At 38.1% G+C, this 220,849-nt stretch overlaps 2 protein-coding genes across 18 annotated transcripts; one reads left to right on the top strand and one right to left on the bottom strand.

The window, feature by feature from the left end:
* Positions 1-14,683: 14,683 nt before the first annotated feature.
* Positions 14,684-63,841, bottom strand: PDCD10 (programmed cell death 10). 16 transcript variants are annotated; one of them, XM_069580258.1, is made up of 11 exons: positions 63,375-63,836; positions 63,024-63,222; positions 44,944-45,154; positions 35,117-35,170; positions 26,071-26,235; positions 25,843-25,960; positions 24,161-24,287; positions 18,758-18,836; positions 18,370-18,452; positions 16,183-16,303; positions 14,684-15,170 (listed from the first exon to the last, which is right to left on the bottom strand). In XM_069580258.1, the coding sequence occupies exons 6-11, from the start codon at positions 25,919-25,921 to the stop codon at positions 15,021-15,023; spliced, it is 639 nt and encodes a 212-aa protein (XP_069436359.1). In that variant the 5' UTR covers positions 25,922-25,960; positions 26,071-26,235; positions 35,117-35,170; positions 44,944-45,154; positions 63,024-63,222; positions 63,375-63,836; the 3' UTR covers positions 14,684-15,020. The 16 variants fall into 16 exon arrangements, with proteins under 16 accessions (XP_069436359.1, XP_069436316.1, XP_069436343.1 ...); XM_069580215.1 differs by lacking the exon at positions 26,071-26,235 and having other exon boundaries at positions 63,375-63,820; XM_069580242.1 differs by lacking the exons at positions 26,071-26,235; positions 63,375-63,836 and adding an exon at positions 57,008-57,244 and having other exon boundaries at positions 63,024-63,111.
* SERPINI1 (serpin family I member 1) lies at positions 63,700-148,700 on the top strand. 2 transcript variants are annotated; one of them, XM_069580193.1, is made up of 9 exons: positions 63,700-64,031; positions 115,547-115,814; positions 116,822-117,052; positions 118,893-119,087; positions 120,917-121,121; positions 130,735-130,832; positions 145,210-145,296; positions 146,733-146,822; positions 147,052-148,700. In XM_069580193.1, exons 2-9 carry the CDS (start codon positions 115,565-115,567, stop codon positions 147,126-147,128), a joined length of 1,233 nt encoding a protein of 410 aa, XP_069436294.1. In that variant the 5' UTR covers positions 63,700-64,031; positions 115,547-115,564; the 3' UTR covers positions 147,129-148,700. The 2 variants fall into 2 exon arrangements, with proteins under 2 accessions (XP_069436294.1, XP_069436302.1); XM_069580201.1 differs by having other exon boundaries at positions 63,885-64,020.
* Positions 148,701-220,849: the final 72,149 nt, after the last annotated feature.

Raw genomic sequence — 220,849 nt, 5'->3', positions numbered from 1 at the left:
CCCTGGAAAGGTTCTTGTTTTACATGATAAAATAGGAAAGGCAACTCCTCTTCTTTTCATCCTGCCCTGAGTCTGGACTCCACCACTGAAGCAACTGAAGGAACCACTTCAAAAATCTTGTGTTGTCACTTAACCAACATCAGCAACTGCCTTCTAAAAAAAAAAAAAGTCTTGTTATATCAAACAAAAAAAACCCTCCTGTTGCTACTTGCAAACTAGTATGTTCTTAATGTGTGCGTGCACACTAAGTTGCTTCAGTTGTGTCCGATTCTGTGTAACTCCACGGATTGTAACCTGCCAGGTTCCTCTGTCCATGGGATTCTCCAGGCAAGAATATTGGAGTGGGTTGCCATGTCCTCCTCCAGGGAATCTTCCCAACCCAGGGACTGAACTCGTGTCTCTTATGTCTCCTGCATTGGCAGGCATGTTCCTTGCCACTAGCACCATCTTGGAAGCCTAATGTTCTTAATAGATACAATTGGGAAGATGATAACACCATTCGCCTTGTTAGAAAATACTAGCGAATACACAAGGTTAAAAGCAACAAGTGCAGCTTTAGACTTTGAACCTAGGTTTCTGAGGACCAGATAACTGGGGTGTCCAATCAAGAAGCAGCTATGAGTGTTGGAGTGTTTCCTTAGGCATTTTGAATTTGGGAATGATGGATTCAAGGGAGGAAGGAGGGAGATCAAGGTGAGAGGATGATGTACATCAGCCTTCCGACCACTCATCACAGATAAGTAACACCTGAAATCATTTTCCCATATTTTTCCACTTTCTGTGTTTTTGAACACACAAGAGGCAAAGGAACAGGTGGGGATTGTTTTTCCTTTGTGCTATTTCTGTTACCTGGGAAGTACCTGTTGTATTTTTTTTTTCTCTTAGGTAGAAAAGAAAAAATGAGAAACAGTTTTTAGAAATCTAGTTGTCTTTTATTTGAGAGTGGTAAGTACAATTGAGGGACCATTCTTTTCTAAATTAAAAAGAAATTCTGACTAGTCAGGAGACTTCTACAGCTGATAACTCTCCAGATCAGCCCACCTTCTGCCAGGGTCCAGCCCCAGTGGATTCAGGGAATTTGAAGCAGGGACGGCGTTGGTGAGGAAAAACTTATTAATTTAGAGATATAAGATTAGATTAGGAAGAAATAGTATAGTAGGAAAATTAAGTGGAGAAAAAAGGCTGAATAACTTGGTATACGTGGAGAGCCAATAACATTCCAGACAAGGAGCTTGCACCATCTACGTTAGGCCACCGGTGTCCGTTTGAATATCAGAGAGTGCCCCGCCTTGGGCTCCCTCTCTCACGGATCTTAGAAGTTGGAGCAAGTAAGTAGACATGGCGAGCCTCCATGCCCCAGATGGGAATTCAGCCGAAAAGGGGAGAAAAGGACGACATGGGGAAGCCCAGCATTGGTGCAAGACTTCAAAAACTATTTTTCAAAATCAGCTTATATACCCCAAGTTGTACATAAAGAAATAATAGAATATGCAGAGTTATGCAGGGGCAGCAGTCCTGACCCTCGTTGAGACCAGGCTTTCTTTTTGCATACCCTCCGGTATACAAAAGGTCTCAGGTGGTTTACATTATCTTCTGGCCAAGAGGCCTGTTAACATTTTTATGGCTCTCTTCCTGGATAATTGTCTATCAACCAGAAAACTCCTTTTCCCTAGAAGTGTTTTTTCTTTACTCTGCATCACCCTCAAAGTACTAAATAAAGTCACATTCCTGTAGAACAAAGGTGCAGTGGGTTATAACAAAGAAAGTACTTAACTCAAAGATCTAATGTTGCTAATACCAGGTCTACTACCTGTTTTTCTATATACCAACTATATCTATAAATAAAAGATATGAAAATTTGGCAGCAAGCATTGGCTCAACAAATGAAACCTTTAATCAGTCTAATGATTTTGACTCCTCGGAAGCCCCTATATTCCTAGGATGTTTTAAGCTTCCTGTGCCTCCCACAGTCGCCGTCGGGAGGCCTCAAACAATCACATGCACAGCTGTACGAGTCCTGCAGGCAGGCTAGAAAGCCATCAGAGGGGTTTTTGGATTGAAACACTCGTATTATGCTCAGGAGATTTATTATCTAAAAGCTCTAATTTCTTCCAGAAAAAGGTGGTGTGGGGACAGCCCCTGTTAATGACAGAAGAGGAGGTGGAAAGCATAACACAGTTGAGCAGGCAGAGTCTGGTCTTGGGGGGGTGGATGCTCAGGAAATTCCAGGGGGAACCCCTGAAGCCGATCACGTCCTTGCGTTTTGTCAGGCTTCCTTCCGCATGATCTTGTCACGGTCGGGATTCCTCATGCTGGTCCCCGGCAACCTTCTTTTCCTCCCTTTACCTCAGTGGTGATTTATCAGCGAAAAAAAAAAAGAAAAAGGAGGGAATGGAGAAATTAAAAGAGAATAATGTGTTAAGAAAATAAAGTGAAGTGAAGTCGCTCAGTCGTGTCCGACTCCTTGCGACCCCATGGACTGTAGCCTACCAGGCTCCTCCGTCCATGAGATTTTCCAGGCAAGAACACTGGAGTGGGTTGCCATCTCCTTCTGCAAGAAAAATAAATGAGTACCTAAATACCAGTACTCCACAAATAGAGCTTTTACTTCAGTGGTAACTTACAGGGGGGAAAAAAAAAAAAAAAGAGGTGGGGCGAGGGGAGTAGAGAAATTAAAAGAGAATAATAGGTTAAGAAAATTGAGTACCCAAATTCCAATGCTTCACAAATAGAGCTATTTAAACACTACTATTAGGCAATGTAGGTCAGGCTATATGGGTTGTAAGAATCAGGCTCACTCCGACAACCAAGCAATGGGGATTTGTTACATAACATGACTAAAAGGAAGGAGAGAGACACATTGGGCACCCCTGAAGAAATAAGGAATTACTGGTATATCTTGTTTTACTATGCTTCACAGATATTGTACATTTTATAAAATGAAGGTTTGTGGCAACCCTGTGTCAAGCAAATTTTCCAGTAGCATCTCTCATTTTGCATCTTCATGACACATTTCAGTAATTTTTATATTTTAAATTTTTTCATTGTTATCGTATTTGTTATGGTCATCTATAATCAGTTATCTGTGATATTACTATTGCAAAAAGATTACAACTCAAAGGCTCACATGGGCTTCCCTGGTGGTTCAAAGGGTAAAGAATCTGCTTGCAATGCAGGAGATCACAGTTCGATCCCTGGGTCAGGAAGATCCTCTGAAGAAAGTGACCACCCACTCCAGTATTATTGCCTGGAGAATTCCATGGCCAGAGGAGCCTGGCAGGCTATAGTGCATGTAGTCACGGAAGAGTCAGACATGACTGAATGACTAACAGTTTCATCTTTCAAAGGCTCAGATGATGGCTAGCACTTTTAGCAATAAAGTATTTTTTAATTAAAGCATGTACGTTGTCTTTTAGACATAAAGCTATGGTGCACTTACTAGACTACAGTATAGTATAGACGTAACTTTTATACACATTGGGAAGTGAAAAAAACTTGCTTTATTGTGGTGATCTGGAATTGAACCTGCAATATCTCTGAGATATATCTGCACAGCAGAGCGAAGTTTGATGCAGTACTGAAAGGTCATTCTAGAACCAAACTAGGGCTGAGAATTGGATTATTTTCTCTCAATAGCAGTCAATTGAATTTTCAGCTAAATGTAACTTGAGAGATTCTGCTGTTTATTTTTGTTTCTACACCTACTTTTTCACTACAAACTGACAATTTATCCTCTGATCGGTTTTGTCCACCTCATCCTTTCTGCTTCCTCCTACCGGGGGCTGGTATGTGCTTCTTCTGCTTTATAGCTTCATTGTATCATTTTAATTTCCTTTCCCATGGTCAGCTGACTTTCAGAATTACCTAGCTTAGAATTTAGAGCAAGATTGAAGTGGCCTGGCTGTAGTGGTCATGGTTGAGCAGAGACGCACTACAGAACAGCTATCTCCAAAGCCAGTCCCAGTAATTTTTGTCCTTGGATAAGGTTTCCACCCCTATTCCAATCAGTGTAGATGGGAAATGTCACATTGAAATAGCCAAGATCCTTTTTCTTTAGCAATGACCATGAATGGAGCAGTTTCCTTCAAGGATAGAGTCTGGAGGAAGTAACTCATGGGGGGCTTGTGTGCACCATTAAAAAAAGAGGAAAATAAGGAATATGCTGATAAGTATAATGGTATTTGGAGAATAATTTTCCAACTATATTCGCAAAGCCAGACCCTGTAGGGTAGTTGTAGATGAAATGAGATATTAAATATGCTGTTATGAATAGCTGATGTGATTTAGAAAGATGACTGCTATTTCCCTGCAGTGGTATCAAATGACTGGGTTTATTTTCTCAAAGACCTTAGTAACACATGCTTGAAAAAGCTTAGCACTTCTGCTTGGAATATAAATGTCAAACTGTCAAAATCATAAAAATGCTCTAAAACAATTTCTGGAAAATGTGTAATAGAAAAGAGAAATGCATAAACATTATAAAAGAGGTCAAATATAAATGTCGATCAAGAAGATAGGTGAAATAGATTGCTATAATTGCCCCCACCTTAAATCTTAATTTCATTTGGAATTCAATCTATATAATTTCTTTTTTCAAATTCCATTTAGTATAATATCCTGTTGATAATTTGTAGCTTTTCATGCACTGTGCCAGGTGATAAGACATCATTTCTGAAGCATTCTGTTCTCTTATTTAGCATCTTTACAAAACAAAACAAATATCTTGATTATTTCATGCTGAGTGAAACACTTTAGCACATTTACAAGGTAATGTTATTTAGAATCATCTTCAGAACATTTTCCTTCTGCTTATTTCTTGTAGTTGAAAGGCATGGTATGCAAATTCATTTTTAAATTCTTGTGTGTTTCCTTCATGGGTTCCCTCCCTCCTTTAGTATTAATTTTGGCAAATGAGACCATCTATCTTAGGTCTTCCTTAACACAGCTGAAGTGCAACAGTTTTCCCAGCATTCTCTTTGCTGATCCTCTTTTCTGTTGCTGATCTTAGCCTTCCAGCCTCCAAATCTGTAAGAAAATGAAATTTTGTTGTATAAGCCATGCAGTCTATGATATTTCATGACAGCCAGGGTAGACTGATTCTGCTGGGCCTACTCCTCATTAATAACACTAAGTTTTACTCAAAATGCATGCTTTTACATTTATCACAGTTGGTCTGCATAGCTCATTGGAGGGCTGGAAATGACCTTTGGACTTTTCAGACACATAATTGCTTAATTTGAAGCCCAGGAATATCCCAGTTTAGCCAAGAGTATGCCACTTAGAACTTTCTCAGAATAAAAAACTGTCTCCCACTGCTAACCTGCAAGATAACAGCAAGTGTGCCAAGACCAGAGCAAGACGAGAAGCTGACTTCCTACCAGTGCTGCCTGTAGAGGAAGGAGACTGGAAGGACTGAGCTAGTCCACAGCCTCTCAGTGAAGCCTGCCTCCTTAAACACGGAGTCTTCATTCACCTCCAAACCCGAGTCTTTTAATCCATAGGTTTCAGGAACTGGGGACTTCACAAACCAGCAAAATTACTGGAAAAACTGAGAAAGGAAATGCCAGGTTTGGAGAACAACAGTGGCCATCTGATTCTTAATATCCTAAAAGACATTTGATATCCTAATTGAAATGACAGATTCAATAAGAGTAAATGAAATGTTAGCTGATTTATGCCTTCAGTGTAGCTAGGAGACAGCGAACGCCACAACTTTCAAATCACCAGTGAGTAGAGAGGAAAAATCTGACAGTTCTCACTTCTCTCCTGCTGTTGGCAAGCCTGTGAGCCAGGAGAGCAGGTAAGGGGAAGTTTAAGAGTCTCTGAAAAGGAGCAGAAAGGAAAAGAGGACTTGGAAAAAGCAACAATAAAATCATCTCTAGAAAGAGAAAGTGCAACATTAAAGGCCAAGACTCTGAGCACAGGTGGGTACTTGATAGAAAGCTCACAGCATGAGTTGCAGGGGCTGGATGCGGCAGCTCTGATGAAGCACTGCATCCGGAGAACAAGGCAGTGGAAGAAAAGGAGGAATGCAGAAGCAGAAACCAAGTATCCAGCGAAAAGAAACAGGGTACACTGGGCTCTTTCCCCTACAGCAACACAATCCATTTTTTGCTGCTAAAAATCCTCCCAAAATAAGTCACTAAAGAAAACTGAGTAAGTCCACCCCAACTAAATAAAATATCCTCAAATAAGCATGTGGTATATGAAAAATTACTTCCACTTTCCCCCCTGTATTTCCTCTTCTTGGACTCTAAAATCCCTGTGGATGGTGACTGCAGCCAATAAATCAGATCTTTGCTTACTGGCAGGAAAACTACGACAAACCTAGACAGTATGTCGAAAAGCAGAGACATGCCTTTGCCAACAAAGGTGCCTACAGTTAGTCAAGGCTATGGTCTGTCTAGTGGTCACATACAGTTGTGACAGCTGGACCATAAAGAAGGCTGAGCGCTGAAGAATTGATGCCTTTGAACTGTGGTGCTGGAGAAGACTCCTGAGAGTCCCTTGGACTGCAAGGAGATCCAGTCCATCTTAAGGGAAATCAACCCTGAATACTCACTGGAAGGACTGATGCTAAAGCTGAAACTCCAATATTTTGGTCATCTAATGCGAACAGCTGACTCACTGGAAAAGTCCCTGGTACTAAGAAAGATTGAGGGCAGAAGAACAGGAAGAGGGCATCAGAGGATGAGATGGCTGGATGGCATCACCGATGCAATGGACATGAACTTGGGCAAACTTCAGGAGATGGTGAGGGACAGAGAGGCCTGGCATGCTGCAGTCCATAGCGTCACAAAGAGTCAGACATGACTGGGTGACTTAACAACAATATGAAAAGAGCAGACTAAATCAGAAATACAAGTACTAAGGACAGAAATGCACAGAAATAGGGAGAGATGAGAGTTGACTAAATGTAGGAGGGAAAAAATTACACCAGAAATAAAGATTAAATTACTGTGTCTGAGAGAGTAGACTTGGATAAAAAATTAACAAAAATTCTTGATGAAAAGCAGGCAAATAAAGAAATAAAGCAAAAAGTAAAAGAAGGTCACAAGAAAGTAGAAGACAGGCAAAGAGAGTGCAACATGTTAATTAATGTCCCAGAAAGACAAAAGAATGGAATAGAATTCGCATTTAAAACTGTAACCCAAGATCACTTTACAGAAATAAAGTAAGACCTCAATCTACACATAAAAAGGACACATTAAGTACCAGGAAAACTTACCTGGAATGACCAACTCTGATACATAACCTAATAAAACCATTAGACTCTGAAAATAAGGAAAAAATCCTTGCATTTCCAGGCAAAAAGACAAATAATATAAAGGCAAGAAAATCAGATTTACATCAGACTTTTCAGAAATAACATACAAAGCAAAACAAAAGTGAAGCTATAATTTTCAGGAAACTGAAGGAAAGAAAATGTGAACTAAGGATATTATAGACAACTGAAATAGTCTTTAAGAAACAAGACTACAGGAAAATAATGTTGAACCTGCAAGAGCTCAAAGAGTACTATATATATGTGTAGTTATAAAAGCTTCTAGGGGATGATCTTCATCCAGCCAATAGATGACAGAGAAAACAGGCAAAGGGACTATGACATATATGAGCAATCACACATATGTGAGCTCACAATATGTGAGTATTCCTATGTTTAATTGTAGCATTTACACTGAAACAATGGTGGATTATTTCTTCTACATTTGTAGAAGAAAAAAAGGTAGAAGAAAAACACATTCTGTGTTTTGATAAAGTAGAAAAATATAATTAAAAATGAGAAAAGGAAGAGAAAAGGGGGACAAGATGTAAAAAAAGAACACTGACTCTCATTTAGATAACAGGTGAGATTTAAAGGATATGATTTAAAACTGACACACCAGATAATAAAAATTTAAGAAAAAAAGGAGATTAAAAATCCTATAGTAATACAAAGCCACCAATATAAACCTTCATAAATACCAAAAGGAATTTTTAAAGTAGAAAAAATAAACATAATACATAATTAGCCCAAACATAGTTAATGGGGCTTCCCTGGTAGAGGATAAAAATATAAACCTTCTTGAACACCAAAAGGAAATTTTTTTAAAAAAGACAGTAGAAAAAACAATATAACATAATACATGCAGAAATTACAACATAGCAGGTTTAGCCCAAACATAGTAGTCATGACAATAAATGTGAATGGGCTTAACTCAAGGTCAAAAGACAAATTTTAAAAAACACTACTAAACGAGAAAAAAAGAAAAGGACACTTTATAACGTTAAAATCACATTCACATTTAGGATGTAACAGGTATGAACATCCATACAACAAATAACACAGTAACCACATATGTAAACAAACACTGCAAGAGATGCAGGGAGAAACAGAGAAACACACTACTAATAGAGACTTTAACACAGAGTACAAGACAGGTCAAGTAAATCAAACAAAAAAGTGTATGTATGAACTGAACAACAAGAGTGTGAAAATACACAGAATAAGAAATAGCAACAAAGAAACAGCTATGATACAGATAAAATTTTTTAAAACATTAGTTTGCTCACTTCAATAGAAATACACATGTGAAAACTCGAAGAAATGGACACTTTCCTAGAAAAGTATATTTGACAAACTGACTCCTGTAGAGATAGAAAGCTTAAAATTTTTTCGCATAAAAGGAATAAAATTATCAAACAGTTACTCCACAAAAAAAACCACCAAGCCCAGATGTTTTCATGGAAGAATTAATAAATTTGTCTACATAAATTTTGCATGGTAAGAAAACATAAGCAGATTTAAAATCACAAAGATACAAAATTGGTCTTTAAACATGAAAGATGCCTAACTTTACTCATAGCAGTGAAATGCAAATGAAGGTATAATGAGTTACCATTTCTCACTCATCATGTCAAAAATTCAAAAGCTTGACAATTTTAAGTGAAGTTTTGGGTAAGTAAATGGCCTCATACATTCTGGCGGAATATGAATTGCCTCAACCTTTATGGGATTTGTCAATATCTAATAAAATGTCATATACACATGCTGTGGACTAGTAGCAAGCCCACTTCTAAGAGTCTCCTCTGAATGTATACTTCAAACCAGAAATGGGTTAAGAACATTCACAGTAGCATTACTTGTAGTTTTGCAAAATACTGAATACTATCTGAACGCACAAGCATAGGAGATTGATCAGATAAATAAATTAGGATAGCTACACACCCTGCAACACTAGGCTGCTACAAAAAAAAAAAAAAAGAGCGAGAGAGGATCTCTAATAGACTTAGCCGTGGAGTGATTCCTGAAGATATTAAGTGAAAAGAACCATGTGAAATACTAATAAACACATGAAAAACATTGCACTTCATTCATTAGGGAAATTTTCCTGTGAGATATCATTTTATATGTACAAGAATGCCTACAATAAAAAAGTCATTAACAAATGATGTTGAAGATGTAGAGATACGGGAACCCCCTTAAATCGCTGCTGGGAATGTAAAATGGCATACTACTGGAAAACAGTATGACATTTTCTTAAAAACTTCAATATAAATTTATCAAACAACCAAACATTTCCACTCTTAGGTATCCATCCAAAAGAAATGAAAACCCATGTCCACAAAAAAGACTGGCAGGTGATGTTCATAGCAGCAATGTTCATAGCAGCATTGTGCATCTTAGTGAAGAAGGAAGCAACTCAAATGTCTATCAACTATTTAAAGGAGAGATAAAATATAGGAGATTCATATAATGGAATATTCATTAGCAATAAGAGTACTGATAGAAATGCTAACATGGCTGAACCTCAAAAACATTATGCTAAGTAAAAGAGGTCAGACTAGAAATATAACATTGTGTGATTCTATGTATATGAAACATCCAGAAAGAGGTTAAGGGTTTCCTGAAACTGGGGAGAACAAGGATTACCCAATATCTGGGCATGAGGATTTTTGCCAGGATGATAAAAGTATTCCAGAATTGCAGTCAGGTTGCACAACTCTCAAAATGGGTGAATTTTATGCCACTGAACTATACCTCATTTTTGTGAGGGCATATATGTAAACCAAGCACCAATAAAGTTGCATTTTATAAAAGCATGTATATTAAATGACTAATTCTCCCAATTTGTCTGATTCTTCCAGATTTTGCACTCAATACTCCATGTGCCAAGAAACAATGGTCCTAAGCAATAACCTCACATATGCAGATGACAACACCCTTATGGCAGAAAGTAAAGAGGAATTAAAAAGCCTCTTGATGAAAGTGAAAGAGGAGAGTGAGAAAGTTGGCTTAAAGATCAACATTCACAAAATGAAGATCATGGCATCTGGTCCCATCACTTCATGGGAAATAGATGGGGAAACAGTGGTAACAGTGGCAGACTTTATTTTTGGGGGCTCCAAAATCACTGCAGATGGTGATTGCAGCCATGAAATTAAGACGCTTACTCCTTGGAAGAAAAGTTATGACCAACATAGATAGCATATTCAAAAGCAGAGACATTATTTTGCCAACAAATGTCCATCTAGTCAAGGCTATGATTTTTCCAGTGGTCATGTATGGATGTTGAGAGATGGACTGTGAAAAAAGCTGAGTGCCAAAGAATTGATGCTTTTGAACTGTGGTGCTGGAGAAGACTCTTGAGAGTCCCTTGGACTGCAAGGAGATCCAACCAGTCCATTCTAAAGGAGATCGGTCCTGCGTGTTCATTGGAAGGACTGATGCTGAAGCTGAAACTCCAATACTTTAGCCACCCCACGTGAAGAGCTGACTCACTGGAATAGATCCTGATGCTGGGAGGGATTGGGGGCAGGAGGAGAAGGGGATGAGAGAGGATGAGATGGCTGGATGGCATCAACGACTTGATGGACGTGAGTCTGAGTGAACTCCGGGAGTTGGTGATGGACAGGGAAGCCTGGCGTGCTATGATTTATGGGGTCGCAGTCAGACACAATTGAGCGACTGAACTGAACTGAAGCAAACTGGGAGGGTTGGTTTCCCTGCATGAATTCTACCTTTTGGATAAGAAAGGAGGGATACGAAAACACATTATTTTTCTTCATAAGAAGCAACACAGGATAAACACCAAAAAACAGTGGAATTGGATAGCTACTTGGCAGGGTGGGAAATGGCACAGAAGGGTAAGAGTGACACTTCTCTAGTATACTTTTTGGGACAATTCTTATGTTTAGAAGCATGCTAATGTTCTATATACTCTTAATAAATGATGTATAAGGATGTGAAGTGGGTGGTGTGGGTGAGTCGGGGGAAGGAACCTTTAATCTGAAAGAAAACTGAAACAAATGAACCCAATTTATTTAGAATAAAGTACATTATCACAGTGGAGAAAAAAAGGATTGATCCAAGTAACTCATAAACACAGAATGTAATTACATATCCTGTCTTGGGCAGAGTAAAAAGAGTGAAAGAACTGTAAACGATCTTATAGTCCTTTAAGTGTGCTTTCTACAGTGACGGAGCGAAAGAAATTCTAAACCTATTTCAAATGTACTGTAGGACTGAACAAGTGAATATTGATGTTTCGGGGAGTCGGGATTCTGGGGAAGGGACACAGAAATATGGAATGGGAAAGTAAGAATGAACCCTAGGAGGATGGATTGCAATTGGAGGTATTACTGTGAACTCACGATTTCTGAAATCACACATAAGGTGCATATGAAATGTAAAATGTATGTATACATGAGTTGTGTGTACACGTTTGTACATGCACATTTCCTAGTTGTCTGAATCAGCCTAGAAGCAGACAACGCCCAGTAGTAATGAGCCCACTCAGTAGCCAGACCTGTGTATCTCTTATCATCCCCCAGGGTTCCCTGGAAAAACTGCTGATTCTAAATTGTGGGACATACTTAAGATAATACTTACAGAAAAAAATTACGTGGAAGCCACAAGGACACAGAAGTCAGATTGAAACAGAAGGTCCACATACTGATCAAATCTAAGACCATTTAAGTATCAAAATAAGTAATGAATTATAAGCCGTTGAAAGAAATAAAAAACCAAAATAAGTTACTGTAAAAATTCATGTGGGTAGATATGGATGAATGAGAGGTTGGAGAGAAAGAAGGTTCATATTCAGACAGTAGAACAGTGTCAGCAGGTACATAGATATGCCGGCGTTGGGAAAATCACCATTTTGAAACTATCAAAGTAAAGACTGAATAAGCAAGAATCATCAATGGATACTAAATGCTGGGGGTAAAACATTGATGTTGCTATTTAGCCGCTAATCGTGTCCAGCTCTTTGTGACCCCGTGGAGTGCAGCCCGCCAGCCTCCCTGTCCATGTGATTTCCGAGGCAAGAATACTGGAGTGGATTGCCATTTCCTTTTCCAGGGGATCTTCCCCCCTCAGGGATCCAACCTGAGTCTCCTACACTGACACACAGATTCTTTACCACTTCCTCAGATTGCTTATCAGGTGCAAGATAAAAATAGTAACTATACATTTGAGAAACTGACCACCACCTTGACCGAGAGACCAAAATTAACACCAGTGAGGAGCGGATGGGTCACCGTGTAGTATTCTGACCAAGAATGCTAAGTTGAATCTAATCATGAGGAAACCCAAAACAAGGAACATTCTATTATACAGTGAGGAGGGGGCAAGAGACAGAAGACTGTATTTTTCAAAAACACAAGTAAACACCATGAAAGAAAGCAAGCCATGGAAATGACCCAGGGTAAATGGACCCAGGAGCTTAAGGGAAGGAAAACAAACAAATGACAAAATAAAAATGGTAAAATCTTAACATTAGGTCAATCTGGATAAAAGACGTGTTGATGTTCTTTGCACTGTTGTTCCTCTTGCTAAGTTTTGGTAAATTTGCCATCAACTTGAAATTATTTCAAGTTAGTAACCAATCAGGAAGGCCTTACATTGGGTTACCAACCTCATTTTGCCAAACAAGGTTATCACAATAATGTAATCATGAAAAAACTCCAAACTACAATTATATCATTTTGTTTAAAAATATTGTGAGAAGGCATTTTAAACATCTAAAACATAGTTATGGTCTCAAATGAAAGGAGCCCTCTTTAAGATAAATTTAGATTTATGAGAAAGACTTATCACAATGTCTTTTCTCATTTCTTGCTATGTCAGCTTGGTCAAGGCAACTATTCTAAACACTGCATTTTCAGCAATGGATAAAATACAGTTCAGTGCAAAGAGTGTAGAATCTGGAGACAAATGTTGAATTCAAATCCTGGCTCTAGCAATTACCAGTTTTGTAGTTTTGTAACTGAAGCTCTCTTAGCCAGTTTCCTCAACTGCAAGGCAGATGACAAAGTCACAGGACTGTAAAGAGAATTATAAGAAATTGATGAATCTAGAAAAATGCTTGATACAGAGGTGTTCAACAAATGTCTCCTTTCTTCCTTCCCTCGGGAACCACTTTTCTGTTCTCTGGAGTTGTATCTGACTCCCTGATCCCAAAACACAAACCACTAGGATCATGTAAGAAACTGAATTATCCTGAGACTAAATCTCCTTTCTGGAGGTAAATTTCATGAAAACGGAAAAACGGAGATATTGCATAGTAGAATAAAAAGATTAAAAGACATTAAAAAAAAAAAAAGAGCTGAAGCATGACTGGTTAACAGGTGAGTTTTCTTAAGGAGGGAAAGACAACAGGAAGAAAGATAGTACTCGTTCATGTTAGAAAAGTCTGCTGCTCAAAGAAAAGAAAAGCAGTATTTTTTCCCTTCATGTATTCACAAGTCTGTTTTGCAAATCACCATTCATCCACTTCCAAGAGCGAAAAACAGCTTATGCCTAAAATACACAGTATTAAAATCACCAATTATACGTGTTTTACTAGCTAAGTATCACTGAAGGAAAAAAATCAGTATAATGTCTCTAACTTATGATATTTCATTCAATTGTCTATCAGTTCTTTTGCTTTCCTCCACATTTCCTGTTTACAGCTAAGTGGATGATTTCCTTTTGTATTGCTAATGACAGTAATTCTTTAAAAATCTATTTTCTAAAATGGGAAAATTTTAAAGCATAACTAAATTGCATTATAGCAAAAAATTTATATCATCAACAGAAATTAGTTTAACATTTAAATCTTTATAAAAGATAAACAAATTCTGATTTTTTCCTTTATTTTATCATAATTGAAAAATGAAATCACTTTAACATGAATACTTGATACATAATTTCCTTAGAATTTCTCTATGGTGAAACAAAACTGTACATATTTAAAGAGTGTATATAATATTATTAACACTCATGACAATTTCAAACCAACTAGCATTGGTATAGCTTCAAATTACTATTAGTTGTGGCTATTTATGGAAAAAAGGCGCAAAGCTTATTAGGGCCCAGCATACCAGAAAGACTTAATCTTACATTGTCACAGAGCTCAAAAATGGCAGTAGAATGTGAAGACACTACAAACTGCCATCTGCTTCTCATAAGTCTCTTAAAACAAAGGTTGGAAAAATACTCAGTACCTCAAATATAGTAACTAACAAAAATATCTCCATCAACTACTTTTTGCCCAGAGTGATTAAGGACAAAAAAATAGGAATTCTTGTTGCTTTATTATCTGATAAACTGCTAATAAGCTCCCCTTAGAAGTTCTTTAGACATTACACCAAGTCGTCTTGGTCTTCTGATCATATATATATTCACATATATATATGCATTTTTTCAAGTAAAGAAATGTTTAACTGATGTAAACTATTTATTGAATATTTGCCACCAAATATTGTTAAATACATTATCTTGCAGCATATCGCTTTCAAGTTAAAATGTCAGAAACAAACACCAATATTTACAATTCTTTTAAGGAATGTTATATAATGACACATTAAGGCGTAAATTCTTTTGGCTTATAATTCTTAAAAGAATGATAATAGCAAAAGTGATGCAAAATCTTCAGTGTGAGATTATGATTAAGCTACATTTTACAAAAATATGGTGTAAGATGGCAATAATCCCATTCAACATCCTGGATTATTAGATCCCTTCAGGAGGGACTGATAATTTATACAGTCAAACTTTAAAATTTACAGATAAAGGCAGTCCAATACTGCCACTGAGAAGTACATCTCTTAACATATACAACTCTCAGGCCACAGTTTTGAAGGTCTGAAGTATCAAGTTGGTTTGATGAATTAGTCGGTTGGCACTTATGAACACATTTATTGCCCTGTTTCAAAAAAAAAGAGAAAAGAGTATTAATTTTATCCAAAAAATTAATCCTTTAAAAATATTTATACTTAAAATGCCCAACTAGCAGCAGCAATAAAATCTATTTAGGAACATAACAACAAAGGCAAATTAGTACTGAGTAGCAACTTTTATGCCAGCTTGGAAGTTAAGTGTCCTGCATCATTGGAAACTATCTAGGAGTTACTGCCCCCTAGTGGTCCTGGCTGGCAATAAGGTGTTGGTGGGCTGCTAATGATGGGTGGTGCCTCAACAACCAGAATTCATTTTATAGGTCAAACATGTAACTGGCCAAAGAGGAGGATTAGAATGCAGTCTCCAGCTGTGGTTTCACAGAAGTTATCAAAATAAGACCTGCTAAAATACCATATTCAGTCTCAAAATTTGTATATCAATGGGATGATGCTTGGGAAAAGGTTCATTACTTTGAATCTGATTCATCCCTATCCTTACCTTCCTTCAAGAAAAAATTAACTGAATTACTTTTAGAATTAATGTACTTTTAAAACAAAATAATCATGTGGTTTCAATATTTAAGAGTTGACAATGTGTAAAGATATGTTCTTAAAAATTACTTCATTCTGAACCACATTTTCTATCAGCCCATCCTCATGTGATCTGGAGCACAGAGCTGATGCTAGTCCCCCTGTGTGGCCTTATCAGTTTCTCAGGAGCATAGCTAAAGCTTGTACAATCACCCCTCAGTATCACAGGACTGGTTCCAGGAGTTCCCTCAGAAACCAGAATCTGTGGATGCTCAAGTCCCTTATATAAAATGGTGTAATGTTTGCACATAACCTAGGCACATCCTCCAGTATACTTTAAATTATCTCTAGATTACTTATTCCTAATATAGTGCAAATGCAATGTAAATAGCTGAAGTACAATATAAATCCCATGAAACTTTCTGGAATTTTTTTCTCCAAAAATTTTCAACTGGTTGAATCCAGGCATTTGGAGTTTCCCAGGTGGCTCAGTGGTAAAGAACCCACCTGCAATGCAGGAGACGCTGGCTTGATGTCTGGGTTGGGAAGATCCCCTTCTTCTGGGGAGAAGGCTACCCACTCCAGCATTCTGGCTTGGGAAATCCCATGGACAGAGGAGTCTGGAGGGCTACAGTCCATGGGGGGCAAAATAGTTGGACACTGAGCGACTAAACAATAACAAAGGGATTTGGAATCTGTGGATATGAACGGCTGACAATATCTTTATCTTAGGCATTCCTCAACAAAGGGGGCCTAGGAAAAATTAAATGAATCAATGCAAATTCATCCTCCTATTGAAAAATGGCTTAAAGATCAGGCTCTATTAATAATTTTCAACTTTGAGGACACAGGGAGAAAACGTGGTATGTTATTCATATGCAAATAATGGTAAATTAAAGAAGCTGCTGAATGGAGAAAAAGTAGTAGCAGGGAGCCTGAATAATCCATATGCCTGTTTAAGCTGTTAAAAATAACTTTGGGACCAAGGACAAAGATTTTTAAAAACTGAACCCAAGGGATTCTACTGTACAAACAGGGATGAGAGTAAATAATTTTACATTAATCAAAGTTATGCTCTAAATGAATTACTACCTTTTAATGTCCTTATCCCATGTTGTTCTTAATTAATCAGTATCATAAATAATCTCCTTAATGCAAATTATTCTTTTAATGTGCTTTTTGGTTATTTGGACTTAGCAGAGGAGATCAAGGAAAAACAGGTATAAGTTTATTTTCAGAACACACCTGCCAGCTTATTAAACTAAATCAACAAGGTTCATTTTCCTTTACACAATCTGAGTAGCAGTATTAAACAACACAAAATCATTAATAATATTTAGCTCAATATCTTTAATTTATAATAAAATGGAAATATTTCAATCTGTTTGAACTATTAAAAATGACTTTTAAAATCATTATACCATTCTAATATATTTTATTACTTTTTAATATTACTACAATAATACTGTAATAGTCTGACATGGATATTGGGATCTTAAAATGTCAGTGGTGGGACAGGATGTTAAAGCTCCCTGCCAACGATAGCTGAAATAATCATATTTATTCTTCTGCTTCAAGCACTGATAGAAAATGGTCCTGTCCACAAAATTCTATTTGAGGTACAAAGAATTCTCTATAAAGTATGAGGCTGCAGAAGACAAAGCCTTCGGATCAGCTTATACATTGTATGTACATGTGTATTATACATAAATCACACAGTATTTCTTGGTTTTCTAGAACGTTCTGTAGCTAAGTGTATGTAAATTTTAAAATATCTAATTTACCTTTTTAGTATACTTTCTGTCTTACAGAAAGCCTCTCTTCTAGGACACTTTTTGTGGCCCTTTAAAAACACATGAAGTACTTTTAAAAAACACCTGAACCCTGGCCCCACTCAAGCCAATGGAATCAGAAGCTCTGAAGGTGGGGTCAAGGCACTGGGATTTTAAAACATTGAATATAAATGATTTTAATGTGCAAAATGGATTGAGAACCACCGTTTTAACTATAGTATAACAGTTCTTAACAGACCTGTAGCATCCATATCATCTAGAAATTTCTTAGAAATGTTACTTCCTGGGCCCACCCCAGACTGACAGAATCAGAAACTCTGGGTAGGACCCAAAAATATTTTGTCTATAACAAGCCTCCAGATGACTCTGAGGCTAGTAAAGTTTGAGAATCACTGCTTCAGGGGTTGGTAAAGTAGCCCAGTAAGCCAAATCTCACTACTGTACGGCCTGAAAGCTAGGGATACTTCTACATTTTTAAACAGTAAAAATTTTTTAAAAATCACAATAATATTATGAGACAGCTGAAAATTATTCAATTCAGTGTCTATAAAGTAAGTTTTTATTAGAACACAGCCACAGCCACAAAAATGCTCACTTGTTTCCATACTGTCGACAGCTGCTTCTGCACTACAGCAGCAGAGGTGAAGTGCTCGAGCTGCCACAAGCTCACCAAGTTAAAATATCCGCCATCTGGCCCTTTTCAGAGAAAGTCTGCAACTGCAGCTCCAAACTGCAGTCATGGCTGGATTATCAAACACCCCCTTTGAAAGGCATTTGTAACAGTCTATCTTAGTAGTTGGCTTTAACAATATAGTAAAAGAGTTAAATATATATGATTTCAGTATTATAGAAAGCCACATAATTTTATAATTTTAAAAGGGGGATAAATGATAATACTTACTTGCCATCCTTAAAATAGGTTTTCAGAGTATCACTGAAACTTTTAGAGTACTTTACGAATTCTTTCTTTTGGTGTTCGAGTGCCTACAGACATCAAAAATAATAATAAAAAAATAAAAAACAAGTAAGAAAAGCAAAGTAACACAAAGGCCAAAGTCAGAGACAGAAGATTACACAGAATTAAGAGTATACCTTATATTATAGATAATCAGTTTTAGGAGTATTCACTTAAATACACATTTAACAGCACATTCAAATTCAAGGACACATCCAGTCATTAACAATACAAAGCCATTTTTCAATAATTCAACAGTCTTATTATTTAATGAAACAACTAGATATAAACCAACATCTAAGGTGGCAGCTTGTAAGGTTTCTACTAAACTTACCCTGCGGTTCTGGTATTGATATTTCTTGAAGACATTGTTTACTGTATCAAGAAGTTCTTTTATTGCACTAGCTATATCCCTGTTGGGTGAGGAAAAAAAAAGAATCTTCTTAAAGTCAGTTTCATTGAAAGAAGTCTCTATACACAGCTATGTTTAAGAATCACTATACTTAATTACCATATGAACACTGTATCAAGCCAAATATTTGACTGGCTGGTTAAGTGGGGGATTTAGCCTGTATCCTCCTGTGATCCCAGCTACTCTTGCACTGCTGAGGAAACACTACACAATTAACATCAACTTTCCCCAAACATTTTCATTTCATTCAGCATTACCTACTCAAATTTATAAGAGACCTCTGACTCTCATCTTTTCCTGTTTTGACTTTTCCTTTTTCATGTAGGTAAATTTGAGCGACTGTATTATTCACTTTTGCTATCTCATGAACAATTATATGAAATTTTGCTATTACATGTAATTCACTTCTGTATTTAAAACACTTCAAATTATAGACCTGATAGTTTCGATGTTCAAAATATTTCCTCCTCAGATGTAGCTATTCTCCCTTAAGACACATTTATCTAGCCTCCTCTCTAACAACCACATAGTCTCCTCTTTCAAATCTTTGCTGTCACTATTTTCCTTAGGAAATATATTTATATTTCTGGGAGAGACAATATCAGAATATTCTTTTACCTTAACCTTTCCAACAATCATCCTTTCACTACATATGCATCAGCATTTTTCTCCCCTTTCTAAAGAGAGAAGAAATCAATCATTCTCATTTGAGTTGACTTTTCTTCCTGTCCCTGTATCATTTTTAAAAATTCTCATCTTTTCTATCTATGCCCTTTTCAATTTCTGTGTTCTAACTTCATAGCAATATTCTAGCAAACTGAACTTATTGTAATTCTGCATTCTCAAACAGCCTCTCAGTCTCTAAGGCAAATCTTCTCTTTTTCATATCCATTCTCTTAGCTGTTACCTGCTACAAATTTTGCTGTTCAAATGCAATGCAAGTGTAAAGACATGAATTAGTAAAACATCAATCTATTCTACCCAAAACACAAACCTTTTATTACCTACCTTTTAATCACAAATGTCAGATTTTAGTTATTTCATACTTAAAACATTTCAGCTAAACTATTTAAAGAAAACCAAAAAGCTCCATGTCCAGATTTTTCTGTTTCACAGTTTATTTTTAGTAAATAAGCATATGGAAATTCTAAAAATTACAAATATAAAAGCTTTTGGTGTAAAAAAGCATTTTAGCTTATTCTGCAGAAGTAATGACCTTCTAATTCAATATTTCAATAAATATTTCCTTATTTCCTCTTGTAAGTCACACATCGGTAACAGGCTGAAACATTAAAACATTAGATATTCAAAAAGGACAGTAAGTTTACATAGAAATTATACCTGTCCACTCTTTTTTTTTGACCTCTAGTAATAACAATTTTTAGTTACATTAACTGTTCCTTTATGTTTTCAAGAAAGCTGTATCCCTGTATTGCTGTGACAGATATTAAGCCCCCTACTGCTTAATGACAGTGTCGTTCAACCATCCTATTATGTGAGAAAAATGACAATTTCAACAAATTTAAAAATGTCCAATCTCTGGATATGGAAGATTCTTCAAACCCCTGTGGGTCTGAAGTAAGCTTATTCAAAAGGAATACAATAAAGCAAATTACAGTAATCAAACAGCTCTTTATAGACAACCATATTTTGTAGTGTACTTTATGGACTATTGGGAATCTGTACTTCAAAAGAGAAAAAAAGCTTCCCACATGATTCTGCTGATGAACCAGGTTTGGAAACTACTGTTTGGGAACTCAGAACCTAAAGTTGAGCTTTGATCCACTGTTTGCCACAGAGCTTTATAAAGACCAAGATAGTCTGTCCCTAGGCCTGGCCTTCTCTAAGATAATCTGCAGCAATTTATGTCAAATATTGGATGACCTGTATGTACACAGAACAGCATCTTCATTTACAGCACTAAGGTTTGCGCCAGAGAAGGTAGTTAACAATCTGAGGGTTTCTGTCCTGAAGAGAAAATACCAGCGCACATGCGCGTGCACACACACACACACACAATACTTCAGACAATTAAACAAATTAAAAAACTGAGGAAAACCTGAGGGGGTAAAACAATTGTAGTGCATCCCTGGGTTGGGAAGATCCCCTGGAGAAGTGCATGGCAACAGACTCCAGTATTCTTGTCTGGAGAATCCCCATGGACAGAGGAGCCTGTCACACTACAATCTATGGGGTCACAAAGAGATGGACACAACGGAGCAACTAAGCACATGCAGAGTTTGGAGTTTATGAATTCTGCGATAAGAGACATATAGGATGGAGAGAGTAGGAAGGAATTTTAGCAACTTGCATGTATTTAGTGGGGCAACTTTGGGGAACACATGCTGAAAAGGGCAAGAGGCATCAGAAGAAATGTAATACATCTTACAAAAAACTTGCATAGGACAGTAGAACTTCTGTCACCCAAATCTGTGTAATTATGTTTATACAAACATACTGCAGGAAGGAAATTCCTATTCTGTATGTTCAGTCTGCTCCAGACTGGAAACCCTGGAAAAGCTATTTTGAGGCCATCATCAAAACCAACCTTTACAAACCCTCACCTATGAATATTCAAATATAGATAAGGATAAAGAGATAAATGCAGAGATTTCTGGACTATTAAATCCAGTTTTCACTAGTTATTCATTAATTGAAAAGTATCCTAAGAACTAATTTTATAAAGTATTTGCATAAGCTCAAATGTAGTCAAACAAAAACATTAATCATATCATTTTTCCTATTCAACTTCATAGAGGGAAAACACTAATCTTATTTCACAATGCTTTATGTGCTGTGATGCTAGATTCTGTGCTAGGCACTATGTATACCATTTTCAATTCACAACTGTTACCCTCATCTTCACAGGCAGAAACTAGAGTCACAGAAGCTAAGCAACTTACCAAGGTCACAAAGCAAACTGTTGGCAAGTCAAACCTAGGTCTGCTGGTACATACAAAAATATCTAGACATTTGTCATCTGGCAAGAGCTCTTTCTCACACAGCATTTGTACAGTGCTAAGACAGTTAAGTATTTGATACAGGTTTACTGAAAAGTATTGTTAAAATAATGAGAGAAGAGGATATTCACCTTAAGTATGAGAAAGTAAAATAATAACTGCACAATATGCTGTACTTTTATTTTGGCTCAATTTTATCTACCAATTTGTCAAACAATTAATAGCAGTAACAATATATATCAAAATTTATCTATATGTGTCAGTGATACAAATAGCCATAGCTATCCATGCTAATGACACACATGGTTAAATTTCAGTCTTAAAAAAAATACATGTTATCAACAAAATTTCCATGGCAAGTTATCCCTCCTAAAATGGATACAAAATAAATTTTAATTGCCAGTAATCTTAATTCAGTTGTGCGAAGCACACTCCAGAAAATAGAACTGAAATACTATTATTGCCCCATAAATGAGCGACAAGACCCTAATTCAGACTCTGTCAATGACTAAGGACAAGACTCAGAGACTCTTGACCTCAACTTCCTCATGGTTAAAATGTGGCTGGTAATATAGCAGTTTTCAAACTCACTCTCTTTAGAGTAACAATGGGTTTAGCAGAGATGAGTCTGGGAGTCCTTGAAGCGGAAAGAGGGTATCAAAACAGCAGGCTGAGGGTTCTGGGTGTACCATCTCACTCCCAGCTTCAACCACAATGCTATTTTGCCTCTTACCTACTGACATCCAATATATAGGATGTCCTTTACCAGGCCTCTTCCAAACAGCAGAAACAAATATTCTTTTTTTCAATCACCTGATTAGATCGACATTATGAATCTCTATGATTGGAAAGCACCAGAGAAGTCCTTGGAGTCAGTCTGCTTAGGTTCCAACCAGGTTATAGAAGTGTAGCATATGATTATCAAAATAAATTGTATTATTTTAAAATTATAGAAATACGTGTTTAAACAGCTGTGTTTGAGATTACTGACAATTACCCTTTTACGGGGCAAACGTTCACATTATACAAAAATGAAAATAAAAATCTGTAATAAAAACTACTAAAGAAAGCTGAGGCTTTCCAATAAAAGTAAAAATATTAACCTTAAGGTTTTAGTCTCTGTGACAAGGACTTTGACTAGTCAATGGAGTCTTTTGTACTTTCTGATACTCAATCAGAGGACCAAAAAGAACACAGTCATTCCTTGATAGCTTAGTTGGTACTTATTACCATTATTTTCTAAAATGGGTCACACTCCTCCCTCTATCCCAATAAAATGTAGCCAATCAGCTAACATATAATTTTGCTATATGAATTACAAAGAACACTCTTCCTGTGAGATGTATGGTAATATTTATTCTGGGGGAGCCTCCTTCAGTTCTTGAAAGATATAATGTTATGATGCAGCTTCTTCCAGAAAAAGATTTGTGCTAAATCCTTCCTTTCTAGCATTTTTTTTTTTTAAAGTCTGGTTCCAATAGTGCTTACCTGCTTTTTTTAAACTTATTTTAATTGGAAGATAATTGCTTTACAGTGCTGTGTTGGTTTCCGCCATACAACAACATGAATCAGCCACATGTAGACATTTTTCCCCTCCTTCTTGAACCTTCCTCCCACTCCTTTCTAGCAATTTCTATCTGTTTCACCAAAAGGTTGCACTGATAGTCCCACCAGTTATTCCCAGTTTTCTGTTCTACCCACTGAGGTAGAAGAAAATTATCAGACTCTTTAGTTTAAAAATACTCATCTAGAAATTACGTTTGGAGTTCCCTTCTGACTCCTCCACCCTCTCACCCCTGAGAACGCCCCTGGGTAGAGGTGCTGTGTCCCTGTTTGAGAAGAACCCTTCTTGCTGCTGTCCATCAGCCTGGTTCCTGGCTGAACTGAACTGTGTCAGCTCAAACTCTTTCATTCTACATCCCAAATGCAAGGATTCTGGGAGGTTCACAACTTGGTCAGTATTAAGAAGTGCTGTTTACAACTAAGAGTACATCATTATGCTAGTAACATGAACTATTCCTGAAATAAAACACAGTATTGGTATCCTTTGTTATCAGTCTCTTCAACTACCCTCTTCACTTTAATGTGACATTTACATTCTTCCACTTCTTATGAGGTTCAAACTGCATTCCAGTTCATGTACATTCCATTCTCTGCTTTTAAATGAAACAGTCTAAAATATTTTACTGGACTCAGAAGCCAGAGGCTGTTTAGAAATTAATAAAAAATATAGTAATTTTCAAATTTTTATTTCAAATTAATATTTCAACTTAATATTACTGTCATACCACAGTAAAACATCTAAAATGAGTGGTCTTTTTGAAGTTCTTAAAAAAGAAGAAGAACCAAACAAAAAGCTGCTTACTTGATTGTCTGCAGAAACCTCACTCTGTCGTTGATCTCATCTGGGATCTTACTGAGAATTTGTTTAAGTGCTCGTGCCTTTTCATTTAGGTCCTGGAATTCTGGCTCCGGTCGTTCAATCATATACTCTGATGAAATAAATACATAGTAAAAAAACATCATGCAACTTGCTGCCAAATTCAAGTCTAAGAATTTCCAATGTGTTGGTCAAGGAAGTGAGTGGGAGATAAAAGGCTAGAAAACTAGGAAGAACGAGATTGCAAAGCAGAATTCATTACAGTTTAACTTAGTTCAGTAATTGTATTAGGGCTCCCTCCAAGTAAAATATCAGAAGATAAAAAAATGAACATCTTCAATATGGGATAAATGGAAATTCCATGAAATCTTAGAAATAAATAAAATTTAAAAGGAAGGCCCAATCAAATTTTTCAGGCCTCTCAAGTTACATTTCACAAGGAAACAATAAGTAATGACATTTGTAACAAATACAATGGCAATATGTATCTGACAATTGTGAATATGAGTTTAATTAAAGAAATCTCTACATTCAACATACAATGGCTCCTTACATCAAAACTCCAAACCTACTAGTCTTCAGCACATTCTTGAAATCTCACTTAAAACAAAAATACCACCATACAAAGTCCAACATACAGCTTGGCATCACAAAACAGCAACTTTGGTAAGGAAGTTTAGTCAGATGCAGCAAAGGCAAAATTTCACAACCAGATCCACTGTAGACTCGGAAACATTACAGCTCTACCAACTCATCAATACAACCTGGCCTGACAGGCTGCAGGTGCTCAATCCAGAATAATAATGAGGCCTTTCTCATAATTTACAGAATCAGTTAAAACATCTATTTTTGTTCTCGCTTAATAAACATGAGAAATTATACCTCTATGTTTTTCTAAATTAGAGGGAAAATGACTACTAAATTTCAGTGAAACCCAGGGCTTCCTAGGTGGCTCAGTGGTAGAGAATCCATCTGATAATGCAGGAAATGCGGCAGACAATGGGTTCGAACCCTGGGTTGGGAAGATCCCCTAGAGAAGGAGATGGCAACCCACTCCAGGATTCTTGCCTGGAGAATCCCATGGACAGAGGAGCCTGGTGGGCTACAGTCCCTGGGGTTGCAGAGTTGGACATGACTTAGCGACCAAGCACACATACATTTCTAATTATTTAAAAAAGCAAAAATGTGAAAAGAAGCCAAAAGGATGATTAGTAATATTGTTCTCACAAATCTATATTTGAAAAAAAAAAAAAAACCACAAACATGCTATACCAAAGTTTAAAAAGAAGAAAATTCATTACTTTCAAACTGGTATCTGCATAAAGTCAACACAGAATAAAACCACCATTCCAAGGAGCTTGTCTCTTCATTAAACTAGAACTCATCAAATGTATTAATTAATAGGGGGGAAATAAACAAATGCTTTACTTCTAGTAACTCAATCTGACAAAAAATAAAAAGAACTACATGTCTATTTTATATGGGTTCCTCCCTGCACCCCCCCATTTTCATTTCAAAATAATAACAATAACACTAACAGTAAGAGGGAAGGGAGGAGAAGGGGAAGGGGAGAGGAAGGGAGGGGAGGAGTCACTTTTATCAAATAAGGAAGATTTGGAGGAGCTTTTCAGCATCTGTAAGAAAACTAAACAAGACTTTTTGATTACCTTCTACATCATCAGCTGCCATTCGAAGAAGGGATTCTGTGAAGTTGACTTCTACACTTTTTTTCTCTAAAATTTTCATAATTATGTCTTGCGTGAGTCCTGGATTTTCTTTTTCAGCCTATAAGAAAGAGAAAGATGGTTTTGAAATACAGAAACTGAATCAACATTTTAAAGCCAAAACCTAACCATTCAGAATCTCTTAGGACCTCCTTAAACTGATCAACTTACAAATAAGGGCAGAAATCTTTGCAAAGCAAGCGTCGTGATGCCATTCACTTATGTGTGGGGAAAGTTTGTGCATCCACAGATTACTACAGTCACGATCCAAACTTCCATCTGAACATAATGTATTTAACATTTCCTACTTCTCATTTATACTCTCTTGCAATCAAACTAATAACAAACATAGAAATAAAGAGTAAATATATGTACATGTATATATATACATATAGATACAGTTTTTCAATTACTTTTTTCAGTAGTTTAAAAACACTGAAGATTTTTAGCTCTTTTTCATTAAGCAATATTTCAACTTGAAAATCAAACAGTAACTCATCTCACCAATTTCTTTCCTTCAGATTCTCTGCATTTAAATTAACAAGCTGTCAGGAAAAACAACAACAACAAAAAAACCAGGATTCATTTTGGAGGTTTTATTGAAGCTTTATGATCCCTTAACTATATTCTCACACAGTGATATTCATTTCCTACTTTATTTTTGCAGCAAGAATATTATCTCCTTCACTAGCTTTCAGAAAACCATTAATCCTTTTACTATCTCCTGAGCTTGTTTCACTAATGAGCTTGCATTGATTCTGTTACTTACATTCCCTAGGGCACTAAAATCTTCTAGCTATTTCAAGATTGAACATAAAAAGTCTTGAGTTAACCAAAGTTAGTTTTCAAGATTTGGATTTTCCCTTGTAATTCTGCCCCATTTTATTATTTTCAAAAATTGTTGTACTCACACGGTGTTTCTTTTAGGACGCCTGCCAATTTTAATCATTATGCTGATAATTTCCTCTCTTTTTACCCTGGTACTACATAGTAAATATGATCTATCAAATGGCAATCTATTTGCTTCCTGATGGGCCAAGTTATGTTAGCCTATGCCTCCTCAAGTCTGGTATCACTGCCGTTTTAGCTTTCTTCAGCTCTTACATTATAACACCTTGCTTCTTATTAGATTTCAAGTACCCGAAACTGAAAGGTTATGGAACGAAAGCAGAAAAGGAAACATACATGTTTAGTTTCATCCTGGGATCATTTTAACTGTTGTCAAATGTTTAAAGGAAAGTTATTTTGACAGTTAATAAAGTATGTCCTATTGAATTCTTCTTTAAAACCTGTTTGATTTTCCCTCTCATGAATGTATTTAGAGAATCTATTTTAATAAATTGAAAGATAAGCTGTACAAAAAAGGCCTAAGAAGGTGTCAACATTATTAATTTGGTAAACTGCCATAAAATAACATAGTTATTTGGTAAGAGTGAAATAAGCCAGTATTTGTTAAGAGTGGTTTATTTTCTCTGAGTAACATTAAACCTACCTACACAATGAATTATCTTAGAAAGCAGGGGATGTTCTATCTGCTTACAGAGAATGTCAACAGAAAAATACAATTTCTTTGGTTAAGTTACAATAAAGTATGGAAAAAACACTTCTGCAAGTCTGAGAACAATGCTTTCAGTACCCAGTTCATCTGGAGCCCTCAAATGCCATAGCTGCAGCATTACAGTCCTCACAGATGTCCCTTTTTCTTAGTTCAGTGTTCTTAGTGCCAAAAGAAATACCGAAATACCTAACACTGCTGTGCAGTAAGTAAAATTCAAACAACTTTAGTACATACTTACCTCCTAACAACTTAGTAGCCTTTAAAAATCACATGAATTGAAAAATATTTTATTTATTCTTAAATAACCATGATTTATTATTAATGAGATGTGAGAACCTGTTGGGCACCGCACAATTTCTCAAATGTTGGAATTAGATTAGAATTTTCTACCCTCATTTTCTATTGTACATTGATTTTCTTGTGAACTTGCTTTCTATCAACAGCAGTGCCCAAAGTCCAGTTTCACAAAGATATGACATCACTGAAAGGAATGCAGCCCAGTTGAAGATGTTGAAACTGCAAACTGTCTCAAGCTAGCAGTTCACACAGTGTCAAGCTAATGTTGAAACCACTCTATTCCTTCAAATGTTTAAAATATCTCATGACACCACTCAATTTCCTGCGGGGTCCGAGGTACCTTGGCACATACTCTGGAAACAGCAGTTTAGCATCTTCTGGCTGACGTCCTAGTTCTGCTTTTTATCTTAGAGGCCTCAAACATAACCAGTGACTCTAACTGAAAAACCCTTAAATCAGACACTGTATCTATAACTTCAAGTTTTCCTTCAGAATACAATCTTAAACTTTGTGCTATCCAACTTTTATAAAAAGCCAAGGGCAAAAATACCCTCTCTTGGGATCAATGATCCTTAACATTATCAGAAACCTCCCAGAGGGGAAAGCAGGATCGATATCATAAGAGATAATAATCACTAGTATCTTGGGAAAAACTACTTTTCTCCAAATAACAAAAATACGTATTAAAGCCTGATAAATATCACTGGTGCTATGAACCAAGAACTGGAAACATGAAAATCTAATGATATAAATACAGATATATGGCTGGGCATGGTTTTTTTCAAGTAAGTTAAAGTTTAAAAATCTTAATTTTTTAATGCATGCCCTCCTTTAAAATTATGTGAAATTTTACCAAACAGAATACAGTAATTAAGAATCAGTTCAGTTCAGTCGCTCAGTTGTGTCCGACTCTTTGCGACCCCATGAATTGCAGCACGCAAGGCCTCCTGTCGATCACCATCTCCCAGAGTTCACTCAGACTCATGTCCATCGAGTTAGTGATGCCATCCAGCTATCTCATCCTCGGTCATCCCCTTCTCCTCCTGCCCCCCAATCCCTCCCAGCATCAGAGCCTTTTCCAATGAGTCAACTCTTCTCATGAGGTGTCCTAAGTACTGGAGCTTCAGCTTTAGCATCATTCCTTCCAAAGAAATCCCAGGGCTGATCTCCTTCAGAATGGACTGGTTGGATCTCCTTGCAGTCCAAGGGACTCTCAAGAGTCTTCTCCAACACCACAGTTCAAAAGCATCAACTCTTCGGCGCTCAGTCTTCTTCACAGTCCAACTCTCACATCCATACATGACCACAGGAAAAACCACAGCCTTGACTAGGCAGACCTTAGTCGGCAAAGTAATGTCTGTGCTTTTGAATATGCTATCTAGGTTGGTCATAACTTTTCTTCCCAGGAGTAAGCGTCTTTTCATTTCACGGCTGCAGTCACCATCTGCAGTAATTTTGGAGCCCCCCAAAATAAAGTCTGACACTGTTTCCACTGTTTCCCCATTTATTTCCCATGAAGTGATGGGACTAGATGCCATGATCTTCGTTTTCTGAATGTTGAGCTTTAAGCCAACTTTTTCACTCTCCACTTTCACTTTCATCAAGAGGCTTTTTAGTTCCTCTTCACTTTCTGCCATAAGGGTGGTGTCATCTGCATATCTGAGGGTACTGATATTTCTCCCAGCAATCTTGATTCCAGCTTGTGTTTCTTCCAGTCCAGCGTTTCTCATGATGTACTCTGCATAGAAGTTAAATAAGCAGGGTGACAATATACAGCCTTGACGTACTCCTTTTCCTATTTGGAACCAGTCTGTTGTTCCATGTCCAGTTCTAACTCTTGCTTCCTGACCTGCATAAAGATTTCTTAAGAGGCAGGTTAGGTGGTCTGGTATTCCCATCTCTTTCAGAATTTTCCACAGTTTATTGGGATCCACACAGTCAAAGGCTTTGGCATAGTCAAGAAAGCAGAAATAGATGTTTTTCTGGAACTCTCTTGCTTTTTCCATGATCCAGCGGATGTTGGCAATTTGATCTCTGGTTCCTCTGCCTTTTCTAAAACCAGCTTGAACACAATGCAAAACTAACATACTTTCCTCCAAATAACTCTCACTATCCCTAATGAAAAATCAGTGCCATGCTTTTTACAACAGCTAGGACATGGAAGCAATCTAGATGTCCATTGGCAGACAAATAGATAAGAAAGTTGTGGTACATATACCCAATGGAATGTTGAGCTTTAAGCCAACTTTTTTACTCTCCTCTTTCACTTTCATCAAGAGGCTCTTTAGTTCTTCACTTTCTGCCATAAGGATGGTGCCATCTGTATATCTGAAAGTGAAAGTGAAGTCGCTCAGTCGTGTCCGACTCTTTGCGACCCCATGGACTGTAGCCTACCAGGCTCCTCCGTCCATGGGATTTTCCAGGCAAGAGTACTGGAGTGGGTTGCCATTCCCTTCTCCAGGGGATCTTCCTGACCCAGGGATCGAACCGGGGTCTTCCGCATTCCAGGCAGACACTTTAACCTCTGAGCCACCAGGGAAGCCCCTGTATATCTGAGGTTACTGCTATTTCTCCAAGCAATCTTCATTCCACTTTGTGTTTCATCCAGTCCAGAATTTCTCATGATGTACTCTGCATATAAGTTAAATAAGCAGGGTGATAATACACAGCCTTGACGTACTCCTTTTCCTATCTGGAACCAGTCCGTTGTTCCATATCCAGTTCTAACTGTTGCTTCCTGACCTGCATACAAATTTCTCATGAGGCAGGTCGGGTGGTCTGATATTTCTATATCTTGAAGACTTTTCAACAGTTTGTTGTGATCCACACAGTCAAAGGCTTTGGCATAGTCAATAAAGCAGAAATAGATGTTTTTCTGGAATTCTCTCTCTTTTCTGATGATCCAACATATGTTGGCAATTTGATCTCTGGTTCCTCTGCCTTTTCTAAAACCAGCTTGAACATCTGGAAATTCGCAGTTCATGTACTTTTGAAGCCTGGCTTGGAGAATTGTGAGCATTACTTGCTAGCATTAGATGAGTGCACTTGTGTGGTAGTTTGAGCATTCTCTGGCATTGCCTTTCTTTGGGACTGGAATGAAAACTGACCTTTTCCAGTCCTGTGGCCACTGCTGGGTTTTCCAAATTTGCTGGCATACTGAGTGCAGCACTTTCACAGCATCACCTTTTAGGATTTGAAACAGCTCAAGTGGAGTTCCATTACCTCCACTAGCTTTGTTCATAGTGATGCTTCCTAAGGCCCACTTGACTTCACATTCTAGGATGTCCGCCTCTAGGTGAGTGATCACACTGTCGTGAATGGAATATTACTCAGCATTAAAAAGAACGCATTTGCGTCAGTTCTAATGAGGTGAATGAAACTGGAGCCTATTATACAAGTGAAGTAAGTCAGAAAGAGAAACACAAATATAAAACACATACATAAGGAATTTAGAAATATGGTAACAACAACCCTATCTGCAAGACAGCAAAAGAGACACAGATGTAAAAAACAGACTTTTGGACTCTGTGGGAGAAGGCAGGGTGGGATGATTTGAGAGAATAGCACTGAAACATGTATATTACCATATGTGAAACAGATGACCAGTCTAAGTTCGATGCATGAAATAGGGCACTTAAAGCTGGTGTACTGGGAGAACCCAGAGAGACAGCATGGGTAGGGAGGTGTGAGGCGGGTACAGGATGGGGGGCACAAGCACAGCCATGGCTGATTCATGTCAATGTATGGCAAAAACCACCACGACATTGGAAAGTAAATAGCTGCCAATTAAAATAAATTAAAAAAAAAAAAAGAATCTGTGCCATGAATAAAATTTATCCAGATTTATCATATATAACCAGATTTATCATAACCACATACTTTAAACAGTTTGCTTTTTAATTATACTTTAGAGTTAAAATGTCAGCTCATATATAAGGACATTATAAGGAAAAGCTTAATAAAGTTCATTATTTTATGTCTTTTATGACTGTCAGTGGGTATATAATAAATACTTCAGAGTGAGTATTCCTTATGAGGACACACAGGAGAAGTTTCTCTCTCTTCTTGTTAGAAAAAGGCAAAAAACTGACTTTTGCCTTATCAATACCATGGTGTGCAACGGATCACTTTTCCTTCTTTAGCCACAAAGATGGTTAAGATAGTCCCCATAATGCCACCATCAGTTCAGTTCAGTCGCTCAGTCATGTCTGACTCTGCAACCCTATGAATCGCAGCATGCCAGGCCTCCCTGTCCATCACCAACTCCTGCAGTTCACTCAGACTCACGTCTATAGAGTCAGTGATGCCATCCAGCCATCTCATCCTCTGTCATCCCCTTCTCCTCCTGTCTCCAATCCCTCCCAGCATCAGAGTCTTTTCCAATGAGTCAACTCTTTGCATGAGGTGGCCAAAGTACTGGAGTTTCAGCTTTAGCATCAATCCCTCCGAAGAAATCCCAGGGCTGATCTCCTTCAGAATGGACTGGTTGGATCTCTTTGCTGTCCAAGGGACTCTCAAGAGTCTTCTCCAACACCACAGTTCAAAAGAATCAATTCTTCAGTGCTCAGCTTTCTTCACAGTCCAACTCTCACATTCATACATGACCACTGGAAAAACCATAGCCTTGACTAGATGGACCTTTGCTGGCAAAGTAATGTCTCTGCTTTTCAATATGCTATCTAGGTTGGTCATAACTTTTCTTCCAAGGAGTAAGTGTCTTTTAATTTCATGGCTGCAATCACCATCTGCAGTGATTTTGGGGTCCGCCAAAATAAAGTCTGACACTGTTTCCACTGTTTCCCCATCTATTTCCATGAAGTGATGAGATTGGATGCCATGATCTTCGTTTTCTGAATGTTGAGCTTTAAGCCACCTTTTTCACTCTCCACTTTCACTTTCATCAAGAGGCCTTTTAGTTCCTCTTCACTTTCTGCCATAAGGGTGATGTTATCTGCATATCTGAGGTTATTGAGATTTCTCCCGGCAATCTTGATTCCAGCTTGTGCTTCTTCCAACCCAGTGTTTCTCATGATGTACTCTGCATAGAAGTTAAATGAGCAGGGTGACAATATACAGCCTTGACGTACGCCTTTTCCTATCTGGAACCAGTCTGTTGTTCCATGTCCAGTTCTAACTGTTGCTTCCTGACCTGCATATAGGTTTCTCAAGAGGCAGGTCAGACAACCACTGAGGCAGGTGAATATACCACTCCAAACCACACTGATATTTAATGCAAAGAAGAAAACGAAAAACAAATAAACAACAAAAAACTCCACTAAGGATGGTGCTGCTTCATTCATTTTCTTCATTAATCCAATGATTTGGCAGAATATATTTAAATAAAATTAGTATGTATGTGTATACAGGCACTGCATTTTAGAGTATTACATCAAAATAGTACTGATCAATACACAAAATGTAATTTCTAGTAGTGAAACAGAGAGATGTCTAACGACATTATTTATGCTACCAGGGGGTCTCAGACAGTAAAAGCGTCTGCCTGCAATGCGCAAGACCTGGGTTCGATCCCTGGGTTGGGAAGATCCCCTGGAGAAGGAAATGGCAACCCACTCCAGTACTCTTGCCTGGAAAATATCGTGGACTGGAATGATGCTAAAGCTGAAGCTCCAGTACTTTGGCCACCTCATGAGAAGAGTTGACTCATTGGAAAAGACTGATGCTGGGAGGGACTGGGGGCAGGAGGAGAAGGGGATGACCGAGGATGAGATGGCTGGATGGCATCATGGACTTGATGGATGTGAGTCTGAATGAACTCCGGGAGATGGTGATGGACAGGGAGTCTGGCACACTGCGATTCATGGGGTCGCAAAGAGTCGGACACGACTGAACTGAACTGAAGGAGCCTTGTAGGCTACAGTCCATGGGGTTGCAGAGTCAAGACACGACTGAGCGACTTCACTTCAAGTGAGGTATCAATAAGCTAACCTCTGCCATAAAAAGAAATCAAGCTGAATAGTTACAGTTTCAATTCCAATGAGGCTCAACTATAAATTAATTCTAGATTTAAACATTAAAATACTTGAAATGTAAGTTGTTTTAGCTACTGATGGGAGAAAACACACAAAAAGTAAATAAAAATTAAAATTTTGGGTATCCTGATATGTATTTAGGTCTTCCCAAGTGGTGCCAGTAGTAAAGAACCTGCCTGACAGTGAAGGAGATATAAGAGGATCAAATGTGGGTTGAATCCCTGGGTCAGGAATATACCCTGGAGAGGGAAATTGCAACCCACTCCAGTATCTTTGCCTGGAGAATCCCATGGATGGAGGAGCCTGGCATCACAAGAGTCAGACACAACTGAAGTGACTTGGGATGGATATGTATTTAGGATGAAATGGATTAAGTCTCATATGAACGGCTGCACTCAGTAAGTGGAGTAGGGCTATCCAATAGAAATATTCAGTAGGAGCCTATCTGATTTTAAATTTTTAGTAGCCACATTATGGGGTCACATAGAGTCGGACACGACTGAAGTGACTTAGCAGCAGCAGCAGCAGCAGCAGCAGCAGCAGCAGCAGCAGCAGCCGCCGCCACATTTAAAAAGTAAAAAGAAAAAACACATTAAGTTATTTTAAGAGTATACCCAAAATATTATCATTTCAACATGCAATCAACATAATACATATTACTGAGTTGCTTATATTCTTTTATTGGTACTCATTTTCAAAACCTGGAGTACAACTCAGTTTGAACTTGCTGTGTTTTAAATGTTCAGCACCAACACGTGAGCTAGGGATTATCAACTTAACATCTTCAGGGCAATGAAACAATAAGACAATGAAACAGTTCATCCTGAGTGACTCAGCTGATCCTCAAAACTTCCTTGATGTGAGCAACACAGAGGTCTTATTTTCCCACTCAAAACACAGTTTTACACTTACATTCTATAGTTAAAAAGAGCATGAAGAAAATCTTTGGGTTTAACTTTATAAAAGTTTTGAATATGTCAAATAAAACAGAATTTTAAAATATACTTTAAAGCCAAAGAGAAAACATTTTGAAGAAGTCAGTTCAAAAGCACAAAGTGATGAAAAGCTGAATTCTACTGAAACGGCACTTGTTCCAACTCACTTTTTAGAAGTGTTTTAAGCTTTAAAAGTGTACACTAAAATAGGCACAAGATGACTGAAAAGGTTTTCACTAAACAGCAAAACAAAAACAAAAGAGAAAGGTATCCAAAAAGAAAGGTTAAAAAAATAAACTGACATTTATGACATGGTATTTAGATTTCTTTATAAGATACATTTTAACCACCATAATAATGACACTTATGACATGGTATTTAGATTTCTTTATAAGATACATTTTAACCACCATAATAATAAATTATCTGTGCCTCACCTTAATGAAAGCTGCTCTCAGTGTCTGAGCTGCAGACAGATTTACTCGTTCTAGCTGCAATAAAAATTTTAAATCATTAGTATCAGTTTTCTAGAAAAAATACATTTCTGATACTGCATTTTACAGTAATCACACTGATACACCCATCAATTAACAAACATAACTTGCTAATGATTCTGAATCAACATAATTCTTCAAATAGATGATCTAAAATTTTCATTAGAAAGGATGAAAAATTAAGGTATGTGTATTAGTTCCTTATTTATTTCTTTGGGGCTTCCTAGGTGGCGCTAGTAGTAAAGAACATGTCTACCAATGCAGGAGACTTCAGAGATGTGGGTTTGATTCCTGAGTCAGTCGGGAGGATCTCCTGGAGGCAAGCATGGCAACCCACTCCAGTATTCTTGTCTAGAGCATTCCATGGACAGAGGAGCCTGATGGGCTAAAGTCCACAGAGAGAGTTGGACACAACTGAAGTGACTTAGCACACATCACCTTAAAGACTGATTTAAGATAAGCAGAGAATTCAAAATAGTATACATCCCTAGTAGAAATAAACATATTCACTTAAATTTTTGAAAATGGGAGGATTCAAGATTAACTTTCAATGTTCTGTTAAAAAAAGATGGCAAATTATGTGTGTATGGCCTATAAAATGACCAAAACAAAGAAAATATGTATTAATTAAGATTTTTTGTATTTACTACCTTACTCTTTTATTTTTTTAATTGAAGTACAGTTGATTAACCGTGTTGTGCCAATCTCTGCTGTACAGGAAAGTAACTCAGTTATACACATACATTCTATTTTTAATATTCTTTTCCTTTATAGTTTATCTACTGCATATATAGATTACAATATATCCATTGTATATATATACATATATGTACCACATCTTTACCCATTCATCTGCTGATGGACATGCAGGCTGTCTCCATGACCTGGCTGCTGTGAATGGTGCTGCTATAAACACAGGGTGCATGTATCTTTTTGCATTATAGTTTTGTGCAAGTACATGCCCAGGAGTGGGACTGCTGGATCATATGGCAATTTTTAGTTTTTTGAAGAACTTCCACATTGTTTTCCATGGTGGTTATACCAACTTACATTCCCACCAGCAGTATAGGAGGGTTCCCTTTTCTCCACACCCTCTCCAGCATTTTTATTTGTAGATACTTTAATGATGGCCATTCTGACTGGTGTTACGTGGCACCTCACTGTAGTTTTGACTTGTATTTCTCTAATAATCAGTGATGTTGAACATCTTTTCATGTTGCCTATTGGCTGTCCGTATGTCTTCTTTGGAGAACTGCCTATTAAGATCTGCCAGTTTTTCAATTGGGTTGTCTTTTTGTTGTTGAATTTGTATAAGTCGTTTGTATATTTTGAAGATTAAGCCCCTGTCTGTAGCATCATTTGCAAATATTTTCTCCCATTCTGTAGGTTGTCTTTTCATTTTTTTATGGTTTTCCTTTGCTGTGCAAAAGCTTTTAAGTTTGATTAGGTCTCATTTATTTTTGTTTTTATTTGTAGTGCCTACTACCTAACTCTTAAAACTGCTTTTTCATCTCCTCAGTTAGGCATTAAACTAAGATAAGTCTTTTTTTTATTCATTAGCAAACAGTATTGATAAAAGGTTTGTTACTTAAATTGAAGACTGTGGGTCATCTGGATTCTACAGATGTTTATATCTGTCTTCTTTTTTTTAACCAGAATTTTAAAAATGGCTACCTAAAGTCCTGAATTGAAAGTTTAACCCAAATGCTTTTAACTTTTATTATCAAACATATAAGGATTGTAATTCTGAAAGATAAATGTCCTTATTAAACACTGTATAAGTTGCTTTTCATTGGGCTAAAGAAGGTATACAATTTCATAAAAGTTACTACTTTTTTTTTTAATTCTAAAATCTTTAATTCTTACATGCGTTCCCAAACATGACCCCCCCTCCCACCTCCCTCCCCACAACATCTCTCTGGATCATCCCCATGCACCAGCCCCAAGCATGCTGCCCCCTACGTCAGACGTAGACTGGCGATTCAATTCTTACATGATAGTATACATGTTAGAATTCCCATTCTCCCAAATCATCCCACCCTCTCCCTCTCCCTCTGAGTCCAAAAGTCCGTTATACACATCTGTGTCTTTTTTCCTGTCTTGCATACAGGGTCGTTATTGCCATCTTCCTAAATTCCATATATATGTGTTAGTATACTGTATTGGTGTTTTTCTTTCTGGCTTACTTCACTCTGTATAATTGGCTCCAGTTTCATCCATCTCATCAGAACTGAATCAAATGAATTCTTTTTAACGGCTGAGTAATACTCCATTGTGTATATGTACCACAGCTTTCTTATCCATTCATCTGCTGATGGACATCTAGGTTGTTTCCATGTCCTGGCTATTATAAACAGTGCTGCGATGAACATTGGGGTACATGTGTCTCTTTCAATTCTGGTTTCCTCGGTGTGTATGTTTGAAGAATTGCCAGGCTTAAAATAACTAGCTTCAGTTAATATCAGATTTTGTTAGTCCCTAAGAATTAGGCCAATTAACTCAATAAAGCTCAATGTATATATTTTTTATTTGGGACAATATTAAACCTTCAAAATCAATGTAATCTTTGTAGATTTTTATGCAAGTATAATATTTCTAAAAAAATCTTATGGTTATAGATCACATTATGCAATAACTATTATTTTCAATTCTTTAAGGCAATGAAAACAGTTTTACACACACACATACAATCTAGTGACTCTCCAAACAGTTTAAATCAATTTATTTTCTAAATAAGACAGAAATGCCAAGAACCTTATCTCCCTACGAGTTACTTGCCTTAACAAAAAGAAAAGCATCAAAACTGGCCAAGATTAACAATTTATCTCCAAAATAAACAATGAGCCATTCAATTTAGCATTTATTTAACTTGGCTTCTACACATCTTGTAAAATCTAACACTGCCCTGGCAAGTAAAAGGAAAGACACAAGGGGATCCAGGTAGGCAAAAATAGCAAGTAAGCAACTAAATAAGATAAGTATAATAATTAACTAATGAAGGTATACCTCCTTCCACCAAATTCATTTAATTATAATGAATCACAAAGAACATTTAGCAATATAGCTCTTCTGATCTCAAGTTCTTATTGTACAAGGGAGGCAGAGGGAGACAGAATGAATGTTTCCTCCCTGACAGGAACCCATTTCCTTGTTCGGGTTTACACCACACTGACCACTTTCACCAAGTCAAAGGTCTGAGTCAGATGAGTGCCTTTCAAGTATCAGCACTAACTCACTCTGTACTGCCCTGACCAGTATATGAAAGGGTCAATGCAAGTAAAAGGGGCCGCCAGTCAGTGAGGAACTATATAATTAGCCAAGATAGACATCTACAGCTCTAGATTTCTAGATTAAGTTTACATATGTATACCTTAGAAAGAAAAGAAAGGTCAGACTTAACATACTGAATCAAGTCAGTGATCTGTGAAGCACCTGAAAAGAACTCTGCTGGGAGTCATTTGGGATACATTATTTACCCACACATCTTGCAATAATCCCACCAGGATTTATTATAAAATATTCACAATGCCCAGGCAATACCAGGCATATAGGCACCTGATGATAAGTTACTTCAGTCGTGTCCGATTCTGTGCGACCCCACAGACGGCAACCCACCAGGCTCTCCCATCCCTGGGATTCTCCAGGCAAGAGTACTGGAGTGGGTTGCCATTTCCTTCTCCAATGCAGGCAAGTGAAAAGTGAAAGTGAAGCCGCACAGTTATGTCCGACCCTCAGTGACCCCATGGACTGCAGCCTTCCAGGCTCCTCCGTCCATGGGATTTTCCAGGCAAGAGTACTGGAGTGGGCTGCCATTGCCTTCTTTGATATAGGCACATATATACATTCAAAAAATACTTTCATCCATAAATTTACCTAAATTGTTTTTTAATCTATTTATAATTTCAGCCTCTAATACTCAGGTAGCAAGGTATGTTCACACCTCCCCTATTATAATGTGCTTCTATTTTAGGCCTCTCACATGTGATAGATGATTTCATAATAAAATCATGTTCACCTTACCTGTACCTTTCATTAAAGTACCAGGTTCCAGTAATATACCAGTAATAGCTACCACTTTACTAAGCACATATTATGCACTTTATTATGTATTTTTATAGAGTATCTCTAACCCTCATAATAAATCTGTAACTATCTATCATCACTTCCATTTTATAGAGGAATAAACTCACTTTGCATAAATTTTCCCAACATAAAAGAGCTAAAAAGTACAGAAATAGTCGGACGACTCTTTGTGACTCCACGGACTGTAGCCTACCAGGCTCCTCTGTCCATGGGATTTCCAGGCAATAGTACTGGAGTGGGCTGCCACTTCCTTCTCCAGGGGATCTTCCCAACCCAGGGATCGAACCCAGGTCTCTGGCATTGTAGACAGATGCTTTACCGTCTTAGCCACCAGGGAAGTCATATACCAGATCTGTCTGGCTCTAAAACCAATACACAAGCCACTTAGCTTCCTGTATGCACCCATCCTGTACTCACCCTTTCCAGGCTGGCTTCTGTCCCATCACTGAATCTCTTCAACTGCTTAAGAACCAACAATGTACTGAGTTTCTACCATGTGAGAGAAGTCAGTTTGAGAGATACAAAGAAACAGACTATATTCCTGGAACCTCAGAAGATTAAGTAAGTAGCTACACAGAAGCTGATGGGATTACTGTCAGCTGAAGTAAAAAGTATGAAGATGAGATCTAAACTGGTCCTTGAAAAACGTGACCTCCTAAAATCCTCTTCCTTAGAGTTTCTTCAGGGTTGCTAACACTTTGCAGATATTATGACGTTATGTCAGTTTGGAACAGATAATAATATCCACTTTGTTTCCAAAACTTTTACTAGTGGGTCAAGTATGTTTTTAGCTTTGGGGATAATGGTCTTTGATTGGAGTATGTTTAAAGAGCCAGTGCAATCATTTTTCAGCACTGCCTGACAGTGCATATACCCTGTTTTAAATCCAAAGAAGAAGGAAAGGGATATATGATATTTTGTATTAATGGATACTGGGACATGGAGAGGCACTCCTGGATCTCTGCCATGCTGGATTTCCATGTCGCCAGGAAAAAAGTTAAGAGAGCGGGAATCAGAGTAAGAGAAAAGGGCACATAACACCTTTCCTCACTTAGAGACAGAAGTGCAGCTGGAGGGAAACTACAGGCTGGGTGAGCTTAACATTAAGGTCTCACCTCAACCTCACATTTTGTCTCCTCTCAGTTGTGTGAGCTCCTCCTGCAACTTACTATTCACAGCTTTTGTGTCCACTTACTGCTAACTAACTGCAAACTTTTCAAATTTAACTTTTTGGATCATTTATAAACATATTTTAAAAGCTTATATAATTTTGAATCCATAGAGCGCTTTTATCACTCCCTCTAGAAATAACAGTTCGTTTCTATACTTTATTTTCTAGTATCAAGCCAATTTCTTTTTTTAAAAAATACATTAAAAATTCTTTCGATCATGCTATGCAGCATGCAGGATCTTAGTTCCCTGACTAGAGACTGAACCCCAGTCCCCACAGTAGTGGCTTGGAGTCTTCATCACTGGACTGCCAGGGAGTCCCTCAAGCCAGTTTCTTACACCTAAAATTAAAAAAAATGTATATCCACTTAACACTTTAGTTGCTCAAGTTTTAAACAGTCTTACAAAATCTTTTAAGTTTGTTTTTTTTTTTTTAGGTCAAAATAATTAATTAGGTTGGTTCCAAATTGTCTATAAAATCTGCTTCCTCAAAATCAGGCCTATTTCACTGATATCTTCTCCCTTTTTCCCACCCTCCCCCCAATGCCATCAAGATTACTGACCGTATTCTTTAAAAGAAAGTTAAACTGAGCCAAGAATAAAAACTCCACATACATCTCTTGTGATTCAAATGATAATGAGATGAGTTAGGTTAAAAAAAAAAAAAAAAAGCCAGAACAAAAACAGAAGTAGACAGAATCGAGAGGTCACCCATTAAATTTTATGAGTTTACAAAGGCAAAGTGTAATCATCTGTTCTGTACATAGTAAGTCCAATAACTGGCTCTAAAAGAATTAGTTTCTGGGGTTGCTAAGTTGCCTAGCAAAAAAATAAGCAGAGCCATTCTAACTACTATAAGAATATTCCACTAAAACATTGCCTAAAAATGTGCACACTCTCAGGTATGATCACAATTTTACATAAAATTATGTGGAAGACTCCTTAATAATAAGATCTAATACTTAAACATGTCTGGTACTGTTCTAAGCACTGCATCAATTTACTTACTTCCCAGAGTTGTGAGAATTAAACAAAATATTTTTTATCCTCATTTTGCAGAAAAGAAAACTAAGACACGATTATATAGCATAGTAAATGACACAGAAGTAAATCAAATCCAAAATATTAACTATGATCACTTCTAAATACTGGGATTATAAGTGAAGCCTACACCTTCACTGTGGAGAAGTGTAAATATTTACTTAAAATTTGAGGTTTGATTTTTTTAATAGGAAAAATATTTATATTTGCCTTAGAAAGTTTTCTTTCAAGTCACTGGAAAAGAACATACATGACATGTCTTTTCCTGGAATGAAGAATCAAACCATACATCCTTCCTCCTCCATATACAAAGAGTCAGCAAAAAAGGATACAGTACGTGAGAAACTATCTATATAAGACTTGGCAGGAGGTTTCTATAAACTCATTATTCCATAATGCAACCAGGAGACCTATTTCACAGTACATTTACAACACATGTAATATACCTGGACTCTGAACTGGGCAGCAGCTGACTAAACAAGCAGCTTACTTTTGGCATAGCTTCATTAAGTTTAGCAAGCATCTTGCTCCCAGGATGTCATAAATAACTTTCCCCTGTGAGCTGCAGCAACAGTACTAAAATTTCCCCAGTTGTAAGGATATCCTACTATCCAAAAATCTGTTCTGCAAAATGGCTTCTAGTTAGTTTTATGAATGTAACATTAAGGTGAGCATGCATAAGTTTTTTAACTCTCCCCTACACAGTGGACAAAATTTAGTGAACCATTTACCTTCAGAGTAAAACTTTATCCCTATTGTGGTGCTGTTGTTTGTAAAATTAATTTGACATCCATTTTATCTTTGAATATGCAAAGAAGAGAAAAGCAGAGGCAAACTAGATTCTAATTTCCCCATTACTAGATTTATAGAAAAATCCATGTTTGAACTACAGTTAAAATAAAGGTATCTTATTTAAGATGTTACGATAATATATTGGAACGCCAGAGAACAATGCTTGAATTTTATTAAAAAAAAAAAAAACACAACAACTTGATACCATTATCAGTAAATTCAATTTGAGAAATTAGACCCTGACAACTTGATGTAGTATCTCTCAGTCTGACACAACCAGCCACTTCATTTTCAAATTTCTAACAACAACTTCTAACAACAACTATGAATCATCTAGCAACGTATTCTAATCTGGGGCCCATCATACCCCACATGTTATTCAAGTTTCAGATTTCTGAAGAGATTTACTGGTCCATTCATAGCCATTTCTTTTCAAGTTAATTCTTCTTATATATGAATAAAGTAGAAAAGGTATACGAGTATTAACCGTAAGAGTTCACCCAAATCCTACACCCTATACAACTGTTTTCCAAAGTCAAGCATCACATAAAATCATTTCACCATACGGAGGAAAAGGTCACTCAAACTCTTAGAAAAAAAGCTTTTCTCATTCCTCTTTTATTAACTAGAGGATTAAACTAAAGTTCTGCAATGCAAATTGACCTTCCTCAAAGACTCAAAATACCAGATAAATACAGCAAATGCCCCCAGACAACTTGATCCAAGAGCCTACAGAGTTAGCAACATAAACACGAAAAGAGGGAGCAATTCTGGATGGAACTGTCATGATGGCTCTTGAAGAACCTGAGAAGTTTAAACACTAAATGTCAAGACAGGGTTACTCATCTATCCTTCAGTGACTCTCTTTACTTCATACTTGGTACAAGGATAACTGAACAGTTAATAATTGATTTGCTTAAACATCTGTGTTCCCTGCAACTCTTGAGAAGAAGTATGCTGACTTTTTCTTCCCCGTATCTCCAGACCCTTGCAGCAGACTCGACAAACAAATGGCTGGTATTTAGTAAATATTTACTGAACAGCACTGAAGCACTGGTTCCAACACTAACTATAGTCTTGCAATGCCTGGGTAAAGTGTTAGAACAAAATGGCAAAATTAATGACTGAAGTGTTGGCTACAGCTGCCAGAGATGGGTATAGCCAGCTCTAGAAGAGTGCCTCCAATGCTGTCACGGTAGCAGGATAATCGGGACAGGTTTTCCAAAAGATGCCTCCTCCTTGCGTCCTCTCCAGTAAACTTCTAAATTTCCTAACTGCCCAGCTAGGTGTGGTCATAAATCTATATTTTTGCCAATGAGATGTAAATGGAAGTCTCAAGTACGACTTTCAGAAAGGTTACTTTAAGGAAGCTTTATCAGCTGGAAATAAATCCCCACCCCCTGCTTTGTTTTTTAACCCCTTTCAAACAACCTAGGACAAAACAGCAGCAGCCATCCTACATGCTGAAGTGACTTTGGCAATGGAAGGCAAGCACTAGGATGATGAAACAGAAGACAGGAACCTCAGTTTTTGATGATACTGACTCATAATACTATTAGTCCTGGACCACTTACCTCCAGAATTTTTTATGTAAAGAAAGAAACTTTAAAGCAAAATAATCTCACAAATCAGGACCTCAGTTCACCATTAAAAGGAGGGGAGAAATTATCTCTTAGAGAACTTCTAGTTCTAAAAACTCTACATATCTTAGCCTATTAAATATCAACTTAAGAAAAACAACCTAAAATATATCAATTATTAAGGCCGAGAAAAATGCTCAAATAAAAAAGCAATTATATCTTCTCTAGATACAAACCAGTGGTATCTTCCATTTATCAGTAAAATTGTTTCGTCACTACTCACTCTAACTTTAACTCGGGGCTTCCCTCATAGCTCAGTTGGTAAAGAATCCATCTGTGATGCAGGAGACCCTGGTTCCATTCCTGGCTAGGAAAGATCCGCTGGAGAAGGGATAGGCTACCCATTCCAGTATTCTTGGGCTTCCCTTGTGGCTCAGCTGGAAAAGAATCCGCTTGCAATGCTGGAGACCTGGGTTCAATCCCTGGGTTGGGAAGATTCCCCTGGAGAAGGGAAAGGCTACCCCTCTGGTATTCTGGCCTGGAGAATTCCATGGACTGTGCATGTGCAGTCCATGGGGTCGCAAACAGTCAGACATGACTGAGCGACTTTCACTTTCACCTTTTCACTTTCACTGTAACTCATTAGGATATTTTCGGGCCTGCTCTTCTGGCTACCTAAGAGGTGCTAATCCCCAACTCTTCAACACACTAACCCTTATTTACCTCTTTCAGATGTTAGCATCTATGTCTCTTATTCCAGCGAGGCCTGCCTGGCCCCTAAAATAGGTCTCACCTGCTACTTTACTTAACACATTTTGTTTTTACACTTCATAGCACTCATCACAATTCTTCATTTATAAAATTACTTGTATTCTTTTGTCCAGTGTCTCTCTCTTCTACTATAGTGAAACCTCCAGAGAAAGAGCAAAAGCTCAGGGCTTTTCCCTCACTGTTTTATGTCCAGCCCTGGAAAAATGCTTAATACATAGATGGAGTCCATTTACATAAGTACTTGTTATATGAGGAAACAAACAAACAAATGAATAAATGAAGCAGACATAAAGAAATTCCACAGGTCATATGAAGAAATGTTTATCCACTTACCTCATTAAACACAGGATACATGACTGCATAGAGGGGCATAGAAACCATAGAAGTGGTCTCAGCTTCATTCTTCATCTCTTCCATTGTCATCCTCATTCAAAAGCCAACTACAGTAGAAAAAGCAGTGCTAAAATGCAGAGGAATCTTCATTCACTGCAGTCTTTCTTCTCTTTTTTGTGATAAAAGAATAAAGCACAAAACATATACTGACCTGGTTAAAGGGCAAGAAAGAACAGATATTTACTATATTAGAATTAAGAATAAAAACTTCAAGTGTTTAACATTTTCATTACAATTTTTTGCTAATCCTTCATGATTCTGTCACCTAAAAAATCACACAAACATAGCAACCATCAAAGATTTAAGGCAAATTTTTAAATTGGGAAAATTCCACCAAATGTGATCTATTTGGGGGGAAAAATTGACCTAATTTCTTAATTAAATAGTTTATTTAATATTATTTAATTTTGCCAATGGCATTTTTTGAATCTTTGTCCAAAGTTAACACAGACACTACGAAGAAAAATCCATGGGTACTGGAAGTTTGGAAATAAAATATTGAGAATTCAACAGTATAAGGGGGAAATTTTGCCTTGAGGAGTTGAGGAAATGTGTTGCTTCTGAAAAGAAAGCAACAGTATTTAATTCCTTTGCTAGGTTGAAAACTGAGCCTAATTATAAAGTGAAAGAGTAATGGTGGTTAACATATTTATATATTAAATGATATATAAGTTCAACAAAAAAAGCTATCAATTTTGAATAATTTGTACCTTATATAAAGCATTTTCAGATTATAAAATATTTTTCACATGTATTTAGTCCTCCCAATAACTTACCTTATAGTAATTGCCATTCTAATTTTGCAGATGAAAAAGCAGACTCAGATGGTAAATAACTCGCCTAAGATCGCACATGCAGAGGTCTATGAATTCAGATTTGACACTCCCAAATCAAGAAACAGAGTATCAAGTGAAAACGAAGAACCTCATCTACCCAAGAAAGTACCCAGACATTATTCATTTACTGAATAAATGTATGTTAACTACCTACACATGCATTCGCAGTGGGGGATAAAAAAGATGTGGTTCTAATCGTTAAAAATTACCTGATACAGACTGTGGAAGACCTAAGCAGTTTGAAAGCTACAAGGCTAGTGCTCATAGCTTCAAACAAACTCCAATGACCTGTCCCATCTGAAAACTGCTTACTATTCCTCCATATTCCTACCAGTGAAGGGGAACTCAACATAAACTGACACCAACTGTAAGTTTAGTCTTATTTCTGGTAGTTATAAACATGGAAATTTTTTCCTCTTTCTGAGCTTACATCTGCTTCCTGAACTCACAGAATCAAATAATGAAATAAATAATAAATAAAAGGAAGAAAAGGCCAATTCCTAAATTTTATTCTGTAAGACAAGAGAAAACCATTATCTGATGAGTCAACTGGTACTTAAACAGACTTCTGTGGTCATAGCATTAAGGACAGAATGGAGGAATGAAGCTGAAGGCAGGAAAAAACTTAAGAAACCTAATGCATCCAGATCAACAGAACCTGAATAATAAACAAGAGCAAGTAAATATTTGCTGTTACTATCTGACTACTTAATAAACCATTTGATAATCTGCCTTTCCACTTAAATTTAACTGTGAATACCTTTTCATAATAAACTTGGAACAGAAAAGAAGGGCTGAAATGCTGTAATACTAATCAAAGTGAAAATGATAGATACCGGATATACAGTATTGATAGTAAATGAAAGTATCTATGAAAAAAGAAAGTGAAAGATAGCAGCACAGGCTCAACAACAGAACTGAAGAACTATTTCACAGAATGACAGTAAAAAAAATCTTTTATATAATAAATGTTTCTTTTTAAAAAAGAAAATTTATTGACTATCAATACAATATTGGGCCTAGGACTAATACAGAACAGTGAACAAGACAAGACCTCAGAGAGCTTATACTATGGAAGGAAAGACAAAATGAACAATTGTGAAAACCACACAGGATGCTATGCTTTTATGGGAGAACTAGATAAGAGGACCAGCATCAGGTGCTTCCAAGAGAAGGAGGTCAAAAGTTTTAGATGCTTCTGAATATGGACAATAACCTAAAAAAATTTTTTTAATTTCATTTCTTGATAAGGTCAAGTATAACATTCAAAGAGTAGTGTCACTAGTATATAGAGGGCACTACCAGCAGAGGTTGAACTGGTGAGTTGGCAAGAGAGGAGTCTAAGTTTTACAGGATCTCAGTCAAAAGAAGGCAGAAATGAAAGGAGGTAAGATACTGAAGTACACTCAATGGGATGATTTTTGTCTTTTACTCTTTTGAACACATGCCTATCCCTGCATATACAAAGGTAGGCACAGTTGAACAGATCAGTAAGGTGGCTAAAGTCACTTTCTGAATTCCTGCTGATATCTACGTATCTACCGGTCCAAACATTTAATTTTTACCTTTTCAAATACTGGCATTCATTTTTTAAAAAACATTTTGTCTAATAAGTGGTACTGTACCATGTTGGAAATTTTCTCCTAATTATTTAAATTAACTGTCTCTCTATACCTGTCTCTTTCTCTAATTTACTTATATATATATATATATAAATTATATAGTTTTTCTTGCCTCTAAAACTAACTTTACTATCAGCTACTATTTGTCATTAAAAAGACAGTATTATAGCAACATTATGGGCTACACAAATGGCTGGTTACTCCACACTTAAATTACTCTTTTAAAACATTGTTCCCATGGGAAAATGTTCCAAAGAACCAATTTATATCTGAACTTTTCAGAACAGACAATCACAAGCTGGGCCAGTTTCATTAGCATTTATATGTGAATAAAAATCAACAATTCCAATAAAGCTTTTTAAATATTAACTGTCCTGCCAATTTTAACTTCAAGTTAAAATTCTGTTGTCAATCCTTCTACATGCTTCTTCATTTGAAACAGTTCAATAAACAACATGCAACTCTATGCCACTTTGATGCCAAATTTAGTCTTAAAAATTTCAGCCACACACTATGCAACCAAGCAAAGGAGTCTGTTCATTTAAAGAACCACACTTGGGTGTATCTTAAGGTTCAGAATCAGCATTTCCTGAAACAGCCTCACTTTCTCCCTCTGGGGCACAACAGGGCCAAGGTTATTTACTCTCAAATAAAATGTGTGAACAAATGGAAGTTCTTGGAATTGATGCATATAGTTTTTGGGAAAAATAGAAGCTTCCTAAGTAAAGGAAATTCTAGACTTGAAAAATATTTGTAAGCCGGTTGTCTTGCTTTTCTCTATAGTTAAATCTAATACTAGCCCCCTTACATGATCCCAAATTCTTATAATTCCTTTCACTTCCCTCCCTAAAGGAGGAAAGTTTTATTTATTTTTGTTGGCTCTCCAAACTGTCCATAGTATTTAGCTAAAAGAAGTTTATTAATTCCAACAGTAAGAAGAATCCATGAGTTCATGTTATAATTTATAAGTGTGTTTCTTTTTCCCAATAGTGACATTACCAGTCAGCATTAGCAGGTACACAGTAGACCTTAATAAACGTTTGCTGAATGCATAAATTAATGAGACAAGAGATGGGCAATCTATAAGTTGAATCAGTCTTGCTAACACTTTTCAAATATTAAGCCTAGCAAAACAAAAACAAACACAGAAATCTAAATAATTCTATTAACGAAGTCTGGACCCAGTTACATTTACCAGTTTTTATCTCTTTTGGCTATCCCAAGCTCTTCCTACTGTAGTAAACTGAGAATATAAGCATCAGACCACTGAAAATAAAAACAGAATTCCAAAAAAAATTTATATGAAAACCAAAGGGAACAAAACCAGAGATTATTAATTCTAATGTCTTAATTTTATCAAGGATACAACTGGTGTATAATTTAACAGTTCACAAAATTCTAAAAGTGGAAGCATTCCAACATTGGTTAACCTTGCTTTACACATAAGCAAGATCCAAAAAGTTACCCAGCTTTCAGGAGAAAGCACAACTTTATGAGAAAGAGTAAAGAGTGCTGAAGTTTCCAAATGCTGGACAACCTAAGCCATCACAATCACTTCAGGGCTTATTAAAAACACAAGTTCTCAGGATTACTCATAATCTCCAAGAAAGGGTTAGGGAAGCTGTATTCTCAGCAGCCAGCCCAGATGATTCTTGTGAACAGGACAGGTTGGATATCACTGGTATGGAAAGAACAGTGGCTAGAGTCAGAAGAAACGGAAAAAAAAAAAAAAAGACTGCTAAGGACAGTCTCCAAGACACAGGTAAAATTAAGTTCGACTCAGCACCTGAGAAAAGGGTTTTGGGTCCTCCTGACTTGACAGAAGTTTCACTTAATTACTGGACTTATTTCCTCATCAGAAAGTACAAAGGGGGTAAAAACTGTTATCATCTTAAAGGAAATGGAACTTGAAAATTCAAGGACAGTAAAATTTTATTCCTGGTGTATACCCTTATGGCAGAAAGAGAAGAGGAACTAAAAACCCTCTTGATGAAAGTAAAAGAGGAGAGTGAAAAGGGGGGCTTAAAGCTCAACATTCAGAAAACGAAGATCATGGCATCCGGTCTCATCACTCCATGGGAAATAGATGGGGAAACAGTGGAAACAGTGTCAGACTTTATTTTGGAGGGCTCAAAAATCACTGCAGATGGTGACTGCAGCCATGAAATTAAAAGACGCTTACTCCTTGGAAGAAAAGTTATGATGAACCTAGATAGTATATTCAAAAGCAGAGACATTACTTTGCCGACTAAGGTCCGTCTAGTCAAGGCTATGGTTTTTCCAACAGTCATGTATGGATGTGAGAGTTGGACTGTGAAGAAGGCTGAGCGCCGAAGAATTGATGCTTTTGAACTGCGGTGTTGGAGAAGACTCTTGAGAGTCCCTTGGACTGCAAGGAGATCCAACCATTCTAAAGGAGATCAACCCGGGGATTTCTTTGGAAGGAATGATGCTAAAGCTGAAACACCAGTACTTTGGCCACCTCATGCGAAGAGTTGACTCATTGGAAAAGACTCTGATGCTGGGAGGGACTGGGGGCAGGAGAAGGGGACGACAGAGGATGAGATGGCTGGATGGCATCACTGACTCGATGGACGTGAGTCTGAGTGAACTCTGGGAGTTGGTGATGGACAGGGAGGCCTGGCGTACTGCGATTTATGGGGTCGCAAAGAGTTGGACACGACTGAGCGACTTAACTGAACTGAACTGAACTAAGGGTTCCAAAGGAATCTCATGGAGGAAAAAAAAAAAACAAGAAACAAACTCATGAGATCATAGAAAAACATCTATTTCTGCTTTACTGACTATACCAAAGCCTTTGACTGTGTGGATCACAATAAACTGTGGAAAATTCTGAAAGAGATGGGAATACCAGACCACCAGACTTTCTTATTGAGAAACCTATATGCAGGTCAGGAAGCAACAGTTAGAACTGGACATGGAACAACAGACTGGTTCCAAATAAGAAAAGGAGTATGTCAGGGCTGTATATTGTCACCCTGCTTGTTTAACTTCTATGCAGAGTACATCCTGAGAAATGTTGGGCTGGAAGAAGCACAAGCTAGAATCAAGATAGCCGGGAGAAATCTCAATAACCTCAGATATGCAGATGACACCACCCTTATGGCAGAAAGTGAAGAGGAACTAAAAAGCCTTTTGATGAAAGTGAAAGAGGACAGTGAAAAAGTTGGCTTCAAGCTCAACATTCAGAAAATGAAGATCATGGCATCCAGTCCCATCACTTCATGGCAAATAGACGGGAAAGCAGTGGAAACAGTGTCAGACTTTACTTTTTGGGCTCCAAAATCACTGAAGATGGTGACTGCAGCCATGAAATTAAAAGACGCTTACTCCTTGGAAGGAAAGTTATGACCAACCTAGATAGCATATTCAAAAGCAGAGACATTAAATTTGCCGACTGGTAAATTACTTTGCCAACAAAGGTCTGTCTAATCAAGGCTATGGTTTTTCCAGTAGTCATGTATGGGTGCGAGAGTTGGACTATGAAGAAAGCTAAGCACCGAAGAATTGATGCTTTTGAACTATGGAGATGGAGAAGACTCTTGAGAGTCCCTTGGACTGCAAGGAGATCCAACCAGTCCATTCTGAAGGAGATCAGCCCTGTGATTTCTTTGGAAGGAATGATGCTAAAGCTGAAACTCCAGTACTTTGGCCACCTCATGCGAAGTGTTGACTCATTGGAAAAGACCCTGATACTGGGAGGGATTGGGGGCAGGAGAAGGGGACGACAGAGGATGAGATGGCTGGATGGCATCACGGACTCGATGGACGTGCATCTGAGTGAACTCTGGGAGCTGGTGATGGACAGGGAGGCCTGGAGTGCTGTGATTCATGGGGTCGCAAAGAGTTGGACACGACTGAGCGACTGAACTGAACTGAACACCACTTTGCTTTCTCTCAAGCACCCAGCATCACAAATCATACCCAGAAACTGAATTTATTTCAAGGTAGGAATAGATCAGTCTGGCCAAGTCATAGTTGGAAAGGTCAGCATTTGATATCATGACCTACCTTTCAGGACCTTCTCAGGTTAAAATGTTGTAGCCACTGCCAAACAAGAGAGAAAGGTTTACAGGAAGATGCTAGGAAAAAGGCAGGCAGAGGAAAAGAGTATGCAAGAGATCCTACTTAGACCAAAATGAATTTGGTTAAGAATCCACCTGTTACACAGGAGACATGGGTTTGATCCCTGGGTCAGGAAGATTCTCTAGAGGAGGAAACTGCAACCTACTCTAGTATTCTTGCCTGGAGAATCCCATGACAGAGGAGCCTGACAGGCTACATTCCATGGGGTGGCAAAGAGTCAGACACGACTGAGGCGACTTTGTAAGGTTCTAAGAAAGGCTTGACACTTCACCTAAAGGTGAATAGGAATAGGGCTGTTTGAATTACACAGTGGTTTACCCCTTACTTTAACCAGTTTCACCTAAGGTCGACCAAGGTCCAAAATATTAAATGGAACATTTCAGAAATAAACAATTCATCAATTTTTAACTGTTTGCCATTCTGAGCAGCATAATGTAATCTCATGCCCTCTAGTCTGAGACCCCCAATCACAGATATCACCTGCTCCTAACATGCCATTACTCACATCATCACGGCTTGATGACCCTCCTTCAGATGTATCATCAGGTCAATAGTAAGAGAACAAAAGAAGGTCAACAGTATCCTAACACTAAATCACGCCTATGTCACTCACCTCACTTAGTCTTATCACTCAGACATTTTATCACCTAGTATCATCACAGGAAGGTAAGTACAGTACACTAAGATATTTTGAGAGACCACATTTGCATAACTTTATTACACTGAATTATTATAATTGCTCTATCTTATTATGGCTGCCAATCTCTTGCTATTTATAAATTAAACTATCATAGTTGTATAGGAAAAAATAATAGTATATAAAGAGCTTGGTACTATCTGAGGTTTCCAACATCCACTAGGAGTCTTGGACCTATAGACAGAGTAGGGGGGAAGGTGTGAGGGGGCTACTGTCCTTAATTAACATTATCAGCACTGTCTTTAGAGTGGTGAGTAACAAGCACAGTGACACTAGAACCAGACTTGCTTGGATTCAATAAACTGTTCATTCATCCAATAAATGTATTGGGTAATAACTACAGTTTACCAGCCCTTTCTCTCACAGGAGCCCTCTCTCTCCATAATTTGAGAACCACTGCTCTAGGCACAATCACTACACAAGCATTTTGAACAAAGGTAAGTGGTCCAAATAGTAAAGGTAAGCGCTGGCAAATATTATCCAGACCCAGATTTTTTTCCATAATTCAGAGAGTTTCAGATCTCAATCGCTCACCAGTCAATTTATCTGTACTGCTGTCACATACTCATGCATTTAAGACACCTAAACATTAAGACTATAAAATTTTAAAGCGAAAACAGCCATTAACACATATTCCTCTATACTATCAAGTCCAATCTCCAAATCTCACAATTTAGAAATAAAAGTCCCCAGAAATTCACATTAATAAACTGAACAGTGACATATTGTAAGTATATATTCTATAGAGCTACTATAACCCATTGTATGGGACATGCCTGCCATGTCTTCTGTCTGCCAGAGTGATCTACTTCTAGGATCACCTGCCCTGCTCTCTGTGTCCTCCACGGATCACTCAGCTGAGAGCCAAGACCCCCAGACTCCAGGCAGAATGTTTAGAGACTAACGCCAATGGGAACATGGCTCTGATTCAAGGTCGCCCTAGGGTATACAGCAGCACAAGTCTGTGGATCTTGCATTTTTTGATACCAAGACCTCTGACTCAGGTACTTTAAAAGTTAACTGCATCATATCAGTGTAAGAATATTTGGGGGGAGTAGTGTCCAAATACAGAAATCATAAATGGACAAGTAACTAACATTTTCTACATATGGATGGATAGCACAGAGTAGTAGGTAAGTGCTCAGATTTAAAACAGCTTTAAGTTTGAATGGGTGATATCATTTAATCTCTTTTTAAACTCAATGAGAAATTTACTGGCAATACTGACTGAGGTATTCACATCACAGCGTTATTAAGAGTACAAAATGCATGTACTTATTGCAGTATCTTACATATAATAAACATTCATATTATTAGTTACTGATATTTCATCCAAGATTCTATGAATCTGACATGGCATCAGGCCTGGAATGAGTGTGAGGCAAACCAGATGGCTAGAGCACAAAATTAAGCTCTTGTAGGACAGAGAGTGAGTGCCTCTTGAAATTTTGTACACTAAACTCTTTGTTTGCCTCACCCTAGTCCTGCCCCTGCACAGTACACACAAGGATGGGCTAATACTGATTATCACAGTGTCAAAAAGGACACTTACAATAGCCTTTTAAAACCTTTTCCTCCCCACTTGCAAATGAAGGCATATATAAATTACCTGGGCCACCCAAAAAGTTACAAGTGTCATTCAAAGTAAATTACAGTTTAGGAATTCTTAAAAAATGTGATCATCAAATGCATTGTAAAATTATTTGCTAAGTCTGTGTTAAAATTTTTATTCTTTTAGTGTACGTAGATCAATTTAATAAAGAAAGTTGTGGCCCAGAAGCAGGCTTGGTAGAAGAGTGAAATCAAGATGTGGTCAAAGAACTTCCCAAAAAAATCCGTAAGAGGGGATAATCTATTCAGGAAAACCAAAAGAGAACAGAATCAAAAGGCCTGCTACCTCTGATGGGAAAGGGGAACAACAAAAATAGCAACAACTGCTATTTGAGCTTCTAAGATATTTCTGCACAAGTTCAGGGGAAAAACACATCTCTTTGGCAGTGACAATATTCTATTTTATCCCCCTATTCGAATGCAATTGTTCAATTCTGGTCTGAACAAAATTTAAATGAAAACATTTGTTGGAGGGCAGGAAACAAATTTGTTCCCTTGAATGTGTTCATCTTTTGCCCATGAAGTTCTTAATCTAGTGGTTCATGAATTAAATAATGCCTAACTGCCTAATTTAGTGTTTGAGGTACTTCTCTATATTCTCTTTTGCATTAGTATTTGTGAATTTCAATTTCTCTAACACAACTCTAAAGCCTTCCTTTAAAAGCCCTTAGAAATTCAACTTAAGCTCTGGTGGTTCAGATGGTAAAGTACCTGCCTGCAATGTGGTAGTCCTGGGTTCTGTCCCTGGATCGGGAAGACACCCTGGAGAAGGGAACGGCTACCCACTCCAGTATTCTTGCCTGGAGAATTCCATGGACAGAGGAGCCTGGAGGGCTAAGTCGCAAAGAATCACACACGACTGAGCGACTAACACACGCACATATCACACGGCTCAGGCTTACCTGCTCTGTATCACTTATAGTCTTACATTTTCCTTAATAACTCCTTATTGCCTAAGGTTCGCTACAGTATGCAATGTGTATTTTATCAAATTTCTTTGCACCACAACACTGCCACAAGGTGCTTAAATGTTGATAAAATTATTAGCCCCAGATATTAGGTTGGTATAAATGTAATTGCAGTTTTGCACTGTTGAAATTTGCTGTTTGATATTGGAATATATTCTTAATAAATGTGGTTATGCTATACATTATTTTAATGTGCATTTCTCACTTTATGTTTTTTTGCTAATGATTTACTACTTGCTGTTTATTTTATATTTATTTTGGACTGTGGAAATGATGTTAGACAAAACGCAAATTCGAGCAATTTTCTCATCTGAGTTCAAAATGGGTCATGAGGCAGCGCTGACAACTCACAACATCAACAACGCATTTGGCCCAGGAACTGCTAATAAACACACAGTGCAGTGGTGGTTCAAGAAGTTCTGCAAAGGAGGTAAGAGCCTTGAAGATGAGGAGCACAGTGGCCAGCCATCGGAAGTTGACAACAATCAACTGAGAGCAATCACTGAAGCTGATTCTCTTGCAACTACAGGAGAAGTTGCTCAAGAACTCAACATCTCAACCATTCTACAATCACTTGGTATTCGAAGCAAACTGGAAGGTGAAAAAGCTAGTTAAGTGGGTGCCTCATGAGCTGACTGCAAACCAAATAAAATCATTGCTTTGAAGTATATTCTTCTCTTATTCTACACAACAACAAACTATTTCTCGATTGGATTGTTACATGAAACAAAAAGTGGATTTTATATGACAACTAGTGGTGATGACAAGTTCAGTGCTGGACTGAGAAGAATCTCCAAAACACATCCCAAAGCCAAACTTGCACCAAAGTCATGGTTACTGTTTGGTAGTGTCTGATCTACTACAACGTTCTGAATCACAGTGAAACCATTACATCTGGTAAGTATGCTCAACAAATTGATGAGATGCACTGAAAACTGCAATGCTTGCAGCCAGTACTGGTCTACAGGGCCTAATTCTTATCCAGGATAACATCTGACCACACATCACACAACTAACACTTCAAAAGTTGAATGAATTGGGCCTTACCTCATTTGCCAGGTTCACCTGACCTCTCGTCAACTGACTACCACTTCTTCAAGCATCTCACCAACTTTTTGCAGGGAAAATGCTTCCATAACCAATAGGATGCAGAAAATGCTTTCCAAGAGTTTGTCGAATCCCAAAGCATGGATTTTTACACTACAGGAATAAACAAACTTATTTCTTATTGGCAAAAATATGTTGATTGTAATGGTTCCTATTTTGATTAATAAAGATGTATTTTAGCCAAGTTATAATGATTTAAAATTCACAGACTGAAACTGCAATTACTTTTGCACCAACCTAATAAATGGACTCTGACTGATTTGTTTAACAGTAAGTGAGAATAAGGACAAGATTCTATCACGATAATGACATTTAACTTCACCTTTAGCTCCAAGTGATCTCAAATAAAAATGCTATTAGTCACAAGAAGAAATGAAGAAGACAGAATGGTATTTGTTTGTATCATATATACAATTCCTCCCATGACCTTCACTTATAAAACTGTATTCATTTTTCAAGGAAGGAAACCCAAATCAAGGGAGGACCTCAGAAACCTCTCAAGTTTTGACAGTACTGTCAAAATGCCAATTTTATTACAGATAAAGGTATCTGCAAGTGTCTACTCTGAATAAAAGGACACAGCATTATTCAAAATCCTTTGGAATTAAATTAGACAGCCATGTAACAATGTGAACTGGTATAGGGAGCAGTTGCACTCTGGAGGCTAGGTATGACTCATTTACCATTCCCAAATGCCTTTGGTTCCAGCAACATAATGAAGTCTAAGAAGGAAGCAAGGGTTTAACACCTGAGGGTTTTGTCCTTCCTGAACTCCAAACTCCATTAGATTTCCAGTTCATCCTGAAGACAGGATGGCTGAATAAGGCAGAAAGGCATATTTCAGTGCCAGGGACCAGAAGATAACTCAGAGAAACTATCATTTTTCCCCCTTCTTATTGGTTCCAATGCAAAATTATCAAATGAACTGATGCATGTGCAAGTACTTAATATATCAGAAAGACCAAATGTCCATATAATGGTTTTTCCACCCCCCTACTATCCACTAAATTATAAACACTGTAGAGAAGTTTTATTCCTTTCTCTATTTGCTAGTACCTAGCTCAGTACTCTGCATAAGTAAGTGTAGTTGCTCAGTCGTGTCCAACTCTTTGCGACCCCATGGACTACAGCCCACCAGGCTCCTCTGTCCATGGGATTCTCCAGGCAAGAATACTGGAGTCGGTTGTCATTTCCTTCTCCAGGGGATCTTCATAGTCAGTCTAAATCAGCAGCAGTGTTGGAGATGCGATGATGAAAAGCTACATATACGCCATGCCCTTGAGGGTGTGCAGTCTTGTAGGGAAGAGAGACAATAAAGAAATACATGTCAAGCTGCCACTTTACATAACTCCAGGGAGCATACCTGTGTCACACTATACATATACTTGCCCTATGCAAATTCAATGGGCACGTTTAACATTTTTCATTTTTGAAGAGAACAAAAAGAAAAATAACTATTGAAATACTGGATGATTGTAATTCCAGTCCGCAAATATAAGCCCCTGAATGAAAGCAATAAAGACATGGATCTGCTACCCACCACTGGACTGAGAGCCACAACTGTCCCCTAAATGAGAGGCTCCCCACACATATTTCCTTTCCAGAAAGATCTCTGAATAGCAAGTTAAACACTTGACCCAGCACTCAAAGGAAAAGTAATTCTATTCCAGTGCTAGAGGAAAAATGATGTTTGTTAATGCTGTGTCAGTTTCCAACGTGGTAACTTTCAAAGTGTTCCTTTTAGAGTAAATTTTCAGATAAGTAATTTCTGCCTGCCACATTGACTTCAGTATCTAAGACATGACTTTTTGTAACTGGAACTCTAATCTAAGTTGAGCCCTCCATCGGTGCTCAAAAACACCCATCATTTTTACTGCCATGATTAAAAATATAGCGTCATAACTTCACTAGCATGGATTTAAATCCTAATTCCAAGCAGTAAGTGGTTGTGTGACCTTGCGAAAGTTACTTAACCTCCCTATATTTAGTTTTCTTAAGTTGGGGATAATAGTGCCTCTACATTACAGGGTTCATACAAAGATTTAAGGCAATTTTACACGTAACATATATTTAACAAATGTAAGATAAATGAACAAATCAAAGTATCATTATTATACAATCTATCTTTTTCTGGTAAACTTATTTCCAGAGGACTGGCATAAGTAAACAGTAATGACTACTACTTAATATGTTCCACTGCTGTTACCCAATAATTCATAAGCCAGCTGATGAAAAAGAAAAATCTTTCTTTTTTCAAATAGCAACACCTGATTCTAGACAACTGTAGAGTGACACTGAGTTTGAAGACTCATGTCACTTTTTAAGTGGTTAAAAAGAAAGATTATGCACAGCAAAAAACGTAAGCGTGATCTTGAAAAACATGATTATAATATTACATTGTATCCAAGATGCAACTGTGTAGCTAAAATGAGAAAACTAAATTCTACATATAAACAAAACTGGACCACCAAACTACACAGTCTACCTTTCTGCAAATAAATTATTTCTAACTGCTACAATAAAGGTGCTTTCACTTTTTACATCGTGTGTGCACGCGTGCTTGTACTGCTAAAATATAAATCACTAATAAGACCACAGCTTTCTATAACATTTCAAATGCAGTAATATACACCATCAATCACACTATTTAACTTCTAAATCACTTCTGCAGTTTATATTGTGGACAAAAAACTGTTTATCATGGCATCAGCTTAAAATTCTTGGCACACGTTACCAATCATTAACAACCTTAATAACTGAACAAGATATAAGAAGCAGTACCTCAGTTTTATCCTTCACATATTGGTATGCTAGGTCAAAACGAATTTTATTATCCCTAATTCAAGTAACATAGGGACTTACTTAAAAATGTAAGTTTAGGATTTATCAAAGACTTGTATTAACGATAAAAACTGGGCCAAATATGAGCGAGCACTTTTTGACAATATTTTGTGGGAGAGTGAATTGGTAAATTCATGAAGGCATGCAAAGCTACAGCAACTCTGAGTTGCTGAATTTATTCTACACCATTATAGTAGTACTCTGAAGGATCAGAGAGTTTGTTTTCAGAACCAAAACCTAACACATTTCTGAATTTAGTCTTCATGTTTTGAAAATAATATTTTTAATCTCGTAAGTACTGAGGTTTAAAGCAAATAAGATATTACCTTAAGGGCCACTGAAATATGACAATTTTCATGAAGCTCAAACTATAAGCTCCTTTGAAATAAACACCACTCAGTTCTACAGTCACCTTGTCGAAGGCAAGTTATATTAAAGGTAAAATTCAAAGGAAGATTACTGTGGTTAAAAAACAAAACAACAAAGAAAAGGGAAACTCATGAATTTTGTTGAGGACAGAGGAGCTAACAGGGAAGAACAGAATTCACAGAAAGTTAGTTTCTTGCATATCTGTATTTTACTATAATGAATGTTGCTTGCAAGAGCAGGATAGTGATAAGGTCTCCAAAACACTGTTATACAGAAATTTTGCTATAATAGAAAATGATTCCTTTGCCATTTCCACACAGAAAACTACCCTGATTTTATAGACCTCCAAGAAAGAACAAACATCTTTGTACAATTTGTATCCAACTTCTGTCAATAACCTCTTTTTATCCAAGGATAGGAAACAAATCTCTTTTACTCATTTTTGTATTTCTGCCCCTTGCAGAGTGCTGGATGCACTGTGCACGAAAGCACTTACATTTATTCATACATTCAGCAAATAATTACTGACTACTTAACTTTGTGCCGGGCACTGTATAAGTAATGAGGTAAGGCACATGACAAATAAGGGCCCTGCTCAGGAAGCTTACTGTCTAGTGAGGGAGACAGACACTTATCAAGTAAACACAAAAATAATTAAGTTCCTATCGTGATGATGCTACAAAAAAGTACAGAGTATGGTGAATATACAGTAGGAACTTAGTTTGAGGAAGGAGGAGTCAAAGGTCAGGGAACATTCCCCTGAGAAATGACATCTAAACTGAGACTTGAAAATTAACTAGAAGTTGGCCAGACTTGGGGCCTCCCTGGTAGCTCAGACAGTAGAGTTTGCCTGCAAGGCAAGCAGGAGACCTGGGTTCAATCCCTAGGATGGGAAGATCTCCTGGAGAAGGGAATGGCTACCCATTCCAGTATTCTTGCCTGGAGAACTCCATAGAGGAGCGTGGTGGGCTACAGTGCATGGGATGGAAAAGAGCCAGACTTGGGAAGGGGAGGTGAAGCAGTCCAAGCAGGAGGATGAGTGAGTGAGTGAAGTCGTTCAGTCGTGTCCGACTCTTTGCGACCCCATGGACTGTAGCCTACCAGACTCCTCTGTCCATGGGATTTTCCAGGCAATAGTACTGGAGTGGATTGCCATTTCCTTCTCTAGGGGATCTTCCTAACGCAGGGATTGAAACCGGGTCTCCCGCCCTGTAGACAGATGCTTTACCATCTGAGCCACCAGGAAAATCCAAGCAGGAGGATGAAACAAGTATTAATGCCCCCAAGTCAGGAAAAAGCTTATGCAGGTAGTAACTGAAAGGCACCGTAAACAAGAAAGGCTGGGGATAAGGCTGGAAAGGTACACCAGAAACAAAAGAGAAACTGTCAGCACTGAATAGAGCAACAGGGTAATAGTACCTGAATATTTAAGTCATTGTAAGTCTTTTTTTCATGTAAAAATAAATAAGGAAACTGAGTCTTTATCTCAAAGTATTAAAAAGGTCTATAGTTAAAAGACCTGGATTATGCCTTGGTCCCGCCAGTTACTAGTTACAGAATCTTGCACTTAAAACCAGTCTGAACTTCTTTCTTTATTCTCTTTGTAAACAGGTACTCAGTTATACCACCACAGTACTCCAACATGTAGATGACAGATGAAAATGAAAGATGATAAATACAATAAAAACATTATCTTACCATTCTGTTACTGACCAGACAAAATACCAAAACTACGATGACGCTCAGAGATGAAGAAAAGTTAGTGGTACAATCTAACCAAGGACAAAAATTAGCATGCACTAGACAAGTGCGTTATATTAATTTTACTAATTCCTAAATTTTGCTGACTTTAGGTTCAAAAGTTCATTCCACAACCTCCCAAATGCATGCCAAAAATTAGAACTCATTTCTCACTTCCTCCAACAAACCAAATGCCTGTATGTGGCCGTATAGAAAATATACTAACATTCTTTCTTTACTATCACTGACTCATGATGGGTTTATGGTTTACTTAAACTACCGCACCCGTCTAACACAGCACTGAGTCAGTTATCTCCACATAAGTTTCCACTTGCTTAGTTAGGTCTTCCTTCCTTGTGTACTGCATTTCTTACTCATGGTGCTAACTATTCTTGATTTTACTTCATTCTGTAGTATTACAACTCTCTTTTATTTTAAAAGGAATGTAATAGTACTCCTGATTCTAGAAAGTGTTTTCGCACTCAGAAGTTAGACATATTGTGGGTAATTTTAATAACTGCAGAGTACATTCAAACTCTGCATATTTCAATGGTCAATGTATACAACAGTAAGCCATGACAGATTACCTGTGATCAGTAGATAACTGATTCTTATATATAAACTTATCAGGAACAAATGTCAATGAATGTACTACTAAAACTCTATTAAAGAACTGTCTAATATTTATGCACTGTAATTATATTTGGTCACAACAATGGATAAGACTGGAACAAGCACACTACTTTCTGCTCAATACAAAACATAAATGTACTATTTTTCCATTCTTTAACATAAAACAAGGATGAGTTAAAACTCACAGATGGTGAGAAAAATAAAATATACAAAAGCCTGATGTTATTATTTACACACACACACAAAGAAAATGAGGGGAAGTGAAAAAAAAAAATGTCATGTTACCTCCAAGAAATGCAGCATATATTCTTTTCTAGTAATGAGCACATTAAACTGTCTCTTGATGCTGTATTATTTGAAAAAGTGTAAAATAAGTTTCGTGGAAGAATCCCAATCCCATTGTTCTCAGTTGAGAATAATAATAATAATAATACAGTCCTAAAGTAGAAAGGGAAAGGAGTATCTTTCACGAGTAAAGATGAGCCATACTGTTACTTTTCTCCTGTCCCATTAACTACCCTTTAAAACGGTAGCACCATTCATCACTTAATATACCTCTAATATAAGGAAAAAATAGCTAAGTTGAAATTGATTCTTATTTTTCCAACAACAGATTAGAGTGAGCGCTTCTTTTATTGAGGAATTCACAGATGGCTTCTTAGAAACACCTAAAATACATTACTTTGCAACTTCCTCTTCAAAAAACACAACCAATCTCCCCACTCTTTCTTTCTGGTGCGGCAGCTCAGATTTAGAAGCTGGATTACAAATGGATTAGAGTCAGAAGATCTGTCCCTATGTGTGTGACCTTGTGCACATCATTTACTCCCTCAGTTTCCTCATTAGCATCCCACTAGGAATACTCCTTGAAACAGCAAAGCTGTAAATACATATTAGGAATTACATCTTTATAAAGTTAAACTTGCCTATTCGGGACAAAATTACCTCCTTAGAGGGACCACATCATGAAACTGGAACTGAATCCGTAGATCTCTGTCAACATTTTGACTCTTCCTTCTACAGTTCTCTTCTTTCAAAGGGCATAACCCGAGTCACCTCAAGAGTCGATTCCAAGTGCCCCTTCCTTCCTCCACTCCTTCCCTATCCTACTTCTAAAGCTGGGGGAAAACAGCAGTCTCATCTCCCCGCCCCAAGCCACACCTTCAGAGGACCCCACCCCAGGCACATCCGCCCTCTCCCTACTCCGGGGGCAGCAGAGGCCAACCTCGCCCTTCCCCTCCCGCCCCCACCTACAGGAGACTTCCTGGAGGCGTTCAGGCCCGAGCAGGGCAGGCGGCATTTACAAACCCGCTTTACGCCACTCGCGTAGGGTAACCTCGCTTACGCCCGTAGGGCCCCGTTCCCAGCTCCGTCCGCTCCGCCTGCCAGAACCAAGCCCTAGTGCCCTAGCCACGGCCCCCATGTGACCCCAGACCTCTTCTGCTCCACGCGGGACCACGGGGACTGGGACAGAACAGCCACACCTTACCGGTTACTGAGGTACTGACTTCACTTCCCACCTTTGAAGCCCTCTTCAACTCCCGGATCAATTCACTCCGGCGACGCCGGAAGGACCCGAGAGGAACCAGGCGTTGTCCGGAATCCTGCCCAGCCGGAGTCGCGCAGGGGCCTATGGGGATTCGTAGTCCCGCTCGCTGGCATCGTCGGCAATTCCTGCATACCTAGGACTACAATTCCCGTCAGGCTATGCGGTGCAACCGAAGACGATGGGTGGGGACACTTCTAGCCAATAAGGGGAGAGTCCCTGCCTTTGCGGGAGGGGGTGAGAAGAAGAGAGAGAGTGCACGGAAAGAAGAGGAAGGGAGGGGTCAGCTCTCACCTGCGCCAATCAGGATGCAGGGTCGGCCCGGCAGGCGTCTCACCCATTGTGGGGGCGGGCTAGCGGAGGCGAGGAGGGAAACGGGGTGGGGGAAGAGCTTCAAGTGGCTAACGTGGGGCGGCTGAGCCTCGCGGGCGTCCGGGAAGTCGCTGGGGAAACGCCAGGGTGGAGGGAAAGCGAGATGTGGGGATGCGCTCCGGCCGAAGGATCAGTTTCCCCTAAAGCGGCCAAGCACCAGGCAAACCGAGCGTTCAGACCTGCGGGTCGGGCAGGGATAGGTTGAGCCTAGGCTACCCGCGGACGTGCCCTGACGGGGCGGGGAGCTGCTCCAGGTGTCAGGCTACTGCGTGAGGGGAGAGGGGTCACCAGGGAAGGGAAGCGGCAGAGAAGCTGCAGGAGCGAGAGGGAACGCTTAGGTACCAAGGAAGCAGCTTCCCGCTGCCTCCAGCCAGGACAGCAGTCGGAACAGCAGGAGGAGGAGCAACAGCTGCTGAATTGGCCAACTAGAGGAGGGGGAGGCGGAGCTTGGGTCCCTGTAGCAGCCGAGGGCGCAGCCTGGACTGTAGTTTCCCGGGAGAGAGAGCAGGAACAGGAGCGGAGCGCAGTCCTCGAAGCCTCAGGTCCAGCATCCCGCCAGGGGTTGCAGGTGTGTGGGAGGTAAGCGTGGGTGCCTCTCCTGGGCATCTGCTCTGCCCAAGAGAAAGCGTCTTCCAATAGGAATTTTACGAAGGCACAGCTAAAAAGAGTCTCTGACTAAGGTTAGCGAACTGGTGCAAACCCTTTTAGGTGAAAGATATACGTTTTTGGAGTTTAAGGGGGGATAAGGCAGCAAAAGGTGGCTTGACTCGGGGCGTTAAGGGCGTGGTTAGTGTTTTTGATTTGAGTTGTACCATTAAACTGTTCTGGGAGATTTTAATATTGAGGAAACCCTGCTAATTGAGGGCAAGGTGGATGATATTTGGGTAGGTGCGTAGCTGGTAAAATACATAAAATTTTGTCAGTGATAGAGAATTACTTCAGAACTGTTTCGCTGGTCAAATAACTTTGCAGTTTTCCTCACTATGTACCCTTTATGTTGTTTTATCAGATTGTCCTGCTACGGACCCGTTTTCGGTGGTTATACTGCAGGTTTCTAGAATTGCGAGATCTCTATTAAATAAGCAAATGCTGTCAGGAATAATCAAGATGACTGAACCTATCAGAAGTATAACTTTTGCCAGCAATCATGTAAAAATGCTTTTTATGATAGAGGGATACTTAGCTTTCCCGGCCACTGGCTCTAGAATATCGGAACAAAGACCAGGACTCAGCCTACAGTGGGAACGTATGTTGTACTTCACTGCTGCCCCTTATTCTCTCATTTGTGTCTAGTAGTATTTGTACATTTAAAAAAACAAAAGTACCAAGAGAGCTGTGCAAGGATCTTTTCTGTTTAGAGATCATGTGCTAAGTGATTTCCATTAGAATGCATTATGATGGGTTCAGACTTAACACATGTAATGGTATTATAAAATAATAGTTTATTCTAAGTACGAAACCATGTGTGGTTTCTTTGACTATAATTAAATACCTGTAGATGGAAATATGTTTTTAATTCTAGATAAAGATGAAAGTCCCATCTACCTTTGTGTAACTATGACAGAATTACAGCCTTTTTTTAAAAAAGAAAGGTTGTAAAAAGCTATCTGCCCAGTTCATTTTCTTTTTCTTTTTGTTACAGAGGTTCCCCCAGATTACATAGCTTTTAATCATAGTAGCATATTGCAGCACATTTTGCCCTGAAATGCTTTCTTTGTGACAGTTGTATATTTCAGAGTCTGCCTGAATACTTTAATTGGGGATTTTTTTTTTTTAAACTAGGGTCAGTAAAATGGAGTAATTGCCTTCTATTTTTTTGTTTCCATGGTTTGCTGATTCACTCGTGATTTTTGGATTTTATTTCTGTAACACACACAGAATTCTTTTCTGAAAAGAAATGGCTGGGAAGAATTCATAGCTTAAAGTTCAGTCCTACTGAGCTCTACCACTGATAAGCCTAAGTGACTTATCAATGTATATACTCCAAAAGCCCCTCCCATACTCTCACACATTAGAGAAATATATAGGGGACACATCTTAGAAACACAGTGTCTTTTTAGATTGTACTCAAGTAGATCAAGTAAGTATTAGAAGCAACAAAGAGCTTAGAAGGAAGAAAAGGCAACAGTAGCCACTAAACTTCATGGTTAAGGAAGGGATTTTATCTTTGCTACATCACCAGAGAGTCTGTGAATCTACATATAGCTGATATGACCTGTGGAAATGATTTTAGGTGGAAAAATGGGTACTAGGGTGTAGTTAGGTTTGGAAAAGATTGTGTTTGCCCTTGTTATTTCTGATTAAGTAGAACATCAGAGCCTCAGTTTCTGTCTCAGGCTCTGCTACTGATTCATTTTGTGAAACTGAATACTTGCTGTCACTGGGTTGTTTCTACCATGTAATAATAATAATTAAGAATAATACTGGCACTGAAGTTCTTTCAGGGTCTTTATCAAAAGATCTTTTTGACAGGATTTGGTTGGGAGTCAGTTAGTAATCAAGTAAATAAGATAGAAAATACATGCCAAAACTGTTGAAATTCATATGTACTTTGAATCCCAACTATTTATAGGTCTTGATGCTTTGAAGCATCAAAAAGGAATTCTCATGAATGAATGAGTCTCTGGTATTAACAGAATTTTTCACCTTTTTCCAAGATATGGATCTTTTTTATTGTGTCAATGTAAGAGATTGGGTTTCTGTATCATTTGAGAATAAAAAAACCATGTTTTTATAAGGAAGAAAATCATTGGCGGTATGTGGCACTTGAGTATTTGTTACCTTGAACTCTTGACACATTTTAAATTGGTGTTCACATTAAATAACCAGAATTCTTAAATGTTACTGGTGAGAAGTTCCTCATATGACAGTTTATAGTTTTCTGTGAAGCATTACTTGGTTTAAAAGCACATTATTCTGCTCTTTATTATTTGCTTATGGCTATCAGAGTATATATAGGATGAGAAAGGAAAAAAAAATCAGCAGAATGCAGAATGTCTCTCAAGTGGAAGATGTTCATGGGATTAGTGTCCTTTAGCTGAAAGACCTGGTTAATTTCAAATTACAATATATGTTGGACTTTTTTTTAATGTAACATTCTAACTCTAAGCCTACTGAAAATAATTGAGTAGCATGGATTTCTCTCTAACAGGAGGATTCACTGTTGCATGCAGCACAAAAGAATAAGATTTAAAGGTTCAAGATCAAATGGTTTTGATGTGGGACAGGGATAGGTGGCATAGAGGACAAGGAGGGATAGATATGAGGAAAACTGTATGAAAGACATACCCTTAGCAAGAAAAAAAAGAGATTTGATCCCTTTTTTTGGTTGGATGCCTCTAAGTGATTTCATGACCTTCCCCCCCCACCCCAGTTATTAATTTCTAGAGGCCTATACCCATTGTGGGAGACAGTACTTTCCTACATTATCATTTTAACTTAAGCCAGATAGACATTAATTCATTACATGTTGAATAATCATCGGTTATTGAAGCAAAGTGGAAAGACTACTGCAGGTATATACTTTTACGTGAAACTTAGTATTATTTGAATATAATATTAGAAAGTAAAAACTGATGTTTTCCCACTTAATAACAGAAGTACTTGAACTAGACACTAAAGTAAGATACCCCTTGCTTCCTGCCCCTGTCACCTTTAAAAGCCATCTTCTAAAGTTAAACACTGCTTTGAGGATCAAGATTAATTGTTGTACAGAGGTAAAGATTTGTTTCTGTTTTATTTTCAGTCTTATGTTTAATGTCAGCATTTAGTCATTAAAGTTTGGTTAACTGTGTTTTAAGTAACAATTATTAGCTCCTGGAGACTCTAAACTATCTTTTGCTCTTAGCACCAACATCATGCCCAGCAGAAAGAAGTTGCCCTATAACCACTTACTATTTCAAGAACTCAGAACCAATACTTCTTTAATGTGTATGTGGAGACATCTTGCACTTTGATGGAGAAGTCAGTTGCCCTCACAGAATTATTCTACATTAGGCCTTCTGAGAATGTCTTTGTGCTGTTTAGCCGTTACAAAAGTATTACTTGAGCCTGATTTGATTCCGACTGTTTGGGCTGCAAAGATTTACCTAAAACTTTGTGTGCCCCCATTTCTAAATTCATTCCAGAGACAAGGAATTATAGGCAAGGGAAAAGGGCTCTCCTGCTAGTGGAACTTAAGATCTGCCTTCTACAACCAGAGGAGCCTGTGGCTCACCACCACACACCTCAATAAGATACCTTTGTTGAAGCTTATCTATTAAAATCATATTTCATTCTATAAAAATTGAATTTACTCTTCCATTTTTTCTAATCATTCTTTTTTTAAAAAGTCAGATTGATTGTGTTTAAGCACATGTGGAATTGGGTATTTATTGTTTTTGTACTTGACCTTCCAGAAACAATCTGATTAGTGTTAGAATTAAGAATTCAAATGTGATTTTCCTTTTATTATTATAAGACCTGGAGAATTTAATAGTTAATAGTTAGAATTAAATAGTTCTTTAGCAATGAATTTAATATTAGCAGATATTTAACTTGTCTTTTGTTTACTTTTTAATATGCCTTTATTAGCATACTGATAGATAGAGTTTGACTTAGAATTGATGATTGATTAATCTTCATGTTTCGATGGCATTACTCTTTAGCTCAGCACAGTGTCTTGCATAGAGTTAGCTGAGTTCCTGTCTTCCTCACCAGATGCGTAGTATCTTCAGAATTAAGACTGAGTTTCATTTCCCTTGGTATTTACTTTGAGAGCCTTATACATAGTTTAACAGTAACAGTCATTATATTTTGACAACCTATAATGAAGCATTTTATGTTTTTCACAAACAAGTACAACTAGAACAATGAAATTTTCTTAAACATCTCTTTTTACACTAAATTCAGCCCACTGCCCACAACAGTTGCTTATATCGAGATAAATATAAATATCACTGCCTTTTCCTGGATTTCTAAATGAATAAACATTGCTGTTAGTGGCAACTTTGCATGTGTGTATACTTTAAATATAAATTTATTAATTCAAAGCAGTTTGAAATTTGTGTGGTCTCTCATTGTCTCTAGAACTGTGCTAACTTAATGGTGTACTTTTATGTAACATTACCCACTATACACTTATATACACATTTATGACTTTTTTTTCCTTGACGCCTGGAAGTAGACTTAGAGTACGTGAATGCAACATGAGGCCTTCTCTTAACTAAAACTTAACTGCTCTTGAATATTCTGTTTTCAGTGAAATGGTTACAATGGGAGACCGTACTCAGACTTATTAAATTTAAATTATACGACTATTTGTCATCTTTGAGCCGGCGTGGGCAGAGGATGAATTGTTCTGAGACATTGACAGAGCTCAGTGCTGGCCTTCCATACAGCACAGCTCAAGTACGCATGGTACCTCAAGCTCAAGCCACTGCTTCAAGGCCCTCTTCTGGTTCAGGCTAAGAAGGGAAAGCCTTCTGATCCCACAGCTCATAATTTAGTATGGGAAGGAAGGCAGATGGAATTTACTTTGATTTAATAACTTCATTTTCCTAAGTGTATTGTTTTTCCCAGATATACCAAAGTTCCCAGTAACAGTATCTCAACTGTCAGGAAGTATTTCTATAGCACAGTCTAGCAATTCAGTGAGTACCTATCAACCCATGGTTTGTTTTTCCGTTAGTATCTTAGCATTTTTGAATGGACCTCCAAGAGCTCAATGGGATACTTCTGATATTTTGCCCCCATTGGACTACCTCTGTCTCTTTCTTGATAACCTAAATTTTGTTCTGAAACCTAAGTTTTATTTGAGGTCTTTTAATCCTATATAACTTAAAGAGTTAATTTTATTGTTTTTTCACCTTTTAGTAGTATGCTATAGATACTGTATTATGATGTATAATTTTTGCCATTCGCTTGAATTAAATCAGTTATTGGAGCATTTAATTGTTGTGTACTTCACAAAGCAATTTGAAATCACTGAAGCAATTAATGCCTTTTAGATACATCCAGCCTCCCAGTTAAGTAACCTCTACTAACTATCCTAAATCTCTTTTAAAAATAAAATGTCAGTAACAAAATTACAAAGACCTAATAATAGCTATTCATTTTTTAGTAGAACAACAGGTTTAGTTAATAATTATTAATATATAATTAAACATTTTGAAGGAGAAAGAAGTCTTATTGTCCAGGGTTATCTTAAAAACCAAATTCTACTTACATTATGTGGCCAAAATTAATTGACAATTTAAAAAGTAGTTCGCAAGTATGTATCAATTAGAAATGCTTTCAGCTGCAAGTTTCATGCACGGTGACATAAAATAATAGGGATTTATTTTTTTTCCAGGACAAAAAGTCTAGAAGAAAGTGGTTGTGTCCTTTTGTTTAGAGGCTAGCTGAATGTAGTCAGGATTTTGTCTTCATGCTTTCTCTTGTGCCTGACACAAGATGGATGCTTCTGCAGATCAAGACATCATATTCTAGTGTAGGGCAGGAAGACTGAGGAACAGTTCGTACCTATTGAGTTTTTCTCTTTTAATAAGGAAATAAAAGCTTTTCCAATGACCTCTACCAAATGTCCACTGTGGATTTAGTGGCCCATGGCATGTAGCTACCCCTAGCATTAAGGGATGTTGAGATATCAAGGACTTTGGGCCTTTGCAGTGGATGAAGTAGGGGAACAATGGTTTTAATGTAATTTGGGGTGACCAATCAATAGTGTTAACCATAGTCTGATAATTAAAATCATACTAACTTTACTAACTTTAAAATGTATTCCGTCTTCTTCTAACTAACTCATTGTTTCCTATTTGTTCATTTGGGTTTCTGTTTGTTTTTTTCCCCAGGTTAGAAAACTCTAATCTTCTTACACCAAATTTTTGTTTCTATGACTACCAGAGTTAAAGTCTCTGGGCAAAGGCATTTCCCAAAGACTGGTGATATCTCTAGTTAAAAGTTCTAGCCAAATCACATATAATACTTGTCCTGTTCTGTTCATTACAGATATTTTCTGTAACATTGAAAGGATATTTCTATTTTTAAATCTGCTTTAAGCCTCAAAGAATCTTCATATAGGTCAAGTTGAAAAATATAGGTGTAGTGTAAATGAAAGAACAATTGAATAGTAAACAAACCTTAAAAACAAATGCTGTCAAAAAAAAAAAAAAAAAGGCCAAAAGCCATTGCTTCATAGACAGGAACTCACTCTCAAAAAATTTAATCCTGGAAAATGGTGTTGTTACCATTTTTAAAATGTAAAAAATATTACCAACATCTATACACTGATTATTACCTAAAGTATTACTCATTCTTATAAAAATACATCATAGGACTTATTAGAGTTTTGATAAATTATGATTTCTGATAAGAAAGTGTGAAAAAAGTTGAAACTGAGACAATGGAAACAAGTACTTCTTCTACAGTGAAAGAGCTCATAGTCAAAGATGTTGACCATAGGACCTTGGCTATATTGCAATTGTCTGTATTTCCATATCAACATCTTTATTGTCCAGTTCTTAATATTTCTTTTATGTGAACTTAGATCAGTGGTTTTATTGAGGCAAAACTCTAGATATAGTCATGTAAATTTCTAAACTACTATAATCTGAAGCATGGAGTTGGCTGTTACACAGAGATACAACAAAACACATAAAATCATCACTCCTTGGCATAATCTTTTGTCAATATGGTTAACAAAAGTTGACATTGTAAAGCATACTTGTATAAACAATGACATGCGATTTAGGATGATGGCATTGCAACAGTTGCTGTGACACCTGTCCAGAAGCAGAAGAAATTATCTGTGTGGTAATAAGGGAAGGCTTTGAAAGAGAAGGAGGCCAGCGTGGTGTGCTGGCGACGAGCAGGGGACCACAACCTATGTGGCCTGTGGCATACTATCTTTTTTTGTAAGTCAAATTTATTGGAACAGCTATGCTCATTCATTTACGGATTGCTAAGACTGCTTTCTTGCTACCACAGAAGAGTTGAGTCATTGTGGCAAAGACCATATGGCCCACAAACTTAAAATATTTCCTATCTGGTCCTTTTTAAAGTTTGTCAAACACTGGTTAAGAATGTGGGTTCTGTTGTCGTACAAAACTGGGTTAAAATTTGGTTTTGTAATCTGTAGCTTCAAGGATGTTTATATTGATAGAGATTTCACATAAAGTACATTGTATAATACTTGGCATGTGTTACATACTTATTAAATATTTTATTAAATGTTAGCTTTTATTTTATTATGACATTATTTTAAGTGAATTACAACTTTTAATTCAAGTAGGGATTAGAATCTCTAAAGTTAAGTATTGCTGCTTAGCTAAGTCACTTCAGTCGTGTCCGACTCTGTGCGACCCCATAGACAGCAGCCCACCAGGCTCCCCTGTCCCTGGGATTCTCCAAGCAAGAACACTGAAGTGGGTTGCCATTTCCTTCTCCAGTGCATGAAAGTGAAAAGTGAAAGTGAAGTCGCTCAGTCATATCCGACTCTTAGCGACCCCATGGACTGCAGCCTACCAGGCTCCTCCGTCCATAGCATTTTCCAGGCAAGAGTACTGGAGTGGGGTGCCACTGGAGTGGGGTGCCATTGCCTTCTCACAAATTAAGTACTCCCTACGCCTAAAATAAAAGTTCAGGAAGCTGGGAAGCGAATCATCTAATCTTAAGAAATTTTCAGGAGTTGCACAAAATATTATGTAGAGACAGGGGTCTTGATGTAAGAGACAAACAAATGTACAGAATAGTAAAGCCAAGACTTTAAAATACAATTAATAAAGACTGACTAGCATATTGAATATTGTAGGAAGCTATGAGAGTCAATTAAAGAGAAATTAAGATACTTTATTAAAACTTAGAGGAAAATGAAATTTTTAAGTGAATTTAATAAAGAAGAGACATTACTACTAGCCTTGAAAAATAAAAGATAGTAGTACGGAATACTATGAACAATAATATGATAACAAATTAGATGACCTAGATGAAATAGACAAATAAGTACAAAAACACAAACTACCCAAACAAGAAGAAATAGGAACTCTGAATGTAAACTCAGAAGTCCTTATGTCAAATCTGACAACAAATAAAAATTATATACCGTAATCAAGTGGGATCCATTCCAGGAATGCAAAGTTGGTTAAACATGAAAATCAGCAGTGTAATATACCACATCAGTAGAACAAAAGTCACATGGTCATCTCAATAGATACAGAAAACACCTGACAAAATCCATTTTCTTGGTGAAAACACTCAACAAACTAGGAATTTAAGGGAACCTCCTCAACTTACAAAGGACATCTGCAAAAAACCCATAGGTAACATCTTTCTTAATAGTGAAAGACTGAATATCCCTCCTTAAGATCAGGAGGGATGTCTGAAGAGATGTCTCCTCTCATCTTCTATTCAGCGTTGCGGTAGGGGTTCTAGCCAGAGCCGTTGTCAAGAAAAAGTAAATAAAAGCATCCAGATTGGAAAGGAAGAAGTAAATCTATCTCTATTTGTAGATTAACATATATTATTTAGAAAATTCTAAGAAATACACATATACACAAACTGTTAAGTTCAGGAAGGTTATAAGCCATAAGAGCATAATAAAGATTTCAGTTGTTATTTTTTTATACACTGCTAAGTCGCTTCAGTTGTGTCTGACTCTGTGCGACCCCATAGACAGGGGCCCACTGTCTCTGGGATTCTCCAGGTAAGAACACTGGAGTGGGTTGCCATTTCCTTCTGCAATGCATGAAAGTGAAAAGTGAAAGTGAAGTCATTCAGTCGTGTCTGACTCTTAGCGACCCCATGGACTGCAGCCTACCACGCTCCTCCATCCATGGGATTTTCCAGGCAAGAGTACTGGAGTGGGGTGCCATTGCCTTCACTAGTGTGTAAAAATGTTCACTTTTATACACTAGTGAACATTCAAAAACAAAATTAAAAGCAATCCATTTACAATAGCATCTAAAAATTAAATACTTAGGAATACATTTAATAAAGGAAACATAAACTGGAAGATAATTTGTGTTCATGAATTAGAAGACTTAATATTTTAAGATGGCAGTGTTCCGCAAGTTTAATCTACAGATTTAATGCATCAAAATATCAGCTGCCTTTGTTTTGCAAAAATTCATAAGCTGATCTTAAAACATTTAAAAATGCAAAGGACCGAGTGGAATAGAATTGAAAGTTCAGAAACAAACCCTTATGTTTATGGACAGTTGATTTGCAACAAGAGAACAGAGAGTCGTCAATAAATGATACTAAGATAATGATGTGTTGTACTTAGTCGCTCAGTCGTGTCTGACTCTTTCTCACCCCATGGACTGTAGCCCACCAGGCTCCAGGCTCCACTGTGGGTGGGGATTCTCCAGGCAAGAATACTGGAGTGGTTTGCCATGCCCTCCTCCAGCGGATCTTCTCAACCCAGGGATCAAACCCAGGTCTCCGGCACTGCAGGCGGATTCTTTACCATCTGAGTCACCAGGGAAGCCCAAGAATGCTGGAGTGGGTAGCCTGTCCCTTCCTCAGGGGATCTCCCCAACCCAGGAATCAAACCGGGGTCTCCTGAATTGCTGTTTTCTTTACCAGCTGAGTTACCAGGGAAGCCCATGATATCCACATGTAAAGAGTGAAACTGGTTGCTAACTCACACCATATGTAAATGTAACTCAAAATGGACTGCAGGCCTAAACAGAAGAGCTAAAACTATAAAACCCTTAAAAGAAAACATAAGGAGTAAATTGTCATCATCTTACATTAGTCAGTGGTTTCTTAGGTATGATGCTAAAAGCACAAGTGACAAAATAAAAGTAATCAAATTTAAAACTTTGCATTTCAAATGACAAAATCAAGAAAGTGAAAACATAAGCCACAGGAGAAAATATTTGCCAATCAAACAAATCTCTTCTTGAGAAGAGACATTCATAGGACCTATATTCACAGCCACTAGATGGCTAAAATAAAAAAGACAATAACAAATACTAGTAAGGATATGGAGAAAATTGAACCCTCCTAAATTCTTGGTGGGGCTGTAAAATGGTGCAGCCACAATGAAAATGGTTTGCGTGTGAAGTCACTTCAGTCATGTTCAACTCATTGCGACCCTGTGGACTGTAGCCTGCCAGTCTCCTCTGTCCATGGGATTCTCCAGGCAAGACTATCAGAGTGGGTTGCCATGTCCTCCTCCAGGGGATCTTCCCAAATCCAGAGATCAATCTCATGTCTCTTAGGTCTCCTACATTGGCTGGTGGGTTCTTTACCACTAGCACCACCATGTGGGAAGCCTGAAAATGGTTTGATTAATCCTCAAAATATTAACCATATATTAAGCATATGACCCAGCAGTTCCACTCTGGACACAAGCCTGGAGAATTGAGATAAAAATATTTCCATGCAAGAACTTTTACACAAATGTTTATACTAGTGTTATGAAGACAGCCCAGTGTTCCTCAATAAATAAATGGATAAGCAAACAGTTGTACAACAATCCAATGGAGTATTACTTAACCACAGAAAAGAATAAAGTACTGATAAACGCTACAACATGGATGACTCTTGAAAATATTCTAAACAAAGCCAGACACAACAGGCCACATTTTATTCTATATAAAATATCCAGCATAGCCAAATCCATAAAGGCAAAAAAAGTAGATTAGTGTTAAGGGACACGGGAAATGGAGAGTGACTGCTAATGGTTATAGGGTTTCTTTCTGGGGTAAAATGTTCTAGAAATAGCATTGATGATTGCAGAGCTTTTAAAAACTGACTTGTATGCTTTAAAAATGAACATATAAAAAGTGTAAGTGAATATATATGAGGTGATTGTTTTTAAAAGTAAGAGTTATAGAAGATTAAATTATAAGGAATCCAAACCAGCAGATAAAAATAAAGAAAATATTCTCATTATATGTGATTTGGCCTTAGAACACCAGGCAAAATTAATGGAGAATGAAATCTAGCCACACTTTGGTAAAGTTGTTTTATTTTTTAATTTTAAAATGAAGGGGGAGAAAAGAACCTACAGTACTCCAAGCAGATAAAAATAAAGGGAGTGAAAATATTAGCTTGTGATCAGACTTCTCTTCTGTGGCATTTAATGACAGGAGGTAATGGAATAATGTATATAGAGCTACAGTGAAATAAGTTTATGATTCAAAATTGCTTATCGAGATGAGCTAGGGTTCAGTGTGAAGAACAAAAGAATGATCTTCTCGGCCATACAAGGGCAGACACACACACATGCACACCACCACTGCTACAACAACAACAAAAAATGCTTACTTTGCTGGCCAAGGAATCAGAATTAGGGATTCAGGACTGGAACTGTAAAGTGATGAAGTGGATGACATTTAAATAAACTGTTCCTATTTTGTTTCTAAACAACTCAGATGTTAAAAATGATTCTTATAAGATGCCTTATGGTAGAAAAAATAATGTTCTGGGTCAAATACCCCAGATCACTTCAAAAACAGAGAAAGATGTATAAGAAAGAATATTAAATCCCTTATTTTACAGATTGTGGAGTCAGTAGATGTTGTTTTATTCTTCATATTCCAGAAAAACAGTATTTAAGAACAAAGGAAATATGTGATGTATGCAAAAAGAAAAGAATAAACAAGAAGCATGACAGAATGCTAAGCAAATATATTACAGTTATCAACAGATTTGCTCTCTTATTGAAAGGTAGAATCTGCCATGGTGGGTGAAAAGCAAAAACTTGTTTTTAAAGACAATGCTAAGCAAAGTAGCATCGGTTAAAGTAAAAGAACGGCAATGCAATAATAGACAAAAATAAATTTAATAATACAGAGTGACATATTTGTGAGGTGACAGAATTCAAAGCAAAAACTTTAATCTGGTCAATAAAGACAATTTATATTGCAAAAGATATATTACACACTGAAGCTTCAATAGCCATGAATCTATTCATGCTGGTCATGTCGCCTTAAAATACATAAAACAATGTGACACAGAAAACATGGGTTTTGTTACCAGATCTGGACTCTAGGGAAACAAATAAACATGTAAAGCTGAGAATAAGGAAAGGACAAAAGTAGAATTTGGGAGGAAGCAGAAGTGATCACAGTGGCCCAGAGGTGGTAGCAGTGATGATATAGATTCAAGGAAGATCTGGGATACAGAATCAACAGGTTTTGTCCCTTTATTAGCTACAGGCCAAGGATTTCAAAACAAGTCAGAGGTCAGCCCACACGTAAGTGTGCGTGTGTATGTGTGTAAATGTCAGTTCTCCACAACCATTCTCTCTTGTCTTATATTGAACTCCTTGGGGCCCATTTATCTTGCTTGCTCCCACTTCCCATGCCAGCCTCTGTGGGCATTTCAGTGTGTGATCCCAGGGATGCAGTAAGGGAGATGGCTAAGGAAGAATGACTAAGAAAGTTGTGAATCTGAGTAATAAGAGGAAAATGGATCATTGTAATGGTTCAAAAAGTAACAATTGTATACACTTAAAAATGTTAAGATAGATTATTTTCTACTACAATAAAAAATAAGTTTAGAGACCTAAAAATGTAGTGATAATTATAAATCAGCTGAAGCATTTAAATCTGTCTTAAGAGGATTATGTTCATTTATCTATATTCAATTTGCTTCATTTCATAAAAAGTACTGGCTTACTTGACATTGACACATCCCTATGAAAAAAAGGGTCTCCTTGCTTTTAGATTAAGGAAGTCAACTTTAATTAAAATCTGTCTCATTTCCTTTCTTTTCAGTCTTAAAATTTTTGTCGTTGCTTTAGTTTACTTTCATATCATCTTCCTTTTTCTGTCACCCTAATTGGAAAGTTTTAGTTTTTGATTTGACACCTGCTTCTTAACTGCCACAAAACATATTAATTATGCTTTTACTATTATAGAAACATAATGTTCAGCTAGCTAACTAGCATGAATAATCCATCACTAAGAATCATTAACTACAGTAATTGCTGTCTTTATACAGGTAAAGACAGTCATTTGATGATATGGCTGACAACTTAAAATCATAAGCCCAGTTTCACTTTAAATATAATAGTGTACCAGCTGATACTTCAAAAAATGTTTTCCTCTTTCTCTCTCTTAGAATAACTTTTAGAAAACCTTTAACAGAAAGATCGTATTTATCAAGTTGATCCAGAATTCATTCACCAAAACATACCTTAGAACCCAGCTTTCTCCAGCCAGATTTCTTGCGGTAAAATTACTTTATGCATTCATTAGCCCCTCAAGCCTCTATTCATAGCCTGTTTACTTTTAATAAGCTGTTTAATTTACTGTTTAATTTGTGTGTTTAGACAAATTGGCAATGGTTCAATAATATAAACCCTCCCAATAAAAATGGGGGTGGGGGGGGGGGAACTGTGAAACTAAAGAAACGTAGTCATCTGAAAGGTACATGTTTTGAAACCTCAGTGAAGACCTGTTTGACATATGTGCCCTGGGCTGGTGAGGTGCTTAGTTGGATGAGTGAAGAGCAGTAAGCTGAGTGACGAAGAGGTTAAATAGTTACATTTCCAGTTTTCTGAGAAAAAATAGACTATATGTTTTCTTTGTTTCATGCAAATGGTAATAGAAATCTTGGTACATAAATAGTAAATTAACAGCTATTGGTAAAATACTCAGCCAGGATGACATTTTCAGAGAAGTTAAGAAAAAAACAAAATTTTGCTTTTTCTACGTATAGTTACATATCTATTTATTTGAGTATCTAAAATAATGGTGTTAATGTTGGTATATTTACTTTTGATATGTGCATATGTAATGACTAATTGTACCTTATGTCAGCTTTCTCTTGTCCTGGTTGAGTTTTAGGAAGCTCTCTGAGAAGTATAATTTTATCAGCACAGTTTAGGGTGGGAAAATAAGAACAAGATGACTGCACATAGAAATTACTGAAATATAAAAGGCCGCACTGAACAATGGGTGTACAATCCTATGTTCCTGATACTTGTTTGCAGATCATGTGGAGACTATTATTGTGAGAGAAGGTAAAGTGAGAGGGTTTGAGAAGGCAGTGGATGTTGTGCAGAGGGAAATCCAGGTACTTTGTTGTTTTTTGAATCTGGGGTTTTACCTCTACCTACACACTGTGCTAGTATCTTTATATACATACATGATTCCTCTTAATTTCTATAATAATCCTATGAGACAAGTACTACTTTAGTCCCCATTTCAGAAATGAGGAAACTGAGGCACAGAAAGTTGTGTAGGTTGTCTCAGGTATGGCCTCACAGGATCAAGTTTGTGTTGTTGCTGTTTTTAGCTTAAACATGGCTTACAGTCATTTCTTCAAAAGTGACCAAAATCCTCTGTGTATTGCTATAGACTTTTCCATAGTTACTACGTAGCATTGGTGTCATGCGCCTTGCATTCTGCAACTATGAAGTCTTCTTCATTCTTAAATGAGAACATTTATGATTGTAGGTCTTACCCCTTTAAAAAATAAAATCAATATTTTAAAATTCTAACTTCAGATAAAACTAGAGGATGTCCAATGATAATACCAAAAAACCCACTACAAGGTTACTTTAAATCATATGTGTCCAACTTCCAGCTGGGCAGACTGAAATCCTGCCACCTTATCTCATCTGGATTGTTTTTGCAGAGTTTATGTTTTAGGGGGAAAAAAATTTCTTTATTTGCTGCAGATGCCACTCCTCTCTATTACACCGGTCCAATTTATTCATTTGACATCTTGTAATCCCAGCTTGAAATCATGAAAGTGTGAAAATGAAAGTTGCTCAGTCGTGTCTGACTCTGCGACACCATGCACTATATAGTCCATGGAATTCTCCAGGCCAGAACACTGGAGTGGGTGACCTTTCCCTTCTCCAGGGGATTTTCCCAACCCAAGGATTGAACCCAGGTCTCTGGTCTTGCAGGCAGATCCTTTACCAGCTGAGCCACAAGGCAAATCACAAGTCCTTGGTAAATTGAAAGTATATTGAATTATTAACTTTTGGGGGTGAATGAAAGAGACCTATGATTATACAGAGTAATTCAAACTTTCAAAGCATAGTCCCTTACGAACTAAGATTAAATTATAGAGCTGTCAACCATGTCTATTAGTTTCCTATTAATGTTTTCTTTTTCCCTGTATAAAGAACTGGGAAGTCAGATTTTTCTTAACTCAGATGGAAAATTCAAAATGTGTGAAATTGAAAATGCTTACCCTGATAGATATGTAGATTTCCCAGGGAGTTGTGGTTTGGGGATTGTCAGTAGTCAGAGTATGATAATAAGTTGTCAATGACATTTTCAGGCTGTCAGCTTGATTGCCAGGGTGAAATTAATTGGTTAAGTGGTATGCAACATTACCATGTATGATTTTTTAAAATATCTTTTACAATATCTAAATTAATAATGAAGCTTCTAAAGTTAAGCAAAAGATTACTCTCCATGTGTGAAAGGACAACATTTTAGAACTGTGTTCTGTGATATAATGGATTTTCTTACAACTTATGTTTGTATAATAATAAACTTGATAAAAATGCCAAAATTTGACTATTTTTGACCTACAAAAAAAGAAAAAGACAGTTGACTTAGTTTAATGTAGTACATTAACTATGCCAGCCTAGATATTATACAATTATTTCAAATTGGGAAAGTGTTTTTCACTAGACACTAAAATATGGCTTTGTTTCTCAGCTAATAATAAAGAGGCATTGTGTCCTTGCTCTCTGCCAGGCCCTGTGCTCATGTGGATGGTCATTTTCTTACTTCGTCCTCCTAGGTCTTACAAGTATTGGAATTTTCCAATGCTTGGCCATTGGCAGGCTGTTCACCACATACCCCTCCCCCCGCCACGGAAATCTCATTTGTCTTGATAGGCTTAAATGTGCTGACAACTCCCAAATATCCCCCTCTCCCAGACCTATACTCTGAACTCTGTGTGCATTTGTGTTTAATCCTTCAGTTGTATCCGACTCTTTGCAACCCCATGGACTGTAGCCCACCAGGTTCCTCTGCCCATGGGATTTCCCAGGCAAGAATACTGGAATGGGTTGCATTTCCTCCTCCAGGAGATTTTGCTGACCCAGGGATCAAACCCAGGTCTCCTGGTTTGGCAGGTGGATTCTTTACCACTGCACCACTTGGGAAGCCCCACTCTGAACTCTGCTAAGTCACTTCAGTCATATCCGACTCTGCAACCCCATAGACGGCAGCCCACCAGGCTCCCCTGTCCCTGGGATTGTCCAGGCAAGAACACTGGAGTGGGTTGCCATTTCCTTCTCCAATGCATGAAAGCGAAAGGTGAAAGTGAAGCCGCTCAGTCATGTCTGACTTAGCGACCCCATGGAGGGCAGCCTACCAGGCTGCTCCATCCATGGGATTTTCCAGGCAAGAGTACTGGAGTGGGGTGCCATTTACCTCATTTATCTAACTACATTTCTTTGACTCTTCAAGTGAATGTTTCAAGGGCATCTCAGATTTACCTATTCAAAACAAAATTTCTGATCTCCTTCTTCACTTCTGTCTGTTCTGCTCAACCTCCTGCTTCCTGGAGAAGGGCACCTCCACCCTGCTTTTTGGTACAGGAGAAACCAAGGAGTCGTCCCTCCTTTCCATCACCTATGTTCGATTCAGTCTGTCTCTTATAATATTGAGAATCTGTCTGCTTCTCTTCTATCTCTATTTTTTTTTTTTTTTTAGCCACCTTAATCTAACCACTGTCTCCTTTCACTCAGATTGTTACAGTAACCACTCAATTTGTCTTTAGGATTGTACTTCTAGACTTCCTTGAAATCCATTCTGTAAACATCAGCTTCTTAAACTATTCTTCATTTAGGAGAAAATGCAACATACTTGCTGCCCACAAGGCCCTATATGTTCTGACCCCTAGCTACCTAAGCCAGCCTCTTCCCTCCCTTTTGTTTAATGATGTCTATCAGTTCCTCACAGTCACAAAACTCTCTCCTGAACTCATGCCTTTGTGTCATTCCCTCCATCTGGAATACCGCTTCTCTTCTTAACTCTTACTTATCCATCAATGCTCAGCTTAAGTGACGCTGGCTCAGAAAGGCCTTTCCTGGTCCTCTCTCATCTAAACTAGGGCCCCATGATTCTATGACATAGCACATTGCCAACTTTTCTTCACTGCACTTAACACAGTTTGTTATTGTTGTTAAGTCATGTCTGACTCTTTGTGACCCCATGGACTGTAGCCTATCAGGTTCCTCTGTCCATGGGATTTTCCAGGCGAAAATACTGGAATGGGTTGCCATTTCATTCTCCAGGGGACCTTCCTGATCCACATAGTTAGCAATTAGATATCTATATGTATGATTTATTTGTTTGATATAAGCTCCATAAGGCAGGCCCCTTGTGTATTTGTGTCCAGGGCCCAGTACATAGTAGCTGCTATCAGCTTGAAGTGAAAAACTATCTTGACATTGGTGTTCAAAGAAAACCAGATTGTTCAGAAGAGCATGCAGTAATGAGGGGCCTCTGAAACTGTGTGTATGATACATGAAACATGGAGTGGTCTCAAATCTCATCTTTATTTGGGTTGAGGTAACTTTTCTGAGCCCCTAAATAAACCTTTAATATAAGATTTTGAAAGTACATACTTTATTTTGTTCACTGCTGTATCCCCAACACCTAGAAAAGTCCCTGGTGAATAGCAGATGCTTAATAAATATTTATTGAGTAAACAAACTTCTGTTTATTCTTTGGCAGAGTTCCTTTCTAGTGACACTCTGAGAGGATTAATAAAAGAAACCATAGGAAGTCCCTAGTACATGGCAAGTACTCAATAATGCCTTTTTCAGATAGTAATATATATATTTTTTTGTTTTGCGAATCACACAAGTGGTTCTCAAAAGCCCTGGATCCCTGTGAGTATTAAAACTGTGGGTAGGTGCATGAGTAATTTCTGTAACATTTTTCAGACTCCTTACACTTAACACCTCACCTCCACTGCTTACTAGGGAGTAGGTATTTTTAAGTATATTATATTCCTCAGGTATATTGAAGCAAAAGTTGAGAAACAATTTTAAATCTTGCCTAGAACCAGTGTCACTGGAATAATAACTGATAAAGGCTCCATATTAGAAGGCTGTCAATTTTAGGCAAAAGTACTTTTAAAAAATAAAAGAAACTATACAATGGTTTTGTATAGTAATGCTACTGTCTCTCTGTAGGTAAAACATGTCAGAACGTGTGCTCGATAGAGTGTTCCTCTGGGTGTATTACTTTGGATTTAATCCTGAAAGCAGTTGCTAGCCCATAATTTGTTTGTTTTTCTTTAAAGGGGAGAGAGGACAATAGATTTCTTAACCCTCCCAAATCATGTCTTAACCTTACTTCAGGCCCCTTTTTCAAGGGAAATATTTATATTCCCAAGGACTGGTTGGAAGAGACTCAGCCATGCCACATTTACCTTTGTGTTATTTCAGTTTAAGAATTTCTGAGCTCTGCATTCATTTTTATATCAGTTAATTAGGCATGAAATCCAGGAGGGAGAGAAGGATGAGGGTTAGAATCACCAGAGGATGTCCACAAATCCCAGAAATAAGGAAAGTAAGAATTCATCAACCAACGGAACCACATATTACAGCCCCACCTTGGGCTATGAGAAGTAAATTGAGCCATCAGAATAAATGAATGCCTCTTAAAGCCCTCTGCTGCTGCTGCTAAGTCTCTTCAGTTGTGTCCGACTCTGTGCGACCTCATAGACAGAAGCCCACCAGGCTCCCCCGTCCCTGGGATTCTCCAGGCAACAACACTGGAGTGGGTTGCCATTTCCTTCTCCAATGCATGCAAGTGAAAAGTGAAAGTGAAGACGCTCAGTCGTATCCGATTCTTAGCAACCCCATGGACTGCAGCCCACCAGGCTCCTCTATCCATGGGATTTTCCAGGCAAGAGTACTGGAGTGGGTTGCCGTTGCCTTCTACTAGTCTATAATTGTAAAATGTTTACAAGCATTTTATGCAATTGAAATATTAAACAGTTCTAAGTGCCCTACTTCTACGGGGCATGTATTTTCACAAGCTGCAGTTTTGAGCATAAAGCTGTGCTTTCTGTAGTATATGGAGGCTCTTCAAATTTGAATACTTTAAATGTCAACATAGAATAGCATTAAAGTTTAGGATCTGGGTTTAAGGAAATAGATGGTGCAAAACTTGATTTTACATATCTTTGGAACACACTGGGAGTGTCACTAACCAGATTTGCCCAGTAGAAATAAAACTACTTCTGGTAGAGCTATATTCAAGAGGAGAAGTTCATGGAACACATCCTCATCATTTGTTTCATGATAGCGTAATTCGTTTTAAGTTGCAATGACTTAAGCGACTATGTATGTGTTAGTCGCTCGGTTGTGTCCGATTCTTTACGACTCCATGGTCTTTAGCCCTCCAGGCTCCTCTGTGTGTGGGGATTCTCCAGGCAAGAATGTGGGAATGGGTTGCCATTCCCTTTTCCAGGGGAGCTTCCTGACCCAGGGAACAAACCCAGATCTCCTGCATCACAGGAATATTCTTTACCATCTGAGCCACCAGGAAAGACTGACTACAGTGCTCTCACATGGAATGAGCTAAACCCTTTCATTTCCTTCCACTTTGGGGCTTCTCAATGTTCCATCTACGGTCTGGGGTCCCATTTCAGTTCAGGGCTAAGTTGATCTTGGCCATGTCTTCTGCAGCTCCATTAGCTGCTTGTTTCCTGGGCTCCCAACAAAACTTTCTTCCTCTTACTGACCACCTAGTTGGTCTCCCTGAGTTACTTTTCTTCCTTTCCTGCTGTTCACAAACATCATCAAAAACCCTTTCCTGCAGCCTCTAACAGCTCAATGAACCCAATCTGTTGTCTTAACTGGTATTCCCCAAAACATATTTATTCAACCAATCCAAATCCCCCTTCACTTTCAACTCTTTCAACTTTCAATCTTTTCAACTCTCCCAACAGGTTACTGGGTCATATCTCACACACTTACTATCCCAGGTCTACATTTCATAAGCTTATCTGTAGGGGTGCAGGAAGTGGTGCATTTTTATCCATGGTACATTTCAGGATGATAGTTTTGAAGTGTTTCTCCATTAAGAAACTGAAAGAAAGCAGATGGTATTGGTACTAAAGTGATTACTCTAAACTGACCTTCCTTTAGAATAAGTTCAAATTTTTATCTGCAGCACCCCTTTACCTCTGACTTAGAGTAGGCAAGTAACCAAAGATATAGTGGTAGATTCAATATTTTAAATCAATATACAAGTGAAAAATCTGTTCTTGCTTTAAAAAAATGAAATAATAGTTTTAAAACTCCTTCATCCAAGCCCATTGTGATATGGCTATGCTTTATGAAAAGATTTGTTATTTTAGACTAAAAGATTGGAAGAGAGGGAACCATGAGAAGACTGTGATTAGTATTGGGACTTAGTGCAATGCAGACCAGTATCACTCACTGTTCGTATTTGGACCTGCAATAGTGTAAAATACAAATTTGATAGTGTGGTATCAGTAGTTTTTAAAATATCTTGGATTTTGTCTGTTTTTCTACTTTTCTTCTCTGTTTTCTCTAAGATACTAGTCCCGCTGTCATAGTTTAGATTTAGGTTAGTAAACTTAACACCTGTATTGTTAACTATTAAATGTGTTGCAGATTTTCTGAAATTGTTTTCTTAATAAACTTCCAAATGAGTATGTCTTACCATAAAAAATATGGCATCTTTCTTATTTTGGAAGATACAGAGAAGCATGTGCCCCTTGTAATGAATATGACAGTCATAGCCAAGAAAGCTGTTTCTGTCCACCACTAAGATTATTTAGATTAGCTATTTGATTTCTCTTCATCAAGAGAAGACAAGAAAGCAAAGTAGCTACAACATGCAATGTGTATGCAGTATATAATATGTATATTGTATATTGCATATACATATACAATAAGCATACAATATACAATACACTTCTGACTTTAAAAACTGTGTATTCTGAGTCTCAGCTGACTTTTCATTGTGTCAGAAGTCTGAGCCACTGTGTGAAAAATAGAGTTGGTGACGGTATGTAAATGAGATTTTCTACCCTAAGGGAATCAGCTCTGTGAGACTCAGTAAGCAGCTACAAAGGATTTATTAAAGAGAAAAGTGCATCTATTACTGATTAGGATATTTTGAGAGAAAGGCACATTAAGCAGTAATTTTTAAATAATCAGTTTAGCGAATTACAATATCAAATGACTTCAATGCTGAAAAGAATCTTAAAGATCAAAGACCAACTCTCCCATTTTACTGATGAAGCCCAAAGCTTTCTCTAAGACCACATGGAACATTCCAGCTTTCTGAAATGACCTCAGTTCCACTGAACTGCAAGGTCAGCAAAGACAGTGTTTAATTGTTGCTTATATCTGTGGTGTTTGCACAGTGCTGGGAACATTTTAAACATTCAGAGTGTGAGTCCGTGTGATGAATTAATAAGTGATTTTATGAACAAACGTGATCACCTGTCTGTTGCACAGGGATTTGTGTTATACAAATCATATTCAAGGTTGATTTTATCTGTTTTCAAGAAGTTCTCTCTCATTACAGTAGCCTAATCTGCTGATATCTTAATCTCTCCCTGTACTACGCACCCTGCCCTCTGTTCACACTCAAGCACGCACAGGCACACACATGCACACAAACATGCATAAACGTGTGAGATAAAGTTATTGAACTTGTAGTTATGGCTTCTGGCTGACCTCTGTATGTTCAGATGATACAGACATATAAATATTTTCTTAAACCTTCTTGCCAATTGCCAGATGGTCAGATCTCCAGCCACAGTATAAAAGTCAGGGGTAATTGCTACCCTGAGCTTCTGTATCCATGAGTCTTTTGTTTTTCATTCTTGGAACAGCCAGGATCTGGGTTCAGTACCCTTTGTCCTTCATACCACGGGCATTTTTCCTTCTCCACCTATACATTTTCATTTTTCCTCCTATGCCACATCTCCAAACAGGCATTTCTTGAAGTGGATTGATTTTTAGCAAAGCACTGATCTGTGAGTTGAATCATCTAAAAAAGGCCATAGCAAACCTGGGACAATTTGTGAAATAAAATAAATAATGATAGTAATGGACTGTAATGCATATAAAACAAATACCCACGAGTCCATATCATACAAATAAATAACTTAAATACATTAATAAGGAAAAAAAAAGGGACAGGTGTTGCTTGCAGGAGAAGTCCGTTTGATGAATGAAGAAAGAACGATAGAAGTAGAAAAATCAGCATTTGGCAAACACTGTGTTCATTGCTTCAGATAAGAATAGTCGATGGATGTTAAAATTAGTGGCCAAAAGTATGATGAGAAATAGGATATTTTCAGTCTTAATGCATCCACTCATGAGATACTTTTTTAAACATTGGAGGATACTAAGGGAACACGACAACAAAATGCGACGTGGGAACCTGGACAGAATCCAGGACCAGGAAAAGGACATTAAATGAATAATTGGAAACATTTGAATGAAATTTATAGGTCAGTTAGTAGTATTATGTCAGTGTGAATTTCCTGGTTTTGATCATTGTGCATCAGTTATAAGTAAGATGTTAATATTTGGAGAAACTAAGTGAAGAGTATATAGGAATACTTTGTACTTTTCTTAACCTTTTTCTAAATGTAAAATTATTTCAAGGCTAAAATTTGAACCTAAAAATAAATAAATAAATAAGGTCTAACATCTTCTCTGACATTTGAAAACTTTTTTTTAAATGTTAAGAAATAGAGAAGTTTTTATGATCCTCCTTCGACACAGGAAATAGATGCCTGTCATTTCTGTGATTTGCTCAAGGCTACCCATTATAGATGGCTTCCCTGTTGGCTCTGACAATAATCTGCCTGCAATGCAGGAGACCCAGGTTCGATCCCTGGGTTGGGAAGATCCCCTGGAGAAAGGAATGGCTACCCACTCCAGTATTCTTGCCTGGAGAATTCCATGGACAGAGGAGCCTGGTGGGCTACAGTCCACGGGGTCCTAAAGAGTTAAGACATGACTAAGCGACTAACATTTTCACTTTCCCCCCTAATAAAGCCATGTGTTCATCACGGCCGCTTCTTATCGTAGCTACTTTACAAAGTAGAAGGAAAAGGCATTATGATTGCTATTTTGTAGACCTGGAAACAGAGTCCCAGCAAGAAGAAAAGCTATACTGCCACAGAGTGGTGGTTGGGGGTAGGGGTGGGGGAGTGAGGGCTCAAGTTCAGGTCTTCTCATTCTCAGTCCAATTTTCTTTTCATTCATATTCCCTAAATATAGTTATCTTCCTCTACTATTCAACAAACATCTGTTTAGAGTTTTGCAGTCAAAGCATTACACTGAACACATTTCAAAAATGAAAATTACTTTCTGGAAGCCACTTTCAATGAGGTGAGTTTTTGAAAAGAAATAGAAGTTAGCCAGGTTAAAAAAAAAAAAAAGGCTAAGGACATCATTCTGGGCAGGAAAGAGGGTAACTTGGCCTTAAAGATTAATCAAGAGTGCAACAGAATTGGCCTTGAAGCCCAGCATAGTCACAGTTCCTTTTATTTACAACTCTGTAAGCATTTAGCACCCATTCACTAATGAAAGGTTCTTACAGACTGCTGTTTAAATGTAAAATTCATTTTCTTCACCTTAACTTTGCTTTGGAAATTGTTATAGAATTTGCTTGCATTCTTCTTCACTTGCAAGCTTAAATTAGTCTTGCCTGTACATCTCTGTGATCCAACCTCAACAGTTTCTCTGTATGGTACCACCAATGGAATCATCTTTCCAAAGTTATAATAGTACCTGAGAAAGGTGGCTGGATAACTAATGTCAAGAGAAGATGCACCCACCTGGCTTTAGAGCTCAGCATCACACACTGGTTGGACAGTAGGGCAGCAGAAAGCAACTGACCAGAGAACAAGTGTGACCTCCAGTCCTCTCACCCTGTATGTCGCTGGGCTGATCATATCTCCCAGCTTAAATTCTCCAGCTGGCAATGGGAGATTCTTTGGTTCTGAGCTTGGCTCCAAGTTGTGTGTGTGCATAGCCTTGACTGCTTTACAAGCCTTAACCTGCTAAACCCTTTAAATAGAATGCCTTTCTTGGATTTATCTAACGTGGCCACACATTACATAGTTCAGATTGTCTGAGTTTGCCTTTCCTTCCCTGATTTCACATGCACTTTTATTAGTCTGTGAGGGAGTATGAATTCCACATTGTGAGGATTTAAGGCATTAAACTCTTAGGAGTGATTTATCACAGTCCTGCAAATAATTGTATCCAAGTTCAGGGAGAATAAAACCAGATGATTAGCCTCTGCATAATGGGTAATCTTGGATATTTAGCCTTGGAGTGACATTGTTTTGGTGCATATGTAATTTATACATCTATATTTGAGCAAGATTTAATACTAGTGCAACAACTATTAGGGCAGATGAACTCTTTGCTTGTACAAAGACTCTGTTCAATTTGACCTAGAAGGGGAGAAGACAGTGCCTTTTGTATGGTTTATTCAGTTGTGATCTTTTGTTCTGAACCTGCCTTCAGACATTAGTATGATAGACTTTTGGGGTCATCATAGGTTTTGTTACATTTATCTGTTTAAGACTAGCCACTGAGTTTCAAGAATCCAGTAATGCCTATATCAATTTGTTAAACCATCCATTGGCCCCAGGTTGAAAACTTTATGGGCCTCTACATTATGGCTGAGGAATTTGCCCAGATTCTATGTTAATAAAACTAAATTCCCAACTATATCAGTTTCCAATTATATTATCTGTTGTGTTGGCATAAGAACTTTAAGCCATGTCACCCTTACAGATTCGATTCATATGATAGGGTGGAGGAATGGTGAGTAATACTTTTATTATCTAACTTATGTGATGGTGGTTTAGTTGCTAAGTTGTGTCTGACTGTTGTGACTCCATGAACAATGGCCTACCAGGCTCCTCTCTTCATGGAATTCTCCAGGCAAGAATACTGGAGTAGGTTGCCATTTCCTTCTCCAGAGGCTCTTCCCAACCCAGGAATCAAACCCAGGTCTCCTACATTGCAGGCAGATTTTTTACCAACTTAACTACAAGGGAAGCCCTGATCTAACTTATATATGTCTTTAAATAGTATGCTAGCTTTCAAGGAAAATTACTTGTTTTGCATTAACTCTCCAACACTTGTGTGTTCTACTGATGTCCTAATTTCATAAGACATTAGAGTGTTTTCTGTTGCATAAATGATAGCTTTCACTGCTTATAAAATGTGCTTCGACACACTCAATAATGTCTTCTTCACACTTATACTGCATTGATTACATCTGGCAATCCCATATGGTAAAACTTAGTTACAACCCTTCCAATTAAATTATGGTTGGAAACCCACTTCTGGGGTGCAGCTCAGCTATCTACTAAATTTCTCAGTGACATTCAGGACATGAAATAATTTTGAGACAATAAATTTGCAATATGAATGAGAGCAGATGAGAAGGTTTTCAATCTGTATTATTTTTCAAAATTCATTACTTATACAGTTTACTTTCCAAGCTAATTCTAACCAAAGATTAGTAACACTGCATTGGCCAAAGTTTGTGCACAAGGTATTTCCATATGCTTAAGCGGAAACTCCCAAGTACCATGTTTATATACGAGTAGAATCCCAGGGACAGGAGCCTAGTGGGCTGCCATCTATGGGGTCGCACAGAGTCGGACACGACCGAAGTGACTTAGCAGCAGAATGCAGTGACAGAGAAGGCAATGGCACCCCACTCCAGTACTCTTTCCTGGAAAATCCCATGGACGGAGGAGCTGGTGGGCTGCAGTCCATGGGGTCGCTAAGAGTTGGACACGACTGAGCAACTTCACTTTCACTTTTCACTTTCATGCATTGGAGAAGGAAATGGCAACCCACTCCAGTGTTCTTGCCTGGAGAATCCCAGGGACGGGGGAGCCTGGTGGGCTGCCGTCTATGGGGTTGCACAGAGTCCGACGCGACTGAAGCAACTTAGAAGCAGCAGCAGCAGAATGCAGTGAAAGATTTTCTTAAGGGTTCTCTAGCACATGCTCCCAGCCTTGTTCTCAGCTAATGCCTCTGCATCCTATTTCATGGAAAAAAGAGAACCTATCAAAAGATTGGCATAGCCTCTCACTACCACAGGGCCCGACCTAATAGCTCTCTACCCATGTACTTTGCTTTTTTCTTCTTTTTCTTTTTTTTTTTGGCTGCACCACACAGCATGTAGGATTTTAGTTTTCCAACCATGGATCAAACCCATGCCCCCTGCATTGGCAGCATGAAGTCTTAATCACCAGACTACCAGGGAAGTCCCTCCATATACTTTGTCTTTTCTCCTGTTTCTGTAGATGAATTGTCTGTGTTTCTAAGGCCACCCCCTCCCAGTGCACAGGTTCTCAGCCTTCTCAACCTCACAATCCGCTCCTGCAATGCCCTTCTTTCCTGAATCATCAGTTCCTGCCTCTTCCCCTGGAGCATCCTGTGTTTCCTCCTACCTTAAGCAAACAAAGGAAACTCTCTCTTGACTAACCACTTCTCTTCTCTGTTCTTCCAAAGTGTTGTCTGTACTGTTTCTGAATCATCTCTTCTGGTTCTTCTGTAACTCATTCTGATCAGGTTTCACCCCATCCTCCCCACTCTCTCTGTTCCATCTGTGTTGGCTTGTTGTAGATCTTTGGATTAAACAGACCCACTCCTTCCTCAGGCATTTGCTCTTGGTGGTCCCTGGCCTCTGACCCCAGGTGTCAGTGGCTTGCTTCTTCCTCTAAGGCTTTGTTCAAAAAAATCACCTGTTTAGTGAAAACTTTCCATCATTTTATTTAAAATTGAAATAGTTCTTCACATCCCCTCACTTCTTATCCCCTTGTGCTGTGTTGATTTTTTTTAACACATTCTAAAGCACTGTAAACAAAACTTATTTTGTTTTCTAAATAACCTCATTAATTGGGCTTTTTGAGGATTTGATTGTTTAATAGGCAAAGCTGATATAGATCCCCTCTACCACCAAATTGAACGTCCCATGACAAGGAAAGGGCCTGGGTTTAGAGCCAGCCTGGAAGGACATTCTGCTCACCCTCTGAGTGGCTTTGGGCTATCTACCCTTTCCAAGCCTCAGTTTGCTCACCTGTAAGTGGGCATAATATACTTAAATCATTCACTCAGTGAATGTTGAAGGCAGTCTAGGTCAAGCAATGGGCTAAGACCCCAGACAATCCTGAGTGAGATAGAGGTGATTCCTGCCCTCGTGGAGCTTGCAGTCTACGAAGGAGGTAGGTACGTTTAATACCTAGGTATGTTCAATAATCCTAGAAACAAACGTAACAATGTTATTCTCTCGCCACCACTGCCTAAAAGCTCAGTTTTACTGAGAGGCATATGCTAGTTCATAATCTTCCCAACTTGATTTTCACACTTGATTGCATCCTGAAATATCTCATGAAAAATACAGGTGAGGAGGCAAGGGGTATATGTCTAGAATGATTCAAGAGGTTGGTAATATGGCCTCCAACCTGCATTTTCACCATCTCCTAGGAAATTCTGATGCAGACCACATACTGAGAAGTGCTGATTTAGAGAAAGAGTTTTATCATCTTTCTTTTTAATAATAGGTGATAAAAACATTTTAAAGTCATGTCATTCTGAATAAATTATGCTCTCCTAGAAGCCATTTATTCCAGGACTTTGCCTCATATTAATGATATTAATGATCCTTAGAGGCTACACACATGCTATCTAATGCTACTAGGGTCTAAATCTTAAAATAACTCACCCCCCTGAGAACATCTTTGGTTGCCTCGTAGCTTTATTGCAAAAAATACAAAGGGTTTTAAAATGTCATCCATTTATGTGGCTAAGAAGTACGGACTAGCAAAGAGAACCACAACCAAAAAGAAAATTGACCTCAGAGAGCCTTCCTGCCACAGACACTAAGGAAAGCAATCAACAGATGGTGCTGACTGCTGCCATGATTGAGCTATGGAGATTCAAATTTGAACATCATTTCACTCAGTTAACATAATTATGCTAAGGCAAGTAATTTTGATATATGACATGTGGCCATGTCCTACAATAAGGTCATAAACCCACAAAATTATTCCTTTATAAATATCAGAAGGTGTTAGATATTACTCAATTCAGAATGATTGAAGGTGGAAAATCTGACTTGTGAGTTAAAAGCAAAAGGCGGAAAATCTGACTTGTGGGTTAAAAGCACACCAATGACAATTTATTATTTGTCTCTCATTTTTTTGGCCTCTCTGCACGACTTGTGGGATCTCAGTTCCTTGACCAAGAACTGAACCAGGGCCACGGTAATGAAAGCCCAGAATCCTAACCATTAGGCTGTCAGAGAATTCCCTATTATTTGTCGTTTAATCTGTGAGTTTGGGTGATCCGGGAGTTGGTGATGGACAGGGAGGCCTGGTGTGCTATAATTCATGGGGTTGCAGAGAGTCAGGCACAACTGAGCGACTGAACTGAACTGAACTGAATATCATAGATATTATGCGAAGATATCATGTGAAGAGTTGATTCATTGGAAGAGACTCTAATGCTGGGAGGGATTGGAGGCAGGAGGAGAAGGGGACGACAGAGGATGAGATGGCTGAATGGCATCACCGACTCGATGGACGTGAGTTTGAGTGAACTCTGGGAGTTGGTGATGGACAGGGAGGCCTGGCGTGCTGCAATTCATGGGGTCGCAAAGAGTGAGACACGACTGAACAACTGAACTGAACTGAATATCATAGATAGCTGTCCAAGGAAAAGTTTGTTTTTCTGTATGTCTAGAAAAAGACAATTGAAATTTATCCTGGTAAATATCCCAGTATTTTGTGTCAGATGACTTACGGTAGTTTGTCTATTTGTTATTTATATTCCTCCAGAATCTACTGAGCAAAATAAGCTAATGTTTTGAGATGGTTCAAGGGCATCGTCATGAATATCTAAAACTGGGCACTGCGTTAATACCCTGATCCTCATAAGAAATGTACCTGTAGTCAGTGGTCCTAGACCTTAAGGCCATTGTGTTATATCTGCATAGTTTAGGCCATAATATTACTTTTATCAGTCAGATAAATAACTAATGGTACCTCAGTGTAATTTTACTATAATTAATAATTGTAGAAAAGTTTGATCATCTTTTTATGTGTTTAAGAGCTATTAAAATCTTTTGATGTCTGTCCTTTGCCTATTTTTCTGTAGGATTTCTGTTGGATTTATTGATTGATAGAGGTCTTAGTAGAGTAGAGAACTTATCCCTTATCTTTAAGATTTAAACTGATTTTTCAGTTTATCCCTTCTGTTTTGACTTTACCCGTATGATTTCTGCTGTGCAGAATTTTAATCTGTATGTATATAGTAAAATTTATTAATCTTTAATGGCTCCTGGGTTATTGTCACACTTAGGCCTTCTCCATTCAACACTGTGTATATAATACATGTGTGTGTATAATACATGTGTGTGTATAGTATATATACATAAAGATAGTAAAATATAAATATCTGTAACCTATGTATATATGTATATACATATATATATGAACTATATATACATGTATTTATATGTGTGTGTGTATATATATATTTTGTGTGTGTGTGTGTGTATATATATATATACATGTATCTTTACTTATGAATGTATTATTTAAAATTCCCATACTGTCTCCCTGGAAATTTCAAGTTTCAGTTTTCACTTTTAAAGTGATCTATCTGAAACTTATTTTGATTTAAAATACAAACTACTCATCTTCTTTATTTTTAATACCTGGAAATTTATCTTCACCTCTTTCTAACACCAGTTATCACTTACTGAATAATCTCTGTTACCCCACTGATTTGACATGCTAAATTTTATACCAAATTATATTTTTCACCATTCTAATTATTGTAGCTTTTTAAAAAAATTATTTTAACTGAAGGCTGATTACAAGATTGTGGTGGTTTTTGCCATACATCGACATGAATCAGCCATGGGTGTACATGTGTTCCCCCATTCTAAACCCCCCTCCCACCTCCCTCCCCACCCCATCCCTCTGGGTTGTCCCAGAGCACTGGCTTTGAGTGCCCTGCTTCATGCATCAAACTTGCACTGGTCACCTATTTTATATATGGTAATATATATGTTTCAATACTATTCTCTCAAATCATCCACCCTCACCTTCTTCCGCAGAGTATTATCATAGCTTTTAAGTGCATTTTAGTATCTGATCACTATTTTATCCCCAGAGCTTTTCTTGCTATTCCTGTTTTCTAAATTTTTTCTACATAAACTTTAAATTAGCTTGTTTAATTTTTTAAGTTGTTATTTTTATTGAAATTGCATTCAATGTACAGAGTAATATAGGAAGAACTTACAGCTTTATGATATCGATTTTAAGAATAAGATATCAATTTCCATTTATCCTAGTCTTTCCCCTCAATTGTCTCATGATGCCATAAATGATTTTTACAGCTTGTTTGCCTCAACCAGCATTCAGATAAAGTCCAAAAATTATAATTTGTTGATATGTCTCTGAAATCTCTTTAAACCATCTGCCTCCCTGCATCTCACTGGCCCTTTATTTTTACATTTTATTTGTTGAAACTATCACTTGTCCTGTGGAGTTTCCTGCCATCTGGATCTTGTTGATTATACCCTGTTGGTGTTGTTTAACATGTTCATCTGTCCTTATTTTAGGAAGAATACTACATAGGAGATGAAGTATTCTGTGTTTTTTAAAATCTATTTCTCAGCGACATTTCCATTTTTCTTGTGTATATCTTCCTTATTTCTTTCTGAGTGTATTCCTAAGATTTTTTAATAATGATATAACCTCTAAGGAGAGCAGCTTGGCACCATTTATCAAAATTGCAAGTATTTGTGTCTTTTGACCCAGCAATTTAACTTCTAGGAATTTATCCTACAGAGGTAATTGCACACCTGTGAAATGATATATTTCAGAAATTACTCATTGTCTCATTATTTGTAATAGCAAAAGATTGCAATAACCTAAATTCCCATTGGTAGGAGACTAATTAAGTGAATTATGGCTTGCCTATGCAGTGAAATACTGTGACATTGTTAAAAAAATTAAAATGAGGGACTTCCTTACATAAGGATAATATTTTCCAAGATATATTGCTAAATGAAAAAATGAGGTTGCAAACCAGTATGGATATTATGCTATTATTTCTATAAGAAAAGGGGGCATATATATACTGAATTTCTGGAAGATAACATTGATTCACCAAGAGAAATCGGCTGACTGAGGGACAGGAGAGTGCGGAAAAGAGAATCTTCATTATATGCCTTTTCATATACCTTTGAATTTGTATTCTGTGAATGCTTTACCTATTTAATGATTTTTACTTTAAAAGTTTAAGTATTATAATGTATCATATAACAGGTTAAGATCCAAATTAAGATGCTTTATGTTTAAAGCCTGTCGTAGCATTATTTGGCATACAGAATTCACACAGAGTCAGTGTTATTGAGGGAATTCCTGCCCAACATGGTTGGCATGGCACAGTAAAACCAGCAAGGGGTTTGAAGCCCTCAGGCAAAAGTTCAGCTGCCTTTTCTCTTTCTTAGTAAACTTATCAACATTGTAAAAATATCTTAAACTTACTAGATTTCAGTTTCTTATTCTACAAAACAGGATTACCTTCACTTAACTTCCAACTTGTTATGAGAATGAGCAGTGATTTACATTATGCCCAGATGCCTGGTCCATTATGTTATTTTTTAGCTCTAGAATTCCATGAATTAATTAGTCCCTGGGGAGAAAACTGAGGTCAAAGGATATATTTTATGGGAACATTTCTCCTTTTTATTTTGAAACGGAGATATCCCTAATCGTGTTCTTGAATTTTATTAGCAATGCCCTCCTCTTCATGCTCCCAGCAGCCATATGTAAACTCTCAAGCAATCCTAGAAATGAGAAAGCAGGCAGTGTTTCCCTTTCTATTTGGGTGGACTCTCACCCGCTTCTTTTGACTTGAGCTCTACCTTTCATTGTTTTTCTCCTTGGGCCTATAAAACTGTATATTAAAAATTTTTTTTTAATTTTTTATTTTTTTTCTTTTTAAATTTTAATATCTTTAATTCTTACATGCATTCCCAAACATGAACCCCCCTCCCACCTCCCTCCCCATAACATCTCTCTGGGTCATCCCCATGCACCAGCCCCAAGCATGCTGCATCCTGCGTCAGACATAGACTGGCGATTCAATTCTTACATGATAGTATACATGTTAGAATGTCATTCTCCCAAATCATCCCACCCTCTCCCTCTCCCTCTGAGTCCAGAAGTCCGTTATACACATCTGTGTCTCTTTCCCTGTCTTGCATACAGGGTCGTCATTGCCATCTTTCTAAATTCCATATATATGTGTTAGTATACTGTATTGGTGTTTTTCTTTCTGGCTTACTTCACTCTGTATAATCGGCTCCAGTTTCATCCATCTCATCAGAACTGATTCAAATGAATTCTTTTTTATGGCTGAGTAATACTCCATTGTATATATGTACCACAGCTTTCTTATCCATTCATCTGCTGATGGACATCTAGGTTGTTTCCATGTCCTGGCTATTACAAACAGTGCTGCGATGAACATTGGGGTACATGTGTCTCTTTCAATTCTGGTTTCCTCGGTGTGTATGCCCAGAAGTGGGATTGCTGGGTCATAAGGTAGTTCTATTTGCAATTTTTTAAGGAATCTCCACACTGTTCTCCATAGTGGCTGTACTAGTTTGCATTCCCACCAACAGTGTAGGAGGGTTCCCTTTTCTCCACACCCTCTCCAGCATTTATTGCTTGCAGATTTTTGGATCGCAGCCATTCTGACTGGTGTGAAGTGGTACCTCATTGTGGTTTTGAATTGCATTTCTCTAATAATGAGTGATGTTGAGCATCTTTTCATGTGTTTGTTAGCCATCCGTATGTCTTCTTTGGAGAAATGTCTATTTAGTTCTTTGGCCCATTTTTTGATTGGGTCGTTTATTTTTCTGGAATTGAGCTGCATAAGTTGCTTGTATATTTTTGAGATTAGTTGTTTGTCAGTTGCTTCATTTGCTATTATTTTCTCCCATTCAGAAGGCTGTCTTTTCACCTTGCTTATATTTTCCTTTGTTGTGCAGAAGCTTTTAATTTTAATTAGATCCCATTTGTTTATTTTTGCTTTTATTTCCAGAATTCTGGGAGGTGGATCATAGAGGATCCTGCTGTGATTTATGTCTGAGAGTGTTTTGCCTATGTTCTCCTCTAGGAGTTTTATAGTTTCTGGTCTTAGATTTAGATCTTTAATCCATTTTGAGTTTATTTTTGTGTGTAGTGTTAGAAAATTATAGTTCTATAGCTCTGTTACAGGGTAAAATCTATGAGGCTCAGGTTGCCCACCGTTCAGTCATTCTCTGCAAGGCCAATGATCTGAATTTTTAAAAAGCTAAGTTTAGAGAGCTATTTCATTTTATTCCAATTTACTTATAGACATCTCATCTGCAAGATGGACTCTGACAGATACCTTGGAATCATAAAAATATTCTCTGAAATTTTTCTGATACAACTAGCTTTAACATTTTATAAATCTTAAGATGTGTAAGAGGCAGCCAGCACACAAGGTAACAAAATGAAAAGCCAATATCCTTGCCTCCATTTCTCCAGACTTTTCTGGATCCTTCAATTGTTAACCCAGAGGAAGACAGCTGCACCATCACAGGGTGCCATCAGTGCTGGTTCTCACGATATAAGAACCATGAGATAAATCCCTCCATCTAACTGTACAATGATGGGGAAAGCCTTAAGCTGCTATGTAAGGAGCATGCTAAGGACCATTTCCTGTCACTGAAGACTATTAAACTTGGAAGACATTCAAAAGAAAAGAATTAAATCTATTGATACATCTCTACAGATCTCTGAAAATAAGACACATTGGTTACCACCTGGAATGATTTAACTCTGCCTTGTGGAGAAGTACCCTAGCCGTCTCTATTTTTATCTTTATCTTTTTGCCTTTGCAACATTTCATTGGCTGATTTCCTTGATTCATCTTTCTACACACTTCCTAAAGCTGTTACTATATTGTAAATATTATTCTGAAAATTACAGGAAGTGAAACCAAGATACTTTCATATAGCCCATATATCTGCATACAGGTTTCACTTATTTGCCCAAACTCAGCAAGAAAAATTACAAGTTGCTTTTTCAGTCATTCACAGTGATGAACAGGAAGGGGAAACCAAAGTACTTTTAGAAATCCCCTGTTATGGTGTGTGGCAGGTTTATAAATAGAGTTATCAGGTGGATATTTTCAAATAGCATTAATACATTAGTCAATATCAGGAAAATTTTGTATTTTAAGTTTTAAGTGTATTAAACAACAAAGCAGTGAAAATTTTTTACATGTTCTTTCTCGCTTTCACTTTCCCTACTGTCTATAGTCCAACAAAATACCATTAAAAAGTAATGTATGTATCTGCCCTTACTTAGAATGTTTTCCCTTATAGGTCTATATAACTGATTCACTTTGTTGTACAGCAGAAAGTAACACAACATGATAAATCAACTATACTCCAATAAAAATTTAAAAAATAAAAAAAGTACTTTTTACGACTGATGTTTTTAAAAAAAAAATAAGGCATATAACAATTTCCTCAGGGTACAGAGGGTGTGAGCCACAAGGATTTTGTGTTTTTTCTTCTAAAGAAAGAAAAGAACCACCTAATTTAGGTTGGTGTTTTGTATTGGTTGGAGAGTTCCTCTGTCAGTTTCTAGCATTTCCAGCAAAAGATAAAGAAAAAAGAATTCTAAGAGGAAATCATAATAACTGTTTCCCCAGATTTCTTAACTAGGATGCCTATTAAAAATATGAAATATTGTGACCTCTCAAAACAGTGAAACAACTGTATGAAATACTAAGTAACAAAACAATCTATTGATGTTTTAATATTTGGCCTGAGACACAATAGATGCTCAGTAAAGTGAAGTTGGAAGCTTATGAAGTTGCTGATACCTAACCACTTTCACTTACAAAAATGGCAACTTCACAAGACTTGATCTAATATATTAACATCTTGCTTTATTCACTTTGGTGTCAGAATTCCATGAGCCTAAACCATATTACTAAAAGGACAAGCTGATCTTGGGAATAATTATTAGCCAGGATAAAGAAGTAGACTTGTATGGCCTTAACAGACCCTGAGGCAAAGAGAACCTATGCATTTTGCCTCAGGATAGTTTAGATGTCCCCAAACCTTACCTATGATCTCTTAAAATAAGGCGAAAGGGTAAAGCTTGGGGAGCAAATTAACAATAGCTGTAGGGCTCCATTATCATGGGGAGAATCAGAGAATCAAAAAAAGAAAAAAGGAAAGAAAAGAGAGGAAGGAGGGAATGAAGGAAAGGAAGAAGGAAGGGAGAAAGGGGAGTTGGAAACACTGTAATTATAACCCAAATGTAATTTTAAAAACATGCAATATACTGAATATATGAGATTCTTCTGCGTGTCTGATCAAGAGCCCTAACCACTACTTTTCTCTGTTGGAAGATCAGTTCAGTTCAGTTGCTCAGTCATGTCCGACTCTTTGCGACTCCATGAACCGCAGCGAGCCAGGCCTCCCTGTCCATCACCAACTCCTGGAGTCCACCCAAACCCATCTCCATTGAGTCGGTGATGCCATCCAACCATCTCATGCTCTGTCGTCACCTTCTCCTCCTGCCCTCAAGCTTTCCCAGCATCAGGGTCTTTTCCAAGGAGTCAGTTCTTTGCATCAGGTGGCCAAAGTATTGGAGTTTCAGCTTCCACATCAGTCCTTCCAATGAATACCAAGGACTGATCTCTTTTAGGATGGACTCGTTGGCTCTCCTTGCAGTCCAAGGGACTCTCAAGAGTCTTTTCCAACAAGACAGTTCAAAAGCATCAATTCTTCGGCGTTCAGCTTTCTTTAGAGTCCAACTCTTACATCCATACATGACCACTAGAAAAACCATAGCCTTGACTAGATGGACCTTTGTTGGCAAAATAATGTCTCTGCTTTTTAATGTGTGGTCTAGTTAGGTTGGTCATAACTTTCCTTTCAAGGAGTAAGCGTCTTTTCATTTCATGGCTGCAGTCACCATCTGCAGTGATTTTAGAGCCCAGAAAAATAAAGTCTGTCACTGTTTCACTTGTTTCCCCATCTATTTGCCATGAAGTGATGGGACCAGATGCCATGATCTTCGTTTTCTGAATGTTGAGCTTTAAGCCAACTTTTTCACTCTCCCCTTTCACTTTCATCAAAGGGCTTTTGAGTTCCTCTTCACTTTCTGCCATAATGGTGGTGTCATCTGCAAATGTGAGCTTATTGATATTTCTCCCAGCAATCTTGATTCCAGCTTGTGCTTCCTACAGCCCAGCATTTCTCAAGATGTAATCTGCATATAAGTTAAATAAGGAGGGTGACAATATTCAGCCTTGACATACTTCTTTTCTTATTTCATCACTTTACAAAATTGTATTTACACTTCTGACTGTACATTATCAAGACAAGTTTAAAACTGGATTTGTATGTTCTGAAAATCTTTCTATAATTTTTTTTTTAGGTTGACACACCATAAAACTTCTCTGGGTATTTTACCTCATTTCTCAGCCTTTCAGGTTGTACGTACTTAAGTGTTAGTAAATGATCGCATGATGAGGTTACTGCTACTTCTACTCCTTCCACTGGCAAATAATTGAGAAGCAACCTTACACCTGGGTATTCTTTAGATTTCTAGAGACATATTCAACTTTTAAAAGCTTTATTATACAAGCAATATTTTAATATTGAAAAAATAGAAAATCTAATATTTTCATTGAAAATAGAAAAAAAACTGAAATCTGAAAAAAACTGAATATCTCTTTAAACAATGTAGAACTAACACAAGGAGGAAAATAACCACAAAGGCCTCTCTTGTGTCTCTGTTCTCATCTACATCCCTAGTAACTAGTGTAGGGTGTGACATGTATCTGTCAAGGACAGGTATTTATTGAATGAATGAATGAAATTCATTATTCACACTGGAAGTTTTGGCTTTTTCTTTAAGTGTCTGTAGTAGCTCATTAAATATTGTTTGTGTACAAGATGTTCAGTACAAATGACTTTGTTTCCTCATCTCTAACATGAGTGTCTGGGCAAAGTGTTTCTGACAGAAATGTTCTACAGTCTTGTAAACAGCTAAACCTTCAGGCTAGGGAAGAGAGTGAGAGCGAGCACAGGATTTCTTAAAACATTAATGGGTAAGCTAAGACCATTAAAGTCTGGCTTAGTTCCAAAATGGCCTTGGGCCACTCGTGACCATGATTGATGGTGACTTTTTAACCTATCTCTCTGAAACAATTCACTGAATTTTGCTGTGGGGCTTGCATGTCACTTGTTTAGCTTTCCTGACAGTATTCCAGAGGAAGTTGTTTGTTGGCAAGCACAAAGTCTCTCCCAATTGTGCCAAACAGGATTATTCATTACCATTTTATGGAAAGCCCAAATCATATTTCTAGGAGGACTAAGCACCTGCCAACTCACCAGTTTTTGCTGTAATTGACTTTGTTTTCCTCAGTAATCACCAGCATTAACCAAACGTTTTTAAATTCCAAATGGAGCCTCCTTATGAGTTAAGATCTGAAGAAAGGGAGCATATTTTTAAAGACACATGTTTTGTGAGGTCTGTGCTGATTTTCCTGTTTTTGTTTCAAGCACTTGTATCATGGTCGGTTGTGAAGAGTAAATGTGTTTCGCCTGCTTCTAGCTCTACACTTTCAAATATGGTAACCACTTGTTGTTGTTCAGTTGCTCAAATATGTGTCTGTCTTTTTACACCCCCATGAATACAGCATGCCAGGCTTCCCTGTCCTTCAGGAACTACTAGCTACATGAAACTACTTAAATCAATTAAAATAAAATTAAAATTCTTATTCCTCAGTTGCAGTAACCACATTACAAGAACTCAGTAATTACAAGTGTCAAATGGCTATTTTGTTGGACAAGGAGACATAGGTAATATTTTTATCATTGCCAAGAGTTCTTTTGGACCACATTTTCCTAACTTTTTGAAGGATACAGAGTTAAATCCACACACATATGGACACCTTATCTTTGACAAAGGAGGCAAGAATATACAATGGAGTAAAGACAATCTCTTTAACAAGTGGTGCTGGGAAAACTGGTTAACCACTTGTAAAAGAATGAAACTAGATCACTTTCTAACACCACACACAAAAATAAACTCAAAATGGATTAAAGATCTAAATCTAAGACCAGAAACTATAAAACTCCTAGAGGAGAACATAGGCAAAACACTCTCAGACATAAATCACAGCAGGATCCTCTATGATCCACCTCCCAGAATTCTGGAAATAAAAGCAAAAATAAACAAATGGGATCTAATTAAAATTAAAAGCTTCTGCACAACAAAGGAAAATATAAGCAAGGTGAAAAGACAGCCTTCTGAATGGGAGAAAATAATAGCAAATGAAGCAACTGACAAACAACTAATCTCAAAAATATACAAGCAACTTATGCAGCTCAATTCCAGAAAAATAAACGACCCAATCAAAAAATGGGCCAAAGAACTAAATAGACATTTCTCCAAAGAAGACATACGGATGGCTAACAAACACATGAAAAGATGCTCAACATCACTCATTATTAGAGAAATGCAATTCAAAACCACAATGAGGTACCACTTCACACCAGTCAGAATGGCTGCGATCCAAAAATCTGCAAGCAATAAATGCTGGAGAGGGTGTGGAGAAAAGGGAACCCTCCTACACTGTTGGTGGGAATGCAAACTAGTACAGCCACTATGGAGAACAGTGTGGAGATTCCTTAAAAAATTGCAAATAGAACTACCTTATGACCCAGCAATCCCACTTCTGGGCATACACACCGAGGAAACCAGAATGGAAAGAGACACATGTACCCCAATGTTCATCGCAGCACTGTTTGTAATAGCCAGGACATGGAAACAACCTAGATGTCCATCAGCAGATGAATGGATAAGAAAGCTGTGGTACATATACACAATGGAGTATTACTCAGCCGTTAAAAAGAATTCATTTGAATCAGTTCTGATGAGATGGATGAAACTGGAGCCGATTATACAGAGTGAAGTAAGCCAGAAAGAAAAACACCAATACAGTATACTAACACATATATATGGAATTTAGAAAGATGGCAATGACGACCCTGTATGCAAGACAGCAAAAAAGACACAGCTGTGTATAACGGACTTCTGGACTCAGAGGGAGAGGGAAAGGGTGGGATGATTTGGGAGAATGGCATTCTAACATGTATACTATCATGTAAGAATCAAATCGCCAGTCTATGTCTGACGCAGGATACAGCATGCTTGGGGCTGGTGCATGGGGATGACCCAGAGAGATGTTATGGGGAGGGAGGTGGGAGGGGGGTTCATGTTTGGGAACGCAAGTAAGAATTAAAGATTTTAAAATTAAGAAAAAAAAGAAATTTCCTAGGGCCTAAACAACAAAATGGGAAAGAGTAGAGATCTCTCTCTTCTGGAGAAGGTGATGGCACCCCACTCCAGTACTCTTGCCTGGAAAATCCCATGGACAGAGGAGCCTGGTAGGCTGCAGTCCATGGGGTTGCGAAGAGTCAGACACAGCTGAGCAACTTCACTTTCCCTTTTCACTTTCATGCGTTGGAGAAGGAAATGGCAACCCACTCCAGTGTTCTTGCCTGGAGAATCCCAGGGACGGGGGAGCCTGGAGGGTTGCCATCCATGGGGTTGCACAGAGTCGGACACAACTGAAGCAACTTAGCAGTAGCAGAGATCTCTTCAAGAAAATTAGATAGCAAGGGAACATTTCATGCAAAGATGGGCTCAATAAAGGGCAGAAATGGTAGGAACCTAACAGAAGCAGAAGATATTAAGAAGAGGTGGCAAGAATACACAGAAGAATGATACAAAAAAGATCTTCACAACCCAGATAATCATGATGGTGTGATCACTCACCTAGAGCCAGACATCCTGGAATGTGAAGTCAAGTGGGCCTTAGAAAGCATCACTACAAAGCTAGTGGAGGGGATGGAATTCCAGTGGAGCTATTTCAAATCCTGAAAGATGATGCTGTGAAAGTGCTGCACTCAATATGCCCGCAAATGTGGACAACTCAACAGTGGCCACAGGAGTGGAAAAGGTCAGTTTTCATTCTAATCCCAAAGAAAGGCAATGCCAAAGAATGCTCAAACTACCGCACAATTGCACTCATCTCACACGCTAGTAAAGTAATGCTCAAAATTCTCCAAGCCAGACTTCAGCAATATGTGAACCGTGAACTTCCAGATGTTCAAACCGGTTTTAGAAAAGGCAGAGGAACCAGAGATCAAATTGCCAACATACACCGGATCATCGAAAAAGCAAGAGAGTTCCAGAAAAACATCTATTTCTGCCTTATTGACTATGCCAAAACCTTTGACTGTGGATCACAATAAACCGTGGAAAATTCTGAAAGAGATGGGAATACCAGACCACCTGACCTGCCTCTTGAGAAACCTGTAGGCAGGTCAGGAAGCAACAGTTAGAACTGGACATGGAACAACAGACTGGTTCCAAATAGGAAAAGGAGTACGTCCAGGCTGTATATTGTCACCCTGCTTATTTAACTTCTATGCAGAGTACATCATGAGAAACGCTGGGCTGGAAGAAGCACAAGCTGGAATCAAGATTGCCAGGAGAAACATCAATAACCTCAGATATGCAGATGACACCACCCTTATGGCAGAAAGTGAAGAGGAACTAAAAAACCTTTTGATGAAGTGTAACGGGAGAGTGAAAAAGTTGGCTTAAAGCTCAACATTCAGAAAACAAAGATCATGGCATCTAGTCCCATCACTTCACGGGAAACAGATGGGGAAACAGTGGAAACAGTGTCCGACTTTATATTTTGGGCTCTAAAATCACTGCAGATGGTGACTGCAGCCATGAAATTAAAAGACGCTTACTCACTTGGAAGAAAAGTTATGACCAACCTAGATAGCATATTCAAAAGCAGAGACATTACTTTGCCAACAAATGTCCGTCTAATCAAGGCTGTGTTTTTTCCTGTGGTCATGTATGGATGTGAGAGTTGGACTGTGAAGAAAGCTGAGCGCCGAAGAATTGATGCTTTTGAACTGTGGTGTCAACTGAGAATGTCATCTACCCAGTTGCAGTGGCATGATCTCTCATGGGTGCAAAATGCAACCAAAACCATTGAAAATATTTTAATGGCTAAAAAAATAAAAAATAAAAAACCCTGCTTTTTCTTTGAGCTGAAAAAAAATAATAAAAATAAATCTAAGGCTTCTTGTCATCCTTCTGAATTAACACTGAGCCATTAATTATCATGCATATGATATGATACTTTACATAATGCATTTTCTGATTTAAAACTGTTAGTGCTTTTGTGATTGAAATGTAATCTTAAGACATTTCAAAGAATAGTGATGTGTTCTCTACATTTCTGTTTGATGATTTGATTAGTCCGTCACCATAACCCTACAGTCCACATAAATATATAGCTATTTTTGAAAGTTATCAGGATGATTTTGACAGCTTAGCACCTGAGCAGTAGTCCTTAGGCTTTCTCTGCTGGCTCAGAATGTAAAGAGTCTTCCTGCAGTGCGGGAGACCCAGGTACTATCCCTGGGTCAGAAAGGTCCCCTGGAGAAGGAAATGGCAACCCACTCCAGTCTCTGCCTGGAAAATCTCATGAACAGAGGAGCCTGGCAGATTACAGTTCATAGGATTGCAAAGAGTCAAACACGACTGAGCGACTTCACTCCAGCAGTCCTAGTCCTTCACAAAGCATGCATAGGTACTTCATCCTTGATGCTTTGAAATCACTGATCTATCCTGAGAGATTTGGTGAATTCTTCTGCCTTTAATTGTACTGCTTGACATCCAACAGACAGTTCCTTGTATATATCCCAGGAATAAAAGATTCATCTACTAGCACAAATTAACTCTTTGTATGTGTCTTCTATTGTTGGGTGCTCTGAAAAAAAAAAAAACAAAACAAAACAAAAAAACCTTGGTTGTTGTTTTACAAGAAAATGGGTTAGTTCATTTCTCCAGTAAGGAATGCTTGCATCACTTACAGTAGTTTACATTCTCAATTTTATTCTCTTCAGTATATGTGGTCCTCTTTCTTTCTAGTACTGCCATCATACTATAGTCTTTTTGAGGGCAATTCTAGATCCAACTTGAAGCAAGGATTTAATTATGGGAGCCAACGTCAGTCGAAATAAGTCAGCTTAGAGAGCAAGGGTAAACAAATAGCCTAAAGTTCACATTTTCCAGGCTATGATGCGTATACAGGTAATGGCAACTTGCCTCTCTGTCTGAGGACCAGCTGGTTTCATTGAACATTGTTTAAAAGAATCATTCCAATTTCAGAAAAGTTAAAATTGGGGATAAGAAGGAACACCGTGCATGTTACAGTTGATGAAGCTTGCTAAATTATGGGTTGCTTAAATATATATTGTTTCACAAGTAATGACTCTTTTTTTTTTTATGTGACAAATTCTTTGAAAATTTTCCCAGTTTCATTTCTGCAGATCTAGGTTAAACCTGTCTCTTAATCAGGAAACACAGATCTAGAAACATCAACTTTCTTGTTCCAAATTTCATCAAGTGAGCTAGAACTAACCAAAATTAGAGTAGTGGTTTCCAACCACTCAATACCTTCTCATGGGGGAGAAAAAAACCTTCATGAATTTCAGTATATATACTATAAGTGAGTGTCTTATTTTCATTTGGAAATGTTTGCTCTTTTATGTAATTGTAAGAGGCATTATTGTGAATTTTTTTTGCCCCCATCCCAATATATGTACTTTGTAAAGTAAAAATTTAGCAAACCTAAATTTAGTTCCCTCAATTAAAAAAATGTACATGCAAAAATCTGAGAATTAATAGGCCAGAGGGCTTCAAAACAGTGTTCTTTTGTTTCAAAAAAATCTTTTTATTTTGTGCTAGAATATAGCTGATTAACAAAAACGTATTGTGATAATTTCAGGTATTTTTTGCAGTAGACAGTTCTCCCTAGTTAAGTCCCATGGCTGTTTCTTTCTGGAGAAAGGACCTTCTTCAGCTGTTTATCTCACCTTCTAAAGAACACCTCCCTTGCTTTCTCAACTCAAAATACGAAACCACTTTTTAAAAATTTCAAATAATTGGATTACCAAAAAAGAAATGTTACATACATGAATAATCAACCTCTCTAGAAATAAGACTACTATCTTTTTTTTTTAATTGTTCTAGCTTTGGGTTCTGTGATTCCTCATACCTCAATTATAAAATTATTTAGTTCTCTAACCTGTTTCAGTGAAGTGTTTTCTGGAGCAAGATGCTCATACATGTGTCCACAACTTACCTGACCAATAGCAACAGGAGGAGAAATGCAAGAATTAACATAGTCTATCCACAGCTCAGCTGCCTTTGCCTTTCCTAGCACCACAACACAGTCCACTATTAGTCTGGTACTGTAGCCCCTTGTTTTTACGAAGAAAGTATTTTATTCAGTAGCTTGAAAATGATCTACAAAGTGATGTTCCATGTGAGAGTAATACATTTTAGAATGCATGGATTATTATGATTAATGATGGGACCCTGGCATTTTGTAGACAAATGTTAATACAGTAACATTTGGGTATCACCTTTTGCGATTTTTCAAGGTGGTATACCCGTTTGTTAATGCACCCCGTGTGCAGCCATCGCATTACGCCAGCATTGGTTACAGTGCCACTCTGTCAGGCTGGAAAGACAGCCTCAGACTCAATAAGGAAACACTTTATCAAAGGGAGTAAAAAATGGAAATGAGCTACTAACTGTGGGCTCAAATTAAATTAGCCACAAGAATGTAGAAGCAGCAGCTACTCTTGCTGTTCCTTCTAATGCAGCTGTGTGGGCCTTTAGATCTCATGCTGTATTCATTCACAGATATTTATTGGGCACCTAATATGTGGGAGGCATTAGGTGCTTATTCTGATTATCCTAAGACATAAAAGATGAAAGTACTTCTATTGTGCCTTCAAAAAGCCTCGGAGAAGAGAGAACACATGTACAGAATTGTCTGTAATAGAAGGAAGCAATAGTACATGCTGTTGGAGAGGTAGAGATAAAATGTGCCAAGATTTCAGAGAAAGGGGAAATAGTTGTTTTAACTGAAGAACTAGGAGGGTATTCATAAAAGAAAAGGAAGTGGTTAGGAACCCTGATAAGTGGTTAGGATTTGAACAAATGGAACCAGGTTGAAGTTGTTCCAGAAAGAAAACTACGCAAGCCAGAAACAGGAGAGGGAAATTCTGGGATATGTATTGCAAAAGGGATTCTCACTAGAAATGCAGGATCCAGGAAGGAGAGTAATGGATAGAAGGAAATGCTGGCATAGCACAACAGTGAGTTATATTCAAGACTAAAGATTTGGGGGTTTAGTCTCCGGGCATAAGGGTGATCTCAGGTTTTATAAATATAGGAATACCTGTTTGTAACAGCACATCAAGGCAGTCATCGGGAGGATATGCACTTGTTGGAATGAGGACTGTAGCCTGGAATTCAGAGAATGGCCGAGGGTTCTTGGTGGAGTCTTTAGGAATGCATTAAAAGGAAGAACTGCCACCGTGGTCAGGGGAGTGGTCATGGGATGATGGCTAGGAGAAGTGTCAAGGATGCAGTATGGAGTAAGTGTTGACCATTCCTTGAACATAAGCGGAAAAGAGATGGGGAAGTGTCAAAAGACTTTGACATTGACATTTTAAGGAAATAAAAAAGGGTGGGTTTGACTGATAAGACAAAGATTCCTATTTGAGATTCCTATTCCACCTTGAATTTGAAATGCTGGCAAGAGTCAAAGACTAAATATCCCAAGAATGATTTGCAATGCACATTGGAAATGAAGATAAAAACAAAGCCAGAGTTAGAATTTTACTTATTTGGGAATAATATGAATAAAAACAATAGTTAAAGTACTTTTTTGTTTTGAGACATTCACCAGCAGGAACAAGAATAACATTACATGGGAGAAGGTCAGGAACAGATCCAGAGAGTATACCTACTTGATAGAAGGGGAAAGGAAATCTTCCCGTCTCCTCTGGGAAAAAGCAAAAAACAAAAACACTCAGGAGGAGTCAGAAGCAGCAGAGGTGAAGGGGGCCAGGGACCAAGGGTAGAGTAGGTGGGATTACAATAGCTGGATCAGGCTACCAGAGTTCATTTTGCTTGCATATGATTTTGCCTTCAAAAGAAGGAAAAGTCACTTAACTATAGATCAGATGTCTGTTTCCAGAGGAGTGTTCATTAAATCTTTATTAAGGAGTTTCCTCATATCACTTGCTTCTGCTAGAGAGTTTCTAATTTATTAGAATTTCTAATTCTCTAGCAGAACATGTAAATCAGTATCCTGCTGCTCACTCCCCTGGGAAGAGCCCTGTCTCACAAACATATGGCTGGTCTTTCCAGGAATCCTCTAGAAGCTTGAAGGGGCATGATAGGTTTGGACATTTCTTTCCTCCAGTAAGGCAATGTTGCAGAGCTGTGGGTCCATCGAACACTTCTTTCTGCAATGGACCATCTGCTGAAGATCAGGGATTCCTAATGCAAGGCCAGCAAAAACCCTGGCCAATGAATATAATGTTCTGTTCCCCATGAGTGCATTTGTTGAGGAGATGATTTTCCCTTCACCTGATTCTTAAAAGTACCTCTTTTCTTAAAAAGATGAGAAGCACTGTAATAGATCATAAAGTGTTGCACAATGATGTGAGTTTCTTGAAGACAAGAGCCAGTCCTTATAAATTTTGGTATCTTCCTGATACCTCTATCAGTCTTGGCTGAATGACTCGGTAATGGTGCTGCATTCAGTGGGCCAGCACTAATGATAAAATGCTCATTTTGTCTCTACAATCTCTTGCTTGACTTAGCAATTATATAAGCCTAGGAAACATATTTTCTAATAATTTTCTAGTGTCCTTTACTAGTATAACTTTTAGGATAAAATGAGTGCTTCAAACATACACACTGTCTCCTTTCTTTAATAAGTGTGCAGAGTAGGGATTGATATCTTCATGTAATGAATGAGGAAGCCAAGACACAGAATGCATGTGACTTGTCATAAGCCATATGTCATATGTCAGCTATTATTATTATCTCATGGAACATACATTAGTCCTGGAGAAGGGAATTTCTATCCACTCCAGTATTCTTGCCTGGAGAATTCCACGGACAGAGGAGCCTGGTTGGCTACAGTCTGTGGGGTAACAAAGAATTGGGACATGACTGAGCAACCAACATACACACACACACTCACATATACATTAGTAAACAAAAATGTCTACAAATGTAATAGTGTTGGCCATACTTCCTGAAATATTTATTGGTTGGCAATAGGTTTTGCTTTTATATGAATGAAGGCTTTTTATTAGCTTAAAATATAACGGTCATGTTCAGCTCAATTCAGTTCAGTCGCTCAGTTGTGTCCGACTCTTTGCAACGCCATGAATTTCAGCACGCCAGGCATCCCTGTCCATCACCAACTCCCGAAGTTCACGCAAACTCACATCCATTGAGTCGGTGATGCCATACAACCATCTCATCCTCTGTCGTCCCCTTCTCCTCCTGCCCCCAATCCCTCCCAGCATCAAGGTCTTTTCCAGTGAGTCAACTCTTCACATGAAGTGGCCAAAGTACTGGAGTTTCAGCTTTAGCATCATTCCTTTCAAAGAATACCCAGGACTGATCTCCTTTAGAATGGACTGGTTGGATCTCCTTGCAGTCCTAGAGACTCTCAAGAGTCTTCTGCCACATCACAGTTCAAAAGCATCAATTCTTTGGTGCTCAGCTTTCTTCACAGTCCAACTCTCACATCCGTACATGACCACAGGAAAAACCATAGCCTTGACTAGACAGAACTTTGTTGGCAAAGTAATGTCTCTGCTTTTGAATATGCTGTCTAAGTTGGTCATAACTTTCCTTCCAAGGAGTAAGCGCCTTTTAATTTCATGGCTGCAATTACCATCTGCAGTGATTTTGGATGCCCCTAAAATAAAGTCTGACACTGTTTCCACTTTTTCCCCATCTGTTTCCCATGAAGTGATGGGACCAGATGCCATGATCTTCGTTTTCTGAATGTTGAGCTTTAAGCCAACTTTTTCACTCTCCTCTTTCACTTTCATCAAGAGGCTTTTTAGTTCCTCTTCACTTTCTGCCATAAGGGTGGTGTCATCTGCATATCTGAGGTTATTGATGTTTCTCCCGGCAATCTTGATTCCAGCTTGTGCTTCTTCCAGCCCAGCGTTTCTCATGATGTACTCTGCATAGAAGTTAAATAAGCAGGGTGACAATATACAGCCTGGACGTACTCCTTTTCCTATTTGGAACCAGTCTGTTGTTCCATGTCCAGTTCTAACTGTTGCTTCCTGACCTGCATACAGATTTCTCAAGAGGCAGGTCAGGTGGTCTGGTATTCCCATCTCTTTCAGAATTTTCCACAGTTTATCAGGATCCACACTGTGAAAGGCTTTGGCATAGTCAATAAGGCAGAAATAGATGTTTTTCTGGAACTCTCTTGCTTTTTCCATGATCCAGCAGATATTGGCAATTTGATCTCTGGTTCCTCTGCCTTTTCTAAAACCAGCTTGAACATCAGGGAGTTCACGGTTCACATATTGCTGAAGCCTGGCTTGGAGAATTTTGAGCATTACTTTACTAGCGTGTGAGATGAATGCAATTGTGCAGTAGTTTGAGCATTCTTTAACATTGCCTTTCTTTGGGATTGGAATGAAAACTGACCTTTTCCAGTCCTGTGGCCACTGCTGAGTTGTCCACATTTGCTGGCATACTGAGTGCAGCACTTTCACAGCATCATCTTTCAGGATTTGAAACAGCTCCACTGGAATTCCATCACCGTCACTAGCTTTGTTCGTAGTGATGCTTTCTAAGGCCCACTTGACTTCACATTCCAGGATATCTGGCTCTACATGAGTGATCACACCATCGTGATATTCTCGGCTGTGAAGATTTTTTTTTGTACAGTTCTTCTGTGTATTCTTGCCATTTCTTCTTAATATCTTCTGCTTCTGTTAGGTCCATACCATTTCTGTCCTTTATTGAGCCCATCTTTGCATGAAATGTTCCCTTGGTATCTCTAATTTTCTTGAAGAGATCTCTAGTCTTTCCCATTCTGTTCTTTTCCTCTATTTCTTTGCATTAATCACTGAGGAAGGCTTTCTTATCTCTCCTTGCTGTTCTGTGGAACTCTGCATTCAGATGCTTATATCTTTCCTTTTCTCCTTTGCTTTTTGCCTCTCTTCTTTTCACAGCTATTTGTAAGGCCTCCCCAGACAGCCATTTTGCTTTTTTGCATTTCTTTTCCCTGTTAAATGCAGTCATATCCCAATAGTTGAGTTATTGAATGACAGATACTACTATCATATAGTGACTTTAATTTCTTGGTCTTGTACTAGATAACATTAAATGAAAACAACATGTCTCTGCTGGGTAGAGTGAAGATGGCACATCAGATAGTAGTATGGTGTCATGACGTAGAGCATGGGCTTTTGAACCCCATTTGGATTTCAGACTTTCCCTAAATACCATTACATCTTCAGTATTAAGTACTAGATACGTTTTAAGTTCTCTTTGAGCTTAAGAGAGTACGTGCTAAATTTGTTCCATCTGAAACCAGAGAGAAAACTCGTATCTTCTACTTTGATTTTCCCTGGAGGGGACAGAGGAAAAGAGAATGCCACATCAGCCTCTATGGTGGCTGAAGTCTGTGGACCAGCAGGGCAGCTGTGCCCTGGCATCTGGCTTCTGTCTGGATGCTGTTTTCACCGCAGACTCTGTTCTGCAACCATGTGCTTCATCTCCCACCAGTAGCCATTCTCGGCCTCCTCACTGCATGGTTGTGAGAGTTCATATTTACATACAGGCTAAACGTTATTTTCCTAAACAAGCAAAAATTACTCAAACCTTACTCCAAAATGTGTGGGCTTCCCTGGTAGCTCAGCTGGTAAAGAATCTGTCTGCAATGCAGAAGACTCTGGTTTAGTTCCTGAGTTGGGAAGATCCTCTGGAGAAGGCATAGGCTACCCACTCCAGTGTTTCTGAGGTTCCCTGGTGGCTCAGACAGAAAAGGATCCACCTGCAATGTGGGAGACTCGGGTTCTGATCCCTGGGTTGGGAAGATCCCCTGGAGGAGGGCATGGCAACCCACTCCAATATTCTTGCCTGGAGAATTCCATGGACAGAGGAACCTGGCAGGGTACAGTCCTTGGGGTTGCAAAGAATCAGACACGACTAAGCACGTGCACACACACACACACACACACACACAAAGCACACAAAGCGTGTGGGGGGATGGGTGCGGGGGTGGGGGAATTTGAAACTTCTCAGACAAAAAACTGATTCCTAAAACTTAACCCTAAAATATGAAGGATTTGCAGAATGACTAGGCAAAGGTTTCTGAAATTGATCAGAAATATTACAGGACTGGTTAAGGCATTCTGACTCAGAAACCTGTAGGAAGCATGCTGCTCTTAGACTAAATGTGTATTCACTCTGTTAACTGAGTAATGAGGACTGTTTTGCATCGTACTAATTTAAATACAATTTTCCAAATGTGTTTGCTCACTACCACTTTACTTGTTGTTTTAGTGATAATTTGTTTTTTTAAAAATACCAAGAACAAGGAAGCTACTTAATTGTTTGAATAGGTAGTTTAGCTTCCAGATGCCTACAGTGACAAAGTGTCAGAGTACGGGGGGAGAGGGGATCCTGTTTCCAGTGTGTGCCAGTCAGGCTCTTTGTGGGGAGACAGGGCATGTGGAACACTAGTTGCCGAGAGGCAGGAATATCTTTCTAAGATATCTGGGCGCTGACGCTGCTTTCTCTTCCCAAGAGAAAATGGTTCACGGGCCAGATGAGCTTGATATTGTGAATAGTTATTTAAATAGAATCACTAGTTGACTGGTATAAGCTGAAATAGTCCTATAAGCCTGAGTATGAAAGGATGGCATTGCTGGAGCAAGGCTCCTCCCTGCACAGAGACAGGCACCTAGGACAGCAGCCTCCTAGGAACTGCTGTCTAAGGAAAACCACACAGGACCTGCCAAATCTGCTTTTCCTCAGGGTTACCACTTCCTATGGGTTCAGCAGCTTGGGCTGAGTAAACTGGGGCTCCTGGCAGGTGTGTATCTGATATCTCTCCTCTAGTTGGTAACCCAACTAGAGTTAGTGCATTAATTTCATGTGAAAATGTGAGTTGCTCAGTTGTGTCTGATTCTTTGTGACCCCTTGGACTGCCAGGGGGAGTAGTATCCCCAGTAGCCCACCAAGGTTCTCTGTCCATGGGGATTCTCCAGGCAAGAATACTGGAGTGGGAAGCCATTCCCTTCTCCAGGGGATCTTCCCAACCCAGGGACTGAACCCAGGTCTGCTGCATTGCAGGCAGATTTTTTTACTGTCTGTGCCATCAAACTGTAGTAAATGGGTAAAGGGGCATTTGAAAATGCCTAACTTCAGTAACTGATCTTAAACCCTATAAATATTTTTTGGTTTTCACTTGGGTTGTCCTGGGCCTATATAGTTTAGTGTTAGCTAGAATAAACTGTTTCAAAGTCATGACCAAAATATATATGATGAAAGTGGTAGTCGCTCAGTCATGTCTGACTTTGCGACCCCATGGATTGTAGCCAGCCAGGCTCCTCTGTCCATGGAATTCTCCAGGCAGCAATACTGGAGTGGGTTGCCATTTCCTTCTCCAGTGGGTCTTCCCAACCCTGAGATCAAATCTGGGTCTCTTGCATTGCAGGCAGATTCTTTACCATCCAAGCAACCAAAGAAGCCTCATATATGATGAGGCTGTGAAAACTGATAAATTAGCTGCACCACACATTGTTAAATATGTATCTATATCTACTTAACCTCATGAAGATGGGACCAGGGCTATCTTGTTCCTGGGAGTATCCTCAGAACTCAGCAGCATTACTTGCTCATTTGACTATTAATTGATTAATAGGATCTTCCAACAAATCCCTTAATGAGCTTTTGTTATAGACACAATAACACTGCATGTGTTATTAAACTTTTGGTTTGCTTTACAGCTTTTCCAAGAAATTATTTTTATTATTATTTTATGGTTCCATTTCTCTGAGGTAATAATTGATATGTAAATTATTGTTCTCCAGGCTTGAGATTATTCTGGCATGGCTTTTCTTGGACTCTTCTCTTTGCTGGTTCTGCAAAGTTTGGCCTTAGGGACCACTTTCACTGATGAAACCATTGCTGAGTTGTCAGTGAATATGTATAACCATCTTCGAGCCACTGGGGAGGATGAAAATATTCTCTTCTCTCCATTGAGTGTCACCCTTGCAATGGGAATGTTGGAACTTGGAGCCCAAGGGTCTACCCTGAAAGAAATCCGTCACTCAATGGGATATGACAGCCTGAGAAATGGTAAGTGTGCTTAGGTTTGATTTCTCAAAATAGTTTGACTTTAGCTTTCAGCTCAATTGTGTTGTCTATATCTGAGGCAGCAGTATTTACACCGGGTAAGAAAGTGGTCTCACTAAGATGGTATGAGTAAGACAAGCATTACAAAACCCAAGAAAGTTCTTTTTCTTAGCTGCATCCCTGGCTGAGTTAATCTAAGAAAATGATATCTTTATTATTATTATCATTGTTGTTATTTAAATAAACTTCACTGTGATTAACAAAAGCAAACATGGTTCTTGCTCTGATGGCATTTCCAATTTAGAGAGAGAGGCATAAATTAATCAATTATCACATAAATAAATGAGAAATTACAACTGTTAGGAGTGCTTTACAGAAAAAATTTTCTAAATATCGGAAATTTTTACTTAAAACCAACTGTATCTTCATTGTTCAACTAGCAACCATGAATTTTTTTGGAATGTTGTATAATACTATCATGACAATCTTTTGTATTGGAGAAAATTTCTAGCTAAAATGTATATTGTAATCACTTTGCTATGGTGTACAGTTTCTATTTAACATTTCTAATATACATATGAATTAATGCATTAAAAACTTGAGAGTTAATACAATTTTGACTGGATTTTCTATTTATAAAGTTAAAAAGTTTACTAAAAGGAATATTTTGATTTTTAAACTAGATGATAAAAATTAATTCATATTTCTGATAATTATAAGACTAATTTAAAGTAACCTAAGTACTTTAAAAGAAAACAAATATCTCTACTTTATAGATAAATAATCAATAAAAAATAAAAATAATATCAGTAATAAAACTGCAAAAGTTGAACATCTAGAAACTGCACAAATCTTGCAACTTCCTCACCATGTCAGTGTGGGGAAGAAGCCGGTGCTTTTTCTATGGGCCTGTTCTCTTAATCCTCCTTGCTGTATCTTCATGCTCTTCCACTCTCCAGGATCTTTTACTGTTTGTTCCACTAATGAACTTATCCTTTGTCATTTTGCAGGTGAAGAATTTTCCTTCTTGAAGGATCTTTCTCACATGGTAACTGCTGAAGAGAGCCAGTATGTGATGAAAATTGCCAATTCCCTCTTTGTGCAAAATGGATTTCATATCAGTGAAGAGTTTTTGCAAATGATAAAAAAGTATTTTAATGCAGAAATCAATCACGTGGACTTCAGTCAAAATGTAGCTGTGGCCAACTATATCAATAAGTGGGTGGAGAATAACACAAACAGTAAGTCATTTGGCTCCTTTCTTTCTCTAATAGCTTAGTTTGAACTTTCTTTTACTTCTGACATTATTTGTCCCTTTGTTCCTTTTACATTTTGAATGTTAGATTGCATTTAGTTGAATGTCTACTAATTGTTCTACTAATTGTTTTATATAGATTACAACTGATTTTAGAAACCTTGTTCATGATTAACATTGGAGAAACATGTTAAATCTTTTGACATATATAGAATATTGGCACTGATAAATTAATATGAGATGTGTATCTCCAGTGGTGAGTTTCATCTGAACAGTAATCTTATTACTGTATGGAATTTTACTAGAGCTGACTATTTCATGAGTTAGATACTATTTAGAATGACAGTTGGTGACTCTCTTAACAGTGTGATTAAAATAGAATAAGAGAGTTTAAAGATATCTGTTGACTTTTAAACCACAGAACTTAATTGGTAATCAAAAAATTATACAGGATTCCTTTTAAAAAGACAAGCCCATTTTAAGTCAAATAAATGGAAAGGGATTAGAAAAAGATGCATTTGTTTTAATTTTTATTTCTAAATCTTATTATCCAAATGTATTCAAACTCTCCAAATGTTTCATATGTTACCATCCTATTTTCCAATTTTACCAACAAAATAATTGAAATTGGAATAAAAAAAAAAAGACCAAACTGAAAGTAGATTACTTTGGCTGTTCATTAAATTAATTAACTCATGTTGTCAAGACTCCAAAAATAATATTAGTCTTAATACCTTTAATGCTGGAACAGCAACAACAAAAGACCCTGATCACATACTCTTTGTCCTATAATCCCCAAAATGCTGACTTAAAAAGAAAAAAGAAGTGCTAACTAATAAAATGAGAGAGTACCAAGCGAATATTGGTTCTATGGTTTCTAACTATGAGATTAAAATGTAACATAAAAGAAATACAATTGTGTTTTAACATTCAAAGAGTAAGTTAAGAATAATAATTCACCTGCATCAGACTGAATTATTGAAAGCTGTTAATTCCAAACTCCCCTTAAACAATTTCAGCCATCACCAAAGTCCCAAAGTCTTTCACAACAGATTTAGATAGGAACATTTAAATGATAAGAAATAAGATATCATGAGTTAAACTGGCTTTTACACATCTCTTTTCACTTACTCAGAAGCAGTTGTTACATTTGGTAAAAAGATATCCAATGTACATGGGGAAACCATTTGAATTGGATGACATTTAAATTATATACATTGTACAAGAGTAAACTTAGAAATGTTTGTTGAATGCTTACTCTGTGTTGGGGGGCTTTCCAGGTAGCTCAGTGGTAAAGAATCTGCCTGCCAATGCAGGAGACTGGGTTCTATCCGTGGGTTGGGAAGATCCCCCAGAAAAGGGAATGGCAACCCACTCCAGTATTTTTGTCTGAAAAATTCTATGGACAGAGGAGCATGGCAGGCTGTAGTCCACAGGGTCACAGAGTCAGACACGACTGAGCTACTGAGCGCATGCACACTGTGTTGAGTTTTACATTTATCATTGCAACTAGGAAGTAGTGAAGCCGGAGATTCTGTTGTATATGGTTCTGTAGTTTGTGCAAATGTCAGAATACTACCAGTGTTATTTTAGGTGATGTGGGTGTTTTAGATTTCCTTAGTCTGTAAGTGTGTGTGTGTGTGTGTGTGTGTGTGTGTATAACATTTTTTCCTTTGAAACTTAGAGTACTTTTAATTTTTATTGTAAATATTACAATGGTATAAAGTTCTTAATCACTCTGTCAGATGATAGTTTGACCATCTTTTGATATTCTTTCATCTTTTGATTTAATATGAATTTTCATCCGTTTGTCTTTTCCTGAATAGGTCTGTTGAAAGATTTGGTATCCCCAAGGGATTTTGACGCTGTCACTCATCTGGCCCTCATCAATGCTGTCTATTTCAAGGGGAGCTGGAAGTCACAGTTCAGACCTGAAAATACCAGAACTTTTTCCTTCACTAAAGATGATGAAAGTGAAGTCCAAATTCCAATGATGTACCAACAAGGAGAATTTTATTATGGTAAGACATTTTGGCTTTTTTTCTCTCTTCTTACAGTATATCAACAAATTTCTAAGAAAAAACATGAAATATTCATTATTCAGATTTCTCGTCAATCTGATTTGGGCTACAATTCAATTTTCTTGGCCCCATTTTCAAAGACTTTTGATTAGATCCTGAGTGAATATTAGATGTTGTGACAGTTTTCCAATATGTTTAGTTTATAAAGTTGATTACACATACAGAGTGGCTTTATTCATGTGAAAATATCTGACCTTGTATAAGAATGTTCTGAGTTCCTCCAGAAAGCCATTCACTTTGGGATAGTTTTCAGTGAACCATATGTTCTGCCCAGGTCTTGATTTGTACACCCATCACTTTTTGCAATATAAGCATTCTTTTAAAATGTTGATTTCAGACGTGTGTGTGTGTGTGTGTGTGTGTGCGCGCGCGCGCGCACGCGCGCGCTTGCGCGCCTAGTCTCTCATGTCTGACTCTTTGAGACCCCATGAACTCTAGCCCACCAGGCTCCTCTGTTCACAGGATTTCCCATGCCAGAATACTAAAGTGGGTTGCCATTTCCACTCCAGGGGATCTTTCTGATCCAGGGATTGAACCCATGTCTCTTGCATCTGCTGCACTGGCGGGCAGATTATTTACCACTGTGCCGCTTGGGAAGCCCATAAATATGCATGGTCAGGCATAATTACTCATAGTTTCACTTACTGAGAGTCTATAATTTGTGATACAAGCCCGCATCTTTGGCATTATTCTCAAGGATATTTTGTTGGACTTTTCAGAAGTTTAGGGTGCTAATGCTTTCCACATACCATGCTGAACTGTGATAATTTATTGTCTTAAGCAGAAATGTAAGTAAGCTAAATATATGTTAGAACAAATATTTTATTCTATGCAAAGGTACATCATAAAAGTAACAGATTATAATCACAGTTAATTAAATTAACAGTCAAAATACGAAAGGAAAATATCCATTTATTTGAGAACCAAAATATTTAATGTGTGTCTAGAGGATATCAGTTAAATGAAAATATTCAGAACAAAAACATTACATTTGTTATTTAAACTAGTTGCAGGGTTTTTTATTTTAAAGACTTCATTATTATTATTAATAAAAGCCTGGTCAATTTAGCTAATTCATAGAACACTAAGCCAATTACCTAATTATCTAATTTGGAGATTTTAATCACCATAAATGCTCTAGATTTCATGATGGCTGTGCTACCTTGGCCTCAAAACTTTTAGCTATGGTAATTATAATGGAGTAGGCTTCCTTGGTGGATGATCCCTGGGTTGAGAAGATCCTCTGGAGAAGTGAATGGCAACCCACTCCAGTTTTCTTCCCTGGAGAATTGTATGGACAGAGGAGCCTGGCGGGCTAGGATCTATGGGGTCAGAAAGAGTTGGACATGACTGATCGAGAATACCAGGTATTACATGGTCAGTTTTTTCCTTCTTAGAAATTAGGTAGATATTGGTAAATGTAATTTACATCCAACTTGGATCCAGAGCTTTATTTTTCTAATCATGACTTTTCATTTTTTTAATGATATCCTTAAAATACATTCATTTGAGGTATCTCACTTAAAAATAAAATGTTAAGTCTAGAGAACATGCCATGATACATGTGAAACAATTCTGGAAATCCTAAAATGAATTTGGTAGGGCTGAGGAGTCACAATTTTAGGGCCTGCTTTAAAATAAATTGTCTTCTTCTCAGATGCCTGAATTTTTTATATTCTATACATTATTTTGGAAGAAAGTTATAACAAATTTAAATATTTTATTCAAGCCTTGATGGGGGCCTTTTATCTCCTTTCTGTCCTTTTTAGGGGAATTTAGTGATGGCTCCAATGAAGCTGGTGGCATCTACCAAGTCCTGGAAATACCATATGAGGGAGATGTGATAAGTATGATGCTGGTATTGTCCAGACAGGAAGTTCCACTGGCCACACTGGAGCCATTGGTTAAAGCACAGCTGATTGAAGAGTGGGCAAACTCTGTGAAGAAGCAAAAGGTGGAAGTGTACCTGCCCAGGTGAGAGACTCCTGTATAACTCCCTCTGATAACATGGGCAGCGGGTATCAATGAGGGTTCTGACTCAGAGGAACTCTTGTCACTGCTTTTGAATTTTGTCGTGTGTTGCTCTTCTATTCCTCCTTTTCCTTCCCCTCCTTCTTCATCTTTTTAAAGTATTCTTTCACACTCATTCAGTTCTGCCCAGAGACATAGGCTGACTCATTGATTCATTCAGTACTACTTATGAAGACCAAGTTTCAGATATGAGTCAATATCCTTAGCTTAATTTTAGAAGATTTTTCAATAGATTCATCAAGAAGCAAAGAGAGAAAAATCAAATCAATAAAATTAGAAATGAAAATGGAGAGATCACAACAGACAACACAGAAATACAAAGGATCATAAGAGACTACTATCAGCAGTTGTATGCCAATAAAATGGACAACGTGGAAGAAATGGACAAATTCTTAGAAAAGTACAATTTTCCAAAACTGAACCAGGAAGAAATAGAAAATCTTAACAGACCCATCACAAGCACGGAAATTGAAACGGTAATCAGAAATCTTCCAGCAAACAAAAGCCCAGGTCCAGACGGCTTCACAGCTGAATTCTACCAAAAATTTCAAGAAGAGCTAACACCTATCCTCCTCAAACTCTTCCAGAAAATTGCAGAGGAAGGTAAACTTCCAAACTCATTCTATGAGGCCACCATCACCCTAATACCAAAACCTGACAAAGATGTCACAAAAAAAGAAAACTACAGGCCAATATCACTGATGAACATAGATGCAAAAATCCTCAACAAAATTCTAGCAATCAGAATCCAACAACACATTAAAAAGATCATACACCATGACCAAGTGGGCTTTATCCCAGGGATGCAAGGATTCTTCAATATCCGCAAATCAATCAATGTAATTCACCACATTAACAAATTGAAAAATAAAAACCATATGATTATCTCAATAGATGCAGAGAAGGCCTTTGACAAAATTCAACATCCATTTATGATAAAAACTCTACAGAAAGCAGGAATAGAAGGAACATACCTCAACATAATAAAAGCTATATATGACAAACCCACAGCAAACATTATCCTCAATGGTGAAAAATTGAAAGCATTTCCCCTAAAGTCAGGAACAAGACAAGGGTGTCCACTTTCACCGCTACTATTCAACATAGTTCTGGAAGTTTTGGCCACAGCAATCAGAACAGAAAAAGAAATAAAAGGAATCCAAATTGGAAAAGAAGAAGTAAAACTCACTGTTTGCAGATGACATGATCCTCTACATGGAAAACCCTAAAGACTCCACCAGAAAATTACTAGAGCTAATCAATGAATATAGTAAAGTTGCAGGATATAAAATCAACACACAGAAATCCCTTGCATTCCTATACACGAATAATGAGAAAGTAGAAAAAGAAATTAAGGAAACAATTCCATTTACCATTGCAACGAAAAGAATAAAATACTTAGGAATATATCTACCTAAAGAAACTAAAGACCTATATATAGAAAACTATAAAACACTGATGAAAGAAATCAAAGAGGACACTAATAGATGGAGAAATATACCCTGTTCATGGATCGGAAGAATCAATATAGTGAAAATGAGTATACTACCCAAAGCAATTTACAAATTCAATGCAATCCCTGTCAAGCTACCTGCCACATTTTTCACAGAACTAGAACAAATAATTTCAAGATTTGTATGGAAATACAAAAAACCTCGAATAGCCAAAGCAATCTTGAGAAAAAAGAATGGAACTGGAGGAATCAACTTGCCTGACTTCAGGCTCTACTACAAAGCCGCAGTCATCAAGACAGTATAGTACTGGCACAAAGACAGACATATAGATCAATGGAACAAAATAGAAAGCCCAGAGATAAATCCACACACATATGGACACCTTATCTTTGACAAAGGAGGCAAGAATATACAATGGAGTAAAGACAATCTCTTTAACAAGTGGTGCTGGGAAAACTGGTCAACCACTTGTAAAAGAATGAAACTAGATCACTTTCTAACACCGTACACAAAAATAAACTCAAAATGGATTAAAGATCTAAATGTAAGATCAGAAACTATAAAACTCCTAGAGGAGAACATAGGCAAAACACTCTCCGACATAAATCACAGCAGGATCCTCTATGATCCACCTCCCAGAATTCTGGAAATAAAAGCAAAAATAAACAAATGGGATCTAATTAAAATTAAAAGCTTCTGCACAACAAAGGAAAATATAAGCAAGGTGAAAAGACAGCCTTCTGAATGGGAGAAAATAATAGCAAATGAAGCAACTGACAAACAACTAATCTCAAAAATATACAAGCAACTTATGCAGCTCAACTCCAGAGAAATAAACGACCCAATCAAAAAATGGGCCAAAGAACTAAATAGACATTTCTCCAAAGAAGACATACGGATGGCTAACAAACACATGAAAAGATGCTCAACATCACTCATTATTAGAGAAATGCAAATCAAAACCACAATGAGGTACCACTTCACACCAGTCAGAATGGCTGCGATCCAAAAATCTGCAAGCAATAAATGCTGGAGAGGGTGTGGGGAAAAGGGAACCCTCCTACACTGTTGGTGGGAATGCAAACTAGTACAGCCACTATGGAGAACAGTGTGGAGATTCCTTAAAAAATTGCAAATAGAACTACCTTATGACCCAGCAATCCCACTTCTGGGCATACACACCGAGGAAACCAGAATGGAAAGAGACACATGTACCCCAATGTTCATCGCAGCACTGTTTATAATAGCCAGGGCATGGAAACAACCTAGATGTCCATCAGCAGATGAATGGATAGGAAAGCTGTGGTACATATACACAATGGAGTATTACTCAGCCGTTAAAAAGAATTCATTTGAATCAGTTCTGATGAGATGGATGAAACTGGAGCCAATTATACAGAGTGAAGTAAGCCAGAAAGAAAAACACCAATACAGTATACTAACACATATATATGGAATTTAGGAAGATGGCAATGACGACCCTGTATGCAAGACAGGAAAAAAGACACAGATGTGTATAATGGACTTTTGGACTCAGAGGGAGAGGGAGAGGGTGGGATGATTTGGGAGAATGGGAATTCTAACATGTATACTATCATGTAAGAATTGAATCGCCAGTCCATGTCTGACGTAGGGTGCAGCATGCTTGGGGCTGGTGCATGGGGATGACCCAGAAAGATGTTATGGGGAGGGAGGTGGGAGGGGGGGTCATGTTTGGGAAAAAAAAAAATAGATTATCTCTGAATATCATTTGCGTTGACAGTCTCTGGTAGTTCATTAATATTTGAAGTTGATAGTAGCTGGGGGAAAATAACTACTTTGTTGGAAGTGCAAGCAAGTCATGTTTTAGGTGTTAAGCTGCAATCATAAATAAGCAGGAAGAAGCTTAAAATTTTCCCTGTGACTGAAAGAATAAAAGCTATGCGGGGCCTAGATATTCTGACTACCATCCACTTTCTCAACCCTTTCTCTGATCACTCACCATGTCAAATCCTTTGTAGTAGGTACTGTCTGTGTGCTTGTGCTTATTCCACAGTCACCTGCCCTTTTATGCCTCTAGGTCTCTATGTACATTTTTGCATTAACCTAAAATGCCCTCTTGGAGTCTTTGCCAGGTATTGTTTACTTGGCCTTCAGGTTACAACTCTGGCACCAGTTCTTCTAGAACCAGGTGATGGAGCAGATGACCCTCACTTTGCCTCATGTATTCACCTCCCTGTTATGACAATGCATTTATGTTACTGTGCATGTTTGGTAAGTCACTTCAGTCATGTCCAGCTCTCTGTGACCCTATGGACTGTAGGACAGCAGGCTCCTCTGTCCATGGGATTGTCCAAGCAGAATACTGGAGTGGGTTGCCATGCCCTCCTCCAGGGGGTCTTCCTGACCCAAGGATTGAGCCCACATTTCTTACTGTCTCTTGCATTGGCAGGTGGGTTCTTTACCACTAGTGCCACCTGGGAAGTCTCAAATTACCATCCCATAGCAGAATTAAATTTTTTGTAGGTCTTGCTTTTCTTTTCTGTAAATTCTTTTAAAGTCAGTTCTCTCTCCCATCCTAGAAACACAATAAGTGTTTGCAAAAATCAAATCCAACTGAAGATATTATTCTGCCCTGAATACCTTAAAGCCTAATAGGAGAGCTAGACCAGTAAATACAAACAACAAATTTATAAACATAATGTGTAAATTCTAGGCTAGAAAACAAGACATAGATAAACAGCCAGTAAGTATCCACATGTGTGTGTGTGGAGTACAGTTCCAATATTCATTCCATATTAAGAAAATTTTAAAAACATGATTAATATGAATACTGAAGGATGATAAATAAGATATTAGTATTAAAATTGAATTACTTAAGTTCATTGTGCACGAATGCATGCTAAGTAGCTTCAGTCATGTCCAACGCTTTGCAACGCCCCTGACCCCATCAGATTCCTCTGTCTATGGGATTATTCCGGCAAGAATACTAAAACTCATTAACTAATTCATATTTATTCCTTTAATAACATTAGGAATTATCATTTGAAAGTTACATTTTATATAAATACTTATTTCTCCAAAACTTTAGCTGATGTTTGTTTCTGTTAATGAAAGACTGTTTGAAACTATATATATTTTTAGCTAGAACTATATATGTACTTTATTTTAAAGTTGTATATTCATAATATATAGCCATATATTTCTTAGTCTACATATGAAAGTTAAGGTAATCATAACCCCAATTTTTTTTCTTTCTGGCTAAGGTACTTGTATAACTTCCCATGATAATACATTTATGTAGAAAGATTTCTGTTCCCAAGGAGAGATAGCCAATGAATATCTAACAAACAAAACCAAGGGTTTTTATAATAGATGATCATTTACATCTGTTATTTAGTATATGAGTGCTTCCCTGATGGCTCAGTGGTAAAGAATCTGCCTGCCAGTGCAGAAGACGTGGGTTCATTAACTGGGTTGCAAAGATCCCCTGGAGAAGGAAATGGTAACCCACTCCAGAACTGTTGTCTGGGAAATCCCATAGACAGAGGAACTTGGCAGGCTATAGTCCATGGGGTTGCAAAAGTGTAGGACACAATTGAACAATAACAACAATTTAATATATGAACAATGTATCTTAACTCTAAAGGAACCATTTACTTTTAATCTTTAAATAACTAAATCTGATTTAAACTCTTATCTACTGACCTTTTATCATTACTTTTGTATTTTCCCTTGTATTTTATAAGGAATTCTTTTTGATGATATCAGAAACTCGGTACAGAATTAATGCATCTTTTACTAAATTCTATGAATTAACTGTAGCATTTCCTCAAATATTTAATTCTATGAGGATGCAAAGTTATTTGGTATTTTAAAAGAATTCTAAATGAATGCTTAATCAGTATCATATATTGTAATTCAACCATATTCACTAGAAAATGTGGCCTCCAGGTCCTGTCCACTGAGAAATTGAATGCGGCAGCAGAAGAAAATTAAATTTTCATTTTCTAAGAGATACTCTTCAATTATGAAATAGTTTAGCTTGCTTGCTTGCTCATATTAATGCCTGTTGCTAAACTAGGCACAGTTAATTACCATGTATCCATTTTGCCAGAAGTACTACCAGTTCTCCTTCTGCATGGCTAATGCACAGAGTGGGAGGCTAAATAGCTACATAAGATAAATTGGGTTTCCTTTTTTAAGAGATTGACTCTTTTCAAATGCCAGTGTGTCAGTAATAATCAATGGGAACCATCCACCCCTCCATTTTACAGCTTTAGGACCCAGCAAATGTTCATTGAGGGTAATAATTAGGGTAATGATACATGTGACTTTAATTTTAGCAAAGGTAAAAATTTTCTAATAGTTGTGTTCCAGCTTTACTCAAGTGTCTGTCTTAAAGGGCTTATATAGCTTGTTTGTTTGTTTGTTTTTTCACATGGAGACATTACTCTAAGAATTGAACTCAGTGTTTCTCAATTTGCCCACATTCTGATCCTATCTGACAGGTATTTACTTTCTATTATATCAGATTGGTGATGGACAGGGAGGCCTGGCGTGCTGCGATTCATGGGGTCGCAAAGAGTCGGACACGACTGAGCGACTGAAGTGAACTGAACTGATATCAGATTTTATACAAATTTATTTAAAATGCTTTCCTTAAGAGGCATAGGGTATTTGGGGGTTGGGGGAGAGTGGAAAAGGCAATTACTTTTGTATTGTTATTTTTTTTCCCCTGAACAATAAATCCTACAGGAATCAGATGCTGAATTGAAATTACATTTTTATCCAAAATACAAGAATCTGTTCCAAAGAGGGTAAGATTTCTATCTCTATGTGATATTAACAAATCCAGTGAAATACCACAAGGTTTATACACAGTCATACATACATCTCTAAGATTTAAATGAGATTGCCAAATATTCTTCCAATTTATCCATGTTAGAAAATATAATTTGGCTACTATATAAAATATATTTTATTTATATATGCATAATATATGTAAAATATTTTAAAAGCACTGTGGAGTAATGCCTGCCCTAAAGTAATGATCATGTAATTATTATCTGTTATTACTATTGTTTATTTCTAAGTCCTAGTATTTATCTTTTGTTAATCTATCTCTAAGTGGGATTTTTAAAACCTGATTCTAATGAAATTGCCATCTTCATTATATATTTTTACTTTTCTGGTTTTACTGATACAGTTTAGGTATAAAAAGATTTTTCTAACATTAGAATCAAATCTCTACTTGGAATGCAGATGGACTGGCTGTAGTATCTTTCCACTCTGACCTTTGTAGTCTCAGATTTTTCATTTGTGATCAGAGTGCTAGAAATCAAAGGATAAGTGGTTCTCTATTTTGTAATGAGAAACCATCCTGCTACTTTGAAATGCTTGTCTACTAATAAAGCACTTCAGTTCCATGCCTTAAAAGAAAACCGGTGCATAAGCCATCTGATTTTGTTCTTTAACATGAATGCTTTTATTAGATTTTTTTTTACAAAGGGTTTGATTGATTCTTACACATATTTTTTTTTTACAAATGTCCTTATGTGTAATATATATTTGTTCTTTTCTAACACTTGCTTCACATAATCTCCAGTGTTTCTGCCCTCCATATACCTCTTTAATTTATTCAGATATAATAGAAAGTTGCAAATACAAGATTACATCAAATGCCTTTACAAAAACAGCCATGCCTTGTGGTTTAAAAAAAAGCAGTGTTGTGGCTTTTTATTTTTAAAATCAGTGGGTGAAATGTAAAATCTTCCTGTAGCTTGTTTGTCTGTTTTTAAAGAAGCCATTGTTGGAATTATGGTGATTAGTTGGGGGGGGGGCACTTTTCAGTCAGGAAGATCTCAGCTCATATCTTGATTCTGCCATCTACTAGCTGTGTGATTAGGACAAGTTGCTTAGTTTTGTTGAACTTCAGTTTATTCTTCTGTGGAACAGAGATAATAATACCTATCTCATAGGACTGCGTGAGATTATCACAGGGATGAGTAGATGAGATTCTAAGCATAAAGGAATCTGCGCAGTGCCCAGGATATGGTGGCACCAGCACTAATGGTAAAAACTCTCCTGCCAGTGCAGGGGATGTAAGAGATGTGGGCTTGATCCCGAAGTAGGGAAGATACCGTGGAGAAAGGAGATGAAAACCCACTCCAGTGTTCTTGCCTGGAAAACTCCACAGAGAGGAGAGCCTGGTGAGCTACAGTCCATAGGGTCACAAAAAATCGGAAATGACTAAAGCGACTTAGCACTGCCCTGCACTGGGACTTGGTAAACACTCAGTGTAAATGTTGCACATAGCTACAATATAGTGAGTACTGTTAACAGTATCTGCCCTTTATTTCATGCCTCCTACATGATAGCGCTGTCCTAAAACATTTAGAAACCTTATTTAATCTCCTCAATGATACTGTGAAGTAGGCATTATTATTGCCATTTTCCACATCCCAAAATCGAGGCTCAGAAATTAGGGAACTTGTCCAAAATCAATCTCTATCAAATACCATCTTCACCTGAACAGCCTCAGAAGTGTGAAACAAAGCTGGTTTTAAGCAGTAAAAAGGATTTCTTACTGACATCTTCCTTCATGTCCCTATTTTAGGCGGATCAGGGTATACACACTACCTGGATCATATCTCAATTCTGCCACTTATTAGCCATGATCCAAGGTGGAGCTCCCTTGGTGGCTCAGCGGTAAAGAATCTGCAATGCAGGAGACCTTGGTTTGATCCCTGGATCAGGAAGATCCCCTGGAGAAGGAAATGGCAACCCACGCCAGTATTCTTGCCTGGGAAATTCCATGGACAGAGGAGCTGGGTGGTCTACATTCCATGGGGTCTCAAAGAGTCAGATGCAACTTAGTAACTAAACCACCACCATCACAACTTAATCAACTTATTTCTCTGCCCCTCAGTTTCCTCTAATATTAACTGAAGATAATACCTACCTCAAAGGGCTGTAGTGATATTTAAATTAATCTGTTTTTATTGATCTATTTTATACTGTTGGAATCCCATGGACAGAGAAGCCTGATAGGCTGCAGTCCATGGGGTCCTGAAGAGTCGGACACAGCTGAGCGACTTCACTTTCGCTTTTCACTTTCATGCATTGGAGAAGGAAATGGCAACCCGCTCTAGTACTCTTGCCTGGAGAATCCCAGGGATGGTGGAGGCTGCCGTCTATGGGGTCGCACAGAGTCCGACACGACTGAAGCGACTTAGCAGCATACTGTTGGGAAAGTTTCTGTTGTATAGTAAGCTCCATCTGTGACCAATAAATAAACGAACAAATAAATAAATGACAAAGCATACACAGAAAACACTTTAAAATTTCACTCAAGTCATTGAATATATTCTGCAGTATATTTTTCTACTCATCCCGCTTTTTATTTTCACAGTCACTATCTGCTTTTTGTGGTATCAAAGTAAACAATGTTTGAGTGCAAGTTAAACTGTTGGATATAGACAACATTTAGTACTTAGTTTAATATGTTTGCTATACATTTACTCATCTATTGGTTTTCTCCTGATCATTCCTCTTGTTTATAGCAACCATTCTCTTGTCATTCTTCTTAAAACCAGAAAATCAGAAATGATGCTAGTATAACATTTAGTGACTATTACAGACTTAGCTTTTTAAGGACACAGCCCATTGCCTAAAAACTTGTATTTATGATGTTTTGATTAGAAGGCAACATATTTTAAAAAGCAAATAGTTAGTACTAACCAGCTGTTTTCACGTTTTATAAAAAATTAATAAAAAGCCTTTGCTTTTAAAAACTGTGGTTGTTTATTAATACAGTCATGGCTGGTCCATATTTTTCACTGGAAATACTGGTGATACAATGCATTGATTTGGAAGAGATTCCCGATTAAGACCAACATAGCTTCCTATTTATTAATGTAATACTATTCTGTTGTTATTCTTTTTAATACTCCCTCTTTTTACAATAATAATCAAATGCTACATGCAGTCAAAAGCCAGGTTTAGCATAATTTATCCTCTATAAAATAGAATTTTAAAAAATCAACATATCTAACATTTTATTCTTGTCCCAGGTAACAATATGCTGTAACTAAATACTTCTTCCCCTCTATGTTCTCCAGGTTCACAGTGGAACAGGAAATTGATTTAAAAGATGTTTTGAAGGCTCTTGGAGTAACTGAAGTTTTCATCAAAAATGCAAATCTGACAGCCTTGTCTGGTAGGAAATAAACATCAATTAAAAATATATATATATTCCAAAAAGCTTTTTTATAATGATGATGGTCAAGCCTCTGTTTATTACAGAGTTCTGAGGTAAAATATATTTATAAATTGCCAGATAAATATAGCAAATATATTTAACTTCTATAAGAAAATTATAAATACAGTCATAACATTAAATTTATGTTATTCTGATTCATGTCTTATCTTTGACAGTAGATTATATTCTCCAGAAGACCTGTCTTATACATCTTATAACATCTGACAAAATGCCTTGTAGATAATCAATAGATGTATTGATTGAATATCTCAATATATCTGGTTATAATAAATCATATAGGAAATAAAGAAGGAAGAAAGGATAACTGAGTACCTGCTGTGAGAACTAGATGTTTTATAAAGAACAGCTGTGAGATAATGTAAATATTGTCCTGCTGCTGCTGCTGCTAAGTTGCTTCAGTCGTGTCCGACTCTGTGCGACCCCATAGACAGCAGCCCACCAGGCTCCGCCGTCCCTGAGATTCTCCAGGCAAGAATACTGGAGTGGCTTTCCATTTCCTTCTCCAATGCAGGAAAGTGAAAAGTGAAAGTGAAGTTGCTCAGTTGTGTCCGACTCTTCTTGACCCCATGGACTGCAGCCTACCAGGCTCCTCTGTCCATGTGATTTTCCAGGCAAGAGTACTGGAGTGGGTTGCCATTGCCTTCTCCTAAATATTGTCCTAAGTCTTCAATAAAAAACAGTGGTTTTGAAGAAATAGCTTCAAATATACTTGGCATATTAGCTGTTGAGTATTTTAAATATCCCACAGGAAAACAACCAGTTAAATTATTTGATTTCTTAATTTGATCAGGATAAAATATTAACATATTAGTAATAGTAATGTTAAGGTACTTAGAAATGTACAATTCTTTTGGAAATACTTTAAAGCAGCCAACTCTAAGACACTTGTGAGTATAAGTCTTAGTTAGATTAGATGATTATTTTCCATTATTTCTATAGAACATGGGAAATAATCCTTTTTCTGATGAGATAAAGACAGATCAAGAAAAAAGATACTGAATGTGTAGGGCTTCTTTATATGCAATTTATTGAATCAAAGTCTCCAACTATAGAGAGAGTAGAGGTGATTAAAAAAAAATTCCTTAGCCTTTCATGTGTTTATAGGAAATAACTTAGATTTTTCTCTCCTGAAGCAGCAACCTATAGAAAAATCAAGCTGACTGAATAATAGCTTCTCAATCTGGAGTGTGAAGGCTCATGGACTGAGTTTAGAGAAGCGGATGCCTCCACCCCTGAAATTGCATATAGGGGTGCATGTGTGTGTATGTGTGTGTGTACAAGAGAGAGAGACAGGGCAGAGATAGCAGGTGCATAGCTTTCAAGAATTTCTCAAGGGGTCTACAATGAAAAAACACTTTATCCTCCCGGGTTTTGTCTTGGGAAGATTGTTTTCTAACCAGCATTCAGCTTCTAGCAATGAGATGATACTGATGTATTCGATACCACAACTTCTACCCGTCATTTAGACAACTTACATCCCAAACACTAATAGAACTTTTCTACATGTCTACTATATAAATGTTCCTGTCCTCACGAGAGAAGTGAATGTTCCCTGAGAAAAGGTCCTCATGGCTCACATCCAGGCTTCTAGGGCTCTGAACTTTTGAGTAGGGTTGTTAAGAAGATAGGACTAGTGGAGATTCAGAAGGTAATGGGTACATTGTACTTGAGTCAGAAATATATTCATGGTTCAAGCATAGGATAATTTAAAGTTCTCATGCTCCTTTCCTTAGGAATCCAGAGAATTTGTCTGCTATACTGGCCAAATTCCAACTGGATAAGTATATTTTGCTTTCTTACCATGGCTCTATGTTCAGTTTGATTAGAGATTCCTCACTGTCTCACCCAAACATCTAGGCAGTTATTTCACACACACAGAATACTTGCTGCTTTTCAGTCCTGAGGGAGTATCATTGTAGTGACAAATCAATCATTGTGATCAGTGTGGCTCAAATTTTTTCACATATCTGGAAGGTTTATAAGGTAATACTTAATTAATTGCCTTTACTGTCAGGGACAGTAGAGCATAAATGTACATATTAGTGCAGATTTGAAATCACCCTAGTCTCTTTCAGAGTTCATCTAGTCTATAGTGGAAAGTCTCTGCTCTTTGAACAAGCCTCCATCAGCACTGAATTTGTCTCAGCATCCTTCCTGCTCGCAGAGACATTCCCAGTACTTGACCCAGGGCTGACACATAGTTGGTACACAGTAGACATCTGCTGGGGCTTCCCTGGTGCATTGCAGGAGATGTAGGAGATGCGGGTTCAATCCCTGGACTGGGACAATCCCCTGGAGGGCATAGCAACCCACTCCAGTATTCCTGCCTGAAGAATCCCATGAACAGAGGAGCCTGGTGAGCTGCAGTGCATAGGGTCACAAATAGTCGGACATGATTGGATTGGTTGGGCACACAGAAACATCTGCTAGAGGATAAAACAAGGGAGAGAAGGAGAGAACAGGTTTATCTGGGGCCACCTTGTCTTCTATATTTCTTGGATCATTTAACTCCTTAAAATATCAGTAAGAAATCCAGGATTGGCCTCAAACACTACCCAATTCAGATTTTCAGGGTAACTGATGTAAGGTTAACTTCTCAAACTTTCAGTGAGAATTCCTTGATTCTTAAATTTCTAGTTTTGCCAGAGTCTTGGAAATCCTGGCATACCAGCCACCCCAGCTAATACATTCTTCATTCTCTTTCTCTTTCCATCTCTCTCTCTCTCACACACAAATATACACATTACCTTATAAATCATTCATTCAAAGACCTTCTAGTGACACAACTATAAAAGTTGCCTCTCAATTCCTCTAAATTCAATAGCATTTATTCCCTACATCATTTTGGGGGCACCATATGCTCTGTCTTATGTGGTTGATGTCCTTTTCACATGTATACTTCTTTTCCCCAAATAACATGAAAACCTTGCTGATTAAAATGTTTATGACACTTAGTAATCCTTACAAGTACCTAGGAAAACTATAAACATATATTTGGTTATTAACATGTATTTGGTTATTACTTTCTGCTTTAATGAAAATTTCATGGTGTTTAAGTTATACAAATTAATTATATTCAGTGCCACGTCTATTCCTTTCATTTAACAACTCTTAGTAAGGCAGAGGGAGAAGGCAATGGCACCACACTCCAGTACTCCTGCCTGGAAAATCCCATGGACGGAGGAGCCTGGAAGGCTGCAGTCCATGGGGTCGCTGAGGGTTAGACACGACTGAGCAACTTCACTTTCACTTTTCACTTACATGCATTGGAGAAGGAAATGGCAACCCACTCCAGTGTTCTTGCCTGGAGAATCCCAGGGACGGGGGAGTCTGGTGGGCTGCCGTCTATGGCGTCGCACAGAGTCGGACACGACTGAAGCGATTTAGCAACAGCAGCAGAAATGCAAACCCCTCTGGCCACAAGGGCCAGGCAATTAAGGGGCGTACCTGCAGGGACTGTGCTCACTCCCCGGCTTTAGTGATGCAGGTGAAGAGCACTGGGGGAAGGGCACACCCCTGCCTTTAGAAAGACTGAGGATGAGCACTGGGGGAAGGGCACGCCCCTGCCTTTAGAAAGATTGAGGACGAGCACTGGGAATGGGGCACACCCAAGACTTCAGCAAGGCTGAGCCTGTGCAAGCAAGGTACAAGGAGAGAGCAAACACAGCACTCATCCATGCCACTTCTCTAACTCCTGCCTTTGTGTTGAATCCTGGGACAAGCGAGACCGTGTCATTTAAAAGGAGTGTCTCAAGTCTCCCCAGCCCCTGGGTCCTCTGGACATAAGCCCCTTAGGTTTCCAAAGCCAGATATTTGGGAATCTCATCTCTGCAGTGCTGGTCCTTAGGGTTGGGTGAGTAGCTCTGGACCAGAAATCCCTCCCTACTGGAGGTCTTTGCACCAGGGTGTGGGATTTTTGGTGAGACTGATCGTCTGCCTCTCCTACCTGTCTCCATGAGGCCCTTTGACTTATTGTGGTCCCTCCCGGTGGTCAGCTGCTTATTAATTCTTTTCTAGCAGTCATTGTTCCATACATAGCCATAGATTTGGTGTCTGTGGAAGCAGAGTTCAGGATTTTGCTCCATCACCATATTAGACCACCTCCTCGTAAGTATGTATTTAAGCTTTTAAATGAGCAGAATATTATGAATATCTTAGAAAATGATAGCAGTGGTTGCCTCAAGGACAGAAGCTATTAGGTGAGAGAGGGCTTTTGACTTCATAGGCCACTGTATTTGGTTTGGAAATTTACCTTGTGTATGTATGACTTCTTTAATACTCTTTCGTAAAGAATCCACCTGCTAAAGTAGGAGATGTAAGAGACGCAGGTTTAATTCCTGGGTCAGGAAAATCCCTTGGAGAAGGAAATGGCAACTCACTCCAGGATTCTTGCCCGGAAAATTCCATGGACAAAGGAGCCTGGAAGGCTGAAGTCTATGGGGCCCAAAGAATCAGACATGACTGGGTGCACACATTTAAAAACTAATAAAATCTTTTTAAAATAACATTATTAGCAGAATTTATAAATTTAAAAGCACCCAGAAAACAATTCAGTACTGTTGGGATGCTGTTACATTTTTATATCATGTAATGAAAATTTTATCTTTCTTCAAAAGTAGTAAATGTGATGTAGTAGTGAACAACAGCAACAACAAAATACCCTGCTTCACATTTTCTTGCTTCAGGAAAAACTGAGTGACTTGAGAGTCCTTTGCTAAGACCCCTGGAATCTGCTCTTTCATTTTCTGTTCCATGACATCTACTTTCATTTCAGACTCTCATTACTGCTGCCCTAGACTATTTCAATAGCCTCCTAAACGGTTTCCAATCTCTCTTCCATCTAATCTGTCTTATCTACCACTGCCAAGATTAATCGCCTTAAAACTTGCTCTCAGATCATTCCAGTTCCTGTTCAAAGCGTCCCTTCAGTCTGCCGTACACTATCCACTTCTCATCAGGACGTTCAGACCTCAGCTCCCTCCAGCCTCAGCTCCATCTGATTCCTTAAACACAGTTTGTGCTCCAGCCAGACTGAACACTCGCTTGGCACCCCACATCCCCTCAACACCCCATCTTTATGAAATCTCTCCCACCTGAAATATCTTTTGAACTGAGCCTCAGGTCAGATATCCCTAACTTTAATAAGTCACCATGATTATACCAACCAGAAGCTACCACTCCTTAACTACTACCATATTCTATTATTTTTCTTATGTCACATATGATGTCTGCTGCTGCTGCTGCTGCTAAGTTGCTTCAGTCATGTCCGACTCTGTGCAACCCCAGAGACGGCAGCCCACCAGGCTCCCCCATCCCTGGGATTCTCCAGACAAGAACACTGGAGTGGGTTGCCATTTCCTTCTCCAATGAATGAAAGTGAAAAGTGAAAATGAAGTCACTCAGTCGTGTCCGACACTTCGCGACTTCAGCAGACCACCAGGCTCCTCCGTCCATGGGATTTTCCAGCAAGAGTACCGGAGTGGGGTGCCATTGCCTTCTCTGACATATCATGTCTAGTCTCCTAAAATTATGTATTAGGTATCCCCTGCCAGAATTTAAGCTCCCTCAAATTGATCCTTATGTGTTTAAGAAGCACCCAGCACTGTTGCTTTCTGCTTTGTACTCTCTGGATGAAAGAACAAATAAGATGAGACGCTCTGTATCTGTGGTGTTTATTTTTTCACCTCAGTTTGATGTCCATTACTTTTGACGCTAAATTCCATTAACATAAAACATAGTAAAGACTCATATAATAAACATGGAACCTAGAGAGTGCTGAGAATCATTTTCTTCTCAGGCTGTATTTTAAATGCTCATCTAGTTGCAGTGAGGATCCGGTTATAGAGTAGGACTATTTTTGTAATGGAAATGAATGTCAGCATTTGGATTAATAGATAATCCTCTTGGAAGGTGTAAGGGGAAAGAGAAAGAGAGTACTAAATCCTTCAGCACAAAGTATGAGCTTTAATAAAGGAGCCAATAAAATAAAGGAATTAAGGAGATACAGCAAAAGCCATATTCAGGTCAGACTCAAGTACGTGGATTTGTGCTGTACTGATTCTTACATCCTGCCCTTGATTGTTCTCTTTCTTCTTCTGCCTGTAAGTCAGAGAGCTGCCTTTCTCTTCCAGCTATGGTTCCAACTGAAACCATAATTCCACTTCCCCTACATTTTTGCCTGGATTTTTGCAATAGCTGACAAAGTTGATCTTCTTGCCCCCAGCTGATTGCTCATCCAATTCATGCTTTACAGCTGCTGCCACAGGTTTCTGCTAAAATCAGGGCAGTCGTGTCCTGTTCCTTCTGAATGAACCCTGGGCTCTCTAGCATCACGATCCAAGCTCTTAAAATCGAGCACATTCCCTGCCGCTCCCCTCCTCCTATAGCCCCAGCCTCAGTTGAACTTTCAGGTCATCACCACTGCTTCTCTCACCTTGCAAATGTAATTCCTGACTTGGGAATGCCCTTGTCCCCTCCTCCAACTTTCACTCTTCTGCTTATTCTTCAAGAACCAGTTCAAATGTCACCTCCCTGAGCAGCTTCCTGGACATCGTTCCCTTCCTAGATGGTTTTTCTCTCCATCATCTGAACTCTGATAGTGCAAAGTGCTATCAAAGTTCTACTTTTCTTTAGATTGTTTGTTCTCTTGCCTGTCACTAAGCCAAGAGCTCCTCAGAAGCCCGGAATGTGTCATCGACGTCTTTCTGTCCCCAGAGCCCAGCACAATGTGGAAAGCAGGATAGATGCTGGGTGGGAGCATGCCCTTAGGAGATGATCCTGGGCCCTGCCTTGCTCCAAGCTGGGGGCTTCTCTCGAGGCTCTGGCCCTCCTCACTCCCCATGCTCCAGTCACACAGGCCTTCTCCGAGTCCTTGAACACAACTGGCTTGTATCTGCATTGCACTAGCCTTTCTCCCATTTTACCGGAAACTCTGCCTTCAGGTCAGCCCAGCGCTGACTCCTCTGTATTCTTTAGGTCTCAGCTCAAATTAATCTCCTCAGACAAGCCTTTCTTAATATCTGATATCAGGTAGTTCCCCTTACCTGCCCTAGTCACAGCTAACCCATCACTTCCTCTTATTTCTTATACTTAATATACCCTGAAACTGTGGTCTTTCATTGATTCGCTTTTTAAGAAATCATCCTTATTATTTAATGTCTGGACTTCCAAGGTGACTCGGTGGTAAAAAGTGAAGTGAAAGTTTAAAGAATCTGCCTGCTAATGCAGGTGATGCAGGAGACGTGGGTTCAATCCCTGGGTCAGGAAAATCCCCTGGAGTACGAAATGGCCACCCACTCCAGCATTCTTTCCTGGGAAACCCCATGGACAGAGGAGCCTGGCAGGGTCGCATGGAGTCGCAAAGAGTTGGGCGCAGCTGAGCAACTGAGCACGAGTTCATTGAATGTCTGCTTTCCCTCCCAAGAAGGAACTATTTAGTGCATCATAGTATACCCAGCCCATGGGGTCGCGAAGAGTCGGACACGACTGAGCAGTTTCACTTTCACTTTTCACGTTCATGCATTGGAGAAGGAAATGGCAACCCACTCCAGTATTCTTGTCTGGAGAATCCCAGGGATGGGGGAGCCTGGTGCGCTGCCATCTATGAAGTTGCACAGAGTCGGACACGACTGAAGCGACTTAGCAGCAGCAGCAGCAGCAGCAGCAGCAGCAGCAGTATACCCAGTGCATCAACAATATCAGGCACACAGGAGGTGCTCAGTACATGACTAAGTGAATGAGTGAATACATAAATGAATATTTGCTGGTCTATCACAAAATCTATGTGGAAAAAGAAGCAAACCAACACTATTCCCACCTTGAAGGAGCTCAGATTCTTAAAACCTTTCTAAAGGTCGTGGGTGGGGCTGAAGCTCAAAATATTTTAGCAGCTAAATTACAGAGACAGAGACATTTTTGGTACCCCAGGGTTCTTATATGGAACTCCGCTCATTTTGTTATTTTAAGCCTGTCTTTGGTGACGCAGCAATCTATTTAAATTGGCTGTTTAGGAACAGTGCCACGAAGGAAATAGTGGCATCCTCCTGTGTGAAGGCCAGCCTGCCAGCGTTATGTCCATCGCAGACACTCAGAGCCTCTGGTGGCCCTGAACAATACCTCATGCAAGCAAAGTACTCAATAAATATTTGCTCAGCAGCTGAATGAATACCTTAGTATTTGGCTCTGCTTTTTTTGGAAGAGCTTGTATTATCTCCCAGTTCTTCTCTGGGGGATCTAGGCTTTGCTGGCCCTGTTCCCATCTCATCCATTGTGAAAAGCCTTGCACCATGCTGCCCGGAGGAAAGTAGGACCAGTTATTTGGCAGCAATGTCTGCAGTGACCAGAAGACACCTGCACGGGAACAGTGTGTGGATTTTTTTTTTTTTTTTTGGTGTTTCTCTTTCCCAATGGTTTCCTTATTTCCATTTTTAGAGAATAGTTATCTTTTCTTGAAGCAATAAGATAAACTCATCAGTGTGAATCTCTTTAACTCCCCTCACATAGTGATTCCTCAAATACCTGAGTGCATATACTGGTGGCTGGCAGTGTGCCTGAAACTGGGGATTGAGACAGAAGATGAATAGCACAGGAAGGTCCAGGCCCTCAGGGAGTAAGTGGCCTAGCAGGAAAGATGGCCTTGATTGACACATAATTATGCAAGGATGAGCCATATAGGAGGGCAAACATAGAAGCTATGAACTTGCCTGTATTCCCGCATGACCTTATCTCCTTCTGTGATGTGGTGGCAGCATACTCTTTCTTAAGCCACTTACAGCTTATATTTTATTTCAGTGTAACTGCTTGAAGTTTGTCCCAAAAGAAAAAGGTTCCATTTTCTTTTGTCCCCTCAGTATTCATGATGTGATTTCTCACTTTTTACGTGTTCTCTCCTACTTGTACATCCAAAGAGGTGGCATTTCTCTCAAGGTTAAGTGTCCTGAGATCTTGTTTACAACTGTAGAAACCTGCTGTTTCTGGTGGGGTTGGGGCATTGGTTTCAATCTTTATTTGCTGTCTTTGGAATATATATGAAGACATTGGTCGTTGAGCCACATTCCCTTTGCTCTCTCTTCCATTCAGTTAGATTTTCTAAGTTTTCTAGTGTGTGTGAGGTCTTTGTCTTCTTTCTGTCTCTCTGGGACTGTTTTCCATTCACTCTGATTAGTGTCATATGTTTTATTTATTATAAGAATAAACTCTATAGCCAGAATTGTGGTCATGGGGCCTGTAGAGTGACAATACCCACAGTCTTACTATTAAAATATGAAATAATTAACCCCTTTCATTTGGGCTTTCCTGGTGGCTCAAACAGTAGAAAATCAGCCTGCAATTCAGGATACCTGGGTTTGATCCCAAGATTGGGAAGATCCCCGGAAGAAGGGAATGGCTACCTACTCCAGTATTCTTGCCTGGAGAATCCCCATGGACAGAGGAGCCTGGCAGGATACAGTCCATGGGGTCACAAAAAATTGGACACGACTGAGCAACTAACACTTTCTTTTTCTTTCGTTCAACAATTACTAAATGTTGGACTGTGGGCTTTTCTGATGGCTCAGTGGTAGAGGAGCTGGGCAGGCTACACAGACCATGGGGTTGCAAAAGAATCAGACACAATTTAGTGACTAAAGAACAACAACAAAATGTTGGATTAAATACTGGTAAATTCCGCATTACCAGGAAGCTCCCTCTACTTAGGTTAGTTCACCCCTTAGGCTCACTAGATGCTAAAAGCCAGGGGCGCTAAGAGGAAGGACACAATTCTTGCCTGAAGGAGGTGGAAAATCCACTGAAAAAGAGAGATAACAGTATAAATATGATATATTATGAAGGCTTAAAAAGAATTAGATCCTGGGTTCAGTGGGAAAGAATGGTTAGTTCTACTTTAATGGGGGGTAGGAATCAGAGGAGAGCAGAAAAGTCCTGGTAGGGTTGGGATAAAAAGTGAAGGTATTAGTTGCTCGGTTGTGTCTGACTCTTTGTGACCCTATAGACTGTAGCCCACCTGCCAGGCTCCTCTGCCCATTGAATTTTCCAGGCAAGAATACTGGAGTGGGCAGCCATTCCCTTCTCCAGGGGATCTTCCCAACCCAAGGATCGAACCCAGGTCTTCTGCATTGCAGGCAAATTCTTTACTTCTGAGCCCCTAGGGAAGCCCAGGTAGGGTTGGAAGCTGAGCTTAAAAGAAGATTAGTGTCTGACTGTACAATAGTTTAGGGAAACAAAGACACAGAAGTGATAAAGTGTGGTATGCTCAAGCCACTGCAGTTCAAAGAGTCTGGAACACAGTGGGTAGAGTGAAGAACGCTAAATGAAAGAGGCAGAGTCAACCTCACGGAGGCCTTCACGCTGCATCCTGAGCAGGCATGTAGGTGTGTGATATACTGAACGGGAGATGGGAGGGCAGGCTACCAGGTTAGAGGATAAGGGTTTAAGTAGGGGAGTAGCAAAAATTGGTTTGTGTTTGATGGTCATCCCAGAGGAAACTTGTGATGTGAACTGGAGGCAGAGCAGTTTTAACTGCTGACATCCCCAGAAACTCATTTTAAAAAAGGATTTGTATATGCTTCTGGGTTTAATTTTCTGATTTTAAAGAATTTTACCTCCATGTTAATAAGTGAGTTTGGCCTATGATTTTCTTTTTTTAGACAGTCCCAACCTAGACAGCATATTAAAAAACAGAGACATTACTTTGCCAACAAAGGTCCATCTAGTCAAGGCTATGGTTTTTCCAGTGGTCATGTATGGATGTGAGAGTTGGACTGTGAAGAAAGCTGAGCACCGAAGAACTGATGCTTTTGAACTGTGGTGTTAGAGGAGACTCTTGAGAGTCCCTTGGACTGCAAAGAGATCCAATCAGTCCATCCTAAAGGAGATCAGTCCTGGGTATTCACTGGCAGGACTGATGTTGAAGCTGAAACTCCAATCCTTTGGCCACCTGATGTGAAGAGCTGACTCATTTGAAAAGACCCTGATGCTGGGAAAGATTGAGGGCAGGAGGAGAAGGGGATGAAAGAGGATGAGATGGCTGGATAGCATCACCTACTCAATGGACATGGGTTTGGGTAGAGTCCGGGAGTTGGTGATGGACAGGGAGGCCTGGTGTGCTGCAATTCATGGGGTTGCAAAGAGCCGGACATGACCGAGCGACTGAACTGAACTGAACTTTTTAAATTTTAATAGCAAGTTTAAGACTACCCAGAGATGACTTAGATTTCTTTTATTCTCTTTCTAGAGTCTGGAATAGTTTTATCTCAGAAAATTCTATCTTTTCCTAGAAGATTTGGTTAAAGTTCCCTAGAAAACCATCTAAGCTTGGAGTCTTTAATTTTGAGGATTGGGGAAGATTCTGTCTACTGATTCAGCTACTTTAATGCTTACTGGACTATTCAGACTTTCTATATTTTTCCTTGATTCAACTTTCTGATTTATGTATGTTTATAAAATTGTCCAGTTGATGGCAAATCTTCTGTTTCAAAGTTATCCACATAAAGGAGCACAAGAAACTTTGAGGGGAGGTGGAAATATTCTTTATCTTATTTGTGGAAGTGGGGTCATAGATACACACATCTATCAGAATTTACCAAATTGTGTATTATAACCAGATACAGTGCATAGTAAATAATTTATACCCCTTAAAGTTGATTAAGCTTCCCGGTGGTGCTAGTGGTAAAGAACCCACCTGCCAGTGCAGGAGGTGTAAGAGATGCAGGTTTAAGCCCTGGGTCAGGAAGATCCCCTGGAAGAGGAAATGATAACCCACTACAGTATTCTTGCCTGAAGAATCCCATGGATGGAGGAGCCTGGTAGGCTACAGTTCATAGAGCTGCAAGGAGTCAGATGTGACTGAAGCAACTTAGCACACACACAAAGTTGATTAACGTTTCTCTGCAGAAAATTATACACAGCATTCTTTGTGATTTTTAAACATTCTCTTCTATGGACACTCCTTACCTAGGTACTGCCACTTGCACACTCAGGGCCATTGATGTGTGACCCTGCATTAACTGGCAGACTGATAGAAATGGACGGCAGAATCTGAAAATCATATAGCACCATTTAAATACTAAATAGTTAATATATTTTACTTTCTTGGAATTCAGTGTTTTGCCAACTAAATTGTTTCTACTAGTTACTTAATGCAATTGATATTTTTCTTTTCATTTGCTAAAAAAGACTTGCCATCTGGATTTGAGAGAGCTAGGTATACTTGTTTAATGTAAAACTTTATGCCTTCTAATTTTCTTCTAGTTATTAAATGCATTCTAGAAGAAAATATCATAATATGTGAGATGGACTATTTCATAAGTCAGGGCTTATATCTTATTGCTAAATATGAGCTGAAGAAGGAATAGATCTATGAAAAGAATAATCAGAGATGCCACCAGTTTGTCTTGAGGCTTATTCAGAACAAGCAGGAGCTTTTCAAGAGGTGTACCAAAAATGTTGTCGAACATCATTTTCTAACCGTATCAGATAATTATGTGTTTTTGAAAGTAGTACTAAGCAGTTTAATGGGAAATCAATTCTGCTTTTACTGAGTGGAGCTCGGCATCAGCAACAAAGCTAATTATCTTAAATTTGAAGTAGACCTCCTGGGGTGAAAAAAAAAAGGTACAAACTTGAGTAATCCTTTCTCTTGCTTCCTTGTGCTATTTTTTCTTTTTTCTGTATTTGAGGTACCTCCTGGTTGTTTTGTTTTAATGTTGAAGAGAAGTTGGAAGCGCAAGACTGAATGCTGTTGTATTGTATCATTTGCTAGGACTCCCATAACAAAGCACTACAGACTGAGTGGCTTAAGTAACAGACATTTATTTCATCGTAGTTGTAGAGGCTGAAAGTCCAAGATTAAGGTGTCTTCAGGGCTGGTTTCTTATGAGACCTCTCTCTTTGGGTTATAGATGGCCGTCTTCTATGTCTTCACATGTTGTATTAGTCAATGATCTCCAGATAAAACAGATCCAACAGGATGAATGGATATACACACACAGATGGCTATGTGCATTTGTGTCTATATAGACATTTACACACACACACACACACACACACACACACACAGATTGAGATTTATTTTAAGGAGTTGGCTTGCACAATTGTGCAGGATATGTGGGTTTGACCCCTGGGTTGGGAAGATCCCCTGGAGAAGGAAATGGCAACCCACTCTAGTACTCTTGCCTGGGAAATCCCATGGACAGAGGAGCCTGATGGGCTACAGTCCATGGGGTCACAAAGAGTAAGACACAACTTAGCGACCAAAGAACAACAGCAATTTCCAAATACAGTCCTATCATGAAATCTTGAGGGTTAGAGCTTCAATATATGCATTTTAGAGAACAAATTCAAGCTGCTGCTGCTGCTAAGTCACTTCAGTCATGTCCAATTCTGTGCAACCCCAGAGACGGCAGCCCACCAGGCTCCCCCATCCCTGGGATTCTCCAGGCAAGAACACTGGAGTGGGTTGCTATTTTCTTCTCCAATGCATGAAAGTGAAAAGTGAAAGTGAAGTCGCTCAGTCGTGTCCGACTCTTAGCGACTTCTTGGACTGCAGCCTACCAGGTCCCTCCGTCCATGGGATTTTCCAAGCAAAAGTACTGGAGTGGGGTGCCATTACCTTCTCTGAAATTCAAGCTACAACAGCCATCAACTTAAAAGTAAGCATAACTGGAAAGACAATTGAAAGGGAAAAACAGCCCTCCTAATATTAAAAGTGTTATTTAGCCTGACTTTAAGATAAAGTGTGTGTTTGAAACCTGAGATAAACCAATTAACTGGAATGGGAAATAACGTTTTAATATATTCATATTTCTACAGTCTAGAAGTCGAGTTTGTTTTCTTTTGCCAAGGATATTTATATTATCACAGTAATTAGAGATTAGATTTTTTTTAATTTCTTATTTTGGTTATATGTGAATTTCTACCCATTTTCATTTTATGTTTTTAAGTTTCAAGTTAGAGAGAAACAGGTAAGGAGTTTTTCTTGAGTTATGAACTAATTTGAAATTGTTATTAAAAACAAAGCCACATTTTGCTTTTCCTGGCAATATATGAAATAAACATTGGGAATATTACCAATAAAATGGAGGAGAAAATTAGCAAGAGAATATAATATAAAAGACAAAACAGAAAATACATCTTCAACAGTTCTCTCAAATCAATAAAAGTAATCTTACAACATTATCTCATGTGTTTTATATCAGTACCTTATGTCATTTATGTTTTTCAGATCTGTTTAACTAAAGGGTAAAGTGCTTCCCTATCTCTGATACCAAAAAAAAAAAAAAAGCTTTTGCTATCTCTCTCTCTTTTTTTTTTTTTGCAGATAACAAAGAGATTTTCCTTTCCAAAGCAATTCACAAGTGCTTCATAGAGGTCAATGAAGAAGGCTCAGAAGCCGCTGCTGCCTCAGGTGCCAAACTATGGTTTTCCCAAATCTCACCTTTTCTAGATTTGTATTCTTAAAGCAATCTTGGGTGGGGGAATGGGAGTCATTTTTAGAACCAAGTCATAAAACTGATGCTGCCCTCACTTAGAAGTCAAGCTAATGATGAACCTGCTAGGATTTTCCAAATAGGATATGAAACATGCATTCATTTCAGTGCCCATGCAGAGTAACTCCCATCTCTAATGAGAGGCAGGAGGAGATTGTCAGCTCTGCAGAATAGATTTTCCTGCTGTGCTGTCCATTTAAATATTTAAAATATTTCCCTTCTGCCCCGTTAAACATTTTTCTTTCTATTTAATTATTTGTGGGAGTTAGTTCTTAATCTTGTCAGTGAAGAGCTTTGATTTTTTTAAAAGCCCATGCACAAACAAGCATACATGATAGCATGTAATACAAAATTTTAAGTTAATAATAAAATAATAATTTTAAATGAAAATTTAAAAAAAATTACCTAAATCATGCATCAAAAAAAACAACAACAATAACAGTAAATGTCCTTAATTATTCTGAACATTCTGATTTCCTTAGTTAAATGAGAAGGATTTTTCTTTTCTCGTTTATTTGTTTGATTTTATTTCAATATCATGTTCAACAGCCATCACCAAATTTTAGAAGGACTTTTCCCTTCTCTAGTAAAATGTAACACATCATGTTTGTACACATTTTTAACCTCTGCATGCATTTACCCATTAAAAGGATCTCATCAGTTAAAATGGTGTTTGAGGGAGGAAATAGAAACAGTAGTCTCAGGCATTGAGAAAGCTTCAAATCTTACATCATTTAATCTTGGCCTTTTCCTGACAACACATCACCCTGCAGCAAGTATAAAATGATTATCCCACAATAAGGACCTTAAGGGAATTCAGTTTCCCAGCTGTAGGAAACATCATTGAATCTCTCCCTGCTGTATTTTCTCTTTAATCACTACTGTTCTGGCCACTTGCTAGAAGCCTGGTGACTTGCTATGTGAAATCCCCATTTCAGATAAAAGAAATGATGATTTGGTAATATAAAGAAACTGGGGGAGGGGAAAACTGGAGGAGGGTATTTGGTTTTTTGTTTTTGTTTTTTTTCCACTTTCCTTAAGTCCTTTTATTAAAGCCGTAAGTATTTGTCTGAGGCCGAGAATAAAAATTTGTAATAGGCAGAATAAATTATCCTCTGTTTTCGGTGGGGTGATGGGAGGAGACTGTGTGTGTGTACATGTGTGTGTACGTATTTGTTTTTCTTTAAGATCAAATAGAGATGTTAGCTCATTTACAATTTTTCTCTCTTTAAGTCTTTACAATCTTGCTTTGTGTAAATCATTACCTTTGTGCTGAACATAGATGGTTTGGAGAAATTGCTCATTAGTCCCTGCATATCCACAGACATGTAATTACTTTCTCTCTGTGCTACAGGAATGATTGCAATTAGCAGGATGGCTGTGCTGTATCCTCAAGTTATTGTCGACCATCCATTTTTCTTTCTTATCAGGAACCGGAGAACAGGTAAGTCTGTTGTGAGAACAGAACTTTATTTATGGCCAAAAAGAAATCATTTGTTAGTTGAAAACATATTCCTGCATTTTTATCAGATAATTTCTAATGTTCAAATGATTTTTTAAGTGACAATAATTTATTCACATTCTTATCTTTAGAACATTGCTAATTGTAAGCAAGAAGGAAAATAAATAGCTTTAGTTCAACTCCTTTTTTGTTCACTCCCTACCCAATGCAGGTACAATCCTATTCATGGGACGAGTCATGCATCCTGAAACCATGAACGCCAGTGGACATGATTTTGAGGAACTTTAAATCATTTTATTTGAGTAACAAAGAAAACAGTAACTCAGCACATTATGTTTGCAACTGGTATATATTCGAGACTTGTGTTTTACAATATATCTTAAAATAATATTTAAAATAGTTCCTGAAAAAATAATGTATGTAAATTATAAGCCAACTTGTCAAGGAATGTTATCAGTATTATTGAGATAATGGTTCTGTCATGTCATTGTGTTTGTTGTGCTAGTATTTAAAATAAAAGTACATAGTGAACATGTGAACAGCTCTGTTTTTCATTTTAGAAGTTGTAGCATATAGATACCTCTGGGGAGAATTTGGAAACAGTGGTACTTCTGGACTTAAGTCTTTCATAATTGTGCAGAAACAAAGCACCAAAGTAAATTAGTGTTGTTCACTTATACATAACAAGCAACAACTAGTGAGGTATTTTTGTGGACAGCTACTCCACAAAAACTCTGATTGCTATTTCTCTGAAGACAGTGTATAGTTTAAAATAAAAATCTGCAAACTAAACATCTTTCATGTGGCTCCATGAAAATACTTGTTAGGAAAAAATTGGGGCTATGCCAACCCATAGCTTATAGCTATAGCTTATTGACTATGTCTTTAAAGATCCACTTGGCTTCATAAGGGTGATATAGATTACAAGCCTGGTATATCACTATGTAGTATATCTGACCTACAACTTAGTTCCCCCAAGTCCCCAAATCTATCTATATCTGATATAGATTACAAGCCTGGTATATCACCATGTAGTAAAATCTGACCTACAACTTAGTTCCCCCAAGTCCCCAAATAAGCCAGATGAGCAAATTAATAAGAAAAATATGCCCTCTGGTATGTCACTGGAGAATAAACTAGAAAAACTCTGCTGGTACAGATATTGGAAACTAGCAGGTCACAGGCCAAAAGCTGCTCACAGGGATGTTCTTGTTTGTTCTGTGTAAGAGGTTTTCCTTTTTTGAACTTAAAGGTCTATAATTGGAGTATCGCATTCCTTGTTTTTCCCATTGGCTCCTGATGGTTCTGGAATACACTTGCGTTTGAGACCTCTTGAGAGATATGTCCTTTGCATAATGTTTTGCTTTTATTTTCTAGTACAAATGTTGTCAGTTCCAGTGGGGACAGTATCAATTTCTTAAGTTCTCTAGTAAATTATTTTGTTATCCTGTGGCTGAAATAGCATTCCTTTGTTGAGGGGTGGGGGGTGGGTACATGGGGGAAGGAATAATCTCATCAGATTCCATGAGTAGAACCAGACTCATTTAATGCCAAATGTTTGATTCTTTGATTAATAATTTCTGAAAAAGTTTGAAATGTTTCAAAATTTAGCAGAAACAGTTTGATTGTGACTTTCTTGTATGTTAGGTATCTTGCTATGATTTGGAGCTGTTAAGAAGATTGATATTATTAACTTTAATTCTGTTCAGGAGAACTGTGGTTTAGAGCGAGCAGGCCTGACTTTGACATACTGAATTCTAAACTGAGAGGAAAAACTTGAAAATCTGCATTTTTAAAAAGCTCCTTTGGTGATTTTGTTTGAATGTTGCTAAAATAAAGGATACATGTGGAACACTTAAATATTATTCGTTTGCATAAATGAGTACTCAGTCGTTCAGTCACGTCCAACTCTGTGACCCTGTCGTCTGTAGCCCACAAGGCTCCTCTGTCTATGGGGATTCTCCAGGCAAGAATACTAGAGTGGGTTGCCATTTCCTCCTCCAGGGGATCTTCCTGACTCAGGGATTGAACCCACATGTCCTGCGTCCCTTAGCATTGACAGGCGGATTCTTTACCAATGTACCCTTGGGAAGCCTCACTAGTTGTTTAAATGTGGTTAATTTATAGAAAATTAGATCAATCAATGAAGTAGGCTAAATTGCTTTTTTATGTGTAATGCGATCACTTGGGTATCTAATTAAAAATGCAGATTCTCATTTAGTAGCTTTGGGGTGGGACCTGAAATTCTACATTTTTAACAAGTTCCCAGGATATGCCATTACTGTTGGCCCATTGACTCAGGTTAGTAGCAAAGCTCCACTTAACATAGGTTTACATGTTTGATATTTTTACATATTAAAACAGAAAAATTTTATAATTTTCATGCAACTTGGAGAGATTCAAGAGAGAGGGTTGTAGTTTACATTGAGTGCAGTAAATTTATTGAAAAATGATTCTTCTTGAGTTCTTTTTTCTATTACACACTATAGAAAAATGCAGACTTCTTTTGCATATTAGAACACTTGAAATATAGTCTTTAAAAATATAAAGACATTTATAGGCAATGCCCACAAAAGAGTTTATGAGTATCCAAGGACACAATATTTAACATTTAATCTTTTACTACTTGTATATTCAGAAGACTTATAGTTTATTCATAAAGCTGAGGTTATTGGAGACCAGCATTCTCATTTTCATTTATAATGTACACAGGCTGTTGATTCAGTATTGATATTCTGAGTTTGTGATGTTCTTTATTACCATTTCACTACTTCTTAAGCATTACCTATATTGTTATATCTGTGTAGCCATCAGTCAACTAAATGAGTTACCTATAAGGGACAGTAAACTTCATTAGACAAGCATGTGAATTTTGTAAAGTCCAAAATGTAATTTTTATTTGCTGATACAAAATTAAACTTTACCATTCAAAATGTTTACCTTCAGTTCAGTTCAGTTCAGTTCAGTTGCTCAGTCGTGTCCGACTCTTTGCGACCCCATGAATTGCAGTACGCCAGGCCTCCCTGTCCATCACCAACCCCCGGAGTTCACTCAAACTCACGTCCATCGAGTCGGTGATGCCATCCAGCCATCTCATCCTCTGTCGTCCCCTTCTCCTCCTGCCCCCAATCCCTCCCAGCATCAGAGTCTTTTCCAGTGAGTCAACTCTTCGCATCAGGTGGCCAAAGTATTGGAGTTTCAGCTTTAGTATCAGTCCTTCCAAAGAACACCCAGGACTGATCTCCTTCAGAATGGACTGGTTGGATCTCCTTGCAGTCCAAGGGACTCTCAAGAGTCTTCTCCAACACCACAGTTCAAAAGCATCAATTCTTCGGCGCTCAGCTTTCTTCACAGTCCAACTTTCACATCCATACATGACCACTGGAAAAACCATAGCCTTGACTAGACGGACCTTTGTTGGCAAAGTAATGTCTCTGCTTTTGAATATACTGCCTAGGTTGGTCATAATTTTCCTTCCAAGGAGTAAGCGTCTTTTAATTTCATGGCTGCAGTCACCATCTGAAGTGATTTTGGAGCCCCCCAAAATAAAGTCTGACACTGTTTCCACTGTTTCCCCATCTATTTCCCGTGAAGTGATGGGACCGGATGCCATGATCTTCGTTTTCTGAATGTTGAGCTTTTCACTCTCCTCTTTCACTTTCATCAAGAGGCTTTTTAGTTCCTCTTCACTTTCTGCCATAAGGGTGGTGTCATCTGCATATCTGAGGTTATTGATATTTCTCCCGGCAATCTTGATTCCAGCTTGTGTTTCCTCTAGTCCAGCGTTTCTCATGATGTACTCTGCATAGAAGTTAAATAAGCAGGGTGACAATATACAGCCTTGACGTACTCCTTTTCCTATTTGGAACCAGTCTGTTGTTCCATGTCCAGTTCTAACTGTTGCTTCCTGACCTGCCTACAGGTTTCTCAAGAGGCAGGTCAGGTGGTCTGGTATTCCCATTTCTTTCAGAATTTTCTACAGTTTATTGTGATCCACACAGTCAAAGGCTTTGGCATAGTCAATGTTTACCTTAAAATATTTCAAAACAATTTAGATGTCTCTTAAGTGAAAATGGAGACTACCTTATTATTAGCATGTTTATGGAGGGCTTAAAAATAGAATATTTGATAGTACCAAGATTTTCCTATTATTTTGTCTTCTTTATAATTTCTTCAATGTTTCCTTTCTATTGAAAAATAAATCTTTTTTTAGTTTCTTTTTATTTAAATTGGGACATAGTTGATTTATAATATTATATTAGTTTCAGGTATAGAACATAATAATTCAAATTTTTTATAGCTTATACTCCATTTAAAGTTATTGTGAAATACTGCCTATATTCCCAGTGCTATACAGTATATTTTTGTTGCTTGTTTATCTGTACACAGTAGTTTTTACCTCTTAACCTCCCTACTTTATCTTGCCCCTCTGCTCTTTCCTCTCCCCATTGGTAACCACTAGTTTTTCCTCTACATCTATAAGTCTGTTTCTTTTTCATTACATTCATTTGTTTGTTTTATTTTTTAGATTCCACATATATGTGATAACATACAGTATTTGTCTTTCTCTTGTTTTACTTAGCAGAGTATCCTCTAGGTCCATCCCTGGTTTTGCAAATGGCAAAATTTCTTTCTTTTTATGGCTGATTAATGTTCCATACATATACATATGCCACATCTTTGTTATTCACTCATCTGTTGTTGGGCATTTAGACTGCTTCCGTATCTTGGCTATTGTAAATAATGCTGCTATGAATCTTGGGGTACATGTATCTTTTCAAATTAGTGTTTTCATTTTCTTAAGCTGCAAGCACAGGAGTAGAATTACTGGATTATATGGTACTTATATTTTTAGTGTTTTGAGGAGAAAAATTAAAAAGCATAGGCCAGTTTCATTTCCTTTAAAATGTATGTTAGCACACAAACACATAGACAGACACATATGATGTGCACAGCCAGCTTACAAAAACTTTTCTATTTGTCTCATATCTGGGGGAGGAAATCAACAACAATGACACATTTTCTGCTTTTACTTTAAATCATTTTTTCAGCTTCACTGAAGTATAATTGACAAATAAAATTATATATATTTAAACTTTACAACACAATTATTTGATATATGTATACATTGTGATTAACACAACCAAGTTGAGTAATAAATATATCACCTCATGTGGTTACCATGTGTGTGTGTGTGTGTGTGTGTGTGTGTGTGTGTGTGGTGAGAATGCTTTAGGTGTATTCTCTTAGCAAATTTCAAGCATACAATATAGTATTCTTAGCTGTGGTCACCATGCTGCGCATTAGATCTCCAGAACTTATGCATCTTGTAATCAAAAGTTTGTATCCTCTGCTCAGTATCTCCCTACTTCCCCCGCCCCTCAGCATATAAAACCACCATTCTACTCTCTGTTTCTATGAGTTTAACTGTTTTTTGGGTGTTCCACATACAGTTGATACCATACAGTATTTGTCTTCCTTTTTATGACTTATTTCACATAGCACAAGCCCTCCAGGTTTATCCCTGTTATAAATAAGCCCCTCAGCCCTGGCTACCACCATTCTATTTGGTTTCTATGTACTCTTACTTTTTATTTTATTTATCTTTTATTTTTAGATTTTTCATTATGAGACCATACAGTATTTGTCTTTCTCTGTCTATCTTATTTCACTTAGCATGGTGTCCTTCAGATTCATCCACGCTATTGCAGGATTTCCATCTTTTTGTGACTGAATAATATTCCTTTGTGTGTGTGTGTGTATTTATATGTGTATTACACAGAAATACACATATTACACTTGTATATATATGTATTTGGGTGTGTGTATATATATATATATATATGTATGTATTACACAGGAATACATATATTACATTTCTTTATCCATTCAAACATCAATGGATATTTAAGTTATTTTATGCCTTTATGAATAATGCTGCAATAATGCAAGAGTACAGATATTTCTTCAAGATACTAATTTTTTTCCTTTGGATATATACTTCAGATATTAAGTCCTTGTCATATATGGTTTGCAAGTAATATTTTCTCCCATTTTTTAGATTCCCTTTTCATTTTGTTGATGGTTACTTTTGTTCTACAAAAGCTTTTTAGTTTGATGCAATCCCATCTGTTGTTTTTGCTTTTATTGCCTGTGATTTTGGTGTCATATCCAAAAAATGATGGCCAAGACCAAAATCAGGATCTTTCCCCCTATGTTTTGCCCTAAGAAAACAAACATAGAGAATATGAAACTCAGCTTGTTTCATGTCTGACAACTAAGTTATTCCTGAGGGAATTCTGAAGTCTCTACATGAACATAAAAATACCTCATGTAAAGAACTCCATCTTATGAAAACTGAGAGAGATATTTCCACAAAATAAAAAGCAGTTTACAGATAGAATATAGTTTACCATTAATAAGCGAAAAACTAAAAGTACATCCTAAATACATTGGCTTCTGGTTTTGATGAGACAAAGATGCACAGTTGTGAAAAAGGTGTTTAATTAATGAAAATAAAACCAATTGCAAATAAGATACATACTGTCCTTTGTCCAAATCTGGGCCTTATTATAAATGAAATATAGATAAACTTTTCCTCTTGTTGAAAATTGCAGAGATCTTTCTCTATTTGGGGGGAAATTGCATTATTATTTGTGACATATGGCATGTTCCAGAAAATGTTTCTTTAGCAGTCATCATAGCTACTGGCTGATATAGCAGCTTTTTCTCTTCCTCAAATAGAAGACAATGTTTCATCTCTCCCCTCTCCTGAAAGTTTTATGATACTTCACAAACATACAAATCTGATATTTGTTCACACAATTGCTCTTTGTGTGTTATTTAAGGAAAATTGCCAATGAAGAGCATATTCTTTTCCACATGATTGAGTCACCCCTGCTTCAACAATTTTCTGCTTAAGTATTTATAACCAGATTCCTATGGAAAAGCACAGACCGTGTGGCAAGAGAGAAAACCAAATTTAAACACCAGATCTGCCATTTACTAGATGTCTGTCCTTGGAACCACTTGTTTAATTTTCATATGTGTATTCAATTAGTAACATCTACTTCGTAGGGTAATCTGAGGATTAAATGATACAATGTGTATGACGAATACAATAAGTACTTGACACACAGCAGTCAGTCACGAAAGGCTGGTTGTTAGCATTAACGTGACCATATTTCAGCTCTTCTAAGGCACATCATTTTTCAGATTTTAACATTAAGAGAATGGAGTGATCAATCAATGGTGTCTTACAATTGCTGGTGAAGGTAATAGCCATGACTTAGATGGAATTGCTTATATACGCAGCAATCTTGTTACATGATGGCAGCCTAACTCTTGACTTCTCAGTCCACAAACCACTGAGAAAGACTCATAATGACTGTCGGAGGAAGCGCTGTGAATTGTCTAAAAACTTTTCATTCATTTTTCTGTCAGATAAAGCGCCAGTTTCAAAACTTGTGAAACAGGTGTCAATAGCTTAAGGGAAAGTCCTAGAGGCAAAAGTTGCCCTCTGGGAATGTCTGTGTCATGCCCCAGCTCTTAATAGCATGGAGGACAATGGCGTGGGCAAACACAGACCTCAGTCACAGCATAGGAAGCGACTTGGAGCTGGACTCTGCTGAAGAAACATTAAAGTGAAAATATGAGCAAAATGCAATGTTTCTTCAGCAGAGTCCAGCTCCAAGTCCCTTCCTATGCTGTGACTGAGGTCTGTGTTTGCCCATAAGTATGATCCATAATGGAGAAGGCAATGGCACCCCACTCCAGTACTCTTGCCTGGAAAATCCCATGGACGGAGGTGCCTGGAAGGCTGCAGTCCATGGGGTCGCTGAGGGTCGGACACGACTGAGCGACTTCACTTCCACTTTTCACTTTCATGCATTGGAGAAGGAAATGGCAACCCACTCCAGTGTTCTTGCTTGGAGAATCCTAGGGACAGGGAAGCCTGGTGGGCTGCCGTCTGTGGGGTCGCACAGAGTCGGACACGACTGAAGTGACTTAGCGGCAGCAGTATGATCCATAATAAAATGTATTTAAATAAGTCTAAAAGATATACTTAATGTTTCAAATGAATTTGAAATACACCTTCTGTTTAATGTGTTGTAGTTTAACTGCAAGCAGGTTTTTCCTTCTAAGCTTACGTAAAACAAAGGGGTGTCCTAAAACTGATGTCTTGAATTGGACGAAATATATTATTCACAGCAAGATTTGTGAAAGAAGCATATTTGTTAAAGTACATAGTGAGTGGAAATGTTATATATAATTTTCAAAAGAGATTGCTTTTCCATACTTTTAAAAGAGGGCAGGGAGGCAGTGTGTGAGCAAGAAAAGGAAAATGGGAGTAGAACAGCAAATATTCACAAGCTACCTGCAAATGGTAATTATTTTCAGCAAAATGACTCTACAGTATCTAAAGTAGACTGAACTTGATCATTAAAAAACACCTGAAAGAAGAATTTTTCTGGCATTCATCACACAGAAGTGAATGCTAATGACTGGAATATGTGTGAGGAGAGCAGAGTGGGAGGGTGGGAGTATTGAATCTAGTTTTTTTTTTTTTTAATTTACACCTCAATGTAGTTTAATGACATTCTCACCTTACATACTCTATATACTAATTAGAGGCAGTCCATGAGGAAGCTGATAAGTATCAGATTAAATGGCAGAGGTTAAATTTTGTCCTGAAAATTTTTTTCCTTCCAGTAAAAACCTTTCTTCCAATAAAACTGTTTTAAATTAGCTGGTCTTGACAATTCACAGAAGCTATAATCACACAATAGTTCGTTAGCAATGGAATTTTAATTTTTAATTTCATTGCCTTTGCATGGATCAATTTCTAGGGCATTTCCTATGTCATAATGATGCCAATGGAAGAAAATTTTAAATGAATGCTAGATCTTGGTATTTTCGAAAAAAAAATATTTTTCTAATTGAAATTATCCGGAAATATTTACTTGAACCAAATAAACTGGATTGCATTTTATTCATGTGACTTGTACTTCAAATAGTAGTTACTGAGTTTTTTCATTAATATCTATTCCATCAATAAAACTAAAACTCTTTAGCAAGAACTAAAGTCTTAAATTTTGACCTGGGCAAGTTTTAAAAGGGAAAATGACATGCCACAAGATGTCACTGTAATCCAAATAAACCAATAAGGGTAGTACCTGCTTTTATTTCAACATTAAAAGAAGTTAAGTGAGAAAAAACTCACAATAGGCACAAAGCAGTCGGTAATGTTACAATCTATCTTTTCAAATCTATACACAACTCTAAAAAGTACACCTTGGAATGAGCCTCTGTTATTCAATGACGACTTTCATAGAATAGAATATGAATCTTTCATTCTTTTGAAATAAAATCATCTTCATTTTTATGACAAAATTCTATCTAGCCTATTTCTGATTCAGATTTCAAATATAATATACTTTGGACTGATAGGAAATAAAAACTCTAAGTTTAAGATCCACTGAAAGCTCTCACCAGTTCTATGATGCTTTTGATGTCTATGGAAGATTCCATTGCCAGCCAGAATGGAGATAAAATTGTGAGAAAAACACAGTATGGGCCATTTAAAAAAAAAAAGGAAAAAAAATCTCTCTTCATAATATACTTGAGACAAAAATCGTAAATGAACTACTCATTCTTGTTAACTTCCCTGTAGAAAATCTCCTTCTGATTCACATCCTACAGTCAAAGCACACAGATTAAAAGGGCATCTATGAACCTGTTTCAACTATAGTGACAAACTCATGGGGAAAAGTGAGTTTAGTTAGTTATTTTACTGATAGAACAACCTGTCACTTATTAAAGAAAGTCCTTTTAATGCTCTGAGCATGTAAAATGATACTACATTCAGTTTTATGCTGTATTTACAAGGAACTGATTGTTTTGTATATATTGATTTGGGGGCATTTTTTTTAAAAAGTTGTCCCATTTTTAAAAGGAGTGTCTCCTTTACAATACTGTATTGGTTTTGCCATACATCAACATGAATCTGCCACGGGTGTACATAAGTTCCCAATCCTGAACTCCCCTCCCACCACCCTCCCCATACCATCCCACTGGGTTATCCCAGTGCACCAGCCCCAAGCATCCTGTATCCTGCATCGAACCTAGACTGGTGATTCGTTTCTTATATGATATTATACATATTTCAATGCCATTCTCCCAAATCATCCTGCCCTCTCCCTCTCCCATAGAGTCAAAAAGTCTGTTCTGTACATCTGCATCTCTTTTGCTGTCTCGCATACAGGGTTATTGTTACCATCTTTCTAAATTCCATATATATGTGTTAGTATACTGTATTGGTGTTTTTCTTTCTGGCTTACTTCACTCTGTATAATTGGCTCCAGTTTCATCCACCTCATTAGAACTGATTCAAATGTATTCTTTTTGATGGCTGAGTAATACTCCAGTAATAATGTTAGTATATAAAATCCATTCATTATAGAAAGTTTATACTACAATGTGTCATATATAAAAATATCATTTTTAGTCTTATTAAAAGTATCTTATGCATAAACATTAATTTTATTATAAGGGAATCATGAAAATAGTGCTTGTTGCCTTTCTTTATTAGCACTTTCATAAAGTAAAAAAAATCACTATTTTAGATCTACTAGTCACTTTAAGTGGAAAAATGTAAAGAGAAAAAAGTTAACACCTGGGATTCTAAGAATTGGTGTTATTTATATCATGAAAGAAGATGTTATAAGTTTCTTCCCACATATGATATAATCCTGTTTGTCAAATAAACAAGAAATTTTTATTTTGATCATTTTATCAGTTTTCAACAAGTTATTCAAAATAATAAAAAAATAAAAACTAAATAAATAAATAAAAGGAGTGTCTCATCAGATACGTTTTGAAAAACAAATTCTTCTGTACACCTGAAACTAGTCAAATACTGTAAATAATTATACTTTAATTTTAAAAGTTATAAAAGCAACTCATAACCAGTTATATGAAAGCCTTTCCACCAGTAACTTTGGTCATCACTTTTCTTTTACTGAATTTTTTTCCATATGTATTCACTTAATTACTAATTTATCATGCTACAGAGAGCTACAAAGATGAATGAGACACAGAGCCACCAGATTCTTAAGGTTCTTGATATCCAGCTGAAGAAAGCAACTCTATTAGCAGATGATGTTGGGGTGAGTTCATACTGGGTGCAGCTGGGGCAGAGATGAAAAAGTGAGTTCCCCAAGAGGCAGAGTAAAGAGGTCCAGTCTATATAAATCTGAAGCAGGAGGCAACATAGACCTTTAGATGACTCCTTTTTGTTCACTACATATGCGGATTTATTTTCCTCTATGATGAAAAAAACCTGCCAAAATGCATCATTTCAGCTTTCTTTCTGGTTTGATAAATTTACTTAACTCGTCAAACCATTGTCAATGTGAAAGAAATGTAAGAGATTGTTTACTTGGAGGTAGAAAATATTCCTAAAGAGAAGTTCTCTGAAGCAATGCTCATGTGGCTGCATAACCATACTGAATTCCACATTTGCTTGCTTCTGTCCATAACTTACTGCAAAAAAAAAAAAAGTGCTTGTCTATCGATCTCCTGATCTGTAAAAAAGGAAAAGGTGAAAAAAATTAATGGAGAATAGAGATACAGCAAAGCTTAGAAGCTTATCTTGTCAGCTAGAAGTTCTCTCCTTATTAGTAAAGCATGTTTTGATCCCCAGACCTAGTCTCTGGAGTTAGAAAAACGAGTTCTCCTCTGTAATAGTCACAGTTAGACCTTCCCTTGTGTTCTTGCCTGGAGAATCCCAGGGACGGCGGAGCCTGGTGGGCTGCCGTCTATTGGGTCGCACAGAGTCAGACACGACTGAAGCGACTTAGCAGCAGCTAGCAGCTTGGAAAGCCCCAGCACAGGCATAAACATCCCCGTTGGCCTTGACATTCAGGGTCATGTAACAAAGATTATTCCAGTGCTGGCACAGAAAGATCTCTGTGGTCAGAGCTTGTATATCATTACAAGGTGACAAAAGTTCCTAAGCGGTAGATTTAGAGCCATGGACAGCATATTAAAAAGCAAAGACATTATTTTGTCAACAAAGGTCTGTATAGTCAAACCTATGGTTTTTCCAGTAGTCATCACCTGGTCCATAATGAAGGCTGAGCACTGCAGAATTGATGCTTTCGAACTGTGATGCTGGAGAAGATGCCTGAGAGTCCCTTGGACTACAAAAAGATCAAACTAGTCAATCCTAAAGGAAATCAGTTGTGAATATTCATTGACAGGACTGATGCTGTAGCTGAAACTCCAATACTTTGGCCACCTGATGTGAAGAGCCGACTCATTGGCAAAGACCCTGATACTCAGAAAGACTGAAGGCAAAAGAAGAGGGTGGGAAAGGATGAAATGGTTAGACAGCAACACTGACTTAATGGACATGAGTTTGAGCAAACTCTGGGAGAGAGTGACTGAAGGACAGGGAAGCTTGATGTCCTGTTGCCCGTGGGGTTGCAGAGAGTCAGACACAACGTAGCAATTGAATAACAACAACAGATACATGAGCTGTTTCTGAGCAATTACCTGGTTGGAAGTAAACAAGAACAAGTTCATTCTTATGGTCTTACAACTTTGGGGCAATCCCTTTCCAAAAATGTCACCAAAACCACCAATTCCTGGGCAACCTCTATAACGGAGCCATTGAGTACAGTACCCACCTACTCACATCTGGCATTTGCATCTTTTGAACAGCTTCTTTGCTATATAGGGGATAAACCTAAGTATAGGCAACCTAAACTAGGTCTGAGTTATTTCCATATCCATCCTGCAACCCCAACTATCTTCCTTGATATGACCTAGCACCTGCTATTACTTCTTTTTTTGACTTAAAAAAACTCTTAAATATTTGTATTTGCAAAGTTGAATGTAAATGTTTTATCAGTCTTTAAGTGTGTGTTTTGTTTTAACTTTTTATTTTGTATTGGCGTATAGACAGTAAAGAATCCACCTGCAAAACAGGGTGTTGAAGCTCAATCCCTGGGTTGGGAAGATCCCCTGGAGAAGGGCATAACAACCCACACCAGTATTCTTGCCTGGAGAAGCCCATGGACAGAGGAGCCTGGTGGGCTACAGTCCATGGGGTCGAAAAGGTCAGACGTGCTGAGTAATTAAGCACAGCACACATGGCCCATTAACAACTTGTCAGTTTCAGGTGAAGAACAGAGAGACTCAGTCATACATGTATTAATACATGGATCCACTCTCCTCTCAACTCCCCTTCCATCCAGGTTGTCTATGGCTTTGCTTAGAGTAAAAACATCAGCTACTGTCAAGCAGAAGATATTTTCTTCAGAGAATTAGATTTTTAAAAATTAAAAACAATTGGCAAAACAAAAAGCCTCAATAGCAAAAAAAACAAAACAAAACAAAACAAAACCCAAACCAGCTGATTATAAAATAAGCAGAGGACCAAAGTAGATATTTTTCCAGAGAAGATATTCAGATGGCCAACAGGTACATGAAAAAAAAATATTTAACATTACTAATCCCTAGGGAAATGCAAGTCAAAACCTTTCAGAATGGCTGTCATCAAAAAGACAAGAAGTAACAAGCATTGGCAAGGATACAGAGAAAAGGGAATGTTGTGCCTTCATAGGAATGTAAACTTGTGCAGCCACAATGGGAAACAATATGGAGGTTCCTCAAAAAATTAAAATTAGAACTACTACATGATTCAGCAAGTCCACTTCTGGGCATATATCCAAAGAAAATGAAATCACTATCTCAAAGAGATATCTGCACCCCCATATTCACTGTAGCATTATTTACCATAGCCAAAACATGGAGACAACCTTAAGTACCCATGGATGGATGACTGGATAAAGAAAAGGTGATATATTATTATTTAGCCATAAAAATCCAGGAAATCCTGTCATTTGCTACAACATGGATGGACCTTGATGGCATTATGCTAACTGAGATACCATATGATATCCCTTATATGTGGAATCTAAAAAAATTGAACTCTTAGACACAGAGAATAAATTGGTTGCTGCCAGAGGCCAGGGTTTGGGGGAGTGGAAGTTGAGGGTGGTCAAAACACATCCCCAAAGCCAACAGTTCATAGGAGAAGATATGACTAGCTCTGTGATAAAAAATGACTACTTTTCACCACTGTTTTATTTTCTTCTGGTGTTAGCAGAGGAGAGTCTGGAGACTACTCCTCCCATAGGCCTCCATTCTTGTTAAGGAGGCAAAGAAGAATCTGAGGTCTTATCCACTGTAAGAGAATTTATTGAAGATAAGGAAAGAGAGAACAGAGACAGCACCTCAAGAGAGAGATGGGCCTGGCCAAGGGAGGCAATGGCCCCGGAGAGCTGGAGTGCAGAGTTTTTAAGGCAAGGTTATTTGCCTAATCCAGGAGATCGCTGACAGACAGTCTTGATTGACAGCTGCAGGTTATGTAACAAGAGGCTCTGCATGTCCTTCCCATAATTCAGTCTGTTATACTTAGATGCATGCATTCATGGAATATTTATGAACATTTAATGGGTACAATGGCCACCAAAGATTACCTAAGTACATGATAGTGTGAGGTGTATGCATATACCAGAGTAAGGAAAGTCCTGCCAGTCAGTCAGTGGGGGATTTTTTTCCAGTCCCCTATTTTGGAGTACTGATGGGGGCATATCTGGGGTGGGGTTGGTAAATAGCTTGGTAGGATTAGGTGGCCATTGAATGTTTAGCCAGTGGGGTCACCTCTCTTTGCTCGTAGCTAGCTTCCTGCCTAACACTCCAAACCCAGCAAATCCCAGCTTGCCCCAGTTATGTGCAGTCAAGTAACTAAATTTTGACCAGCTCTTTCTCTCCCCTTATCTGTTGACTGGGTGCAGAATATCTCTAGTGGGGCTCAGGCCTTCAGAGCTGGAAGAACCCCAAGAGGGATGGAGCTTGGTTTCCTGAGCTGCCACTTATAAAAGAGATGTCTAGAAGGGCCGTAAGACCAGGAAGATGCATTTGACCTGTGCAGGAGCAAAAGCTAAAATATGTATAGTTGAGTCACTAAATTTGAGTTTGTTTATTATAGCAGATTGCCTACTGTGACTTTTCTAGGCATACATATGACTGATTTATTCTTATAAGCATGCTGTATACCTTTACACTTTTTTCCATTTTTCTTTTCCTTGACATTTTGTCAAAATAATACACTACGAAGTATACTTACTCCAGATACCAATGTGGTCTCCAATCAACATATTTATTTTACATTAATGTTGGATCATTATGAGATTGCTTTCAGTAGAAACTGAACAGAGTTCTCCTGGTGGCTCAGATGGTAAAAGAAACTGTTGAACAATGCAGGACACTATTTTCAGGAAGGATTTTCAAATGCTGGCAGCTTGTACAGCCCCCTTGCACAAGCCTACTGTGTCAGCTAATAACTATCAATAGGATTTTTACCACTTCTGCTTTTGATTCTAAGAGCCAAGTGTTTGAAATAGCTCTTCGTTTCCTGAACCCGTCAGCCCCAGGACACTGCGTCTTTTGCCCGATTATCTTTCTCAGAAACTTCAAACTGTGCTGAAGGAGAGACCTGACTGGTAGATCACCCTCCAGCACCCTCAAGCCAAGGCTGCCACAGGTATTGACAACCCTTATTCCCCTCCCATCTCTTATCAGGCCCGAGCCACCAAGAAAAGCAGCCAGGCAGGATAATAAGATATCCTATACATGAATATTTATTCACTTATCAATTTATTCATCTTTCACTGAGCACCTTCCAGCTCTGTGAGGTCACAGAGAAGCCAGAGAACTTGGCTCAGACCTTACCCTCAGAGAGCTTACACTCTTACAGAAGGAGGTAGAGACAAATGTCCACTAAGGCAGTTAAAAGCCTTAAGAGATATGTGATAGAGGGAAGCTCAGGAGCGGGTATCTGTTAAAATTAGGTCATGCAAACTTTAGATTTGTGCGCTTTATTGCATACAATGTAAGGCATTTAAAAAACATTGTCTAAAAAGGAGCCTATTAAAGCATTTTTAAATAGCATTTGTTATTAGCCTTCTGCTATAAGAAACACTTCCTTTAGATTCATTTTCATGCTGCATTTATTTAAACATATTTTCCTGTTATTTTGATTTTTAGTTTGGGTCTTTATTTTCCCTTAAAAATCAAGATGTTTACTGATCTTTTATAAACTAACCTACTTTGGGAGTATTTATGGCATTCTCATTTCACAGGCATAACACAAATTAAAACAGTGCTAAGATACTTTGGAAATATAACATGCAGTGGGAAGCTCCAAGTGATAACAGAGCAGATGAGGAAAGAGTTGCAGGCAATTAGTAGTTTTGTGTCCCTTTCTCCACTAAGAGACAGAGTTCAAGCTATCAATATAAGAACTCAGCTCTGAATTCTTAAGTTTCAAAATCAAAACAGAAATGATGAAATCCCCAAACCCCAAATGTCAAGCAAAAACAAATAAAAGCAATAGCCTAAAACAAATGATCTGCCCCAAATATTGTAAGTGGCAATGATAAAAATAGATTTTTATTAAAAGTACAGGAAAATGATAGATCACTGAATATGACCTTTGAAACATATTTTTAAATTGATTTTTAAAAATAGTTCTATTGTTTAAGTTCTAAAATCATGACACATTTAGTAAATATAATTATCAAGTAATAATTTACCTGGTATTAAGACTGTGCATATTTACAAGGTAGACCTTAAAAGTTTTGCAAGTATGAAAAGAATATAATCAGAATTCCTCTAATGGTGACTATTCAGCTTTGATCCTGACCAAGAACACTTTTTATTTCACTGTTTTAAAGAAAGTATGACCACAGCTAGGTCTTGGCATGAGACACAGATGTGGCAACGTAAGTATTATGGACACTTAGCCTGTGCACACCTCAGGAACAGAATTTTTATCTTTGTATGTTTTGCACTTCCAACTAGCCCTTAAAGCCCTCCCGGGATGCCTAATTTATTCTAAGGGAATGGAAGTACAAATGTTTTCTGCTAGTAGTTCTTCCCTGCCCATGGCCCCCATATAATCAATTATTTGCACTTAAAGAGAACCTGGTTCAACTCTGCATTTTATAGTTGAAGAAACAGAGACTCAAACAAGTGCAGTTCTTGCTGGACTTAACCATTATATCAACTTCACCACTGTGTTGACACTTGCACGCTCTGCGCTGGCCACTGTGCTTTATATATTGCACCGTATCATCCTCTTACTCCTGGGCGCTATTTTCATTTCCATTTATTAATAAGGAAACTGATGCCCGAAGCATTGTGTACTGTGCTCAGGATCACACAGCTAAAATGTCAGTCATGGGGCTTCTTTCTTCAGAGCCAGCATTCTGAATCATTGCACCAACTGCTTGTTGGTTGTGGAACCACAGAATCCAAGCCTCGGGACTACCAAGTATAGTTGATATAGTTATTAAACAACTTGCCACATTTTAGACATTCAAAGATGCTGTCAAGCGAATGAATGAATGAAAATTAAATGCATAAAACATAGTGCTTTGTCATCACAAATTTATCTGTGGCAAATTTTCTCCAACACGTTTGAAGGAGTGGTTCCATCCATATAATTAGTTAGATATCAGTTTCAAGATTATCTTTCAAAAATTACTTGTACATTACAATCACTATGTTGACAGAAAATAAAATATAAGGTAGTTCAGAGAGGGGAAATGTGTGTTATCTGTTGAGAACATGGCTGAGATATCTGAGTGTGTCCTGAAGAAAATAAGAATAAAGGTAAGGAAATTATCAATGATAAAACTGAAACTCTAATATTTTAAAAGAATTAATAAAACATCAATATTTTGAAATTTCTAAAAAAAATCTATGTAGAATATAATAATAATATTTATGTAAATTATATCCATATTTCCCTAAATGGGAGCTGATTTCTATTCTGAAATAGTGCCATCTGATACTTCTTTATTGAAGCTTTAATGTCATATAGCAGATATTGAATGAAAGGGACAGCTAAGCATACAAGAATCTGTTGTAATCTACCAAACTCATGTCTCAGACTTTCTGGGAAAATATCAATTTAAAAGAGATATTCTGCCCACACTACTTTTTATAAAATACCCAAGTGTTTCTGAAATATCCAAGTTTTGATGACAATATGCCCTCTCCCAGACATTTTCTCAAAGCCAAAAATCAATAGATTCAATATCAACTTATTTAACGAATATTTACTGGCCATCTATTATAAGCCAGGCCTCAAGAAGAAAGGAGTGAGAATTAGTCCTACCCTTAGGTTCAGAGAAATAGGTAGCTTTATGTCAACTTGATGGTAAATTGTACATTAAAATTCAGTTGACCTTTAAAAAAGGCTAAAACTGTCTCTTTCTGCTGGATGTGTGACTGCCTAGGAAGCTTCCATTACAAAGAAGTTAAAATAGCTTTTTTCTTCTACATTCTTTTTAGTATTTCAGAGAGTAAATGGTTTTTAAAATTTTTAAATGAAAAAATCATAAGTCATTATAAGTTTAAACAGAATTTACCTTTATATAAGTGGAATTTATACAGGAATATTTGCATTTTAGTGGTAAAATCAGATAATCCCTGCAAGATATCACAGCCAATGTATTATTTGAATTTCATCATGTAATATTTTTTAGTAGTGCTCAATAATCTCAATACTTTTGTGATTTTTAAAAGATAATATCTATTTATTTGTATAAAATATGAACTGGGTCCATCAAAACAGGAATGGATGAATAGATTATTTCAGATTCATAAAATTTAACACTATACATCATGGAGGAATGTGAAAAAAATCTCAAAAACAGCATTGAACAAAATTTCTATAAAATTTTAAGCCACACAAAACAGTACCATACAGTACTAAATGGATGTACATAGTAAAAATATAAAACCCTGTTTTGATCAAAAAGATAAGAAATGAGATCAAACAAGGGTATCCAAGGGAGGAAGATATCAAATGTATGTGTCCTACAGTCCAACAGTTACCAGCAAGTAGAAGTGATTTTAGGGCTCATCTGCTTTTCCTCAAGCATCCCAGTGCTGTCTGTAGTCCAATGTCAAGAAGTGGTTGTTTCCTATAATTTAAATTTTTAAGCTGTTTAATCCTCTTATTTCCTTATGGTTTGAAGTGCAAGTATTAATTAATTCTGAAAAATAACCTGAAAGAAGGAGGGAAAGGAAGGGAAGGAATAAAGTTGACATAGTAAAACAGGTGTTAAGACTTGGCAGTTTGAGTTTCCAGTTCTGGGATGGTTATTATGTTATACTCCACACTTTTCTGTAGGTTTGAACTGTCATAATTTTATAATTTAAGATAGAAGAGAACATTTAAAAACTTTCTGACAAGCCAAAGGAAAAACGAATTTTCATTATGCTACCACAATAAGTCTACCATCTAGAAATAACCACTGCTACTGTATTCTGTAGTCATATGTATGGGAAATGACACCATGCTTTTCGTTACCATTTAAAAAGTTATGTTATAAATATATTTTCAGAATATTAAATACTTATTCTTACATCTTTCCTGAATGGCATTTCATTATATGTCTATAACATACTTTATTTAATCAATCCTCCCTGCCTGAAAATGTAGGCTGTTTTAATTTTCATAATTTTAAATAATGTTTTAATGAATATTCTTGGATGTATATTTTTTATTCATAACTGTGATAATAGCCTTGAATATGGTCTTATAAGTAAAATTTATGGGATTAATCATGTTTCAAAATTGCTTTCTAAAAAGATTATATTAAGTTATGTCAATAGACTATGTGACAGCCCATGCTCTCAGAGTAGCATCTATTATTTTTTAAAAATCTCCAATAGTTACATAAAGTGGAATTTTACTCTTTTGGAAAGCATTTCACATCTTTGTCTGTATCTTAACTAGACATTTATCTGTTTTTTAGTAGTTCTTTAAGATTTTGGTATTAAATACATTAATATTTTCTCATATGTTGTAAATATTTCCTCCATGTTATGTTTTGCCTTTTCTTTAGGTTTACAGAGTTTTTAATGTCCCATATTTTGTAAAGTTATATCTATCAATACTTCTCTTTATGTTTTTTGCATATATATGTATATATATATAAGATCACTTATGTAATTGTTACCATTTCTGTTTCATTTTGATATTCAACCCATATGGAGTTTATTCTAGCATATTTGGACATATGGTGCTAGGATCTATTTTATTATAGATTATTACAAATAATTGATCAACTGTTTCAAAAGCATTCATTGAATAATTCAGACTTAACCTGCAAATTAAACTTTTTTCAATACTTAATTTTTATATTTCCTGTTTGTGAATTCTGAATTTCTTCTCATATTCAGACAAAATATCAGTCCACAAAAAGATATATTTCTAATACAGTTTTGAAAGAACTTTAAGAATAAGTTTGTGTATGGCAAAACCAATACAATATTGTAAAATAATTCGCCTCCAATTAAAACAAATAAATTTAAAGTTTAAAAAAACTGGCTGAAAAAAAATTTTTTTTAACACAAACTCATTGTTGTAAAATTTTTAATGCATCTATATAACTTAAATTATTGGTTTTTCTTACTTTCACTGATCTTAGAATTCTAGTCTTACTCATGCCTAGAGAAGAAAAAAGTATTGAAACACGATCTATTGGTTACTGACACTTAGAACCATTATACTCAAAATCCTAGGAATTTGAACTCATAATGAAAATAATTAAAATATACCAAGCACAAAGATAGACAATACTGGCTTAAAGGTTAGTAACAGGAAATCACAAAGCTGGAATATATTAGCCTTGACTTAGGCTACTATATGACTTCCCTGGTGGCTCAGACAGTAAAGCGTCTGCCCGCAATGCAGGAGACCCGGGTTGGATTCCTGGGTCGGGAAGATCCCCTGGAGAAGAAGGAAATGGCAATCCACTCCAGCACTCTTGCCTGGAAAATCCCATGGACGGAGGAGCCTGAAAGGACACAGCCCATGGGGTCGCAAAGAGTCGGACACGACTGAGCGACTTTACTTACCTAAGCTACTGTATATTATCATTTAAGAGATTATCTAAGTTTTACATCTCTGTAATTTGTTTCTCCTTTGGGTCAGTGGACAGAATGAAAATTCACAGGACATGATCTGAACGTTCTTATTCTTATCCGCTTTCTCGCCCAGCCCACATACAAGGAGTACCTGCACTCATACATTCAGTTCAGTTCAGTTCAGTCACTCAGTCTTGTCCAACTCTTTGCGACCCCATGAATCGCAGCACGTCAGGCCTCCCTGTCCATCACCAACCCCCGGAGTTCACTCAGACTCGCGTTCATTGAGTCAGTGATGCCATCCAGCCATCTCATCCTCTGTCGTCCCCTTCTCCTGCCCCCAATCCCTCCCAGCATCAGAGTCTTTTCCAATGAGTCAACTCTTTGCATGAGGTGGCCAAAGTACTGGAGTTTCAGCTTTAGCATCATTCCTTCCAAAGAAATCCCAGGGTTGATCTCCTTCAGAATGGACTGGTATTACTTTGCCGACTAAGGTCCGTCTAGTCAAGGCTATGGTTTTTCCAGTGGTCATGTATGGATGTGAGAGTTGGACTGTGAAGAAGGCCGAGCACCGAAGAATTGACGCTTTTGAACTGTGGTGTTGGAGAAGACTCTTGAGAGTCCCTTGGACTGCACTCATACATTACCTCTTCTCAAATTACATGGAATACACTGCTATGACCATGGAAGAGAGAATGCTCATAAGGTATTTCTTCATTGGACAAGCGTCCCTAAGCCTTAAAATCTATAACTGTTTGGTTTTTCATTAATTGTACTGTGTGTATGTGTTGGTCGCTCAATCACGTCCGACTCTTCGTGGCACCATGGACTGCAGCCTGCCAGGCTCCTCTGTCCATGGAGTTCTCCAGGCAAGAATACTGGCCTGAGTAGCCATTCCCTTCTCCAGGAGATCTTCCTGACTCAGGAATTGAACCTGGGTCTCTCGCATTGCAGGCGGATTCTTCTTTACCACCTGAACCACCAGGGAAGCAATGTGTACAATTTAACTGATAAAAATTTATGGATGATTAGGCTGAATCTGCTCCAAAGAATACATTTCAGACCTTATCTTTCTAGGTTTCTTCTGCTGCTGCTAAGTCACTTCAGTCATGTCCGACTCTGTGCGACCCCAGAGAAGCAGCCCAGCAAGCTCCCCCGTCCTTGAGATTCTCCAGGCAAGAACACTGGAGTGGGTTACCATTTCCTTCTCCAATGCATAAAAAGTGAAAGTGAAGTCGCTCAGTTGTGTCCGAACCTCAGCGACCCCATGGACTGCAGCCTTCCAGGCTCCTCCGTCCATGGGATTTTCCAGGCAAGAGTACTGGAGTGGGGTGCCATTGCCCTCTAGGTTTCTAGAAAAGTTAATTTTGCTGTATTAGAAATTTTTGTAATTGGAGTATAATTCCTTACAATGTTGTGTGGGATTCTGCTGTGCTATATGTATACAGGTATCTCCTCCCTCCTGAACTTCCCTCCCACCTGCTCGACCCCACCCTGCTGGGGTCCAGCCCCAGTGGATCCAGGGTGATTCGAAGGTGGGGACGGCGTCGGCGTCCTTGGAAAAATACATATTTAATTACAGATATATATAGAGATTAGAAACGGATAACGTAGTAGGAAAATTAATGGAGAAAAAGAGGCTGAATAACTTGGTTTACGTGGAATAGCATCCATGCTCCAGATGGGAATTCAGCCAGAAAAATGGGGAGCAAGAAAGAACAACATGGGGGTATCAGTCTTTTCAGAAACTGATCTGATTTTTTTATTTTGGGGTTTGCTTATATACCTTTTGTTACACATAGGGATGAATACAGAGTCATGCGGGGGTCAGCAGTCCTGACCTTTATCAAAATCAGGTGCTTCACATAAAAAGGTCTTAGGGATTTTACATCATCTTCTGGCCATGAGTGAGACCTGCTGACATTTTATGATCCTTTCTTCCTGATAACCAAAAAACTTATTTCTTCCAAGGATGTTTTTTCTTAAACTAGGCACCACCCTCCAAATAAAGTTACATTCCTATAGGGTGAGGGTGTAGTGAGTTACAATCAAGAAAGGAATTTATTTAACCCAAGGTTAACATGATTAATCTTAAAGGTTAATGCTTATTTCTCCTATATGCTTTAATGTTAATACTTATTTCTCCTATATGTTAGTTATATTCATTATAAGGGCAGGGAACATGGAGATTTAGCAGCAAACATCAGCCCAACAAATGAAAATCCTTTCACCAATGCTCCCCTTAAGATCTATTTAGTCTTAAGACAGTGATAGAGTTACATTTTTACATAGCAAGGACACAGTGTTTATAACAAAGTACAGTGATCTATTACAAAAGAGAAAATTCATTAACTCAAAAAGTCTAGTATTGCTAACCTTAAAAACTACTATATTTCCTTTTCTATATTCCAAATATATTGATTAATATATTCCCAGGTGCCTAAGGATATGGAGGCCTACTGGCAATCATTGACTCAACAATGAGAAAAGCCCTATGCTAATTAAGACTCTCAAAATACTCCAAAACTCTCTGTGCTGTTTATGGTTGAGAGGTAGTAAACAATCATGAGTATGGATAATCCTGTCACACAAGCTAGTCTGTCAGCAGAGAGGTTTGATCTGAAACACCCTTGTCCCACCCAGGGTAGGGAATTAGCAGCAATTATTGGCATAACAAATGAAAAACTCTTCACCAATATAATTCCTAACCAACCCACTATACTAATAATTTCCAACTCCCCAAAATAATTTGTCTTTAGTAAGTCTAAAACATCTCGTGCCTCTCAGATTGGGAAGCTGGAAACAATCACATGAGGCTGGATGAACCTATACAGGCGGGCTAGATAACCTTCAGAAGAGTCCATAAGCTGAAACACTCTTGTCACGCCCAGGAATTTTTATTGCCTTGGAGCTGCACATTTACTCCTTCTCCAAGAGAAACGGTTATCGGGGAGAGCCCCCCTGTAAAGTCAGAGGTGTAGGTGAGAGCATAAAACAGACTCTGGTTTTGGGGTAGATGCTTGGGAACAGGGGGTTTCCTGAGGCTTGATCACACCTTTGTGTATGCCAAGCCTCCTTCCTCATGACTTTTGCCATGGGCAGAGTTCCTCACGCTGGCTCCCGGCACTAGGACATCACAGAGCACAGAGCTTAGCTCCTTGTGCTACAAAGTAGCTTCTCACTAGCTATCTGTTTTACACACGGTAAGACTGTGAAGAAGGCTGAGCGCTGAAGAATTGATGGTTTTGAAATGTGGTATTGGAGAAGACTCTTGAGAGTCCCTTGGACTGCAAGGAGATCCAACCAGTCCATTCTGAAGGAGATCAGCCCTGGGATTTCTTTGGAAGGAATGATGCTAAAGCTGAAACTCCAGTACTTTGGCCACCTCATGCAAAGAGTTGACTCATTGGAAAAGACTCTGATGCTGAGAGGGATTGGGGGCAGGAGGAGAAGGGGACGACAGAGGATGAGATGGCTGGATGGCATCACTGACTCGATGGATGTGAGTCTGAGTGAACCCTGGGAGTTGGTGATGGACAGGGAGGCCTGGTGTGCTGCGATGCATGGGGTCGCAAAGAGTCAGACACGACTGAGTGACTGAACTGAACTGAGTGTATGCATGTTAATACTAGTCTCTCAATTTGTCCCACCCTCTCCTTCCCACTCCTCAAGTTCATCCCCTACATCTGTGTCTCTGCCCTGCAAATAGGTTCATCAGTACCTTTTATTTTATACCAAACTTGAGAGAGAATAATAAGCTACCATGTGTCCATCACTGAATTTCAGGAACTATCAACATTTTGTGATTTCTGTCTCAATAGTTTTGTGATTTCTGTCTCAACACCTCCCTCCTTTTCTTCAGATAACACGTTCTCCTACTTTGCTTTTTATTCCTCTGGGAGATGCTTTTCAGTCTTTTCTTTAAATTGTTAGTTTCCTCTTACATGCAGCCACTCCCATAGCTTTATTTACCAACTCCTAAATTCATATTTCTGGCTCAGACATCTGTGAGGGAGAATACTGAACTCAGTGTGACTGAATGTAACGCATCATCTTTCATATTCTCCTCAGTTCAGTTCCTCATTTCATGCCTCAAGAAATGATATACCCATCTAATTATTCCATAATCAGAGATATGATTCTTAATAATCCTCTTTCACAATAAATTATCAAATCACTGAATCTAGTCTCTTAAACACTTTTCAAATATGTCTACTTCTTTCCATCTCCATTGTCAACACAATGAACACTGTCTGATGAAATATAACGTAATCCATACATGTAAATCACCCATATAATTTTATATTTTTTAGTTAAAAAAGGCAAAAAGAAATTGATGAAAGTAAATTTAATAAGATATATGAACTCAATGTATCCAAAGTATTACCATTTTAACATATAATGAATATAAAATACTGTTAATGCAGTATTTACATTCTTTTTTTTTTTCATTACTAGTTCTTTGGAATCCGATGTGAACTTTATACTTACAGCACACTGTCATTTGGACAAATCACATTTTACATGTGCTCAGTGGCTAATGCCTCCCATATCAGACTGAGCAACTCTAGTCCAACCTCTGACCATCTCTTTTTGTGGGGTCTGTTAATGAGCTTCAACCATGCCCACTTGGTACCCTTTAAGTTCATTCTTCATGGGAAGCCAGAGTAAATCTTTCTCAATGCAAAACTGCTTTTATGAGTAAGATTAAATCCCTCAGAGACTTGCCATTTTTCCCTTTGGCTGAAGTTTCACACTCCCAACATAACCCACCACACTTTCTATAATCTGATCCCATTTGATATCTCCAATCTGTGTATTTCAAAGATTAGTTTTTCATAACATAGCCTCCATAGAAGTTTGAAATGTTTTTGCTCCTCAGTTCACTCAGTTCAGTTCAATCGCTCAGTTGTGTCCAAATCTTTGTGACCCCATGAACTGCAGCACACCAGGCCTCCCTGTCCATCACCAACTCCCGGAATTCACTCAAACTCATGTCCATCGAGTCAGTGATGCCATCCAGCCATCTCATCCTCTGTCGTCCCCTTCTCCTCCTGCCCCTAATCCCTCCCAGCATCATAGTCTTTTCCAATGAGTCAACTCTTCGCATGAGGTGGCCAAAGTTCTGGAGATTCAACGTTAGCATCAGTCCTTCAAATGAATACCCAGGACTGATCTCCTTTAGGATGGACTGGTTGGATCTCCTTGCAATCCAAGGGATTCTCAAGAGTCTTCTCCAACACTACAGTTCAAAAGCATCAATTCTTCGGTGCTCAGCCTTCTTCATAGTCCAACTCCCACATCCATACATGATCACCGGGAAAACAATAGCCTTGACTAGACGGACCTTTGTTGGCAAAGTAATGTCTCTGCTTTTCAATATGCTGTCTAGGTTGGTCATAACTTTCCTTCCAAGGAGTAAGCGTCTTTTAATTTCATGGCTACAATCACCATCTGCAGTGATTTTGGAACCCCCAAATATAAAGCCTGACACTGTTTCCACTGTTTCCCCATCTATTTCCCATGAAGTGATGGGACCAGATGCCATGATCTTCGTTTTCTGGATGTTGAGCTTTAAGCCAACTTTTTCACTCTCTTCTTTCACTTTCATCAAGAGGCTTTTTAGTTCCTCTTCACTTTCTGCCATAAGGGTGGTGTCATCTGCATATCTGAGATTATTGATATTTCTCTCGTCAATCTTGATTTCAGCTTGTGCTTCTTCCAGCCCAGCATTTCTCATGATGTACTCTGCACAGAAATTAAATAAGCAGGGTGACAATATACAGCCTTGACGTACTCCTTTTCCTATTTGGAACCAGTCTGTTGTTCCATGTCCAGTTCTAACTCTTGCTTCCTGACCTGCATATAGATTTCTCAAGAGGCAGGTCAGGTGGTCTGGTATTCCCATCTCTTTCAGAATTTTCCACAGTTTATTGGGATCCACACAGTCAAAGGCTTTGGCATAGTCAATAAAGCAGAAATAGATGTTTTTCTGGAACTCTCTTGCTTTTTCCATAATCCAGAGGATGTTGGCAATTTGATCTCTGGTTCCTCTGCCTTTTCTAAAACCAGCTTGCACATCTGGAAGTTCACGGTTCATATATTGCTGAAGCCTGGCTTGGAGAATTTTGAGCATTGCTTTACTAGCATGTGAGATGAGTGCAATTATGTAGGTAGTTTGCACATTCTTTGGCATTGCTTTTCTTTGGGGATTGGAATGAAAACTGACCTTTTCCAGTCCTGTGGCCATTGCTGAGTTTTCCAAATTTGCTGGCATATTGAGTGCAGCACTTTCACAGCATCATCTTTAAGGATTTGAAACAGCTCCACTGGAATTCCATCACCTCCACTAGCTTTGTTCATAGTGATGCTTTCTAAGGCCCACTTGACTTCACATTCCAGGATGTCTGGCTCTAGGTGAGTGATCACACCATCATGAAAATCATGAAAATCTTTTTCGTACAGTTCTTCCGTGTATTCTTGCCACCTCTTCTTAATATCTTCTGCTTCTGTTAGGTCCATACCATTTCTGTCCTTTATCGAGCCCATCTTTGCATGAAATGTTCCCTTGGTATCTCTAATTTTCTTGAAGAGATCTCTAGTCTTTTCCATTCTGTTGTTTTCCTCTATTTCTTTGCATTGATCGCTGAAGAAGGCTTTCTTATCTCTTCTTGCTATTCTTTGGAACTCTGCATTTAGATGCTTCTGTCTTTCCTTTTCTCCTTTGCTTTTCACTTCTCTTCTTTTCACAGCCATTTGTAAGCCCTCCCCAGACAGCCATTTTGCTTTTCTGCATTTCTTTTCCATGAGGATGATCTTGATCCCTGTCTCTTGTACAATGTCATGAACGTCTGTCCATAGTTCATCAGGCACTCTATCTATCAGATCTAGTCCCTTAAGTCTATTTCTCAGTTCCACTGTATAATCATAAGGGATTTGATTTATGTCATACCTGAGTGGTCTAGTGGTTTTTCCTACTTTCTTCAATTTGAGTCTGAATTTGGCAATAAGGAGTTCATGATCTGAGCCACAGTCAGGCTCCTGGTCTTGTTTTTGCTGGCTCTATTGAGCTTCTCCATCTTCGGCTGCAAATAATATAATCAATCTGATTTCGGTGTTGACTATCTGGTGACGTCCATGTGTAGAGTCTTCTCTTGTGTTGTTGGAAGAGGGTGTTTGGTATGACCAGTGCATTCTCTTGGTAAAACTCTATTAGCCTTTGCCCTGCTTCATTCCGTATTCCAAGGCCCAATTTGCCTGTTACCCCAGGTGTTTCTTGACTTCCTACTTTTGCATTCCAGTCCCCTATTTTTGCTCCTATCATTCTTAATTCTTAAAGCATAACTTACAGAAACTTTCTTTGATACCACTTTCCTTTTGCTTCCCCCAGAACAATTTTGAATTCCAATTACATAGCCTTACTACATACAGTACATTTATTTTATGGCAGAAATGATTTATGTTATTAATTGTTCAAAGTAGGCCTCCCATTCTTTTTTTTGTGTTTGTTTGTTTTGGCAGGCACCACACAGCATGTGGGATCTTACTTCCCCAACTAGAGATGGAACCCATCCATGGAACCCAACCTCTGCACTGGGAGCACAGAGTCTCAACCACTGAATGACCAGGGAAGTCCTAGGCCTTTCATTCTTGTTCATCTTTATTTTCTGGCATCAATATCAGTGTTTAGCAGTGAATAAATAAATACTGAATGTGTGAATTTGACCCTCTTAGTGTTATTCAAGAGAATAACGAGAAATCATGAGAAAAAGTCAAGGTTGCTATGATCAGATTAGATCAATTGACATCCCTGGGCTAGGGAATGGACTCTTCTTCCTTGAGCACAAACCTATTCCATCCTTGAAGAAAATTAATGTTCTGCTAAGACAAAAAAGAGAAAAGAGGTGGCTATTGGGTAGGCCACCAATATCATCTAATAGAATTTCCAATTTACCATTCTGATAGACTGCTCACCTACTTTGGCTTACATCAGCACTGAGAAAAACAAAGGAGAGCCATCTGGAGATAAATTTGTGGATGGAGGAGTTTTTGTTTTGAGCTGTAAAAATAAAGAGGAAGAAATACTATTTCTGTCAGGGTTCACCAAAGACACAAAACCAATAGGATATATAAAGATACATAAAGAGATCTATTATAAGAATTGACTCATGTGGCCGTGGAGCCCGAGAAGTCCCGCAGTCTGCTATCTGCAAACTGGAGAACCAGGAAAGCTGATGATATAGTACAATTTGTTTTTGAAGGCCTCAGAACCAGGAGCTGTAATGTCCAAGAACAGGAGAATATGGATATCCTAACTCAAGAAGAAGGAGAGAGAATTTGCCCTTCTTATGCCTTTTGTCCAGTCAAAAAGGGACTGAAGGCATCACTTAATCCAGTCAAGTGGACACATAAAGTCAACCAATACACATGAATTATTAACCAGTATTCACAAACATTTTCTTGCATCACTGAATTTGGTGCTCCCAATAATTCTGGACAAGTTCATTAACTTGGTATTATTACTATTATGCCTAATTTGTAAAAAGTGAAAATCACTCAGTCATGTCCGACTCTTTGTGAACTCTGTATGAACTACAGCCCACTAGGCTCCTCTGTCCATGGAATTCTCCAGGTAAGAATACTGGAGTGGGTTGTCATTTCCTTCTCCATGGAATTTATAAAAAAGAAGTCTCAAATCAGGAGCATTCGGTGATTTGTCCAAGGGACTTTGGCAATTAGATGCTACAACTTAACGAGGGACACAGGTGATCTTATTCCCAAATCTAGACTCTTTTCCCTACACCAGTGGTTCTCAGTATCAGCCTCACCAAGCAACTTACTTTGTAAGTCAAATTCTTGGGTATCACCCCCATCTAAAGAATCAGAAAGTCCAGCACAGCAACTTGTATTTAACAAGCCTTCCAGAGGATTCTGATGCACTCTTTTGTTTGAGAATCGCTTACAATGCCCTGCTGCCCACATTTCCTCCTCTCAAGTTGATCAAAGTTTTTTCTAGTTATTTTATGATTTGAAGAAGAAAAACACTGCTATTCTTGGAGATGAACCCAAGAGATCTTGATATGGACACTAGGGTACATCATAGGAAGCCAAAGTTGTATTTACCCTACTTTCAGATTCAAAGGGCTCTTGAAATTAAGACTCTATCCAATAGACTCCTTTCCCAAGGTTACATTCCTGATTAAATGACTAGTGGCCAGTTATTCCCCATATATAGCTCAAGTTAAATTTTTATGTGAGCAGACAAGGAGAGCTAGGGAAAATGTCTCAGAGAACTTATTTTCTTTTACTTAACAATGAGTAACATTAAACTCTCTCCTCTGCCAGATAAGGAGAAATATTGTATGACATCCCTTCTATGTAGAATCTAAAAAGAAATGATATAAATGAACTTACTTACAAAACAAAGGGACTCACAGACTTAGAAAATGTACTTGTGATTGCCAGCTACAGAAGGGATAATTAAGGACTTTGGGAAGGTTAGGTGCACATTGCTTTATTTAAATGGATAACCAACAACAACCAATTGTATAGCATGTAACTGTTCAATGTTATGTACCAGACTGGATGGCAGGGAGTTTGGGGGAGAATGGATACATGTAGATGTATGGCTGAGACCCTTTACCATTCACCTGAAACTATCATGACATTGTTAATTGGCTATACCCCAATACAAAATTACAAATTTTTAATAAAAAATCCATAATATCCTCCTTTAAAAGAACTTGTACTATTAACTTATTATCTTGATTAAAGGTATTGTAATTATCTGGGGGAAAAAGAAAAAAAAAACTCTCTCCTCTGATAAAATGAAAGCCCTTTACTTTCTAGTTTTCATATTCTTCTGTGACCCAAACTTTTTACCACAACTTGCAATGTTTTCTGCTTCTTAAAAAAACAAAAACATTTCAGGGACTAATAATCATCTCTGACAAAGACGCTCTAATTTGAGCACAAGATAAATTTGTCTTCTTCCAACTTCTGCATTCTTTTGCCACATTTTCAAGACCACAAGAATCCTGACCCATAAGTAATGGGCTTACGCTTTGTGTACTAGCTATTCTCCACCTTTCCAGCATATTTTGTGAGAATAAAAGAAATCATAGATACAGGGTCAATTTCAGGCCCAGTGGATATATTGCGAAAGTCTGTCTCCCTCTCCTAGTTTTGGAACCCTGCTAACTCTGCTGGTAATCACCTGGCCATAATGATTATCCACAGGCTTCTGCTACTGCTGGATTTTCTGAGTCCTTCTCTGTCTTACTTTGTCATATTTTCTCCCCAACAGTACATCTCATACCTTGAATCCTATTAACATTTATCTCCACTCACAGAGGAAGCACAGTGCTGACTTTGAAGTCATGGCTGATGACCTTGAACAAGCAACTTAGTCCTTTGGTTCCTCCCCTATGAAATGGGCATATGCAGTGGTTCTCAAAATGTAGGGTACCTTAGCATTACCTGGAAGGCTTGAAAAAGAGAAAACAGAGTGTTGGGCCCTCCACAGAGATTCTGATTCAGTAGGTCCGGGGCAAGGCCTGAGAATATGCATTTCCACAAAGGTCCCAAGTGATGCTGATGCTGCATTTCTAGATCTCACGCTTTGAAAATCACTGAAATAATGTCATTAGGATGAGAAATAGTGTTTATAAAGTGCTTGATTCAAAGTAACCACCTCGTGAATGTTACCCTCCTGTCCTCCACCTCTACATGTCCTCAAAGCAAAGGAAATAGATGATAAAAATGAATTAATGACATTGGATTTGAATGAAATTGAGCTAAATGCAATTATCTTTGGGCTAGGCTTTTCTGGAAGCAAACCAAAAGAGATATTTCTGTGGAAAGAAACCAAAGAAGATATTTTAAGTAAATGAATCTTTAGAAGCTATTAATAAATATTGGCAAGGGCATCAGACAAAGGATACTCTTATACATCATTAGCAGAAAAAAAAATGCCTGTAATTTTAGAAGTTGATTCGGTAGTATCTACCAAAATGTGAAAGATGTGTATCTTTTGATCCAGCATTTCACCTCTAGAAATATATCCTTCAGAAAGACACACGAATGCACAGGAATATTGTGCAACATATTTGCACAACAGCTTCCAAACTCAAGAAATGTAATTTTTTTTCCCCTCTAAGTCAACTTGATGTATACTTCAAGCCCATTGCACCATGTGGTAAAAATAAATCTAATTCATTTCAGGATTCATTTCCTGACATTTTTCTGGAATTGCATCTGAGAACCAGGAGGCATGCAGAGAAAAGAGGGGTTGGGGTACGTGTAGACACTTGGCTTTTTGTCATAATCCAGCCATGCTGTCATCTTTTGACTTGGCCATCTTTGTATCGGTACTTGGTAGATTTTATACACAGATGTCTACTCCCTTATCATAAGATTTCCTCCTTGTGGTCCCATCCGGCCTGCAGTTTGTACAACCCCCATACAAGATGCCAGACACTTTTGGGAGGCTGGGACCCTCATTCCTTTGATGCTACTTTCAGATGCTTGGGACATTCTGATGTTTTTGTATCTCATAAATTCTGAGGTTATCTGGGGATCTAATTGACTACATAACTACTTATTTGAGTCCTGCTAATAAAGTAGATTAATAAAGTTCAACTGCTAATATTCAGTGTCACAGATTGCTATTTGAAATCTTGAATTACTTTTAGCTTTTATCAAATACTAAAGAAAAGAAAATAACCATTTTGATGGTGAAAAATCTTGTTTTCAAGACAAATCCCAGATGTAAGCCACCCTTAATCAGTGACTCAGTGATTATAACTTAGCAACATGCAAGTCTGTGTTAACTATATTTAGCTTTATTTTTGGATGCATTGAAATGAGCCTCTGATGGTCAAAATAGTTTATGTTTTAAAAATGATAGCAGCTGCTTATCCTTAATTTTGAGAATAATTCGGGGAGCTATGTACTCCACCTTTTGCCCAAAAGACAGGAATGACTTCACTGTTTAGATGCAGAAAGAAATATTCAACCAATGCTACTTGGAACAGACTTTTTTAAAGCGTATTTTGATTGTGTAACTGTTCCGAACTAAACTTGGCTTGCCAAGTCTCTGACTGTTATGTAACCTCTGAGAAAATATTCAATACAAAAGTAAGAAATAAAGAGAGAATTAAATGAAAGACAATAATGTTGAAGCATTTCAGCATATGCATTTTTAAAGCACACATAATGTGCCAGATGTTGCAGATTCAAAGATAGATTGAACACAGTTCCTGTCAATGAGATCTCAGATTAGGTGGGGAGATAATCAAGTAACAGAAGATTTCATCAAATAATAAATACAAACTACAGAGCCAAACAGCCTTTGTCCTATCTGAAGAAAAGCTTCACAGTGGAGGTAATATTTAAGCTGTGATGGAAGAGACACATATTCAAGAAGCAGGGACAGAATTTTACCAAGACAAAAGTATCTTATTTATTAGACTGTTGGCTCTGTGTTGAAAGGAAATATATCTAATTTATCTATACACCCTTAATGCCTAGAAGAGTGCTTGGATGCATAAGAGATGATATACATTTGTTGAATGAATGAGAACATGATTTTAAACAAAAATGAGCAGTTCCTGGTGGTTCTATCTGGTTAAAGCAGAAAGATTGGTGTTAATAGATGAGAGGCTAAAAAGTTGGGTATGGACGAAATTCTATACCTATGGTCTCCTAATAACTATGATCTTCTAAGGAATTACAATTTTGTCTTCCAGACAGTGAGATACCATTAATAGCCTTTGAATAGGACAATGACACAAGTGAGTCTGTAGTAGAATGTTGGGATTAGCGCTGTGTGCTTGGGACTAGAGTTCATAACTGAGAACCAATGTTAAGTACTTCACATTATGGAAAGAACAGTCAGTGATTCAGGCAACAGGTTTTACCTTGACCTCCCTTAATCATCACCTCCCTTCCCACGCATGCATACAAGCAGCACTGGGAAAATGAAGAGGGAGTACAGCATTCTTGGTGAGATGGAATGTCCCCTCCCTTGGCCAGGATGCCTTGGTAAACCTATAACCTCTGCTCCCTCCTGTAGCCTCTATGCCCCTTTATAGGAAGCCATGAGAATAAAAGTGATCTTCTTATATTCTTGCTGAGGGTCATGGGACTTGGGAATGGCTTCTTCCCTGTGACTTTTCTTTATAGGAAAATTACAGAACAGTCTCTTTTTCTAGGCATCCTGCTTTCATGCATTTCTAGACTGAAAGGAGAGACCAGTTTCCATGTTTCAATCCAAAAGCCACCTTCAAGCTTTCCCAGTGATTCTTTCACCACACTCTCCACTGCATTCTGATGCCCCACCAGTGTGGTGCCCAGATCCTGCAACTGATCAGACATTCAGCTAGGGATAGAAGCAAAATACATAGCTCCATCACTGCTCGTCTTGCAGTGACCTTCAAGCTCTAATTTTCACCTCCTACTTTCAAACCTTATCACTTGGCTTGAAAGTGGATGAGATATACATGCAGGAAGGAGAGGCTGAAAGCCCTTTTCTACAAACATTGTCCTTGGGAGTGTATTGTTTGGTTGAAGTTGGGATTGTAGAAGAAATAGTTCCCCCACATTCTAATTCAGAGGGTTGTTTAGCCTAGTTTCTGCTGTTTTTGGAATGTGGGGCTAGATAGCACTTGTCCTTATGTATAGGTCCTAGAAGCCAATTTCAGGGGAATAAGAAAAGTTTCACTCAACATTCAACATTGTTTCCCAAAAGAAATATAAAGTAAGCCACTTAGGCAATTCTAAATTTTTCTAGCAGCCATATTAAAAAGGTGAAGAGAAAGAGTTTGGAATTAATTTTATAACATACTTCACCCCAGCTTATCCAAAATATATTTCCACATGTGATCATATAAAATATTAATATAGATAGTTTTCATTTTTCATGCTGTCTTCAAAATCTAGTGTGTGTTTTATAGTTACAGGACCATTTAAATTTGGATTAGACTCATTTCAGTGCCCAGGATCCCTTTTAGACAATTCTGTTATAGATTATCTTGTGAGGAAACTTAACAATGTTTTTTTATCACTCATAGAATAAATCCAGCTTTCTGTTACAAACATGTTTGTGATTTAGACAATTTTTCTGAAGGGTAAAGGGACAGGCACCTTTCCTTACCACAGGCTTGGAGATTTCACCCTCTTAATATGTCCTTACCTATTAATCAATTATATAGAAACTCAGCTGTTTTAAAATATCCTAAAAAAAAATTTATTTTCTAACTCAGGTTATTGCTCAATTAAACAGAGAAAAATATCTAGAATAAGTTTTCTTTGAACTTTGTATCACAACTTTTAGAAAGAAACTGATGAAATTTATTATCTCTTAAAACACAAATCAAGCTTTTCTTCCATGAAGGCAGCTCAATATAGCTCTTTGCAGATGGATGGGTCTACTTCAATGCTCAGGTAATCGAACACAGGCTGGATATGCCCCATCTGTTCTGTTTCAGATTTATTTCTTCAGACAGAGCAAGAAAGAATCAAAAATCAGAGGTAAAATTGAAGTCATTACTTTTCAGATTTTTTTTCCTGTTTTTTTTTTTGTTTGTTTGTTTGGCAGCTTGCCTCATTCCACACAGACTTTATGAGGTATACTTATGTCTTAGATTTTTGAAGGTGAGAACTGTAGTCTAATCTGTATTCTATAGGTTACCTAGCACACAGAGGGTGCCCAATAAATATTAAACAGGAAGACTTTATTGAACCACTCTACACCATACACTTCCTAGTTCATCCATCATGCCAGCTTCCAGGGCAGAATCATTATGAATAGATGGGTGGTTGGATAGATTAATGAGAGAATTTATTTGATAGTTTGCTGCCAAAATTTTGCTACCTATAATTAAATCATATTTCTTCATCTTCTCCCATGAATCACAAGGAGAATACCTTCACTTATATTAATAAAAAGCCTAAGTCTATATAAATACAGAATAAGATCCTGGTCTCTGAAAATTTTAAAGGAAGTTAAAGCCCAATAAACTCCATTTCCATCAACCCATAAAACTAGAACCCCCTAAATGACCTTCTGGCACCTCAAAATCAAAATACTTTAGTGATGTCAGGATATGTGGAAGTCAATACAATATTGACTTCCAGTTATTCAATACTGAATTATACTCAGTATAGTTTTAATGCTAAAAGGATTTAATTTTTCCAAAGCTATTAATTTATTAAATTCATTGATTTTAAAAGATTATATAGAATATCTATTATCTTCCAGGCATTATTTCCAGATCTGGACAACAGATAAAAATTCCTGCTTTAAGCAAGTTTACAATCTATTGGAATACTTAATTCAATAGGTACTCAGTTAAGATATTTAAAACATTTAATTTAATCAACTATTTTCATTTAATTCCAGTATGTAATGATTTAATTCATCCTACAAAACAGAAAATCCAAAAGGTAGGTAGTAGAACCAGGACAACAATCAAGATTATTTGATTTTAAAATGTATGTTCTTTTCACAATACTGTGACAAGTACTAGTCTTTCTACTCAATTAGTTCAGGATTAGGTTAATAAAACTACAAGATCTCTTCCAACTCTAAGGCTTTTTTTTTCTAGCTCTGTAATAAAATATTGTAATGCAAATTAAATTTTAAAAAGTGTGGATATCAATTTGAAAGTGAATATAATAAGTCTAAAGATAATACTGAGAAAATGACCCACACCTAAAGAGTTTCTACAAGGGAAATTTATGAAAAACTTGAGCATAAAAGGGCAGTACAGGCATATCTTTATAAATTTGATTAATATGACATAAATCATATGGTAAACTGGAACAATTCTATTTGATATTCAAATATATTACCACCCACACTTCCAGAATTGTTCCAAAATGTATTTCTCAGACTAAGATTCAATTATTTTCTTATAAATCATATGTATGGATTTCATGAATGCCCTCCTCAAATATCACCTTCTCCCTTCACCTGAAAGCCTCCAACAGTTGGACTGCTTTATATTACTCTTAAAGGCCCGTAACAAATATATTTATGTTTTAAAATGTGGCTCAGATAGTAAAGAATCTGTTTGTAATGAGAGAGACCTGGGCTCACTTCCTGGGTCGGGAAGATCTCCTAGAGAAGGGAATGGCTACCCATTCTAGTATTTTTGCCTGGAGAATTCCATGGACAGAGGAGCCTGGCAGGCTATGGTCCATGGGGTTGCAAAGAGTTGGACACAACTGAGCAACTAACATATTCACTTTAAAATATCAGACCGCAAAGGACTTCCCTGGTGGTCCAGTGGCTAAGAATTCGCCTTGCAATGCAGGGAACAGAGGTTTAGTCCCTAGTCAGGAACTAAGATCCCCATGTGCCTGGAGTAGCTAAGCCTGTACACAGCTACTACTGAATCCTTGAGCCACAACTAGAGAGTCTGTGTGCCACAATGAAAGATCCCTCATAATGCATGAAAATCCCACATACTGCAACTAAGATCCAACGCAGCCAAATAAATAAATAAATGAAACAAACAAAAAATTAACTTAAGAAAAGGTGGTGGAGGGGAAAAGTAATGTTGAGAAGGAGTTGGGAAAGACAATCTCTTAAATATTAGAGACCATTCAATTATTTTTAAAAATCACTTGGCATTTTTAAAAAAAATTTATTTTAAAAATTCTGAAAGATGTGCTATTGTTCTGGCCTCACTGACTTATTTAAATAAAGGCTAGTTTCTAAAATTAACTTGTCTTTGAAATTTGAATCACAACTTTAAGAAAATTAAATAACTCTGTTTGCTCTTAAACTACCCATCAAGTTTCACTGTGTACTGAGGCAAGCCAGGGCACCCCACTTGTGAATGAGATAATGGATACCCTCAGTGCCATGGCATTCTGAGCTCCTCAGTTTCGCTCTATATTATAACTGCTTTCCCAAATTTTGGTTTCTTAAAGAATTTGCTGGTACCTCAACATCAAAATGATACCTTCAAGTTCCCTTCCTGAACTTCTCTTGATTTCATATATCCCAATAGCATTTATTTAATAATTTTACATGCTAGATGCTATTTCCCAGAGATGTAAAAATAACTGTTTTGCTACTTGCTTTCAATTTACTCATAACCTGGAAAAAAAAAAGAGATATGAGAAAAAAAATGGAGTTGGCATAGTGATAGAGACAGGCATATCCTAACAGAAGTATCATGAAAGGGTCTCTAGTCTAACTAGGACTCAGAGAGAAGGTGTCCTCGGGGAACTGGGGAATGATGCCCAAGAGAATCCAAAAGAGCAACTGGGATTCCTTAGTTAGGCATGAAGGCAAATCGCCCCTGCATTTTTCTGGAATGTATACTCATCGTGTGCTCATGATTAGTACATTCCATATGGCAAACCTCCCATTCTAGACAGTGAGTTCTATGAGTCAAGGCCCATATCTGGCACACATTTTTCTTTCACTGGGCTTAGAATGATGTCTTTAACATCAGTTCTCAAACAGTCCCATTCTGCAGTACACAGGTGATTCGGGATTAAGAGATCTACAAGCTTAGCAAAAAGGTTTATGTTAATTAGATTAGAACTACATCTTGCAAGACTTGACATTTTTCTCATGTTGAAGCAGATATAGACATCTGAAACCTTTTAAGAAACAAGTGAGTAACTCAGTTTTCATTTGGTTACTACATCAAAGGCCCTGAAAACAACTCTAAAGTATCATTTCCATTTTGTGCAGTGAGGGCATTTGTCAAATCTCACCTAGGACAGTATAGACAGCATAAGTGAATACTGAATTAACCATCCCTTTAGCACTGATGGTGCTAAAGAAGGTAACCTGTCACACCAGACATCAAAAAGATAGCATTGAAAAGCAATGCAAGACAAAGCAATATCAACTGAAAGAGACTGATGATTGAGCTGTAGCCTCCTTATCCCTCTTCTCTCTCCTCTGTGGTCAGTCCCAGGAATTCACAGCAGGATGCCACACAATGGTGGTATATATAATGTGTGTATATTTGAGTATAAATGCATACAAAATCCTGTCAATACAGTCCTAAATGCTTATAGCAATTATCTCTGATTGGCATGTTAGAATCAAATAGCTTCTTTCATTATTGTTCTTTTTTTTTCTATTTTCTTTTGTCAGTGGATACATATTACATTGATAATCAGAGGATCTACTATACCATTTAAATTTGAATCCTAGCTTCTCTTACTCTGTGTATGTGATGAGTGTCCTGATTCAGCCTGCGATTCTCTCTCTCTCCGAAGTCCCATGACGTGGACCCTGGTCTCTGACCGGTATATTTTCATGAGTAGGACATCCTGTGGTGTTGGAGAAGACTCTTGAGAGTCCCTTGGACTGCAAGGAGATCCAACCAGTCCATCCTAAAAGAAATCAGTCCTGAATATTTATTGAAAGGACTGATGCCCGAAATTGAAACTCTAATACTTTGGCCACCTGATGAGAACTGATTCATTTGAAAAGACCCTGATGCTGCAAAAGATTGAAGGTGGGAGGAGAAGGGAACGACAGAGGATGAGATGGTTGTATGGCATCACCAACTCAATGGACATGAGTTTGAGTAAACTCCAGGAGTTGGTGATGGACAAAGAGGCCTGGCATGTTTCAGTTCATGGGGTTGCAAAGAGTTGGACACAACTGAGTGACTGAACTGAACTGAACTGAGGACATCCTCATTTTTTAGCTTGAAGAGAAAGAGGGCATTTGAAATTAGAAATCCTGGGAGAGGCATTTTGGAGTTAATGCACACAAATGCTGGCTGACATCAAATATTTTATTCTCATTCTCACATTCACTGTAAACCCTGACTCTGTTTATGTGGAATGTTCAAGTTACACGTTATGTATGTAGATTATTACAGCAAGCAACAGATTCTTCTTTGACCTTCAAGGTACTCAGTACAACCATGAAACAATATTCAGTTTTCTCTATTTTATGGATGTGATTCTAGACTGTAAACTCTTTGAGAGAGGCTTTGTTTTTCCTTTTTGTAACTCCACAGAGATGAGAATTCAGCTGGTTTAAATAGAATACCCTATTCACTTCTTCTGTATTGTGGTGGGAAAGTTGAGTGCCTTGGGGAATTTGAAAAAGTGATGTTTAAAAAATATATTTTTTTGCTCCTTTTTAAAAATGGCCTCACCAAACACATGTTATAATAGATATTTGGAAATCTTCCTCATAATGAATGAACTATTTACCAATCCATACTTCATTGTAAATAAAATGACAAAGTATATGCAGTTATTGTTGAAATCATACATTAGAAATATAATAGGCTGTCTAAAACAAACCTAGGAACATAAGAAAACAAATAAAAGTGCCCCTTCCTGGGCAGTTAATTTCTGCATTTTTGACAAGTCTTGGCTTGCTTACAAGAGATTGTTTCGTTTGGAAAAAATGAGTTAAACAGTTCACATACCTGATGGGTGACTGTCGTGTAGGAAACAGAAGTAGTGAATGTAAGATGGTATTTCCTAATGAATTTAGAGTATGAAACCCTGACATTTTGTGAGATGAGAATTAACTGGTTCAGGGTTCTGAAAAGGATAAATTCATCAGGAGATGGTCCTTTGCTGTCCAACTGAGTGGCATTTACATTACATTCTTCAAACAGTAGGGCCCCAGAGGACCTGGAGAGCTAGACATTAGAATCAGATTCAGGGCTCCAGGCATGAAACAGACAAGCCATGTATACTGACAGCAATTCTCAGTAATCCTTGGGGCTTCCCTGGTGGCTCAGAGAGTAAAGAATCCCCTTGTAATGTGGGAGACCCAGGTTTGATCCCCGGGTTGGGGAGATCTCCTGGAGAAGGAAATGGCTACAATTCTGTTTTCCTTAGTTCAAGACTTTTTAGCAACTTAAACCAGAGAAAAAGGTGGGGAACCACACACCACTCAAAGATCTTAACTTTAAAACAACTTCATACTTTTTCTTGGCTTAACTCCAACTTAGAAAGGAGATGGCCTGGTAGGCAGTGTTTCTCAAATCAGAACGTGCACACTGGTCAACTGGAGGTCTTGTCTCCCAAGATGCTGATGCTCCTGAACTCAGGACTGGGTAGCAAGCACCTAGAGTACCATAGAGTCCTGCATGGTACACTGAATCTGTTGGGTTATGAAGGACTGGAAAAGTTCTGCCTTTTTTCAAAGCCAGTCATCTAAATCAGGTGGCACTGGGTGGGGTATAGGCAGCCCCTGATGTGATGGGAAGCTCCAAGCCTGACCTGAACTCTGCACTTGCTCAGGCCCCATCAGATGCACGTGATGTTCAAGGAGAGGCCAGCTTCATTCCTTGTGGGGCTGGAGACCGACAGCTCCCAGGATCACAGTTTAGACAGTGGAGGTCACCTGCTGCCACAGTATCACATCTATAGTCAAAGCATCATGACATAAATGACAGTGTCCTCTTTTAGAGGAAGCAAGGTGGAGCGCGGGAGAGAGCACTAAACCTCTGCCCTTGTGGCTTCCCAGAATCCAACTTTCCAGAAGAAACTGTGTCCCTTCCTTCTGTCCCCATCTCCTGGTGGTGTTGAGCTAGACCTTTGCCTCAGTTCATCACTGAAACATCTGCAGGGCTCCCTAAATTTCTCTTTGGGACCAGAAATGTGGCAGCATCTGACCTGTACATCAGGCAAGATGCCAGGCTGTATGAATCACAAGCTGGAATCAAGATTGTGGGGAGAAATAGCCACAATCTCAGATATGCAGATGGTCCCACTCTAACCACTAAGTGGCAGAAATTGAAGAGGAACTGAAGAGCTCCTTGGTGAGGGTGAAAGAGGAGAGGAGAGTAAAAAAGCTGGCTTAAAACTCAACATTCAAAAACAAAGATTATGGCACCCAGTTCTATCACTTCATGGCAAATGGAAAGGGAAAACGTGGAAGCAGTGACAGATTTTACTTTCTTGGGCTCCAAAATCACTACGGACGGTCACTGAACCCACAAATTTAAAGATGCTTCCTCCTTGGAAGAAAAGCTATGGCAAACCTAGACAGCATATTAAAAAGTAAAGACATCACTTAGCTGACAAACATCCATATAATCAAAGCTATGGTTTTTCCAGTAGTCATGTATGGATGTGAAAGTTGGACCATAAAGAAGGCTGAGTGCCTAAGAATTGATGCTTTCAAATTGTAGTGCTGGAGTAGAGTCTTGAGAGTCCTTTGGACTTCAAGGAGATCAAACTAGTCAATTCTAAAAGAAATCAACCCTGAATATTCACTGGAAGGACTGATGTTGAAGCTGAAGCTCCAATACTTTGGCCACGTGATGCAAAGAGCTGATTCACTGGAAAAGACCCTGATGCTGGGAAAGATTGAAGGCAAAGGGGAAGGAGGAGACTGAGGATGAGATGGTTGGATGGTTTCACTGACTCAATGCACGTGAGTCTGAGCAAACTCCGTGATATAGTGAAGCACAGAAGAGCCTGGTGTGCTGTAGGCCATGGGATCACAAAGAGTTAGACAGGACTTAGCGACTGAATAACAACAGCCTCCCTTCAGCCCAAGACACATTTGTGCAGATCAGAAAATGACCCTTCATGTGGGGAGAAAGATGTGGGCAAACTGAGGGGCCATGTGTGTGTGGAGCAGGGCTGGTCCTGGGCGGGCACTTGCAAGGCACAACCTGCAGGACTGCGTCAGTGCCTTTCCTCCGGCAGCTCCCTAACGCAGAACCATCAGCCTGCTGGGAACCACCCAGATCCTTGAGAGTGCGTCTAGCTGCCAGCGAGTAGATGATGATTTGCAGGGGAAAAGTGCTTGGAGCTCTTCCAAAGAGCCCTCATCCCCCAATCCCAGCAGCATCCTGCCTTTCTTGGCTCACATTGGGCTCCACCTTTGGGTGAGGCCACTTCTCTCAGAACCCTTTCTGCCAACCTGCAGAGCCTGCAGGAGGCCTCGAGGAGAACCCAGAAGGAGGCCAAGACTGCTGGTGGTTCAGGAGCCAACAACCTGGGGGAGATGCCTTAACACTCCCCTCACTGGACTGAGATGCCTCTTCTGCAATCCTAGTGGTGAATCCGCCCTGGGCCCTGCAGGGCCAGAACAGCCTGACTCATTTTGCTGCTTGTGCCAGAAAAATCATCAGAAATAGGCCTGAATCCTTGCCAGGTCTGCATCACCATGAATTCTGTGTACTATGACCTTAAATAGCCTAGATAAGCCAGAAGCCTAAAATAGTTCAACTCTTAGAGTAACAGAATTTAGCCTTCTTCTCCTTCCTTAAGTTGAATTCTTAATTGTTAAATTGTAGGCTTTCCTTGTTGCTGTAAAAATGTTCAAGGCCACAGTTCTATAGATTTTGAAGTGAAATGCTCAGAAGATTAATTAATTTGCCATTAATTAGCATCTGATTTCCACTCTGATCTGATGGCTGTTTAGAAGAGTACTTTTGGTTATTTATTCATGATTTTGTCATTGAATCCTAGTTTTACTGGATTGACTAAAGAATATATAGCTTCTATTGCTCTTTGTGAGATGAAGTATATAACTCACAATTGAATATGCTCTAAAATATGGGAAAAGAAAGCATATTCCCTTTCAGTAAAATATGAATGTTTTAAATATATGTATGTGTAATTGTAAATATTTGAAAAGGAGTCTGCTGAACTTATTTTTAATGCATTGTATCTTTAGTTGATTAAATTATCTTTGTATTTGTGAAAGATTTTATTTTATGTATTTTTGATGCTGTGTGCCTGGCAAATAAAGATATCAACTTTGTTTTGTGCTTTAGCTTTTACCATGATAAAAGAAACCCTTTGTCTCATTTAATGCTCTTATATATCTTACTTCATTTCATATATCTATATTGCCAGCCCTTCTTGCATTTTTATTTGTATTTGCCTCTGTGATCTGCACATCCTTTTCTCAATTTTTATTTTCATTTTTATTTCAGGTATGTTTCTAATAGATAGTATATATCAGTATATATCAGTATATAGTTTAAAATTCAATTTGATATTCACTGTTTCATGATAGGAAATTTATTGTGAAGATTAATAGTTTTTTTAGTCTCATCATATTTAATCTTTATTAATTTTTTCTACTTCTACCATTTATTAATTTTTCTATTTTTATCTCTCCTTATATTTTTGCTAATCATATTAGCCCTTTTTATGGCAAACATTAATCATTAAATTAATGATGTTTGATGATTCTCCATACCTCTAAATATTACCTTATGAATGTAAGGATACTACTTTAATTTATGTGTCTTTGTTGTTGAATTGCTAAGTCATGTATGACTCTTTGTGACCCCATGGACTGCAGCAAACCAGCCTTCCCTGTCCTTCACTCTCTGTTGGAGTTTGCTCAAACTCACGTCCATTGAGTCAGTGATGCCGTCCAACCACCTCATCCTCTGTCGCCCCCTACTCCTCCTGTCCTCAATCTTTCCCAGCATCAGGGTCTTTTCTGATGAGCCAACTCTTTGCATCAGGTGGCCAAAGTATTGGAGCTTCAGCTTTAGCATCATTCTTTCCAATAAATAGGGTTGATTTCCTTTAGGATGGTCTTGTTGGATCTCCTTGCAGTCCAAGGGACTCTCAGGAGTCTTTTCCAGCAGCACAACTTGAAAGCATCAATTCTTCAGTGCTCAGCCTTCTTTATGGTCCAACTCTAACATCTATACATGACTGCTGGAAAAACCAGGGTTTTCGCTATACGGCCGTTCGTCAGCAAAGTGATGTCTCTGCTTTTTCATATGCTGTGTAGGTTTGTCGTAGCTTTCCTTCCAAGAAACAAGTGTCTTTTAATTTTGTGGCTGAAGTCACCATTCATGGTGATTTCAGAGCCCAAGAAAATCAGATCTGTCACTGTTTCCAAATTTTCCCCATCTATTTGCCATGGAATGATGGGATCCAATGCCATGATCTTCGTTTTTTGAATGTTGAGTTTTAAGTTAGCTTTTTCACTATCTCCTTTTACCCGTATCAAGAGGCTCTTTAGTTCCTCTTCTCTTTCTGCCATTAGAGTGGTGCCATCTGCATACATGAGGGTATTAATATGTCTCCCAGTGATCTTGATACCAGATTGTGATTTTGCATGATGTACTCTGTATATAAGTTAAATAAGCAGGGTGACAATATACAGCCCTGATATACTCCTTTCCTAATTTTGAACCAGTCCATTGTTCCATGTCTGATTCTAATTGTTGCTTCTTGTCCTGCATACAGGTTTCTCAGGAGGCAGGTAAGGTGGTCTGGTATTCCCATCTCTTTAGGAATTTTCCGTAGTTTGCTGTGATCCACACAAAGGCTTTAGCATAGTCAATGAAGCAGAAATAGATGTGTGTTTTTTTTTCTGGCATTCCCTTGTTTTTTTCTATGATCCAGTGAATGTTGGCAATTTGATCTCTGGTTCCTCTGCCTTTTCTAAATCCAGCTTGTGCATCTGGAAGTTCTCGATTCACATACTGCTGAGGCCTAGCTTGAAGGATTTTTATCATTACCTTGCTGCCATGTAAAATGAGTGCAATTGTACAGTAGTTTGAACATTCTTTGGCATTGCCCTTCTTTGGGATTGGAAAGAAAATTGACCTTTTCCAGTCCTGTAGTCACTGCTGAGTTTTCCAAATTTGCTGGCATATTGAGTGCAGCACTTTAATAGCATCATCTTTTAGGTTGTTTAACAACTGAGCTAGAATTCCACTACCTCCACTAGCTTTTTTCATAGTGATGCTTCCTAAGGCCCACTTAACCTCACACTCCAGGATGTCTGGCTCTAGATGAGCAACCACACCTTAGTGGTTATCTAAGTCATTAAGAATTTTTTTTGTATAGTTCTTCTGTGTATTCTTGCCACCTCTTCTTAATATTTTCTGCTTCCCTTAGGTCCTCGCTGTTTCTGTCCTTCATTGTGCCCATTTTTGCATGAAACGTTCCTTTGGTATCTCTAATTTTCTTGAAGAGAACTCTAGTCTTTCCCATTCTATTGTTTTCCTCTATTTCCTTGCATTGTCCACTTTAGAAGGATTTTTTTTTTTAATCTCGGCTTGCTCTTCTCTGGAACTCTGCATTCAGTTGGATACATCTTTCCCTTTCTCCTTTGCCTTTTATTTCTTTTCTTTTTTCAGGTATTTGTAAGGTCTCCTCAGACAACCGCTTTGCCTTTTTGTATCTCTTTTTCCTGGGGATGGTGTTGGTCATGGCCTTTTACACAATGTTACAGCATCTGCTCCCTCTGTAGTTATTCAGTTCAATTCAGTTCAGTCGCTCAGTCCTCAGTCGTGTCCAACTCTTTGCGACCACATGGACTGCAGCACTCCAGGTCTCCCTATCCATCAACAACTCCTGGAGTTTACTCAAACTCATGTCCATTGAGTCGCTGATGACATCCAGCCATCTCATCCTCTGTCGTTCCCCTCTCCTCCTGCCCTCAATCTTTCCCAGCATCAGGGTCTTTTCAAATGAGTCAGCTCTTCCCATCAGGTGGCCAAAGTATTGGAGTTTCAGCTTCAACATTAGTCCTTCCAATGAATATTCAGGACTGATTTCCTTTAGAATGGACTGGTTGGATCTCCTTGCAGTCCAAGGGACTCTCAAGAGTCTTCTGCAACACCGTAGTTCAAAAGCATCAATTCTTCAGCACTCAGTTTTCTTTATGGTCCAACTCTCACATCCATACATGACTACTAGAAAAACCATAGCCTTGATTAGACGGACCTTTGTTGGCAAGGTAACGTCTCTGCTTTTTAATAAGCTGTCTAGGTTGGTCATTACTTTTCTTCCAAGGAGTAAGCGTTTTTTTATTTCATGGCTGTAGTCACCATCTGCAGTGATTTCGGAGCCCCCCCCAAATAAAGTCTGCCACTGTTTCCACTGTTTCCCCATCTATTTCCCATGAAGTGATGGGACCGGATGCCATGATCTTAGTTTTATGAATGTTGAGCTTTAAGTCAACTTTTTCACTCTTCTCTTTCACTTTCATCAAGAGGCTCTTTAGTTCCTCTTCACTTTCTGCCATAAGGGTGGTGTCATCTGCATATCTGAGGTTATTGATATTTCTCCTGGAAATCTTGATTCCAGCTTGTGCTTCTTCCAGCCCAGCATTTCTCATGATGTACTCTGCATATAAGTTATATAAGCAGAGTGGCACTCTGTCTACTGGATCTAATCCTTTGAATCTATTTGTTACCTCTACTGTATAATCATAAGGACTTGATTTAGGTCATACCTGAATATCTAGCTGTTTTCCCTACTTTCTTAGATGTAAGCCTAAATTTTGCAATAAGAAGGTGATGTTCTGAGCCACAGTCAGCTCCAACTCTTGTTTTTCTCTGACTGTATAAAGCATGAAATGTAAGAGATGTGGGTTTGATCTCTGAGTTGGGAAGATCCGCTGGAGAAGGAAATGGTAACCCACTCTAGTATTCTTGCCTAGAGAATCCCATGACAGAGGAGCCTGGTGTGCTACTGTCCACAGGGTTGCAAAGAGTTGGACATGACTGAAGCAACTTAGCATCCACGCATGTATCTTCACCTTCAAAGAATATAATCGATCTGATTTCTGTATTGATCATCTGGTGATGTCCCTGTGTAGAGTTCTCTTATATTGTTGCAAGAGGGTGTTTGCTATGACCAGTGCATTCTCTTGGCAAAACTCTGATAACTGTTTCCTGCTTCATTTTGTACTCCAAGGCCAAACTTGCTCATCACTCCAGGTATCTCTTGACTTCCTATTTTTGCATTCCAGTCCCCATGATGAAAGGACATCCTTTTTTGGTGTTAGTTCTAGGAGGTCTTATAGGTCTTCTTAGAACTGTTCAACCACAGTCATGGAAAGCTAACCAAAATGATCACATGGATCACAGCCCTGTATATGTCTTTAATAACACATAAAAATTAATATTTTATTTGCCCACCATCTCCTGCCCCTTCTTCCCCCTCACTCCCTTTCAGAGGAAACATTTCTACTTGTCTCCACCCCTCCATTCTGAGCCAATCCCCACCCTTGCCAACAGCCAATGCTTTGGTTTTTAGTAAGAGTTTCATATTTTTAATGTTTTATATCCTGGCTAAATATTCTCAGACAGCATTTTCCTTGGTTCAGGAGTAACTACTCATAACTTAAATACATTCCATGCATATTATCTTATCCATTTTTTATCTCTATATTTTAAAATCCATCTCATGGTTCAGCATTAGAAAATTCATCACTATGATTCATTAAGTAAACAAATTAAAAAGTAGAACATCATATTGCTTTTTTATGCTTTTGGTTTTAGTAGTATCCTTTCACATTCATAATCCAGATCATGAGATAGGCAAGATTTTATCCATCAAGGCTCCCCTTCATTACTCTGCCAAACAGAAAAAACATTGCTGCCATTTTAGTCAACAGTTAATCTTTACTATAAAATATTCTAACACTAAATGAACCTGCAACTCACACAGTGATGCTTAAATCTCATTTGGCAAATCACCAAACTAGCAGATTCTGAAACATGGTATTCTATGAGCTTTAGGGTGTGGATGTGTCCAGGCCCTCCATGAGAACTGACCTTAAATACTTCACAAATACCATACCATCCAGGAATTCACATTTCCTTTATTTAATATAGAATTGTGAAATCTGTAGAAATCTGTAGCTGAATCATTATTTCTTAACTATCTCCTGCTGTTAAAACAAGAACTATGAAACAGATCAAGGGAAGAGAAATTTTTTTGATTATATTCAATAGTTTGCCCCTGTCCAAATCACATATGAAAGGATGTAGACAAATAGAAATTGAGATTAAACTTTGAAGTGGCTGAAGAACTTCCCTAAGATATAGTAAACGTATAAACTGAAAACTGATGTATGTCATGAATTCACTCCTAAATAAATAGACTGAAGGATCACAATAGTTTTGTGGACATTTTTCTTTTCTTCTTTTCCTACTTTCCCAGACTTCTACAAAGAGATCTGTTAGGAGTAATAAAAAGATAAATAAATTTTAGTGATGCTAAAGATATGTACAAACAAATTCTCTTCACTAATGGTAAAGGTGTAAATCAGCATAGACTTTCAGGAAGACTGAAATGTATATACAGATCTTTCTCAACTTACTACAATAGGGTTACATCACCATAAACCCATCGAAAGTTGAAAATAGTAAGTTGAAAATTTGTTTACAAGTAAACTACTGAATGTCATAGCCTAGCCTACTTTAAACATGCTTAAACACTTGAATTAGTTCGGCAATGGGTAAAATTGTCTAACGTGAAGCCTGTTTTATAATGAAGTGTTGAGTATCTCATGTAAGTTATATCGAGTGCTGTACCGAAAATGGAAAACAGAGTGGTTGTAAGCTGTTGTTTACCCTCATTGTCCCATGGCTCACTAGGAACTGTGGCTGCTGCTGTTGCCAGGCATCACAAGAGACTATCACACTGTATACTGCCAAACCAGAAAAAGACCAAAATGCACAAATTCAAAGTACAGTTTCTACAAAATGCATATAGCTTTTGTACCATCGTAAAAATAAAAAAAAATAAGTTTAAACTACTATAACTTGGGGATCATCTGTACTTTTTTTTTTTTGGTATATAATTGCTTTGCAATGTTGCATTAGATTTTACTGTACAACAAGGTGAATCAGCTATATGTATACATGCATCCACTCCCTCTTAAACCTCCCTCTGCTCCCCCATCCTACCCAACTAAGTATTCACAGAGGACCGAGCTGAGTTCCTGGTGCATACACTTTTAAAAACTTTAATTTCATACTTTAAAAAACTTAATTTAAAAACTAAATTTAAAACTTAAGGAACTATTTAGGTGGTTGGGCCTAAATGTATGTAAAAGTAGGTTCATTCATTGTTCTCAATAGAAAAGTAATTGAAAAAATTTTACAGACATCTGTTAAGAAGGGCCTGGTTAAATAATATATCATATATATTCAGCAATTTATTAACAAAATGGCCATGTAGATCGCTATATATTTTTTTTTCTTTTTATTTTAATTGGAGGCTAATTACTTTACAATATTGTAGTGGTTTTTGCCATACATTGACATTAGTTAGCCATGGGTGTACATGTGTTCCCCATCCTGAACCCCCCTCCCACCTCCCTCCCCATCCCATCCCTCAAGGTCATCCCAATGCACCAGCCCTGAGCACCCTGTCTCACGCATCAAACCTGGACTGGCGTAGATTGCTGTATATTAACATTAAATAATACCCGCAATATACTACTTGAAAAGGCATAAATATATAGAGAAATATGTCTAATTAGAGAAAGTCTATGTATACATTTATAAATACAGTACATGGGAAATGTCTGGAAGGCTGTGATCTAAAACTTTATTGGTGCTGTTTGTCACAGGAATGGGGACTACTTTGACCATATTGATTATACTGTGGGCATTTTTTTATGAATGGCTGCCAGTATTTTTTGCTTCTTTTCTTCTTTATTATTTCCTGCTTCTCATTTTCCTCCCTTCACTGAATATTGACTCATTTGAAATGAATAAAACACTCATATTCCAATGAAAAAGAGAAGAGATTAAAATAGGATAAACATGAGAAAAATAGGGGAGATATCTTATAGAGCATACAAATGTGGATACTGGCACCTTAACTTTTGCAAAACAAAACGGAGAAACAAAAGAATCATTGACTTTCTGAATGCTGACATTTAAAATTCATTCCCACTTGAAGTAGCAACAAGGATATTTGCTATCACTACTAGTATGCAACACTTTCTGGTAAAGTTATATATTTCTCTTATAATTAGAATTAAAGTGCACATGTGTAAAAACAGATAGCTAGTGGGAAGCTGCTGTAAAGCACAGGGGTCTCAGTTTGGTGCTCTGTGACAACCTAGAAGGGTGAAATTGGGGCCGAGGTCGGGGGTCTGTCCATGGGATCACGGAAGAGTGGGACACGACTTAGTGATTAAACAAAACAGAACAAAATGGCTGGTTCATGCTGTTGTATGGCAGAAACAAATACAAAATAGTAAAGTGACTATCAAAAATAAATTAAAAAAAATTAAAATCCAACAAGCTTTCTAAACCAACATATTATAATCAAGACTAGATTTTACCTTATGGAGGTAAAATTTTAAGTATATTTCATTGCTAAAATCTCCCCAAATAAAATGATATAAGTGAGAAATTATGAACTAGTAGCTGTAAGATATGAATTCTTTCCAGTAGGCTGGAGTTTGGGAGGAACACGAGAGAAATTTCCAGAAACAGAAAACAGCATTAGACGTATTGCAATTTATTTGACATTTTAAGTGTAGTCTCTCTTCATTTCTATAGCTACACATAGGGTTGATTCAGGCACATACTAACAAGTAAGATGTACAAGGTACATCATGGTGAAACTTCTGGTACTTTCCCAAGTCTCTGCATTTATTCTTATTTATTCATGTGTAAATTATTCATTTTACATATATCTTCCTTTCTACTAAATTAACATTTAGGATATAATCAAGTTTTATTTTTTAGAGTATTAATAAATTAAAATGTTAGTGACAAACAAACTTTTTTTGCAGCTTTACAGTGTAAACATGAACTCTTAAGCTTTAGAAGAGGTTAATGATTAAGAAGACACCAAATATTCGATGGAAAATGCTTCCTTTACCCTGCTTTTTAGAGAAAATGTATTGGGTTTTCTATAAAATGATAGGTCCTTAATATTCCACTGGACCAAATAAAACAAAAATGGAAACTCTTTCAAATGTACACTGTCAATACATATACTTCAAATAGTATTTTTGAAGTGTGCTGTTTTATAAATATAAATAAGGTCCTTCAACAACTTCCTGCTTCATAGCAGAATATCCTCTCTCTACCCAGAGGATTACAGTGCCAGCCCGTTTTAACATCATTCACCTCTTCTTCCAGGTCACAAGAAATTGTTTTTCATTAAGATGCTGGAAAGAATTGAGGTGTGGACGTGGCCAAGCATCAGCTGGTTAGACTCTCACCCTTCATTTTGTTCCTAAAAGCAGATATTTAGTAAATGACAAAACTGTGTTTTGAGTTGTATTCCATGGTGACTGCAGAGCATAGAATTATTCAAACATGTTATTTTAGCAATCCAGACAAGTAGATTTGTCACTAGAGAGTAGAAGTATTTCTGGTACCCATAGAGATTAGATACTCATATTTATCCGCATGAGAATTTAACAAGTCTTCTGATAATATTTTCGTAAATTATTCTTAAATATAGTCAGTATGAAACATATGATATTCAACTGCACTGAAGTTTTTAACATTTGCAATTTAGGAAATTTTGAAGTAATTTTTAAAAAAACCTTTTAACAAAGGCAGTTAAAAGTAATTGCTAATTACTTACTCTGGGTCAAAAAGATTGATGTAAGCCAGAAAGAAAAATACCAATACAGTATAATAACGCATATATATGGAATTTAGAAAGATGGTAACTGTAACCCTGTATGCGAGACAGCAAAAGAGACACAGATGTATAGAACAGTCTTTTGGACTCTGTGGGAGAGGGAGAGGGTAGGATGATTTGGGAGAATGGCATTGAAACATGTATAATATCATATAAGAAACGAATCGCCAGTCTAGGTTCAATGCAGGGTGCAGGATGCTTGGGGCTGGTGCACTGGGATGACCCAGAGGGATGGTATGGGGAGGGAGGTGGGAGAGGGGTTCGGGATTGGGAACACGTGTACTCCCATGGTGGATTCATGTTGATGTATGGCAAAACCAATACAATAAAAAACAAGATTGATGTAAACTTTTCAAGTATCTTTTTTCCCTAAGCCCACACTTTGTTTTTTACTTTGTAAAACTGCAATCAATGACTGTCCTCGAGCTTGTTTGCTTTCTTGCATCCCTTTGCTGTTATTTCAGGAAGGATGGATATAACAATCCCTGGGGAAAAAGAGCAACAACTCAAACTTAACAGTTGAATTTTTAATGTAAAAGAAAGACATTACTGAGATTCAAAACAAATATTTTCTCAAGTTCCAACTATGTTTTTTGTCTGTCTCCTTAGTGGTTTCTGACTTGCCAGTCAGAGCTGAAAAGCTCCTTCCCTGTCAATGCAAGCCAGGAACGCTAATACATCATCTGTCCTTGAAGTGGAACAAATATCCTTTACCAGCTCAACTGATCCCAAATGAAAAAGAGTATATTACAGCAAACTGTGATGGTTGTCAGTAAGGACACTTTAATTGTGACTATTCATTCACCATATCATGAACAACTGCAGTATCCTCTTATCCAAATGAGAAATACCTTTCCCACTCAATCATGTCTTTACAAAGTTAGGGAGCTCTATTTTCAACTTTGCATTGAAGACAATTCTAGTTATAATAAATCATCATATACACATTTATTAATTCATTTTTTTCCCCCTGAACTCTACCCCTTCAGAAAGCTATGTGATGCCAATGATGAGCATGATGGTCAAGAATTTTGTTGGTGAAGTCTTTCCAGGCCTCTGCTAAATCAGCACGAGAACTGACAGGATAATACCCAGTTCATAAGGATTGTAAGAATAAAATAAAATAATACAGCTAACATGTGCTTAAAAAAAAAAAAAAAAGGAACAGGGCCCAGATGGATTCTCTTCCTCCAGTACAGGAAACAAAGCTTAAGACCTAAACTAACTTCACTTTCAGCCTCTCCCAAGAATGTGACTTTTCATCAGTTAATCTGGGATTACCTGATCAGAATTAGTCAATCAGCTTGATAGACTCCTGCCTCTCCCCTAAAGGATGGCGACCGTGCCTGAAACAGTCCACTCTTTGTCAGAAACTTCCTTTTTCACACCCTCCTGCCTATAAAAAGCTTTGATTGCATACAGTTCCCTGGAGATCCCTCCTATTTGGGCAGGATGCTGCCCAACTCATGAATCACTGAACAAAGCCAATTATATCTTCAAATTGACTCAGCTGAATTTTGTTTTTTTAACAATGGAGAGTGATAAAATAAATACTAGCTACTTTTTCAGTCATAATTTGAGGGTACTATTTGTATTACCTTATTATGAATAATTGAAAACTATTTTATTTGCTGTGAGAGTAGCCTAGAGTACTCAAAAGATCTCTGCATAAATAACTCAGCCCTTAGTACTGCCTTTTGAGATACAGTTCTCATACTGTAGTCTCACAATTGTCTTTATAAAAATGTGTCAATGCTGAAAAAAAAACAAAGGAAGAACGAATTTTAAGAAATGCTCCTCTTTAAAGGACTAGCGTACACAAAAGAGGAAGCTGTGATGAGGGGTTGTGCCCTCTTCAGAGGGGCTGTCTACAAGGAGCAAATTCCTGACTGTTTCCTCTGCTCATCTGACGCTTCCATATTGTAGACATTAAAATAGGGCCAGCTAACCTACTTCCATTCTCATTGACCCAGTCTTTACAGTTCACCATAGATTTTAGAAAAATACTCATGAGTTATTTTAACAAACAGTTCTTAAAATGCATCCTACATGAATAACAATATTTCAGTATCAGAGACTTCTATCCCATGAGCAAATATGTTTCACCCCCAATCCAGCATAAACGATCTAACAAAGAATTCTTTTTCCAATAATAGACATTGCGATCTGATTTGTTGCCCCCACTCTGCACTAGCAACTGCACTATATTTTATTGCCGCTGTGGAAAGGGACTGTTGCCTGGCAATTACAAGTTAACAAGTAATGCTGCCTGCCTACCAGGAGTAAAGCTTCAGCTACTGCACATACAGCCCCCTCCTTACCCATCCTACCCTCCCTACACACCCACGAGGGTGTGTGTGTGTGAGTGTGCGTGTGTTCAGTTGTGTGCAACTTTTAGCGACCCAGTGGACTGCAGCTTGCTAAGCTCCTCTGTCTATGGGATTTTCTAGGCAAGAATATTGGAATGGGTTACCATTTCCTCCTCCAGGGAATCTTCCTGACCCAGGGATCCAACCCTCATCTCTTGTGTCTCCTGCATCTCTTGAGTCTCTTGCATTGGCAGGTGGATTCCTTACCACTGTGCCACCCTGGGAAGCGCCTCCCAAGGTTGTATACCCTGAGGTGAGTTCAGGACAGAGAAAAACAGTAAGAATCTGTGCTTTGGATAGTGAGTGAAAGTCACTCAGTCATGTCCAACTCTTTGCGACCCCATGGACAGTATAGTTCATGGCATTTTCCAGGCCAGAATACTGGAGTGGGTAGCCTTTCCCTTCTCCAGGGGATCTTCCCAACCCAGGGATCGAACCCAGGTCTCCCGCACTGCAGGCGGATTCTTTACCAGCTGAGCCACAGGGGAAGCCCTCAATAATTTAGATGCATAGCTAAGGAACAATTTCCATAAGCCCACAGTCTTGCATCTTTTCATACTTAAAAAAGCACTAAATTCACAAATTGAAATGTCTATGCTTTGTGATTAGCAATAATCTTTTGATATTTGACTACATGTTTTTTTCCAGCTAAAAATTCCTTTATATCCTGGCTCCTCTTTTCCTTCTTTGGAACAGATTTTCAGAGCTATCTGAGAGGCTGTCTCCTGGGCTATAATCCTCAGTATGATCCCCAAACAAAACTTAATTCACAAATTTTAGGTTGTGCTTTTCTGACAGCTTACATTGGCTATTTCAGGTTGGACATGAAAGGGTTAAACAGTAAACTTTCTGAAGTGTCATGGCGTTCTCATTTGCATTTCTGTTTAGTGAGGGAAGTCTGCTTTCAATTCAAACCCCAATAAGAAGTTTACTCTTATTGTTGGTCTGGACCAACTAAGCTAAAAAACCCATCATGGCACAAAAGACAATGGGCAAAAACCAGAGGAAGCCTGCAAGAGAAAGGCAGTACCACCAGCAGAGAGAAACTGTAAGAGCTGCAGCAACATGCGAACCCAGGGAAAAGACAGGTCTTATTAATAAAAGCTCGTATCTGTAGGAATTTTGTACAGAACAGATGGGGAAAAAAGCAAAGCTTCCTTAGCAGCACTCCGCTGCCCTCACAGCAATTTGTGTGTGGCAATTCATGTGAGGGCAACGGGGTAAGAAAGTCACAGCCCTGGAAATAAGTGGGTATTCATAGAAGAGAAAGTGCAGCTGAACATGGAGAGCATGAGGAAGACAAAGAGACCAGCCTGGATTGAACAGAGGTCAATACATTAATTGGATAAATCTAGCAAAGGAGTTTTAACAGTTCTTCATTGAAGGGGTACCAAAACCCAAGTGTCTTGTACATGTGCATGCTTGCATCACATGATTAAAACCAAAGTATAATTTTCAAGATACACTGTAAGTTCAGCTACTGAAAGAAATGCTGTTGTTGCCTTCTTAGAACTTGAATATAGTCTTTTTTTTTAGTTTTTTATTTTTTTAATTTTAAAATGTTTAATTCTTACATGCGTTCCCAAACATGCACCCCCCTCCCACCTCCCTCCCCATAACATCTCTCTGGGTCATCCCCATGCACCAGCCCCAAGCATGCTGTATCCTGCGTCAGACATAGACTGGCGATTAAATTCTTACATGATAGTATACATGTTAGAATGCCATTCTCCCAAATCATCCCACCCTCTCCCTCTCCCTCTGAGTCCAAAAGTCCGTTATACACAGCTGTGTCTTTTTTCCTGTCTTGCATACAGGGTCGTCATTGCCATCTTTCTAAATTCCATATATATGTGTTAGTATACTGTATTGGTGTTTTTCTTTCTGGCTTATTTCACTCTGTATAATCGGCTCCAGTTTCATCCATCTCATCAGAACTGATTCAAATGAATTCTTTTTAACGGCTGAGTAATACTCCATTGTGTATATGTACCACAGCTGTCCTATCCATTCATCTGCTGATGGACATCTAGGTTGTTTCCATGTCCTGGCTATTATAAACAGTGCTGCGATGAACATTGGGGTACATGTGTCTCTTTCAATTCTGGTTTCCTCGGTGTGTATGCCCAGAAGTGGGATTGCTGGGTCATAAGGTAGTTCTATTTGCAATTTTTTAAGGAATCTCCACACTGTTCTCCATAGTGGCTGTACTAGTTTGTATTCCCACCAACAGTGTAGGAGGGTTCCCTTTTCCCCACACCCTCTCCAGCATTTATTGCTTGCAGATTTTTGGATTGCAGCCATTCTGACTGGTGTGAAGTGGTAGTCTTTTAAAAATGTTTATTTATTTATTGTTGCTGCACACAGGCTTTCTTTAGTTGCAGTGAGTAGCAGCTACTCTCTACTCGTGATGTGTAGGTTTCTCATTTGGATTCTCTTATTGTGGGCTCTAGGGTACATGGGCTTCAGTAGTTGTGGCCATCAGCTCTAGAGCTCAGGCTCAGTAGTTGTGGAACATGGGTTTAGTGGCCTTGCAGCATGTGGAATCTTCCCAGACCAGGGATCGAACCTGTGGCTCTTGTGTTTCCTGCCCTGTCAGGCAGATTCCTAACCACTGGACCACTGGACCACTGGACTACTCGGGAAGTCCTAAACTGAGCCTTCAATTATCTCATTTATTTGTGGTGTACGCTTCCTGACTTTTTCTCTTATGCACTAGAATGTAACTGCAGACTGCAACAGAGGCCTTCTCTGTCTTGTTCACCTTCATGTCCCCAGAATAAATAACAATGCTTGACACAGAGCAGGCACCAAGTATCTGTACTACAGTATATACCATGTGCTCTTCTAAGTTATTTAATCCTTGTATCAGTGATATGCTGTAGGGTCTATTATTAGCCCCATTTACAGATGGGTAAATTTAAGAACAGAAAAATGAAGTCATTTGTCTAACTTAGGAGCTGGCAAGAGGCAGAATCAGGATCTGAACTCAGGCAGGCAGTCCCAAACCACTCTTGCTGCTGCTAAGTTGCTTCAGTCGTGTCTGACTCTCTGCGATCCCATAGATGGCAGCTCACCAGGCTCCCCCATTCCTGGGATTCTCCAGGCAAGAACACTGGAGTGGGTTGCCATTTCCTTCTCCAATGCATGAAAGTGCAAAGTGAAAGTGAAGTCGCTCAGTCGTGTCCGACTCTTAGCTACCCCATGGACTGCAGCCCACCAGGCTCCTCCATCCATGGGATTTTCTAGGCAAAAGTACTGGAGTGGGGTGCCATTGCCTTCTCCGCCCTACTACTCTTACTCCAGCCAATAACCTCTAATGATTATGCATCTATTCATATCTGTACATATTTACTGCATACGTAAATGAAAACTTCTTTCTGCCTGGGTGCATGAGACATTAAATTATAACTAATCCTTTTGAATTTAATTCAAACTTCTGACCATAGACAAAGTAATGGCTCATAACAGACATGATTATCTCACCACACACTTTGTATTGCAGCATTCTTTTTTCAACTTGAACTACACTGCTTTTTCACTGTTGTGGGTTTACAAAGCTTTACGACTAAAGTACCACATTCAGAAAGTTATGCCTCATAAATGTTACACACTCAGGCATTTTCATGAGTAGTTAAAAAAAAATCTTAATGCAGACAGATTGCCCCCAGTTTGTGTTCCCACATTTTTTGTGGGGCAACAGATTTTGTGACTAGTTCATTTTATAATGCTGACTGACTTCAGTCAGTTATTATTTTCTATAAACTAGAATTGGGGGGGGGAACACTTCCTAATATATGGGAAAATCCAGAACTGAATATTTGAAATTGGAAGTACCCGAGAAAATCATGGTGTTTGTACATCTTTGACATAAATCTCATGAAGAATGATATATTTTCTTTCCTTGTCAAGTCATGCAACCAAAGTCACACTTCTACCAAAACTGACTGAAAATGTAAACATTCAGATAATCGGTTTGGTGGATGCTTCGCCAAATTTTCTAAACTACCAGTTACTTATAAACCAGTTATAGAACAGCCATGGTCTAAAACAATATATGCATCGTTATTATGAAGAGGCTCAAGTAACCATGCATCCAGAAAATACCAGGTATGCCTGACAAGCCTGCCCCTTCTTCCAAAATGGTCCCCAGGGGACGGGGCATCTCCAAAGTATGGTTGGAAAAACACTGAAGTAGACAGATTCTAAATTCCTTTCCAGTGCTCAAGTGCTACAGTGGTCTGAGAAGACCTCAAACTTGGAACGGTAGGTCATACAGATTAAGCTTAAAGAGTAATATACTACAATTCATTGATAAATGACTATTGTTCATTTAATGCAAACAAGTTTTAGAGCTAAATTCGTGGTTTTGTGAATGGACTTTTGCATACATTAAAACATTTAATTCAATGGTTATAGTCCTCTCTGAGTACCTCATAGAATAGAATCTATTGAGGTTAGCAATTTACTTGGGTTGTCTCAAACTCCATCACTCACCAAATGGGTGGCTTTGGTCCAATTACTTAACCAATCTCAGCTACTTAACTATAAAGGGCAAAAACTCATAACAATGATTGTTTTAGTGTTGCTAAAAGGATTAAATGATGCCTGTGCCTTACTTGACAAGTAGTAAGTTATACTAGAAGAACCAAGAGTAATAGCTACCATACTTAGACAGCCATCAATTCTGTTTTCCAAGAATTCTGCTAGTGAGAATTACATTTTGTTTTGTTTCAGTTGCATTGCTGTATACAAGAATGGTAACTTCCATCTTTAAGATTACTCAAATAGCAAGTCAGGAGAAAATCTATTTGTCAAGAGTCTGTCTCAATTGGCTAATAACCTCTAAGGAAGATACAACTGCATGCCTTTTTTGGGATGTTGTTGTTTAAAAAGATTTTGAACAAGAGAAAGAAATGAAGGGTCCCTCTCAAAAGAAAGTCCAGTTTGACAGTGAGAAAACTTTAGGGACAGCTGAGTAGAATGTGAGCCAGTAACTAGCGTTCTCATTGTGGGGAAGAAACACTAAGAGCCCATCCAGAGTTGAGAGGCAGGAGGGAGGATGGAGGGAAGACGCAAGATGAGGCTGTGATCATTCACCACTTCCACCTGAATAATTTTGAAAAATAAAGTAGTAGAAATGAGGAGAAAGAAAAAAGTCCCCATTGTGATTCAATTAGAAAAAAAAGATGCAGATACCAACAATCTCAGGTTGTGTTCTCTTGGTGGGAAGATTTGCTTGGTTCTGTGGCCTCTGAAGTTGAAGGCAGTGTCTGCTACTAGAAATAAAGTATGTGGTCCAAGACATGGAGATCCTTAGAGTGGCTCCTGAGAGGGTTCGATGTAAAGTTGGAAGAGTCTAGAGAATTCATATTTGAGCAATTATTGGGAAAGAATAAACTAGGTTAGACACTACTTGTTCCTAGACTTTATGTTTTTCCAACCTGCAAATGAGATTTTTTTCATATTCATATCAAGAATAATGAACACAATGTTTTGTGCAGCTCCTATATTCCAGACACAGTATTAACCACTTTATTACATTTTATCTTATTTAATATTGAGCAGGTGAATTATTAGCTCCATTATATAGTCCAAGAAACCAAAGATTAGAGAGATTAATTAACATTCATATTCACACAGCTGGTGACTGGTAGAAATGGGATTTGTAATTATTTGATGCCATACTTGACGGTGAACACAGCCTTTTATATTTTACAAGAACTTTTCATTTTATCTTATCTTTGGAACATATGTTCATTGTAATGAACAAAATACAGATAGGCAAAATAAATATATCTTTACATTAAAGGGTTTAATTTGGTTAAGTTATTTCAAAATCTTACTCAGCAGTTTTGCACACTTCTCTTCCTAAGGAGGGTTAACTTTTTGAGGGTTTTCTTTTGTCCACCCACTATTCCTGGGATAGTTCTTTTACCCATTATGGGCAATCATATGTATGTGGACCGAAAAAGTCCAAGAGAAAGTTTCTTGTTGGGGCTGTCACACCAGCATGAGGTCACATTTTTTAAACTGTAGTTTCCAGAGTTGGATGATGATACTTGCCCAGACAACCCAATTTCCTGGATACAGAGCAGTGTGATGCTATAATACCTTCATAAGTGCCATCTTGTGAAAACTTGGTGAAGAGTGAATATCATGGAAGTGCTTGCTCCATAATTTTCTACTCTCAAAACATCTTTGAGTGGTAACATTCACAGACAAGAACATTTTTTCAATCTTCAATTTTCTCTTATTTTTGAATACTGTACTTGATTTTGCAGGAAATGTGCTCGGTGAAAGAAAGAACAAGAGAATATGGTTGACAAAGAATAAGATAATAAAATGTATGTATCAAACTTTAGAAAGTTTAGGTTAGGGAATTTTACTCTTTAGGTGAGTCCTTATTTAAAAACTAATTAGAAACAAGAACCCAAAGATGAAAGCATTCAAATAAGATTCCTGGTCAGCTGTTTCTTTTGATGGATATATTTTATCATGCATTTGAGCTACAATATTTATTTATCAGGAAGAAGAAAATTTTAATTATAAAATTATATTACATTCTTTCAACATTTGATCTTACTATTTTCTTCGCATGCATGTTGGAGTCATTCCTTTGTATTACTATGCCCAGACAAGATCTTTGTTGTCTTGGGGAGCTGCTCCTCTCACTTTCCAAAATATGGTCCTCATGGGGGCTGCTAATCACATTATTCTTCCCCCTTCTTGGCCCCAGGATGGAGCACGGGTGCCAGACTGGGATCAATCACATATGTCACCTTTCTAGTCATGGAAATTAGCTAAGGGACAGATGTGTCAATAGGACTCAGGCCAATCTGAGTACCTGCATGGAATTTTTCTAACAGAAACTGGCAGGAAATAGCTTTGTTTCTTGTTAGTTACAAGCCTTTGGAATACAAGCCCAGAGCTTTCTGCTACCAGTTCTTGCCTCGTGGAGGTCACAGGCCTAAGATGATGAAGACATCAATCAAAAATGGAAAGAAGTGTGCGTATGTGTGTGTGTGTGTGTGTGTGTGAGAGAGAGAGAGAGAGAGAGAGAGAGAGAGAGAGAGAGAAATCCAGTGTCCCTGAGGCTAAATCTACTTTCCAAGCTTTGCTTTTTTGCCTTTCAGAGCAAACAATTTGCCCACTTGCAGAGCAAGTTCAAGCTAAGTTTTTGTCATTTAACTAAAAGTCCTGACTAATAGCCAAAACTCAGGGTGCTAAGTAAACAAAATCTGCAAGACATCTATTTTCTAGCTTCTATTCCCCTTGACATCTGTCTTGAAAGATTTATATAGGAAATGTTGAAGTCTTTTTGGCAACAGCATAAAAATCATATTATTCAACAAACTTATTCCATGCCTCTTTTGGGCCAGGCATTGTGCAACTAAGCACTTAAAATACTAAAGAAACTGAGGCAAGAAAGTACCCTGTGTCCATGGCAGAAGCATACATGAAAGCCAGTTACTACAGAACTGTGTAAGAAAGGCTTTGTTTCTTTTTAGCTTTTTGGCAGAGCTGAACAGCACATGGGATCTTAGTTCCCTGACCAAGGATTGAACTGGAGTGCCCGATGTTGGAAGTGTGGAGTTCCAACCAATGAACCACCCGGGAAATCCCAGAATGGCTTTAACAAACATCTGTGGAAAGTGTCATGGGAACTCAAAGGAGCAAGCAAGTTCAAACACTTGAACTCTCAAGTGTATTTTGAAGAACAGTAAAATTTTACCAAGTAGAGAGCAGAGAAAAGGGCACTATGGACAGAGGAAATAACAAGTTGCTAGGTCATGGACATATGAAAAAGATACATGTCATGTTTGGGGAATAACAAAACCTTTGATGCAACTACAGCATAATGTTTTAGAGTTGGATAATGGTAAGAGAGAAGGAAATGGCAACCCACTCCAGCATTCTTGCCTGGAGAATCCCATGGACAAAGGAGCCTGGCAGGCTGCAATCCATAAGGTCACCAAGAGTCAGATACAACTGAAGTGACTTAACAAGGACAACAATGGTAAGGGATTTGGCTAAACAATTAGGCAGAACTCTGTCTAAAGAGTCTTAAATGCCATGCTACGAAGTGGACTTCATCCTACAAGCTATGGGAAGCCATCTGAAGTTCTCAGTCAAATGAATGACACAATCAAATTTGGACATACATGGATGTAACGAACATGCGCAAACTCATCACGCAGTAAACAATTATATCAACTCATGTGTGAGGTTGGACAACTTCTCATACTGTTAAGGGCAGTTTATATATCTTTTTCTATGAATTTTCTGCAGACCACTTCTTGGCCTTTTTCATCTCAATTTATATATCAGTATACCTTTCATTGTATATTTTGCAAATATTTTTCCGAGGCTGCTACTTGTATTTTTTTTTTAATTTTGTGAATGGTATGCTATATTTTTATAATGAAAAAAATTAAACTTTTACAAAGTAAAAATCTGTCAATCTTTTTTCTCATTGCTTCTAGATTTTGAGTCATATTTAGAAATGTTTCCTTATCTCTTGACTATAAAGGAATTCATTGAAGCTTTTTCTGCATGGTGCTTTTTTATATCTTTGATTTAAATATCTGATCTGTTGGGAATTTATCCTGGCTTATGATGTAAGAAATGGATCCAATTTAATTTTTCTCCATATGGCTACCCTGTAATCAAAATAACATTTATTTAAAGGTCCATCTTTTCCTCAATGATGTGTGATGGCACCTATAATGTATATTAATTTCCATATGCAATTGGATCTATTTCTGGATTTTCTACTTTTCCCTTTGGTTTATATGCCTATTCATGTGTTAATATAAATTGTTTAACTTACAGAAGCTTTATAGTTCTGTAAAAAGTCTGATATGGGACTTCCCTGGCAGTGCAGTGGCTAAGACTCTATGCTACCAATGCAGGGGTGCTGGTTCAATCCCTAATCAGGAACTAATGCCACATGCCAAGTGGTGCAGACAAGAAAAAAGAAAAAAATCTGACACGGCTTTTTCTCCCAGCCCTTAAGTCAGGGAGAATTGACATCTTTATGATGTTGCCTGTCTTTTTCTCTCCCAGAATTGATATGTTTTTCCACTCATTAAGATCCAGATGTTTTTCAAAAACAATCCCCAGTTTTGCTTACTTAAGTTTTGGATATTTATGTTATGTTTATGTTAAATTTATATTATTTTTTTCTCTTTTCTTTATTTTTTATCATAAATGGAGTCTTTAATTACACTTTCTATTTTTGTTTATGCATATATGTTTATAAACATACATACATATATATATCCTATTAATTTTTGTATCCTTACTTTATAAACTGGGGCTTCCCTGGTGGCTCAGACAGTAAAGAATCTACCTTCAGTGCAGGAGATCCAGTTTCGATCAGTGAGCTTGGAAAATCCCCTGGAGAAGGGAATGGCAACCCACTTCCATATTCTTGCCTGGAGAACTCCATAGACAGAGGAGCCTGGCGGGTTACAGTCCATGGGGCTGCAAAGAGTCAGACATGACTAAGCAACTAACACATACACACACACGCACACACATAACTTATTATTTTATCCAAATTCTCTTACTGATTATTGTATTTTTTCCATGGATCCTCTTGAATTTTCCAGACACATAATCACATCTTCTCTTAATAGAGTTTTACCTACTTGTTTCCTTGTCATAATCCAGTAGTTGCTTTCTCACATCTAACTGCTTTGGTTAGTATCTGCAATATGATGCTAAATGTTATGGATATGGTAGGTATCTTTGTTTTTGACTTTAGAGGAAAAGCACTATAACATTAAATATTAAACATCAGTTTCCTCAGCTTTGGGAAAACTGATTCAGGGATTGTAATTCAGGGATTGTATATTGATCTGTAAGATTTAAATCTATCATCTTAAGGCTTCAGTAAGAAGATATCAGAGTGAGGAGCTCCAGTGGATATGGATGGCTGTTTTTGAAAATGCTCTAGATGGGATATTTCAGTTCAGCTCAGTTCAGTTCAGTCGCTCAGTCGTGTCCGACTCTTTGCGACCCCATGAATCGAAGCATGCCAGGCCTCCCTGTCCATCACCAACTCCTGGAGTTCACTCAGACTCACATCCAGCAAGTCAGTGATGCCATCCAGCCATCTCATCCTCAGTTGTCCCCTTCTCCTCCTGCCCCCAATCCCTCCCAGCATCAAAGTCTTTTCCAATGAGTCAACTCTTCGCATGAGGTGGCCAAAGTACTGGAGTTTCAGCTTTAGCATCATTCCTTCCAAAGAAATCCCAGGGCTGATCTCCTTGCTGCTGCTGCTGCTTTAGGTCCTTATTTTTTGCCAGATATTGTGCTAAATGCATTACATGAATTGCTTCATTCTAACCTAATCACAAGATATTAGAGTTATTATCATTCTCAAATTCTAGGACAGGAAACTGAGACAATAAGGTTAGGTAATTTATCAATATCACCTAACCATTAAGTGGTCAAACTAGTATTAGAATACAGGCAGCCTAATGTCAGAGCTTAAATATAACTCCTATGTATGTGATGCTGACTCATAGGATTTGGAGAGAAACTTTTGTTCATTGCAGCTGAAACACTGGGAATGCATTATATCCTTAGGATTGTATAGAGCAATAGTGAAGAGTGATAAGAAAAGTGCTGAGAGCCAAGGCATGAAAAAGCAGGCAGAAGAGGAATCCAGGGGAGACAGTGAGAAGGGGCAGGCAGAGAGAAACCATGGAATTAGAGAGAAAAAAGTCAGGAGTGATGGAGAATTCTTGTAGGGAATATGGTTTATTTTCTGACCCTGATTCTTTATTTTCAGGTTCCAAAATTTTCCACCATGTTAATCAATTCTTGTTTGTTTGTTTGTTTTCATTATTTCCCAGGCAAGAATACTTGGCTGGTATGAAATATTGCAGCATAGTTACAGCCATCTTAATGAAATGTTCACAAAATTGTAAAACTTCAAAAAAAATCCCTTATCATAAGGGAATATTAGTATGTTACCTTAGGAAAATTACAGACTAACAAAGGTGCACATTTTGCTTAAAGATATTTTAAGTAATCAGTCAAAACATAAGTAATATGAAATTCCACAAAAGGAATTTGGTTAATTATAATTATAATCTCTATCAGATTCCAAATGGTGGCTCACGGTAAAGCGTCTGCCTGCAATGTGGGAGACCCTGGTGTGACCCCTGGATGGGGAAGATCCCCTGGAGAAGGAAATGGCAACCCACTCCAGCACTGTTGCCTGGGAAATCCCATGGACGGAGGAGCCTGACAGGCTACAGTATCTGACTTGCAAAGAGTCAGATACGACTGAGTGGCTTCAGTTTCAGTTTCAGCAGATTCTAAAAGTCAACTTTTGCATATGGGGGACAACATTAAATGCTGCAGTATAACATTATTTTAACAGCTCTGGTTTTTTCCTCCTCACCTACTCTTCAACTGGAACTGCTATATGAAGAATAATAAACAGCGCAGTGGTCAAAAGAGCAAACGCCTTATCAAAGCTTTTTTAAAAAAATGTTCTATAACTAGTTTAGCATAGCAGTAAATATATTGGCTTGTTTTGTGATGTTTATGTCATGTCCTTCTTTGTAAGATATAAAATGCAAGATCAATGTGGTTATCCATTTGGCCTTGGTTGAAAACATTCCAGTACAACATTGCCATTCATCTTCATAGTCATTTAAATGCAATCTGTTACTCAGTTTTGTGACTTAATTTTATATTTTATGGAGTTGATAGGATTCCAGAATTGCTTTCTGAATCATCTGTCTTATACACATGTAGGAGAAAGCTTTAATCCTTCCATCTCTATGCAAGGAAAACTGTCACAGAAATCAAGCCCCCAAAAAGAGTTCATCAAGAGCAGGGAGGGTGGAGAGATGAATCAATAGGGTTTTATGTTTCCGCAACTCATAATTTTGAGTAATCTTATAACCAGTTTCCTTTAGAGAACGATTTGTTGACTATGGTAACATCTGCCATCTACTGGCTGAATTGAAGTACTACATAATGAACTCAGTTCAGTTCAGTTCAGTCGCTTAGTCAGGTCTGACTCTTTGGGACTCCATGGACTGCAGCATGCCAGGCTTCCCTATCCATCACCTACTCCTGAAACTTTCAACTCATGTCCATCATGTCCATCGAGTCGGCGATGCCATCCAAATATCTCATCCTCTGTTGTCACCTTTTCTTCCCACCTTCAATCATTCCCAGCATCAGGGTCTTTTCAAATGAGTCAGTTCTTTGCATCTCTTGGTGGCCCAAGTATTGGAGTTTCAGCTTTAACATCAGTCCTTCCACTGAATATTCAGGACTGATTTCCTTTAGGATGGGCTGGTTGGATCTCCTTGCAGTCCAAGGGACTCTCAAGAATCTTCTCCAATACCACAGTTCAAAAGCATCAATTCTTCAGCCCTCAGCTTTCTTTATAATCCAACTCTCACATCCATACATGACTAATGGAAAAACCAAAGCTTTGACTAGACAGACCTTTGTTGGCAAAATAATGTCTCTGTTTTTTAATATGCTGTCTAGGTTGGTCATAACATTTCTTCCAAGGAGCAAGCCGTCTTTTAATTTCATAATGAACTAGAAAATGTTGTTCTTGTGTAAATAATATGGGGATGGGGTAGCTTCCTAGGTGGCCCAGCAGTAAGAATCAAAGAATCTTCCTGCCAATGCAGGAGACACAGGAAACGTGGGTTTGATCCCTGGGTCAGGAAAAATCCTCTAGAGTGGGAAATGGGAACCCAGCTCAAGTATTCTTGGCTGGAAAATTCCATGGACAGAGGAGCCTGGCAGGTTATAGTCCATGGGTTCACAAAGAGTCAGACACAGCTGAGCAACTGAGCATGCACAAAGAGGAGGGCAAAGGTTTTGGTCATTGCATTTCATCTACATTTTCTGTTGTTGGTATCATACGGATTTTTAACAAACTATTTTTGTGTGTGCCAAATTTGATCTAATAACAATTTACTTTCTTTGTTTATGCATGTTCAAAGCAAAGGGGAAAAAAAGCAGAAAGTAAATAAAAAGAAGAGAAAGAAAAATAAACATTTTTTAACCTGCCACAACAGAATATACAAACAGTAATAATTTAACTATATTTCTTAAATTGTTTCACTTTTAGGAAGATTCCATTTTATCATTGAACAAATGCTAATTTATTCTTGAAACATAACTAAATAGACTATTTAAATAAAAACATCACAGATAAAAATGTGTATAAATCTTGCCCTTTATTTTTACTATTGTTAACCTATTATACAGATGGTAAAGAATCTGCCTGCAATGCAGAAGACCTGGGTTCGATCCCTGGGTCAGGAAGATCTTCACAGAAGGGAATAGCTACCCACTTCAGTATTCTTGCCTGGAGAATTCCATAGACAGAGGAGCCTTGCAGGCTGCAATTCATGTGGTCACAAAGAGTCAGACATGACTTAGCTACTCACACAAACTATTACATGCAATACTTTACCATCTCTGACAGAACTGACTTTAATTGGATAGTCTCCATCGGAGAAGGCAATGGCACCCCACTCCAGTACTCTTGCCTGGAAAATCCCGTGGGCGGAGGAGCCTGGTAGGCTGCAGTCCACAGGGTCGCTAAGAATTGGGCATGACTGAGCAACTTCACTTTCACTTTTCACTTTCATGCATTGGAGAATCCCAGGGACAGGGGAGCCTGGTGGGCTGCTGTCTGTGGGGTCACACAGGGTTGGACATGACTGAAGCGACTTAGCAGCAGCAGCAGCATAATGAAAGTAATGATCGATTTTCTGTCCTTACCTTATTCAGTTCTCAGCAGCACTTGACATAGTTGACAGACTCCTCCCTCCTGGAAACACTTTCTTCACTTGGATTCCAGGACACCATATTCTTCCTGCGGCGCCAGCTACATAATTTGTGGGCCCAGAGCAAGATGAAAATGTGGGCTTCCTTGTTCAAAAAGCAAAGGAAAAGAAATATCTAAAGGTCATAAATCATAAAAAAGCTTTTTCCTTTCTTCCACTGTGTCTCCGTCAACTTATCATTTTTTTGCCTTTCAATATTGTTTATAAATAAAGAAAAATTTAGAATTTAAATGATCAACGTGAATTTTACCATCCAGTTTTACAATATGCAATGCCAGAGTTAATGAAAATATAAGAGCATTTAAGTCATATGAACTACACAGTTCATAGTTTGCAGCCCATGCATGCGTATATATTTTTTATTTTTCCCAGAACAGTGGAAGTGCTGCACAGAACTAATTCAATTATTTTTATTTCACTTCTTGTGGTGCATTCATTCTATCAATACTCTCTACTTTGGCTAATAGATGAGACAAGGAGGACTGAAAGGAAAAGGCTCTATGGGTTCTTCTGTCTTTCCCGCTCTTGCTACATCACCCTTTCCAGTGTAAATGGTTGGCTAACACAGAGAAGTAATGTAAGCAGCTCTTTGCAGTAGACAGCCCTCAGCAGGAGGCGCCTTTTCTTGTCCCTTTAACAAAGCTATACTGTAACTAACTTTTAAACCAAGCACCACCATCCTCTACGCATCTCTGGCTCTACCACACCTTTCAAATCTCTTACTCACACAATGCCTTGCCTAACCTGTTGGTTCTTTTTGTAGATCAAAGTAGAAATGAAGAATAAGTAATGAACAGATGACTAGATCTCTTCCCTAGCTTCCCTTTCAGTAATCTTCCTAACAAATTGTGTGACCAAACCATGTGAACCAGATAACTCCTAGAGGAATGTCTTGAGGCGTGAGAAGCCCACACACAAGTCTGCAACAGTGGGGGACGGTGATGACCCCCTATCTCAATGATTAACTGAAATTCCTTCCTTCCTTTCCTTTAAAACTTTCATGGCCCAGCAGAATCTACAGAGATGGTTTTCAGGGAACACTGAGTCTACCTCAGCCTTTCCTTTCTACCATTTGTGAGAAAATAATTGCTTTTGTAAGCGATGAACAGCAGGACCCCATCAAATGTTAACAGAAACATACGTAAGAAAGGACAGGATAGGGTTCTTTGGTTGTTCATGCTTTTTAGGTCACCATTGCCTTCTTCTGCTCTAAAAGCAACTTTTGGTTTGAATGGAAAGTACCGCTCTAGACGCTGTCAGCACCAGCACCACCACTTGCTCTGATGTAGGTGTAATTCGCTTACCTGTCCTTGATTTGAGTCTCACTGAACACCCAAGAAACATGGGTCCCCTAGAACTCTGTGCTTATGCAGCATCAGGAATGTTAATGGGGGTGTCAAGGAATGGCCTATGTACATGTGTGTATCTTCTCTCCTCACTTGCACACTCCATTGTCCCATCAAACTTCACCTACAAAACATAAGTTCAAAGATAAGTAAGAATTGGTGGCAGCTGAGCAACCAAGTACGGGGCCCTTCTGAGTGCAAATCGCTGTGTGCCGCATGGGTTACACACCCAAGAAGCTTGATCTGCTTCCTGGGTTTCTGCCTATACCACTGGCTGCACCCTCTCAATCTTCCCCATTGGCTCTAGATATTACGACTTGCGTCAGAGCTAAGCCTCTTCTTTCATTTATTTCTTCCTTAGGTGATGTCATCCAGCCCCTACGCTTCAAATGTCATCTATGTAAGGATTACTCCTTAATTTGTTCTCCCAACGCTGACCTGTCCTCTGAGCTCCAACTGTACATATCAAACTTCATGCTTAGCCTTTCCACTTTGATGTCTAGGGTGAGGGTGAAAGTCGTTCGGTCCTGTCTGAGTCTTTGCGACCCCATGGACTATATAGTCCATGAAACTGTCCAGGCCAGAATATTGGACTGGATAGCCTTTCCTTCCTCCAGGGGATCTTCCCAACCCAGGGATCGAACCCAGGTCTCCTGCACTACAGGCAGATTCTTTATCAACTGAGCCACCAGGGAAGGAAGCCTCTTATATCATCTCAATTTCTCCACAGACTTCTGCCTCCTCTTACCATCTTAGCTCACTATTCACTATTTGCTTTATCACTTAAATGCAGAAGTCTTTATTATTATTATTATTTTTATTCTCCTCCAATTCCCTTAAATCTAAATCAGACACAATTCCTATCAGCTTTACCTTTACAGTATATCTCCAATTTAATCACCTCCCTGGTGGCTCAGATGGTAAAACATCGGCCTACAAGGCGGGAGACCTGGGTTCAATCCCTGGGTCGGGAAGATCTCCTGGAGAAGGAAATGGCAACCCACTCCAGTATTCTTGCCTGGAGAATCCCATGGATGGAGGACCCTGGCAGGCTACAGTCCATGGGGTTGCAAAGAGTTGGACACGACTGAGCAACTTCACTCATCTACCTATGGGGGCTTCCCTGGTGGCTCAGTGGTAAAAAATCCTCCTGCAAGGTAGGAGACGCCAGTTTGATCCCTGGGTTGGGAAGATCCCCTGGAAGAGGGTGCAGCAACCCACTCCAGTATTCTTACCCTGGAGAGTCCTGTGGACAGAGAAGTCTGGTCGGCTACAGCCCATTGGGTTGCAAAAAGTTGGACAAGTCTGAAATGACTGAGGACACATGCATGCACATGTACCTTTGGAAAGACATTTAAGACACCTGAGACACTTCTATTTATTTCCTGAACTGCTGTAATGGCCTCTTAGCCCAATCTTTGCTTCCATTTGTTTCTCTGTGATTATTTCTCCACATGGTAGCTGGGGTGATCTTTCTAAAAAGAGAATCATTTCACAAACATTCCCCGCTTAAATCTCTTGAGTGGCTTCCCAGCATATTTTAAATAAAATCCAGACTCATCAAATGATCCTCACTCAGGTCACGTCTCCCCTCCTGACCTTATGTTCTACCAGCATCTACCTGGGTCCCTGAGTTCCAGTAGCTTCACCTTTCTCTTTGCTGAAAACACCCCAAGTTCAGTCTCATCTCAGAGTCTCTATATCTGCTGTTCCTTCTGCCTGGAATACCTCTCCTGTCCCATTCTTCAAATTGCTCACTTTTTCAGTTCTTTCAGTTCTCGGTTCAGATATTGTCTTCTCAGAATGGTGTTTCCTGGCTATTGAACCTAAAATAGCATCCTCTCCTGCTCCCCGACCTTATATACTCTATGCCATTACCCCGTCTTATATTTTTCAGATCACCTATCTGTAATTGTACTCCTTACCCATTTGTTTACTTGTCTGTCTCACCCACTAGAATATAAATTCCAAAAGCACAAGTCTTTGTCCATTCACTGCTGTATCTTCAAGGCTTAGGACAGTGTCTGGCATGTAGAAGGTGCTGAATATTTCTGGAATGAATAAAGGAATGCCTTATCTTTGTATCCATGGAACCTAGCATAGCACAATGTTTTGCTCAATGCAACCATTCAATAAACATTGTGGAAGGAAGGAGGTTGGAAAAGAATTTCCATTTCTCAGTTTATTAGTTCTGTGTAAAATAATAAATAGCTTACTTAGTTCTTGTGATTGGCATCTAAAATATTATTTCAAAATTAGATGAATCCTGCCAACATACTTTACCTTTTTTAAAAACATATTTTATTATTCTACTAATAAGATTAAAATTGCTTTTTATTGGAGGGTGAATGGAATTAGGGTTTAAATTGCAAGAATTTTTTTTGTGGTCCATGATAAGAATTATTAGTCTCTCTTTCTTTTTCTTAAAGCTCTGATTTACGCTACTACAAAGGTATATACACAAAATACTTAATTTTCTATTTAGTTGTAATACTCTCACAGGCAAAAGTCAAAATGAGATTTGAATTATGTTTTGTTGATGGGTGACTGATTGCCTAATGAATATCTAAATAACATTTCATTGCCTTTGTTGATAAATATGACATTGTATTTTCATCTATTATGCATGAAAACTGATAAATATGATTGCTATTTGGAAAACAAGCATTTAGGAGATATTTTTAAGTACAACAAAAGCAATATTACATTTTAATAAAACTAACCTTGTTCTAATAGATTCAGTAAATATATGGCGATAACATTTATATGGCTTTATCATTTGAATTCAGTATATACACAGTTAATGAAATAGCTATTTTATTATGAATAAATTCAGGATCTGGAAAGTAGATATAGATAGGTAGATATAGTAAAATTTGGTTTTCCTTGTTTGCTCGCCTTTCAGCACTCTCTTTCTGAACCAACTCTCCACAGCTTCAGGAATAGTCACCTCCTTCTGGGTTAAGTTCAATAAGCATTTTTAAATAACTCACATCCACAACACGAAGTGTGCTAATACTTGGGAATGTAATGAATAAGATACGTTTTCTGTTTGTTTGTTTTTTTTTTTTTGAGATTCACAGCTTATTGGGAAAAGTAACAGATATCTTCTTATCCCCAAAAAGTTAAAATATAGGGGTACTATAAAGATATTGCCAAAGTAATAAGAAAGCAATGTGAACTAAATTATCTTGAAGGACAAAGAGGACAGTATTAGGTTGTGTTAAAGTATGTGGAGAGTGTTAGAGAAAGGGCAATTAGAATGAGACACAACACATGTGCCTTGGAAATATTAATATTTGAAATGTTCTAAATAGGCAACCACTCTGAAGTTCTCAGATATCACACTGTATACAATGAAACCCACTGAAGTGTTTCAGGCAATGGAGTGATGGAGGCTAAAGTTATCATATACAGTTGAGCTTCTCAACACTTCAAAGTTTGTACAAATTACTTGGGTATCTTCCTAACTGTGAATTCTGATTTAATATGCCTGGTGAGACCTGCATTTACTACAAGCTCCCAGGTGATGTGCTGGGTGATTACTACTCTGTGAACCTCTCTTTGAGTAGCAGCATTTTAGGGGACTTTCCTTAGGAGTACCCACTAGGGGCAAACATGATAGTTTAGGTAAGAGATGAGGGTCTAAGGTAAAGCAGTGGTGGTAACTAAAGACTTCTTGGGGCAAATTGAAAGACGTTTCTAACAGATTCAATAATAAAAATAACTTACAAAATGTTTAGTATCTTACAGTGAGTACCCATATTTGTTGTTGTTCAATAGCTAAGTCCTATTTGACTCTTTGTGACCCCATGGACTTAGCATGCCAGGCTCTTCTGTCCTCCGTTATCTCCTGGAGTTTGCTCAGATTCATGTCCATTCAGTTAGTGATGCTACTCAGCCATCTTATCCTCTGCCGCCCTCTTCTTCTGCCTTCAATCTCTCCCAGCATCAGGGTATTTTCCAATAAGACAGCTCTTCCCAACAGGTGGCAAAAGTATTAGAGCTTCAGCTTCAGCATCAATCCTTAAAATGAATATTCAGGGTTGATTTCTTTTTGGATT

Source organism: Ovis canadensis, chromosome 1 (genome assembly GCF_042477335.2).
Source record: "Ovis canadensis isolate MfBH-ARS-UI-01 breed Bighorn chromosome 1, ARS-UI_OviCan_v2, whole genome shotgun sequence".
Taxonomy (NCBI): Eukaryota; Metazoa; Chordata; class Mammalia; order Artiodactyla; family Bovidae; genus Ovis; species Ovis canadensis.
Note: the sequence above shows the minus strand (reverse complement) of the source record. Positions and strands in the feature narration are given on the sequence as shown.

Bases quoted from the DNA above. Each gene is read 5' to 3' on its own strand.
- SERPINI1 (XM_069580193.1), top strand. From the start codon at position 115,565: ATGGCTTTTCTTGGACTCTTCTCTTTGCTGGTTCTGCAAAGTTTGGCC. The intron at 119,088-120,916 runs GTAAGACATTTT...TGTCCTTTTTAG, and splicing joins ACAAGGAGAATTTTATTATG to GGGAATTTAGTGATGGCTCC. The intron at 145,297-146,732 runs GTGCCAAACTAT...TCTGTGCTACAG, and splicing joins AGAAGCCGCTGCTGCCTCAG to GAATGATTGCAATTAGCAGG.
- PDCD10 (XM_069580215.1), bottom strand. From the start codon at position 45,039: ATGAGGATGACAATGGAAGAGATGAAGAATGAAGCTGAGACCACTTCT. The intron at 18,453-18,757 runs GTAAGTTTAGTA...TGATGTCTGTAG, and splicing joins ATCAATACCAGAACCGCAGG to GCACTCGAACACCAAAAGAA. The intron at 16,304-18,369 runs GTAAGTATTATC...CATGGACTGTAG, and splicing joins ACCTATTTTAAGGATGGCAA to CCCTCCAGACTCCTCTGTCC.